The sequence below is a fragment of the Theropithecus gelada genome, chromosome 5 (genome assembly GCF_003255815.1).
Source record: "Theropithecus gelada isolate Dixy chromosome 5, Tgel_1.0, whole genome shotgun sequence".
NCBI classification, from domain to species: Eukaryota; Metazoa; Chordata; class Mammalia; order Primates; family Cercopithecidae; genus Theropithecus; species Theropithecus gelada.
The window spans coordinates 172,893,128-173,138,653 of record NC_037672.1 but is presented as its reverse complement, the minus strand read 5'-3'; the positions used below and the strand labels follow the sequence as shown (position 1 = coordinate 173,138,653).

The following is a 245,526-nucleotide window of genomic DNA, read 5'->3' as shown; positions in this document are numbered from 1 at the left end:
GAAGGAAGGAAGGAAGGAAGGAAGGAAGGAAGGAAGGAAGGAAGGAAAGAAAGAAAGAAAGGAAGGAAAGAAAGAAAGAAAGAAAGAAAGAAAGAAAGAAAAGAAAGAAAGAAAGAAAATAAGGAAGAAAGAAAAGTAAAGAAAGAGAGAAAGAGGAAAGGAGGAAGAAAAGAAAGAAAAAGGAAAGAAGTGAGAGAAAAGGGAGAGAAAGAAGAGAAAGGAAGGAAGAAAAGAAGAAGAAAGGAAAGAAAGAAAGACAGAAAGAAAAGAAAGAAAGAAAGAAAGAAAGAAAGAAAGAAAGAAAGAAAGAAAGAAAAGAAAGAAAGAAAATAAGGAAGAAAGAAAAGTAAAGAAAGAGAGAAAGAGGAAAGGAGGAAGAAAAGAAAGAAAAAGGAAAGAAGTGAGAGAAAAGGGAGAGAAAGAAGAGAAAGGAAGGAAGAAAAGAAGAAGAAAGGAAAGAAAGAAAGACAGAAAGAAAAGAAAGAAAGAAAGAAAGAAAGAAAGAAAGAAAGAAAGAAAGAAAAGAAAGAAAGAAAATAAGGAAGAAAGAAAAGTAAAGAAAGAGAGAAAGAGGAAAGGAGGAAGAAAAGAAAGAAAAAGGAAAGAAGTGAGAGAAAAGGGAGAGAAAGAAGAGAAAGGAAGGAAGAAAAGAAGAAGAAAGGAAAGAAAGAAAGAAAGACAGAAAGAAAAGAAAGAAAGAAAGAAAGAAAGAAAGAAAGAAAAAGAGAGAGAGAGAGAAAGAAAGAAAGTTCCTAATGTGAAAGTCAAAACACAGACTAGATCCTCCCAGAGCTCATTTTGTTTCCTTGTCACTGCAAATGCTCTTCCCTCTGCCTGGAACACACCCTTCTCCATCCTCCATCTTAATAACTGCTGCATTACCAGCAACAATTAGCTAAAAAATCACTCAAGAAACCGTCCTCATCCTCCTCCCAGCCAAACCTTCCTCACTACCCCCCAGTCTGGGTTGCACACCTATCTATTCTCTTTGGGACCCTGTGCAGGCCTCTTCTAATCACATCCCTAGTACTATAGGACAAACTTTGATTTGCTTGTCTGCCTCCTGTGTAGGCTCTGAGTTTATTGTAGATGGAACTGTGTCGTGTTCACAACTCCCTCCTCATCAGTCAAAGATTCATCTACATTTCCTTCCCCTTAAAGGCCATCACATACTTCTTCAATTAGCTTGAAACACAAAAGTTCTTTTCTTCTCTGCCCACTAGGGATGTGTGTGACTGTGTGCGGAAAGATAGCACCCTTTCTCCTAGAGTGGGAACAAGAGAAAGGAGATGTTAAAAGAATTCAGCGGCTTCGGCTTCCTTAATCAGTCTCCCTACTGCAAAGCTTGAAGTTAAGACTTCGTGGGTAAAGAGAGTGGCTCTATTATTTGAAGTGGAGACATCTGTGGAGTTAGGAACCCGGATCCAGGTCCTTTGGGACAGTTACCACAGAGCTGTCCCTCACTCCCCCTCCACTGGGCAATGTTAGATGACAATCCCTCCCACAATGGGTGGAATCTGGGACTTAGGGTTAGAACGCAACCCAAATTCTACAATCAGACTAGACTGGCTTTCTCAAACACACTAATAAAAATAAATTTACCCAAAACTTATTCATCTTTACTGAACAAAGTATGTCTTAAAAATCTGCTACACCTACAGCCATTGCCAAGTCCAGCACGTGTAATGTGAATCATGTACCACCCCTTCAGAGATGCTTGGGCATTTCCCCCAAGAGCAGACGACAGGCAGGCAGGTGACTTGTGGTGTGTGGCAGGGGTCTGAAAGATAAGCTGGGACAAGGAGGTGCTCTGATGTGAGGTGCTGAAAAATTGAATATCCCATAAAGCACTCAACAGAGAGATATGAGACTAACAAATGAGACCCAGAGAGCCACAAACATATGCCAATGGCATAGAAAGTGGAACTGCTGTCTCTAAGGACAGACTTTTCAAAGACTTTCCTTGTTCACCTGCCTGCCCTTCCACCTGTCTGAAGCAGCCCAACCAGAGGCCAATTGCCACAGCAGCAAAAGTAGGAGGATCGCAGAACTTTCAGAATTGTGGAGAATCATGGAACTTTCAGAGCTGGCAGGACACCAGAAGAGATGAGCACTAAACATGAACTCTTGGGCACTTCAGATAACACCCAATTCCCTCCAATTATGCTGAAGAATATCAGTGAGTCTCTAGTGCATGAAACAAAAAGAGATAACTAAAATATACAAGTATTCAAAATAAAAAGATAAGAGATACAAACTTACACATCCCCTGACAAAAGAAAAGCCTAACTTTTCTACTTGCAAATGTAACTTCTCCCTCTACTCTCTTGAATTTTTGTGAGAAAATTACCACATCAAACCAAATCATATTCCATTAAGACTTGAAGGAAACAGAGGAACAGGAGTAGATTGGTTGCAAAATATTGACAATAATTCCTCCCGTGCAGTCTTTTGCAATGTCACTTGCCTTCTCCTCCCAACAAGAGAAGCGGGCACGTTCCCCATGTCTTGCATTTGGATGAGTCCTGTCTCTTTCTGTGACTAAGACATGGAGTAGCAGTGACGTTGGGTTAATTTCGAGCCGAGGCCTCAAGAGATCTTGAAACTTCTAGTTTCATCCTTGTGGAAGACTGAGATACACCTACTAAGATACACCTGCTTAACTGGTCTTAAGCCAGCAAAACTTTATCAACAGAGATGGAAAGGCTCAATCTTTCTATCATCATTGTCCTTGTCACACTGGACCCTAGACAACGAGGTCTAAGAACAGAGTGAGCCACCACGCCTGGGTAGATGGTCATTTTTAGCAGGTCCAAAATATACACACTAAAGGTGGGAGAAAGCAGGAATAAAAATGTGATATAACCTATTACAGAAATACTTGTCTTGGGCAGGCAATTAATGCTTTTCTCCCATGCTAATCCCACGTGGTCCTTCCTATAAAGGCAAATTCATGAATATGTAAGGAATAGCCCAGAGGGAAGACATCCTCCTATTGTGCAAACACTATTTTGGGATTCATTAGCTGCTTCACGAGCTCTGGCATGGAGGTTCCTTTTATGGGTTATATAGAACAACTTACAGTAAGCAATTAAAGTATTTAAAAGGGGTTTCGTAGGTCCAAGCAGCCAAAGTGCGTCTCGATGGGGAATGTAAGCACTGAGGTGAACTGTGTGCTCTAGGAAGGGAGCTGGCAGCTATGCCTCGGCAGTCAATGCAAATAATGGTGACCCAGTAACTCTTACTGCCAACAATCATTATCTTCATAGCTCCAGAGAGAAGACAATTAAAAGCTTGAATCTGGTGAGGGCAGAGCTCTAAAATCTCTGTCTCTTGCAGGCCAGTGATGTAACTTTTTTTTTTTTTTTCTGAGACCAGGTCTTGCTTTGTCTCCCAGGCTGGAGTGCAATGGTGCAATCTCTGCTCACTGCAACCTCCACTTCCTGGGTTCAAGTGTTTCTCCTGACTCAGCCTCCTGAGTAGCTGGGATTACAGGTGCCTGCCACTGTGTACAGCTAATTTTTGTATTTTTTAGAAGAGATGGTGTTTTGTCATGTTGGCCAGGATAGTCTCGATCTCTTGACCTTAGGTGATCCACCCACCTTGGCCTCCCAAAGTGCTGAGATTACAGGTGTGAGCCACCATGCCCAGACCAGTAACGTAACTTTTTAAAGCCAATACATCAGGATCTTTCTTTCTGATATCCTCTCAAAGGAATTGCTCAAGAGAGAACTTTAGAGAATATAAATGCCCTACACATACATAAGAAAACATCCAGTGGAATCACTGTTCTAAGTAGATTCCTGCAGGCTGCATGATGAAGGGCTGTGACTGGCTGCACATTCATTCCATTCGCAAGGTGGGCGGGATGGCATCTATCTTCCATTTTTCTTCTCCCATGTCAGGGGAGTTCCACAAGCACAGTACCCTCAAGCTCTGTCCTCACTCCCCCAGTCCTTGTCCTCCATCATTGCCACCTGCAGCACCCCTCACCTCACAACAGAGGGGATGGCCGAATGGAACTGGTTAACTGGAAGGAGAAGGGAACATGCATAGCCCCATCTTCTGCCTACCTGATCTGAGCTACCCATGGGGAGCAAGTAAAGCTGATTCAGTCCAGTTCCTAAAAACCGGAGGTATTAGTGTTTTTGTGCCAGAACACTAACAACATGCTAGAGAACTAAACGAGGAAGATTCCCAAAGACACAAGGAAGAAAAGGATGGGGGTTTTGGTGGGCATAAGACTTGACATCAAACAGGAGAGGATCGAGAGAATCAGAAAAGGGATCCCTTATTGATCCAGGGTAGAAGAGTCAGTCAGTCAGGATATTTGATATCAGGACAGGTTTCTACAGGGAGGACCCTGTAAAAATATTCAACAGGAGCAGTGTAGGGAGAGAATATGTGAAGTTAGAGGAATGAGGAATAAGGTTGCTTCACTGCAGGAGTAGCCCAGGGTATATCACACCGCAGGACAGACCTTCGGACTTGCTTTATCATGGCGTGAGCATGCCTGATAGAACAAAGGAAATAAGACCTGTAGAAAATAGTGTTTTGCAATCTCCCTTTACCAATACACAAGATGCAATTAACCCTCCACAACAGGCTTTTAAAAAGAAAGAATTGGGTATTATGGAGGTGCTGGGGGATATTGTGAAAGGAAGCAGGGACTCCATCTCTCCCTCTCCCATACTTGTGCTTAGGCTGGATTCTTAGCCACTTCCTTCCCCTAAATGGATGAAGCTAGCATTCTGGATGTGATGCGTCACCTTTTGGGCCCCCAACTTCAGCTGCTTATTCAAGAGGAGTTTTGAAAATGAAGCCTGTGCACCTTAGCAATTCCATATATGGCAAGCATTTCTTCTTCTAGTTGCTCCTCCCTCAACCCCATGCCCCTCTGTTCTCGTGACAATAAGGAGGGGTTTCATCAAGCTGGGTCCCCTCTCTCCAAAGGCAGTAGCTGACTGCACACTGATCCTCTCTGCAAGGTGGGCAGGACGGCATCTTTCTCCCATTCCTATTGTACTCTCCCATGTGTAGGAAGCCCCACCAGTACAGCGCTCCAGGGCTCTGTCCTCACTCCCCCAGCCCCATCCTCCATAACTGCCACCTGCAGTAGTGCCCATTCTTACAAGAGAGGGAGCGACTGAATGGGATTGGTTAACTAGTAGGAGAACTGAGTGTGTCTAACCCCTTCCTCTCCCTACCTGGTCTGAGCTGCCACAGGGAGCAAATGCTCTGTTCTGCTTCTCTATAACCATGCATTTGACAGCAGCTGATTCTACCTGAATCCAGGTCCCAGGAGTCTGTGACTAGGAGAGGCTTCATTCTAGACCTGGAGTTGAATATTAGGAAGATGCTTGCCCATGGACGTAAGCCACCTTCTCAAATAACAACTCCATCAGTGACAGATTTGAGGGGTTTTTCTCCAACTGCTTTGATCTTTTGTCTTATCTGAGAATCGTTTCAGAATGCAAGAGGGAAGGGAGCATGTTTTTGAGACTCTTTATAATTCAGCAGAGTAGCTTACTCCTAAGACCTGTTCGTGATAAGCAGGGCCAGCTTTGCATGAACTCTGTCTAGCTGTAGTAATGGTTAGTAACAGCAGGAAGTAAAATATTCATAAGGCCTGCAACAACGTTGCATAATTTCAACCTTTGCTTCTTATCACAGTTCACACTATTCATAAATGCACATGCTGTTTGTTCTCCTTTCTCCACCTCCCGAGGTGGGATAAGTGTCTGTGGAGCTCAGTTCTAACATTACCCGTCCATCCCCCACCTTCTGTCCTCAGGTATGTGAGGGCCACCCTCTTCCCTTCATTGTGTTCTCCTTGGAGACTTCACAGGAACCCACACCATCTGCTCACAGCACCATCCTCACCTCGGAGTCCCCATCTTCCACTCAGCAGCACACTTTTGCAAGTTTGAGTTAATCTAAAACAGAGTATCTCAACCTCCACATTGTGAGCATTTGGAACCAGATACTTCTCATTGTGTGAGACTGTCCAGTGCACTGTTGGATGTCCAGCAGCGGCCCTGGCCTTCACCCACCAGATATCAGCAATCTGCTCCCTCCCCCAAGTTGTCAGCACCCCGCCCTGTCCCCTCTCCCTCCAGTTGTGAAAATCAAGGTGTCCCTAGACATTATCAAATGTCCCCTGGGGGCAAATTTGCCCCACTGAGAGCCAGCAATGTACAGTAATCCTTCAGTGACTTCAACAGATGTAATTCCTTTGATATGCAAACACCTGAAGACATATTTGCTGTATGCAGAGGGGTATTAAAGGAAGTGTGGATTTACAGTATCACTGCAGAATGGGACCAACACTGTAATTGGCTCCAAGCATGGACCCCTTCTAGGCATGGAGCTTCCCAGGCTGCACAGCTTGCACACCTCAGAGACTAGGCGCGCAAGCCTGGGTTGGACTTAGACATTCAGAAGCTGGTGGGGCTTGTGACCTCCCTGCCAGTGTGACAGTAAGAAATATTTTCCTAACTACCTTGTAATTTTTTAGGCATCTCTCTCTAAGTGAAGTCAGCACTTCTCATCATTATGTTTCAAATTATTCTGTAGAACCATATTCATTATGTACATAATGACACATTGGCTAAGGTAAAACATTACTCCTTGTAAGGAAGAACTCAATTTAATTGTCAGCCAAATGGTCCCTTTCTAAGGAAATGAAAGACAGTAATTTTACCCTTTCAGTCACATTCTCTCTGGGGAAAAAAAAAAAAAAAAAAAAAAGGATTATTTTTTAAAATCTCACAAACTTTCTTCTTGAGTTGTATAGGACAAATTACGTGATCAACATGCTTTTTTTCCATGCCTCTTTATTAACACTGAGCTGGACTCAGCTGCAAGGCCCCACACTTAGAGGAGCCCCATGCTTGCTTTTACGGATCCGCTATCGTCTTGAAATTCTTAATTTTTGATCAATAAGCCCACATTTTTATTTTGTACTTTGCCCTACAAATTGCGCAGCTAGTCTTACTCTGTTGTGCATGCACCAGCTCATACGCTAGTACGTAACACCCAGTGCATGCACCAGCTCATACGCTAGTACGTAACACCCAGTGCATGCACCAGCTCATACGCTAGTACGTAACACCCATCCGGAGGGAAGTTGTCCTCTTTGGTTAAATCAGATGGAAGTGACTTAGGTAATTCCTTTACCCTATCCTGGAACCTAACAAGCTAGAGGGAAAGGTCACACTTGGAACGAAGATGTATTTGCTTAACAATTGGCATATTGATTACAGGAAGATTTTCTAACTCTTTAGCAAAACTGTTTACAATGAAGCCCCAATCCAGCTGTGCGTGGTGGTTCATGCCTGTAATTGCTGCACTTTGGAAGGCCAAGGCTGGAGGATTGATTCCTTGAACCCACAAGTTCAAGACCCATCTCTACAAAAAATTTAACAACCAACCAGTCATTGTGGTTCGCACCTGTAGTCCCAGCTACGTGGGAGACTGAGATGAGAGGCTGAGGCGGGAGGTTCACTTACGTCCAGGAGGTCAAGGCTGCAGTGAGTCCTGAGCACGCCACTGCACTCCAGCCTGGGCAACAGCACGACTCTGTCTCAAAAACAAAAACAAATAAACCCCAACCTATAGACCTAACCTACTTCTCTAGCCATTATCATCTAAACCTTTGGTTGATAATGTTTCTTTGGTTGATAATGTTTCTTTGGTTGATAATGTTTCTTTGGTTGATAATGTTTCTTTGGTTGATAACACCAGAACACTCTCTCTAACCCTAATGCGTTCCGTTATTTACTAAAACTCATTTCATAAACCCCTCATATTTCTGTGCAATTGCTCCCATCAGTCATTCTGTGTGAGATTCCTCCTTCATCATCCAAATAAATTTCCAAGATCACCTTTGAAGCAGTCATCTATGCTTACTGAGCACTATGTGCTGCCCATTGTTTCAGGCTTTTTATAGATTTCACTTATTTAATCTCTACAACTTTGTGGTGTATCCTATTTATTTCCCTATTTTACAAATAAAAATGTTAAATAACTTGTCCAAAGACATATAGCTAATAAAAGGTAGTGTGAACCCAACTCTGAGACAGGTCACAGTTAATTTAGAAAGTTTATTTTGCCAAGGTTGAGGATGAGCACCCATGACACAGCCCCAGGAGGTCCTGCCATGTGCCCAAGGTGGGCAGAGTGGTTTGGTTTTATACATTTTAGGGGTACAGGAGACATCAGTCGACATGTGTAAGATGAACACTGATTTGGTCTGGAAAAGGTGGGACAACTAGAAGCAAAGGCAGGACAACTCAAGCAGAGAGGGGACTCCCAGGTCATAGGTAGACAAGAGACAAAGGATTGCATTCTGTTGACTTTCTGATTGGACTTTCCAGAGGAGGCAATCAGGTATGCATTTAGCTCAGTGAGCAGAGGGGTGACTGAAGAGGAGGCAGGTTTGCCCTAAGTGGTTCCCACTTTGACTTTTCCTTTTAGTGATTTGGAGTTGGGGGGGATCCCAAGATTTAACTTCCTTTCACAATAGAAATGGCTATTCAAAGCTCTCATCTTAATCAGCTTAAAATACCACCTTCTAAGATCAAATTAATGGTCATCTCTTTTGAGAGGACTTCTTACACTCTCCCAGGCCAAAGGATTTGCTTCCTTTCTGGTGCTAACATATGGTTACCATGGCAGAACTTTTCAGGGTATGCAATCTCTTCACTGATATTTCTATGTCTGTATCTCTTATAAATGATCTGCTGCACAGAACTGTCCAATCAAAATTCCTGTAGTGATGGAAAGTGCTGTGTCTGTGCTATCCAATATGGCAGCCACTCGCCACATATGGCTATCGAGCAGGTGAAATGTAGCCAGTGGAACTGAATTTATTTCAATTTAAGTTTAAATAGCCACATGTGGCTAGTGGCTACCACATTGGATAGCAAAGATCTAGCACATACCCCAGGATAGTTCCTCAAAAAAATTTATAGAATGAATGAATCATTCATTAAAACATTTTTAGGCTAACAGAAAACACTTATATAGCTTCAGTTTGGGTTTTCTTTTTTAATCATATAGAGAACACATTGGTTCACTTTATTAATAGGCATGCATATGAATAAACACTAAAAATATTACATAGTATCATTATCAAGATCTATCCCATATTTTACCACGTGTATGTATACACAGGGCCTCATTTTGTCACCTGGCTTTCTGCAGCCTCAAGTTCCTCAGCTCAAGTGATCCTCCCACCTCAGCATCTGGAGTACTTGAGACTACAGGTGTGCACCACCACACTCAGCTATTTTTTTTTTTTTTTTAGCAAAAGTCTCTCCACCTTGTGTTGCCCAGGCTGGTCTTGAACTCCTGAGCTCAAACGATCCTCCCGCCTCCGCCACCCAAAGTGCTGGGATTACAGGCATGAGCCACTGTGCCCTGCCAAGCAAAAAAAATAAAAATAAAAAAATAAAAAAAATTGGCTATAAAAATTTTTAATGGATTTTAATAATTATGCTTACATATTTATAATTGCCTGTGCCAACTTGCAGTTGTTTTGTGTTCAGATAGATCCCGAGTGACTAGATGAGTGCCTGGCACGTAATATGAACTCAATACACATCCGTTGAACTAATGAAGGAATTATGCCTACTAGGACATTTTAATTAAGTGTGAAAATCTAACCTACACATCGTTTTCAAATATTACTGTTGACAAATACTTAATGCAATAATTAAGGAAATAGTTATGCTAAATTTTGTGGACATTCATTTCCATTTTAAAGATTTTTTCCCCCCATCTCTTCCAATTCCCAAACAAAAACTATCTTGGCCTCTGGAGTCTTGTCACACCACTCCTCTAACTAGAGGACTGAAAATAGGCCTTTGGCTGGGCAGAAACCAACAATATTTAAAATATAAAACTTATGAACAATGACAGAAGGAAAAAAACCCCACAAAACTCTAAATAGGTTAACAGTGAGGCCAACTAAATCTGAGATTGAAAGTTCTGCCCAAGGTTTACACTCTCCAGACCGCGGCCACACCACTGGGCCCACAGTTTTGCATCCCTCAGTACCTGGCTCCGCGCTCCAAAGTCGGAGTAAAGCGGCAGCACGGGCGGCTGCGGCAGCGCTTGCGCAGGCGCCGATGTCTCGACCCGAAAGACTCCGCCGCGCCCCACGTGGCCGCCCCGCCAGCTCTAAGGCCCCGCCCCGCCGTCTGCTGTTGCCGTAGCAACCCAGAAAGCGCCATGGCTGCCGCCGGCCGGGGGAAAGGGTCTTTGACACTGACGGCGGCAGCCCTAGCCAAGTCGCCGTCACTTTCGCCACAGCTAGCAGCTCCCATCCGAGGGAGGCCTAAGAAGTGTCTGGTCTATCCGCATGCCCCGAAGAACTCCCACCTGTCTCGTTCCGTTCTGCGTTGGCTTCAGGGTCTGGATCTCAGCTTCTTCCCCAGGAACATCAACAGGTGCTTGAGTAAGCCAGGCCTAGGCCCCCTCGGTGGGCGCCCCGCCTGCTTTCCGCCGCCTGCCAGGCCTCAGATTGCCTACCCTGGCCTGACTTATGTTTCAAATCAAGACCCCTCACCCACGCATACACACGAAAATACTATTAGGGAGCAAGGCTTTAACAAAATATCAAGAAACATTTTGTTTACTCAATCAAGCAATCATTAAATTGTAGACAATATAGAATGCTTTGGTGACTACAAAAAATACTAAAATAGTCAAAGCTTTTTCTTTAGTGACATTGGGCATTAATACTGGTAAGGATGGCCAGGCACAGTTCCTCATGACTGTAATCCCAGCACTTTGGGAGCCGAAGGAGGCGGATCACCTGAGGTCAGGAGTTCAGTAACAGCCTGGCCAACATGCTGAAACCCGATCTCTACTAACAATACAAAAATTAGTGGTGGTGGGTGCCTGTAATCCCAGCTACTGGGGAGGCTGCAGGCAGGAGAGTTCTTGAACCCGGGAGTCAGAGGTTGCAGTGAGCTGAGATTACACCGCTGCACTCCAGCCTCGGTAGCAGGGTAAGACTCTGTCTCAAAAAAAAAATATATATATATATATATATGTGTGTATATATGTATATGTGTGTGTATATATATAAATACACATACACATATATATATACACACACACTGGTAAGGATCAGTTTACCCTCTGTCAGAGATGGCATCTAGTTTGAGAGTTATCAACAAGTTTTTAAAGTTGCTGCTTAATTGTAGGCACTTTGTACGTAACTGGCAGTTAATATTTGCTCTGGGAATCCAAACTAAATTCTATAAAAATTAAGGCAATGAATCTTTTGTAGAACTCTGGTTTAGTCTCTCCTTATCAGAGAGGCATAGGTTCCAAGATCGACAGTGGATGCCTGGAACTGTGGTACTACAGAACCCTCTGTCAGAACACATTTCTGTGTATGTCTTCCATCCACAAATTTAATGCCTTTTTAAAAATCTTAACTAAACACTTATTACACACTGTGGCTGAAAGTTTTTCAGTTTGAGGTGTGACGGTGAAACTATCAAGAATTTCTTTTTCTTCATATTTCGGGGATATAAGATTCATTCCTACCATTCTAAGCATTCTTACAACTTTCTATTAAGTTAAGAACTTTCATTTTACCCAAAGGAAGAATTTTATGGTTTCTCTGTGGCATATCTGAATCACCAGCATCACTACTCTTGCACTTTGGGGTCATTATGAAACAAAATTAGAGTGACTTGCACACAAGCACATCACACTGTACAGTTGATCTGATAACTAAAAAGTGACTGATGTGTACAACGTGGAGACTCTGGACAAAGGGAGGAGTCACATTCTAGGCAACACAGAGCAGGCAGGGAGATTTCATCACACTCCCAGAACAGAGTACAATTTAAAAGTTACACATTATTTCTTGAATTTTCCGTTTAATATTTTCCGACTGTGGTTGACCCAAGGTAACTGAAACTGCAGAAAGCAAAACTGCAGATAAGCGGGGGACTAGTTTACTAATTTGTCTTCAGTATTTCTTACAAAGATGCCACTGAAACTTTAAAGTGCATATGAATCACCTGGGAATCTTGTTGAAATGCGGATTCAATACAAATTAACAGGTTGGGTTCATCAAAAGAACACCAAAGCCTTTGAAATGTACATAATCTTAGCGAAATTCCACAGTAGGTTCTCCTTAGAGCAACGATCCAACAACACTCATTTAACAAGATACTTTTAGTATGGAATATTAGGCTAGTGTTAATTATAATACAAACTGCATAATTAACTACACTTTATTTCATTTCCTAATTGCCATGGATCAGAGATTTTTCAAATGGCTTCCTAATTGCAGAAATATTCAGTATATATTACCCCTGGGAACTTGAATTATCATCCTTTGAAAATGGGACCTCTTTAAAAGTCAAGTTGGATAACTGGGCACAGTTGGAGAAGGTATGTTAGCAATCATTTACATTTTTAACTGTTAAGATGTTTGTTGTAAAGTGTGCCATCCTCGGAGCTTGCAGTGAGCTGAGATCCGGCCACTGCACTCCAGCCTGGGCCGCAGAGCGAGACTCTGTCTCAAAAAATAATAATAATAAAAATAAAAAATAAATAAAGTGTGCCATCCTAATTTCCTGGATCTCTACAGGTGTGTGTGTGTGACTGTGTGATACTGAGTTGGCAGCTTGTTCCTGTATATCACAAAGTTTATTAAATTCCAACTGTTTATGTCATGAATCACCTATGAAATTGAGCATAATGATTTCCATTAGCATGATAAATACTGATTGGTTTCCCTGCTGAATATTATCTTTTAATAACTAACGCGTTAAACACAAAAAATGACTTGATAGGTAAATAAAAGGGTGATTAAAGTGAATTCATGGTACTTGGAGATTTTTATAGAATTTCTTATGATAAAAACATTTTCTTTCTACTATTAAAGTTCCTGGCAAGAAAAAAATTTAAATTACCTAAAGAACTAATCCATGGAACAATTCATTGTAAAGCTGGAGTGCCTGAAATATTGATAGAAGAGGTTTACACTTTATTAACACATCGAGAGTAAGTTCTTTGTAATTTCCTAGTAATATAATTTAATGTGAAACTTTTGATAATATAAATCTCATTACTAAAATGTTGCTTATCAACAGTATTTTATTTTTTATTTCCAGAATTAAAAGTATCCAGGATGACTCTGTGAATTTCACGGACCATAGTTACCAGAGGCATTTACCCCTGGTTTCCAGGTCTACAGCTTCAAAGTCTATTAAAGATAACATTAGGTTATCAGAATTACTAAGCAATCCCAACATGCTCAGCAACGAACTGAAAGCAGAGTTCCTCATCCTTTTACATATGTTGCAAAGAAAATTAGGCAGAAAATTGAACCCAGGTAAGTTTTCCTTGGAAACGGCTGAGTTCTTCCAACTCTGTCAGGCTATTCTTCAGCACAGATGAAAGAAATGTCTGCACTGGCCCATTTTGCCATCTTCTGTAACTGGTCTAAAGGGAAATGACTTCTTTAATGCTAGCAGTGAAATGATTTATTAGCATTGGAGTGGTTTATAAATCAATTTTTTTTTGATGAAGGCATAGGTTAACATAGTATACAGACACTTCTTTTAGAAAAATGTGTATGTTTATGAAAGATTCATGTAAACTTTCACAAGAAATAAGTTCACATATCAAGTAACTAAGGAGTTTAAAAGTTAAGCAGGACACTCATCCCTTGGGAAAAGCCTAGATTCCCATGATTCACTGTGGATGCTGTCTACAGTGTGGACAATGTTATCCTTTCCATAGTAGGCTTGTTCGGATGTAGATGGTAGAGCAGATTGGAACTATCATGGCAACTTTCCAGAGATACCACTGAAATCATTCTCTAAGTACCCAAACACAGCATTTGCCATTTGCGTTGCCAGAATCACTGGCAGGTGGCAGAGTAATTGAACTTTCGCTCTATATTTGTTTGTTTGTTTTTCTAGCAGTTACTCAGGATACCACTCATGTATTGAAATCTTATTTCACTTGATTCCAGACATCTATAGAGACCACATCATTTCTGTGGCACCCAAACATTCAGGAAAAGAGGCGGATGTAGGTCATTAGGATTTCTCTCACCTGTGAACTTTTTCTGAAGAAAACCATTTTCTCTCTGGTTTCTAGCAAGAGAGGAAAGCACCAATTTTAACATGTCCTAAAATTGTGAGATGGATATTTTAGGTTTGGTCCTTCCTTACTCTGTCCGTTCTTCCATGTCTTATATTTTGTTTTCTCTTCCTTGATTTTTGTCATCTCTGGCTTTACTCATGAATTCGTGAGAAAAGAAATAATTCAGGTCATTAATGAGGAGAATTTTATCTTGAAACACTTTGCATGTTTTTAAACAACACTTTGCTGTGATATTTATCACACACGCAAGTACATAATGTATATGTACAATTTAAAGAAGATGACTAACGATGAAAACACATTTGTATATCCCTACGTAGGTTAAAAAAATAGAATGTTACTAATGCCTTTACCTTCCCCTTTGTGTCCTCTTGTGTCCTCGGACTGCATTCTCCACATTCCCTTCCAAGGGTAACTACCATCCTGCTGCCTTTGTTTGTAATTTCCTTGATTTAAAAATCTAGGCCGGGCGCAGTAGCTCACGCTTGTAATCCCAGCACTTCAGGAGGCTAAGGCAGGCGGATCATGAGGTCAAAAATTTGCGACCAGCCAGACCAACATGGTGAAATCCGGTCTCTAATAAAAATACAAAAATTAGCTGGGTGTGGTGGCGGGCGCCTATAATCCCGGTTACTGGGGAGGCTGAGGCAGGAGAATGGCTTGAACCCAGGAGGCAGAGGTTGCAGTGAGCCGAGAATGTGCCACTGTACTCCAGCCTGGGCGACAGAGCGGGACTCCATCTCAAAAACAAAAACAAAAAACAAAGAAAACACCAAACTATACTTACTATTTATATATTATTCTTTATTTCATTTACCTATATATAATATTTATATGTTATTTTTTATTTCATTCATATATATTTTTAACTTTAGTTGATTTTATGATACTCTGTAGTAGGCAGAATAAGCCCCCCTGTTATCCATGTCCTAATCCCTGAAACCTGTGAATATGATACTTTACATGGCAAAAGAGACTTTGCAGATGTAATTCAAGTTGTGGACCCCAAGATAGGGTGTGTACGCTGGCTTATTCAGGCCAGACCTGATCTAATCACATAAACCCTTAGAAGCAGAGATCTTTCTTCAACTGGAATCAGACACATGTAGCAGAAGGAGAAGTAGGAGATCTGGAGTGTGATAGGGTCTCAATCTGCTAGTGCTGCAGAGACAACATGGAAAGCATGAGAAGGTATGTGGTGCAGCTTCCAGGAGGAAAGAATTACCCTGGGCTGAGAGCCAGGCAAAAAACAGGGGCCTCAGTCCTGCAAACATAAGAAACTGCATTCTGCCAACAAGCTGAGTGAGCCTGGGAGAAGATTCATCCCCAGAACTTCCAGAAAGGAATGCAGCCCTGCCAATACCTTGCTTTCAGCCTCTGAGACTCTAAAGAGAGGACCCAGACTTCTGTACCGTGAGATAAAAAGGGCTGTTTTAAGTTATGATATTTGTGGTAATTTGTTATGGCAGGAATGAAAATCGAATGCAAACTCCATAGTTAACACTGTTCCCATAATGAGATTATAAATATATCCTCATATGTTTAAATTGATTAAAGTGAAACCTTTTAAGATGTAAACCTTTTAAAGTTTAAGTTGATTAAAGTGAAAACTTGTGAGCTGTTACTTCATCTGCAATCCACATGAAGAAGCGATTGTCTCAGCCCCACATTTTGAGTAGTCTATCCTTTCCTCACTTATTCGTAATGCCCTCTCGTGTTTCAGTTGGTGTGTATGTATGGGTCTGTTTCTGAGCCCTCTATTCAACTTTGTCTACATGTGTGTCACTTTAGCATGTTGTCTTAATTATTATTTCTTTAGAATTAGTGTTGATACTTTGTAAAGTCTTAAAATTTGTTCTTCTATGAAGTGTTGTTTCTATTTCATCCACAGTAAATTTTATTGTTATGAATTTATTAATACTGCCCACTGTTATATGTATTCATATCTAACATACTATTTTGAGTTTTTTTTTTTTTTCCTCTTTTTCTGTTTCTTGTTTTCATCTTACCTATCTTTTCTTTTTTGGACCAAATTTTTTTCTAAAGATTTTTTTCCCACTAATTTTGAACATTTTAAATCTCTACTCTTTTTAGTGCCAATCTATACATTTTAGCATGCATACTTATCTTAGTCTAAAATTAATATCTTCACTCTCTTCCTGAAACTGCAAGGACCTTAGAACACTATGACACCGATCCCTCCCTGCCACCCCTTTACCTCCTTTCAGTGCTTTCGTTGTCTGGCATTTTAGTTCTGTCCAGTTATATTTTAACACCACAAATCAGACATCACTGACTTATGTTTAAAAGTCTATCTTTCTAAAAAACTAACCTGCATCTCTGTTGTCTTTTGAACACATTTTTTCTTTAGCTACAGGTCATCTCAACCTTTCCAAATCTTGAACAGTACTCTTTCTCCAGTCTTGATTCCTGAGACTGCTGATTTTAAACATTTCTCATTTGTGGCCAAAGTAATTAATTATGATAATTATAGTTCTGGCAATGTTACTGACCAGAGTTGTGTTTAGTGTTGATAGAGTATGACTGGTGAGTAGGAATTAACTTAGCAACTTCTTCAAGCCTCAGTGAAGGATGAGCTGCAGATGCAGAGAAGGAAGTGATCTTTAGAAGCACAAGGAAATTGCCCAAGTATTTCAGCTTACAGGATTAGTTAAAAAGAAATATGGGAAACATGGAAATAATTTTAATTCACAATTTTTATCATATAAAATGTTTGCAAAATGAAAGGTACTGTATGATTTTATCAAATATAAAACTAGATAAAACTAACCTACGATGATAGAAGTCAGGATAGCACTTTCCTTTTAGAATACTGTCTTGGAAAGACATGAGGGGGCTTTGGGGTACTGGTAATACATCATTTCTTGATCTGGATGATGGTACCCTCAGTGTATTCACTCCACAAATTCATGGGAGTGAATTACACTTATTGTTTCTTTATCTTTTTGTATATACTTTATAATTGAATAGAAACTTACCAAAGACTAACAGGAACATAAACATATTACCTTTAAAGTAATTATTTTGTGTATTAAATATATTGTGAGCAATGCAGGGAGGGATTATTAATCTATGTATTCACACTACTCAGGAATATGATAAACAGAAATTTAAATGATTTACTGAATTTTTAAATTATGGCGTCTTACTTTGACAATGGCCATTATGACTTTTTAAGAAATAACTTCTTTGTTCATATTTTATAGAATGGTTTGACGTGAAACCAACAGTGGGAGAAGTTACTCTCAATCACCTTCCTGCTCAAGCCTGTGGGCACAGATATAATTCCAAAGTTACAAGAGGAAGAGTTGCCCCTGTTTTACGTAAGTTTTAACTCTTTGCTTCTTAAAATTGATTTTTTTTTGCTTGACTTTCTTCAATTAAAGTTTTTAAAAACGGTTAAATAGTTAAAATGTTGGTGTAGGTCAACTTTCAGTCCTACACTGTCAATTACATTGGTATGCAGTTCTTTATGGTAAGTGAAGGGAACATGTGGTCCGCTAAGTCGCTGCCCCCTCCCCAGCCTGCTACAATCAGATTTACTTGAGTTCTGATTTATGCTTAAATAGGTGAGTCCGAAAAACGTCAGGGTCATAGACTTGAAAGCTCAGTTCTTTAGTAGTCAGAAGTTGAGTCCGTGAGTCCTGAGACAGATATAGATACTTGCATACTAAGAATTCTCAATCAGTTGTATTACGAGAAGTCACTTGATTAAACCCTGTTAATTCAGAAAGCATTTATACGACATCAAACTCTAGCCCACGGTCCAAATTCAGCCTGTTGTCTATTTTTGTATAGTTCACAAGTTAAAAATAGTTTTTACTTTTTTTTGGAGATGAAGTCTCACTCTGTCACCCAGGCTGGAGTGCAGTGGTGCGATCTCGGCTCATTGCAACTTCCACCTCCTGGGTTCAAATGTTTCTCCTGACTCAGCCTCCTGAGTATCTGGGACTACAATGCACGCCGCCACGCCTGGCTAATTTTTTGTATTTTAGTAGAGATGGGGTTTCACCGTGTTGCCCAGGCTGGTCTCGAACTTCTGAGCTCGGGCAATCCGCCCTCCTCAGCCTCCTAAACTGCTTGGATTTAATGGTTTAAAAAAAAAAAAAATCAAAAGAATAATAGTAATTCCTGACACATAAAAATGCTATGAAATTCAAGTTCCCGTGCTCATAAATAACAGGGAACAGAGCCACTCCTGCTCAATTTATGCCTTGCTTATGGCTGCTTTGACACTACAACAGTTGGCTTGAGTAGTTGCCAAAGTGACTGTCTAGCCTAGAAAGTTGAGTTGCCAGATTTAGCAAATAAAAACACAGGACAATGCAACAAATACGTTTGAGGACATATTTAGGACATATTTTTACTAAAAATTATTCACTATTTATCTGAAATTCAAATTTAACTAGGTGTCCTATATTTTATCTGGCAAGCCTACCACAAAGCCTAAAATATTTACTCTCCAGCCCTTTACAGAAAATGTGTGTGGACCTCTGCTACAGATTATGTTTCCTGACCTGTTGAGGCATTTCACCGGGGATAAAAGTTCTTTGTTTACATAGAGTCTTTGAGAGCCCTGCCAATTTTCCTTTTTTTTTTAAACGAAAACAAAAACAAAAAAACGAAAAAAAACTTATGATTTTCCAGAACCTTTAATATGCTAATATGCATTGTAAATACTAAAGAGAAGAGAGGCAGAATGAAGTGTTTTCCAAACTCTATTTGATCACACATCACTATTTGGTTTTGCTTTGCTTAATGGTCTTGTATAACTAGTGTTCCTCATAGCACACTTTTTAATGTCCAAACATCAGGCCAGCCCATCAAAATCCCGTTAACTCTTCATCCACCTGAGGCATAGTAAGCATAATAGAACCAATGGAAGTGGATAACAATGTTTCAATGGGCCGGGCGTGGTGGCTCACGCCTGTAATCCCAGCACTTTGGGAGGCCTAGGTGGGCGGATCACCAGGTCAGAAGATCGAGAAAATCCTGGCTAACACGGTGAAACCCCGTCTCTACTAAAAATAAAAATAAATAAATAAATAAAATTTAGCTGGGCGTGGTGGCGGGCACCTGTAGTCCCAGCTATTTGGGAGGTTGAGGCAGGAGAATGTCGTGAACCTGGGACGTGGAGCTTGCAGTGAGCCGAGATCGCGCCACTGCACTCAAGCCTGGGTGACAGAGTGAGACTCCATCTCAACAAAACAAAACAAAACAAAACAAAACAAATGTTTCAATGAATAAAATGCATCCATAGTTTCACCTTTAGATTCTAGGAATATATCCTGTCCTTCATGCCTTAACTTCTTCTGTTGGTGACATTTGTGGTGAAAGTTCCAGCAGGGAGGGAGGTGAAGCCACAGGGACAGGGTGAGCATGGGAGGAGGGGATCAGGAGGTATGGAAAGGAAACTGCAGGTAAGTTTTGTTTTTGTGTTTAACTTGCTTGCCTCATTCCCCTTATGATTGACTGAATTTCACCGGGGCAGGGAAAGAGCAGGGCCACCTGCTTTGGGACCTGCAGTGAAAGGTAGAAAGTAGTAGTGATGAGTCGCAGCACGGCTTCCTTCCTGTGTAAGAAAGAGATGCAAATAGACTAGAGACAGAAATTGATGCCTGCTGATATTTGAATTGCTAAAGAGTATTTCTCATTTTTGTTATTTTTTTGAAAATCTTCAAGGTTCACATATGAGTTTTTAAAAAAACTACATGCTATCATTACTTCAGATCAGGATTCCAAGGAAAATGAATTTTTGCTTTTACAATTTTAATAATGTATAAGCTGCCATAAATAACTCCTCCCATTTTATTCTCTACTGCTCTTTTTTACGATTCTCTGGATGCTCTTTTATGATTCGCTTTCACCTCAATAGTCTTGCTCTCTTTGGAAAAAGAGATGGTTTTATGGAAGCCTTCACTGGACAAGGTAGATCAGGATGGGAAGGTGAACATACATTTATTTTTTTTACGTGTCTCAATCTAGATATATACTTGGATTCTCTTAATCTAGGCACACAGTAAATTAATCAATGATGTGGATTCAGCTTTGGTAATTATATGGATGAGAACTATTAAGTGTTAAATCTTTTTTTCTAAATTTGTTCAAAGGATTTCATTTCAGTTTCTGAAAAGAGGGTAAATAGTTCAGGTCAGTTACCATAGTTTGATAGTTAATGGAAGGAGGAGATGCAAAAACACTAGACTGTAGGAACTTAACTCTATGTTACCATCTAAGATTTCATATAATGACACTGAAATCACAGGCTGTTCATCTGAAAATCTTCTAATTATCAAACAGGGTGGCCAAAATTAATCATAATATAGGTTATTACCTTTGCTTTTTTCTTTTTATAACACTCAAGTTCCTCTACTTGTTTACCTAAATTTAGTATCTAGCAAAATTATGGGTCAATGGAATACAGATGTCTTAGTTGCCACTGGCCCCTCCCATTAGAACTGAGTGACCTAAAGAGTCTGGGTGGCTAGCTGGAATGCCTCAGTGTAATCAGAGTTCCAAAAACTGTATTATGAATCATGGACGTTTGTCAAATCTAAGTATAAAATTGTGCTAGTGTTGCCTCAGCTGCTTTCTGAAGCAATATCTAAGAATAGTTGGGTCATATTCAGTATCAGATGCACCAAAATAAACCCTGGAGATTTTTAGGCTGATGACTTTTGGAAGTGGCTGACATTCAGACTTTTTTTTATCCATGAGTACTATAATCCGTGATTTAAATATTCTTGTTTACCAGGCATTTAGATTAACTGTGCTCGACCTGTTGCCAATCATTCTGCATATATTTGATATATTAGACATGTTGATGCTTGTATAAATATTTAGTAACCATGAATTGATTTTAATTTTGTTTATTTAAATGCCCTAGCAAATATAGGTAATGGTGGCAGTTCACACAGAGAAATACATGTGAAGCAAGCTGGACAACATTCTCATTACTCTGTTATGAAACCTATCAGAAACATGGAAAAGAAACCTTGAAAAGCACCTGTCAAATGGCTTTGAAGAAATGATGCCATCATCTCTCGCCATAATAAAGAAACAGAATCACCCAGTATTGAATGTATTTCAATAATAAATAGAGTGGTGTCTTTTCCATAATTGTGTTAAAGAACATTTCTTTTCCATTCAATTTGTTTATTAAACTCCTATGCCAGGTACTGTTGAAAATACAAAATTAAATAAATTAATACAGAATGAGCAAAAATAATTTTAAAGGTATAAACATAATTCACCATGATGAGTAAGAGTTCTTTCTAATAATTTTGTAGGAATGGTAAATCTACTTCTTAATATGTTTTCCTTATTAGAAATTAAAAGTTACTGCTTTGCCTATTATATAGTTACATATCACATTCATTAATTAAATTTTATTCTGAATGATTATTATACTATGGCCCATAGAACACCTTGATCATCTCTAAGAACAGCCTGAACTTAAACCATTAAAAAGATAGGTGTCCCTTCTTTTGAAAACAAGTTGTGGGGAAAGAAAATCATCCTTTTCTTGGAACTTGGTTCTGGTGTTTAGCAATACATTTAGTTCAATTAAAAAGCTCCCACTGGTTGCTGCTATGCCCCATATTTTAACTGAAGGGAAACAAAAGCAGACTGATGTCCTGAAAAACGAATAATCTTTTATATATTCATGGTAATTTTATATTTTATATGTGAAAAATTTTCAACTGGTATTATTTATGTTTTGATACTAGCTCATTAACAGTCTCATTTGACTTCCAAGATGAGTATTACTAATGTCAATTTCCAGCTAAACTTACCAGTTTTTCTGCACTTTTGAAAGTTCACACTGTTTTATTAGCAATTCTACCTTCAGAGACTTCCTTGTTAAATTTTGCATTTTTAGATAGATAATATTTAAGAAGACTAAGAAAGCCCTGATGATACAGGTAACTTACTGGGAATGTGTTCAAAATCCAGTTTTATCTGAGGTAAGAGATCTAGGTCAAATGCATCTCTTAACCAGCTATAAGTAATGTATCTGTTGTCTTGCATTCTCATGGGACAATCTAAAGTGCAAAATATGAGAATAATTTTTAACCTATATAGTTCCTTTGGAAAAGGTTTGAGAAACAAGTCTTTGAAGCTCAGTCATGAAAAAGATCCACAGAAGAGGGTTAGTTTTGGGTAGAGTCAAATAGTAAGTTTCTTTGTCCTCTTGGTGCTGTGTTCAATCTCCTGAAAGAGCTCATCACTCATGGCCCGACTATGGTAAGTTCCCAAGAATCCTGTGGAACCTATACAGATTGTGGAAAATAGGAAATAGTCTGTAGGCTTCATTACATAGTGATTATGTAAATGAAGATACCAAGGATGGTCAAAGTGCGTAACCTCAAGAGCTTCTTGAGGACGAATTGTGCAACAGAAGCCAACACTACAGGCATATCTTAGAAAGACCATTTACTTCAAAAGAATCTTTGACAGAAGGAAGCAATGAAATTTTCTAGGAACTATAGCAGCTGCTATAGGAGTAGAAACTTTTCAATTGAAAGAATACTTATGGGAATAGAACCTACTATGACATAGAATTTGTATTAATGAGTAAGCACTTTCTCCATTTTTTATACTAATTGTGAGGTATATTGTAGTCAGTGTTTCTAAAGTGAAGAATCAGCCTCTGGAACAATTCAATGAAGTGATTTTCCTAGGTTACTGAGTAGGGTAACAACTCAGTTGGACAGCTTAGCCCTTTCACACCTCTGATGACTCTGATTCAAGCATTTATGGAGAACCAATTGTCTTTCAATGGTGTTTTGGGGAAAGAAACAACTACTCATCTTAGCAGGTAACTATGTCATATCAGGATTTAACTGTAATATTTAATAAAATTTAAAGGACCTGAAATACATACATACACGTAAATCTAGATAATGACATGCCAAATTATAGCATAGTCATGATACATAATTTTAGCATGAAAGTACATATTTCATTTAGGTACAAATATCTCAAAGATTTGGTACAATAAACATTTATTAAGAGTTGACTATAAAGATGTCTTCTCTATTACTGATATACTAAATATGAACCACTAAATTTTACAAATAATTTGTGAGGCTTTTATTATATTCAGAATACCTTTTGACTTAAAATCAAAAGAGTATAAATGTTATAAGGACAACAAAATACAGTCATTGCTCTAATGCAATCATGTTCCTGAACACATCTGGACAATTTCATAGAAATATATATATATACACACACACACACATATATTTCATATATACATATATATACACATACATATATATTTCATTTGTCTTGATTGACATAAAAATAATATATTTTCACAAGATGTAACTATTTTGATGTTGTGATTTTGTGAACCACTTGATAACTGCTAACTTTTACAGGCAAAATGTTTTTCCAATGCTTTAAAAATCACTGTCTAATGAGACTCTTCCTTTAGAGAGGCATATTGAAACCTGCAGAGTAATTTGTCCACATTATTGGTAGTATGAACATTTTCAGATAGTAAAATAAATTCATAAAATTTGCTTGGGTTTCATGCATATGAAATCTAATAAAAATATTTTTATGAATTAAAAATTTGTTTTTCATATTAAGGCACAATACATACAGACTGACATAGTCAAATGACATTTATAATTCTATGAAAAATTAACAGTTATAGGTCATAAGATATAGACATTGTAGGAATCAAAGATAATAGAATCATGGTCAAATGAATCCAATTTAGATTTCAGACAGAAATTGGGTTGCTCTTCTGTTGTATTTATGCGTTTAAAGACTTGCAAAATTTTCTCATCTTTTATACATAAAAATATTATTTTCCTGCATTCATTAAAAATACAGAAGTAATGATTGTTTATATACTTAATGACATCCTTTGAAGTATGTAAGCACAAAAAAGATAGGCTTATTTATTTTAAAATAAAAAGGATGACAGTAGGATTGAGACTGCCATTTTTAAGTGAGGGGTTTTGAGTACATATGTGCCAGTTAATAATCCTCCTCACCTAAGAAAAATCTGAGTTACAGATATCACTAAGAGTTTAAAAAAATACTTCTCAGGTACTCTTTTTATTATCCATTGCATCTCTGAGTTGTGTATATTCTCTTCTATAAGATTAAATATATATATATATATATATATATTTTTTTTTTTTTTTTCTTTGGAGATAGTGGTCTTGCTCTGTTGCCCAGGCTGGAGTGCAGTGGTGCGATCTCGGCTCACTGCAACCTCCATCTCCTGGGTTCAAGGAATTCTTCTGCCTCAGCTTCCCGAGTAGCTGTGACTATAGGCACGTGCCACCACACCCAGCTAATTTTTGTATTTTTAGTAGAGACAGGGTTTCACCACGTTGGTCAGGATGGTCTCCATCTACCTACCTCATGATTCGTCCACCTCGGCCTCCCGAAGTGCTGGGATTACAGGTAATTTGTTTTTTTATAAAATGGAATTTAAACCTGTAATGTCTTTTTGAGGAATCAAAAGTGGTCAATGTGATAAATATGATACATAGACACATAATATATATTTTTTCCAGTTTTAAGAAGTTTTGTTAAGAAGGTGTTAAAAATATTTTAAATGTAACAAGTTTAAAGATAATAAAAGCCCCAATTATTCTAGTTATTTGAGATTACTCTTTAGTCAGACAAAAACATCTATATTATAAATCTTGTAAAACAACTTGAGTATCAAAGTACTTTCAGTATGCATTAATTTAATAAGTTTCAAAGTCAGAATTCTAGTCCAACTGAAACATTTGTAGTCACATATCAGGCTTTTCATAGCTTCACACTATTAAAAAACATTTTAAAAGTTAAATCAACCTAATATGTCCAAAATTTCAACCAGTATCTATTTACAAAGATTTACTTAAAACTAATTTTCATCAAATAAATTGTGTTTTTTGTTTGTTTTTTGAGATGGAGTTTCGCTCTTTGTTACCCAAGCTGGAGTGCAGCGGCGCGATCTCGGCTAACTGGAACCTCTGCCTCCCGGGTTCAAGCAATTCTCCTGCCTCCGCCTGCCAAGTAGCTGGAATTACAGGCACCCGCCACCATGTCTAGCTAATTTTTGTATTTTTAGTACAGACAGGGTATTACCATGCTGGCCAGGCTGGTCACGAACTCCTGACCTCAGGTGATCCACCTGGCTTGGCCTCCCAGAATGCTGGGATTACAGGTGTGAGCCACCGTGCCCAGACAAATAAATTGTGTTTTAAATAAAGTTAACATAAATTGACTAGAGTATAATGTGTAAATTATTATACACATTAATCAAAACTAATATCCATGCATGCTGAATCTCTTAAAATAGTCACTTTATCACCTAATGCTTTTCATATATATTCGACTGCATTTTGTGATTTTTACTCCCCAATTTTTTTCATGCCTATATAACTTACACCTTTACAATTGGACAGTTAAACTTCAGATAAAAAACTGGTAACATTTTCTTTTTTTAAAAGTATTTTGACTGTGTATCCATTTATTAATATTTACCAAACTTATAACTGAAAACTTTTATTAAATAGCTAACATTAGTGGTTTACTATGCATTTTATAAAGGAGAACGTAAGTGTCTGTTAAGTTGAAGATCACTGTGCACACCTTACATTTTGACATTTCAAGATATTCAATCATTCACATATCCATTAAGTACTTACTGTATGTCCAGCACTCTTCTAGGTGTTGCACAATTTAATATGTTTCAATATTTCAACAATATGATATTTTGATACCTTTTATGCTGTGTGAAACTTTTATATGCTTTTTAGATTATTCAGTCCTTTATAATTTAAATATTTCCTCCTTCTCAAAAGTAGCTGTTACTGTTTATAAAAGAGGCACCTGTTTTTCCTTTAAATTATATACATATTTTATTTTTTGAAGTTAATGAATAAATTCACTGTTATTTTCCAACTCTCCCAACCTGCGATCCTTCTCCCAACCTCTGGCACTTGAACAACAAAGATTAAGGTAATAGGAACCCACAAAGTTTTTCTTTAAAAAAAAAAAAAAAAATCCAGCATGGAAAAAAATCTTCTATCAGAATGGATTGAGTCGTATTCCAGTCCCTAAAGGTGAGAATGGATTCACCTTTGCCCACATCAAAGCGTCATTCAAGGAGATAGCAGATTTCCCGTCTTCAAGGAAAAACACAGGGCCCTGTGCAGTGAGAGTTGAGGAAAGTGAAGATGAGATTATAAATTTGCGAAGTATTTTTAAACTTTCAGAAAGAGAATCACTGCAATAAAAAACATGATATTTAGGCAACACTAATAAAAATTTAAGAATATGAGAAAATTACTTTTTTTGAGTTGGACCCAAATATAGAAACATTTTTAAATGTCCTAACATTACATCATTATGCCCTAATATCTGTCAAAATAGAATTGTTTTCAATTTAAATTCTTTAAATACAGTAGCACTGCCAATGACAAATACGTTTTGTTAATCTGGTAACTGCCACAAAGTTTACTTATTCCATAAAAGCATATATGCCTAATAATAGACTTAAATATATTTCACTATTTTACTCATGTAGCCTATGTCAATACATCTGGGGAAATTATTTAAGCCAGAAACTTTAAATGTGCTCTCCAGAAGATGAAGAATATTGTTCTATATTGTATATATAGTTTAAAATATGTTTAGTCATGTGATTTTCTTGCTTATTTATAATTTAGTTGCATCCGTTATGATATATGCCAAGGTAGTTATGAAGAACGAAATGCGAAGCGTTTTCAATCTATATTACCTAGCTCGGGTAAGGAAAAGCATTATTGCAAAAACGCAAGATGCAATACATATTATGTTTTCTTAATTAGGTTATAAAATTGTTGAATTTTGGGTCTGATTTCAAATAATACAACTTGTAGCAAATTATTTCTAGATAATGGAAAGCTCATCATAGGAGTATGTAGAGTAGACAGCTTCCTATTAGTAGGCACTAGAAATTTCACAATTATAACCCAAACACATCAACTTTCTGATGAAATAGAAATATCCTGGCAGGACAGTACTCCATCTATACCAGTCATGTGGGCCTCAGTGTACATGAGATAATTAGTAGCTCTTTTCCTGGATGTAGGCTTGGCTACAGAGAGCTTAGATAGTACCTTTTAGGTCAAGGTGAGATGGAGAAAAGAAACCTTAAGAAAAGGAGGAGAGAAACACGAAGGTACCAAGTACTAGAAATGGTACACAAAGAGCAGAGAATGGCACTGATGACATACTCCAAAGATTTCATAATGTTTCTTGCTCTTTACTAAAAGTTATTTAATTTCCTGATTTGGTTCTTTATTTCTGAACGTAAATGGATAATAAAGGTGTATACAACTATGTGTCCTATGTTTTGGAAGATACTGGTTATGTTTTGAGACTAAACTAGCTTGCAGTGGCAAGCTAAGCTACAGTTAGGATTTATATCAGTATCCAGCTGCTTCATTTATCTTGGGTCGCTATGGCAAAACCTGCCTTCTTCATTGGCCTAGCATGAAATGTGACTTTTCACATGATTAGAAATACATAAGAATCTGCTCAATAAGTTGTGTATATTATTGGGAGGTGGGGATCTTTTAGTCTAATCCGTAGTCTCAATTTGTATTTCAGGGGATTTGGCTTTGTTTACTTCATGGGGACACCTACAACTAGTCCTGGCTCTAAGACAATAAAGATTTCTCTATTTCTTAGAGATAATGGCACCCCTGGGTCATATTGGGAGGCTCTGGTATCATTCATCATCATTAGTTTGACTGTACATTAGGGACCAATCCTTGGCAATTAGACATCCCTCACGATTGATCCCAGTAATTTTTAATTGCTGAAAAGGTCCGTAACTCGATGTAAGAACATGCACAATATATTAATGATATAATATACATCTCTCAGTTTTTAATTGCTTTGCTTTTATACATCATAGATGGTGACTAGAAAGTGAATGTAATCTACTGTGACATAATCATCTGTTGTTGACTGTTGCTTTGTCTCCCTTATTTAATTCCCGTCAGGATATGACCTGTATATATTTTCAAACATAGTTGTTACAAAGTATACATATCATCTGTTACTAAGTATACATATTACATGAATTGCTTCTGTGGTAAGAAGTCAGCACAATTACTGTATCTGAATTTATTTTAAGCTGAAAAAGGCCACTTGCACTAACTATGGAAGCACTAGAGGCAATTTTTCTTATTGGGCCCCAGTCCTAAATTACCTACTTTTACCCAAATTAGGCTTATTTTAAGATATCATTTCAAAAAGTAAACACATAAAAATGGTGAAATGCACGTTATGTCTGACATTAGGCTTTACCTGGATTTTTAATCCCGTAAGACAAGAAATGTGAATATCAGAATGACTTGGAAGATTTGATCCAGTCACATAATCTGGTCCAATAATTCCTTTCAGTGACTCTTCTTTTAGTCTCTTTAATAAAGTTGCATAAACCATTCTTTGTGAATCAGAAGGGGGTGTATACGGAGAGTCTTCTAATGATCTATATTTTCAACAGATGTCAACATTTCATTTTGTTGAATCACAGAATTTTTGATGTTTAGATTAGAAATTATCCCTGATGATTATTTAGTTCCCCTTTATTGACGGAGGCAAATCACCTTTAGACTTAATTTATAGTAAAACAAAGGACTAAATGGCAGAAAAGTATGGCACTGTAAATTATTACTGCATATATGCCAAACAAATCAAGATTCTGCTAAATTCTGCTAAAATTAATGAGACAACACATACTTCCAACAAGTTTGTCTATAATGTCAAATACCTTCTGCCTTCCAGTTTTTATATCATATTTACTCACCTGCTGGTGGACTGTGTGCAAGCTCTCCATGCATCCAGTTCCTCAGAAAGATATTCAATTTTTAAAGGTACTGACACCTCCCGACGTTTTAATAGCTGACTGAATGTGTGAAAAGGAAATTAACATCTGATACCAAAAACTAAGATATCAGAAAAAGCAAACAAACTTTAAATGTGATTTTAGATTTACGTTTCTGTATACAGACATTATACCTTATATATAATGTACATATAGAATATTGTTTAGTATATGTGTATATATGCTCATCTGTATATTTAATATATTTAGCAGAGTCCCTGGCAAGTCGAAGTTATTCAGTAAATGTTGGGTGGATGAGTAACTGAGTGAGCGGATGAATAAATGAACTGCATAATGTATGGAGAATGGTTGGACAAGTCAAGTGATGTTAAATAGTAGCCACCGTGAGAGAGAACACTTAACCGTGACCCTGATGATTTAATCTTGAATGACACAAAGAGAACACAGGAGAAGGAGATTTGAGAAGAAACATGATTTGAATTCTGAGCATACTGACTTTTAGGCTGGAGTTTAGCAAGCTGCTGAATATACACATAGGAGTTTGGAGAGTAGGCTATGCCTGAGTATAAGACACTGAGTTACCTCCTCAGAGGTGATAGGTGAAGCTAAAAAGTGGTGAGGTTTCTGAAGGACACCGTATAGCAAGGAGAGGGGAGGCAGTGGAGCTGTGGGAGGAGAGTGGGATGGAGAGGAGGAAAAAGGGAAGCAGAGGAGGAGAGAATGAAACTTTGGGGGCTCATATATTTAGTGGGTCAGGAAAATAATGATAAGCAGCAAGACAACAAAGATGAAATTGTCAGAGACGATAAATTCTTTAATATTAGGAAATTATTTCTCTTTTTAAGCTAACACATTCCCTAAACTTAGTCACATTCTCTCAAGTCTCTCCTGCCCCTGCAGATAAAAACCATTCTTTTTCTTCTTGCTTAATTAAGAATTTTTCTCTTTACTTTTATAATTATATATAGCTGAACATACTTCATTAAACATTATTTTACATCTATGTGATATATCCTACTGCTCCCATAATATCTTTCAATGTTGTTAAATGTTGCTTTCCAATTTTGGTTATGCTACCTATATAGAAAGAGATTTTTCCATGAGCATGCTGACAATATTAATTCCATATTATTCCTTATTTCCACTAGGTGACAGCTAGTGCTTCACCTACACAGTAGGGAAAATAAGTTAGGAATGAGCAAACCTGTTTCTCTCAGAATCTTCGGCCACATATGAACTTAGAAAAACTGCTTAACCACAGACCCTCTGCATTTGTTAAAATGGTCACCTACTAAGCCATTTAGCTAACTACTAGACTTGGAAGTAGGTTTTAATGGAAGGCACTGTGAATTTTATTTTATAGTATAAGAAGTTTTAAGTACAAGGGCTGAAGTTAAACAAGTTGTTAGAAAATGTAGGAGTAAGGCTAACAAGTTATGCCTGAATATAAAATATTAAAATAGTAAGTAATCTGCTACTTACAAACTCCTTTTACTTTGCCTTTTCTGCTGTAGAGATTGAAAAGCTACAATATTCAGTCTCCTATTTTCTTTTAGTGAGATGTGGGCATAAAACCCTAAGGAGGACCTTCTTCCCTGAATAAAATGGTCTTGCCAGGAGAAAGTCCTTTGTGGTCTCTATCTTTCACTCTTACCTCTTTCCTGCTTAGAATTTAGTCGTAATTCATGGAGGGCTAGTATCTATCTTGTAACCATGGGATACTCAAGCAAGAGGAAATAATCCAAAAATATCACAGTGGAAAGAAGGGGAGTATCAGGTCCTTGAAGAAATCACTGCAAGGCAGTGAAAGCCCTAGAATGCCTGTCTTAAGTGTCTTGACGTGAAAGATCAATAAACCCTAGGAGTTTAAGCTAGTATTAGAATTTTTATTATTTATAGCCTAACACATCTCTAATTTATGTGCTGCTTTATTATAAAGCACATGTGGAGTAAATAGATGGATAATAATCCACTTAGAGATTATCCATCTTAGTGAAAGAAATTGCTCTAATGTCACGATGGAAGAAAAAACCTTTTTTACCTTGTGTACTCATAAAGTGCTGGAACAATGCTTTGGTACTGTCTTCTGATAGCCAATAATGCACCAGTGTAACCACATAATATTAGCAACTCATTTCGAGCTCTAAAAGAGAATATACTTATTTTTATAAATTCCACAATTTGAGGCATAGAACATTACTCTGACACACAGTTCATGTACTTGTATCTCTATATTCTGAAAGGTGACATTTATAGCAATATGTGTTTAGAAAATTTTCTAAACTTAAGGAAAATTATCCATCAGTTCCTAATTCCTATTCAGATATTTATACTGTATCATCAATTATAATATAAAATAAGAGTCTTTAAATAATATTTCACTCTTGCCTGCTTTTTTTTTTTTTCTATTTCCTGGCTGTTTCTTCATGTAATTTATCCCTAAATAACTCCTTTGGTCAGGTGGAGGGAGTCCCGGAACACCGTGTCGACTCTAGGAGAGGGTAAAGAATGTCTTCTGCAGTTCTTACACAGGGAGTTAACCAGTTTCCCAGGCTTCTGCATCATTTTTTCCATACAGGCTTTAAAGCAAGTAGAGCCCGAAGTTTCTCTTGTAAATTATACAAGAGCCTCTGACGGCTTTAGTTATATAGATAACAATGTCTTTTAACAGGACTCGAATCCAGGGATGATGTCTATTTTGCACTTTCTAGCCTTTTACTTCTTTCCTACAAGCTTAGTATGATGCTTTGCATACAATGGATATTTAATAAATATGACCATGAGTTTCTTATGTACTTGAGGTCCAAAAGCTTTGAACTTGCTTTCTTTAAACCAAGTATGTGTGTGTACATATAAAAACATACGCATACCAGATATTAAGTGGACCACTAAAATTTAATATTCTATTTCAAGTCGACCTCTACCTTTTTTTCTTAAAAATATAACAAACACAAATACAATCTTTCTACAAGTGTAGCTACCTGTCCAAGATAATCCTATTTCCTGATCTGAATACCAAAAACAATGGAGCCACTTTAAAATTATCACATAGATTCACTTATATATTTTGCAGAAAAAAATACTCACTCAGTACATGTATGCAAGAGCAATTTTTCAGTACGAATATAGCTCAATAGGTCAAGAACAGGGTATATGGCATCCAAAGTCCAGTCCGAACTACTGATGTATTCTGGAAAAATAAAACCAGATGAGAGATTCATTAAATAACAGTCTCAAAATTTATTCATCCATTTTTTAACTTATATGATGAATTTTCTGTGAGTCAGTACTACCTACCTCTTTGTTTTCTAGATCACAAGTATTTTCCTATTCATCCTCTCTCAGGTCCCCATACCATAAAATTGGAAGAGATGCCATATTTCACATCAGCATCACTCTCCTTTTTAAATTGAGGATGACTAGTTCTTGGTTTTAAGGCTGATCACTGATATAGTTAGGATGCTGTTCCTCTCTAGAGCTCATGTTGAAATGTAATCCCCAATGCTGGAGTGGGGAGGTGTTTGGATTAAGGAGGTGGATTCCTCATGAATGGCTTAGTGCAATCCTCTTGGTGATGAGTGAATTCTTGTTCTGAGTCCACAAGAGATCTGATTGTTTAAGAGTGTGGCACCTCCCTTCCTCTCTCTCTTCATCCCTTCTCTCTACCCCTGCTCTCACTAAGTGATATGCCTGCTCCTGTATCACCTTCTGCCACGACGAAAAGCTTCCTGAGGCCTCACAGAAGCTGAGCAGATACCAGTGCCATGCTTCTGGTACAGCCTGCAGAACTATGAGCCAGTAAATCTACTTCCTTTATAAATTACCCAGCCTCAGGTATTTCTTTATAGCAATGCAAAAATGAATTAAAACGATCATCAATATGAAAACAAAGATCAAATAAATGACTACATTTTAAATTATACTACTAACTAATTACTTACCTTTAACAAAGCTAATACCAATAGGAAGGGCTTTTTCAGGTTCTTGACTTAACAAGTAATATTTTACAGTTTCAAATACATTGTCATCTGCATGGGCTGTCTCAGCTAACTGCATACATTCCTCCACTGTGGGTAGCTTACACTAGAAAATAATTGATTTGAAAACAATGTTACTAAAATTCACAGGGATAAAGGCAATAGTGTAGGTACAAAATACTTTCAACTTGCCTAGTATGGTTTTCTTATTAAAGTTGTCTAAAATAGATGTAAATGAAATCATTTGAATTAAAAGAATATATTTATAGAAATACCTTTAAGATCTAAAAATAGTAAGCGGGGATATTAGCTAATGAGTTAGTAGTTTTCCATCACACAAATACCTAAAAAAGAAATAGGAGTAAACTGTTCTGATTGTGATACTGAAATTAATACCTACAAATGCAATTTAGCACCCAAATGATGAAATTAATTATGTTAGAAAAAATATATTGACCATTGTCAAAAACTACATTAAATGCACCAAACATAAAGGGTGTGCATTATTACATAACCTCTACACTGTAATTTAACGTCACTTGGCTTTTGAAACAAAGCAACCTTATTTCAGAGACACAAAAAAAATGTAGAAGCTCTAAAAGTTTTTAGCTTTGACATTTTGAAATGCCATGAAATGGATATTTTTTCATCCATGAAATTTCATTACTATAAAATAAAAAGCCACATTCCCCATTTAAAAAAATTCTTTTCCTGTTAAAACTGAGAGTCTGATCCTTTCTCAAGTAAGTTGGTCTGCTTCCTTATAATGTAGGTAAGCATTAAGTTACCTTTTATATCCAATTCTGATGTGTTTATAATAGATGAAGCTTAAATGTTCAAGTTTACATCTAAACAATGTGGATAGTTTCATGGTTTGTTTCAATTTATTTATTAATACATTCATTCAATCATTTCATATTTCTTGTTTAAAAATTAGGTAAAATGAACATTTTACATCTCAATCTCTCAAAAAAATTACAACAAACTGAATTAACGGGGCTCTTATATATTTAACATTTCATATCGTTTCCCCATCCTTATCCATGAAATGCCAGTTATTTACTAAGCAACTACTATATGGTAAGTACTGTGCTTCGCTAGAGACACAGGTTCTTCACCTTGATATATGCTCACGGCATAGAGGAAATAAAAAATCACTCCCATTTAAATTTCATTTTTAACTAGACTATAAGAAGAAGAGTAAGATGATCACCTTATAATTTTTATCCTATATATTTTACAGTTCTAAAAGTTATATAAGTAAACATCATATGTGAATATATAGTTTTCAGTGTTACAGACAGTCCCCAACTTATGTTTTGACTTTATGGTAGTGCAAAAGCGACATGCATTCAGTAGAAACTGTAACTTTGAGTACCCACACAACCATTCTGTTTTTCACTTTTTGTACAGTATTCATTAAATTACATGAGATATTATTATGAAATAAGCTTTGTGCTAGATGACTTTGTCCAACTGTAGCCTAATGTAAGTGTTCTGAGCACATTTAAGGAAGGCTAGGTTAAGCTATGATGTTTGGTAAGTTAGGTTGTAAATGCATTTTTGAGTTAGAATATTTTTGACTTATGATGGGTTTACTCACTGTAACCCCATGGTAAGTCGAGGAGCATCTGTACTTGTGAAATTGTTCAGAGTTATTAACACCTTCACACACACTCACTAGTCTTTCTAAAAAGATATTAATGAAGTATGACCAGTAAGTCTAATTATATCCTTTTAGAATGTGTGATGAAAAGACGAGGTGAATAATATTCTAGCCCCTATCGTTAAAAGCTGTCGCAGCTAACGGCATATATTCTTCTACTGTGTGTAGCTTGTATTAGAAAATAATTGATTTGGCAGGGCGCGGTGATTCATGCCTGTAATCCCAACACTTTGGGAGGCTGAGGTGGGTGGATCACCTGAGGTCAGGAGTTCGAGACCAGCCTGACCAACATCATGAAACCCCCATCTCTATTGAAAATACAAAATTAGCTGGGTGTGATGGTGCACGCCTGTAATCCCAGTTACTCAGGAGGCTGCGGCAGGATAATCGCTTGAACACAGGAGGTGGAGGTTGCGGTGATCCAAGCTCATGCCATTGCACTCCAGCCTGGGCAACAAGAGCGAAATTCCGTCTTAAAATAAATAAATAAATAAATAAACAAACAAATAAATAAATAAATAAAAAGAAAATAATTGATTTGACAACAATGTTAGTAAAATTTATAGGAATAAAACCATAGTACACATACTAAAATTTTCCAGTATTACTAGTGTGGTTTTCTTATTAAAGTTGTCCTAAATGATATAAATGAAAGTATTTGAATTAAGAGCATATATTTATGAAAATATCTTTAAAATCTGAAAATAATAATTGAGGTCATTAGCTTAAGTCTTAAAGCTCAGACAAGTCATTTAGCCTCTCTGAGCCTTGATATTAACATCTGTGCCTTCTGTTAGTGTACAAACACTACCAGTTAATGTATAATTAAAAAACTCCCACTTTCTTTCATTTGCATTTTAATTTCAAAATAAATTAGTTTTTAGTTGTCATGCTAAAAAAACAAAGCCCAGCTTTTTAAAAATCATAATTCACAGACTACAAAGTGTATAAAGTAGTTAAAATATCCCATCATCTCACCACCCACTGGTAACTTTGGACATTTCTCCTTTCACAAATATTTTCCCTGTCTCAACACGAACACATTCACATACACATATCCTCCCACACATTCTCATTCACACACTTTTGGCCAATCTGTATTAATACAATACTCAGAAAATATCTGCTTAATGAATAGGGCTACTCACCCACTAGGGATAAAAAAATCACGGTTCAAATAATTGAAACAAAACTTTGTTGTTTTAGAGGTTCAAGATGAGAAAATATTGTACTTATATCTTACCATTTTCTTACAAGAAACTGTAGGTATCTTTTTAAATATGCTATCAACATAAATAAATATGTACATTCACAGTTATTTTCAAACCAAAATCATATGGCATATGCATAGTTTTATGATCTGCTTTCTATTTAACTGTTTCATAGCCATGTATCATGCCAATAAAAATAGAGCTTCATGATTTTTAATGGATTAATTGTACTGAAATATAGAAAAGTACTGTAAATTAATATAAATAATCTTCCTATTGAACATTTTGGTTGTTTTTATATATAATATTGATGCACAGATTCCTATGTTCTGCAGATGAGTATTTTTAAGGCACTTTAGAAAAACGCATGTAAATTTCATTATATTTCATTAATTCTTTTAAGGATTTTAAGTTGTCTATTTTCAAAAGTTATCCTACAACATAGTTCAAGATGCAAAGTGTACAGTGGAAAACACTTGGGATTTGGAGTTAGACTTGCTGAAGTTGAAATTCTCACTCCACCACTAACTAATTTGGGTAAATTCCTTACCCTCTCCAAGTTTTCTTTGTATAATTATCCCCTGCTTTTCAAAGTTTTATGAGAATGAAGATACAAATATATGTAAAGATTTAGAATGCCAAGCACATAGCAGAAGTTCAGGAAATGTTCTTATTGTTGCCATTTTTGTTGTACATATATGTATCCCAAAGGGACCATATATTTGTTTCTCTGCATGCATCTCTATTTGCTTGAACCTACAATTAATTAAATCATAGCACTGCATTCCAAACCAGAATATTTAACATCATCAGTATACCTTATCATGAAGGTCATTTATCTCTTCAGTACATCCTGGGTAGAAAGCACAGAGTTTTATTAAATGTAGTTCATTATCAGGAATCATCAGGAGAAGATCGGCTGCCAAATTCCTGTTAACGTAACAAAAGGGGACACCTCATTGAGGCAAAGATTTAAAAATAACATTCATAACTATCTCAAAGAAAGGAAATTCAAATAATATACTACTCTTGCTTTTCAATTTACGCAAACATTATTAATTACCTAGGTAATTATGAAACTACTCTAAATGCAGATTACCCAAACCAAAGGTCATGAACAGCAAACATATTTATAAATTCCTAAATATTAAAAAGTAAACTTTACATACATGAGTCTTAACACACTTAGAATTAATTTTATTATTACAGAATATTCTCTAATCAGTTAAGTAGTTTTGACTATGTTCTTTGGAGTGAATTATAAAGCAAACATTGTGAAAGTTAACTCTCGTCAACTTTTATTATGCTTGTCAATATTGACAAATTGTATTAGCCAGCTCAGTGAAACCTGAGTTATTTTAAGTTCATAATTTTGGGTATCCCACATATTTCTTAAATCATAAGTGGAAATTAAAGATGGAAATGTAGTTTTCTTACTTTTTTTTTTTTTCTTTTGAGGCATAGTCTCATTTCCTCTGTCTCCCAGGCTGGAGTGCAGTGGCACAATCTCAACTCACTGCAACCTTTGCCTCTTGGGTTCAAGCAATTCTTGTGCCTCAGCCTCCCGAGTAGCTGGGATTACAGCCATGCGCCACCATGCCCGGGAAATTTTTGTATTTTTAGTAGAGATGGGGTTTCACCATGTTGACCAGGCTGATCTCAGACTCCTGGCTTCAAATGATCCACCCACCTTGGCCTCCCAAAGTGTTGGGATTACAGGCATGAGCCGCCGAGACCAGCCCATTTACTTTTTAAACATTCAGTCAGTGAAGTAAAGCAATAGAGGGTTTTAAAAATATAAAATGGTATGTACTTAAAAGATTTATATCAAAATATTTTCTGTAAAATCCTCTTCAGATCACTAGGTGAGGAGTTAATGAATGCATGCATCATAACTGAGAAAACACCTAACTTTCAATAATTCAAGATACTGTTTTTAAGAAATTGATATATAGCCACACAGAATAGGTGACCTTAGATTAGGTGATATTTCACATAAGAATTTACAAAGCTGTGTGCTGAGGCCTCTGAGAGTAAAACCCCACTTAATCTTCTTTGTGAAGACATCAGTAAAATCTGCATTAGTCATTTAAGTAAATCGATTCCTTTTTAAAACTTAAGAGGTGCTTAATTAAGAATATAATGAATATAGAATAGGAATAGAGATAATTGGCAAGTTCTGGTATGAAATCCAAAATTTTACTAAAAATAAAAAATACACACATATCACAAACTATCAGGATAGTAATATTTTAAATTAGGCTTTCTTTAATGTTTTTAGAATAAGAAAAACTTTAATGAAGTTTTTTTACATAAAATATTTTGATAACTCATCATTTTACTAATAATTTTCTAGATAATATCAAAAGAGAATTGCAAAAAATCACAATAACTTTTCATATTATTTTCCCCTAGTCATTTAAAAATTATACATAATATCTTTCCAAACTGCCACATTTTCTATTACATTGGGCAGGTTCCATGTTATAGTTTAGCTGTTCTTGCTAAAATGTATGAATGATGTCATGTGTTTCCTCCTATCAAAATTTAATAGCAGTTTTAAATAATGTCCATGAAAATATAGAAATTATTTGTTTTTACTGTGTATAAAATAGCTGTGCTAAAATTCTATTCAAACTTCAATGAACTACAAAATTTGACTTTCTTAATGCAGAATTATATCTTCATATGGTGAAATTTTAGCAAGGCCAGCTAATTTCCTTCAATGTTTAATCAAATTCACCCTTTTTTGAGAATTCAGTACACAAATGGGGAAAAATGTACATATAAAAATGATTTAGACCAATTGAATGATCTAAAATATAAAATTTCACTATCAGAACAGGTATTTCATTCTGCTTAGCTGAGTTAGCTATTATTTGGTATTGCAGGAAGTCACATTTCATTTATTGTACAACTTTTAAGTTGTACATGAGTGTATAATCATGAGTGATTACAGGAACTTTTCTCAGTACTTTGTAGTCAGGTTTTATGTGCTGTAAATTATACATGTGAATTGGTATACTATAAAACAATGTGAAAATAGTTGATAAATATTTCTTAATACAGATATACCATTCAAATAATACAATAAAGGAGTGTATACATTTTAAATGAACACATTCTTAAATAAAAGTAGATAATACCTGTATCCAACAGATGGAAAGCTAAAAGAAAATATTAAATATGAATATCATGATTATATGATGAGTATCAGGAAGAAAAGACTTTTACAGTAAATGTAAAACACATGAGGTGTTTATAGCTTAAAAATTATGCACATCTTTATAAATGATGTAGCTATGTTTTTTAAAATCTGTGCAGCTCTACTACTGGCCAGGAGGACCACAGATTTCTCCTGAAAATAAAGCTAATCAGCACCACATTTAAACTGTTTCCTAGTTTCTGTTACATCTATCTATGGATATATTAAAAAGAACTGTTGGGGTGGGGGCATTACAAGGAATAAGTTTGTTTTTTCGTAAAAGTAACTAAGACATATAGTTAATTGAAAAATGTTTAGTCATAGTATGTAACATACAATGTTACGAGTTTGAACTGCTCAGTATGAAGACGATGTAGATGAAGACCTTTACGATGACCCACTTCCACTTAACGCATAGGAAATTGATTTCTCTTCCTTATGATTTTCTTAACAACATTTTCTATTCTCCAGTTTATTGTAAGAATACAGTATATAATACACAAAGGATACAAAATATGTGTTAATTGTTAATGTTATCAGTACGGCTTCCAGTCAACAGTAGGCTATTAGTAGTTAAGTTTTGAGGGAGTTGGAAGTTATAGATGGATTTTGGACTGCTTGGGGGGTTGGCACCCCTAACTCTCATATTGTTCAAGGGTCAACTGTATACATATTTCTCTTTTGCTGCCAATTTTTTTTTCTTTTTTTTTCTTGAGATGAAGTTTCGCTCTTGTTGCCCAGGCTGGAGTGCAGTGGCGTGATCTTGGCTGACTGCACCCTCCATCGCCTGAGTTCAAGTGATTCTTCTGCCTCAGCCTCCCAAGTAGATGGTATTACAGGCGCCTGCCACCATGCCTGGCTATTTTTTTTTTTTTTGTATTTTTTTTGTATTTTTAGTAGAGATGGGGTTTCACCATGATGGCTAGGCTGGTCTTGAACTCTTGACCTCAGGTGATCCACTCACCTTGGCCTCCCAAAGTGCTGGAATCACAGGTGTGAGCCACTGGGCTCGGCCCTTTTACTGATTTTTACCTTCACTTTTTAAAAACAAATCCCCTTTCATCTGATGATGACTTTTAGCATGAAATCAGCCATCTTCGTGAATAAATAATTTGAATTAGGCTTCATGCTTTGAGATGAGGGCAAGTCCCTATGTAATTGACTATTACAGCTCTTGATAGAGGGATAACTAGATACTCTCAGAGGAGACTCACCATTATGTATAACTGAAGTCTAAAACTGATGGTAGGGTACTACTACATTTGAGTGGGGGAAGGGAGCTCTTGCGTTACCGTAAGATATATGTAAAAATCAAAACAACTTTGAAATTCCTGATTCACTATAAAACCTTCAGATTCAGACAAAAAAGAAGAATGTAAGTGTTCTTTTTCCTGAGTTGGCTGCAGATAAGAAAGTGGTACAGGTTGGATATCCCTCATCTAAAACGCTTGGGACCAAAGATGTTTCAGATTTCAGACTTTTTTGGATTTTAGAATATCTGCATATACATAATAAGATATCTAAAGGGTGGGACCCAAGTCTAAATACAAAATGTATTTATGTTTCATATACACCTTATACACACAGCCTGAAGGTAATTTTACACAATATTTTTAACAATTTGTGTGTTAAACAAATTTTTGTGTTAAGTACTTACGTGTGGAATTTTCCACTTGTGGTTGTCATGTCAACACCTGAAAGGTTTTGGATTTTGGACCATTTTGGAGTTTGGATTTTTGGATTAGGGATGCTCATCCTGAGTAGTCTGATAGCTAATAATGCAAACTTCAGAGCTGATTTATGTAGCTTTGAATCTTGGCTCTATCACTTACTGCGACCTCAGGAAAATCAAAACCTACCACATAGAACCTAGTGAATTTTTACATATAAAGTACTTAAAATTGTGCTTGGCACAGAGTAAGCAGTATAGAAGTGTTAGTTAGCATTCATTATTATCATTACCACCTGCAATGTTCAGTAGTTATAGTCATCTGTATAGTTCCACCTCAAGGGTGCTGTGTGTGTGCCTGGGATTTGTAACGGGGAAAAGGTCACAGTCTTGATAAATTCATTTAGAAACTTCTTGAGGTCCTAAGTATTTGAGGGAAAGAAAAGATAAAAATCTAAAATAATCTTTATTCCATAAACATCTACAGAATGACGGAATCACATATTTCCTAATAGAGCCTCTGTAACAATGGATTGTTTGACCTAAGGCCAGGGCTCCGCAGATACGAGCTGGAATTGCTCTGCCCTGGATTTCCGGGCTACGCCAGGTAATTCCCAGGGTCTCTTTCTTTGGGTATTGCCAGAGTCTGGGGGAGGTGTCCTGTTTCAAGTGTCCAGCAAAACCATTTTTCTTGCTGCTTTATATTAGAAAAGTGACTTTACTGTCCAACTTTAAAATAGGACACAAGATCTGACAAGAAAAAGTATAGATATGCAGAATTTTAAGATGTGGGAATATGTGTTCTGATCATCTTAAGGAGAGCACTTTTGTTGTCTCATGATACTTTAAGTGCTTGAAACATTATGGAATTACAACTGGGCTACTTGAGAATGGATCATGGCAGATTTCATTATACAACCATGGTAGTTCTCATCATTATGACATTGTTATATCATTGTTTCCTTCCATAATCCTATCCTTTATAAACAAGGTGATCCTATATCCTCCCAATGCATATCTTATCAAATGGAATTTATAATGTTTTAAAAATGTATTCCATCACTATGAAATTATTCTTTGAATTTCAAAATTCTTACCATATTGAAATCATCATGCACTTTCTCGCCAGTAATTCTAGGGCATAGTGGGTTGCTGGTGCTGCAGACTCTCCGAGTACTGTGCCCACACAGACTGCCAGCTCCAGTTCATTTCCGCGGATCAGGTATGCCATAGCAAGCTTGCTCAATAAGAAAATAATTTCTTCAGTTGCATAGATGCTGGGTAGGTTCATCACTCCCCTCCAAGCTCATAAAGCAGATAAAGCAGTATTAACCTATAAATCAATTGTTCTTAGAAAATATTGACTGTAATAGCCCTATAAAGTAGTTAAGTAAGAGTATTGCAATTTTCAGATGGAAAGGTTATTAATGAGACATACAGAAAATGGTATCAGGTCAGAATTAAGGAGTTTAGAACCATTAGTTCTATTTTTGTACTTAATTAATAACACTCTATGATATTCTCAGTATGTCCTTCAATCTCCATATCAGAAAAAAATGTAAATTTTTTTTTCTTTTTTATTATACTTCAAGTTCTAGGGTACATGTGCACAACGTGCAGGTTTGTCACATATGTATACTTGTGCCATGTTGGTGTGCTGCACCCATCAACTCGTCAGCACCCATCAACTCGTCATTTAAATCAGGTATAACTCTCAATGCCATCCCTCCCCGCTCCCCCCTCCCCATAATAGGTCCCAGTGTGTGATGTTCCCCTTCCAGAGTTCAAGTGATCTCATTGTTCAATTCCCACCTATGAGTGAGAACATGTGGTGTTTGGTTTTCTGTTCTTGCCATAGTTTGCTGAGAATGATGGTTTCCAGCTGCATCCATGTTCCTACAAAGGACACAAACTCATCCTTTTTTATGGCTGCATAGTATTCCATGGTGTATATGTGCCATATTTTCTTGATCCAGTCTGTCACTGATGGACATCTGGGTTGATTCCAAGTCTTTGCTATTGTGAATAGTGCCGCAATAAACATACGTGTGCATGTGTCTTTATAGCAGCATGATTTATAATCCTTTGGGTATATACCCAGTAATGAGATGGCTGGGTCATATGGTATTTCTAGTTCTAGATCCTTGAGGAATCACCATACTGTTTTCCACAATGGTTGAACCAGTTTACAATCCCACCAACAGTGTAAAAGTGTTCCTATTTCTCCACATCCTCTCCAGCACCTGTTGTTTCCTGACTTTTTAATGATTGCCAGTCTAACTGGTGTGAGATGGTATCTCATTGTGGTTTTGATTTGCATTTCTCTGATGGCCAGTGATGACGAGCAAAAAATGTAAATTTGTAAGAGCTTCTTCAAGATTTTATAGTTATCTATCACTTCCTAAAGTCAATATATCTAAGGATAAATGCACAATAGAATCTATATCTTTAATTAACATTTGCTTATTAAATTAGAGTCAAATGGAAGGTACTTTAAAACTATAACTTGTGAATAATACACTGGAAAATAAGTGCTTTCATTTGGATTTTTTCTTATAATCCTAACGACTACATGTGAAATAGGTAAGGTAGGTATTCATATGTTCATTTCAGAATTGAAGACATTTGAGATTCTGAGAGTTAAATGACGTGCCCAAAGTCAGTATGTGACAGGAAAGACTCAGATATTTTGGGTCCACGTCCAGTGATTCTTCCCTTTACTATACTGGCACTTCTTATATATGTTGAAATGTTTAAAACAAGGTTGTTACAAATAGGTATCTTGTGGTAGAAATAAAAGAAAACAAAAGTTCATAGTCTATGTGTACTTAAAACAAGAGCTCATAGTTTATGTGTGCTAGTTAGGAATGTAATTACTGAATTAGAAGGCATGCAAAACCAGATCTCACACAGAAAGTCACCGTATCTTTTCCTCTCAAACACCATGATATATCTAAAAAACTTTTCATTCACATAAATCAGTTTTAAATGTCATACCTCAATATTATCTACGGCAAGATGGCAACATGCGGCTAGTACTGCTCGACCATCTTGAAAATACCATTCTGCCAGTTCTTTACTGACTTTGTGCAGGAGTCTAGAAAGAAAAAGTGTATGTATTCTGTATAAACACAAGTATTCCATTATAAAAGCAAACCAATACTTTTTAAAAGGTATGATAAAAAGACCAAATACAATTTAATTTGACATGCTTGCTTTAAAGACTTGTTTTTAGAAAAAAATAAATCAGGAAAGTGGTCTTTACAAGTATATGGTCTGACAAGCCTCTCCCTCCCTCTATCCTCACAAATGTCAGAAGAGAAGCCTGATTTTAAAAGCTTACCATCCTGCATTGGACAATTTATGACTCAGCCACAGGGAAAGTTAAGTGTAGAAGAATTACAGGTTGAACCGAAATTTTTCAAAATTTAGGTGGTATCCAAAATACAGCTAGCATGTGTTAGCTTTCTCAAATGTCAAGTTTAGAAATGGCAGAGAATGGCAGTAAAGACACAGGCAAGAATACATTATTCTCAACACACTATTTGCTTAACATTTCATGATCCTCTTCTACTCGATGAGTGTCTTAAAAGTTTAAATATCCTATTTTCTGGGGTAATAATAGGAGCAAATAGAAAGGATGGGGGAAGGCAGACTATTGGATTAAAAAAAGGTTAGAGGGCTGAAAAATTCTAATTTTCATTTCTTTTTTAAAATAACTATCAGGATTTCTTCTCTGAAAGATGACCAAATGTTATTCTAGACACCAATACTGGGGTCATGGGATTATAAACTACATTCCTGTGAACTTATATATACTAACTTTAGAATAAAACATGAATAAGCAGTCTACTTGATTTTCATCATTGGTCCTCTCCAATAGGTTTGATTAGTTTGTAAGTGTTTAGGTGCCTTACTTGCCATCTCTCTAGTAAAATGCATTTTGCTTTTCTGAAAGCTATATAAAATGTGTATAAACAGAGTCTCCATGCCTGAAATTTCCCTATTCATCTAGGAGTAGATGCTGTAACGGAACTGGATCATGGTGAGAAAGGTTGAGGCAGTCAAATCCTCAGTATACAAAGAAGGATGAATTACAGAGGCTTTAAAAATTCCTAAAGGAAAGACAACCATAAAACATATGGACCCAGAGCAAATAAATCACTCACTCATTAAAGTCTTCCTTGTAGATATCATCAGAATATGAAGCTCCTTTAGGCACAGAAACATGTAAGGGCTGCATATTTCCTTCACAAGCAGCCTAGGATTTAATTAAAGATTGAATTATTCTTTAGCTAATTGTTGATAATTGACACATTTCAGAATATTATTCTGAGCAAAGTATACTTAATGTTTGAAATTTATACTATAATTTGGAGATAATCTTAGAATTTGAGGAGAAATGAGATGTTAATTGTGTGTAGCAAAAAAAGCTTCAAGTGAATTATTACTAAAAATAAGTTGTTCAAATGCATGGTATATAATATTCAGCAGCATGTGAAAAGTTTAGAGTTCAGAGATGCTTATATGTTTAAAGATCTAAAATAAGTTCAGCTGTGTGTGGTGGCTCATGCCTGTAATCCCAGCACTTTGGATGGCTGAGGCGGGAGGATCACCTGAGGTCAGGAGTTTGAGACCAGCCTGGCCAACATGGTGAAACTCCATCTCCACTAAAAATACAAACGTTAGCTGGGCATGGTGATGGGTGCCTGTAATCCCAGCTAGGGTTGAGGCAGGAGAAATCGCTTAAACCCGGGAGGTGGAGGTTGTGGTGAGCTGAGATCATGCCATTGCACTTCAGCCTGGGTGACAGAGCGAGACTCCATCTCAAAAAAACAAATAAATAATAAAATAAAATAAAATAAAATAAAATAAGTTCACTGTGTTCAGAACAAAAATAGTATGCTCTCAAATGATGAGAAAGAAGGCCAGGAAGGAGGGAAGAAACCAAACCCTTTATGACTTTGTCAATTAGGTAAGGGTGAGCTAGTCAACACAATCATCTCCCTCTACATGCTCACCCATCCATGTGTGTGACTTGTGTAATCACATGGTTTTACCTGTGCAACAAGCAGAGCTTCTTTAAGCCGACCTCTTGACATGAAAAAATGGACCAGCTTTTTCACATCACCAATGGCTATGCAGTATGGAATGACATCATCCTTATCTTCCTGGATTAATTGGTCAGCTCTCCTAATAAAACAAGGACAATTTTTTAAACAATATATTTTTTGAAGGTGTTTAGGTGAATTGAGATTTTCTGAAAGTATGGCTAAAATTTGTAGCAGATTTCATAAAGCCCTTTGGCATATCACTTTTAAAAAAGACATTTTATAATCAAATTACATGTGGAAGACAGATAAAAGTTGCATGAAATAATAAATACTATAAGAACTTGTTTGCCCTTAGAACATGACATAAAATCATAAATACTATAGGAACTTGTTTGCCCTTAGAACAGGACATAAAATATGCCTGAACATTTTAGATCTTAAAATCAATGTAGTTTATCTATTAAAATGGACAATTAGTCTATTAAAAAATATGTTTTATACAAGATATGTGTGATAGGATATCAGGTGGATTAAGCAAATATTTGGGTATCTACACTGTTAAAGACGGATAATTTTAATTGTTTTAGGAAGCCTTAACAATGAATAGAGAACCTTGAAGCTCAAGTAGCTTAAAAATCACTAAGAAGGAGAATATAGAAACATAAATATTAACAATAACATGTAGAATGTTTTAAGTGCCCTAAGTGAGGAAGATTACAAAAAAATAATATTCCAGACATGTGAAGGGAGAAAGGGAACGGTAATCTTAGAGACTGTGAAGGGTGCACATGTGTCTGTTTCCATATCTGTCTCTGTCTCTCTGCACCCATCTCTCTCAATCTCTCTCCCTCTCTCTGTGTATGTGTGTATATATCTTCTCATCTAAGTTTCAAGTATTTTCTCAATGACTAACCCCCTAGTTAATTCTACCCTCAATGTTTAACCTCAGTTTTGTTTAAAAATAACCTGGTCTATTTAATTTATGCTACCATTTGCATTAAACCAGAATTCAATTTTTAATCTTTGGGTAGGGGTAGCAGATATTTTTCATGCTGAAAATGGAAAATATTTTTCATGATATTTGCCAGCTCACTGTTAACAGTCTCCAATTTCATAGGGTCATCGAAGTATTCCTCAACAGCTATGTTTTTACTACGTGACTTTGATTTTCTTGTTATAGCTGTTTAGAAACAAGCTGGTTACAAATAATGATCTACTTCCCTGGGCATTTGAAACTATGCTTGAGACACTGCCAATCTGGATGAATGGCTGGATCTATAAAGTACAAATGCAGGAGTTGTGGAGAGACTACTTTCTGGCAGCTACATGGGCTAAGGGGCAGAGAAAATCAGGAGTTGGCTTTCAAAGATAAATGAAACAGAATTGGAAGAGTTTTGTATATTCGCATTTGCCTCCTCCTTTTCCTTCCCCACTAAATCTATTCTAATCTTGCTTTAGTCTCCTTCTTTCTATCAAAACAGCTCTTATTAAGATCAACAATAACCTCCATGTTATCCAGATTTCTTATTTGGGCTACAAAATCAAGACTGCCTATTGAACAATACTACAAAATCACAAGGAACTTCAAGCTCAACATGTCCAAAGAGAACTAATGATTTTTTTGTGCCATTTGATTCAAATCCTCTCCTAATGGTTTTGCTTTTGTTGTTGTTTTAGTTGTTTGTTTTTAAATCTCAGTGATTAGCAACAGCTCCTATCCAGTTTTTCAAACCTAAAACCTAAAAATTTTTTGTGATACCTTCCTCATCTCTATTACCAAATCCAGTTAATTTTAACTCCTAGATATATCAAATTCGTCTACTTCTCTCAGTCCCCGCATCACTACATATGGCATCCACGCTACTGCTGTCTCCTGACTCAGCTACTCTAACTGCCTTCTAACTGGCCTCCTCATATCTGCTATTGACCTTCTCTAATCTGTTCTTGATATTTCAGCTTGTGCAGACATTCTATATGAAGAACTGGTCACATCAGTTTCTACCCTATTTAAAATTAAAACCCTTTAATGTCTTGTGTTCCTCTTAGGATAAGGAAAAAAAGCTTACTACATTTACAGTGCCCTAAAACCTCTAGCTTGTGCCTACTCTCCCTTGGCATCACTTCCCCCTGGCTCTTGCACTCTAGCTACAGCAGTCTCCTTTCACAGAGTTTCTGTACTCTGCTCCCTAAGCCTAGGATGCTTCCTCTAGCCTCTTCACTTGGTTATCTCCCATGTATTCTTTATAGCTCAGTTCATATGCACTAATCTTGGCCAGGTTTCCTTTGTTCCAATTTATCTGAGGATACACCACATTTTAAATTCAGAGATACCTAGCTAGCATAGAAAGCAATGTAGTAGCATATTAACATGACTAGATGCTATTAAAATGTGTCAATAATCACACAGAATACAAACTACGTTTACTTTTATTCTGCAATATTAACACTGAGTGACTCCACCTTGGTCTTAAATGGAATTCCATTAAGTTTTTGCTGAGATTGAAATAATGTTTTGCGAAATAAATATCCTCTGCTAACTTGACTTTAAGGATTTGGTGAGAGCAGTAACATTCACAATTGTGCTGTGAGGGTACAGGGACTTAGAGCACTGGGGATTCTTAAAGCTCAGGAGAGGGAGCCTAAAATCTGATGGCTACAATCAGCCTGTTGCTTCACTTACTGTTGGGAGAGCAGGTGCTTGGGAACAGTCTACTTTCCCACAGCAAATGTGTTAATCCTTCCGAATTTTATGTTTAGCCTTTGATTGATTTTTACTTGTGTCTGTAACAGCAGTTGATTTTTTGCCACTAAACCATGTTCCATAAAAGAAAAATCCAAATTTCTGTTTTTAATGTCAGAAGCAAGGTAACTGCATAATAATATATAGTACTCTGTAAGTTTAGCACAGTGATTGGCATAGAGTAGGCATTAAGTAAGTATTTGTTAAATGAACGAATAGCATAGAAGAGAGTAGAATAAAATAGAACAGAGAATAATCATATGTTGTAGGTTTAAACGTGTCCCTCTAACAATATGTTGAAGTCCTAACCCACAATACTTGTGAATGTAACCCTTTATGGAAACAGGGTCTTAGCCGATGTAATTAGTTAAAGTAATACGGGTCATACTGGATTAGGGTAGGGCCTCAATCCAATATGACTCATGACTTATAAGAGGAGGAAATTTGGGCACAGAGACACACAGGGAATAATGCCATGTGAAGATAAGGGAGAGACTGGAGTGACACGTCAAAAAGCCACAAGATGCCAAGGACTGCAGGCGACCAGACACCAAGAGAGAAGCATGGAACTAATTCTTTCTCAGAGCCTCCAGTAGAAACCAACTTTGCTGACAACCTGATTCAGACTTCTGGCCTCCAGAACTGTGAGAAAATAAATTTCTGTTGTTTTAGGCCACCCATTTTATGGTAATTTTTTTTTTTTTTTTTTTTTTTTTTTTTTTTTATGGCAACCCCAGGAAACTAATACACTTGAGAGCAAATCTTGTTGGTTTACTGCATTCTAAAACAAGAATGTTTAGTTAAGTTTCCTCAGTGCTCAGACCCTTCTTTATCATCAGTGCCTTCCTCATATCCATGGGGAAGAAATGGCAGGAATTAGTGCCTACAGAGAAGATTTTTGGGATAATTCATAGAATAGTATTTCACAAACCTATGCTAACCTTCAGGAAATCTTGCCACTTGTATTTCAATACCAACTTATTAATCAGTGAGTATGTTTGCTGATCTGTCCTTCTCTCCATTGACATGGGGAAATTTGCCTTCTGCTATCTTCATCAGAGGCCAAGTCAAATCCAAGAACACCAAAATTATTTGTAACTGATTCATTTCATTTACTGTATCAGTAGATACAAAATTTAGTTATTATTTAAGACAACATAAGAATAAGAAATCTCAAGAGCTACTGCCATATTTATATACTGCTTCTATTTTAACATGGACTCTCTCTGCCTTACCTCTGCATTAACTTCTTCCAGTATTTCACAGAGACCCCTGGTGCAACTGACAGGGCTTTGTCCCACTAGAATAGAAGGCAAAAAGAGCAGGAGCATATTAATTTCGGTTGCTCTGTATAATTCTTAAGACACTTAAAAAAGATTCCTGTGTATAATATAGAAATCAAAGAGTTCTTGAGTCCTGATTTGGTACCCTCTGTCTTCTTTTTGTTCCATAGTCTTAAAAAAATCTTTAAAGAGCACTAATTTTACCCCTCTTAATAATATAAAAGAGGCTGGGCATGGTGCCTGATGCCTGTAAAGCCAGTGCTTTGGGAGGCTGAGGTGGGAGGACTGTTTGAGTCTAGGAGTTTGAGGCCAGCCTGGGCAATACAGCAAGGCCCTCATCTCTACCAAAACAATTTTTTTTTTTTTTTTAAATTAGCCAGGTGTGGTGGTGCACACTTGTAGTTCTAGCTACTTGGGAGGCTGAGTGGAGTGGATTGCTTGAGCCCAGGGGTTCGAGGCTGCAGTGACTCGTGATGACATCACTGCACTCCAGTCTGGGTAACAGAGCGAGACTTCATCTCAAAAAACCCAAAACAAAACAAAAGAAAAGACAAAGTAAAAAAGACTGTATTGACATGGTTAAATTCCAACGACCCCTCAACTCCTTAGGGAAGGACTAAATGGTTGGTGTCATCACTTACAAAAGTGTCTTTAACTTGATGGAGCTTGAAGAAGTTGAGAAAAATATTTATTTTTTATTGTTATCTTTTAATTCCATTTTCCACAAATTTTTAAAACATTAAAATATTTTAAAATAAAACATGTAAAATTCTATTATTTAGGGAAAATCCAGTCCTAAACCCAGAGAGAAAGAAAGAGAAAAATGGAAGGAGAGACTGAGGGAGAGAAAGGAAGAGGAGAAAAGAAATAGTAACTAAAATATGTTCTTTGAAAAATATATTGACTCATCTTCTAATACAACTCCACAGTAATTTGTTCTATGGTGTTCAAAATATTAACATTTTTATTTCACTGCTACTTACATGAACAAATATACCATCTATGTCTCTTTTATCCTTTCCTACTCATTTTAATAAATTTTATTTATTGTCATTTCTTCATTTAACTCATAATACTTGTCTTCATATTTAAAAACTGGACTTCTGTTGAAGAAGCTCATTGTTTAATAAAGGCTGATTGTTACTGTTATATGAAAATATAGATTTCACTGAATTCCAGTCTAGAGTGGAACTGAGAAGAAAATTTTCTGAAATATCACTACATGAATCAAAATTCATTCTAATTAAGGCTCTTCAAAACACTAGGGTTCTACTGTAATTATCACTAGAATATTGATAATTAACCAGAAAAGAGTATATTAAATTTTAAACAGGCAATTTTTAATACTACATATTACATTTAATACTACATATTAAATTTTAAACAGGCAATTTTTAATACTACATATTAGGTAAAATCATGTTACCTAAAAGGTAGCTTAAAATATGTTTTCAGGGGAAATCTGTCTCTAACGGAAGAAAGAAGTTGGAATGTAGATTAAATTAACTTTGAATTCACCACAAACTCTTTCAATAGAAACTTGTCTAATAAATAAAAAAATTAAATGTTTACCTAATCCCACAGTATTAAGCTTAAACAAATAAAAAACATTCCTAAGGAAGTGATTACGAATAATTCTAAGGTCACCCATATTTCTTTTCTTTTTTTTTTCTTTTGAGACGGAGTTTCACTCTTGTCACCCAGGCTGGAGTGCAATGGAATGATCCTGGCTCACTGCAACCTCCGCCTGCTGGATTCAAGTGATTCTCCTGCCTCAGCCTCCCAAGTAGCTGGGACTACAGGCATCCGCCACCACGCCCAGCTAATTTTTGTATTTTTGGTAGAGACAGGGTTACACCATGTTGTCAGGGCTGTTCTCGAACTCTTGACCTCAGGTGATCCACCTGACTCAGCCTCCCAAAGTGCTGGGATTACAGGCGTGAGCCACCGTGCCCAGCTTAGGACACCCATATTTCTAACAACTTGCACAGTTTTATGGATCATTTTAAGTACATTGATGAACCTGCATAACAATAAAATTATTAAGCTTCACAAACAGATACCTGATTGAAATAGGCTTTGAGTTAAAGGCAGTTTCAATTATATTTAATCAAATATAAAACTCAGAAAGATAAAGAATTACACTGTTCTATCAAAATTTATTAATTCCTTTTCTTCTTGACTTTTGATAGATCTTCTCTGCAGTAGTGGTGCTTTAAAAAAGCAACTTTTAGTTAAATATTTACTACTTTACAAGGAAAATTTTTACATTGCTCCTAAATTAAAATACTTTTAAATTTATAATGCCTTTTCAATACCATTTTAAAATGGCACATTATTTGGGGTCAAGCAGTAATTCATTGTTTTCTTGAAGTATGTGGAAAGTAAAAAGGTGAGCTAAATTTAGTTTTGATTTATTTTAATGTAACCATATTGCTTAGTTTTACTTTATATTATTTACAAGTATTCTTAATATTATGCTTTGGAGCTACACAATTAACTAACTTAAACATTTTAAAAGATGATAAGCTATGAGATAAGTCCATGCCATTCTAACCATTGTTTTGGTGAGGCAGGGAAAGGAAGAATTTTCACTGAACTAAAATGCATATACAGAAAAGGGAAAGGTCCAATAAGTTTACACAACCTGAATGTGCCCATGTAATCAACACCCAGGATCAAGAAACAGAAGCCCCATTCTCCCGTGTTCCATTGTAGTCACTACCCATATACCAAAGGGTAGCAAAAGCATCAATTCATCCTAACCTTTTTGTAAAAATCAGTTTTGCTGATTTAGTCCTCCATTAAACAATCATCATCCTTTATCAGATGATATTCAGCAGAAACCCTTTTTCTGGCCAGTGTGGGATTTAGTTATGACAAGTAGTATTAGCAAGGGGATTCTATTGTGAACTAATTAGCCAACATAGTTTTTTGTTTGTTATGTTTGTTTGTAAGAAGTTAAGATTCCAGCCTAGGGTGGTAGTTCTCAAACTTCAGAATGCAAGAGAATAACATGGAGAGCGTATGAAAACGTAAGATGGCTGGGCTCCAACCCCACAGTTTCTGATTCTGTAGGTCTGAGGTGAGACATGCATAGGGATCCCCAGCGATGCTAATGCTGCTGTCCTGGAACACTTTGATAACTACTCTCCTAACATCTACACTTAATATCAGATTGATAGAGAATCAATTAGATTTGTAAAAAAGTAAGCTTCCTTTTTTTTTTTTTTTTTTTTTTTGAGACGGAGCCTTGCTCTGTCGCCAGGCTGGAGTGCAATGGTGTGATCTCGGCTCACTGCAACCTCCGCCTCCCAGGTTCAAGCAGTTCTCCTGCCTCAGCTTCCTGAGTAGCTGGGATTACAGGCACATGCCACCACGCTGGGTTAATTTTTGTAGTTTTAGTAGAGGCGGGGTTTCTCCATGTTGGCTAGGCTGATCTCGAGCTCCTGTCCTTAAGGGATCCTTCTGCCTTGGCCCCCCAAAGTGGTAGGGTTACAGGTGTGAAGGTGTGAGACAGCACACAGGGTATATACATTTATTTTCCTTTTTTTCTTTTTTGAGATGGAGTCACCCAGGCTGGAGTGCTGTGGCACGATATCGGCTTCCTGCAACCTCTGCCTCTGGGTTCAGGCGATTCCCCCTGCCTTAGCCTCCCAAGTAGCTGTGACTAGAGGTGTGCGCCACACACCCAGCCAGTTTTTTTTTTTTTTTAATTTTTAGCAGAGACAGCATTTCACCATGTTGGCCAGGATGGTCTCAATCTCCTGACCTCGTGGTCCACCGAACTTGGCCTCCCAAAGTGTTGGGGTTACAGGCATGAGCCACTGCGCCCAACCTTTTTTTTTTTTTTTTTTTTTTTTTTTGAGACAGGGTCTCTTTCTGTAGCCCAGGCTGGAGTGCAGTGGTATGATCATAGCTCACTGCAACCTCTGCTTCCTGGGCTCAACTGATCCTCTCATCTTAGCTTCCCAAGGTTGGGATTACAAGTGTGCACCACCATGCCTGTCTAATTTTTTGTGTTTTTTGTAGAGGTGGGTTTTACCATGTTGCCCAGGCTAGTATCGAACTCCTGGGCTCAAGTGATCCACCCACCTTGGCCTCCAAAGTGCTGAGCTTTTTATTTTTAATACTTAAAATTGAGTATATTCTTAATATTTAGACTACTATGTTAAACTCATTAGTTTCACTTTCATAGCACATTACCTCTCCAAGTTCAACCATAAGTTCACAGTATCTCTGAATTTGTCCTAATCTCAAGTGGATTTCAGCAGCTTCCTTCAGTCTTTCCTCTTTAGTAGGTACACCAATACCACCACCAAATTTAGACATCTTGACTGTTGTTAGTTCTTGAGCTTCCGACTAGTTTAAAAAAGAAAATAGAATTTTAAAAAATCTGTCATATTTTGTTTTGTATGTATCACAATAATTTGTTGCATATTTCAAAATAACTAAAAGAGAGGAAGTGAAATGTTCTTCACACACAAAATAAGATAAATGCTTGAGGTGCTGGATACCTCAGTTACCCTGATTTGATCAATACTCATTGTATGCTTGTATGAAAATATCACATATACCCCATAAACTATTATGCATCCATAATAATTAAAAATTTTAAAAATTATTTTACAAGAGTTCATAAAAATGAGCATATAAACGTTACATGAATACACTTCAAAAGCATATAGCTCTGGAAAGTCAATATTTTAAAAATATTTTTCTCCATAAAATATGATACCCTTCTGAACATAATATTTTGGGGGGTGTGTGGGACACAGGAGGGGAGAGACTGAATCCCATTTTCCTTAACCCTGTCCAGGTGTTGTAGTTACACAGAACAGATAAAAGGTAATGATACAGTAATATACAACAATACAAAGAGGCCTCTAGTAAAAATAAAAAGTTACTGGCTTACTTTAATTAGCTCCTCTCCTGTCAGATTTTGCAGTTACAGTCATTAGGTGTTTAGTTTGCGATTAAAGAAAGTACTTCCTCATTATGGAAAAAACTCTCTTTATGAGCATTAGATCACATCTCTGGCACAACTGTCTCCATGCTTTAACAGTTCACTATAGATATTCCAGAAAAATATACAAGCAATTTTTTCTTTCTGGTCCCAGGATAGGTTTTGTGGTTAGTACTGTAGATTGCCCCAGGGATGAGGTAACTACTAGTTTTTACTGAAATTCATTAAGAGCTATAATATGATCATTTTTTATAAAATTTATCCCAGAATAGCCTATTAGGCCCTCTGAGACTAAAATTAGAATAGTCCATATGTCACAATCATCTGCTAATAGGGGAAAGATAAAGCATTTCAAGGAGTTCCAAGTGACCTTGAAGGAATTTCATGACACTCAACTGATGATAACCACGATTGACTTAATCTGTTCCCAAGTAATTCACTTTCATGATTCATTTTACCCAAGACAGATCTGCTCAGTGTTCATTTATTTAAATCTACCAATCTAATCATACATATTTTTCAAACCAGTTTTATATTTTAATAGTGAAAAGGCAAAAAATTTGCTTGAGTACATCATATTTGCATACTTTACTCACTGTTCTAAATTTAATCAGATGTTTCAAGTGCATTATTCCTTTGCAGTAGTTCTGAGGAAGCAAGCTGTCATCCTGTCCTTTTATCACAGCAACCAAGTTCCATAAATTGTCACTGCCACCTGGAGGCTAGAGAGTTGATAAAAAATAAATATGTAATAGTGAATTAAAAACCTCATAGTATTTTACATCTTCAAAAATATTATAATGCAGGCATATCTAAATTTAAAAATTAATAAAATAACTACATGTTATTTCATGTATTGTTTCCAGTTTTACATTTGCTTTCTTATAGTGTACAGATTATGGTAAGAGGTACCCAATGAATTAGAATGGTACATGTAAATATGTGAAAATAGTTGTAAAGATTCATGTTGGCTAAAGGGAAAATATTTGCATTTAATTCCTGTAATACTTACGGATAAACATTCTGAAAACCATCTTAGTTTTTTCACTCGCGAATTAGCGGTTAGTTTTTCTATTTCTTGTCTAATATCTCTTGACACTTTACCACACAGTAGAGGAGGAGTGGCTGGTTCTACAGCATAATCTGAAAAACAGACATAATTCAGTGAGAGAAGATTTCTCATAAAACGTTTAGAAATAAACTATAATACATGTATATATTCCATACCAGTGTTTCCAATAATTTCTTCCCAAGATCTGTCTGCCAGAATATTTATTTGTACAGGAGTGATTAAGGCTGTTAATGACCAGAGTCTCACTGTAGAGTCACGGGAGCAAGAGGCCATAGTGAAGGGGCGACTGGGATGGCAGGTTAAACCTGATGAAAATAAAAATCTATTTTAAGTAAAGTGAACATTGAAAAATATTCTTTATTTATATGTGCTTCATAAAACTTCTACAGAATTGAAGCTATGAAGAAATATTATGAGTAACTGAAAGATTCTTAGTCAACCTTGTATCTGTATTTAACATATTGGCTGAAAATAGTAACAGAATGCAATAAATCATTTCATATATCCTATAAATATGAATATAAAATTGAATAACTATTAGAGGCTGGACATGGTGGCTCACGCCTGTAATCCCAGCACTTTCCTGGGAGTCTGAGGCGGGTGGATCCCTTGAGCCCAGGAGTTTGGGATCAGCCTGGGCAACATGATGAAATACCATCTCTACCAAAAATACAGAAACTAGCTGGGTGTGGTGGCACGTGATTGTAACCCCAGTTACTTGGAAGGCTGAGGTGGGAGGATATCTTGAGCCTGGGGGGTGAAGGTTGAAGTGAGCTGTGTTTGCGCCACTGTATACCACCCTGGGCAATAGAGCCAGAGTGAGACTCTTGTCTCAAAAAAAAAAAAAAAAAAAAAAAAAGAAAGAAAGAAAGAAAAAAAAAAAAAGAAGAAAAAATTATTAGAAAGCAAATGGTCATGGATGAAAATGTGAAAATTATATTTCGTGTGGTTAAGCAGCAACAAGTATACTGTAAAACCAATAGCATACATAGTATCTGTGAGTTAATGGATGGGCAGATGACGTTCTAGTTAAAAGACGAAGACCTGGGGACGTTTCAATTCAAATATTGACAAATATGATTCTCTCCCACACTCAGTCCCGCATTGTCTTGGCTAAAAGGCCATTGTGGTTAAGCATATGGATTTGAATCTGATCTAGATTGAGGTTACTTTCTCTAAGAAATCATTTTTGGATTCTTAATCTGCCCATTTACTCCTATCAAGGTTTAAGGATGAGAATAAATACAAACAAGAATGAGAGTGAAGAGATGTGCAAATGGTAAGTAATCTGATTTTCCATAACCACGTTAATTATATTAAAACAACTTGGGATTATATTCAAAAACAAAACACTGTACTGAACATCCAAGAATAGAGGAATGGTTAAATAAGTGGTATCTACTCTATTACTGATTTCCTGTTAAACAACTTACCTCTGGAGTGATGTCAAAGGAAGGAAGACAAACAAAAGCCAGACATATATATATATGCCCATCGCAATATGTGTGCATTGTGTGCGTGTTTGTGTGTACACAGAAACAGGTGCAGATGGGGCGAGGGGGAGAAAGACACCACAGTGCTAACAACAGTCATCTTCGGTAATTTTTGTTGACTTTTTCTTCTGTATATTCTGGTATTATAATAATAAACATGTATATTTTCTAATGTGAAAAATGTTATTGTAAAATAAAACACTGTATAACTTCTTCAAAAATACTGTATTCCTCAGAAATTATAAGCACCATTAGTAGGTCAATATAACTAATACATGAAAGAATAAAAGACACTTTACCATATACGTCTGCACCGTGATCATACACAGTATCCACACAAGTTCCTTCTCGAGTGTCCCATACTTTTATAGTATAGTCCCAGCTGCCAGATATGAGCAGATACGGAATCTCAGTATTCCACAATAATCCCCTCACAGGTGCAGTGTGTCCACTAAGAATACTGATGCAAGCATCTTCAGTATAATCCCAGATGCGAACGGTACTGAAAACAGAATATTATGGGTGTGATAACATTCAAGTTCTAATGTATCTAGAGTATTAACATATTCTTAATAGAGTGTAATAATTATTGATTAGCTTATCTAGAAGCATTTTATGTCTCAAGATAAAAGGTTCTCTTCATTTCATTTTAATTTAAAAAATAATTGTATATATTTGTGTGATATTTTGATATATGCTTACAATGTGGAATAATTAAATCAAGCTAATTATTAACAAATTCATCCTCTCACACACTTTTCTTCATAGTAGATGGAAATGAATATTTAACTAGGCGAGTGTTAGCTTATTTAAACATATTTTCTTTCTTGACTTTTACTCTTCATTTATTACTGGTAGCAAATATATTATTTCACAGTTTTTATGTGAATAAAATTGCTTTGTTAAAATGAAATATCAAAAACAGATATAACCAAAGTGGAAAATACGACTAATAATACAGATACAATAATTTAAGATATTAAGATTATTTGTAAATTATAAAAGTATAGCATGTATGATGATGGGTATTATTTGAAATGTCGCTTCATATTTATGCTTTAATCATTACAGCAAATAATTCCTTCACATTTTTGTCAGTGATATAAGTTGCTTGGTCAGTGCAGAATAAATCTTAGATCAAGTTAAAGAATTTAAATATAACTGGATTCGTGAAATTACTTGTATCTATTGATTGTACAAATGTTTCTGAAATTAAAATTTAACTTACAATCAGTGTAAGACCTCCAACTGCTAATTTTGCTTAGACAATTCACAGTAATTTTTTAGTCAGAGATAAATGTCAAACAGATAACAAAATAGTAGTACTTCAAAAGTATTTCTATTTTGCACTATATAACATAGGAGATAAATGATATATTCTTATTTCTTAAGGCATATCCCTTTCTGCTTTACATAAAAAGTTTCCTTTTGGCCAGGCACAGGGGCTCATGTCTGTAATCCTAGCACTTTGGAAGGCTGAGGCGGGCGGATCATGAGGTCAAGAGATCAAGACCATCCTGGCCAACATGGTGAAACCCCATCGCTACTAAAAATACAAAAATTAGCTGGGTGTGGTGGTGCACACCTGTAGTCCCAGCTACTAGGAAGTCTGAGGCAGGAGAATCGCTTGAACCCGGGAGGCGGAGGTTGCAGTGAGCTGAGATCGCACCACTACACTCCAGCCTGGTGACAGAGCAAAACTCTGTCTCAAAAAAAAAGAGTTTCATTTCTTCTTCGTCCTCTTAAGCTAGTACATGACAATATATCAAAGTATATTATAATCTAATTTTTTTGTTGCTAATTTCTGATATATGTTAACATTTAAATATTTTACATTTGATATACTTTCATAAATAAGAATACATTAAAGGGACTTGTATCAAAACAATTTAATGCTATTGTAGGGGCCACTAGAACAGGCGTCTTTCCTTTTATGACATGTTAGGTAGTTAGGCTTTGAAGCCCCAATGCATGTTTTTTGGTCAAATCTAAGAAAGGCTTTTACAGGCCCCACTGCAAATGAGTGCCTGAGGCTTTCCAGGCCGAAGCACAGCATCTGTAAGTTCTGTCATGAGTACAGCAGCATAACTGATTTCCCTAACATTCTGACTTATTTCAAGTCATAACCTAGAGAAATCTCATAATTATTTCTTATTAAATTTGGATTTATGCCAAAAATTCAATAAAAATGCTTAATCATTCAATACTAAATCTGTGGTTCCCAGCTACTCGGTAGGCTAAGGCAGAAGAATCACTTAAACCTGGGAGGTGGAGGTTGCAGTGAGTCGAGATCACGCCACTGCATTCCAGCCTGGGTGACACAGGGAGACTCTGTCTAAATATATACATATTTCCACATATAATTTGATCCTATAAATACGTACATTTCTAGGAAAATATCAGCTTATGATTTTAAGGACTAGAAAATTAGAATCCAAAAATACATACCCATCATCAGAACCACTGCAAAGAATTCCCTCTCTCAGAGGAGACCATTTAACATGAAACACTTTTGCTGTATGCCCACTAAATACTTTCAATGGTTGATCTGAGCTGGTGGCTACGTAATAAACACGAACATTTGTGTCTTCACAGCCAGTGGCTATCATGTCTCTGAAATATCATCAATGGAATATTGACATAGGATAAATATGATATATAACTAATAATTAAAGGTATACCATAGTTCTAATTTCTAAAAGTAGAATTTTTGCTTCCTTAGCGAAGTTAGATTAAAAACTTACACATGTAAAAAATCATGTGTAATCACTCTACTACTCATTTACAGAAACTGCACCAGTATGGAAAGAGTTTCTTTCTGCGTTTTCTTTTAATTGGTCGAATTTTTATTTTATTTATTTTAGGTCAGAGGTCATGGTATTTCTATTTCTGTAAGTTCTTTTTCAAGATGACCAGACTCATAATTTTCTGAATTTTTCTCAAACTTTACATTTTGCAACATTTAGGTGTTAAGAAGCATCCCAAATGGTGAGTGATGACATTTGCTTACTTGCTGGTGGGCAAATTATTATTACACACCTTAGCCCATTTGTTAGATTGTTTTTGTGGCATGGGTATAAACAGCAATATTCTCACTGAAAGTTTTTTGGAAAAGCTCCCTGCAGACTAGGGTTGTCTCATTGGACAGGGAGTCAGAGTCCAGTTTTCCATTCCTTTTTGATGGCTTCCCTTCTTCAAGATGTTTTAACTGTTTGATACAACTATGGAGTCCCTGGAAATAGAATATGATCTTTTAATGTTCTTTGCTCATCATTCTCACAATAGTGAGAATAAGCTAAGCAACTGCTTGTACCTTCGTGATCAAACTTGGAATACTGCTAGGAAAGGAATTCTGAGTACTAGGCAGACCTGTGCAAATCACGGACCTGCCAGAATAGTCTACTTGAGGAACATCTACTCTAACCATCACATAAACAGTCTCCACGTGCTAAACATAAAGAAAGGCAGTTACACACTGTGGATCTCAACCGTCATCAAAACCCTTTCAAAACTTCAAACTGTTGACTTTGTCACATGGGTTATAAGACTTATATTACATTATATGGGTTATAAGATTACATCTTCTCAAGGCCCACTGATAAACAAGACAGTTTCTACACTTGGGAAATATATTTTACATATATATATATTTACATGTATATATGAGTATATTTTTATATATGTATGTGCAGATACATAAATATAAAGTCTTAGAAATGGTATCATAAACATTTAAAGAATGCACATAAAGATATCGAAATTATACAGTCAGAGATATCTTATAAATAAACTTTGTTATGTTCAAGGTTCACTTACCTACTAAGATGCTAAGTGGAATATGAATACAGCAATTAAAACATTTTAAAAGGTTTTTAAAATTAAAAATGAAATGTATTAGGTATGCTTGGTAGTAAGCATAATAGTTAAATATAAAGGACTTCCAGTGTCATCTGAAAATAAAGCTTTCTTAAATAACTAAACATATTATATGAATATCTAACTTTTATTTCAACTGGCCAAATGGGTTATTAACTCTATAAAACAGAGAAATAGGAATGTGGAACTGTTCTATTAGTCAGATACAAGGTAATTCTGTTCATTTGCATATTTAACAAATATTTATTGAATATCTCCTTTTTTCAAGGCATAGTAAGGGTCAGCAACTCAGTGCTTCTCTAAGAATATGCTGTTTAACACAGATAACACAGTTGGCAATATCACAGGGCTTACATTTCAGAGGGTGAGACAGTCATTATGCAACCAGGCAACAAATAAAATTTAATTTTACTATATTAAGTGCTCCAAAGGCATATTATATGGGAAACTTATTTCATATGGGGTCAAGGAATACTTTTCTGTGGTTGTTGAGCTGAAAGCTGAAGGATGGGTAGCAGTTATCTATGTCCCACCCAGGTAGGGTGTGTGGTATAGGATGGGAAAAAGAATCCTAGGTAAGGCGGCCAATATAAGTGAAAGCCTTGGGGCAAAAATCAGATGGCTAGTTCAATAAACTGAAAGCTATTGTGGCTGGATGCAAGAAGTAAGAGAAAGCAAGCCTGGGAATGAGATTAATAAAATAGGGAAAAGATTAGTCAGGGACCTTCTTGCAGTGCTTGCTAAAAAGTTTTCATTTTATCCTACAGTTAATGGGAAAGTATTGAAAGATTTCAGCAGTAGAATGGTGTGCTCAGCTCTGTGTCTTAAATGTTCATTCTGACTGCAACATGGAGAGGTGAGGGAGAGAGAGAGGAGGTGATGATAAAGGGTGTAAACTGTAGAATTGACTTAGAAGGTTTCTGCAGGACTCAAAAAACCCCAAATGTTATTGGTTTAGTGGCAGGTTGATAGGAAAAATTTATATTTTTTTCTTTTAAATTGAAACAGGGTCTGGCTCTATCACCCAGGCCGCAGTGCAGTGGCACAATCATGGCTTACTGCAGCCTCGACCTCCTGGACTCAACCCATCCTCCCACCTCAGCCCCGCGAGGAGCTGTGACTACTAGTGTGCCCCACCAGTCTGACTAATTTTTTCATTTTTTTTTTTTTAAGAGATGAAGTCTCACTATGTTGCCCAGGCTGGTATTGAACTCCTGAGCTCCAGTGACGCTCTGGCCTCAGCTTCTGAAGTGCTTGAATTAGAGGTACGAGCCACCATACCCGGCCAAGATGAATATTTAGACACAGAAAATTACAGGCATTGGTGGCTGATTGAAAATGGAAAGTGAGACATAAAAATGTGTAAAAGAAAAGGCAAAGGATTCTGGCTTTAGCAGTTTTTCTTGTTAGCAATATTGGCCACTGAGATAGGAAATACTGAGGATGAGCAGATAGTGAGCTTATTTTACATATAACCTTAACAGTGTGTAAGGTCGGGTGTGGTGGCTCATGCCTGTAATCCCAGCACTTTGGGAGGCCGAGGTGGGTGGATCACTTGAGGTTGGGAATTTGAGACCAGCCTGACTAACATGGAGAAACTCCGTCTCTACCAAAAATATAAAATTAGCTGGGCGTGGTGGCGCATGCCTGCAGATCCCAGTTATTCAGGAGGCTGAGGCACGAGAACTGCTTGAACCCGAGAGGCGGAGGTTGCCGTGAGCCCCGGGAGCCGAGATCGCACCACTGCACTCCAGTCTGGGCAGCAAGAGCGAAACTCTGTCTCAAAAAAACCCACAAAAAACAGTGTGTTACACATTCTTCTGCACTTACTGGAGGAAACACATAGGTCTGTCATTTTGTAAAATGTGTGATTTGACTCGGAACACAAGTATAGTTAGGCTTTAGTACCTTAATCTGTATTTCCCACATTTCATATGAAATAACATAATTCACATTGTTTTTGACAATATCTTAAATAACTTTGAATTTTTAGATATATTTTATATCCCATTAAAAGAGGCTTGAAACACAATATTCTAAGAAATGCAATGAGTTAAAGGTCTAATTTTAGTGGAGATTTGACTTGGACATAATTTTAAATCTAAGCTGATTTTTACATGATAAATACTCTGCTGTCAAACAAGATCAATCTTTCAAAACCAGGCCCTTAAGTTCCACATCGTGGAAAATTACCCAGTGCCAGAGGCATTAGCATCAGGTGGGGGACAATGCAAAGTCACAGTGGAGCACTGGCACCGCAGATTCCTCAGTGAGATTAAAAAAAGGGCCACATTTCTATGACAGAAGCCATACATGCAATGGACTCATTTCCATTTTTCATTAGTTAGCATTATTTTTTTTCCTATGTGTTAGAAAGTTTTTTTGCTACTCGGGAGGCTGAGGCAGGAGAATGGCGTGAATCCAGGAGGCGGAGCTTGCAGTGAGCTGAGATCTGGCCACTGCACTCCAGCCTGGGCGACAGAGCTAGACTCTGTCTCAAAAAAAAAAAAAAAAAAGAAAGTTTTTTTGAGAGTAAGAAATCAGTGTTTGTAAATTGTGTAAAAACTTCATGGAATAAAAATAACTAAAACAAATGAACAATTACAAGGCTGTTTCTCATTTGCCAGGCAAAGGGGATATTGTATAAATAGAGTGATAAATATTACCTTTGGAAATAGCACTAAACTTTATGGTTATTTAAAGTTTCCAAAATGCAGTTATTATTTATTTCAGAAAAAACCACTTACTTATTGTTTTGGCTCCAATCACAACCAAACACTGCAGCCGGATGTTTATATTTGTGTAGCACTTTACCATCAATTGTTCGAATAATACTAGAATTAATTATAACGTGTTAATAGAAAAACAACATTCTAATACATTATTCAAGGAAACAAAGTCAGAATTGTAAATTTCAAATAGAAATATTCCAGGACAGAGATTTTGTCTACAAAGCACAAGGAACATTTGACAGTATTGTATAAATATTACCAATTACGAGTATATTTGCATCTCTTAATATTAATTATGGTAACCTACAATTAATATAAAGTAATAAATTTTTATTTAAAAAGTATTTTCTTGGCCAGGCACGGTGGCTCATGCCTATAATCCCTGCACTTTGGGTGGTCGAGGCAGGTGGATCACTTGAGGTCAGGAGTTTAAGACCAGCCTGGGCCGGGCGCGGTGGCTCAAGCCTGTAATCCCAGCACTTTGGGAGGCCGAGACGGGCGGATCACGAGGTCAGGAGATCGAGACCATCCTGGCCGACACGGTGAAACCCCGTCTCTACTAAAAAAAAATACAGAAAACTAGCCGGGTGTGGTGGCGGGCGCCTGTAGTCCCAGCTACTTGGGAGGCTGAGGCAGGAGAATGGCGTGAACCCGGGAGGCAGAGCTTGCAGTGAGCTGAGATCCGGCCACTGCACTCCAGCCTGGGTGACAGAGCGAGACTCCGTCTCAAAAAAAAAAAAAAAAAAAAAGACCAGCCTGGCCAACATGGTGAAACCCCATCTCTACCAAAAAATACAAAAACGGTGGCCAGGTGTGGTGATGCACACCTGTGGTCTCAGCTTCCAGGAGGCTGAGGCAGGAGAATCACTTGAACCCAGGAGGTGAAGGCTGCAGTGAGCTGGGATTGCGCCACTGCACTCCAGCCTGAGCCATGGAAAAACAACAAACACCCTTGTTCTTATAGAATTTTTTTAAATTGAGGAAAACATAGTCTAACACATTTTAAAACATAATGATATAACTAATATATATGTTAGATTTTTAGCTTCAAAATGAGGTAGTTCAAAATTTATAGTATTTAAAACAACTATTTATAAAGCTGGTTTTATGTACCATTGCACCAAGACCAAGACATTAAGTTATAACTTTTCATTGCATACTCTCAGTAATATAACTACATTTCAGAGATGATTCCCTACCCTCTGCTATCAGAAAAGGATTCTATGTAATTTAACTGCAAAAATAAAAGCTCTACTACCCTGCTCTATTATTACCACTATGCAAAAGCTATTGATTCCACTAGGAAAAAAGCATGTACTAATTAATGTGTTATGAAGTTTTAGAAGTATATGGAAAAGAGTGTCTTAAATGTTATTAGGCCCACCAACACTTTTGAGGTTACTGGGGAGTGATGGTGAGTTATGCTTACAGGTGTTTAGTCATTGAATGTGGTATCTGTCAAACAAATAATGCCCTGAAATACATGGTCAAACTAATTTTGTATCACTTAATCAAAAAACTCACGTCTTTTGTATTTTGGTATCTATCAATTAGCACATAGTTTCTTTCAAGGAAAAAAAAAATCACTAATATTGTTGTTTCTGAAAATTTTAACTTCCCAGTAAGGATCTTTGGTTTCCGTAACTACTGTCTTTTCTACTGAAATTAAAAGGTAAGGAAGAGAAGACTGGAGTGGATTTAGCAAAACCTAACAACTTCTGTATTCTCAAGAACCATGAGTGTCTATACCATGTATCCACCTATCAAAGATGACTTTATCCATAGATAGCTACAGGGGAGGAGCATCTGATTTTAAAAAGTTTTTTAAACCAGCCATTTTTTGCTTACATACTTTTATTTGGAAACTTACTTATTTCTGGAACTTAAGAAAGCACATACTTCTAAAACACAGGGTCAGTGAAGTTATTTCCTAACAAAAGACATTTCTCACATGCATGACCTTATTTCTCCTTGCAAAGGCTTTTTATCCCTTTATAAATAACAGCATCTACAAAACTGCAAACAAGTTTCTACAGCACTTTATATCTGCTGAATCACCTGTAAAACTGAAATACTACTGTGACCTCATCGTGATAATTACTAAGTGAAAAGTCCTTAAAGTTTATTTGAGGCAAATAAATGAGTATTTTCATAACAATTCAAGTAGTATTTTCACTGAGAATGCAATGAATGGCTTATTAAACAAATTTTGTGATGTGATGTGATGATAATTACTAAGACTATGTGAAAAGTCCTTAAAATTTCTTTGAGGCAAAAAAATGAGTATTTTCATAATAATTCAAGTAGTATTTTCATTGAGAAAGCAATGAATGGCTCATTAAACATATTTTAAATACCTTTGCATTGTTATTTATTGATGATACATTACAGTAATATAATATGTGCCTATATGGGCTTAAAAATAATGCTTCTGAGAGTTGGTAGAGCTGTACAAATGAAATATCACTGATAAACAATTGGAATGATCAAATGGGAACAGTGTAATTTCCTATCATGTATCATACATAGTACTTACCAGAAACCATCACTGCTGCAGGTTGCTATTCTTTTAGAATCTTTATGACTCCAGGCAATACAGAATATTCCATTTGTTCCATGCTTCAAAAAATGTAAAATACCTATCAATAAGAAATAATTCACCCCTTTTTTTCTCTTATATATTTACTTCTTCTAAGTATTACTTTTCTATTAGGAATGTGCTTTAGATGACACTAACAGAGGCATTACTGTCAAGAGCAAAAACATGAATATATACTTTAAAAATGTCTAAAGCTGTCACAATTTAAAAGTTTTAAGATATCAATCTGTTGTTTTAAGACATAAATCAGGTGGCTCCATTTCCTTCTGTTGGATACAAGGTAAAGAGTCAAAATATCCTCCTTAAGTGATCTGTAGATTTAAGCTCTGCTTAATGCTTTTTCCCATGAATACCAGTATGGTGATGAAAACAGTTATCTGTCTGCTTCCAAACACAGTGCTACTTCAACCTCAGTATAAGAAATGTTGTAAGCAGTTATTATTGGTTGTTTCTCTAAGTTCCAAAGTTGTTCCATTTTATAAAGAAATCAGAATAGATTTAACATTATTCCTATAATAAATCACTTTATATTTGCTTGATTTTCTGCTTTCTAGGACTGAGGAAGGGCCAGGGGATATAGTTATAGCTGGAATTATAAGAATTTTTAAAACTAGAAGGAATATATTACACATGAGAGTGTTATTCATCAACTGTGTGATCGGTAAATAAAAGTTGTAATCAACCCATTTCTAAATTTTAATTAAAACATTTCTACTTTATATAGTACTTAAATTGTGGCTTCCATTAAGGGGAAACTAAGGTGACTTTTTGTCTTGCATCTTAAGGTTGCTGTGTAAATACAGCTTTAACTTCTTAAAGCAATCTCCAGTTCGCTGGTTGTGCCTCTTTGGGGATCAAGGAGGGTAGGTTTATGCCGGCAGATTTAAAAATGGGACTAGTCCCTTTATTCATTCATTTTATGAGGTGGAGGCCTTCTGTCAGCTTCATTTATTCCCATGAAAATTGCATTTATGACTCTCTACTACCCCGTAATTCTTTTCGTGGAACACGTGTAGCTTAGTTAATTAACGCTGGCATTATTAATTTTTCCCTTATTCATGACATAGGATTTAAACAATTTCAATAGTGGTCTTAACTATGCTAGTGAATGCTGGGAAAGATATAAAGAAATAAAAGACATGTCCTTGATACTAAAATGCTGGGTTTCCAGAATCAGGCTGGAAGTGTTTAGGTATTAGTGGGAAGATACATGAGATTCCAAGTTGCCAAGATGCCATAAGAAGAAATCAACAGATCTAATAAGTAAAGATACACAATTCTTTAATCTAGGCTATAAGTTTCATTTTTAGGCTCATCTCTTCTTATAACCCACTATTTATTATGGGATAAATTGTTGTTTTGGTGATGGGAGGGAAGATGGCAGATTGGGGCATTGTTAAACTGAAAGGGTATTGTGTTGTATGTAGAGAAAGGGAAAGATGTAACTTTTATAATCCTTTGTCAAAGTTTCCTTTTTTGAGGGCAAAATTGCTCACAGTGGTCCATAAAGTTTTCCTAAAAACTCTGCATTTGCTGCACTACAACAAGTAGTGGAGGAGCAAGACTATTAAGGAGCATCTTCAAAGGGATAATACTCTTTGTATAGATGTTTTTAAAATCCCAAATATAGAAGCAATTTTCAAAGAAATTATATATTTAATAAGCTTCAACAGTAACCATCTAAAATAAACGAAATTTCAAGACAATCTTAGATCATTTTTCTGATTCATACCTAATATTTTGTAATCAGATTACATGTATTTTTCAAATATTAATGGAACTCATAAAATATAGGATGACAATGTAACTCCAAGCCAAAGGAGAAATAAAATCTGTGATGCTACAAATATAAGAGAGCAGGTTTTAAGGCTCTTCATGGAAGAATAGAATTTGAAAACTGGAAGGAAATCTAAGAAACTATATAATCCACCTTCATCATTTTTTAGGTGAATAAACAGGTTTAGGGCAATAAAATGATTCTCCTTATGTCAAGAGCTAATTAATAACAGAACCAGGACTATAATTTGGGACTTGCTCTGAGTTTAGTCTTCTTCCTATTATTTAGTATTTGCCTAGATTTTGTGGAGGATGACCCCAAATTCCTTTGACTCTCTAATGCAACTTTAGGTGACTCAGCTACAATTTTCAGAATTCATTTTAGTATGTGAGCATCCTTTAGGATCTTCTTCTAATTGAGAGAACATACATACCACCTGATATATTAAGTGTTATTATATTATGAAATAAAAATATTTACAAAACACAAAATAGTGTAAAACATTATATTGTTCAGTAGCAATAAATAAATCTTACCTCATTAAATCGTTGTATAATTTTGCCCTTTTGAACATTCCAAATAAAAGCACCATTTCGGGAAGTTCCCCCAGCAATACAATTTAAACCACCTTAGGAAACAATTTGTTAGACATTATACTAAATGTTTCCCACAAATGTAATTCTTTTTAAAAAACATAACTTGTGAAAATGTAAGAATTGAGATTTGCAAACTAGTTCTTTAATTTTTTTGGAAATTATTAAGTGCATAAAATACAGATAAAATAATACAATTAATGTATCCATTATACAGCTTCAACGATTATCAAAATATGGCCAATCTTGTTCTGTCTATAGCATCTGCTGAAGTTCTTTGGAGTAAATCTCTGACATCATATTATTTCATTCTTAAAAACTTCAGTACGCATGTCTAAAAGACAGGGACTTCTTTATTGACCAAGACCGGACTCTCATGGAGATTAACAATAATTCCTCAATATTGTCATATATTCAGTCTGTATTCATATTTCCATGATTAGTAGTATTTTAATGGTTATGAAAGTATTTCTATGAACAGATCACATGAAAAATACAGTTTCTCCCTAAAAACATAAACATTGCTTTCCGTGTTTAAGAAATAAAAAATATTTGTGAAAATAAAACTACTGCTAAGTGAATGGTCAAGGACTTAAATAAGTGCCTTTTGCAAGACAGTGAAAGAAGAGGTTTTCTCATCAGAAGAAAGGAGCGGCTGTCATCTGCTATCTAGGAATAAAAATATGGAGAAACTACTTTCTGATAAACGATTACACACACTAAAATGTTCTCATCATATTTCTAACATTTTTATTCTGCTCTTCTTTTGGGGTTCTTAAATTATTGGGGATATGTTTCAAAATTTATTTCCTTTTCTTTTCTTTTCGTCTTCTATCTACACTAAGATACAGAGGAAATTACGTAATTATCTATATCCTACTCTATTTCCATCCTTGTCAACCTTCATGTATCTTTTAAATACCATCCCCACTTACCTCAAAGTCATGATTCACCAGTAATCACATAACAGAAAATGACAGAATTTCCATTTTCTAACATTTGTACTTTCTTGCTGCAAATTCTCAATGTAGAGAGCGAAAGAATGCTATAAGTCAGATTAGATCTTCTGTGTTATGATTTGAAACAATAGTTTTTATAGTCACAAGTTTTATTTATGTTTTATGTTTCAGATAAATACTTTTGTAGGATGAAGAGTATTCAGCTAATAAGAGCTCTAGTGCAAGGTGACTGCACTGGCTGGTGCAATTCCTATATTGCTAGCCAAGGTAACCCACGTGGAGGTGCATACTGCAATAATCAAGATAACAGGCTCAGTTATGTTCTGCTTAAAGGTCAAACATTGTCATTAAGAGTTGTAAGTAAAACCTTTTTCTATAATTCTCCTCATTGTAGGAGATGAAGGATACATAAAGCAGTGGTCCTCAACCTTTCTTGTATCATGAAACTCTGAAAATCTGAGTACTATGATACTCTTTGACAGATATAGGCATATATACACACACAAAAAAATTATTCATAAATTTCTAAGAGATTCCCAAACTCTCTGATGAAATATAAAACCCTTGGAGGCCCACATATTGAAAGTTAAGAATCCTTGTGTATGAAGAAATAATTTTAAAAATAAGGATGAGCTATATCCACATTGCATGTAGTTACTAAATTAATATATTACTATTAGGCCAAATAAGTAAACCATTACATATACTTTAAAAGTGAAAAATTCATTTAGGTGTGTGAAATTATTTGTTGTGGGAAAATAATGTTTTGGGAGACAATGTCAGAGGTTTCATAGGACATCTCTCCTCTATATGTACAGCAAGGTATAAGGTGGCATCTAAGATCAGAGATAAGATCTTATTATGGCATACAAGTTCTTCAATATTTCAAAGGTGGACTTAATATAGAATTACACAGTTACAAGTGAACTTACTTGATATATAACCATAAACAGGATTTACATTAAAATTTTCCAGAAAACTTCTATCATGTAAATTGTATTATACTTTTAAAGGCGTAGCCATAGAAATACAACTAATATTAGATGGGTGAAGATAATCCTGATTTACTGTGGTTTTTCTGTAGGACTTGTTATATAGAGGACACCAGGAATCAAAGTGCCTCTGCAGATACTCTTCTTAAACCTCGCAAAAAGAGAATCAACAAATACGTTCACACTCATTTGCTCTACGTTCATTTAGAACAAGATGAGATCAAGAGGAAGAAAGTAACTCAAATGAATATAAAACTTTAAAAAGCCATTTCACTGCATTCCCAATTTCAATAAAGTATCTCTTACCTGGAGCCCAAGAAAGGGAATAAATAACACCTTCATTCCCCGGGGATGTGTACACTGCTGTTAATGTATTTATATCCCAGACTTTTATAGTGCCATCAAAGGAAGCTGTTGCTAAAAGATTCGGATCATCAGGCTTGAATTTGCAGTCAAAGATAGTTTCCACATGTCCCTAGGAATACGGCATAAAGACTCATAATTATTGAGAAAACTTCACATTACTAATAGACGAACCACAATGTATACCCAAATCGACACATGTAGTATGGCTTTCCAAATATTAATGCAAAAATATACAGGCAAGAAAAACAGAAAATTGGGATCACTATGGTGACTGAATTTTCTCTGTGCCATTACTGTATTATTTTGTACAGACCTGGATTTTAGTCAACCATGGTTCCTCAAATCAGCAACTAAACTCAAAGATGTTCAGAAGTCTCACTTTTCAATTTCAATTCAGTGCAAAAGATATTTTCTATTTTTATTAAACTTACAGAATGCTATGCTAGAAATCTATAAAGCAATTAACTTAATAGTTACCATATGTCATCGGGCACTATAATAGAAGACCAAGATGAAACTCAAACTAAAAGTCATTTAATGCAAATATTCCTTTTTTATACGAATGCTCCAAAAGCACCTCATAATTTTAGCAGAAACAAAAGAATCAGGCATAAGTCCAATTTTTAATGAGCCTTGTTCCAAAATTTTCTAAGTCTATTCTTTGGAATCTGAATACTTGTTCCCATTACACAGTGATTTGGATCCCAAACACCCACAAAACTATAAAGTGGTATATGCAGATGCATGTAAACATATATCAGTAAAGTAGTGCTTAACTACTGTGGGCCTTTGGGAAAATCCATTAAGAAACCAACATAAATAGCCAGAATTATAACTATTCTAATGCTGGGGAATGGGAATAGAAATTTCTTCTTTAAGCAAACGAAACTAACATTGGGATCTAGAGACGGAGTTGAAGTACAAAGACAGGGTTTTTTAGTCCTCAACTAATAGAATAAGGGTAGAGAAGAAAGTTCTTAAAACTCTGTACTTCCATTAATACCACAAATCACAACCATTAGGAAACTACAAAAGTACTGTAAAGTTTCTCCTTTAGGTGGAGGTAAAGGAAAGAAAAATCTCAAGGGTTAGCAAGAAGGAAAAATGTTGTTAGAGTCACTGGTTCACCTGGCTGCACCTGTTCCACGTGGTCATTTCCAATGTTAGGAACATAATCAAGGCAGGGACTTATATGCAGTTTTAAATGTTATTTCACTGCTATGCCTTAATTTTTTTATTTTTTGAAATATGAAAATTCCCATAAACGAAATTGTAAATGTTTCTTCTGTGTTTTCTTCTTACCAAGAGGAAGGTGGGTAAGAAGAGGAAAATGTTGTGGCATTTTTCTTAATTTTAATGAAGCAAATATTCACATGGAAGTACACCTTTTGGAATGTTTATTAATAAGATTTTTTAAATTATGTAAGATTTTTAAAAATATTAATAATATATTTCTTATCCTATGTAATCTGGAATCTTTGGAGATGCTTTATACATACAGCAGTTCAGAGTTGTTTCTTCTGGTAACACTTCAAGAAATTTCAAATTTGGGTCTATGTTAAGAAAACTGAAACTATAAGGAAAAAATGACTGCCTCCTGACTGGCACACAATTTAAAGTGAGAAAAGCAACTGAGATAATTTATAATCAAGCAGCTTTTAGTATTTAGTATTCAGCATTTATTAGAATTATAAATTAACAGATTTTAAGTAAAATATACTTTAATATGAAGTGTCATAGAAAATTTATTGAATTTAGATTGCATGACTTCTCTTCTGCTTACATAACTTGTTATAGATTTAAGTGTATTCTTACATTTCTCTCCCTTCCCTTTCATAAATTTTTTTGAAAATAAATGGTAATTTGAAGTACACAAAAAGTTTACCACACTAGAAAACAGTTTAAAAGAAAAGTTAAAGTGAAAAGAAAATTATATCATCCTCAAATGAATATCTACAAAATGAAAATTTAAAAATAATTAAGCTACAGATTATTTTAAAAATATTTTTGCTATAAATCAATTTTTCATTTGAGGATAAAATTAAATGAGAAGTCTTGAAAAGATACAATATTACTGATTCTTTCTCTCCCTTCAGTTATAAGGACAATTACAGTTCTAGATTCCTTTTCTAAGATCAAAGGAAAATAATTAGCATTTAAAAGTTTCTTAAATGTCCAGATTAGTCTACTTCAAACCAGTGGAAAAAGATAGGGGCATTTTTAGAAACTCTTAAGTAGGGAAAATTAAAGACGATGGTTTTTGACAAATATTAATTACAACACAATATGTATTATTGCATGTCGTCATTCATTTATTCAACAAAATTTAATAGTCTTGCTGTGTGGCAGATACTATATTAGGTAGTGGGGCTGTACCACCGACCACAACCAGACAAAAATGTGGGATCTCGAGAAGGTTGTATTTTTATCTTATATAGGGGCTTAATTATCATAAAAACAGAATTCATGGAATCACTTAAGTATCATAACGATTCAACAATAGAAACAAATCTTAGAAAACATAATCCAATCTTACTCAATTAACGAATGGGAACAATAAGGCTTTGAGTAACTGGCAGAGATCAACTTGTCTTTTCTCTTGAAAGGACATTCTATTCTTGTTTTGCTTCCAAAATATACTACAGCTATGTAATTTTCCATTGTACATAAAATATAAGTAGACATTAAGATTTTAAAAGTATAGTGGTTAATAATTATTTTAGTAGTTCTATCATCCATCATTCTATGCATTTTCTAAAATGTTTCAACCAGCTACAATAAATTTCTAATATATTATTACTTACAAAAATAATTTCAAATAATATTAAGATACAGGTAAAAGTAAAGATCATGAGTTTACACAAAAAAGTGTTATGTATAATAACGGAATGACTAAATACATACCAAGTCTCTAAGAAAATCCCACTTCTTAGCTCCCATATCATAAAGTCCAACTCCACCATCCAAGAAACAACACACTGCATGACCAGGAGGAAGAGAAAACGCTTGATTCTGTGTCAAAGTCGGGGGTGGAACTGCTTCACTTGTTGAGGATGTATAATGGTTTTTGGTTGGAGATTGGACTGAAACTAAAATAGAAGGAAAGAAAACATTCTTATGGAATAAAACCACAGAACTTAATTTAGAAAGATTCTTCATTAAAAAAAAAAAATTCCAGAATTTGTACCAGTAAACCCTTTAGGCAATGATCATATTTTCCACCACATGAGCACTTCTTTGGGATTGCCAAAAAATACAACACAAAATTGGATATTATTTTAAAGTACAGATGGAGCCAAGAGACGAAAATTAGCGTGTTGAGGGATCACAATCTGTTGTGAATATGTGGTTTCTTATCACCCCATAAATTAAAGCGCAGCATGATTGTTTCTGAATTATAAACTTCTTTCAAAATCCTGCCATAATAACTTATTCCCTCCTTCCACACACACAAACATATATGCATATAATTTTTTCTTTTAAAACAAGTAACTCTCTGCCAATAATTTCCAAGCCAGAGAAAATAATTTTTTGAGATTATGGATAGTTCATTTTAATTTAGCACAAAATAAGAATCACAACACTATCTGACCTGCATTGGCATCTCAATTTTCTTTCTTCTTCCTAGGTGTTTTTTTTGTTTTGTGTTTTCTTTTTGCTGTTCATAGACTTGGATTTCTCCTACTTTCAATTACATAAATATCACTGTGTTTATTTTTATATATTATTTATCCCATACTTTGTCTTTTTCCAAAAAGCTTTTCCTTAGAATGTGAATGGAAATATTTTCTCGTAAACATAATCCAAAATAATGACCCTACAGTAAATTATGAGACCAATCTACTATTAAATTATACACTGGAATATGGAAAATATTTCTCAGTATTTTAAAAATTAAAATACAATACACTTTTTCGTAGTTCATTTATTCTGGATAACATTCATTTCTCAGAATCTGAGAATCAAAGAAAGTCCAAACTAGAATGAACTACAAATGACGAAAGAGGCATTTGGTAGCAATGAATTTGGTTCACTAAATTTTGTTGATATTTTGGTTAAAAATTAATATAATCCATCATTGGTTTTTCTAACACTTTAATTAATTGACATTATAGGTGGGTTAGACAACTTTTATGCACCAATCTATTTGTAAATCATGCTTTTCAGAATTCAGTATGTTTACTTTTTAAAATTTCATTTTCACAATTGTTCTTTTTCCATACTTTCTGTTATATTAAAAAATTGAGGGAAAAACCTAGAAGTCAAACAAGAGGTAATCTGAAAAGAATTGCTCGAAAATGACAAGACTGGTATGTTATTCTTCATATTTCTGACTTTGTCTAATGGACATGGGCTACTTTTGTAGTAAGGAAAAAACGTGAAAGAAAAGAATCTGGTATATCAGACATTCCATGACATGGCAGTTCAAAGTTTCTAAACGAAGGAACTAACAATGACAGAAAAATTGCAAGATCCCTAAACAGTGAGCCAGCATCCAGCATATTACTTCTCTAGTCCTAATATTTCTAGACTCTCTAGCTTCCAGGCTCTAGATTTATTAGGTACTTCACAATTTTGTACAAGGGGTATAGGTTCAAATACAGAGATTTTCTACTACTTGCCGTTGCCTACCAATTAGACACCAAAATAACATTACTTTGAATAGCCATTGTTAATTACTTAGTATACTATAAAGATAGAGTCAGAAGGAAACAATCACTGTAAATTTTTCATCACTGAACTCCCTACCCCATATTTTTTATGGTATATTATACAAAACGGGAATGCTACCAACCACACAGAGCAATCGTGACAGACGTAACTGGAAGTCTATTACTTTTCCCTGATATTTGAAAAAAGTTCTAATTCTAAACCTCCCCCAAATTTCCAGATGTTTTCTTTTTATAAATTAAGTGTATTTTATTTTTTCTTAATTACAGAGGCAATGAATGACACAGAAAATATAAACAGAAATAAAGAAGATACAGAAGATCCATAATACTAACTACTAATCCAGTGACAACTGGTATTCAAACATGTAATATGTATACTAGATCCTATAATTTGAATATTTAGGTTGTTTTTGTTATAAACTGTACAGATTTTAAACGGGCCATGTTTAAAACATAAATTCAGTTCAGATTATCTACTTAATCCTATCACTCTTAATATTTCTACTTATTTTCATCAATATCATTGATTCATCTTTTCCATATAATCTGAAATTATCTAAATATATCTTATTTAGTAGCATTAAAAAATGTAACTTGACTCTAAATATTTTCAATTTAGTAATATTAGATCTTGTGTAGCTTTGATGGTTCCTTGAGCACATATATTATCAAAGCCTTTTTTAAAAAATTGCTTTTCAGTGGCATATAGTATTTGATATACCACTATATCATTTTATTTATAGAAAATACAATATTTTTTAAAAATTAAAATTTTGATAACATTTTTACTTACACTTTTTTCTTGGAGGAGAATTAAGTACATGTAAGCAGTGAAATCCTGTTTTCTTTAATTTAAGGTTATCAATAGGTGTTGTTCTTGAAACATTCCAAATGCGTAAAACACCCACTTGAGAATCTAGTCAGATCAGGGAAAAAGCATATTTTAACAAATTTTGTATGAAACTAAAATGCCTAGACATAAAAGCATAACAAAATTTCAACTGGAAATATTTTAGGACTAATTATTGACATCCTTTGAATAACAATACCATACAGTAGTACAACCAAACAGCTGAAATACTATTTAACCTTTAAATTTTTGGCATGTGTCACTACTTTTCTGCTCCAATACCTTTTATAGGGTTAGAAACTGCCTGTCTTGGCAGCTTCCTCCAAGAAAGATCATTATAATAACTCAACCACAAAAAAAGACCCTATTGACACACACTTGTTCTAGGAAACGGCCAGCCACAAAAACCCTCGATTTCTAACCTTAAATAATCAATCCTTCTACCTTTGAAGTGTTTATAAACTGCTCCACAGTCCACTTTCAGCCATTAAGGACTGTCAGATATACCTGAAGACCAATCAGACAGTCTCCTTTCTTCCAAAATTCCCACCTTAATTACTGCTTTGGAGAAGAGTCTGGCAGTTCCACAAATGATTAAATATAGAATTACTATATGGCTCAGCAATTCCTCTCCTTGACAAACACTCAACAGAATAATAAGCAAAAGTCCACACCAAAACGTGTACATACATGTTCATAGCATCATTATCTATAACAGCAAAAAAGTGGAAACAATATATATGTCTATCAACAGACGAATGGATAAACAAAACCTGCCATATCCATATAATGAGATATTATTCAGCCATAAAAAGGAATGAAGTACTGATACATGCTATAACATGGATGAACCTTGAAAACTTTACGTTAAGTGAAAGAAGCCAGAATCAAAAGGCAACAGATTGAATGGTTCCATTTACATGAAATGTCCAGAAGAAGCAAGGCCACAGAGACAGAAAGTAATGAGCCGTTTATGTTTGCACATGTGTGTATCAGGGACTTTGGCGAGGGAGTAATGGAGAGTAACTGCTGATGAGTACAGGGTTGGCTGGGGAAATAATGACATGTTTTTTAATTAGACGGTGGTAATAATTGCACAGCTTTGTGAATATACTAGAAACCACTGAACTGCATGCTTTAAAAATGGTGAATTTTATATGTGAAGGATATTTCAGTAATAGTAATAATAGACATTAAAAATTTCTATGCCTATTGGGCTGGGCATGATGGTTCATGCCTGTAATCCCAGCACTTTGGGAGGCTGAGGCGGATGGATCACTTGAGGTTAGGAGTTTGAGACCAGCCTGGCCAACATGGTAAAACTCCGTCTCTACTAAAAGTAGAAAAATTAGCTAGCCAGGTGTGGTGGCATGTGCCACAGTGCAATCTCAGCTACTTGGGAGGCTGAAGCAGGAGAATGACTTGAACCCAGAGGTGGAGGTTGCAGTGAGCCAAGATTGTACCACTGCACTCCAGCCTGCGTGACAGAACAAGACACTGTCTTAAAAAAAAAAAAATTCCATCCTATTATTAATTATATCCTGAAAAGTTAAAGGCAATTAAGATATATAAATTAAGAATCCATCTACTTTCATGTACAGTTGCCCCTTGTTATCCATGGGAGATTGGTTCCAGGACCTCCCATGGATAACAAAATCCATGAATGCTCAAGTCTCTTACATAAAATGGCATAATATTTGCATATAACCTATGCATGTTTTCTCGTATACTTTACATCATTTCCAGATTATTTACTGTATTAGTCTGTTCTCACACTGCTATAAAGAAATACCCAAGACTGGGTAATTTATAAAGGAAAGAGGTTTAATTGACTCACAGTTCTGCATGGCTGGGGAGGCCTCAGGAAACTTACAATCATGGTGGAAGGCAAAGGAGAAGCAGGCACCTTCTTCACAGGGCAGTGGAATGGAGTGAGGGCAAACAGGAGAAATGCCAGACACTTATAAAACCATTAGATCTCGTGAGACTCACTCATTATCACGAGAACAGTATAGAGGAAACTGTGGCCCCCATGATCCAATTAGCTCCACCTGGGTCAGGCCTTGACAGTTGGGGATTATGGCAATGACAATTCAAGATAAGATCTTTGGTGGAGACACAGTCAAGCCATATCACTTGCTATACCTTATCCAATGCCTACACATCACATGATTCACATGGATTCAACGTAGTACTTGTCACACTGCAAAGTCAGGTTTTGCTTCTTGAAATTTTGTGGAATTTTTTCCCCTAACATTTATCATTCACAGTTGGTTCAATTCACGGATGCAGAACCCAAAGATACAGGGTGGCATCAGTATTATGTTAAGTGTTAAAGAAGCCAAGAATTTAAAATTTTGAGACGATAAAGAGTCTTTGTCTATTATTTTACACTAAGCAAATATGGGAAGTATTTATACGGTAGCTGAACATTCTGTTTTTCCAGAGGTCTCTCTCTGTGAACACAATTAAATGGTAAAAGCAGAGAGTCATTTAGTTTCTAATTATTATTCTTGAATTCCCCCATCTTCCTATCCCCCATCACTACTTAGCTTTGCTAATTCTCTCATGACTAGGAAACCATGAAGGAGTATCCGTTCAACCCATGGATCAGTGAGTGCTAGAGTTTGAATGCCTCCCACAAATTCTTGTGTTATAAACTTAATCCCCAATGCAACATTGTTAGGAGATAGGGTCTAATCTGAGGCAATTAGGTCATGTGGGCTCTACTCTTATGAATGGATTACTATAGACAGTGTAGGAGTGGGTTATTTATTGTGAGAATGGCTTTGTTATAAAAGCGAGCTAGTTCTCCTCTTGCTTTCATGCTCTTGCCCTCTCTTGCTTTCAGCAGCACGAAGTTCCTCCCCAGATGCCTGTGTCATGCTCTTGGGCACCCCAGCCTCCTTAGCTTAGCCTTAAACTGATCTAGCTTATAGTTTAGATTACTATAAACCTTTGGTGGTTTATAGATTACTCAGCTTGTGGTGTTCTGTTACAGCCGAATATTCTGTGGCATTCAGTTATAGCAACACAAAATGGACTAAGACAGTGAGGCTAATAAAGCTCTGATCAGGTCATTGTTTTTCTGGTCGGCACCTTCACTGTCATCCTACTATGCCTGAAATTGAACTGTCTTTGTCTTTTGCACATACACAGACATGCTCACATGTGTGCACATACATAATATATTCCAAGGTATTTCCAGAAACCTGGCAGAGTGAACCTTAAGTTTCATTTTTATTTCTCATTTCATTTTATTTATCATCAATGACACACAATATAAATAAAAGTACACTAGCAATTTACAATGAAGGATAATAATTGAGCTATTAATAAATTTTCCACAAAGTCAACCTATAAAGGACAATTTCCTAAATTCAGTGATAGAATACACACACATATTTAAAACTCTGCGGGATGGGCATTAGCTTACCTCCAGTTACAAACATCCCCGGAGCACTGGGAACCCAGGCTAAGCACTGCACAGAAGCTGCTGCACTGGGAAGACTAAATGTGGTTATGCAAGAAAGCGATTCAGAATCTACGAGGCGAATTCCGGAATGCAAATTAACCACTAGAAGATAGTCGGTAGACAGTGGGTCCCACTCCAAGGCTGTAACGGGATCCTCTTCGTCTGTCCCTTCAAGGGATTCAGGTCTCAGAACATGTTTCTGATTTTTATTACCTATTAAAATACAGAGATAATTATTTCCGAAAAACTTACAAAAAGAGATCAATAATTTGGATGATGTTAACTTTTTCCTTGTACAATATCTATCTCTGAGGGTATTGAAAATACAAACGTGGTATTTTTATGCAGAAGGCATAACTGACACGTGAATGCAGAAAAAATTTGTTTGTCCTATTGATGAAAGTCAGACTCAATACTCTGCTTTGGCAATTTCTCGTGCCTTGAACGTGTCTCCCATTTGCTATCGAAAAGTGGTAAGAAAATACACAGATAAATAATATACTCAGATCTTGTCCACAATTACAAATTTCACTGGGTTATAGCAGCACAGAAATAGGGAAAATGTTTATTGAAATGAAGAATATCATATAGTGATTTAAAAGGAGAAATATCAGAGCTGGCTGACTGCATGGGTCCAATCCTCCTTCTGCTTCTTACTAGCTTTGCTGCCTCAGACCAGATACTTAATCTCCCTGTGCCTCAGTTGTTTTTTTTTTTTTTTTTTAAAAAATAACGGAGACTATAACAATACTTATTTCACAGAGTTTTAAAAAATGACTAAATGAATTTGATTAAAAGTTTAGAATAGTGGTGCACATTTTAAACGGCATCTTAATATTTACTGTTATTCCTTTCTCATTCATCTTACCATCTGCCATAATTATAATTCACACCCGACTACTGGTACAAATAGGGAAGCCAGAAAGATACGGAGTTAAAACAAGTCTAATTAAATAAAGCAAAGGATCACCAAACAAACTTATTGTTCTTTGTAATTTATGTACACAACTGGAAATATGGAAAAAATAATAATTCTGCTGAGGTACCTCAAGGGAATCCACTGGGCGAGTCCTCTCATTCTCAAGAGAGGCAGTGAAGCAACAGTTAAAGAGACTACGGCCTTAACAGAAAGTACCAAATAGTCCTGAGTATCATAAAGGAAGCATTTATTTTTTAAAAAGCACAATTGAAAGATAATACAACTCTTGCTGCAATCCCATAATTACAGAATTGAGGCCAGAAAAACATGTCTCCTGTGTGTTTCTAAAAGGGAGACTATGATATTGTGAAATAAATGTTTGGTTTTCATCCCTGTTTCTTGGCATTACAACTCCTAAAATCCTTGGAATCTCTACAGTGTCTTTTTGTATGCTAATAAGTTGACTAGGTAGCTGGTGGCCACTAGGTGGCTTCACAATGGGGACTGGTCACCGGAAAGACCAAGGCTTGATTAGAGAGTTGGGACCTTCAACCTCATCTCCCAATGTCCAGGGAAGGAAGAGGGACTGAAGGTTAGGCTGATCGCCAAGGGCCAACGTTTTAATCAATATGCCTATGTAATAGAGCTTCTATAAAAACCCAAAAGAAGCAGAATTTGGGAGCTTCCAGAAAACTGAGCACGTGAGGCTCCTGGAGGGCTGCATGTCTGGAGATAGCAAGGAAGCCCCATATTCTTTCCCATATACCTTGCCCTTTTCATCTTTTCATTTGTATCCTTGTAATATTCTTTATAATAAGGTAAGGAAGTGTTTCCCTGAGTTTTGTGAGCTACTCTAGCAAACTAATCAAATCCAAGGAGGGGGCCATGGGAACCTCAATTTATAGCCAGTCATTCAGAAGCACAGGCAAAATAAGCCGGGGCTTACAACTGGCATAAGAGGGGACAGTCACGGGGACTGATCCCTGAGTGTGTGTGATGTGACTCTATCTCCAGGTAGACAGTGTCGGAATTGAATTGGAGGACACCCAGCGAGTGTCTGCTGTAGAGGGGACCACTAGCTTAATCTGTGGAGAAAGCCTCTCATACATCTAGTGTCAGACGTGTGTTGTGAGAGTACAGCAGGAGAAACTGAGTCTGTTTTTTCCACTAAGTAACAGTTATATAGAGACAGTGTCATCAACAATATTCCTAAAATAAAACAAGGCAAATTTTATTAAGGCACATTCATGGAGTAATACGAAAATCAATTCAATTTAAACATGATTATAATAAAGATTTTTTAAAAGGTTCTCTGGATAGCTAAAGCAGTTTTCCATTTTTTTTTTTTTTGCCCTGGAATCTTCTGTTCACATGAGAAAGTTTACAAGAAAATCCAGTAAGTAATACAGGATAGCATGGTGCTTTTCAGGCTGAAAGTGAGAAGAAGGCTTAAAACTCAGCTGGATCATCTATGAAGCCCTTCTACCCTCAATACACACACAAGTATACAAACATACAAAGCATAGTTTAAAAATTACTGATTTAAAATGATGAACTACATTATTGTGGCCAGTTCTCCATGAATATTTATTGTTTCTTCTGAGAAGGACTAGACAACAGAGATATTGAGGTCATAGGTTCCTGCAAGAACCTGGAGGACAGAAATCCTATGTTGTAACACAGGGATAGAGCCATCTGTGGTGCTGGTAAGTCATTAAGAAGATAAGGTTAACAACTCATGAGCAGTAAGAAGCCTAGCTATACTGGTATTAATGCTAACAGTTTCAAACTCACAATCCAGAATGTAGCGTTAGAATTAAAAGGTGGTGATTCCTTCATGATCCATTAGCTCATGTATATGCAAATGGAAAATACCCATCAGGATTGTACCTTTTGTAATGTTTTGTGCATATTAATTGCTAAATAAATCCTGCAGAATAAATGAGGTTAACAAGTCTGTACTGGGTTGTTACGGATTGAACTGTGCTCCCTCAAAAAAGGCGTTAAAGTCCTAATTCCCAGTACCTGCCAATGGGATCTTATTTGGAATTAGGGCCTTCACAGATGACAAAGTTAAGATGAGGCCCTTAGGGTAGAGCCTAATCCAGCATGACTATGTCTTTACAAAAGGGAAAGTTTTGTCAGAGAGACATGTACGCACACAGCAGGGATGCCACGTGCCATGTGAAGACTGCAGTTATACTGCCACACGCCAAGGAACAAAAAGCCAGGAGACAGGCCTGGAACAGATTCTTCCTTAGTGCCTTCAGGGGGAGCATGTCCCCTCTTGACACCTTATTTTATACTTCTGGTCTCAAGAATTGTGAGATAATAAAATTTATGTTGTTCTAATCTATCCTGTTGGTTATCGTTTTCTTACATCAGCCCTAGTAAACTAATACATGGGTGGAACAGAAAAATAACACACGCTGACTTAGGTACAGATGGTTTCACTTGGTTTAACAACTGGAAGATGGGGTTATTGAAAAACAATGGTCTCTTCTGGAAGGCACATAGCTCAGATTGTTCAAATATTAAACATTCTATCTTCTAAACCTAAGAGAGAGAAAACAAAAGTGGCCTTTTTTCTTTTCTGTTCTTTCTATGTCAAAATAAACATGCACTGTCTCAATGTTTTATATTTTAGATACACAATAAAAAGTCTCAATGTCCTATGGCTTGAAACGTTCAAAGATGCCTAATAATAATAAAGCAAGAAAAAAGACAACCTTAGTCAATGACAAGAGGGTAAAAATGACAAATCATAAAATATAAAAAATATCTAGAGTGCAATTTAGAATAAAATAAAAACACACTGCTCACATCTTCTTCAGATCTAGCTTGAAAAGAAAGTGTCACAACCCTGATGAAATCTTTGGGTGCAGGCCAGGGAAGAAGTGGAGGAATATCACTAATGAGATTTGGTTACATAACCCAGAGAGGTAAGAGGAGGAACCACACAGCATACAGCCATGTTTATTATAGATTGCATTCCTGAGTCTAAGGAAGACTGCTGGAAATAAAGGTTACAGAGAAAGAAGTGGTATTCACCAGATCAAAACAAAGAAAGCTAGGAATTATATTGCCTAACTATGAGCCTTAACGACCGACTATAAAACAGAATCGGCTTCCAGTGCAAGGATGGAACAGGGAAGTTGCAGTGCAGGTACCTGGTACCACAAATCCAGAAGCAGCACCAGTCATTGATCCGTCCTCATCCTAATCTCCAACAAATCAGTGAAACTGTCCCCATGTAAACCTGGTACAACCAGAAGGAACAACAGAGGACAGGGACAAAGAGCTGAGATAGAAGCTGGGGAAGAAGTATATGAACATTTATTTTTATCTTTCTTTAAAAGGTAAAAATAGACCCTGTTTAAAATGTATTTAAAATATAATGGCCCCAATGGTTCAGTGTTTTACACAATCCTTTTTAACTTTAGAAACATTATTTCCTGAAGAAAGATTTGTTTAAATTTTCACAATTTCATTTGTTCAATTTCAATTTCTTTTTTACATTAATTTCACACAAATTAAATGTAATTTGTTTTGTGAAAGTAGTTATCGTGTTCCTGAGAAAGCACTTTCATTCATCCATCTAGCCAGCCAGAAGTCACATCCATCAACAGTGATATCAAATGGTTAAAAGCATTTTCCCAAATGTTAAAAATACTTATTTTTGAGGGGAAAGCAAGCAATTCAGGTAATTTTTGATGTTTCAATCTTACTTTTGTAAATTAGTTATGTAAGAACATAAACTAATTTCTCAGACCCTTTCATTAAGCCAAATCAATTAACTAATAGGGGTTCGAAGGGTTATCATTTTTCTTTCATGCCAGTTTCAAGCCTCTGCCAAGGAGCTGTGGCATCAGAATGGTATTTTTACAAGCGAATGGGAAAATATTTAGTATTAGTAAGCCATCATATCCTCTAGTTGTAGGTCCTTGTTCATTCAGGCTGCTTTTAGTAAATATACAGAAATAAAGAATTGATTAAAAATACAAATTGGGAAAAATGACTGATTTAGGTTAATTCCAAGTGAAATATTCACAGCTGTGTTGAACGTATTATAATATATATACATTTTACATCAAATGTATATTTAGACTCAGTACAATACTGGATAACATTTTAACAATAATATCAAAATTAAAATTTTGTCACTTTTGGCTTTATTCAAAATGGGGACTGGTCACTGGAAAGACCAAGCAAGTACAAAATTATATATAAGAAAAACATACTATTTACGATACCTTACTAATTAAATTCTTACCTGGATGAAAAATTGATAGACTTCCATCAATATGACCAAACACAACTTTCCCCTTTTTGTTTGTATGCCATCTGAATATACAGATATCAGACAAGAAGCTATGAGCATCTCTGTGTACAGTCACTCCACTAGCTGGTCCTGAGATGGTCCAAATGAACAGTGGGCCTCTGTGGGAAACAAATGCCACCGCATCCTCTGCATTCCAGCACCAACTAAGAGAGGCGGGGATCCCTGGAATAAATTAAATACAGATACATAATAAAGAGATATGGCATAAGATTATACCATTAAATATTCCTTGCACTGTTTACATTTCTAAAACAAATTAAAATACAAGAGCATGTTTATTATTTTTAAGACACATTACTTTCTTACTTGGGAATTGGATTTATAAAGACATCCCAAAGACTGCAGGGAACATATGTAGGGAAAGTCCATGATGAAAGAAAATGTATCTAGTTAGGTTGAAATACTACTTACATGATCATTTGCTTCATACAGTCAAATACATTTATAGACTTCTTTATTTTAGTAGACTATATATTAAAGATTAGAGCAATAAATTCTTACTGTGTATTTGTATATAAGACCTCTAGGCATTGTAGGTATACAAGGTAGTGTGGGATAAGATTCCTGCTTTAGAGAATTTTAAATATGTGTTAGGGAGACAGGGATTAGTGAATAAAAAGATAAATGCTACTATAAGGATTTAAAAACAATGGATTTAATGTTATAATCTATGTCTTATCAGGAATTTAGATTCAAATCTAAGCCTTATCTCAGATAAACAAGTCATTTTATTTCTCTAAATTTCTGTTTCCTCATCTATAAAACGGAGATAAGAATAAAAATAGCTAACCATTTATTTCACATGAAAGTCAAGGAAATATAATCATCTATGTAAAGGTACCTTTTAATCGATAAGATGGAATATAAAAGTTAATTGTTAATATACCTGCTATTGTGATCAAATAAGTCATATATAAAATAAGTATTATGAGAGAGAGATTGTGCATCTTCCAACACTGATATACTAGTTGGCTGCATCAAAATCATGAAATGGAATATAACATATCAGGTCATGTGGAGTTTGAGCCAAGGAATTTATTTTTAACAAGCTTCGTCAAATGATTTTGATATGCAGAAAGGTTTAGAAACAACTGTGCTACTGTCCTAGAAAGAAATTAGATTTGAATTATACCTAGAAGGAGGGGTAGAGTTTAAATACATAGAATGAGCAGTATTTCCCAGAAAGAGAAAATGGTATGAACAAAGACACAGAGTCGAAATTCGCTGATTGATAGTAAGTTCGGTTTGTGTCAGCAGTCTATGTGCTCCAAGAGGCAGAAACAAAGCCTAATGCCTACTTCAGGGCCTCATCCACAATGAGGACTCCATAAATATTTGCTGAATGAATGAATGTATACATGAAAAAAGCCAATACAAATGTTGATGTGGTTTTAGGATACATTAACAGAAGTAGAATTTACCCAAAAAAGAGATGAGGTACTCTGTATGGATCAAACCACACAGCACAGCAGAAGAAGGTCAACAGAATACTGGCTCTCTGACTATATATTTAGAGAAAGACAGCAAGGAAAGTGAAGGGACCAGAAAAAGCGTCACAAAATAATAATAGAAAACACTTTTATAGTGACTTATGTACAAGCACTTCCAATGAGCGCTGCCATTTAATTCTCCTAACAATATTCTGAGATAGGTAAGTGGTATTATTATCCACTGTTGGATAAAGTGTGACTTTTTCAAGTTGGTGACAATTTTTACATTTGGAAAAACTAATATGTATTTTCCTTTAAATGGATTGTTAGATTATTAGAAACAAAAGGAAGAAGTAAAAATACAGAGGTGAGATCAAATTCAACAACTGTATCTGAAAGCTGAAAAAAAAAGTTCACTTAATGCAAATTTCTACTTTGCTTAAGCTGGATTCTAAAACGAAAAATGAGCCTAAAACATTTCAAAAGTGTTACTTAAGATGCAAATCACCAAAAATAGTCATAATTTTTTTTTGCAAATAAAATATCAAAGCTTTTAATCTTCAGATTAGGAAGATATTTGGATGAGGGAGATATTGATAGCTGAAAATTTTCAAAGAAAGGAAAAAGATGAAAAATTTGCTAAAAGTTTTCCACAATTATCTAATCATTCTGGGACTGTTAATTAGAAAGTATTATTTAATTGTATATCCAGTAACAAAAGAACTATGGTGCATATAGCTGATGAATAAATAAAATCTTCCCCCGTGAATGGATGTGATGCATATAGTGTTTGATGATAAAACCATGGATACCCTAGGAGGTAATAAAATTAATCATTACTTTTGCATAACATTTAGAATTTATGTTTATTATATGCACTTATAACTTAACATTGACTTTGTGTTACACCTTTATGAGAACAATAATATCATGCAACATTTTAGTTTATGGCACATAAAAGATGGAAAGAATTTCAAGAAAAATTTGTTGTGTTATTTAAAATTAGTCTCACACAAAGTTGGATTTAAAGTACTTGGAAATGCATTACCGATCAATATAAACAGTAATGGAGTAACCTATAGAATTTGTGATTGGCGGACAAACAGATACGACCAGAAAACATGGGGAGATATGAAAAGTCTTGATTGAGACTATCAATCACTGTTTATATATCACAAAGCATTGTGCCAAAAGTAATTTGTTTTTTTTGTCACGGAAAGCCTTAAGAAAAATTGTTAATTACATTAATGGAAGCTCACTGGATAGCTGACTTTTTACAATATTTGTTCAGAGATTGGAGCAAACATTACTCACTGTCTAATACACTGGTTGTTTTAAGTAAAAATAAAAAAACAGGGTACGTAAACTTGGGAATGAGATCTGTATTTTTCTAGTTGAAAATTAACTTCATTTGACAAATACCTTTAACAGTTGAGTAATAAAATTTAAGTATTACACTGATATTTTAAGTATTCTCAATGACCTAAATTTGAAAAGACAAACCAATATACTAAACATATCGAATATGTCTAAAAGTTAAAAAAGATTTTTTTTATTATTATGGAAACAAATTCTAAGATAATTGCCTATAAATTCCCAGTATTTTTGCCTTAGAATATTATAAGAAATTTGAACAAAACAAGGCTAGTGAGATTTTCACGTCTCAGTTTTATACCTCAAACTTATAACAATTATTTTTTAGAGAAGAAGCTGAATTGAAAAACATATCTAGCAGTAGCTTTCAAAACCATAATCAATTGAGCTAAATATGGTGCTCAAAAAGAGAGTTAATTATTGTGACACTGAACACAGAATAATTATTACTTAACTTTACCATTACGATGGGATAAGATTGAATACAAGTTACCAATTCTAAGTACAAAAAGTATAATTCTATTATTCCAATTCATAAAGCCCAATTTGCGTGATGAGGACGTTCTACGTTGACCAAATTAAAAACAAAGGCATGAAACCAGCTCAACAATGCATTAAATATATGCATAATACTTTCTTTGTAATTTAAAGGTTGGACTAGAGTAACGAACAGCCAAGGCTTCCTACTTGTCTCAATAAGAATATCTTTCTGACTACTAATTTTATATTTATTTTGGAAATTCTTACATTATATTTAAACATTAATAAAATTATTTGGTATTGACTAGGTTTTTAGTTCATCATATGTTGTAAGTATAATTATTTCATGAAATTTTGTTTCAGTTTTGTACCTATGGACACGAGTCATTATGTGAACTTTATTTCTTATACAGATTGCCATTAGGAAGTTTGAAAATACCAGTTTAAAACCTGAACTAATAATATTTATAGAGCTTGTTGAAATAAAAATGTTTTATTCCATAAAATAAATCCCAGTTATAATTATACCTTTTGTACTGTCGAGTTTAGCAATGACTTTTTGTTCTGCAACATTCCAAATGATCACTAAATTATCAGTACTGCCACTTGCAAACAGATCAGGATTATGTGGACACCAAGAAATTGCTGTGATTGTTTTTTTATGTTCAGACATAATTGCATGAAGTTTGAATTCATTATAACGGTGATCCAACTAAAACAAAATATATAAATAACATATTTTAGTGCTCTTTTTAAAGATAATACACTATTAATAGTCACGTTATACAAAACTAAAGCTACATACATGAAAATTAGTTCACCTAATAATAAAGACATGAACACATTTCAAGCCTTGGTCTACATTCAAGTGTATTCAGGAATATTCAACCAGCTGGAAAAAAAACGTTAAAAACTGAGAGAATAAAAACACATCAATTTTAAATATAAGTAAAAATAAATGTTTCACATTTAAATATGCATAATTCAGAGCTTTATTATATTTTCCATAACTATATCTATTTATGAGAAGAAAAACCCTTGGTTTTGGAATATTTTTTTTTCCTGCAATTTTTCACTTATACTTGAATCAAGAAAATTTGGGTTGAATACGCCAACTGGTCATTATTACACTATTAAGATGTCCAAAGCTTCCAGAGCAATGACGTCATTCGCTCTTTTAATTTTACTGTTTTTTGGACAGGACATTATATTGTGTTTTTACATGTAAATAGAAAAAATAAACAGCCTACTTTTTCCTATTTCTTTTGTAAATGTGCCTGTATTAATTAGTGAATTAATCTCTATCATTTTTAGCATGTTTTGGAATATATTGTTTATGTCCTTTTGTTATAGTTTTATCCCCTTTAGCATATAATGAGCCTTTCACAGTGCTATTCTAAGTTTTAAAAATCATTATGATATTAAATATTTATTACATCAAACTTTTTAAAGCCATATGCTTGCAATAAAATCCTAACTGATAAGCAGCCTTCAAATCTCTACACGATCGAATCTCTGCTATTTAGCCAAAGTAATTTGAAATCATGTTCCTCCCTGATCCCTCTGAACTTCTTGTTTCTCTTTTACAGCCAATCACCTCCACTTGATGGCCTTCGGCTTGCTGCTCCCTTGGCTTCTAAACACCCTATCCACTGATTTGCTCATGGTTATTCATTCTCCTATTGAGGTCTGAGGTTAAATGCACCTCTTCTGAGACATGTTTTCTGACCATGCTATCTTAAATTCATAACTCTCCCGAGAACCTATCCCATGACTCTATCTTATTATACCTGTTTTTTCAGCCTCTGTAGAACACACTTCTTTCTGAAAATTTTACCTATTTATTTGTTTACTTATCTTATCACCTTTCCTTACACTTTACAAGAATATAAGTTCCATAAAAAGACTTTGCCTGTTTCTTCATAGTTGCAATCCTGGTACACAGTAAGGCTTGGTTAATTGAAGATATTCAGTTAATATTATTGAAAGAATAAACACTTATGATCTGTTTAACATCTAAGTAACTTAATGTCTGCCATCGCAGATAATGCTGCAGTGAACATTGTATGTAAAATTTTTGACTAATCACATAAGTATTTCCTAAGGCTTTCTATTCTATAATTTCTCTCTCTTTTTATAACTTCAGCTATTCTTGGACAACTTTGGATTAAAACATTATTAAAGATAACCCATTACCAATGGAGTTTTCATCTGATTAGCACTGCAGCAATAGCAATTTTAAGTTGACTTTCTTAAATACATAATTGTGCTTTCTATACCTTTAGAAATAAATATGATTTTAAGTTTCAAATTATTCAGCAATTTAAGTCACCTATGGTAGATACAGTGAGGATATCTAATGTATCCAAAAGAAAAGCCCTACTATATAAGTTAGAAATTAATAGAAGAATCTATTAATATAGTAAATGTGTGAAGAAGCTATGTGGCATATGAGTGACCTTCATTGACATTACCACAGAAATTATCGATATAGTAACTGTGAGCACACTAGAGAACAATGAACTATTTGCAAGAATTAATCTACTAATGCATTCTTATGATATTTACAATTCAGTAATATTGAACTGTACTATTACATTGAGATTGACCATAAATTACTCTACTTTTAGGGTACATTAGCATATTAGTGCATTACAAAACAACAGTTAAGGAAAAATTCTAATACCATTTCCCATTATCGTTTAATCATTCAGAAAAATATAATACAAGTGTGTCATTATCCAGAGTGTGACCGATTATCAGACTTTGACTATGCATTGGTGCTAGGTGTTATTTAATAAATATTTCCTCAGAAAATAATTGTATCATGTTATATTTACGTAGCATAATTTTCAAAGCACTTTAATTGAGATGATAATATTTAAAACAATACTTAACATAAATTTCATGTTAATGTCACCATTTAATAATATAATTTTCTATTGGCATACTTTGAAACTAGGTTTTATAGTGGACACTGTAATGAACTGTTCCCTAAGTTTATTTGCATCACCTTCTAAATTAGGATAATTTTTGTTTGTTTCAGTCCTTAATGACATGACAACTTTCATGTACATTGTTTATATTAATAATTTTACCTCTACATTTTTAAATGTTCATCATAAAATGTCATCACACATTTAAGACATAGAAACTTGAAAAAATAAGTTTTGGTTTCATCTACTGAGTTTCTTTACCATCCTTACCTCAGAAGAATAGTTTGACTTGCTTGATAACTTTCTCTTCTTTGAGGAGGAAATAAAATACAAGACAGGGACTTAGGATTAGGAGAGAAATTGTGTAGGAGGGATTTGGGAATGAGAAGCCTGGTATTATATAAAGAGTGTAAAGGAGGTAGATGGGAGAACAAAAGAGGCATTTAGAAGTCTTGCTGCTGTGTTGTGTATGAAGGGGGTGAAAATGAGGAAGTGTGAGTTTCATTGAAGTTACATTTTGTTTGCTAGATATTTCTACATTTTAAGAAATGGACCACTTAAAATCTTACTCTGTATTGTGGAAAATGGATTGTTTTATACATTAATGCTATTATTTCTTAAATTTTCAATAAAGCAGAATACAATTAGTAATGAACTAATATGTAGTAATGAAAAGAATTTTTGCTCTAGAATAAAACAAGTTATTCTGAGTCTTAACCGAAGTAAGTTGGAGTTTCAAGATTCTTTCCTTAAACCCATTCATTTAAGACAAGTAATAAATGTCTTCTAAGTGCCAGAAAGTGTGCAAAAATTTGAGAATTAAAAGATGGGAAAGACTCACTTCTAATAAATGAAAGCATGTAGAGAGGCTTTTTATGAGGTCCTTTACTACTAAGAAAGAGGGGAAAATAGAATATGGAAAAGAGTTCATACAGGAGCTGAGATTTGAAAGATGAGAAAGTGTTCTCTAGACAGGCAATGTAAGCAAACTGAAAAATTAGTGTAAGCGAAGGCAAGATATGAAAGACTGAGATGTCTTAGAAAAATGTAATTGGTTTGGTATACCTGGAACACAGAGTAAGAGAGAGGCAGGAAGATCACAAAAGCATTTGAATGCCGTACTATGAAGTTTAGATGTTACTATTAGGGAATTAGTAGCAACTGAAAGCTTTAAAATTTAGATTTGCATTACAGATAACTGATTACAGTGAACAAAAAATTAGTGGGAGCCAAAGTAAAAATAGACTATTAAGAGATTATTATAATAGTTCAGGTGAGAAAGATATCAGGAACATATTAGAATCACTCTTGGCTACCAAGGGCACAGGATGTGAGTGGAAGAGGGAGTCAAAGATAACTATCACATTTCTGGTTTAGATGAATGGTTAGCTGGTGACACTGAGATACTGAATTTGAATTTAAGGAGAAAGACTGGACTTTGATTTAACATGCTTGTGGCACTTCTATATGAGGAAATTCAGGCGTTTTTTGGCTCTATAAATTATGAACTGATAAGGGGTATCTGAATGGAGCTAGGACATGAAAAAAATAAGTTACACGAATTTTTCTCCCAATAATATCTCAAAATATATCTGTCCTAATTTTACTATAATAATCTGTAATAGACTACCCACATTCCTCATCTGATAAAAGAATTTTCTTATACCAAAGTTACTAATAATTTAATAATGTGTTTTCTAAAGGTTTAACTTTTAAAACCTATATGGTATAAATCGCAAAACTTTAAAAATAGAAATATAAATGAAATTATAGCATTATGTTTTTCATGTAACAAGGACTTAAAATATGCATTCATTAAATATTAATTTTACCTGACATAATTAAAAATGGAAAAGAATTATTATTATTTTACCTGATAAATATAGATAGCCAGAGTCGCACAATATGCAAACCTGTCTCCGCCGGCGGCACACACATCCTTGTTCCACGGCTGACATCCAGCAGCCAGCAATCCCACTTGCCTTACCTGGGACATGTTTGCCTTGAAAAACAAATTTGAAGACATGTCAGTGATCTTCATTATTGATAAACCTCCTCATTGTTTTATGTCTGTCTTCCCCAACCCTTACCTTTATGCCCTGAAAAACATTTTACTAGTACTATTAATTTTGACTTTTATTTTCAGAGAACAGCAGTTGAACTCCCTAAATGTCTGCAGACATCAAGGCAACTTAATTATTTATTTATTTATTTATTTATTTATTTATTTCTATTTTTTTTGAGACAGAGTCTTGTTCTGTCACCCAGGCTGGAGTGCAGTGGCACGGTCTTGGCTCACTGCAAGCTCCAACTCCTGGGTTCACACTATTCTCCTGTCTCAGCCTCCTTGAGTAGCTGTGATTACAGGTGCCCGCCACCACACCTGGCTAATTTTTCTATTTTTAGTAGAGACGAGGTTTCACCGTGTTAGCCAGGATGGTCTCCATCTCCTGACCTTGTGATCCGCCCGCCTCGGCCTCCCAAAGTGCTGGGATTACAGGCATGAGCCACCCGGCCCAGCCTAAGGCAACTAATTTAAATGAGGAAAGCAGGAGATATGATAATGAAGGAACGACAGCTGATATTTGGCCAAGGGCTGAGAAACGCATAAGCAGTGATATAGAAATTGCACATGCTGTATTAATAGTATCACTGAAGAAGGCCATCCCATGTTGCAAGATTTACTGAACTTCCTAGAAAAACTGAAATATCCAGATTTTTATGTGAAATGTATCCATTTTTGAATACTGGCAATTCATTCAAGGCATCCCATTTGAATTTAAAACACTATGGGCTAATAATGGAAGGGTTGTGACCTGTGTCATAGAACTTCAGTGTTTACATCGACTCTTCATCCTCACAAAATCTATTTGAGGTGCATAAGGCAGCTATACAAGCTGGGTTAACAATACTGTTCACTGTTAGAATGGGGCAGAAAGAAGCTGAAAAGTATCTGAATAAAAACGGTTTGTGTGGCAGGACAGAGAACGTTGGAATAGACAACCCCAAAGATGCGACAATGTAGTGCAGCAGAAGCAGGCCTGGGCAGGAAATAAGGAATTACACCAAGCTTTACACCAGGCGTAGAGCGAGAGTTGGAGTCAAGCATTAAACCTGACGTCTCCATTTCTTGTATCTAAAATACAGCTTCTGAACTATATTTTCTGTCAGATTCCTCTCACATAAAAAAAAAATGCTATGAATCTATCTGTAAACTCTAAATACCTCCAAGATACCACAGAACAGACAGTAAGTGGTGAGGCTGTAAGTCTATGATCATAATGAAAACTCATAAGAAAATCATACTAAGGCAAAAAAACACCTCTGTGCAGAGTATTAAACTATGTGGTTATCTAATAAATGACATTCAAAAACGAAATTAGTGACAAAAAATACTTTCTAAAGGTAGAATCCAAGCCATTATTAGCTATCTTTTCAATATGGTCTAAAATACTGGTCTAAAAATAAAGATAGGAGCTCCTAAAATGAGAGACAATCTTCCATTTACACTACTACAAAGTTATACCAGGCAAATTCAATTTTTAACTATTGTCAATTTCGTATCTGATTTTTAAATGAGGAAAAAATGTAAGTAGTGATTATAATCTTAAATATTTTGGTTTGGAAAGTTAAGTAGAAAACTGAGAGCTATAATAAATTTGGTTTTACGTGACTAATATATTGCATAGTGAATATTTAATTTACACTGCTCAAAAGCTTCGCATAATGTTAATGTCAAAACCACAACATGTAAAATATCACACATACAAAACTTACACGCATAAATATATACACATCTGATCTACATCTCAAGTCTTATAGATGCTTGTTCAGTGTATACCCTGAACCTTCCAACTCTTAATCCAATTCTTTTAACGCTCAGCAATTAGTAAATTTTAAATGGTTAAGTTTTCTCCCATAGATCACTAACTCATATTTATTTATAAAACTATGTTCTTCATTTTATCTTTTCTACTTCATATTTTCACTTCTGAAAAGGATCTACTTTCTTCTCATCTCCTCTTCCATTCTTCTCCAATTCTTTCTGTCTTCATCTCATTAAATCCCCTTATCCGAGCAGAATTAGTGATAGATTTAGAAAAAAAAAGTAAATAAATTACTTGAAGTATAAGCTGGCATGATAAAGTAACAGCGCTACCAATCTTGAGTGCTTTTATGTATTCAGAAACTTTCCTCCTATTCTAATGACACCTGTATTTCCTCAAACATTAGCATTCAGGGTAAATTAAAAATATATACATTTCTTTTTTTTTTTACCCTTAGTAATATTACAGTATCTTTCACTGAAAATGTACATTATTTCAGCCACATTGTGAGTTACATTGACTTACGGAGATTATGTGGAGATCTTTTAAATTACTATTTATAACATTTGCATCTAAGTAAAAATGTCTTTTGATTTCTGTTTAACCAAATATTGAGTTTATATTTGGAAAAGAAACATAATTAAAGAAAAATCTTTAAACACACAATTAAAATGAAGTCATTTGGCCAAGCACAGTGGCTCATGCCTGTAATCCCCCAGCACTTTGGGAGGCCAAGATGGGTGGATCGCTTGAACCCAGGAGTTCAAGATGAGTCTGGGCAACAAAAGGAGATCCTATCTCTACAAAAATACAAAAATTAGCCAGGGGTGGTGGTGCGCACTTGTAGCCCTAGCTACTTGGGAAGCTGAGGTGGGAGGATTGCTTTAGCCTGAGAGGTGCAGGTTGCAGTGAACTGTGATCGCACCACTGCACTCTTGCCTGGGAGACAGAGCAAGTCTCAAATAAACAAATACATAAATAAAAGTCATTTAAAAATTTTCACTTTTTGGTAACTTTTTTTTCACATTTTTCATAATTAACAATTGCTAGAAAAACAGCAAAACTGAGCAAAAAGTACAGAGAGTTCCCATATGCCCCTCATAGCCTCCCCCCACCACATAACACGAGCTTCCCCACTATTAACACTCAGCATCAGATGGCACATGTTAAAACTGATGAGCCTATATTGACACATCATTATTACCCAAAGCCCACAGTTTACATTAGGGCTCATTCTTGATGTTCTCCATCATATAAGTTTTCACATATGTGTAATGATATGTATCCACCATTACAGTATGGGCAAGGATAGCTTCACTGCTCTAAAAAGTCCTTTGTGCTGGCCAGGCGTGGTGGCTCACGCCTGTAATCCCAGCACTTTGGGAGGCCGAGGCGGGTGGATCACGAGGTCAGGAGTTCAAGACCAGCCTGGCCAAGATGGTGAAACCCCGTCTCTACTAAAAATACAAAAAATTAGCCAGGCGTGGTGGTGGGTGCCTGTAATCCCAGCTACTTGGGAGGCTGAGGCAGAGAATTTCTTGAACCCAGGAGGCAGAGGTTGCAGTGAGCCGAGACTGTGCCACTGCACTCCAGGCTGGGCGACAGAGTGAGACTCTGTCTCAAAAAAAAAAAAAAAAAGTCCTTTGTGCTCTGCCTATTCATCTCCCCCCCTCTCCAATTCCTGACTACTAATCTTTTAATGTTTCCATAGTTCTGCCTTCCCACAAAGTCACATAGTTGGAACCACAGAGTATGTAGCCTTTACAGACTGCCTCCTTTCAGTTAGTAATTCGCATTTAGTTTGCCTTCATGTCTTTTCATGGCTTGAGAGCTCATTTCTTTTTTTTTCTCCATTTTTTATTGTGGTAAAATACGCATAACATAAAATCTAACTTCTTAACCACTTTTAAGTGTACAATTCATAATGTGCAACCAGGAGTGTGAGGTTGCAGTGAACTATGACCGTGCCACTGCACTCCAGCCTGGGTGATAGAGACCCTGTCTGCGGGGGTGGGGGAGAGGGAGGCAAGCAGGGAGGGCAGGAGGAAGAAGGGAGGGAGGGAGGAAGGAAGGAAAAAAGGAAGGAAGGGAAAAACACTATTAACAGTACCCAAAGAATGGGAGAAAATATTCGTAAACCACATATCTGATAAGGGATTAATATCCCAAATATAGGGAGAATTCCCAAAACTCAACAATGACAAAGAAACATGATTTATCTGATTCAAAAATGGGCAAAGGACTTGAATACATAATGTCCTCAAATTTCATCCCTGTTGTAGTGTATGTCAGAATTTCCTTCTGATTTAAAGCTGAATAATATTCCGTTGTGCATATATGCCGTATTTCCTTATCCATGTGTCTACGAATTGTCACCTGGATTGCTTCCATGTTTGAGCTATTACAAAAAAATGCTGCAATGAAAATGGATGTACAAATATCTCTTCCATGCCCTGCTTTCAATTTTGGGGGGTTTACATGCAGAAGTGGGATACTACATCAAATAATAATTTTATTTTTACTTTTTTGCAAAACTACCATACTGTTTTCCACAGCAGCAATTCCATTTTACATTACAACAAACAGGGCACAAGTGTTTGGATAACTCCACATCCTGACCAACAGGTACTATTTTCGGTTATTTGATAGTAGCCATTCTAATTGGTGTGAGATGGTGTTTTATTGTTCTTTTGATTTGCATTTCCCTGAAGATTAAGAATGTTGAGCATCTTTTCATGTGCGTATCAGTCATTTCTGTAACATCTTTGGTGAAACATCTATTTAAGTACCTTGTCCATTTTTCAACCAGGTAAATCACGTTTCTTTGTAATTGTTAAGTTTTAGGAGTTCTTCCTATATTTGCGATATTAATCCTATATCAGATATGTGATTTACAAATATTTTCTTCATTGTGTGGGTTGCTGTCCATTTTACTGTTGACAGGGTTTTTCTTTTCTTCTTCTTTTTCTACAGACAGGTTTCTTTCTGGAGTGTAGTGGCATGATCATAGTTCACTGCAACCCCAAACTCCTAGGCTCAAGTGATCCTGCTGCCTCAGACTCCCAAGTAGCTAGGCCTACAGGCATGCACCGTCATGCCTGGCTATTTTCTGCTGTTGTTGAAACAGTCTCACCATGTTGCACAGGTTGGTCTCGAACTCCTGGCCTCAAGTGATCATCCTGCCTCAGCCTCCCGAAGTGCTGGGATCACAGATGTGAGTCACCATGCCTGGCCAGTGTTTTTCTTTTGATGCACAGAATTTTTAATTTTCATGAAATCCAATTTGCATGTTTTGTGCCTTTGATGCCTGTGCCTTTGGTATCATATTCCAGACATTGCTGTCAAATCCAATGTTGTGAAGCTTTTGCCCTCTGTTTTCTTCTAAAAGTTTTATAGATATTGGTCTTAAATTTAGTGTCTTTGATCCATTTTAATTTTTTATATGGTGCCAGGTAAGAGTCCAATTTCATTCTTTGGCATGTGGATATTTCGTTTTTCCAGCACATATGTTAAGACTGGCCTTTCTGCGTTGAATGGTATTGCCACTCTTGTCAAACGATATTTGGTCATATATGTAAGGGGATAGTTCTGAAGTCTCTATTCTATTCCATTGGCCTATGTACCTGCCTTTCTGCTGGTATGACACTGTTTTGATTACTGCAGTATTGCAACAAGTTTTGAAATCAGAAAATGTGAGTCCTTCAGTTTTGTTATTCAGGGTCTCTTGAGTTTCTATATCAATTTTAGGACGGCTTTTTAAAATTCTTGCATTTGCCCGTTTCATCTAGGTTATCAAATTAGTTGGTGTGCAATTGTTCCTACTACTGTCTTATAATGTTTTTAATTTCTTTATAATCTGTAGAGATGTTCCAATTTTTGTGATTTTAATAATTTGAGTCTTCTCTCTTTTTCTTAGTCTATCCAGCTACAGGTTTGACAATTTTGTTGATCTTTCTCTCTATTTTTTTTCTATTCTCTATTTCATTTATCTTTGCTTGGATATTATATCTTTCATTCTAGTTTTGAGTTTAGTTTATTATTTTGTTAGTTCCTTAAGTTGTAAAAATAGGTTGCTAATATGAGATCTTATAAATGCTTTAATGAAATTATTTATGGCTACAAACTTTCCCTCTGGCATTGATTCTACTGCATCCCATAAGTTTTGGTATGTTGTGTTTTTGTGTCACTCATCTCTAAGAGTTCTCTACTTTTCCTTGTGATTTCTTCTTTCATCCATTGGTTGTTTGAGAGTGTGTTAATGTCCATAAATTCGTGAATTTTTCAGTTCTCTTTCTGTTATTAATTTCTAACTTTATCTTGCAGTGTTCAGAGAAGACACAATGTATGATAACTACTTTTTAAAATCTATTGAGGCTTAATATTTGGACAAACATATTGCCCATTCTGGAAAATGTCGCATGTGCACTTGAGAAGAATGTGTATGCAGTTATGGAGTAGGGTGTTCTGTATATGTCTGTTAGATCCAGTTGGATTAATATATTGTTTGAGTCCTCAGTTTCCTTGCTTATTTCCTGTTTGATGTATTCATTATTGAGAACGGGGTACTGAATTATACAACTATTATTGTAGAACTATGTATCCCTTCAATTCAGTTAGTTTTTGCTTCATATATTTTGATGGTGTTTTTTGGGTGTATAAATGATTGTAATTGTTATATTTTGCTGCATTGAAACTTTATTGATATATAGTGTCCTTCTTTGACTTTTCTGAACTTTTTTGATTAAAAATCAATTTCATCTAATATTAATATAGGCATGTCTGCTTTCTTTTTGCTACTCTGTGCATGGAAAAAATTTTTTCCATCCTTTTACTTCCAATTTATTTGTGTCTTTGGATCTCAAATGAATCAACTGTAGACAGCATATAGATGGACCTTGTATTTTTTATTGTTGTACTTTAAGTTCTAGGGTACCTGTGCACAACGTGCAGGTTTGTTGCATATGTATACATGCGCCATGTTGGTGTGCTGCACCCATTAACTCGTCATTTACATGAGGTATATCTCCTAATGCTATCCCTCCCCCTCCCCCCACCCCACGACAGGCCCCGGTGTGTGATGTTCCCCTTCCTGTGTCCAAGTGTTCTCATTGTTCAATTCCCACCTATAAGTGAGAACATGCGGTGTTTGGTTTTTTGTCCTTGCGATAGTTTGCTGAGAAAGATGGTTTCCAGCTTCATCCATGTCCCTACAAAGGACATGAACTCAACCTTTTTTATGGCTGCATAGTATTCCATGGTGTATATGTGTGACATTTTCTTAATCCAATCTATCATTGATAGACATTTGGGTTGGTTCCAAGTCTTTGCTATTGTGAATGGTACTGCAATAAACATACGTGTGCATGTGTCTTTATAGCAGCATGATTTATAATCCTTTGGGCATATACCCAGTAATGGGATGGCTGGGTCAAATGGTATTTCTAGCTCTAAATCCTTGAGGAATCGCCACACTATCTTCCACAATGTTTGAACTAGTTTACAGTCCTACCAACAGTGTAAAAGTGTTCCTATTTCTCCACATCCTCTCCAGCACCTGTTGTTTCCTGACTTTTTAATGAACGTCATTCTAACTGGTGTGAGATGGTATCTCATTGTGGTTTTGATTTGGATTTCTCTGATGGCCAGTGATGATGAGCATTTTTTTCATGTGTCTGTTGACTGCATAAATGTCTTCTTTTCAGAAGTGTCTGTTCATATCCTTCACCCACTTTTTGATGGGGTTGTCTGTTTTTTTTCTTGTAAATTTGTTTGAGTTCTTGGTAGATGCTGGATATTAGCCCTTTGTCAGAGGTGTAGATTGCAAAAATTTTCTCCCATTCTATAGGTTGCCTGTTCACTCTGATGGTAGTTTCTTTTGCTGTGCAGAAGCTCTTTAGTTTAATTAGATCCCATTTGTCAATTTTGGCTTTTGTTACCATTGCTTTTGGTGTTTTTGACATGAAGTCCTTGCCTTTGCCTATGTCCTGAATGGTACTGCCTAGATTTTCTTCTAGGGTTTTTATGGTTTTAGGTCTAACATTTAAGTCTTTAATAGATGGATCTTTTTAAAAATCAATTCTGCCAATCTCTGTCTTTTGTTTGAAGAGCTTAATATCCATTTACATTTACAGTAATTACTGATAAAGGACTTACTTCTGTCATTTTGCTATTCATTTCCAATATGCTTCATAGCTTTTTTGTCCTCATTTCCTGCAACACTTTTGCCTTTTGTGTTTAAAAGTTAATTTTTGCAGTGAAACTTTGAATTCCTTTCTCATTTTCTTCTGTGTATATCCTATAGCTATTTTCTTTGTGGCTACCATGGAGATTAAACTTAACATGCTAAAGTTACAAGACTCTAATTTAAATTTATTCCAAATTAGCTTCAATTACATGCAAAACCTGAGCTCCTTTAAAACTCCAACCCCACACCTTTAAGTTGTTGATGCCAAAAAAATTACATCTTTATATATTGTGTGGCCTGAAACACAAACAAATTAATTATTTTAAATACATTAGTTTCTTAAGTTAAGAGAAGACAAAATGTGGAATCACCAACCAAAGTTACAATAATACTACTTGTATACTAAGAATTTTTAAAAAATTTTATTTGTTTAAATGATGATGAAGACAAACAATAGCATTCCACACCACTGTTTCCAAATACTAGCACTTACAATTGTCCATGTATTTACCTTTATTGAGATCTTTATTTTTTCATATGGCTTTGAGTTACTGTCTAGAGACATTTCATTTCACTCTGCAGAACTTCCTTGAGCATTTCTTCCAAAGCAGGTTTAAAGATAATGAATTCCCTCAGTTTTTGCTTATTGGGAAATGTATTAATTTCTCCCTCGCTTCTGAAAGACAGTTTTGCACGATAAAAGATACTTGGTTGACATTTTTTTCTTTTAGCACTTTAAATATATTGGCCCATTTCCTTCCAGTCTCCAAAGCTTCATATCAGAAATCTGTTGTTTATACTATTGAGGATCCCTGTACGTATGTGTTAATCACTTCTTTCTTATTGATTTCAAGATTCACTCTGTTTTTCAAGATTTGATTATGATGTGTCTCCATTGTGGGTCTGTTTCAGCTCAAATTCTTGGAGTTTGCTGAAACTCTTGGAAATTTACTTCATGTTTTTCATCAAATTTGAGGAGTTTTCTGCCATTATTTCTTCAAATATTCTTTCTTCTCTTCCATATCTCTCTCTTCCCCTTTGGTACTCACACATGAGTGCATATTGTTGGGCTTCATAGTGTCCTTTATGTCCCTTCGGTTTTGCTTACTTCTCTTCAATCTCTTTCTGTTCCTTAGACTCAATATTTTCTATTGTCTTATCTTCATATTTGCCAATATTTTCTTCTTAAATGTCTTTGAATTCTTCTATTTTACTTAAGTTATTATATTTTTCAGCCCTACAATTCTTTTTCTGGTTTTCTATCTCTTTATTATCTCCATTTTGTTCAAATATTGTTTTCTTGACTTTCTCCATATCTCCTTTTAGTTTTTAAGCATCCCAAAACAGTTGTTTTAAAGTCTTTGTCTAGTAGATCTTTCATCAGGTCTCTTTCAAAAAGCATCTGTTTATTTTTTTTTCCACTGAAAGAGCCATAATTTTCTGTTTCTTTTTAGGGCTTGTGGCTTTCTGTTGAAAACTGGACACTTGAATCTAGTAATATGGTAACTCTGGAAATCAGAGTCTCCTCCTTCCTCAGGATTTGCTATTTTTGTTTTCACTTGTTATTTTTGTTTTCAATTGTTGTGGGCTGTGTCTGTGCCAAGGATCATCCTCAAGTATAAACATAAGGACTTCTCAGGGTTATTCTGAACTTGTGTCTTTTTCTGTTCATGCACAGTAACTTCCTAATTTTGTTTGTATAGGCAGTTGCTTTTGAATTGCATAGGCTTTAATTGCTGGCTCCCAAAAGGGTGAAAAGAAAAAAATTAAGGGATTCAGCCCTTTAAGTCCCCTTGAAATCACTTCAGCTGGAGCGGGAGGAGATTGTAACAGTGGAGGTAGGTGCAATAACAATGGCTGCCCGCCTCTTTGTCTGCACTTCTGTGATCAGAAGCAGTAGATTCCTGATATACAAAGGACAGAGTGCTTTTTTTTCTACCCTGGTTCAAATAAGCTGCTTGCAAGATACTTCTAGAGTATATGCTCAGTTGTCTGCCCTGGAGCTTGAGGTGAGGGATGAGTAGCTGCCACTGTGCTGGGAACTAAAACTTACTAACTTCAATTTATCATCCAAGCCTTCCCCTGGAAGTTGCAAGCCTTCACAGATTCTGGCATTACAAAATAATTACATCAGACAGACTGTACCGGTGCAATTGTTGTCTAGGTGGGGAGAGAGATTTCTAGTGCCTTTCATGGCTTAATGGCTAATTGCTTTTTAGTGTAGAATAATATTTATCTATCTAGATGTAGTGCAGTTTATTTATTAACCAGTATACTGAAGGACATACTTGTTGCTTCCATGTTTTAGCAATTATGCTTAAAGCTGCTATAAACATCCATGTGCAGGTTTTTGGGTGGACACAGCTTTTTTGCTGGACCATATAATAAGAATATGTTTAGCTTTGTAAGGACCCATCAAACTGTCTTCCATAAGGTCTGTGTCATTTTGTATTCCCATTAGAAATGAGAGTTTCTGTTGCTCCACATCCTTGCCAGCATCTGGTGTTTGGATATTAGCCATTCTAATAGATATGTAGTGGTATCTAATTGATTTAATTTGCAATTCCCAAAGACAAATGATGTTGAACATCTTTTCACATGCTCACTGGTCATGTATATATATGCTTTGGTGAGGTATCTGTTCAGCTCTTTTGCCCACTTTAAAACCAGGCTGTTCCATCTTCTAGTTACTGAGTTATATGAATTCTTTGTATATTTTGGATAACAGATCTTTAGCAGATGTGTCTTTTGCAAATATTTTCTTCCATTCTCTAGCTTGCCTTCTTATTCTGTTGATATTGTTAAAATTGAAGATTTTCATTTTAATAAAGTCCAACTTATCAATTATTTATTTCATAGAACATACCTTTTGTATCTAAAAAGTGCTAGCAAAACCCACAGTCATCCAGGTTTTCTTTTATGTTACCTTCTACGAGTTTCATAGTTTTGCATTTTATATGTAGTCCTATGTTGCATTTTGGGTTATTTTTTGTAAAATATATAAGGCCTGTGTCTAGATTCTTTTTTTCAACATTGTATATCCAGTTATTCCAGCCTCATTTGTTGAAAAGACTATCTTAGTTTCACTGTATTGCCTTTGTTTCTTTATCAAATATCAGTTGAGTATATACATGTGGGTCTATTTCTAAGCTCTCTATTCTGTTCCATTGATCTATTTGTCTATCCTTTTGCAGATACCACAGCTATCTTTTTTATTGGAGCTATACAATAATTCTTTAAGTTGGGTAGTGTTAGTTCCCAACTTTTTTCTCCTTCAATCCGTTCCTGCATGTTGTCTACTTTTACCATTAAAGCTATTAGCAAATTAATTGCAGTTTTTTTTTTTTTAATTCCTTGTCTGATAATACCAACATTTCTGTTGTATCTGACTCTGGTTCTGATGCTTTATCTGTCTATTCAAACTGTATTTTTTTGCCTTTTTGTTTATCATGTAAATTTTTGTGAGGTATACATGATGAACTTCATAAAAGAAAATGCTGTAAACAGGCCTTTAGTAATGTAGTGGTAAGATGTGGGGGTAAAGTGAGCATTATAAAGTCCTATGATTAGGCCTCAGTCACGTGCCCATGACCAGTGCTTCTTAGTTCCCCCAGCCCTGCTTAGGTGGGACACGATGGCTGCGGAAGGGATGGTGTTGGGTATTTTCCTTCTCCCAGGTAGGTAAGGATCTTATGAAATTCTAGAGTGTTACACTCCGGACAAATAGGTTCTCTTGAGGTTAGGTCTTAAGAACAGAATGCCATGATCCTAAAATTCATACAGAACCAAACAAGAGCACAAATAGCCTATGCAATCCAAAGCCAAAGGAATAAAGCTGGAGGCAATGCATTACTTGACTTTAAATTATATTACAATACTATGGTAACCAAAACAGCATGGTACTGGCATAAAAAATAGACATATAGATCAATGGAAGAGAACAGAGATCCCATAAATAAAGCCACATACCTACAGTGAATTGATTTTCAACAAGGCCAACAAGAACACAGAGTGAGGAAACAACACCCTTTTCAATAAATAGTGCTGGAAAAATTAGACATCCACAATCAGGAGAATAAAACTAAACCCATATCTATCACCATATATAAAAAACCCATATATAAAAAACCCATATATAAAAAAACCCATATATAAAAAAAACTAACCCATATATAAAAAAAACCCATATATAAAAAAAAACAATTCAAGATGTATTAAAGACTTAAATGCAAGATCAGAAACTATAAAAATACTAGAAGAAAACCTAGGGGAAACTCTTATGGACATTCATCTAGGCAAGGAATGTATACTATGACCTCAAAAGCACAGACAACAAAAACAAAAATAGATAAATGGGACTTAATTAAACTAAAGAGCTCCTGCACAACAAAAGAAATAATCAACAGAGAGAACACACAACCTGCAGAAAAGGGGAAATATCTGCAAACTATTCATCCAACAAGGGACTAATATCCAGAATATACAAAGAAACCAAATAACTCGACAACAACAAAAATACAAATAATCCCATTAAAAACTGGGCAAAGGACATGAGTAGACATTTTTCTGAAGAAGACATACAAATGGCCAAGAGGTATATGAAAAAATGTTCAACATCACTGATCATAAGAGAAATGCAAATTAAAACCACAACAAGATATAATCTTCCACCAGTCAGAGTGCCTATTACTAAAAAGATAGAAATAATAGACGTTGGTGAGGATGTGGGGAAAAGAGAATTCATACACTGTTGGTGCAAATGTAAATTAATACACCTTCTATGAGAAACAGTATGGAAATTTCACAAATAAATAAAATTAGAGCTATTATATGATCCAGTAATCCTACTACTGTGTATCTACCCAAAGGAAAATAAATCATTATAGCAAAAAGATACCTGCACTCATATGTTTATTGCAGCACTATTTGCAATAGCAAAGCTATAGAATCAACTTAAGGGTCTATCAACAGATGACTGGATAACAAAAATGTAGTATATATACACAGTGGAATACTATTCAGCCATCAAAAATCATGTATTTTGCAGCAACATGGATGGAGCTGGAGGTCATTATCCTAAGGGAAACAAGCCATGCACACAGAGTCACATATCACATGCTCTCATTCATAAGTGGGTAGTAAAAAAACGTGTCCACATGGACGCGAAAGTGGAATGTTAGACAAGGGCGACCCCAAAGTGTGAAGGAGTGAGAGGGGTGGATGATGAGAAATTACTGAATGGTGCAATGTACATTATTCAGGTGATGGATACCCTAAAAGCCCTGATTTGATCACTATGCAATCTATGCATGTAACAAAATTGTACTTGTACTCCATAATTTTATACGAATTATTTTAAAAGTTGGTTAAAAGTAAAGAACAGAAAGCTCTAGTGTAATTTAAGTGGTTTCTTTTCCCTCCCGCTGCTGGAAGCAAGAGGATATTCTTCTCTAATATTCACTGTGAGTACCAGTTTAGAGCTCCTGGAAGTAAAACGTACAAAAGCTCCCCCACCACTCCCATTACTGGGTTCCTGTGAAGTTTTTAACTCTCAGACTTGACCATATTGTGCTTCCATCAATTTATCAGTTACAGTTCAGATTTTCTTACTCTGGCAGCGAAGCCCAGGTTGGTTTCTGCTTATTGATTTCTGCTCTGGTAAGTTGTGATTCTCTGCAACCGCATTTCTACCTCAATCATTTTGAGGGCAGTGATTTGCCTTGTGCCCTTACTTCTCAGGTGGATCTAGGAAGAGTTGTTGATTTTTCAAAGTGTTCAATTTTTTACTGGTTAAAATGGAGTAGCAACTTCTAAGCTGCTTTCATGCTGAACTAGAAACCAGCAGTTTCTCTGCTTATTTATTAAAAACAAAAAGAAAGTTCTAAATTTGTGCCAACACATTTTGACTTTAAGAGTATATCTTGATTTATTATTTTTTAGTTTCCAAAATTAGATAATATAAGCATTTCTATGTTGACATAAAATTTGGGGTACCTTTGATCTTAAATAGCTTTTACAGGTCTTACAATCCAACAACTTAAATCCTGTTGAAATTCAGAGTCGAATAACTTGCTAAACCAGATATTAAAATAATAAATAGGACAAACAGAATAGATATTTCAAAACAAAATAGATATTTCAAAACAACAGATATTTTTAAAAATCTATGATTCTAAGTAAAAGATAAAAAGCATATCATACATTATTGAATATATATCATTGCATTTAAAGTCTGAATTATGTATTCAAGCAAAGTCTAATACGTGAATTTCTAGATTTCTTTTCAAAAGGACTAAAAAAGATATGCAATAATTATGTAGTCTTAATTAAATTATATCTACAATTGCCAAGGAGATGAAACAAAATGTCCAGAGCCTTTTGTTATCTTTGTAGTCAGCACCAATTGTTACTCAATCATGATTCTGCATTACTAAAAACAGAAAATGGTCCACTGAAAGTCCATTTCAAAATATAAATTTATATTTTAAATATAAATTCTACAAAATATGTCATATTTAAAGGTAAATAAACACCTTAGACAGGTAATATAGTGCAGATAAATATTTTACAAAGCCTTTATTATCCTTACTTTAGAATGTTTCATTAATATGTGAACCACTCAAGAATTTTCGTGTCTATTTCAATGATTTGTTGCTTCAGAATATACAATCTTTTTGGCCCAGAAACAACACACACACTTTGCCAATGAAGTACTAAACATTGTAGCTCACTGAATAATGCAGATTTATAATGGATTTAGGAAGAAACTCTGAGCATTGTGTCACCCCACATAGAACTGACAACATCAGTCGTCTGGCAACTATAGCCTTTGCAATGATATATTTTTTTGTTGTTGTTTAACTCAAATTGTATTTTTGGATTCAATCTCATACCATATGAAACACACATACACAAAAAATAATCATATTAAATTTATTCTTAGGTTCAATAGGGAATACATGGTGAAGATGCTTTTCGCAAAGTGAATAAAGAAAGCGATAAGGATATATCTACATTAGTTTGGCACAGGTAATAAAACTCGCTTTTAAATATGTAAGATTATTATGATATAAAATAATCATAACAAAAATTATAAAACTAAAGTTCATATATATGTGTTTGTATAAACATAGTCACATGCCATAAATACTAATTATGTAATTATGTCAAAATACAAACGTCAACTTAGTGCTCTAAAAATCAAATTCGCACTTGTATGTGACTTTCCAAACATTACATTTCTAATTTACAATTTTTAACTCAAAAACACAACTTACCTCTTCTTGTGAACATTCTAAAAAACAACTTTAAAAATCTGCTATGCTGAATGCTTATTATATGTAATATATATGCATATACAAATAACAAATATATATGCATATACAAATAACAAATGAAAAATAATACACTGAATTTTTTTTCAATTCTATGTTTCCCCGATTCACAATACAGACCAGGCACAGGTCCTGGGCTGAAGAATATATGGGGTAGGTTTATTCTACCTTCTCTTTCTATACACTCAGTGTAAGAACACAGCCTGTGGTAAGCACCAGGAGGGCATAAGCTGGATTTCTGAAAGAAATTAAGGTCAATATTCATGTGCCAATTTTTTTCAATCAGAATAGGAGCTTTCATTTCCATCTACATACGTATGAGAGCTGGTCAATACTTAAGCCAGAAGGAGCTCAAACTCACAATAAGATAGTAATTTTAGGGTCAATCTATTTCTATACTTTAACAGCAGCTGCACTTTTAATACGTTTCAAAACCAGGCATTCATTTATAAAGGCCCATAGTAGTATAAAGGGCAAGAAGGGAAAGATTTTGAATTCTCATAATCTCCATGAGCTGCTCCAAAGTCATTTTAAGGAAACACGTTTCATTAAAAAGCATTTTTCTTAAAATCAGTTCCCATTCCTGCATACAATACAAACAAGGATACTGGCAGTGTGTGTGTGTGTGTGTCTCTGTGTGTGTGTGTGTTGTGTGTGTGTGTAAGTGGGACTTGGAGTATTACTATTAAACTCATAAGCTAAAATAGTTCCATCATTTATACCTGAAATTGAAATTCAGGATGGCAAACTGCTCATTAACTCTCAACTCCTTTTCTGAAGAATGCTTTAGGATTTACAATATGAGGATTATTCTCCAGAGTTAGATATTTACTGGCTCCAGAAATGTTTACCAGATGTTTTCACAGCTTACAAAAAAAGTATCTGGAAAAAAAAGTACAAAAGGCTTCAAATGGTTGAGGATTTATAACTAAAAAGAAGTAATACTGAGAAAATATCTGTAATTAATGTGCTTAGGATGGGAATCTCAAGAAAAAGAAAAAGAAAATACTGTATATCTTTGGCAGCCTATGCTCTTGAACAACAGTGGTGAAAAATCTAGTAAAATAGCATATACTCTGGCTTTTTTGTCCCACTAATTAATAAAATAAAAATACACAAATTGTCTTCATTTAAATAATCAAGAAATTTAAAAAGTGAAAATAATCAAAGAGAAATCATATATTATTCTAGAATAAATCCATGTGACAAGGTACATTTTAAATAGCATTTTTTCTATTATTGTTATAACAGGTCAGAATACTGTTTTCAAAATACTATGTAAATGTTTTCACACTAACAATGCAGTTTCAAATGTAATTAACTGACTAAAAATTTAACACATGCAACATGGCACTCTTCTTCAGAATTGTTTTATTTTCCTTTTCAAATATTTGTATAATAAATAGTATCAGCATACATTTATCTTCTCTTTCATTAAATGATTTTCTTTATGGGAAAGACTTGCTTGAAATTACTGCTATTTTCATATATTAATCTCAATATATAAAATGTTATTTTATATTTAAAGTCTAAGATAATTTCAAAACATTACAAACTCATCTGAAAATAGGATAGAAAAATATGCCCTTTCTTCAATATATAGTTACACTTATTATATTCTTACTTCTGCCTTAAAACTAGCAAATAAGTGTCTTATTCACGCTCAGAATTTTGCAAGGCAAAAACGTCCACAATATAAATCACGCAGAAATAGAACTACATGAGAAGAAAAGCAGAAAAAAAAAAGGGCACGAAATCGTAATTACAAATAAATATATCTTACTCTTTGCAGTCCTTCATACCAATCATCTTGCTCAAACCAATTTGAAATGCAAGTCATCCAAGCCATAGAATGTTTCTACTTTAATCAAGGCAATTGGAAACTCCGCATCAGAATAGTCAGCACCTAAAGTAACAACAATGTGTTTCAACCAAACAAGATTTACCAAAATCTCCCTTGTGAAATGATGTTCAGTACAAAAGGCTAGAACTGCACAAATATTTCAGCTGAAACAATTTTAATTATTTACAAGTAAATAAGAAAATAAGAAAAAAATCAATAATAATGTTGTTAGACAGTACCAGAGAATGCTATTATCAAATACTTTATTAACCTTTCTGTTTACATTCTTAAAAAATCTTAGATTTAACTTTTATAAGAAATAGCTCAATGATTTATAAAAGTTACCAAGTTAAAAATAAGGAATCCATAAAAATCACAAAATGGGCAGCAGAAAATGAGTTATATTTTCAACCTCAGGAACTGAAGCTTTCTAAGTTAAAAGGTATACAATGATAAAGCCAATCCTATATTTCTGTTTGCTTCCAGCCCCATACTTGAGAGTTAAATCATTTCCCATTTAAGCTAATTGCTAACCATGTAACCACATCAAAAAGTTTAAAGACACCATTTAATACAGTGCTGATATGTTCAAGAGTCAAAATCACATGAATGTAATTTAATTTTAGTTTTATTCATTTTTAGAAGGAAATATTTACTAGCCATGATGAGTAAGATATTTCTTCCTACAATGGAAAATATTTGGACTTCAAAATATCCTCTATAATGTTTAGATGCTTAACTCAACATACAACAGGTTCTAAGTGATCTTTTCTTCAACAGAGACAAAATAATGGAAGGAAGGACAAAGGGATGAAGGATGGACAGTAAGAAGCGAGGAAAGAAGGAAGGAAGGGAAGAGAAAAAGAGAAAATGAGTAAAATAATGAAAAGAGAATTAAGCAACAAAGGAAAAGAAGGAAGGAGGGAAGGAAGGAGGGGAGGGAAGGGAGGAAAGAGAGAATTACAGTTTTTGTAATTTGAGTGTTTCATTCTTCAATATCCAAAAAGTAAGATAGATTTTGCTCTGGCATAGGAAGATACACTTGTATGAAATATAATTATCACTGCAGCTACTCGAGAACAGCTTTATCTCTAATGTGATTCCTTACTCTTCACAAGTATTTTCAATAATAGATCTGAGTGAAGCCTCAAGTCAAAATGCTTGGGAATAGGTTCTTGCTTCTGCAATAAGCTCTGGGACTGGCAAAATCTCTTGCTTAATTTGTTTACATTTCGGTGACTTCCTTGAATCTGTTATCTTGGCTAGTCTGCCCTGCCCTTTTAGCTTCCACAAAGTCCATTGTTCCTGCCTATCTGCTCAGGTTTTTAAATCGCCTGCCTTATCCTATCCTCTGTATTTGTCCTCTCCTCATTGTTGTCTCTTGCTTATCATATTTTGAGTTGCAATTATTTATCTAAGTCCTGCCATCAGCTTTTTTTACCCTAGTATGAACTTTTATCTAATACGGGCCCAACAACTTTACCGACCTTGTCTCTGCTTCAGTGATTCGTGTGTCTCCCGCAACACAACCTACAGGCCATACCAAGCTCCTAAACTCCATTTCCAGCTACCTGCTGAATCTAGATCTCTCAGCCCTTTACCTGATAATCTCAATGTTAACATATTTAAAACCTAATATATCTCTTTCAAGTAAGGTTTTCCTTTCTACCACCCCAAATATTCTTTCTCTTACATTCTCCATTTCAATGACTATCATTATATTCTAGATAGTAACCTGAGATGAAAATATCAAGTCATCTTTGATTATTCCATCAACCTCATCTCCTCCTACTACTACATTTGATCACCAAGTCTTATCAAATTACTTTGAAAAAGTCTATTCAGAAGGCCCTTATCTTCATTACTAATGCCACTACTTTTAATGAAACTCTTCATTGTGTCCTGTACAAACTAATGCACTGTATTGTTCTGTACTGCCCTGTACTGTTCTCTTCTTTCAATATAATTCCCAAACACATGTTGTCCTTCTATGCTTTCAAGGCTTTTTGCCTGGAAGTTTTTAAATGTTTTGCCCAGGCTGCCCCTTTCACCTTTTCCTGTGAGTAGTGAGCTCTTGCAAGTTTTTCAGACTCAAATTAAGTATCTCTTTTTTTTGAAGACTTTCTCAAATCCTCCAAATCTCTTGTCTGTGCTCCTTCATATCTATATTTATAGGTATTAGATAGTGATTATTTGTGTACATATAAACTGTGAGTTCCCCCAAAGACCAAGCCTTATTCATCTTTGTATAGAAGATACAAAATGTGTGTTGAGTGAATTGACACATGCAATGCTATGAAAGTTGGTCACCTAGTGATAGTTCATGTGAACTGAAGGCATATATTACTGAAACTTGGAAAAGATCTAAGGAAATGTATCTAAGTAAAATGGGATTACTATCCCATTCCTTGTAGGGAAGCAGCTAAACAAAATCACTTAAGAAATTGTTTTTGGTGTTTTCTTAAGAGCAAAATAAAACTTGAATTAGTAAAAGTACTTTGTAATCATGCCATCACCAAGTGTGTCTTTATTATACCATTATAAATCTGGTGTAAATAAAATACCTTATCCATAGAGCATATAATAGTTCTTATTTCTTATGTCCTGATACTTTTCCATGAGCACCACTTACTATATTTGCAAGGAATAAGAAAAGCAAGATATTTCACATTGTATAATCTCAGATAAAATGTTACCTTGCATAAAACATATATTTTTTTGTTATACTCCAGGTATTTTGATTATATGAGAGTAGGTGGGATCTGGTTCATTTAGTATAAGAATGGTAAATGGGTTTTAACTCTCACCCCTCCCTGGGGTGCAGAGTTGAAACCTTTAGCTGACCTCAGATGGGAAGCATGTCATGATCACTCAGCAGTAACTGAGATAAGAAGAAACTTTTGAGGAAATTTATTACACATCTTCGCATCCCTGTATCTATGTCCATGAGTCTAATTGATATTTCATTAAAATCACACATTTAACTTATTTTAGTCAGAAAATTCTTACTGCCTATTAAAATTAGTGATAGAAACAAATGACAAAAATAAAATATTAAATATCACTAATTAAAATAAAATAGAAAATGAAGTAAAGTAGTTTTCATTGTCAGAAAACTTATTGCAGGCATTGAATAGTCAAGCACACAAGTAGTCTGTGATTTCTCCATTTTTTTCACAGATGACTTTTGGCTATTTTGGGTCTTTTGTGGTTCCATATAAATTTCAGGATTATTATTTCCATTTCTGTGAAGAACGTCATTGGTATTTTGATGGGGATTGCACTGAATGTGCAGATTGTTTTGGGTAGTAGAGACATTTTAATAATATTGATTCTTCCAATCCTTGATCACGGAAGATCTTTCCATTTTGTGTCCTCTTCAGTTTCATCAATGTTTTACAGTTTTCATTATAGACTCTTTCACTTCTTTGGTTAAGTTTATTCCCAAGTATTTTATTTTATTTCTAGCTGTTATAAATGGGACTACATTTTTCTTTTTAGACACAGTTTCACTCTGTTATCCAGGCTGGAGTGCAGAGGCATAATCTGGGGTCAGTGCAACCTCTACCTCCCGGGTTCAAGCAATTCTCATGCCTCAACCTCCCAAGTAGCTGGGAACACAGGCATGTGCCACTACACTCAGCTAATTTTTGTATTTTTAGTAGAGATGGCATTTCACCATGTTAGCCAGGCTGGTCTTGAACTCTTGACCTCTAGTGATCCACCCACCTTGGCCTCCCAAAGTGCTGGGATTACAGGCGTGAGCCACCACATCCAGCCTTGATTTCCTTTTCAGATTGTTCACTGTTGGCATATAGAAATGCTGCTTATATTTGTATGTTGATTTTGGATTCTGCAACTTTACTGAATTTATCAGTTCTATTTTTTTTTTGGTGGAGTCTTTAGGCTTTTGTAAATATAAGATCATATCCTCTGCAAACAAGGATAATTTGATTTCTTTTGTTCCAACTTGGATGCCCTTTATCCCTTTCTCCTGTCTGATTGCTACAGCTAGGATTTCCAAAACTATGTTGAATAACAATGGTAAAAATGAGCATCCTTGTCTTGTTCCAGATATTGAGGAAAGGCTTTCAGTTTTTTCCCATTCAGTATGTATATGGCTTTTATTGTGTTATGTTATGTTCCTTCTACACCCAGTTTTTTTTAAGGTTTTTATCATGAAGGAGCGCTGAATTTTCCAAATGCTTTTTCGGCATCAATCGAAATGATCATATGGTTTTTGTACTTCATCCTGTTGACATGATGTATAATTTGATTTGCATATGTTGAACCATCCTTGCATCCCCAGGATAAATCCCACTTGGTCTTGATGAATGGTCTTTTTTAAATATGCTGTTGAATTCAGTCTCCTAGTATTTTGTTGAATATTTTTGCATCAATATTCATCAGAAATATTGGCCTTTAATTTTCTTTTTTTGTTGTGTCTTTGTCTAGTTTTGTATTAGGGTAATTCTGGCCTCACAGAATGGGTTTGGAAGTGTTCTTTCCTCCTCTATTTTATAGAATAATTTGAGTAAATTTGGTATTGGGTTTTCTTTAAATGTTTGGTAACATTCAGCAGTAAGGCCATTGTGTCCTGAAGTTTTCCTTGATGGGAGACTTTTTATTATCATTTTGATATCATTACTTGCTATTGGTCTATTCAGGTTTTGGATTTCTTCATGGTTCAATCTTTGTAGGTTGTATGTCCATTTCTTCTAGGTTTCCTAATTTATTGGCCTATAATTGCTAATAGTATTTTTAATGAACCTTTGAATTTCTGTAGTATCAGTTGCAATAACTCTTTTTTCATCTCTGAATTTATTTAGGTCTTTTTTTATTGTTAGTCTGGCTTACAGTTTGTTGATTTTATTTATCTTTTCTGAAAACCAACTTATCACTTCATTGATCTTTTGTATTTGTTTCAGTTTCTTTTATTTCTGCTCTGATACGTATTACTTCTACTAATTCTGAGTTTCGTTTGCTCTTGCTTTTATAGTTCTTTAAGATGCATCATTAGTTTGTTTACTTCAAGTTTTTCTACTTTTTTGATGTAGGCATTTATTGCTGTAAATGTTTCTCTTAATACTTTTCATATATCCCATAGGTTTTGGTATGTTGTGTTTCCATTTTCATTTGTCTCAAAAAATTTTCAATTTCTTTAATTTATCCATTAACCCACTGGTCATTCAGGAGCATATTGTTTGATATTCATGTGTTTATAAAGTTTCCAAAGTTTTTCTTGTTACTAATTTCTAGCTTTATTCCATTGTGACCAGAAAAGATATTTCATATGATTTCAACTTTTTTGAATTTTTTAAGACTTCTGTGGCCTAACATATGGTCCACCCTTACAAATGATGCATGTGTTGGGGAGAAAAATGTATATTCTGCATTATATTGTATATTGTATATTGCATTATATTGTATATCTGTATATTGGATAAAATCTTTACTAGGTTGCTGGGCATAGGCCCCCATATCTGGCCAAAAACTGGCCCCAAAACTGGCCGTAAACAAAATCTCTGCAGCACTGTGACATGCTCGTGATGGTCATGATGCCCAGGCTGGAAGGCTGTCGGTTTACCGGAATGAGGGCGAGGAACACCTGGCCCAACCAAGGCGGAAAACCGCTTAAGGCGTTCTTAAACCACAGACAACAGCATGCGCCATCTGTGCCTTATGGACGTGCTCCTGCTGCAAATAACTAGCCAGAGCCCATCCCTTTATTTCAGCCCACCCTTTTGTTTCCCATAAGGAATACCTTTAGTTTATCTATAATCTATAGAAACAACGCTTATCACTGGCTTGCTGTCAATAAATATGTGGGTAAATCTCTGTTCGAGGCTCTGAGTTCTGAAGGTTGTGAGACCCCTGATTTCCCACTTCACACTCTATATTTCTGTGTGTGTGTCTTTAATTCCTCTAGCACCGCTGGGTTAGGGCCTCCCTGACCGAGCTGGTCTCGGCATTGGGTGATAATGATGTCCTTTCAGTGAGGACCATATGGGCCTATATCTTAATAATAAGGAAGAAATGGAAAGAGACCATTTCTCACAAAGCCTGAGGCTCAACTTAAGTAAATTCATTTAATGACTAAAATACTGTGACCTGCCTGTCTTCACCTGTTTGTCTTGCTACAAGGCTGGGTAATTTATAAAGAAAAGAGGTTTATTTGGCTCATGGTTCTACAGGGTGTACAGGAAGCATGACACCAGAATGTGCATCTGGTTAGGGCCTCAGATTACTTCCACTGATTGCAGAGGGAAAAAGGAGTTGGTGTGTGCAGAGATGACATGGAAAGAGAGAGGGAGCAAGAAAAGGGGAAGGAGATGCCAGGCCTTTTTTTTTTTTTTTTTTTTTTTTTTTTTAAAATACAACCAGCTCTAATAGAAACTAATAGAGCAAGAACTTGCTCATTATTGCAAGGATGACACCAAACAATTCATGAGGGATCTGCCTCCATGACCCAAACACCTCATTATACCCTAACTACAACATTGGGGATCAAATTTCAACATGGATTTTCAGGGATAAACATCCAATCTATAGCACTGCCCTACTCTAATACCCCCCATAAGCAAAAGTACATTCTCTCTGGAGGAAGATAACATTAAATTATCAGCATTTAATAAAATAATGACCAGGCAGGCAAAAATACAGAAATTCCAAGTTATGCTTGTTTCCACTTACATATAATTGGAACACCTTCATTTCCAGGAACAATGGAGAAGGAGTAAAAGCAAACCTCATTTGTTTCTGAGGAGGGATAGAAAACCCTCCTTTCCGACCCTAGGAACCAGGGAAAAATCACCAGTTCTAGGAAAAGGGAAGAAGCAAAAGCTCTCATACCCAAGGGAGCAGGCTGGGAAAAATCTTAGTCCCCAGTTCTGTCCAAAAACAAGGCATAGATCTGCCACTGTTGGAGGAAATGCAAAAAAAGCTCTCTTACTCAACACTCATATATACAACACTCAACACTCACACACACAAAGCAGAGACTGGCTGCCACAGAAAGGGGTTTAGGGGTACAGGAGAGACTCACAAATGTTCGCTAAGAACCAGACTCTCATAAACTGGGGATCAAAATTGTAGTATAATACTACATTAGGGTACTATAAAAGAATTAGAATGAACTATTACAATCAAAAAACATAAAAGGATACATATTGCATGATTCCATTTATAGTAAGTTAAAATAAGCAAAATTAATTCTATGTTATTAGAAGTTGTGAAAGAGTTTTGGGGGTGAACAGAAATTGTAACTTAAAAGAAGCCCTAAAGGAGATGTCTAGGGAGTTTACAATGTTTATTTTATGCTAATTATGCTGATGAGTACATTTTGCTGCTATAAAACACTAGATTACAATTTCTGCTTTCAGGTATATGATCTAAGCAATTACATACTAAAACTCCACAGTAGTGTTTTCTAATATTAACAAAATTAAAAGGGGAAAAATGCGGAAATTAACTTGCCCACATAGAGATACAGTGTAATTAGATTATATTTTCTAACTTCACTTGGGAAATTTCATTTCTCCTTTCTACTTTTCCATTAGAGTTTGCTGCCCACCAACCCCAACCATCAATATTTCAGCATACATCAACTTAAATCTATCTCTGGGATATAGTACAAATTCTTCTCTAATCCACAAGTATTGTTAGAAGCAGTGTCAGGGACAAGCAGGTGAGGAAGGCAGAAACAAAAAATAAATAATCCCCATGATGGGGCAGGAATAAAAACAGAAGTCTTTCTAAATAAACTGAGGATGGATTAGATCAAGGAAATGTGTTTGGGATACAAAGAAATACCAACAGGAAATGTGATGACTTTGCCATAATTATCTCAGTCTGTTCATGCCACATCTATAGCGGGTCCTCTGAGTCCTTCATTCTTGTTCTTACCACAGAAAATGTGTACTTGAGCAGATCTCCACTATCATGTTCTGAAAGGCCTGAAGAAATCTGCATAGAAAAATGTTTCTGATTCAATATTTCATACTTTGATCAGACATTCCAAGCTCACCCTTATCAACAAGAAAAAACAGTGCAGCTGACAACACTCCAATTATCAGTGATTCCAGTTTGAAATGTTTTTAAAGAGATAGGGTCTCACCATGTTGCCCAGACTGGCCTCAAACTTTTGGGCTCAAGCAATCCTCCCACTTCAGCCATTTAAGTAGCTGGGGTTACAAGCATGCATCACTACCCTCCTGGCTGGGTCTGAAGTTTTTAGTGACAAAGTATACACTATGCTTCTCTTTACCTTAGGTCATACACTATTTTTATGTGCAGTAACACAGAAAATAAAGTAAAATAGTTGAAAAATGAAGTATTTTTACCAGATAATTGGAATATATAAAAATAAAGGCTGGGCATGGTGACTCACGTCTGTAATCCCAGCACTTTAAGCCAAGGAGGGCAGATCACTTGAGGCCAGGAGTTTGAAACCAGATTAGCCAACATGGTGAAACCCTGTCTCTACTAAAAATATAAAAATTAGCTGGATGTAGTGGTACACACCTGTAGTCCCAGCTACTCAGAAGGCTGAGGCACAAGAATTGCTTGAACCCGGGAGGTGGAGGTTGCAGTGAGCCAAGATCACGCCACTGCACTCCAGCCTGGGTGACACAGATTCCGTCTCAAAAAAAAAAAAAAAAAATTAATTGATTAAAATAAAAATAAAATGAATATACTATACTTTAAAACTGAAAAACACAATAGCTGAAATTTAGATCTCAATGGATGAATTTATTAGTTGATTGGATACCCCAAAAGTCACTATTAGTGCAGTGGAACATAAATAAATGGTATATGCCAAAATCAATGCATAGAGAAAAAGAGAAACAGAACAAAGCATAAGAGACAGATAAGGTAGGCAGAAAAGTTAAACATGTGTGGAAGAGTAGAATAAGGAGAGGAAAGGAATAATATAGTGGAACCAAAGAGAGATAAAGAATGAGAAATTTCTGAAACTGATTTTAAAACTAAGGTCTCTGAACTACCAAGCTCCAAGGAGGATAAGTTAAAGTGACACCTTATTCATGCACATCACAATAAATGCCAAAAACCACAAAAAGAAAATGTTAAATCTTAAAAATGGTCATGTTACAGCAAAGATCAATAGAAATAATGGAAGTCAGAATGCAATGAAATTACATTTTAAAGTGCTGAGAAAAAGATAACTAAAAACTCGGCAAACATAGTATTTAAAAATGGAAGAATATGAACATTTTCATTGTAAGTTTTCATACAAACAAAACCTAGTAAATTCATTGCTAGTAGACCCATTCTAGAAAAAAAAATGTCAGGGCTTTCTTTAGGTAGAAGGAGAAGAAACATGAAAATGTTAGAGATAGTGAAGATCGTCAGAAAGGGAAAATATGTAGATAAATATAAATGAATATTAACTATGCAAAATGATCATTGTAATGTCTTATGAAATTTAAAATATTTGTAGCACTAAAATTATATGAAAACAGTAACACAAAAGAGAGCAGGATAAATGGAGTTAGTATTAGCATTAAAGAAGAGGTAAAAGTAATCATTTGTATTAAACTATAATGAGTCAAATTTACATGCTGGAATCTCCAGGGTAATTACAAAAAAGGACAGTAAATAAACATACTGTTAGGAAGTTAATTGAAGGAAAGTGTAACTAATTAAAAATTATAAATAAGAAAACAAAAATTATAAATGAGAAAAAGTTTGTATATATAAATAAAACTATAACAGTTATATATTGAATAAGAGAAAATAAAATTACAAATCAAAATAAAATGAGCATCTACATTAAAAAATTCAACTCATTACATGGGACACACTTTAATAAAAGATTACAGAATGGTTGAAAGTCAAAGATCAGAAAATGATAAACTATACAAATATTAACCAAAAGAAAGATCTTACGTAAATCAAATATAAAATAGATTTTAAGGCAAGAAATATTACCAAAAAAGAGAGGAACATTGCTTAAAGATAAAGGGGTCAATGAGACTGAAACATATAATAATCCTAAAACTGGTTGCATCCAAATGACATACACAGTTTTCAATTAAATAAAGCAAGAATGACAAAAAAAGAATGACACTATTAAAGGAAAACTATGTAAATCTACAATCATAATGGGAGATTTTAAGTAATAAATCTCAATAGCTGATAGAATAAATAGATAAAACCCCATAGGATCTGAACAACATACAGAAAAGGACTCAATTGACATATATATGATACTGTACCCAATAATGATAGACTTCACATTCTTTTCAAATAAACATGGGTGGGCTGCTTATAAAAATAAACCGTGCACAGAGTCATAAAGAAAATTTAACCAAACTTTAAAACACTGAAATCATTCAGAGTGTATTTTTAAATCAGGATAGAATTAAGTCTGAAATCAATAAATAAAACTACAAAATCCACAACTACCTAGAAATTAAAGAATGCATTTCTAAATCTTGGAATCAGAAAAGAAATAAAAAATGGAAGTTAGAAAATACTTAGCACTAAATAGCAAAGTCTAAACATAGAAATTTGTGGGTTGCAGCTAGATCAATGCTTAAGTGGGGGAGGATTATAGCATCAATTATATTTTACCTTTTTCTAATAGAAAAGGAGAAGGAAGAAAATTCAAAGATTTAAGTTTCTATCTTTAAAAATTGGAAAAAGAAAAGCAAATCAAGCCCAAAAAAATGTAGAAAAGGAAATCATTCCAAAAACAGGTGAAAGCAATGAAATAGTTCACAAACATACAGTAGAGGTAATCAACTAAACCAAATACTGCTTTCCTTAGATCAACTCGCAGACAGATTGATCAAGAAAAATACAGAAAAAATACAAATATCCATATCAGATCCTTCTCAGGAATAAAACAAAAACAAAAACAAAAAAAAACACTGTAGAACTTACTGACATAAAAAAAGAAGAATATTATATCCACCTTCACACCAACATATTGGATAACTTGGATGAATGCACACATTCTTCAAAAAGAAATACAAGTTACCAAAGTTGATCGAAGAATGAGAAAATCTAATATTTAGCCTGAATATGAATATAAGTCTACATGTAAAACTTTTCCCACACACAATCTTCCCGGCCCAGATCGTTTCACTGGAGAATTATTTAAAATATTTCAAAAAGAAATGTTACACAAACTCTTTGAGAATATAGTAAAAGAAATCACTTCTCACTTCTTTATATCTTCCCCAAACCTGAAAAAGACATATAAGAAGGGAACTACAGAGCAATGTCTCTCATAAATTAAACATAAAAATCCTAAACAAAAAAGTAAAGATACATCGAGTTAATGAATTAGAAGATTAAATGTTGTGAAAATGTAAATTCTCTCAAAATTAATCTTCAGATTTAATTCAGTCTTAATAAAAAATCCTAGCAGATTTTTTTGTATGAAAAATGCCAAGTTAATTCTAAAATGCATATGAAAATGTAAATGCCCAAGAATAGCTAAGACAGTCTTGAAAAAGACTGAGGTTTTATACGAAAAAGCCTAATGTTTATACTACCCATTATAAAGCTATCTTAATTAAGACAGGGTGGTGGTGATGCAAAGATACACAAACTGACACAAACTGAACAGCATGAGTCCAGGATAGATCTCTCCATATGCCATTAAGTGATTTATGGTGAAGGTGATAATTCAGTGGGGCACAGAATAGACCTTTCAGTAAATGATTCTGCATAATTGAATACCCTCATGGAAATACGGGGGTGTGTGGAGTGTATATATATATATGCACACACACACACATATATATATGTATATATACACACACACACATATATGTATGTATGTATATATGGATATACCCAGATAAATACAGTATGCTCATACTGTGTGGAAAAGTTTATAATAATGAGAATAAATGAATAAGCAACAACTACATGCAACCCTATGGATGAAACTCACAAATAATTAAAGAAGCCCGATATAAAAATAATACTGTATTCCATGAATACATATATATATACATATATACACACACACACACACACACACATATATATATAAAATCTTGACACTAAGCTAACATAATTTTAAAAAGAGAGGGCGATTGTAAAAGTAAATACATAAGGTAAAATATTAAAGCTTTAAAAGAAAACTAATGATAACATCTTATCTTAGGGATAGGAAAAGACTCATTAAATAGGACACAAAAACTGCCAATCACAAGGGAAAACACTGACATATAGGACAATATTATGGTTACAAACTTATTGGTATAATTTGGATGTTTGTCCTCCCTCAAACCTCATGTTGAAATTTGATCACAATGTTGGAGGTGTGATGGATGTAATGGAAAGGTGTTCGTATCATAGGGGCAGTTCTCTTACGAATAGATTAATGTCTTCTCTCAGGAAAAGGGTGAGTTCTCACTCTAGTTCCCAGGAAAGCTGGTTGTTAAAAAGACACTGGCACTCCCAGCTGCCTTTCTTGCTATGTGTTCTTTGCACACACCAGCTCCCTTTCACCTTCCACCATGAGTGGAGGCAGCCTGAGACCTTAACCAAATGCTCAATCTTGAACTTTTCCAGACATTAGAATCATAAGCTTAATACATCTGTTTTCTTTATAGATTACTTAGCCTTGGGCATTCCTTTATAGCAACACGAAACAGACTAACACATTTGCATTCATCAAGATAGCATTAAAAGTGTGAAAAGGGAGAAAATGTTTATAGACCTATAAACATTTATAGCATCTATAAACACAGGATACTTACAACCAAGGAAAAACAAAAACAAAAACAAAACAGACTGGCAAACCAATAGAAAAATGTATAAAAGGGAAGATAAATTCAGAACCTGGATCATCCAAATAACTAAGTAGCATATAAAAAGTTGCTCAATATCACTATCATAAGGGAAATACAAAGTAAAACTGCAAAGAGGTACTGCTACACTCCCAACAGAGGGCTAAAATGCACAATAGCAGATTAGCGACAATGCAGAGTAACTGAAACTCATATACTGCTCAGGGGAATGTGTGGAACAACTGCTTTGGACAACTCATTGGCCGAATCCTCTAACGCCAAACAAATACATGCCCTATGACCAGCATTTCCACTCCTAAGTGTACAGCCAACAGCAATGGGTAATGTTCGTTAAAAGACATGTATTAGAATTTCACAGCGTTTCTATATATAAAGTATAAACTGCGCAAGTATACTTTAATAGTACAATGACAAATACAATATATTCATACTCTGTGGAAAAGTTTATAATAATGAGAATAAATGAATAAGTAACAACTATATGCAACCCTATGGATGAAATTCACAAATAATGAAAGAAGCCAGATATAAAAATAATACTGTATTCCATAAATACAAAGCACAAAAATGGACAATATTCATCTATTCTGCTAGTGGTATCCTTGGTGGTGGTAGGGAGTGCTGATAATGTTCTATTTATGCTTAAAAACAAAAATAAAAACAACCTAAGGGAAGAATTTCCTCTGGATGATACGTTTGTGTAGTATGAATCATAATCATCATAGTCAATGAATTCTTTTTAATGAATTACTCAGCCTCCATCTCCTGAAAATTTAACCAAAATTTCTAGCCAGAATCCCTAATTGTTCTAGTCTAAACATTAAAAAATCACTTGCATGAGGGTAATATAACAAGTCTAAAATGTTCCACATATGCCACAGTGCCTCATGAATAAAATATTATTAATTTTTAGAGTAAAAAATAGAGTTCTAAGTTAATTGCTATTTAATCTATTTGGGTTTTCTAAGAAAATCTATTGAGCAGTTTCTTAAGTACATTTTACTTCTAAGAAATACAAATACAGTCTTTATTAAAATTCACAGAAAAACATTTTACTCTTTTATGAAAGTGGCTTGATGCAGCAGAAAAAGTATAATAAGCTATTCAAAAGTACCTATATTTTTGAATAAGTCTATATTTCCCCGTCTGAAATTCATCTTCATCTGTGCTATTTCCTAAGACTTACAGTAAATAAATTCAAAATATCCCATGAAAAGCATTTTGTAAAATGTAGATGAATCTAACATTGGAGAAAATAATTTTTAAAATGGAAAGTATGTTACTTAAACACTGTATTTCCACAAATTTTCGAAAATAAAAAGCATTAGGATTTATTGTTTGCATTAAGAGAAAAGGCATACCCTTTTCAGTTCACCCTTTTTCTTCCATTTGGAACTTGGAAAGGAAGGCTGACACATTAGCAAATATCTTGGATCGTAAGGACAAGGGTTATACCAAAGAATAGTAGAATGGGAACTGTTAGATGTCTCAATCCTGGAAAACGTGGACTTTTAAGCCACTATAATGTTGCATTTCTCGGTCATGCAGCCAAATCTCAACTCGACTCTTCGGTTGCCTATTTTCAAATCATATTTTACAAAGTGGAATTCTCAATTAGTCAATAATGTCAATTACTTACAGCCTTCTTAATTTCTCGTCTTTAAATATGATTACCATGTTTCATCACCCCAAGCATACATGGTTATTAAAATTCAGTCACTACTGTCTACAGTAATATAATAAGCAGAATTGGTGTCATTTGCCTTACTAAATGTATCATTTGCCTATGTTTTTATCTCATTAATATCACATATTATTTAGTGAAAAAATTAATCCATATATATTTGTTGCATCATTTTATTTCATTCATGCTGGCAAATAGTATAAATCATGGCCAGGAACTAAAGCCAGTTATTTAAGATACAAAGATAAACAAGAAGTAAACAAAGGAGGAAAAAAAAAGCTGCTTCAAGAAACTTACAGCAGAAGAGCTAGACACACAGCAGACATATATGTTGTCTAATCTACCAACAACCATTGTCACTTGTCTCTTTCCCTGCCAACAAAGTCCCACATTCTTTTGGTACAGGTGGAATTACACTGATCTCAGGGAGGAAAGGCTGTTTACCTGTTCCTAGAAGGAGAATGATGATTGGTCTATGCCAGTCAGAGTAATTTCATCATCCTTGGACAAGTAGAGGCCTAAGTGTGGGCATCTGATCCAGCTTCAGCTAAGGAGATACAAGTGGAAATCTATGGTGTTATTCTCCTGCCCTGCTGACTGGAACACTGAAGTGATGCTGTCGCTGTAGCAGCTGTTTTGCATCCCCGAAGGAAAGGCCAAGAAAACTGCAGAGATGCTGCCGTTCTAACGGTATTGTTGTACCATCTTCAGGCCTCTTGTTATATGAAAAAAAGGAAGTCTGTTTTAGTTGCTGATTTTCTGTTTATTTGCACTCGACTTCATTTCTAATAGACACAAATAAATGTATGAAACAATATGCAATAGCTGCTATAATACAGAATGAACACATACTTGGAGGAACATAAAGAAAAATGTGCCTATGATCTAGGTGGCCAAGAAGGCTGCATAAAAAAAAAGTTGGGACTGGAACTTTGAGACAGAAATTATTTTTCTCTGCCTAAAGTATAATGGCACATAAAGAGAAGTAGTGGAACACGAGAATGAACAGACAGGCAGAGACAGAAGGATGGAAAGTCATGTAGATCGTGGTAAGAATTGTGGATTTTACTTTATAGCGGCTGGGGAGTCTTTGAAACATTTTCAACATGCTAATGATATTTTTAAATCACACAAAAATCCCATTTTGTGATTTACTAATATCATCCCGACACTATTTTGAAAAGGCTTCTGGGGGACATGGTGGCAAAACATATGCAAGTAGATGATAAGGACAGGGGTTGAACTAATAAACTAACTGGAAGCAAGGGAGAGGGAGAACTTAAGGAAGATTTGTCGACTTCTGCCTGACTGAATAGCTTAGCCCATTCATTGAGAGAGAGAATTCAGTAGGAGCACCAGGTCTGGGTAAAGCTCTATAAAGAGATATTGAATGCAAAATGTCAGTGCGACATGTAGGTGGAGATTCCTAAAATTAAAATACAGAAGTCTGGATAAGCATTTCATATACAATTTTGAGCAACACCAATGTCTGAGGGATAAGTACAGGAAACAAAAAAGAGGCTGAAAAGACAACTGAGCAGAGGTACAATAAATAGAAATAATAGAGAAAATAATATGCTGAATGTCAAAGGAGAAAGTTCTCAAGCAGGTTAAATATTTCAGACAGGCCAAGTAAAGTTAAGACTGAAGTATCCATCCTGCATTTGAGGATTGAGAAACAGGTTGTTAATTAGCAAAATTAGTAAAACCCCCACTAGTCAAAGATCAGTCCTCATTTTACTTGCTACTTTAGCAGCAGTAGTTGCCACGTTGGACCACAGTTGAATCCACCCTCCTGAAACATCTCTTTCACTTGCCTTTTAGAAAAGTGCTTTCTTTTGGTTCCCCTACTACTTCAGTGCCTTCTCCCCATTCGTTTTTTTAAATCTTTTTGTTTTGATTCCTCATCATCTTTCTGAACTCCAAACTTTAGAACGTCCTAGGGATCAGTCGTTGGATCTCTTCTCCACACTGTTCTCTCGGTGATCCCATCCAGTTTTAGAAATTTAAATACCATATAAATTTACCCCCATGTTTTTATCTTGTGTATAATTCATATTTATAATTTCCTGTTTAACATCCCCACATGGATTTTAAATAGAATCTCACATTTAAGTTATTAAAAAAAAAACTTAACGATGTTCCCCACAAAATATGCTCCTAGTTATTTTTTTCTAATTCAGTAAATGGCCACCAATTTGACTACAGTAAATAGCTACTGACGACTGCTGCTATGGTTTGACTGCATCCCCTAAATTTCATGTGTTGGAAACTTAATCCCCAATGTGGCAGCACTGAAAGGTGGGGCCTTTAAAAAGTGATTAGATCATGAGGGTTCTGCCCTCGTGAACGAATTAATCCATTCATGGATTAATGAATTAGTGGCTCAATGGATTAGTATGTTATCATGGGAGGGGAAGTGGTGGCATTATAAGAATATGAAGAGACCTCAACAAGCATGTTAAGCATGTTAGCACACTCACCCTGCTCGCCTTGTGATTTCCCGCACTTCCTTTGGACTCTTCAGAGTCCCGACCAGCAGGAAGGCTCTTAGGCTCTTACCAGATGTGGCCTCTTGATCTTGGACTTCTTAGCCTCCATAGTGGTAAGAAACAAACTTATTTTCTTTACAAGTTACCCAGTTTCAGGTATTCTTTTGTAAGCAACAGAAAATGGATGAAGACAACTAGGTATAAAGAATAACTGATGTTTCCTTAATTTGATTTAATATGAATCTCCCTCTGGTGATGGAGACATTCCATTTGAGAAATGTATGGGTATGTATGTGTATGTTGACATTTTAGTAAAGACTATGTGTAAATATTTAAAAGCATTAATAGAGACTATTTGCAGTACTGCTAATAAAAAACTGGGTTTTATTTTTCCAATTCTAATACATTTCTTACTAGTTTACATTTCATTACCTACTTACTTATTAAACAGCCCATTACAAAAGGAAATCAGTACATCAAAAAGATATCTCCACTCACATGTTTACTGCAGCACAGCAGCACTATAGCCAAAATATGGGATCAAACTTAAAGTCCATCAACAGATGAATGGATAAAGAAAACGTGGTATATATACACAATGAAATATTATTCAGCCATAAAAAAAAAATGCTGCCATTCATGGCAACATAGATGAGCCTGGAAGACATGTTAAGTGAAATAAGCCAAGAACAGAAAGGTAAATAGTGCATGTTCTCACTCTTATGCAGAAGCTAAAAAAGTTGGTATCACACAACTAAAGAGTAGAATGCTGCTTATAAGAAGCCACGAAGAGTAGCAGCGTAGGTGAGATAAGAAAAGACGGATTAAATGTACAAAATTACAGCTATATAGGAGGAATAAGTTCTAGTGTTCTAAGCACTATAAGAAGACTACAGTTAATAGTTCCCAATACAAGACATGATAAATATTTGAATGTTCCCAATACAAGACATGATAAATATTTGCGGTGACAGATATACTATCCTGATTTGATTACTCTATATTGCACGTCTCATAAATATGTGCCCCATAAGTACATATAACTATGTTACAATGAACAAAATAAATTAATTAAAAAATGACAGAAAGCCCATGACAAAGATCAAATTATGAGTAGAATTGGAGAGATAAGCAGCAAAATACAATTTTAATTGAAAATTATTATACTTTTATATTCCAGTTGAGGAATTTTGTTCCCACAAGTTTCAAGATTCAAAGTTCTATTTTGTTTGTAAGTTCAATGTGCCTGAGTCATCTCTGCTATAGAGGCATACAAGTGTTCCAGGTTAAAATAGCATTTCTAGCAGATCCTGACAGAATCTCTTCCCACTTTCCACTTAAACACCATAATGAAGATTTGTTGTTTGCCTCCCCACCACCTCCATTCCCTTCTTTGTGCAATCACTACATTTGTATTTGATGACCCTCTCCTCTGCTTCAGTCCAGGTTTAGGTAAAATTCCAGTCCCTGAACTGGAGCAGGTGATTCCAGTCTATACTCATCATTTCCCTAGCCATTTTAATGGTTCAGTGATGGGAAAATAGCTCAAATGTGTTTATTTATTTATTTTTTATAAATGTTCAAACAGATTTATTTCTAATAGCCAAAAACTGAAAACCCACTATCCATTAGTAGGCAAAGGAATTTCAAAAAGGACTGTATTCATATAATGGAATATTCTGCACCCATAAGAAGGAATGAACTAGTGATACATGCAACAAATGCATAAATATCAAGATAATTATACTGAGAATAATACAGACAGAAAGAGTATGCAATACATCATTCTATTTATAGAAAGTTCTAGAAAATGTAAACTAATATTTAGTGACAGAAAGCAATCAGTGTTTGCCTGGGTCAAATGTGTTTAATCTTGAAATTTAGGACTTTTATGGGCACTACTAGAAAAAGCAGCTTTCTCTTCTGTGGACTAAACCACAGAGAGTCTGAAATCAGAGAGGATATAAGTTATCTCACTATCATGAGGAGGTATGTAGAATTGCCTGAGGCTACTACCTGGAGTTTGAAAAAAGCCAGTACAGTAGAGAGGGGCTGAATCACAATGACATCAATTTAACACTGAAGCTAGTTATGAATGATACATACAATCGTCCAACTCTATCCTTAGATTCTTTTTTAGTTACATGAGCTAGTAAAGTGAGTGTATTTTCTGTTACCTACAGCTGGAGGAACCCTAATTGGCACTTACCACAGGAAAAATACACCAAAAAACTCACAGTCACACATAAAATAAGGTCTCAGCATCAACAACATTTTAATCTCGGAGGAATTTCCTCTAAACACTAAGGTACTATAATCGGCGTCATAGGTACCATATGAAAGGAACTATAGTGTCATAGGTGGACCATCCACAATGCTGCTAGAAATTGTAGAAGCCTTTCTCCCAGGACATATGTATAAATGTACATTGTCATTGCCTCATCAAATGCCCCCAATTTAGAAAAACAAGATCAATATCAACCAGAAAGTAACAGAGCTATTAAACCATGCATGGCCTCGGAGCTGTAGTACTGCCTTTCTCATTTCCATCATGTACCTTTTCTGTCCTTCTTCACTCAGTCCATGACCCCCGCCCTTATATTTACTCAGTGACTATGGCTCCTAGTTAAAAAAAAAAAAAAAAAATTGGGAGAAAAAGTGAGGTAAGACAATAGTACTACACTCTAAGGAAGTGTAACTCTTCAGCAATATATTATAAGTGGAAGCAAAAAGTATTTTTATTTTTTTCATGTATTTCCCCATTGATTGAGTCAATGCAGAAAGGAGAAAATTCCATCTCAGGAAAAAAGAATCTACTAGATAATAGAGAGTCTGCTAGACAATGCCTATTAGATTAGGATATTGACATAAGATTTCTATCAATGTTGATATAAGAAGGAGATTTGACATTGATCACATAGTGATATAACTGATCCAGTATCTGAGAAGAAAATGTTTGGGGCCTGCAGAAACCTACACATTCTGTACTTTGGTAATCAACAGCCTATATGGGCCATCTCTCATTCAGGAGTAGGAATGAGCATACTATCAGCTAAGATAAAGAGGCTGCAGGATGAGATGGCTAAAATAATGATTATGAAAAAAACAAAAGACAATAGCAGAATAAAAATCTACATTAAAGAACAATAAAGAGCCGAACTGAAATTGCAAAAAAAAAAATAACAATGATTCAGAGAACAAAGTGAAAAAACTCTTCCAAAACACTGGAAAATAGACATTTTTTTTAAATTTAGAGAGAAATTGAAAGACACAGTACACAAGGAATGAAACTTCAAACTAAAATATTAAAAATATTTTTAGAAAAAGCTAAAGCACAAGTAAAAAAAACTACAGAAACAAAAACAACAATTTGAGATGTAGCCAAAAAAAAAAACCAGCAACAACAAAGACAACTCATTTACTGGGTTTAAAAGAAGACTCTAATTAGGCAGATCAAAAGTGCTTTTGTTTTAAGCAATATACATATTTTGCTTAAATATATAGGTACACATATTTTGCTTAAACATATGTATGTATGTATGTATGCATACAGTTAACTATCCATACCTAGGTATATTAAGGCAAATTCAAGGCTAATTTATTTCTTTACACTCTAATGAGCAACTAAGAATTTTGTAAAAATAGTACATACAAGTGGAAAAAAACAGATTGGCATCATTTTTCACCATTGCACAAATTCCCAATTCAGTGATATAATAATTTATTAAACTGAAGAACTATTGTGTTCCGGCTTTATATTTTTTCTCTTTTTTGAGACCGGGTCCTGCTGCATCACTCAGGCTGGGGTGTAGCGCCCCGATCATAGCACACCCCCTCAAACTCCTGAGCTCAAGTGACCTTCTTGCTTCAGCCTCCCGAAATGAGACTACAGCACACACTAACACTTCTGGCTCATTTCTTTTTCTTTTTCTTTTTCTTTTTTTGTAGACATAGGGTGTCGCTATGTGGCCCAGGCTGATCTTGAACTATCCTCAAGTGACCCTCCTGTCTCAGCCTCCCAAAATGCTGATCTCACTCTTCTATAAGTTGCCAAAGTATCATCCATATGTGAAGGGAAAACAAACAGAAAGACATTCTCATACTGGGAAGATTTAGAGGGCAATTTACACATGGATTCTTCTTTAAAAAGTACTTGAAAAAAATTACAGTCTTTTTAAAAATGAATCAAAACAAACAGCTCAAATATGAAAGTCAATGTAATTTTTAAAATGTATTAAGCAAAGAAACTGGAATATGGCTATGAAAATGCAAATGACAAAGTAATGACTGAAAGAGAAGACAGATAACCTAAAATGTTCATTATCAAAACTTTAAAATCATATATTGTTTTCCTAGGTACTAGAGCTGAGGAGAAGAATAGAAGAAAACAAAGATATGGTAAATTTCTCATTTAACAAAGGTTGATATTTAGTGAAAAATCGACTCACAATGAGAAATTGACACAGTCATCTTATAATTAAAAAAACACAAAATTACAAAAATTATGAAATGAAATCTTGAATTTTACTATTTTTGTTAAAATATATCATAAAATTGAAAGAAAAAACTGGAAAAATATTAACATATACATAAAACATCTTAATATGAAAAGAGTAGTTATAAATCAATCATTTCATAAAGTCTACACAGTTAATTTAAAAGGCATGTCAGAGTTACATTTCTGCATTTAAAAATTAATATATACATATATACACATACACATTAAAAGCTAAAAGAATATACAGTTCAAGGTAAATATTTGGCTATTTTGAGATGGTAAAATTCGGGGAAGTTTATTATTTCATTGACTTTTTAAACTTTCAGTAATCACTGCACAATTTACTCATTCACTCAATAAATATTTATTGAGCAATAACTATGTGCTAGGCAAGAACTGAAAAAAAAAAAAAAAAGCATTAAAAAAATCCTGCATGCTCAGAGCTTTTATTCTTGTAGCAGGGAATCACAAAATTAGCACGACGGCTCGTGTATTTAATCCCAGGCTTGGGGAGGATAAGGTTGGAGAATCACTTGAGGCCAGGAGTTCAAGCCCAGCCTGGGCAACACAGCAAGAACCCATATCTACAAAAACACAAAAATTAGCCAGGCGTGGTGCGTGTACCTCTAGTCCCAGCTACTCAGGAGGCTGAGGTGTGAGGACCACATGAGCCCAGGAAATCGAGGCTGGAGTGAGCTATGATCATGCCACTGCACTCTAGCCTGGATGACAAAGTGAGGCTCTGTCATTAAAAAAAAAAGGAAATCAGCAAAATGAATAATTATACATCTATATAAATATATATGTATATGTGTAATATATATCACAATTATCTTGAGTTATATATACACACACATATACACACACACACACACACACATATATATACACACACACATCTCTCAAGATAATTTGTGGAATAGAGAAAAATAAAAATAATGGAGTGAAAAGGGAAAAGGAGTTCTGGAGACAGAGCTCACATTGCAATTTTTTTAAAAGATAGCATAGGAAGACCTCAAAGGTGATACCGAGCAGACATTTCAAGGAAAGCAAAATATAAAGACATCCGGTGAAAAAAAGCTTGCTAAAAAGAGGGAGCACAAAAATAAAGACTCTGAGATGTGTTTCTGGGAATGTCTGAGAAATCGTAAAAAAAATCAATAAAAGTACCTAAAAATGTCTATTCAAAGGTCAGAGTTATACCAGGATGCAGAGATTCAAGGTAGTTTTGTTAAACTCACTTTTATACATTTCTGAATTGTGTAATTTTTCTGTAATGGAAATGTATTGCCTTTATTACTAAAAAATAAAACCCTAAAAACATGTTGTTGAAATATCAGTGTTTAAAATGTAAATATACTATATGCTCAGAGCTATGCAAAAAATATGTCTTCTCATATAATCCATAGGTGCTTACTCTTTGGAAAACATCTGGAAAATGCAGAAAACTGAAAGGAATTTTTAAAAAATCATCCATTGGCCCACTAACTTGAGCTCTTCTTGTCTGAATCCATAATTCTACATGAGCATTATTATCATTGTGATATATAGCATCATACATTATTAAGGATAAATAGGATTTCAAAAGTCTCTTAATCAGTGTATCTCAAAGTGTGGTTCTCAAGTATTTCGCATCAGAATTGACTCAGACACTTGCTAAAAATGCAGAATTGTGAATCACATCCCAACTCTTATAAATGAGAACCTTGGAGTGGAGCTTTTCAATATCACTCTCAGACAATTTAAATGCACAGTAAGGCTTAAGAACTACTGGCCTAGTTCAATGACTATAAAGATGAGTTGGCAGAAAAACTGCCTCTGGTATCTTCTACTGACTGAAATTAATCTCTTAAATGTCTAGTTTACCTTTTACATGCTTGAGTTTGCCTGAGCATTTCTGAGTTAACCTTTTACATGCTTGGCAGGCAGTGTTATCTAAGCATTCCCAATATACGTCAAATCATGATGTTCTTAAAAGCTTAGAAGACAAAATAGGTCACAAGTACAGTATTAGCCTACATTAAAATCCTGGATTAGGTAGCAAGTAGAGAAGAATAAGGTCATTATGGCAGTTCTAGTTTGGGCTCACAAAATGACCACTATACCAGTATGAATTCCATCTTGGTCAACAAAATACAGGAGTTATATGTAAGACCAAACACTGAACATCAAAAGAGCAAGACACTGATCCAAAGATATGGAAAGATGAATGCAGTTACCTTTATTATCTATTTCCATATACTTATTTTTATACTTTCCTCCATTTTAGCCATGAAAATGAAAATTATATGGATTTGAATCCTGGAACTAGACTTACCCAGATGCTTAGAGGATTACAGAAGCTTTTGTGCTGCAACATGGAAATAATTTTTGATTTGATCAAAGAAGTAATCCACCTCTACTTCAACAGGCTCATTCATATACTTTCAATGTGACCATTCTGAGAGAGTTATCCAAAGAATAATAGAAAAGGGAGAGGCCGGGCGTGGTGGCTCATGCCTGTAATCCCAGCACTTTGGGAGGCCAAGGCGGGCCGAGGTCAGAAGTTCGAGACCACTCTGACCAACATGGTGAAACCCCGTCTCTACTAAAAATACAAAAATTATCCAGGCATAATGGCGTGCGCCTGTAATCACAGGTACTTGGGAGGCTGGGGCTGGAGAATTGCTTGAATCCGGGAGGCGGAGGTAGCAATGAGCCTAGATCGTGCCATTGCACTCTAGTCTGGGCGACAGAGTGAGACTCTGTCTCCAAAAAAAAAAGAAAAAGAGAGAGAGAAAAGAAAAGGGAGAAATCACATATTTTCAAGTATAAACTCGGAATTTTTGAAGTAAATATTCCATTCAGAGAACACTATGAAAGGAAATAAGTAAATATTTGTCATAGAAAAGAGTACAAGATTACTTCTTCAATAGGGCGTGGCAAGAAAGTATACTCCTATTTTTATAAATAGAATCACTGCTCATTAAAAAAAAAAAAAAAAGACTTGAGGACCTCTGCCATAAATTGCTATGTAATCCCCAGGACCCTCGCTCCTCTTCTAATTAACCTGGTTTGTGAGTTGGGTTTTGCATGTTGAGTTTTTGAAGCAGGATGAGCCTTCATGCTTCTCTGTCTATCAAACTTAGGATTCCCCATATGGCAGAAAGTCACTTAATACTGGCATATTCATGTTCTGGGAAAAGGTGTTAAAAATTATTTTGGCAAGTCAATTTGGGAAAACCAGGAAAGAAAATCAAATGGACACTTAGAAGTTTGAATATCAAAACAAACAAACAAACAAACAAAAAACAGGGCCAGGCACAGAATCTCATGCAGACCAAGTTGGGTGGATCGCTTGAGCCCAGGAGTTCCAGACCAGCCTGGGCAACATAGTGAGATGTCTTCTCTACAAAAATTAAAAAAAAAAAAAAAAAAAAATTAGCCAGGAGTGGTGGCACGTGCCTGTAGTCCCAACTACTCAGAAGGCTGATATGGGGGGATTGATTGAGCCTGGGAGTTCGAGGCTGCAGTGAGCCATGATCGCACCACCGCACTCCAGCAGGAGACCCTGTCTCAGAAGAAAAAAGAAAAGAAAAAAGAAGTGAAAAAATGGGAAAAAAGGGTCTACATAAAGTAACTAAACTAAAACCATCTTCCATATATGCATAATATATTGACAGAGACCTGAAATAAGTCTGATTTTAATTCGCTAAGTAAAGGGCTATATCACCCAAGGCAGGGCGCAGGCACAGATCTGATAGGTTGGTAATCTACATATTAGTCTGCCTAAGTCAAATACTATGCTCTTAGCCAACATAAAATTTCCCTTAAACATGAGCTAATGAATTAATTTTGAAGGTGAGATATTATGCCCAAAAAGCCACTATTGATATGTAAATTTTAATGAAACATATCCACTATTATATTTTCAGGAATAAATTCATTTACTTAGTAGTTTATGGTACTTCCAAGTAAAGCTTCAGAAGTAGAATAGTACATGAACATTACAATCTCAAGAGGCAACCAAGTTGCCAAGAGACTTGATCGCCTGTTGAGCCAGTAATGTTCATGTACCATTCACCTGCACGGCATAAAGTACTCTGTAGCAGTACTTCTCAAACTCCACATTGCATAAGAATCACTTGGGGCTTGTTAAAACACAGATTCCTGAGCCCCTCCCTGAGAAATTCTGATCTGGTAGGGACCTGGCCTAAAGATATGTATATCTAACAAGGTCCCAAGAGATGCTTATGCTGCTAGTCCAAGGTACACTTTGAGTAACAGTGCTATAAGTAGCATCTAGTACCAAAGTGGGAGAAAGCCTAGAAAACAAACGTATTCAACCTTACAGTTTTACCTAAGGGTAACCATAATCTTGGCTTCAGATATAACTTCCAAAAGCATCTTATTTCTAATATTCTTAACATTTAATTTTAGGCGTGATGGCTACTTATGTACCACGGAGTGCATTGGGATAAGACATTTCTAAGGCAACCAGATCTCAAATCACAAACGACTTTGCAGCAAATCTTATTTTAATGAGCAAACCAATACATTATATAAGTATTGGAAAAATAATTTTTAACTAGTATTTTAAGTAAACTTTCTATATGATGAGACCAAAACACGTGCATATTGTTTATTAACTACAACAATTATTTTAACCATGCGAAAATGATTTAGACTTTAATTATTTAAACTTCTGACTTAGTCACTTGAAGAAATATAATACACGAGAAAACCATGTTGGTGATCCATTCTGTAGCTCTTTAGAGAGGGAGCACAAAGCTGAGTGTCACAGTCCGAGGTTCTAAGCCAGTTTTTCCCTTAATAATTTTGCAAACATAATTTTTATGTGTTTAGTGTCCTCATTAAGAAAATAACGGTGTTAGAGTAACTGGTCTTAACTTATCATAAATTCCGAAATGACCCTTTCAAACCTGTTTACCTTAAAAATAAAATGGTCCATAACTCGTTTCATTAAAAGCCACCCATAATATTTTATCTTAAAGAATCAAATGTAATTAAATGTTAGCTATTTCTTATTAACCAACTATTCATTTTTTGAGACTTCATGTGGAGCTGTTTGTATTGGATAATGAAGAGGTTTTTTTTTTTAATAGCACATTAAACATGAGTGCTTCGTGTAATAAAAATTATTTTCTACTTTCCAATTTGAAAGTAAGTTTTTTTGTGTACGTGATATGAAATTGAACTTACTATACATTGCTCTAAATGAGTCTGCCTGGCATACTGGCACATGCTTACAGCTAAAAAAAAATACATATGAAGAATCTTGAAAAAGAAAACAATAAACCTAAGCACACGAAAAATTGTTTAAGGACCTCTACCTTGAGTTCTCCATCTCAGAACATCTGAATGTACAAAACAAGTATTGACTGTTATATCTTCACTGACACATGGACATTTATTTCTTACACTTTTGCTAGAATTTATCTGAACATGACAATTATCAATCGTCCTTATCATAGCAAATAACATTGTTAAATTACCTCCTGTATTATCTTAATTATAGATTTATATTACTGTCTATTTCTATAGTGCATTTTTAAAATTAGAATGTAGAATTACAGAATTTTATAAGAAGTTTACTGAACTGCACAGTGTAAGTACATTTAGCACAATAAAAAGTAAGACTTCTATCATTACATACAAAAATTATTTTACTCAGGTAGCTGATAATGTGACATCTGGAAGGCATGTGCCAGCTGTGGTTCCAACATCAAGTTCTTTTTTTTTCTTACAAAATCTAGCCTATTTGAAATGTCTGACTAGTCACTGAAGTGATACCTGTCTAGTCACTGAATTCAGATGAAAATAACCTGAACTGTGTCTTCTAAAGTGACAGCCCATGCTTTAAGTGGGAACTTTTCAAATCTTTCTAATTAACCATGATGGGAATTTTTCTTCTACTATACAAAGTGGATCATTTTATAGTGTTTCTACCAATTTTTATTACCAAAGTTGCAAGTCCTTCGTGAACATTATAAGTAAACTCAAATAAGAAAAATGCTTTTCTCTAGGTTTTGTTTCCTTATAGAATAGATTCTTGGGAGAATTTCTAAAATTTTCTTCAGGTATCCATATCTAATTTCTTGCTCACAAATCTCAAGGAATAGTCTTATCAACAATGAAAAAATAATCACAATATTATTTTAACAGGATAAAGCACAGTCTTGGATATTGAAAAGTACCAATCAAATCTTGAGTTTCGTATGTTTCTGATACAAAAGAAAAGGAGCATGAATTAATAAGAAATCCCTTCCAGTATCATCTCTTTTCTTTTCTTTTTTTTTTTGGACGGAGTCTTGCTCTGTCACCCAGGCTGGCATGCAGGGGCACAGTTTCGGCTCACTACAACCTCCGCCTCCTGGGTTCAAGAGATTCTCATGCCTCAGCCTCCCAAGTAGCTGGGATTACAGACGTGCGCCACCACGCCCAGCTAATTTTTGTATTTTTAACAAAGATGGGGTTTCACCATGTTGGTCAGGCTGGTCTCAAACTCCTGACCTCAGGTGATCCACCTGCCTCAGCCTCCCAAAGTGCCGGGATTACAGGTATGAGCCACCACGCCCGGCCTCTCCTCATATGATTTCTATAAATTAATATAATTTTGATGAAATCTCTGTTCCTGAAGACACACTGGAAGATACATGACTTCACTTTAATATTTCCATCTGTTCAATGGAACAGATATACAAAATGTAAAATGAGATAATTCAGCAGTTACCAAAAGAAGCAATGATGCTTGCATATACGTAATTATCATGAATGGCTGGGTAAACTCTAAGTATTCAGTATTACAATTCAGTAATCTGATCAAGTGTTACCTTTCTTGCATACATTAGATTTCAAAGAAATTCTGGAATACAGGACGAAAACGTGAATGCTTCAAAACTGTTAGAATTACATGTTAGTCTTCATTAAAGTATTTAGGTAACAAAATTAGGTACTCTGGAGAATTTACACAATTCATTAATAGTGACAACCTAATCATTCATGTTGGACTTCTAGTATCCATCAGGGTAAAACAATAAAACAAACAAACAGAAACCTGTTCTTAAACTTCTCCCAGTAATTAAAAACCTGCCACTGGCCCTGCCCCTCCTTTCCCAGACTAAAGGATACAAGATAGAGTCTACAGAAAACAGTAACAACAAAAGCGCTCTAGCCCTAGTCTTCCCTATACTGGGAGCACTGTTTTTCTGACCTAAATTAATTTATGGCTTTCTAATCTATGGGATTATTATGTGACTAATGAGTAATTTAAAAATATTTAGAACACCACTATTTATCATTAGAAATAAGAAGAATAAAGAATGGCAAAACTTTCAAGTAAGCATATTTAACATCTTCAGATGTCCACAGTTCTTTAAGCAGTTCTATTAATATCAACACAAGAGAAAGTCAGAGTAATGTAAACAATAACATTCAATCAGTTATTTTTACATAAAGTCTGTGGAACTCAAGAGCTTTACTTTCCATATATGCCCTTTGAAATAGGTCATTGCTTTAAAACTTTCCAGGAACTCTAAAGCTACCATTTGTAACATTAATCTCCAAACAATCCAGTAAAGGATGTATCCCAAAATATTAATGAATTGACAACTTTTCAAAAGCACTTAATAACTACATTTAATTTTAGATCATAGGAGGGGAAAGGTTCTCAGACCACCTATCTCAGATGTCTGCCTTCAAAACAGTTAGATATAACTATATCCATTTTCTTGAACACTTAGGCCAGTGAGGCAGAATCTCAAAAGGATGTAAGAGTGCTTTCTCCAAAGAGTTTGTAATCACCACCCGCCCAGCATCAGCTCCTGGCAAGCAGGGTAATGATAAGGCATAAATCTACAAATAAATTAATGCTTAAACTCTTGTGGACTTCAAATTTATTAATTCTCATAAATTCATTGTCATTTATTTTCTAATTTTTACAACGCAGAAATGTTACTACAGTGCTAAGAATGGCAACTATAACCTCACATTGTTGGACTTTGGCCGTTTCGTACCCTTTTATAATGAACTTGTGTTTTTGGATAGTTTTCTCTAAAGGATATTTATGAAAGATTCAGAAATGCAGTATCTTTCTTCAAACCCTTGTTAAATATATACAGTACGTATATGTATATATTAACATGCAAAATAACTTATTTTTGATACATGGTTGGACTTTTCATTACTTTTCATTCAAATCAATTGTTTTTAATTAATATAGTAAAAAAGTCTCCTTAAATTGTTTGTTCCTTTCAATCTTTGCAAGCAAAACAAGTCTGTTTTTGGAGAGGGGAGGACAGCAAAGATTCTATTTTACGATCTACTTAATACATAGTATACATGTCTTACATCCAATACCGTTTTTTTGTTTGTTTGTTTGTTTTGTTTTTTCTGGAATACATTTCCTTTTTACTCAAACCTTTCTTAGTACAACCCTACTAATAAGACCATCTTCAAAGGGTTACCGTAAATGATCTATACACAAGTGTCTGGCCGGCGGAGGGATGAGAACAGCAATCTACGCTCTAGACATATACTTAATAGCCATAAAAATAAAACAATGTCCCTCGAAATGTCCATAGTTTACACTGCAATGGTAGTTTAGATACATAAATATTCGCTGTTTGCTGTGCCTTGTAAGAATCAGGTGTGTGGCTCTAAAATCAAGGGGATTATCTCATTAGGCACCATGGTGTGCAAAGTCCTGCAGGACGTACATCACCCTGGTCCGCGACCACAGGGTGGTCAGAGCCCCTCTCGCATGACGCCGCGACAGTTCAAGCATCACCCTCTTCAAGCCTTAGCTTGCCGTATCTCTGCGGCCCCACCGGCTTCTTACCTGGAGGAGGAGGCGGCTGTAGCGGCGGACAGAGAAAGGTGCTGAAGCCGGCCGGCGCAGCTGCGGGGCTAGCACCGCCAACGCGCGGACCCGCCCCGCCCTCCCGGCCTGCTCCGCCCGGGCTCCCGGGGGCGGGGCGGCCGGGCCCGCGGGCTCCGCGGGGCGGGGAAGCGGGCTCCGCAAGCCCCAGAGCGGAGCCACGATGGAAGGCGCCGCGAGCCGGGCTCTCCAGGGTCTGCCCCGGATGCCCACGTGACAGCCACACTGGTCGCTGATTGGAGCACCCTGGAGGGGGAGGCGGAAGCGGCTCGTGACCCCTGGAGACTAGGCTGAGGGAGTTGGTTACCTGGCAACAGGGAAAGTGTGCTGAAGACGCAGCTCCTCCGTGCTGGAGCGAGTCTTTGGGCAGAGGGTTTGCATTGAGGCTGAAAGTGCAGGAAAACAGTGAACCACCAGCGTTCTCACCACCTAACACATTTTATAGCGAGTCTGCACTTTCTAGGAAAATGAGTCAAATATACAATAAGTCAGTCATCCTGTCTCCTTCTTGGAGGACCTAGAGGAGGGGCTTAAACTATTGCCTGGAATGTGAGTACAGAATGCTGTCTCGCCTGCACTTCATTACTGTCTGATTGGGCCCAAGAAGGTCTGTGGGAGAACTCAGTGGATAAGATTATTTATATTAATGGAGTTGCACGTGGTTAATATATCCGCCTTCACAAAACTGACATTTTCCCCGTGGGATCTGGTTGAATGGAAATGCTGGGTGTTGTCATTCCTACTGGATTCTTCACATCTCCGAAATATCTTCACTACCTGTGGCCTTTATCCAACACACGAGAGAGAATAAGCCTCCATATACTCGAAATAAAGTGTATTTAATGACATCTATCGATAATTAATTTTACTCCACTCTAAATAGTTAATAAACGAATGGTCGACCTCAACCAGAGAAAGTCCTTGGACCTAATTCCTACCCTCCTATGCAGTAAATTTTAAAGTTCTTTTTTCCAAAGTATTCTCTGCAGAGACGACTACCTACCACAGCACTCAATATCCTATATTGTAAATTAAAATTTACTTAAATGTTGGATTTCCATATAAAAAATAAACTTGTTAAAGCTAAACTCAGTTCTTACAACTCCGTCCCCTATATTCTAACAAAGTGTCTGATGAATAGCAGGTCTTCAGTAAATGCTTGATGGATAGATGGATAAAGAAAGAAAGAAATTAGCACATAATGTACCAGAGAAAGTATAAGGGCAACAGCTAAATATAACTCAATGTGTTAAGTACTGAAATAGGGTTACATAAAAGTGCTATGAGATGACTTCAGATGAGGGAGGCAGAACTTTTTCTTCCAAGGTATTCAGGGAAACTTTTCAATACAATTAGTATTTGAGCAGGAACTTATAAATAGGTAGAATTTCACCTGATAAAAAAAGGGGAAAGTGTATACTATGCAGCAGGAGCAGCATTGCCAAAAGCATAAAGTGGGAGAAAACGAACGACTGATGTAACTAAATTTGATGTTTTTGCCTTCTCCAGAGTTGGGGATGTGAATCCAAAGATATGAAGGAAGATGGAAATTGGCAAAAGACTATACTAGAAAAATAAGAAAACTAGATTGGGAAAGATGCAGACTTCTATATATGGGTTAGGCTTTAACCTCTAAATCAAAGGAAGAGGTTGAAGTTTATAAAATCAGTGCTTTTTCATCAAGAAAGACACCTGGGAAACATTGGAGATACTTGGGGTGCAGGGAGATGAAGAGCATGGTCTGTTAGGAGAAAAATTCAGTAGTTCATGTGAAAAGATGCTGATGACCTGAGTTAAGACAATGAAAATAAGAATAGCAAAGAGGGAAAAATCACAAGAAACATTTCTGTGAAAACAGACTATAGTTTTCATTTGTGACTGATATTTGCTGGGAATAGTGCTGAGTAGTCAATGGTGTACATGAAGAGAAAATGTTGTTTAAGATACAATGTCTAGCTTGGTCCATCGGTTGGACGGAAAAAAATCTTTTCTGTTTATTTTGCTCATAATGGCTCCAGCTCTCCAGTTAAGAAACATAAAACTGGCCGGGCGCGGTGTTTTACGCCTGTAATCCCAGCACTTCTGAAGGCCGAGGTGGGCGGATCACCTGAGGGCAGGATTTTGAGACCAGCCTGGCCAACATGGTGAAACCCCCTTCCTACTAAAAATACAAAAATTAGCCGGGTGCGGTGGCGGGCGCCTGTAGTCCCAGCTACTCCGGAGGCTGAGGCAGGAGAATGGCGTGAACCCGGGAGGTGGAGCTTACAGTGAGCCAAGATTGCACCACTGGACAAGCGTGAGACTCCGTCTCAAAAAAAAAAAAAAAAGAAAAAAGAAAGAAAGAAACATAAAATTGAATGAGAAAACTGAAATTACATGGTTGTGCACTCATAATTTAAAGATGAAGATATTTAAATCTCCAGCAGATTTTGATAGAATTATCCCAGTCTCCCAGTTCAGTACTCTTATTCCTTTACCATAATTTAGTTAATTCCTTTTGAACAGTAGATTTAAATAATCACAACTATAGTTAGATTAGATCTAGAGGAGCAATATACCTAATTTATAAAACAAAGATCTCTTTACTTTGATTTTTTATTCTTTTATCCAAAAAGTATTTAATGTCATACACTCACCTCACAAAGAAAAAATTGTCAGTCACTTAGGCTGACTGACATTTTCAGGACAATCATTAGTTGTTAACACTGAGTACCTGGAGTTCTTCATGATTACATTTAAAAGCAGAGCTATTAGGAAAGCCAAATGACTCCAGTCAAATTCATCTTCAAGGATAAACATGTTCTATGAGTGCACTGGCTTTGAAAAGGGTGTTCAATGCAATTTAATGTGGCAAATGCCCTTTTAATATATATTCTGGGTGAGAAATCAACAAGAAAAAAACTTCTTAAACTAAAAGTTTAGAAAAATTTAGCCAAAAAGACTTGAGAGTCACCTGACTGAAAAGCCATCTCACAGTATTTTTAATGTAAAAATTGTAAGCGAGCAGAAACAAGTATAACAGAAAAAAAAACTTAAACTAATGTGCAGTAAATAGTGAACTAAATACTTAAAAAAATTACTGTATGTAAAAACACTTAAAATTAATATTTAAATATTTATTCTATTTTTCACTTCTAAAATTTTCATCGAACCTATATGAGAGTTGTTAATTCTACCCATAATGTATTTATCACTTTTTTCCTAGTTTTACTCTCTTTGTCCCTTTGTGCTGCGTTCTGTATGACTCTCAGTACCGTATTTCAATTTATGAATTTTTTCTTCAAATAGTTTCAAAGTGATGATCCTGGCTCCTGCCCAGCCTCATATGAGACATTTAGGTTCCATTTTTCAGCTTAGGCTAATTCTCATCTACTCTTACTTGATTTGGATTTGGGATCCGAAAGATTTACGGTTTTAGCTTTACACTCATTATATTTAAGCCACAAATGTGCTTATTAAATTTTTGACTGAGAGTTAACAACTTTAATATTCCAATTTTCAAAAGCAAAATTCCCCAACCTCCCTGAATGTTAATTTATTCCCAGGAAAATGTTCTTATATCTTTACATAAATTTTGCATATTAATTGAGAGGGATCATCTTTGAAATTCCCATAGAATCCACTGACTCTGAGTAACAAATCCCTACTCTGTTAGTTTCTGTGACACTGTTTCTCTTTGTGCAACTAGAAATGCCTTGCCTTTGACAGTATAACCATTTTTACAAACTGAGTTTCATACTAATGGATCCTTTTGATTTTCTCTTTCACTTACCTTTTTCTTCAGTTCAGTTGATTTTATGTATAGTAATAAAGAGCATGGTGTTTTCATTCAGTCATCTGCTGAAGTTAGATTGCACTGGTTTGAGAGAAAACTGTTAACATTTTTTAGGAATTTTGCCATTCGTTATTAAACACATCTATTCTTAAATTATATAAATGTATAATTAAACTAATTAAATTAAAATCAAGGTAATAAATACTCAAAACATATCACTTGTTAATTATTGACCAGTGTTTTATCCATGCTTTAGAGGTTATTTATGTTTATTGGAACTGTATGGTACAAATACTGTATAATAATGTACATTTCTTCCTAACTTATTCAGTGATGTCACATCGATAGCTTGAAATTGGTAGCTTGAAGTCGATGTGTTTACTGTCATGGGTGATCAATGACTATCTAGGCCAGTGGCATCAGGATAAGAAGAAATTACCAAGACAGTTGTAGATAAAAAGGCAGATTTATTGGAGAAGGTATGAAAATACTTCACAAGGGTGCAATGGGCAGACCAGCAAAAGAGGAGCTGACTTCAAGGAGACAAAAGCTTGCTGGGGATTTTATAGAATGGTGCTTGTGCTGTGCACTGAAAAGGACTTTGTGCAGTACTTATAATGCCAAGGTTTCTAACTTTCATTTTTCTATCAGCTGTGGGTCTAGTGATAGCTGGGCACAGAAAGGTTGTGAGTTGTTTGTGCAGGAGGGCTATGCGTCCTGGATCGTGAAGAAAGGCAGGCTTATAGATTATCTGCTTTCTCTTTCCTTTCCCTTGGTCCTACCAGCCCGACCCCTTTTGCCTTATTAGGACTCCACATTTACACCTTGAAATTCAGCAAATGTGAGAAATCAGGGCATGATTTGTGGTATTGATAACTGTCTCGACCCACCCTGCTTCATAAAGTAGCTACTAGCAAAACATGGCTATTTAAATTTGCATTAATTAAAGTGAAATAACTTTAAAAATTCAGCTCTTCAATGATAGTACTTAATACTTCAAGTACTCAGTAGTCTCAGGTAGCTAAGTGGTTACTGTATCAAACCGAGCAGGTAAAGAACATTTTCAGGCCGGGTGCGGTGGCTCAAGCCTGTAATCCCAGCACTTTGGGAGGCCGAGACGGGTGGATCACGAGGTCAGGAGATCGAGACCATCCTGGCTAACACGGTGAAACCCCGTCTCTACTAAAAAAAAATACAAAAAACTAGCCGGGCGAGGTGGCGGGCGCCTGTAGTCCCAGCTACTCAGGAGGCTGAGGCAGGAGAATGGCATAAACCCGGGAGGCGGAGCTTGCAGTGAGCTGAGATCCGGCCACTATGCTCCAGCCTGGGGGACAGAGCAAGACTCCGTCTCAAAAAAAAAAAAAAAAAAAAAAAAAAAAAAAAAAAAGAACATTTTCAGTAAACCAGAAAGTTTCATTGGTAAATTCTGGTTTGCTTCAGGAGTCAGAAACCTTTTTGTGTTAGGAGCCAGAGCCTCAATATTTTGGACTTTAGAGCTATATGGTCTGTGTCACAACTACTCAACTTTGTTATGACGGAGATTTTATGTAGTGTGAAAGCTGTCATAGCCAATACATAAATGAATGGGTGTGGCTGTGTTCCAAAAAAAAACTTTATTTACAAAAACAGGAGGCAAGCTGTATTCAACTTAAGGCTATAATAGTTCTGCAGTCTCTGGTATAAAATTCAGAAAATGATGGAGAAACTATAAATAATGCAATTTAACTTTAAAGTTTGTTGTGTCTATTATTGTTACATTAAAAATCCCACAAAAACTGAGGAATTTTTTTTAATATTCAAAAACTGTTATTCAATCCTGCAAATAAGTTGTTCAGGCCAATGGTGAATGAGTGAAGTTTCTGTATATGCCTTCATTGTTTCTTTACTGTCTTACTCATTAACATAAAAAAATCAACATTAATGTCAATTGCAACCATAATTTCAATACAAATACAAGAGTTTGGCAAATATTAATGAAAGTATTCTGTGAAAATCACTTTGCTATATGGAATATAAAATAAAGAATATAATATATTATCATACATAAATTGTGTGGGGCATATTTTATATCAATAAAATTAATAATAAATTTGTTTACATACATATATGTATACTTTTTTTTTAGAGAGTAGGTTGTTAAACGTTTACTACCACATCATAAGAACGCACCTGAATTTATCTAAAAATGTGACACACGAATGCTTATGAATCTTGGTGTTTCAAAGTCATCTGTCTATGTATTTATCTACTCCCTCTCTCTCTCCCCGTAGTCTCTCTGTCATGGCCTTCAGAATGTACTACTCATTTCCAGCTGTGGGGATTATAAAGAATAGATGATCTCAGCTGCTGTGATTTGAATCCACCATCATCACATTTATGCCAAAACCACACTTCACTATATACAAATTTTATCTCAATAGTTATTTTTTGACCTTCACAAAAAACTAATTTTCCCCAGTTAGTATTCAAATATCCCAATAGTATACAATTAGTGCATCAGACTGAAAGAAAATTATGAAAATACTTTTTTAAAAACATGGAAAATGCTATTTGAACATACATTAGTATTGAATATTGGGAGTTAATAGAAATCATGGTAAAATTAATTACTCTTGTTTATTTGGACAGCCACCTGAGCTTATATCATTAATTTTATCAGATTGATATTAAATAATAATTTATTTTTAGCATGTATATCCCATATGGAAATTTTTTTGGTATAAGGTACATACAACATTTATCTGAGATAGACATTCTGACTCCCTAAATCTAAAACTCTCCAATGTGGGCATTCAATTAATATACGTGTGTGTATGTATATTCTACTATCTGTGCATTTAAACAAAATTTATCAAAGCCTTATAAATAGAATGGAAGAAGTACATATAATAGACTGAAACTATGCAAAAGACTAAGCCAAACTAAAAATAAAGCAAAGTTCAGATATTTGGTTCTAGAAAATATGCCTTAGGCCATTTTGCTATGAAAACAAGGTAATATGTTGTTACGAACGGGAGTCTCACATGAAGCAATTTGCTGAAGATATTTCAGAAGACTTTGGGCCCCAAGGCACGGGTTTTAATTCTTTAAGAATGACTGCCAGCACTAATTCTTCATCCAAACTTTTAATCTTTTAGTGACACCAGGTTGAAGGGTAGTTTTCACTTGTTTTAAAAAGCCTAAGATCATAAACAATGATAGGTAAAAACCTAGCCTTCATAAAATCCTGTTCAAAATGTGGGAAAATTTTCATGACATTTTAGAAGCAGTTGTAAATCTCAGAGGATTTCGTTTGTGTTATTGTATTCCCAATTCATAGCCATCTTGCCAAAAAGAAAATAAAAGAAAAACCCCTAAATATATATTTTATGAAATATTGAAGCAATGTGTGTTGCATGATGTTTTTCTGGATGGCAAGTGATGGATTTTATAATCTAGAATTTTTTCAAGGAGCAGAACAGGTTAAATTAATGAAATTATATCATATTTTCTTACATGTGACCTTCCACATTACCTTGTACCTATGCCATCCTGACCCCATCACTATATTTTACTCTTGTTTTTCTTAGGAGAATGAAAGAGAAATAAGAAAGCAGCTCACCCAAATTTGCTTCTGGAGAAATTAATACTGAAATGTAAAAAAAAATTATCAAAAGGACAGTGTAGCCTCAGTACCTAAGTAAATAAGCAAGTAATTCAGTAAATGTCTAATATTTGCCACTCAGATAAGTTGCTTTATTAGATGAATTTTAAAAACTCTAACCTTATGTTTAATAAATTAATACTTAAGGAGATGGTTATATTTAGGTTTTCAACCTCTACATTAAATAATAATTTATTTTTAAGTTGAAATATAGAGGGAGAACATGAGGAAAGATCCTGAGGGATTAATGTATAAGTATCCTCTAATTCTTCCATTACTAGAGCATTTTAGTATACTTGTTTTTGCTACACAAAGGGACTTTTCTCTCCAGTTCATGAAAGCATGGTTAAATTTTGAGAGATTTCTTTTTCAATCAATATGTCATTTCCCCAGTTAGAAGCATTTTACACACATATGAGGAAATCAAGCAGATGTCATAAGCAGTTCAAATGAAAATTCCAAACCTCACGAATGTGTATGTTATGTAAATGAATATTTATTTTTATTTTTATTTATTTATTTATTTATTTTTTGAGATAGAGTCTCACTCTGTCGCCCAGGCTGGAGTGCAGTGGCGCAATCTTGCTCACTGCAACCTCTGCCTCCCGGGTTCAAGCGAGTCTCCTGCCTCCACCTCCCAAGTAGCTGGGATTACAGGCGCCCGGCACCATGCCCGGCTAATTTTTAGTATTTTTAGTAGAGATGGGGTTTCACTGTGGTCTCGATCTCCTGACCCCATGATCCTCCGCCTCGGCCTCCCAAAGTGCTGGAATTACAGGCGTGAGCCACGGCGCCCAGCCATAAATGAATATTTAAATGAATTTCAAATGAAGGCAGAAACTGTTTTGGGAGAAGGGGATAAGTCAGTTAAGTCTCTACCGCACAGGTAAAATTTAACGTATCTATCAGATCTACAATTTTAAAAAGGCAAAACAACTAAAGATCATGTACAGGGCTAGAATCGGACAGCAGAAGGGTGCGCTATAGTCAGTGCACAGAATTCCATGTCTTTTCAACACATTACCTTGTTGATGTTTGGGGAGCTAGCTCTGAATACAGAGCATACTCATTGAGTTGGCAAATATGTAGACTTTAAATTTAATTGACTTGATTTTTAACCAACATCACATATAGGTTTACCACATGTGGAGAAATAAAAACATAATCTTAGGGTATAAGGAGACTGCCATAGTTTTCAAGGCTTGGGTTAAAATAGCACGTTGGCATGATAATAAACTACAAATATCTCATAGTCTCATAGTTATCAAGACATTAAAAGAGGATTTTAGGCCTGGCTGGCACGGTGGCTCACGCCTGTAATCTCAGCACTTTGGGAGACTGAGGCAGGCGGATCACCAGGTCAGGAGTTCGAGACCACCCTGGCCAACATGGTGAAACTTCATCTCTACCAAAAATACAAAAAAATTAACCGGGCATGGAGGCAAGTGCCTGTAATCCCAGCTACTTGGGAGGCTGAGGCAGGAGAATCGCTTGAACCTGGGAACTGGAGCTTGCAGTGAGCCTAGAGCACACCATTGCACTGCAGCCCGGGTGACAGCAAGACTCCATCTCAAAAAAAAAAAAAAAAAAAAAAAAAGAGGATTTTAGAGACAGGCTCTTGCTCTGTTACCCAGGCTGGAGTACAGTGATGCAATCGTAGCTCACTGTAGCTTCAATCTTCTAGACTCGAAGGGTCCTCCTGCCTCAGCCTCCTGAGAAGCTAGGACTAGGGGCACACAATATCACATCTGGCTTTTTTTTTTTTCTTCTTCTTTTGCCAGAGACAGGATCTTGCTGCCCAGGCTGGTCTGGAACTCTTGTACACTAGTGATTCTCCCACCTCAGTCTCCTGAGCTGAGATTACAGGCATGAGGTACTGCAGCTGGCCCTAAAATCTCTGTTGTCAAATTTATAGTGGTACCTAGCTGAGATTTTGTTGTTGTTGCTGTTGGGGAAGAGAGGCAGGGAGCAGAGAGGACTATACTGTGATTATTTTCTATATAATGGGAAACATAATAACCTTAATATAAAATATTGGGGTAATTCTTTGCTTCGTTATGGTGTAAAAATAGAAGAATAGAAGTTTAAAAATAAGCTTTCTGGTATTATCTGATATAGTGTATAGACGTCTTAGCATTACAATCCTAACTTTTCTAATGATTTTTAAGTAACAAACAAATTTCAACTGCCACTAGATGACACTATTTCATCCTCAGAGTAAATGTAGAAGTTGATTTCTCTTCCGTTGGTGGCCTTGAAGGAAATGCAAGTTCTGCCAGGCCAGGCTTGATTCTGAGCCCCTTGATTTGATCCTATTTGCTCACTCATAAAGCTGCATTCAGACCCACAGTTACAACCAGTTGCTTTTCCAAAGCTCAAATGCTATAGTGATTATGACAGCTATGATTCCACCTCGCTATTGGGAGACAAACCAATGAAACAAAAGCATTAGTCGTCCTCTCTTTCAGAGTCACCTTGCTTAGTGCTGCGCCTATTTGTAAACCAGTGGCTTGGACTTATGTCTCTGCTGGACTGTCTCCCCAGAAGTTCTCCTGCCATTGCTTGCCATTCTACTGAGGCCACTGCCTGGAACGTATGGGCATGGTCTCCCCGGTGGAACGTTGCTCCTTCTCTGAAAGCGGTAGTGGGAGAGTGAATACGAAGCAGTCATAGCTTTTTTGGCCCTTTATATTTTACACCTGCACCACTCAATGCTGAAGGGAACATCAAACTTTCCGAAGGATTGGTGAAACAAAGGATCTATAAGGTAGGAGGGAAGCAACTTCAAACTGCATATTAAATATGCCTTCAGTTATCGTCCCAAGGCAAACCACCAACAAACTTAAAAGTTTTAGAAGGTTGGGAATTTGCTTGATGGGTACATAACTTTGATACTGTTTCCTTAGTAATAGCTACTTCATAAAATTACCTCTTTCCAAATTCTGCCATTGGACTCTCCACTCATTATCCAGGGAGTCTACCGCTTACACACAATGGTTATTTTCATCCATCCTCCTCTTGTTAGTGGAACGTTGCCTTAAGTTAGAAATACCATTCTAAAATACCACCTCTTTGGGGTACAAGTGTAGAGGTGGGAAGAGAGGGAAAAAGGAGAGGCTGGAATGGCAGAGTCAGTGTGTTAGTGTGGACTCTGGCCTTCTAAGTATTCTATAAAAATGTCAGCCAGAGATAAGCCATCGGGTCTGTTCTCTCCAGGGTTTCCCAGTACAGCCACTTGCAGGCATACTCTTTTCCTCATATTGTCAAATGGATAACTGAGAAATTAAACATTGACTTAGAACATACATCCGCATATTTGGAAGATATATGCATACCTCTAACAATGGAGGACAATTAGAGTCAGCAGAATGTAAACAGAGCTTGCAAACTGGTCAGGCCATTTCTGAACAACATTTATGTTATGTTTGGCTTAAAGCCTACACAATCTGTTTCACAATGAGCCGACACTTAAAAATCAGGAGATTTCACCATAAAACTTCATTATTCCAGCTTTTCCATACTAACCAGCAGCCCTGGAAATATGGGACCTTATCCTAGTGCAAGTAATTAGCTAGAGGTGAGTAGTCATTGACCCTCTAGATGTGGCAGATGATCCTCTTTGACAGTCACTCTTTCTTCCTCTCTCTCTCTTTCTTTCTTTCTTTCTTTCTTTCTTTCTTTCTTTCTTTCTTTCTTTCTTTCTTTCTTTCTTTCTTTCTTTCTTTCTTTCTTTCTTTCTTTCTTTCTTTCTTTCTCTCTCTCTCTCTCTCTCTCTTTCTCTCTCTTTCTTTCTTTCTTTCTTTCTTTCTTTCTTTCTTTCTTTCTTTCTTTCTTTCTTTCTTTCTTTCTTTCTTTCTTTCTTTCTTTCTTTCTTTCTGATGGAGTCTCATTCTGTGGCCCAAGCTGGAGTGCAGTGGCACAATCTCAGCTCACTGTAACTTTTGCCTCTGGGGCTCAAGAGACTCTCCTGCTTCAGCCTCCCAAGTAGCTGGGACTACAGGTGTGCACCATCAAACCTGGTTATTTTATTTTATTTGTATTTTTAGTAGTGATGGGGTTTTACCATGTTGCCCTGGGTAGTCTTGAACTCCTGAGCTCAGGCAATCCACCTGCCCTGGCCTCCCAAATGCTGGGATTACAAGTGTGGGCCACCGCACCCGGCCTCCCTCTTTCTTTTTAAATTCTATTACCTTAGCCTGTTGTCACTGGCTTTGAACAACTTTGACCTTAACTCACTGGCTTTGAACAACTTTTCCCTGCCACTTGTCGCGTGACCATTACCAATGTCTTTTCACAGTAAAATGAAACATAAGCCCACTGTTTAGCATTTCTGATGTATTTCTGAAGGTTCTTCTCTTAGCTACATGCACATCCTGTGAATATCAAAGCAAAAGTGAAAAGGGGAAGTTTTGTGGCTGTATGGTTTTATAGCCATAAATCTCTGTGATCTTGGATACGTTAACCAGCTTTCTAAATGATGTCTTCTCATCTACAAAGTGGTACATTACAGCTTACTTATACCTGGATTCAGAAATAAATGGACTTCTAGAAAACCGGCCCACTGCAGGAAGAACTTGTTGAGAAACATTTCGAGGAAGGAAAGTTCAAGCCCACAGCCGTGGCCTAATTGTAAAGTCGTTTGTTAATCAGGAAAAATGACTATAATTACGGGATTTGGAAGTAATTTGAATGTCTGTTGCACTCATGGAAATAGAATTCAAGGAAGAGAGAAAAACAAGTAAAACGTATGATATGGCTAATTAATAGTCCTATAAACTTGTGGGCCCTGCCTGCTTTGCAATCCATATATCACATAGAGCAAAGCAGTATCCTCATTTCCAGTGAGAATAGAAGACAGTAATCCATATGGAGGATGTCAACACACTCATAGTGTTAACATCCTTCAGCTCAGCATCATTGCTTTTGCACAAAGAGGCCAATTAATCTCAGCCAGGCATTGGCACGATGTAGCTTCGGCCTTAGGTGCTACTAAGGAGAGCAACATCAGTGAGGTATCTTACTGTAACATTGCTGGTGGCTCCAGCAGCAAACAACATTATTGGAGGCTGAAGCCAGAGAATGAGAAAAGGAAAAATGTAAAAGCCAAGTGATAGCTGGGAAGAGTATATTTAATAGTTCCAACAAGACTATGCAAGACCATAGGTAGGCCTGTCCCCTCTTGGAACCTCTCAGGAAAGCCATTTCTCCATGCCAAGTGTGCAGAGTTGCAGGCAAGCTGTACTGAGTACCAGTACATTGTTGAATAGAGAAGTAAACACAAAAGTAAAAGCTCAGGAATGTGCTCTTCTCTTTACCTGATTTCATCACCAACAACTTGATGGTTGTGCTGGTATTTACACAGTTTTCTTTGTTCAGTTAGACCACCGTTCTCATCCTTTGTAGTTTTATGACTCTCCTTTTGCAATATTAAGACTGACGTGCCTTTGGCTTTGTAAGGTATTGTAGATGATAGCTACTGCCATTTGGTTTTTCATCCAACTTTAGAAAACTTCTCATGTATCACAGACTTTAGTCTTATCTCATATTTAGAAGAACAAAAAGATTGATAAGATTATTTTGGCCTCAAGAAATTTGAAATGAATAGTAATATTAAAATCATTACTTTTTTTGTGGGGAAGGTTGGTCTACGTTATAGCATATAAGAAGGAGACACAAAAGAAACTTCTATTCCCTTCGTTGACTGGCAAAATAGGGGCAAAATCAGAAGGATATTAAGTCGACCCTTTAGGAAGAGGCTAGTAGAAAATGTTTCAGTTTTCTGTGGTGTGCTTCGACATGATCGGTTAACACATTAGCATTGTTGTTATGCAATAGCTACAGCTGTTGTCAGGAGTGACTATCTCTTTAGTCACCAGCTACTTTTTTTTTTTTTTTTTGGATTACACCAAATAAAAGGAAATCTATTTCCTGTATTGATAATTCCGAAAACCATCTCAAGGAACTGGTATAGGAAGATATTCATGTTCTCCCAGAATAATGGGTAGAAATTTTAAAGTAAAAGAGCTGGAAAACCTGGCTGTGTAAAATTATATAATAATAATGAAAAATATAGTGGAAAAAAACTCCAGAGTAACCTCTTGCTTATTTTAAATGTGTCAAGCAGAATGCATTGTTTCTCATCTACACTGACTTCATATTGTCATATTCATTCTTTCAGTCTTCATTTCACAAACCTCTTTCAATGAGTGACTCTGTGATATAGGCCTATGCTTGGTTCTGGGATAATAAACTCAGAAAGACTCACTTTCTGGGTTTAAGAATGTCACAGTCTAATGGAAACCCTGGAAAACAACTCTAATAAAATGCGGTAAGTGTTATAATAGAGTGAGTTTGCGGAGTTTCAGAAATGGAGGGAGACTTGGGGGCCAGGGATATCGTCACAGAGAAAAGTCTATTCAAGCTGTGGTTGGAAAAAATATTAGGAATTCATCAAACAGGCAAGGGTACAAGAGTATTCCAAACCCAGGTAATAACATGGCTAAATTATGACTGCGGTAGGGCATGATATGGTCAGGGTCTGTGAGGATAGCAAGGAAATAATCCTGTTTTTAAAAACAAATATCTACGTTTCCAACAAATAGTCCTAGAGTGATCTCCATCTCCATTTGATGCACTTTTTTTTCCAATTGAAATTATACTTCTTTTTTTTTTTTTTTTTTTGAGACAGAGTCTTGCTTTGTCACCCAGGCTGGAGTGCGGTAGCTCTATCGTGGCTCACTGCAACATCTGCCCCCGGGTTCAAGCAATTCTCTTGCCTCACCCCCTGTGTAGCTGGGATTGCAGGTGCCTGCCACCACACCAGGCTAATTTTTGTATTTTTAGTAGAGATGGGGTTTCACTATGTAAGTCAGGCTGGTCTCAAACTCCTGACCTCAAGCAATCCACCTGCCTCAGCCTCCCAAAGTGTTGGGACTACAGCCGTGAGCCACAGCATCCAGCTGAAATTATACATTTTAATGACTTGTAAATGATTACTACATGTCCAATTATTTCCTTTTAATTCTGTTTACAAATGAATATCACTATCTTTGTATCACTTGTCTAGTTTGTTTTTCCATTAATAAACTGAATTAAAACTTATGTCATTTTGCATCATTGTAAATATTATATTCCTGCACTTCTTTGTGTACCTGTGTCTATAGGCACAAATGTTTTAACGCAATCATTTTTTTAAATGGCATCCAAGTGGTTTTTAATAGCCAAAGCAGCTTTGAAACCAGAGTGTATATTTTGGAAGTTTCAAACTTTATAATAGAAATTCATGAGAATTTTGCATTCTACACCATAAAATATATCCATAAGTTTAATACAAAATACATTTTCAATAAAAATGCTTATTATTAAGTAAATTTGATGTGTCCATAAGATGCTTCTTGTTAATTTTTGGAGCCTTGAATATATTCCCAGGGTGACTCACCAGCATGGTTTGCCTAGAACTTCAGAGTTTTCTAAGATACAGAATTATCAGTGCTAAAACCAGAACTGCTTGGGCCAAATTGGCTCAGTTAGTTGACTTTTATGTGACTTTGAGAAGCATAGACGAAGGACAGGGCTTACCCATGTTTCACAGTGGTGAGCTGATTCTTGCTAGCATCCCTTCCCTCCTATTATGGAAATTGTGTCCTGCTTTTTTGTTTGTGGTCTTCCTCTTCCACTTCAGTATAGACACATGAGTTCATTTGTCCTACCAGAGTGTCCTGACCTCTCCTCATACCAAGGAGAGTCATAGACCTTATTAATAAGAGCTCCTTATTTCTTGAACACAGAGATGGCTACAAACAGAGTCAGAGGTTCCAGAAAAGACTTGATGTAGATATTTAGATACTGTCAGAGAGAGGCTTTTTAAAAATATGATTGCTGAACTAGGAGGACATTAATCCATGTTGAAAAGAATGATCTTGCCTTACATGAAAGAAAAAAAAAATCCTTCTGTGAAGAATGAAAACAAGATTAATCCATATCCAAGAAACCCAGAATCTGATGATGCTATTTGAGTTCCCGAATCACAATACTCCTAAAGCTAAACCCCTTTATAGACTCTTAACCCTATAAGCCAACAAATTATTGTGTTGCTTAAGCTAGTATAATCAGATTTATATAACTAGTAATTAAAATAATCTGACACATGCTAAATGTTTTTCTTCAATTTACTTTAAATGCTTATTTTACAGAAACAAGTATTAAATATAGTTTCCTCAAGATTCAGACTTCACTAGCATAGCATACGTATCATTCATCATTGAATCAAGGCAGTGTTCCTTCAAGGAGATATAGAAGGGATAGGCAGGAAAGGATTGAAGCATGTGAAGACTAATATTAACTGAGATTTGAGGGGGTGAACAGTGTGCAACATGTGTCAGAGAGGGCTTGGAAGTGTCCCTAATTCAGCAGGTGATTGGCCTCAGTTGAATCAATCAAAAGTAGCAGAGTGTGCCAACTGTGGGAGCCAAATGGCTAAAAGGAAATGAAACATGTATTACCTGGAAGATGTGCTTACAGGGAAGAGGGCGCTAACTGAATTTAGCGCTGTAGCCCTTGGGAATAAACTTAGTCTTCAGGGAAGACTGAGAAATCTAGCCAGTCTACTAGGCTGTAACCTTAGATGAAGATAGAAACTCAGCCCTGTGACCTGTGAACAAGTTGGTGAGGAATGGGTTCAGAAAATCTGTTGGAGAAGCCCAAAGAGCAGAAGAGAATAATCCTGGGGAAGGCAAAGTAGGAGTGTGAGATGCCCTCTTTCCTCGAGGAAAGATTTTTTGGGAATTGAATGGGGTAAGCCCAGTGACTGGAGCTCTGAAAGCTGGAGAAAGCAAATATCTACAGTTGCAAAATATGCAAAGGTTAGCTTTATTTATAGCTTCCTAAACTTTCAGTTTCCAGGGAAATTTTGTTTTTACAATAGAATTCTTATTCTAATGATTTTCATAAAAATAACTTTTTGTCTGTATCATGACCGCCAATCGGGAACATCTATTCAAGAACATGTACACTTATTGGAAATTTATAATTTCATTTTTAAATTTATTTTTATAAACCTTGGGTTTCCATCTCAAAACGTCTCTCTTCTCCTATGTTTTCTTTAGCAAGAAAACACCCTCAGTTCACAGAGCAGTGAAACATGAAAGGAACAAGCTCAATTACTGTTGAATACACATAGCAACATACAACATAAACAAGGTATTTCAAGCATTCTCATTCCTTGAGTTTTTCATGCTATTCTAGAAGTCAGATTTTATGTAATATTGCTGACATGTCAAAATTTAATTATTTTATAAATGTTTTAATAAAATGAAAGGGCATCTAAGAACAAAGGAAGCATAAAATGCTTTAGTTCCATCTCTCTGGCTTTTAAATAACAAATATGCAAGTCTAATTTATTTTGTGTCATTAAAGTGAAAAGTTATCGACCCTCTCCTCCCTGATTCTCGCATTGACAGCCACACAGGTAGCATCTGTGCTAGCTACACCACTGTATGTCTTCCTTTTCTCTTTTCCTTCCCTCTCCCCACCCTCATCCTGAAAGTCTTAGTGCTGTGGGAACAAAGAGGAATACATTGGCATGCTTGACTTTCTGGACCACATATTCTCGTGGAGGAGAAAATGATGTGAACCAAAAACATCTGCTGTTGGAAGCTTTTGCCCTCTGTTTATATGGCCATTTAGCTTTCGTATGTCAGTATTCCTCTCAGTTCTTTCATTTGTTGAAGAGTTCAGCTTCTGGCACAAGGTCATTCTCTGTAACCCTGGTTCTGCAACCAATGATGTTACATCATTATGGATGACCTGTCTAGCAGTCAGGCCTCTCAGTTTATCTTCATCTTCAGTATTTTGCTCTACTACACTCAACTTTTCATTCCACGAATCTTGTGATCATCAGTGTTAAACCTGGAACTGTGAAGAGTCTAAGATGTTATCCCACCTACAAGCTAAAAAACTACCCTGTCTGTGTGTGTATGTATGTGTGTGTGCACATGCATGCACACATAAACAGAAACATGAAACCTCTGGATCAAGGAACAAAGCTTTTGTTTACTCACAGAATACCTTTTCTCCATGCCCCAGTCCCTCATGGAGAGACATGACAGGAGTCATATGTACCTGAAGGGGTTAGCATCGTAGGAGAGGAACTCTGAAATTATTAAAACCCAGAGCTTATATTGGAACTGCTGGCATATCTTCAGAGAGAGGGAGAGAGCTTGACTTGACTATCTTTTACTCTGAAATGTGAACATATCTTCTTTTGGGGAAAGATGGGAAGTCCTTTTACCCTGGAATGTAAGCTATTGGTTTCAGGGAAGATTAGAAAACTATCTTTAGATTTTGATATCAGAAAAAATATGAGCAATTGGGGGAGAGAAGATATTCCCTATCTTTATGTTTTGTTAATGTCCATTGCTCAGAAGCTACTTACCAAGTAGCAACATGAAGAAACCCAGGGGCCATTATCTTGCTGCAATCAGTACCTGCACAACCTCTAAAACAGGGGCATCCAATCTTTTGGCTTCTCTGGGCCACACTGGAAGAATAAGAATTGTCTTGGGCCACACATAAAATACATTAACATTAACATAGCTGAAGAGCTAAAAAAAAAAAAATCACCCAAAAAACCTCGTAATGTTTGAAGAAAAGTTTACAAATTTGTGTTGGGCCACATTCGAAACCAGCCTGGGATGCATCCAGCCATTGGGCTGTGGGTTGGACAAGCATGCTCTAAAATCTCTGTTTTATGCATCCCACTTTCTAATCACTTGCTCATGTATTTCTAACTCATTCATTCTAGTACCCAGACTCCAACAATTCTTACCTCCTTCAAGATGTCTAATTCACTGGGATGCTTGTTTGTTTTTATCTTTCAAGCTTTTTTTTTTTTTAACTATCCAACCCGTCGTCTGCTACCTTCACTTCCCTTTTAACTCACCCCAAAATAATGTCTCATCATTATAATTTCTCACTTATCAATGTCTCCAATTCCATTGTTTCTCTCTGCATGCCAGAAACACCTCAATCCAACCCTTTACTTGCTTATGCTCAAGTGTTGGAATGTTGTTGGGAGAAAAAAAAGTCGCACAAAGGCACTATGTGGTTTCACTTTAATTCATGACTGTAAACCTTTCATAGAAATAAATGTAGCATTCCTCCACAAAACTGTAGGCTTCTCTAGGATATAGATATTTAATATTTGTAATTATAGAACTTGTTTCACATAACTTGATAGCTTCCTATCCATTTGCCAGTGAGACCACTAAGTGTGGTGCTTAATTTTTGGTGTCAACTTGACTGGTTTAAAGATATATAGATAACTGGTAAAGCATTATTTCTCTAAGGGTGTTTCCAGAAGAGATTGGTATGTGAGTCAGTGGGCTGAGTAGGGCAGATCTGCCCTCAGTGTGGGCAAACACCATGCAACTGGCTGGGGGCCCAGATAGAACAAAAAGGCAGAGGAAAGGCAAGTTCTCTGTCTCTCTCTTGAAGAGCTGGGCCTCCCTTCTTCTCTTGCCCTTGGGCATCATAACTCCAGGTTCTTCAGGAGCTATGATGAGCTTTGGATTCAGGACTTGCACTAGCAGGCGTCCAGATTCTGTGGCCTTTGGACTCGAACTAAGAGTTACATTATCAGCTCCCCTGGTTCTGAGGCTTTCAGACTTGGACCAAGCCACACTACCGGCATACTTGATTCTGAAGCTTGCATGTGGCCTGTAGTTGGACTGCACAGTCTCCATAATCATGTGAGTCAATTCCCCTAGTAAATCCCCTCTTATCTATCTATCTATCTATCTATCTATCTATCTATCTATCTATCTATCCATCCATCCTAGTGGTTGTGTCTCCCTAGAGAACTCTGGTTAATACATTATGGCAAGGTCCCTGAGTCTAGATGGTTCCATTTTCAGGAAAGCTGAAGTTTGATTTTCTACTAGTTTAATCTATCTTTGATTGCTGAATTGTGACTCTAATATTCTTTGTGGCTGACTTTCTTAGATCAATATTTTGTTCGACTGTAAGCTTAATGTTTGATTCTGCTTTTTCCCTGTTTCCCCTTCTTTAGGTGACATTAACTCAGTGGTCTATAGCAGTAGCTCTCATGGTGTTGTTCTTTTTTTTTTTTTTTTTTCTGGTTTCTCATTCTCAATATGCAATATAATCACGGTTTTATTCTTACAGCCTTTTACATTCTTAAAAGTTGTTGAGGAGAGACGCCGAGATAGACAACTAGACACAGTTGGAACAGCTGCCACCAAGGGACTGAGACAATTGGCACACTTCTGACAGATCTTCAGAGGGAAGGCACAAAGGGTGGACGGAAGGAACACATAGAAGCTGGACTGAAGGGAGAGGAAGCTGGGAATCCTGCATGGGGCTACCATGCACCAGGACTTGTTTCTGGCCCTCAGTGACTCTGCAGGAACAAGTGAGTTGAACTGGCAAGGAGCAACCCACTCTTCTCATGCTCCTCTGGAATCCTGGCAGGAGGAGAATCTTCAATCACCATGAAAGTTCGAATAGGCAGGGAGAGCTGCTTAGAGAAGTGGTAGGGGCAGAATGCCAGCTGAAGTGAAGCCCAGAGAGTTTGCAGGAATCTCTGTAGCAGAGCACAACAAGGGAAGTCCATCTTCCTAGGCTCAATTTGCTCCCATAGGAGATGTTAGCCCTAAGAGAACTGCAGGCCCTGAACTTTGCAGAGCAGTCTTGCCCATCAGACATGATTGGTCCAACCTGAGCACCCCTTGGCCTACTGAGCCCCAGCCTGGCTACATCTGCTTTCAGGGCAGTTTCAGTTACCCTAGGGACTTGCATCATAGCTCCTGCATTGGCAGACCGTGCCTGACCAGCAGAGAGCTCAACGGGTCAGCCCCCATGGCCACACACTACCCTGCCCATGTCTTACCCATGCTGTAGCTTTCCTGGGGCCCACGGCAAACCTCCATATAACTTTGCTGGCACCTGTGGGAGTAGGCAGGTTTTGCTTTCCTTGCGCTGCTAGCACACATGTGGGCATGTACCCTGCCCTGCAATTGCTGCAATGGGCATGCCCTCCACCCCTTCTCCCCTGACTGGACTGCCTTTGAAGTCAGAACTTTGGTAGGGAACAGAGCCAGCCAGCCCTGCCCCAACCAGCTCCCCACCCTTGCACCAGCCCTGCCGTGATAGTGAAATAAGGCACAGAGAACAGCAAACCCTTCTCTACCCTGAGTGATCACCCATGCCTACGGCCACAGAGAATAAACACAGACCTGCACCCACCAGCGCCCCACCTTACAAGTGTGACTGTGCACAGTCAACAGCAAACACCCCCATAACCAGCTGTGTCGCCTCCACTACTGTGATAAACGCCTGCATGAAAGCAGGCACCCCTGTATCTGCTAGCACCCTGCCAGAGCTGAGAGTGTGAACCCCATGCTGCAGCTACTGCTGCTGCTGACATGTGCAAATGAAGACAAATCCTGCTGCCACTGAACTATGAAATTCTTTGGCTGACACCACCCATCAGAGTCTGGTGACCAGTACCAGCAGTCCAGGAGCACCTCATCTCCCAGCCAGCATAATAGAGTCTTAACTTTGAGGAGCCTGAGAACCAAGTCAGGGCTCATACAAGACCCCCCGCCTCAACCCTAGAGATAGTGCATGCAGTCCAGGAATTGGGAACTGAGCAGTGGCCCCCTAAAGTCTTCCAGAAATGAATCCAGTTGACTGAATCCTTATACAACAATCAAACCTTCAAGGTCAGGAAATATATAGGATAAAGGAAAAAAAATCCAAAGGTCACAACTTAAAAGACTGAAGAAACATCAGCCCACAAAAATGAGAAAGAACAAATGCAAGGACTCTTACAACTCCAAAAGCCAGACTTCCTTCTTTCCTCCAAATGACTACGTCACCTCTTCAGAAAGGGTTCTGAACCAAGTCAAGATGGCTGAAATGACAGAAATAGAATTCAGAATATGGAATGAAACAAAAATCATTGAGATGCAGGAGTACACTGAAACCCAATCCAAGGAAGCTAAGAATCACAATAAAATGGTATAGGAGCTGCCAGACAAAATAGTCAGTATAGAAAAGGTGGTAGCTGACCTGATAAAGCTGAAAAACACACTACAAGAATTTCACAATCCAATCACAAGTATTAATTGCAGAATACACCAAGCTGAGGAAAGAATCTCAAAGCTTGAAGATTAGCTTTCTGAAATAAGACAGTCAGACAAGACTAGAGAAAAGAGAATGAAAAGGAATAAACGAAATCTTTGGGAAATGTGAGATTATGTAAAGGGACTACATCTATGATTCATTGGTGTCCCTGAAAGGGAAGGGGAGAGTATAAACAACTTGGAAAACATATTTTAAGATATCATCCATGAGAACTTCCCTAACCTAGCTAGAGGGACCAACATTTAAATTCAGAAAATTCAGAGAATCCCAGTAAGAGAATTCACAAGATCATTCCCAAGATATATAATCGTCAGATTCTCCAAGAATTAAAAAAAAATGTTAAAGGCAGCTAGAGAGAAAAATCAGGTCACCTACAAAGGGAAACCCATCAGATTAACAGTGATATCTGAGCAGAAACCGTAAAGTAGGAAATGACTGGGGGCCAATATTCAACATTTTAAAGAAAAGAAAGTCAACATGGAATTTCATATCTGACCGAACTAAGCTTCAAAGGCAAAGGAAAAATAAATTCCTTTGCAGACAAGCAAATGCTGAGGCAATTTGTTACCACCAGATTTGCCTTAGAAGAGCTCCCGAAGGAAGCACTAAATATGCAAAGGAAAGACCATTATCAGCCACTACAAAAACATCCTTAAGTATGCAGACCAGTGACACTAAAAAGCAACCACACAAACAGGTCTTCATTGTACCCAGGTAAAATCATGATGACAGGATCAAATCCACATGTATTAATACCAACCTTGAATGTAAACAGTCATTTAGCCTAAATGCCCAATTAATGGGAACAGAGTGGCAAGATAGATAAAGAGCCAAGACCCGTTGGTATGCTGTCTTCAAGAGACCTATTTCACATTCAGTGACACACATAGGCTTGAAATAAAGGGATGGAGAAAACTCTTCCAAGCAAATGGAAAACAGAAAAAAAGCAGGGATTGCAATCCTAATTTCCAACAAAATAGATTTTAAACTAACAAAGATTAAAAAAGATAAAGAAGGGCATTGTATCATAGTAAAGGGGTGAATCCACAAGGAGAACTAACTCTCCTAAATATATATATGCACCAACACAGGATCACCCAGATTCATAAAGCAAGTTCTTAACAGACCTTCAAAGAGACTTTAGTCTCCCATTCAATAATAGTGGTAGACTTCAACATCCACTGACAGTATTAGATCATTGAGGTAGAAAATTCACAAAGATATTCAGCACCTGAACTCAGCACTGGATAAAATGGACCTGATATACATCTACAAAACTCTCCACTCAAATGCAACAGAACATACATTCTTCTCACTGCCACATGGCACGTAACTCTTAAATTGACCAGATAATGAAATATGAAATGTTCCTCAGCAAATGCAAAAAAAACTGAAATCGTAGCAACCACTCTTTTGAACCAGAGCACAATCAAATTAGAAATAAAGACAAAGAAATTTGCTCAAAACCATACAATTACATGGAAATCGAATAACATGCTTCTGAATGACTTTTGGTAAATAATGAAAGTAAGGCAGAAATCAAGAAGTTCTCTGAACCTTATGGGGACAAAGATACAACATACCACAATCTCTGGGACACAGCTAAAGCAGTGTTAAGAGGGAAATTTACAGCATTAAATAGTCACATAAAAAAGTTAGGAAGATGCTAATTTGACGACCTAATGTCACAACTAAAAGAACTAGAGAACCAAGAATAAATTAACTGTAAATTGAGCAGAAGACAAGAAATAACCAAAATGAAAGCTGAACTGAGGGAAAACTGAATCATTCAAAAGAGCAATGAATCCAGGAGTTGCTACTTTGTTTAAATTAGTGAAATAGATAGATTAATAAAGAAGAGTGAAGATCCAAATAAACACAATTAGAAACGACAAAAGAAATATTACCACTGACCCTACAAATACAAATAACCATCATAGAATATTATGAACACCTATATGCCTGTAAACTAGAAAATGTGGAATAAATGAATAAATTCCTGGACACATACCTCTTCCCAATACTGAGCCAAGAAGAAATTGAATCCCTGAACACATAAAAAATTATCCACAAAATTGTATCAGTAATAAATAGCCTACCAACAAAAAAAAAGCCCAGGACCAGACAGAATCACTGCTGAATTCTATCAGATGTACAAAAAAGAGCTGCTACAATTCCCACTGAAGTTATTTCAAAAAATTTGGGGGAAGGGACTCCTCCCTAACTCATTCTATTAGGCCAGCATCATCCTGATACCAAAACCGAGCAGAGACAAAACAAAAAAGAAAATGTCACGCCAATATCCTTGATTAACATCAATGCAAAAATACTTGACAAAACACTGGCAAACCCAATCCAGCAGCACATAAAAAGCATGTCTACCACCCTTGAATAGACATTATCCCTGGGATGCAAGTTTGGTTCAACATAAATCAATAAATGTGATTCATCACATAAGCAGAACTGAAGACAAAAACCACATGATTATCTCAATAGATGCAAAAAAGCCTTTCAACAAAATTCGACACCCCTTCATGTTAAAAATTCTCAATAAACTAGGTATTAAAGGAGCATACTTCAAAACAATAAGAGTCATCTTTGAAAAAACCACAGCCAGCATCATACTGAATGGACAAAAGCTGGAATCATTCCCCTTAAAAACCAGCACAATACAAAGATTCCCTCTCTCACTACTCCTATTCAACATAGTATTGGAATTCCTGGCTAGAGAAATCAGGCAAGAGAAAGAAATAAAGGGCATCCAAATAGGAAGAGAGGAAGTCAAACTATCCCTGTTTGCAGATGACATGATCCTATATCTAGATCCATAGTCTTGGCCCAAAAGCTCTTTAAGCTGATAAACAACTTCAGCAACATCTCAGGATGCAAAATTAATGCACAAAACCTACTAGCATTCCTATACACCAAGAATAGTCAAGCTGAGAGCCAAATCAAGAATGCAATCCCATTTACAAATGCCACAAAAGGATAAAATACCTTGGAATACAGCTAAACAGGTGGGGGTGAAATATCTCTGCAATAAGAACTACAAAACACTGCTCAGATAAATCACAGATGACACAAACAAATGGAAAAACAGTTCATGCTCATGGCTAGGAACAGAAAATATTGTTAAAATGGCCATAGTGCCTAAAGCAATTTATAAATTCAATGCTATTTCTATCAAACTACCGATGATAGTACACTAAAAGCTAGAAAAAAAAAATAGTAAAATTCATATGGAACTATCAAAGAGCTCAAATAGCCAAGGCAAGCCTAAACAAAAAGAAAAAAAGCTGAAGGTATCATGCTACCTGAATTCAAACTATACTACAGGGCTACAGTAACCAAAACAGCATGGTACTGGTATAAAAACAGACACATTGACACATAGAGCAATGGAACAGAATAAGGCTGCACACTTACAACTCTCTAATCCTTGACAAAGACAGTAAAAACAATCAATGGGAAAAGGAGTCCCTATTCAATAAGTAATACTGGGATAACTGACTAGACATATGCAAGAGATTGAAATTGGACCTCTTCTTTACACCATATAACCAAATTAACTCATGATAGATTAAAGACTTACATGTAAAACCCAAAACTGTGAATATCCTGGAAGACAATCTAGGCAACACCATTCTGGACATAGGAATGAGCAAAGATTTCATGATGAAGATGCTAAAAGAAATTGCCTTAAGAGCAAAAATTGACAACTGGAATCTAATTAAATTAAAGAGCTTCTGCACAGCAACAAAACACAACAAAGAAACAAAACAACTATCAACAGGGTAAACAGACAACCTACAGAATGAGAGAAAATTTTTGCAAACTATTATGCATCTGACAAAGGTTCAGCATCTATTAATATAGGGAACTTAAACAAATTTACAAGAAAAAAATAAACAACCTCATTAAAAAGTGGCCAAAGGACATGAACGGATGCTTTTTAAAAAGAGACGTACATGTGGCCAACAGTCATATGAAGAAAAGCTAAATATCACTGAATATTAGAAAAATACAAATTAAAACCACAATGAGATAGTATCTCACACCAGTCAGAATGGCTATTACTAAAACATCAAAAAATAACAGGTGCTGGCGAGGTTGTGGAGAAAAAGGAATGCTTCCACATTGTTGGCGGAAGTGTAAATTAGTTTGACCACTGTGGAAGACAGTGTGGCAATTCCTCAAACACCTAAAAACAGAACTACCATTCAACCCAGCAATTCCCTTACTGGGAATATACCCAAAAGAATATAAATTGTTCAATCATAAAGGTACATGAATACATATATGTTCATTGCAGCACCATTCCCATTGCAAAGACATGGACTAGACCTAAATGCCTATCAATGATAGACTGGATAAATAAAATGTGTTACATATACACCATGGAATACTATGCAGCCAGAAAAAAAGAATGAGATCACGTCCTTTGCAGGAAAATGGATGGAGCTGGAGGCCATTATCCTTAGCAAACGAATGCAGGAACAGAAAACCAATTACCGCATGTTCTCACTTATAAGTGGGAGCTAAATGACAAGAACACATGAACACATAGAGGGGAACAACAGACTGGAACATTCTGGAGGGTGGAGGGAGGGAAGAGGGAGAGAATCAGGAAAAATAACTAAGGGGTACTAGTCTTAATATGTGGGTAATAAAATAATCTGTACAACAAACCTCCATGACACACATTTACCTGTATAACAAACCTGCACATGTACCCCCGAACTTAAAAGTTAAAGAAAAATTTAAAAAATGGAGTAAAATAAGAACTTTAGAATTAAAGGATTCACAATTCAACATGAGCAATAATCTATTAGTGTGGTGCAAAAGTAATTGTAGTTTTTGCCATTATTTTTAATGGCAAAATTAATTAAAGAAAATGGTAAAAACCACAATTACTTTTGAACCAACTTAATACGAATGGATGTTGGTACAATTATAATGCTGTTCTAATGGATAAGTCACTTTGGGCTGTGACTTGAACTGAAAATTAGAGTGTTCCAGGAATAAGTGCTTGTGTATGTATGTGTTTGACATGTGTACATGTGTCTGTGTGTCTGCATGTGGGAGTGAGGAACATGGGGAGGGAAGAGAAAGACAGAATGATAGACAGAGGTATTGATTGATTCAGAATGATGTTACTAAATGACGTTATGGAAGCTGGAGAATAGAGCAGAAGATAGGGACATGTTGAGGCACAGATACCTTCAGAGGGAGAATATCCACTAGACAGAAGATAGCTTAGCATTTGAGCAAGAAGTTAAGGCTGGGGATATTTGCCCATTTATTCGTTCACTCAATAATTATTATTGAGTGTTAACTGTGCCTCAGGCATTGTAATAGGGATTCTGTTAGGGAAGTAAACACATGGATGAAACAACATGGACTATTTCTTCAGGAAATTTACAGTCCATCGAGGGGGCAGACATGTAAGCAAACATAATTTAATTATTAAGAGGATTATATTATAATAAACTGTTAGATGAAAGAAGCAGATATAATTAAAAGGTATGATTTACAATTTAAAAAAATTATTGAGGACCCCAAAGAGCTTGGGTTAATTTGGTAATATTGAAATTTATGGCATTAGAAATTAAAACTAATAATTAAAAAATTTTATTTAATCTCTATAAAAACAACACTAATAAACTCATTTCAAGTAAACATAAATAACGTATTTTCTATGAAAAATACCTATATTTGCTGAAATAAAAAAAAATTAGTGAGAAGAGCAATGTTATTTAGCATTTTTGAAATCTCTCTAATGAATGGCTTAATAGAAAACCACTGTTGGAGTCTGTTATCTGCTTTGCATTCAATCTATTGGGATATCACACACACGAGCCCTCCAGAAAACTATAGTGAAAGAACAAGAGAAAAACATAAGCGAATGATGCCTTAGTATTTTTATGTGAAAAAATATGATGTTATGTAAACGATCTCAGGAAGCCTAGCAATTCATGGATCTCACCTTACACAGCACTAGTTTACTGTGTAGACTTGTCCTATCACCATTCTCAATCCAACTCTTCAGCCTGCTCCCCAAAAGCATCCATCAAATCGCTGCCCACTTCAAATGGAAGGTCTCAACCACTAGGTGCTCTGTGAACAGAATCAATTAGCAGTAAATCCCTTAATACCAAAAGGTTAGTGTGCCAATTTTCGTAGAAAGTGAGGGGCAGAAGAGGCTCTGTCTCGCTCTCTAGCCAGGCTTATGGGAAGAAAAACCACAGAGAGAATTACAAAAAAACCATACCACTGCAAGAGAAGGAGGAAACAGACAACAGGCCTACACAGCTGCCTGTGACTTAGAAATGAAAGTCCAGTGGCGATGGGGAATGCAAAGTAGTACCTCCTTAGCTCTCCTCTGAAAGTTTGAAGAACTCTCAATGTAAATACAGAGGTTAGTTGCATGGTCCAGAGAGATAACACATTATGTTTCCAGATTTCCATCTCATGGAGAAACAAACTCACCTACAATGTGAAATATGGTGACTCTTTGAGTCATAATTGTAAGTGGACAGGACTAAGGTAAATTTTCCAGTCCAAGAGTGAGCGGAGTAGAGCCTCAACTTAGTGGAAATAGACCATAGATTAAAATCAGAATTGGGGAGTATTGCAGCTAAGTAATATAAAGTGGGATGCAAGAATTGTGACCTAAAAAATGAAAGAGATATTTTGGATGGAGTAGTCAACTATGAGAGACAGACTCCAAGGAGTCCACTGGCACCTCCTTCCTAGTTTAGACCCACTTCTCGGTGAGACTGCAGTCTTTCAACTGATGGGCCAATCCTAACTGGATAATAGTCTACATTAGGACCCCAAACTAACTTAGATCTGACTCAGCCCAGTCTTAGATCCCACTTTTTCTCTGTAGGCCTAACGATGAGATAATTTATAACTCAAGTCTGAAATCTCAAAGGTGATAGTACTTGGAATTAAGTCAATGGAGAAAAATAAATGCGCAAGTCTGAGTTTGGCTTGAAGCTTTTGCTCAGAGGTAGAGAATCTGTATCTGGTTATTTCTGCTGGGAAAAATATTTCAAGGATTCACTTTGTAAGTAATGAGGATGGCCTCTTTAACTTCTCCCCAAATGCCTGGGGAGAGACACACTGAAAAGCATAAAAAGATTAAAGTTTGGAGATGGCATGGTTGTCTTTGAGAAAAGAAAATGAGTTTTAAGTCATAGACATATGTTTGGGCTCCAGTTTGTCATTTTCTAGTCTTGTGGTGCAAGAAATTTACTTAACTTCTTTGAGCTACAGTATTCTAATTTGTGAAGTGTGAAAAACAGTACCTATTTTACAGAGTTATTTTAAGGATTAAATGAGGAAATGATGTAAAAGTGCCAGCATACAGCTAGGGTATGGTAGGCAATCAGTAAATAATCATTATTATGATTATAATTTAGATAGTAATATACACAGTATATTACTGAGTTTTATTTCTAAAGGGTGGATAATATGCCTATTTTTATACATAATTCAGTTTAATAGGGGATAAATAATTTCTTCATTACAAAGTAAAAGCATTTTTTAGGAAAAGATACAATAAGGTCATAGTAATATATTGTTCTGTTCAATTAGTATGTAATATGTGTGTTTCTATTCTTAAGCTGATATAACATATCCCCCTTTTCAGATAATTTAAATAGGAAATCTTGTAACCGGTGTTTCTGAAACCAGGTCTATTTGTACCCCAATTACCAAGGAACTTGTTAAAAATTCAGTTTCCTGTACCTTCTGAATCAGAACTGTGTTGCCCAGTAGTCTAAAAAAAAAAAAAATTCTGACTAAATGCAAACGCTTGAGTCACTGTAACAGAGTGAACAACTGCTCCTGATTAGCTCAGGACTTTCCTGGTTCTAGTACTGAAAGGCCCACCTCCCTGCTCCTTGGAAATCCCTCAGTCCCACTAAGAAAATGTGGGTGCCAATAGCAACAGTGGGTATGATTTTCTCCACTATGTGAGTGCATGACATGGCCCCACAGTGTTGTAAGGTACATTTACAACATAATTACAGAGAGCCTCCTCCACATGTTTATTGCCAAAGGATAAACTATAAGTGAAGCATATTTTATTACAAATAGAAAAGGTAAAGTCACCTGAAGAAAAGTTTGATTCACTTAAAGGATGTGCTCAAAGGATGGTTAGGCACCTAACAAGTAGCTAGTTACTATAACAAAACAACATAAATAAATAAAGAGATTCAAGTCACAATTTCACTAATATGATATTTTGTAAAGAATCAACACCAGTTTGCTTTGCCAATTAACAATTCATTCCTGTGGTTAGGCTGACCTCTGGTGGGAATGTGATTTGAACTACAATTATTTGAGAGCAGATTCTTCAAGTGAATCAGACTTTTCTTTAGGGTTTTAAATCTTTATTTTCTGTAAGAAATGAAATACGCTTCACTTACAGTTTCTCTTTGGCATTGAATGTGTGGAGGAGGCTCTCTGTAATTATGCTGTAGTTGCATCTTATGCTGTGAGGCCTACAGGGTGTTCATATAATGGGAAAATGTTATCTACTGCTGCTCTAGGCACCCACATTTTCTTAGTTATTACTAGGGAATATCCTCTTTATATGAAATCTATAACAAGAGAGGTAATTTAAAATTCAGTCTCTATGCACTGGTCTTATTTGGTGTGCCCTTGCCCCTAACATATCTTTCTCCCAGATTTCTATGTGTGTTTTTCTTTTCTTCGTCTTTTTTAAAATTTTACTTTAAGTTCTGGGGTACATGTGCAGAATGTGCAGGTTTGTTACCGAGGTATACATGTGCCGTGGTGGTTTGCTGCACCTATCAACCCATCATCTAGGTTTTAAGCCCTGCATGCATGCATGCATGCATTAGATATATGTCCTAATGCTCTCCCTTCCCTTACCCCTGTAACCCATGACAGGCCCCTGTGTGTGATGTTCCCCTCCCTGTGTCCATGTGTTCTCATTGTTCAGCTCCCACTTATGAGTGAGAACACACAGTGTTTGGTTTTCTGTTCCAGTATTAGTTTGCTGAGAATGATGGCTTCCAGCTTCATCCATGTCTCCGCAAAGGACGTGATCTAATTTATTTTTATGGCTGCATAGTATTCCATGGTGTACATGTGCCACATTTTCTTTATTCAGTCGATCATTGATGGGCATTTAGGCTGGTTCCAAGTCTTTGCTGTTGTAAATAGTGCTGCAATAAACATACATGTGCATATGTCTTTATAGTAGAATGATTTATAATCCTTTGGGTATAAACTCAGAAAGGGGTTTGCTGGGTCAAATGGTATTTCTGGTTCTAGATCCTTGAGGAATCACCACACCGTCTTCCACAATGGTTGAACTAATTTACACTCCCACCAACGGTGTGAAAGTGTTTCTATTTCTCTACAGCCTCACCTGCATCTGTTATTTCCTGACTTTTTAATAATTGCCATTCTAACTGGTGTGACATGGCATCTCATTGTGGTTTTGATTTGCATTTCTCTAATGACCAGTGATGACGAGCTTTTTTTTTTTTATATGTTTGTTGGCTGCATAAATGTCTTCTTTTGAGAACTGTCTGTTCATATCCTTCGCCCACTTTTTGATGGGGTTGTTTGTTTTTTTTCTTGTAAATTTGTTTAAGTTACTTGTAGATTCTGGATATTAGCCCTTTGTCAGATGGATAGATTGCAAAATTTTTCTCCCATTCTGTAGGTTGCCTGTTTACTCTGATGATAGTTTCTTTTGCTATGCAGAAGCTCATGTCTTTTTTCTTTTGCTTCCTTCAGGTCTCTGATGAAATGTTGTCTTATCAAAGAGATGTTCCTGACCACGCTATATGGAATAGCAACTCTTTCCCTGCTACTTTCTATTGTTCTTATCCTGTTTTAGTTCTCTTTTGCAGCAGTCAACAACACTTGATATATATCTGTTTATCTATCTTCCTATCTATCTATCTATCTATCTATCTATCTATCTATCTATCTATCTATCTTTCTATCTATCCATCTTTCTATTATCTATCTATCTATCTATCTATCTATCATCTAACTATCCATTCCTCCACCCATTCATCTAATCTATCATTTATCTATCCATCTAATCTATTTATCCACCCACCCATCTATCCATCTGTTTAATCTGTTACCTAACTATCCATCTATCCAATCTATATTATTTATCTGTTGATACATCTAATCTATTATCTATTCATTCATGTAATCTATTATCTTTGTATCTATCTATCCAACACCCACCCATCCATCTAATCTATTAGCTAACTATCCATCTAATCTAATCTGTATCTATCCATCCATCTAATTTATTTTATTTTTCTTTCTTCCTTTCTTATCTATCATCTCTCTATTCATCAATCCATCCATCCATCCAATCTAGTATCTCTCTATCCATCCATCGAATCTGTTTTCTATCATCATCCATTTCTGTCTTATTTCTCTTTCATCTGTCTATCTTCTGTCTATCTACCTACCTCATCTGTCTATTTCTCACTATTCCTACTAGAATATAAGGGCAGGGACTTTGCTTATATTGTTTACTGTTATATCCACAACATTTAGGACTGGATTTCTAGTATGTACTTATTGATGCACAAGGACATATTTATTAAATGAATGAATGTCCTTTTTTAATGAACATAATACCCGTAATACCCAATCTCTGAAAGACAAACTGCAGCCAAATACAATACTTGAGTCCTTGCAAAGAAAGTTTTAGTTAAAAGAAATCACACTACAGATAGTCCTTTCACAAGTAAATGACCCAGTTACCTAATTTCATGAAGTAGAAATAAAATAGTAATAACGTGTGTCATTCACAGGCCTGAGCAAGTCAGCAGCAATGCTGGCTCTGATGATTGTATAAGGCCCCAGGCACGAGGGAGGATGTGTTAAAGTATTTCTCCAGAGTAGCCTCAGGCTGCATATAAATTAGGTTGAACAGGGAATCAGGAGATCAGGGCTACAGAAGCTGCATTAATCTTCAGGTTGACCGGATGACATAAACAGGAAAAAAGGATATAAGGTGAGTGGCAGGAAGATTAGAAACTACTCAGAATACAAAGTGCTGTCTTGGTTTGGACAAATTAGAGGAGCACTTCTGTAGTCGAAGTTGCTTAAGGACTTACTAGCAACGTAAATGTGACCAAGCTACCTCTTGCTTCATAATTATGCTTCATAAATGGATGAGAATTTAATCCATTGTAAAGTCACACATCCCATGGTAAGCACTTAGTATGTGTTAATGGTGTTTTTTTTTTTTAATTGCTGTTTTTGTTTGTTTGTTTGTTTTTGTGAGACAGGTTCTTGCTCTCTTGCCCAGACTGCAGTGCAGTGGTGCAATCAATGCTCACTGCAGCCTCAACCTCTTAAGCCCAAGCGATCCTCCCATCTCAGCCTCCCCAAGTACCTGGGACCACAGTTGTGCACCACCAAGCCCAGCTAACTTTTTATTTTTATTTTCATTTTGTAGTTACGGAGTTATTCTGTGTTGCCCAGGCTGCTCTCAATATCCTGGGCTCAAGTAATCCCCCTGGCTTGGCCTCCCAAAGTGCTGGAATTACAGGCATGAGTCACTGTGCCCAGCCTTGTTTTTGTTGTTATTGCATGCAAATGGTCTTGTTACATTAAAATATCACATATGATTGGTATAATTCATGATGTCAGAGCTTTAATTAAATATGAATCCATTCTGTATGTGCCTCACTGCACTTTCTAAATAAAACCTCCACTCTAAACATTGGGAACACTCACTTCATCATTCTCATTCTCCTCTGATGTTTCTATATCCCATTTTTATCCACTACCTTACAATTGGCCAGATAAACAAAGACCAACATGAGATAAAATGATTCCCCAACAACTTCAGGACACCACAAGATTCTTAGATTGGCTTGATTTATTAATGGAATATAGTGTTAGTTATGTTATGAATTATACAGACTTCATCATTTTATTACCTGTCACTGATTTCTTTAAAAAGAATAGAGAATCGATGTGTATTTTTTTATCTTTCAATTATTAAAAATCAAAACACCATCATAAAATTAACAAGATGCTTTTCTTACCTCATAATCTACAGATACATTTTTTGCCGTTTGAATGAAAGTTCATAGAATATTCTCTATACTACTCATCACCAATTATGTTGATTACCTAGTTTTAAAGTCACATAGAAAACTGCTTTTCAGTCCATCAATATTTTATCATTTCTTTATGCTGCACTAATCACAGTAACATAAACTGTATCTACAGCTAAGACTTTAGCCAAGAATCAGAAAATAACATTATAAATGATTCTGTGTCATCTGAAGTTGTAAGCACTAGAGCTAGCACTATTTTATTTTGAATCAAAGGACTACAGACCAACTTCAGAGCATACTGATTGCTCATTGTCAGAAATTCTAACGATCATTTGAATTACCAAACTCTGGCTCATTTGAAGAACTCAGAAAAAGGGAAGGCTGAAAGAATCAATAAATTGAACATCATAGGTTAGAAAAACCCCAGGAACTAAACCTCCTCTGTTTCTGAAGAGAACAAGAAATAATAATCATGAATGGCCCTACATCTGGTATTAAATCAAATAATGCCTTTGGAGATATTTTAAGCAGTAACTGCTAAAACTTATTTTGATGAACCAAGTATCAATTAACTTGAATATCAGTTTAAAAAGAAAAATCTCATGTTTCAATAAAGATATGTAAATGAAGTACTATTTCTTTTTTTCATAATTAAAAAAATTTATATACAGATTTGTACTTGTTATGTTTCAGGCGTACATTTTACCTCAATCAATTGGAAAGTCAATAAGAGCAAGATGAATATTCATCTTTTTTGTACTGTTAGGGCTCTGAATGCAGCTGTGTTCATGAAACAGAGTTTTTGCTGTTGTTTTTGTTGTTTTTATTTTTCTTTTCTAAATCAAGATGCGCCATAATTTCAGGGTGGTAAAATATTCTTCTCTCATTTATCCTTTGACATTAAGTCAATATTACAGCTTTTTAGTAGCCTAAAAAATTGCGAAGCACATATATTTTGCCATTCAAAACATGTTTACCTCAGATCGGTTAATAATACTATCTTTCTATATTGCAGTTATTTGCCACTTACCCATTTCAAAAACTACCAGGTGCTTAGACATGAGGACATGCAAACAGAATTTAGAGTAATACATGTCACATGCTTCCAACATGGCACAAAAATAACTATTTTTCTTTTTAATATTCTTTGATTAAATGGAAATGACCTATAAAATTTTGGATTTTAGACTGAAAATATGTTTGGCAAGATCATAACAACGGATAGTATTTGAAAATGATAAAAAAATCATGCTTCATTCTTTTTTCAGCTTTTACTTTGACATAAGTTCAGACCGATGGTAAGATGGTAAGAATATGAAGCAAACCTACTGGATTCCCTAAATGTTAACATTTGCTGCCTTTGTTTTGCTTTACTGCTCTTTCTCTCTTTTATGTATGTATATGTGTGAGATTACACACATACATAAAACACACACACAGTACAATTTTCCCTTTACATATTCTTTTGTCTTTGAAACTAAGTAGCACACATGGTACTCCTTTACTCCTAAATATTTTACTGAATATTTTCTAAAATCAAAGACATTATCTCATAGACTAAAGTACAATTATCGAACCAGGTGCAGTGGTATGTGCCTGGAGTCACAGCTACTCAGGAAGCTGAGGCAGGAAGATCCCTTGAGCCCAGGAGTTCCAGTCCAGGCTGGGCAACATTAGTGAGACCCCCATTTCCAAAAGATGAATAAATAAATAAAATAAAGTAGAACCATCAAAATCAGGAAATTAACATTGATATTATTATCTCATCTAAAGACATTCTCATTTTGTCAATTGTCCCAATAATGTCCTTTGTAGGAAAAGAAATTGTTGGATCATACATGGTTCTCAGTTGCACGTCTTTTTGGTTTGCTATAGTATGCAGCATTCCCCAGGGTTTTTTGTTGGTTTGTTTTTGTAATCTTTATATTTTTGAAGAATATACAGGAGGCAAGCTAGTTCAGAGAACGTCCTTAAACATGCATTCTGAGGCACTTCAACACGACTAGATTCAATTCACGCATCTTTGGCAGGAACATTGCAGAAGCGTGTTGTGTTTCTTATGCTTCCCATCAGGAGGTGCATAATGTCAGACTGTCCAATTGCCGGCGATATTAACTTTGATCACTTCATTAATTCGGTGTCCTCCTTTGTCTCCACGTAAAGTTGTATTGTTTCTTTTGTAATTAATAAGTGCATTCTGAGAGATCATTTGAAACTAAGGTAGATAAATATTCTATTACTCATCTGGCTTTCATCTACTTTGTTTTAGCATATGCTGATGATTCCTTTGGAATCAGTTATTACTATGATGGTTGCCAAATTGTGATGATCTAATTTCATAATAGTTCTGCTTTAATCAGAAGTAAGATATATTCTATAATTGTTTTTATCTTTCCCTAGTTTAATTATTTTCTTAATGGATTTTTATGTTTTAATTGTTTTCTCCACTGCTAATTTTATCTAAAAGTTCTCTAACATTTGCATAGGTCATTTGGTAAAAAGCTACTGATTTTAGAGTTCATTTCCTTCTTATAGTAAGCAATTGTTTGCATTAGTCATAATTTTAAAAATAATTTTAAATGTAATGGTGCTGAATATTTTAAGAGTGTGGCTCTTTTTTTTATATATATATATGGAATGAGATATTCTTAAGACAGATGAATGTTTTCCCATTTACTGACTTGGGGCTTGATTTCTTTACTAAAGCTTAAATTCACCATGTCTGGGTCAGTGTTTGGCAGTAGTACCCTGATATTAGCAGCAAAGATGAGGAACTGTAGACTTTTTTTTTTTAAATCACAAATGATGTTTATTTTAACCTATCTTTGTTCTTAACTATATGGCACCATGTAGTTGGTATTACACATAACAGGAAAGAGTTTTCTATAACTTTTGCATTATGAATCTTAGCTTAAGGAAAATGTCACTTTAGTGACAACACTACTGTGAGAAAAATTAAATAATTATATGATTGGGCAGTCTTGATATTGTCAGTTTTAAAATTTACCAGCCTGAGTAGATATGTAAATCAAAATATGTGTATTCTAGGGGTTTTTCTTAATTGCTAAATTGTAGTGGCCCAGTTAAAAGGAATGAAGAAGATCTTCATCTTTTAAAAATGATATATATTGATGATAATATAAAAAAATTGAAAATTATCTGGGTGACGTGGCTCAGACCTGTAATCCCAGCACTTTGGGAAGCCAAGGCAGGAGGACTGCTTCCCTCCAGGAGTTTGAGACTTATCTGGACAATATAGTGAGACCCTATCTGTCTCTCTAAAAATAAATAACTGAGCATGATGGCATATGCCTATAGTTCCAGCTACGTAAGAGGCTGAGGTGGGAGGACTGCTTGAACCCTGGAGATCAAGCTTGCTGTGACCTGTGATCACACCACTGTACTCCAGCATGGGTGACAGAATGGGATCTTATCTCAATAATAATAATAATGATAATAAAACAAAAATAAAACTTATTTTGCGATAAAATTGGAAATAAAATTCGGAAACTCTGGAGGGGCATTTATTGATGCAAATCGAGGGTAGTGTCGATTTTATTATTAACTCTACCTTTAAACAATGCCCATATGAAGGCTTGATTAATGCTTTCTTATCTGTCCTTTTAGACCTATAACTTGGTGTTGTAGTTCTGTATCTATACTTCCTTATTACCATACATGTGTTCTTCATATTTGCTCACTGGGATAATTTATAATACCATATACATACATTCCATGGTGTTTGATAATTCAAATTCAACTTACTTTTTTGTTTGTCTCTTCTTACTTTGCTTTTCAAAGCTTAAGGAAATAAGTTTATTGAAAGAATGTTAACATTCATTTTTATCCAAGATGAGATTGGATGATATCACAATGAAGTAACAGAATTAGTAGCAAAGAGGGCAAATCATAATGTTGTGAGAGCAGAAATCATGTATACACACCTCTCCCTTCCTTTATAGCTTTATCTTTTAATTACCTTTATAATTACCCCATCCGATGTCATCTCACCTCCACATTTGCTCTGTTCTCATTCTTTTTCCCAATCCCTAACCTTTCTTGACCTGCTCTTTTGTAATTTAACTAGAACTAGTTTTTCCCCTATTTATTAAAAATTATGGTAAAATACATGTCACATAAAATGCACATAACATAAAATTGTGGTAAAATACACATAAACATAAAATTTACCATATTACCCATTTTTAGGTGTACAGTTCAGTGGTTTTAAATACATTCATAACATTGTGTAACCATTACTATCATCCATCTCCAGAGCTCTTTTCAACTTGTAAAATTGAAACTCTATACTCATTAAACAATAAATCTTCCTTGCATCCTCCCTGCAGCCTCTGGGAACCATCATTCTACTTGCTCTCCCCATGATTTTGACTACTCTAAATATTTCCTGCCAGTGGAATCATACAGTATTTGTCTTTTTGTGACTGGTCTATTTTACTTAACATAATATCCTCAAGTTCTATGCATGTTGTAACATGTGTTAGAGTTTCCTTCTTTTTAAAGGCAGAATGATATACCATTGTATGTATATATCACATTTTCACTATCCATTCATCCATCGATGGACACCTATGTTGCTTCTGTGGTTTAGGTATTGCTAATAATGTTGCTATGAACATGGGTATACAAATATCTCTCCCTTATCCTGTTTTTAATTCTTTTGGGCGTATACCCAGAAGTGGAATTGCTGGATCATATAGTAATTTTATTTTTAATTATTTGAGGAACTGCCAAATTGTTTTCCATAGCGGTTGTACCATTATGCATTCCCGTTCACAATGCACAAGAGTCCCAATGACTCCATATCTTTGCTCATTTGTATTTTTTTTAATAGTAGCCATCCTGATAGGTATGAGTCGTTATTTTACTGTTGCTTTGATTTGCGTTGCCCTAATGATTAGTGAAGTTGAGCACCTCTCCATGTGCTCGTGGGGCATTTGCATATCTTCTTTGGAGAAATGTCTATTTATGTCCTTTGCCCATTTTTGAATCAGGTTGTTTGTCTTTTTGTTCTTGCATTTTTGGGAGTTCTCTATATTCAGGATATTAATCTCTTATGTAATATATAATTTGCAAATATTTTCTCCTATTCTGTGGATTGCTTTTTTATTCTATTGATTAACTGGGACCAGTTTTATTTTCAGAGATGGATATTTAAATTATGTAATTTTCACAGATTGAATATAATTACAGAGTAGACTACTGAGACTTTATTGTAATCATCAAGAACTTTTCAAAATTGACGGAAAAACTTAAGTATATTTAAGTGTAAGGGTTCTAAAGTTCTATTTTTAAAGTCACATTTTCCAAACTCTAAACAATCTTAGCCTTAGGATATTACTGTCCCTGAAATGAATATGGCCTTTCATATATAAAAGTTGTTTAATACGTTAATTGCTATTCTTTAATCAATGTGATTTTAAAAATCATTGCAGACAACAGATAAGACATCTCTCATTCTTATGAATTTATTCATTAGTAAAACTTGAAGCTTTTTCATTTAATTTAAGGATTAATGAAGCAAAAGAGAAATAACGATGATAACAGTGTCTAAACTTCCCAACTGTCTTTTAATTTTATTTATTTGCTGTAAGATAAACCACCATATAATTTTAGCAGTTGACTGTGACCAGTACAAATAATCAAATCAGTTTTACAATGTTTGTCACACTACAGTCAAATTTTTTTCCTTGAATGATTTCTTTCTCCTATTTGCTCTCTAATTTATTCTTTTGTCAGAATCTAAATTGCCCGTGCACCTTTTTGTCCAATTCAATTTACAGTTAGCTAGTGTATATGCCTTTCTGAATATTAAGGCACAATTTTTTGGATGACAGTGAACCATAGTGGTAAGAGCACTGAATTAGGAGACAGAGGCCAGGGTGCTTGCAAGTAGAGTGGGTTGATAAATAGCACTAAGGTTGCTGGTTTTCTCCTTCTCCTTTTAGCACGCGACAGGTTCTGTGTTTCCTCATCTCGTGGAGTTTTCCCTCAGAGGGTAAAAAAGTACATCAGTAGCCTTTTGACATGTAACCACTGCAAAACTTGTTGACTAAAAGCAATAGTGACCTACTATTTCTCAGGACTGATTGGCTGGGTAGTTGTTCTTCTCTCCAGATGGGGTTGACTGGGGTCTGTAATGACTGTATTGAGTTAATAGCTCTACTGAGCTGGGAGGTCCAAGCAGGCCTCTCTCACTTTTGGGACCTTCATTCCGAGTCACTTCATTCTCTACATGGTGTGTAATTCCACATAGCTCCTCTATCAGGATGCCCTGGATATTTTACCTAGAGGCTCAAGGATTTAAGAGAACTCTGAAGTTTCAGGATTAGCCCTTAATAGGCCTGAAAGCTCCCACTTGGGTTACCTCTGCTGCATTCTATTAGGCAAAGCAAGTCACCAAGCCAGCCTTATTCAAGGGGAGGGGAAATGGACTCCACCTCTTGATGGGATGAGTAGCATGTGCACCCAGGGAAGAGAGGAACTGTTGGCACCTAATTATTGAAACTATCTGTAAGAAAATACATTATTTTTACATGCAATCTAGATTAATTTCTCTCATTTTCAGTAATCATATTCATTTTTCCTCAGGACACTACTCCTCTCTCAGCCCATATGCTTTAGGTAACTCCCATCCTTAGCTCCAGTGTAAAGTATGGGACCTGGATTTAACTCACTCAGTGCATCATACTACCTTGGTCATTGAGTTCAGGAGTGAAAATGTGATCCAATCGAAGTCAAATAAGTGCCAATAAAGTTTATTTTTCTGGTTGTTCTAGAAAGGAGAATCTCATTCTCTCTCCTAGTGGACTTAAAGCTAAGATGGTGGTGTAACTGGAAATAATGATTGGAGAATCTCTGGGAGAATAAATTCAATGAGAGGAACGAAGCCAAAACCCACAGAGGAAAACCCAACCCTGATGACATAATTTGAGCCCTGAAACCCAGCTTGCTGGGAGCCAAAACTATACCTCGGTATTATCAGTGCTATAACCAATTCATGTTTCTTTGTGCATAAGGCTGTATGAGTTGGGCGTATGTTCACCTGCTACCAGAAAAATTCCAACTAACCAAATTAGAAAGCTAAAATTGTCTTCAGTTCAATTCCCTTTTTGGCTTTTGTGACCTGAAGTCTAAATGCCTTAAAGAGAAGGGAATGAGGAGAAAAGGATTCTTCTATGAGAAACATGAAAAGGGAAATAACAATGTATTCAATATTAAACATAATATATTCTGAGGCCTCCAACTGGGAAGGAATGGAGAAAAGATCAGCTGGAATTTAACATTGCTCTAGGGCAGTGCTCTGAGGAGGTGGCCAGGCCTCAGAAGAGGTGCTAGAGTGATGCATTATGCCAGGTGGGACTCTAAGCTTCAGTATACCCATCTTCTCCAAACAGGTGACAGCCAAGCATGACAGGAAAGCTGCAGAGCTGTCTGGCTAGGAGGACTATGGAGAAGGTGATATGGAAGCCTGAAAGCATGACTTAAAAAATAAGACTGTTAAGACTCCATAGACTTTGCAATTGCTCCACAGAGAGCACATAGAAACCCGAGGTTGAGTGCCTTGCCATCTCAGGGGAATTTAGATTTAAGTTGATAGTTATGGTAATTTTTAGAAAATAAAACAACAGGTTTTTTGCACATCTGAATTTTTGGACTCAGATTTATATTCACTAAGCACTAATGAAATATATGAGTTAAGGAAAACTATTTAAGATCTCCAGGAAGGAGCATTCTCCTATACACAAGCTGGAGGATGAGGGATCATGAATTAAAAAACATCTTTTATGTCTCTGATATATGAAGTATTGTATGAATGTATTAAATTTTAATTCAGGCTGGGCATGGTGGCTTAGGCCTGTAATCCCACACTTTGGGAGGTTGACGCTGGAGGATTGCTTGAACTCAGGGATTCAAGACCAGCTTGAGCAACAAAGCGACCCCCTGGCTCTACAAGAAACAAATGAACACAATAGCCAGGAGTGGTGATGTGCACCTGTGGTCCCAGCTACGTGGGAGGCTGAGGCAGAAGGATTGTTCGAGTCCAAGAGGTCAAGGCTGCAGTGAGCCATGTTCATGCCACTGCACTCCAGCCTGGGCAACAGAAAAAGATGCTGTCTCAAAAAACCAGCTTCATTCAAGTATTGAGTCCAAGCATGGTGCTAGATACTGGGAACACAGTGATAAGCAGGATAAGCCTCGTTCCCGCCCTCCCAGAGCCTATACCAGTAAAGACACAGATAATTACAGATGGACTCACAGTGCAATCTGATGAGCTCTGTCATGGGAGGAGCCCAGAGTTTGTTTGGAGCATGTGAAAAGTGCAACTGTCTGAGTCTCTAGGTCATGGATGGTCGGCAAATGCAAGTTGGAAATGAAGATAGTAGTCGTTTACAGAGCAAAGTAGAGGAGGAGAGGGGATGTCATTTCGTGGGAGAAACAATTGTTTGAAGCCAAAAGAACAGCGTATTTAAATGTGTGAAGTGAAAGTGTGGCAAATTATAGGAACTATAATGATATCTAAATGATTATGTGCAGGTTGAACATAAGGCTCAATGCAGGGAGTGGCAACTGAATGGGGTGAGGCTGGAAGGTTAAGCAAAAGACAACCATAGCTTGAAGGGCTTTATGGGCCATTTAAAATGTTTGGGTATTACTTTATTGTTTAGGTGGAAGATTTTAAACCAGGAACTTACATAACCAGATTTCCAGTTTTAGGAAGACAAATTTGGCTAAAGAGTAGATGATAAAATGATGAGGTACAGGGACACCAACAAAGAAGTTATTACTTATTGTCAATCAGATGGTTTCCAACAGCCCTCTCCTGCTCTGAAACACTACCGATCTCCACCACGCTCCTGAGAGGATATTTTCCAAGCTCTCACTTCCTGCTCTGGTCCAGATGTTCCTCTTCCAGTCCAGAGAATCAAGAACTACAAGAGCCCTTTAGTGATCTCAGACTAACTCATTTCTTTCACTATTCAAGAGCCCTTTAGTGATCTCAGACTAACTCATTTCTTTCACTATTAAGCTTCCACCATTGTATTTGGACCACATGTTCAGAATTCTGTTAAGAATGCCATCATTGTTTTCCTTCACTGAGCAGGTCTATAGAGTTACTTTGGGATTTCAGACTCACTCTGCTACTTGTTAACGTCTCCTAATCTGCCTCTATTTATGTATGTTAACAATGTAATTAGAAATTAACAGCAATGATACACTCATCTCAGGGTTTTTGGGAAGATTATATTGTTTTATGTTTATGTAACAGGTCTGGCACATTGTAGGCATTACAATAGAACATGTTTATTATTTACAGCTGATCTGAGATGTCCTGTAATTTTTTCCTCATAAGACTTGAGTGTTCTGATGTCAAATGTATTTCCTTCTCCCAGTTGCCTAATGCAAATATATAAATGGAATCAAAATAACGTCAAACCGTATTTAGGTTTATCCACACAAAATACAGAACTAGAACTCAAATGTTGCAGTAAAAACATAATATACAGTACCTTCAAAGATGCAAATGCATGAAGCAACTTGAAAGTGCTTATCTTCATTAAATAAATATATGAGGTATGACTGATGTGGCTTAAATGGGGCTTGGAAACCTGGCTCCGTGGCCACATGCACAAAATGAACCTTATCAATTTATAGTTCACAGCAGGGATATTAGTAGTTGATATGGATAAGGGATGTCTGGTTCTTCTACATTAAATGTAGATCTCATTTGAATTGTATTTTAGCTGTGGTGTTTCTGGTGTCTTTGAAATAATTTATTATAGTATAAGCATGTTTGGATTCATGAAATGGTTCAAAAATTTTGTCTAGGTTTATCAAATCATCTTTATGCTTACAATATTTAAAGTGAACAACATTTAAAACTGCTTTATTGTTGGAAAAAATTATGTCTCGTTTGCTTCTGATAATTAAACCACATTTCACAATTGATTTAAAATGAAGTTTCTTAACTTTCTCCCGTATCCTTTGGGGCATACAGAATGGCGTACTGTTAAATGAGCCTATTTTATATGCAGAACCTACAGTTCTTCTCTAACAAATCACTCTAAATTCTGCCTTTCACACTTTTACTTTTATTATGTAGACAGCCTCTGTGATTTCTTAAACATTTTTATGTGACTTTGAAAAATAGTGTTGGTTGTGCTTATTTATATTAGGCATAATTGAAAATTTACAATGCACTATGTAACCTAACACTTTTGATTACAATTACAGATCATGGGCTGGGCATGGTGGCTCACACTTGTAATCCCAGCACTTTGAGAGGCTGAGGCGGGCAGATCACCTGAGGTCAGGAGTTTGAAACCAGCCTGACCAACATGGAGAAACTCTGTCTATATCAAAAATACAAAATTAGCCAGGTGTGGTAACATGTGCCTGTAATCCCAGCTACTCAGGAGGCTGAGTCAGGAGAATTGCTCTAACTCAGGAGATAGAGGTTGCGGTGAGCCGAGATCCCACCATTGCACTCCAGCCTAGGCAACAAGAGCAAAAATCCGTCTCCAAAAAAACAAAACAAAACAAAACAAATTACAGATTATGGTCTTATTTCCAAGTCTTTCTTGAGGTCAACAGCAAACACGCAAAAAAGAACATGTTGGAGAAGATGATGAACATGTGTGAATCTCAGTCTTTCCATCTGTATGTAGAAACAACATGAAAACCTTATTTACTGTTTTGTTGTAAGGTTTTCAGGTAATAGCAATGTAAAGAGGCTAAGACAGTGTATTCAATAATACTGATTGAATAAACATTAGCAGAATACAATTCTGGAAGTAATGCATATAACACAAAATATCAGCTTTAGAATTATTAAAAGTGAGGCAAGGCATTCCAGGAAGTAGATGAAGAGATCTGGCATAGTGGTTGTCAACCACAGTCACATCAGGAAACTTTCAAAAAATATTAATCACCAGAAATTCTAACACATTTAAGTTGTGGTGGTGTCCAGGTATAATTTTTAAAATTCTAAGCTGAGACATGATTGCTCACACCTGTAAACCCAACATTTTGGGAAGTCAAGGAAGGAGGATCGCTTGAGCTCAGGAGTTTGAGATCAGCTTGGGCAACATAGTGAGACCTCATCACTACTAAAAAGTTCCAAAAATATTAGCCGGGTGTGGTGGCATGTGCCTGTAATCCCAGATACTCAGGGGGCTGAGGTGGGGGATCACTTGAGCCTGGTAGGTTGAGGCTGCAGTGAGCTATGATCCTGCTAGCCTGGGCAACAGAGCAAAACCCTGTCTCAAAAAAAAAAAAAAAAAAAAGGAAAAGTAAAGCAAGTGTGGCCAGGGTAGGACCACTAGTGTAGTTAAAGGTGCCTGAGGGGTACATTGCTGCACACTGGCTTTTCATGAACGTCCAAGATTCTCAGATATATTTTACAACATTAGACAAAAGTTCAGATTAAAAATTTCCCACCAATGCATTTATCTTTAGCTATAGCATTTATTTCATATATTAGTGTGTGAAATAGTGGTCTGTAATTTATAGGACTCAATACACAGAAGAGTAGTGGTAGCTTGAAAGGAATATTAGAGATGTTAAATTGTTAACCATTTGTTTTGAAAACATATAAGGCCATTTTTATTAGCTTTTGCTAATGCTCTTATATCTTTTCCAATTAGAGATGTATGAAGAGTAGAGGATATTAGAAACTTGATTTTAAAAGCAATTGTGGAAACCTCAAGATGAAATTAATATCATTAATAAAAACCATAAGGATTTCATTTACTTAGAGGTGATTTTATTAACACTGTTTAATGAAGGGGAAGGCTACAAATCCCTCTATAGTAAAAAAAAAAAAAAAAAAAAAATTACAAATCCAGTGAAAGCAGCAATCTGCTTTTACATCTGTTTGAAAATGTCTTCATGGATGCAGATGTTGGAAAATTCTTTTCCCAGTTGGCTGTCTGTGTTCTATAATCAATGTATTTGAAGAGGTGCCAATGTTCTTGAGGAAGAAAAAAAGGATTTCCTACTGCTTCTTTTTGATCATTGAATACATATCTGAGCCTTGTCTTTAAACCAATTAATTCAACACAAAACTACAGGTAGTTATCTGAAAGCCCTAAAACTTAGCACCTGTATATTTTAGTGATGTTTATGGTCATATATCATAATATCTTGCCAATGTGTAAAAAGTGTAAAACTGGAAAATTCTTGTCTCATGCATACACCTTTACAGATTCATGCCAATTCACCCACTATTAAGGAGACTAGTGAATACTCATTCTTACCATCGCAGAAACTTAAGTGGCAATTGTTTCTAGCAAAACAATACTTACATATGCAGCTTCTATGTGGTGTAGTGTAAATGTATAATTCTGTTTAATATTTAATCATTAAAATATGCTAAATAATAACAATTAAAATATGAGTCTTAAGTCGCAGACTGGGAGAAAATATTTGCAAAACCATGTTAGATAAATGACTGCTAGTCAAAATAAATAAAGAACTTTTAAAACTCAACCGTAAGAAAAACAACCTGATTTTCAAAGGGCAAAAGATTTGAACAGACACCTAATCAGAGATAATAACAATATATGAAATGAGAATATGAAAAGATGTTCCACATCATATGTCATTAGAGAATTGGAAATTAAAACAACAATGAGACAATTCTACACAACTGTGAGATGGCAAAAATCCAAAACACTGACAAGAATGTGGAGAAACTGGAGCTTTTCACTCGCTGCTAGTTGAAAGACAATTTGGCACTTTCTTATAAAACTAAACATGCTCTTACCATAAAATCCAGCAGTCTCACTCCCTGTTATTTACCTAAATGAGTTGAAAACTTATATGCACACAAAAACCTGCATACAGATGTTTATAGTAGCCTTATTCATTAACTTGGTTGCAACCAAGATGCTCTTCAGTAGGTGAATGGATAAACTGTGGTGCATTTAAACAGTTACATATTATTTAGGACTGAAAAGAAATGAGCTATCTAGGCACAAAAAGACACAGAGGAACCATAAATACATATTACTAAGTGTAAGGAGCCAATATTTTTTAATTTTAACTATAAGGTTACACATTGTATGATTAAAACTATATGACATTCTGGAAAAGGCGAAACTATGGAGTCAGTAAAAGGATCTGTGGATGCCAAGAGTTAGTGGGGAGGGAGGAAGGACTAAGTGGAGCACAGAAGAATTTTAGAGCAATGAAACTATTCTGCATACTATGATGGTGGATATATGTCATTACACACTTGTCCAAACCCATAGACCATGTAACACCAAGAGTGAACCCCAGTGTAAACAATGGACTTTGGAAGATAATGATGTGTCAATGTAGGTTCATTGACTGTAACTAGTGAACTATGTTTATGGGGAATGTTGATAGTGGAGGAGCCTATGCATGTGTGGGGCAGGGGGATATTGGAACTCTCCATATCTTCCATTCACTTTTGCTGAGAGCCTACACTGCTGTTTTAAATAGTCTATAAAGTGCAAGAAAGAAAGAGACAGAGAGAGAGGAGAAAGAGAAGGAAAGAAAGAAGGAAAAGAAAGAGAGAAAAGAAAGAAAGAAAGAAAGAAAGAAAGAAAGAGAAAGAAAGAAAGAAAGAAGGAAGGAAAGAAAAAGAAACTTGCTTTCTCAACTGACAGCTGCAACCTCTACATTTGAAAATACTGACATGAACAAAATGAATCATCTATCTCATGGAAGGGAGGAATTTTCTCCAAAGAAAGGCAAAGCTTTAAATAAGAAATGAGAGTATGATGGAAGCTATCTTCCCCTGAGCTTTAAAGATGCTATCATGTATACCTAATGTATATCTTATTATGTCTTATGCAGTGGAACATTTTTGTATAGTATCATGATGTCAGCTAAGCTGTGACATCATTTTGAGACCAGTCATTCAGAGTTTTTAAAAATGAAATTATGAATTTTAGGCTAGGCACAGTGGCTCATGCCTGTAATCCCAACACTTTGGGAGGCCGAGGCGGGGGGATCACCTGAGTTTAGGAGTTTGAGACCAGGCTGATCAACACGGTCAAACCCAGTCTCTACTAAGAATACAAAATTAGCCGGGCTTGTGGGGGCATGCCTGTAATCCCAGGCTACTCAGGAAGTGGAGACAGGAGATCCTCTTGAACCCAGGAAGCAGAGGTTGTAGTGAGCTGAGATCACACCATTGCACTCCAGCCTGGGCAACAAGAGCAAAACTCTGTCTCAAAAAAAAAAAAGAAAAAAAAAAGAGAGAGAGAGAGAAATAAATAAGTAAATAAATAAATAAATAAATAATGTATTTTAAGTGTAGATGCTATGAGCTCTTGAAAAGCCAAAGTTTATTATAGGTTTCAAACTAGGAATGAAAAGGTCACTGAAACACTCTGCAGGTTTTAAATTCTAGCAAGGTAAATATTGATCAATATAACTCAGATAAAAAGCTTTTTAGGAACACCCCAACCCCCTTTCTTAAGAGAAATGTGTTCCAAAATCAAAATGTAAGGAAACTACTCTGGATATATCCTTACCAGTGATAGTTCATTTCTTGCTATAACCCGCATAAGGAGCTATTGTTATAAAATTCTAAGAACCTACAACTTCTGGATCTAAACTTTGGTGCTTCTAGCTCAGGAAGCTGGTTCTCCATAACCTGAGATACTTTGACCAAAGTTAACTTTTTCTCTCTTTGGCTTTTTTTCTCTTTTGCTTGTTTTAAATTTTTCTTCTATACTGTTCTTTTTCTTTTCCTCATTTTTTATTATTTTCTTACTTTCTTTTTTCTCACTTCCTTTTTTCATTTTTATTTTTCTCATTTTTATTATTCAGTCTTTTTCTCATTGTAATTTTCTTAATTTCTCTCATTTTTTTGTTTAGTTATTGTTATTCTGGCACTTTTTATTTTTGTTTGGTGTTGTGTTTTGATTCCTCTCAATGACCAGTTCGTTGCATAAAATCTGGGCCTGAGTTTCTGTCGAGGTGATTAGGACCAAGCTTCTCAACAGCTTTTCCCAATTTTAGCTGACTTTGTGACAACTTGCTTATAAGCCCAACATGCTGCAGCGCCTCTCAGCCATCTCTATTCAGGAAGAGACCCGTAATGGCAACGACTGGCTCCTTAAGACCATCAGTGGGGGTAACTTCACCAAGGTGAAACTGGTCTGGCATATTTTCACGGGGAAAGAGGTGGCTGCAAAGACCATCAATAAGACTCAGCAGAACTCACCCAGCCTCCTGTGACTGTTCCAGAAAGACCAAATCAAGAAGGCCTTGGATCACCCCCATCATAGCGAAATTATTTGAAGTGACTGACATTAAGAAAACACTCTACATTATTGTGGAGTATGTTGGTGGAGGAGGGGTGTTCCATTACCTGGTGGCTGATGGCAGCATGAAGAAGAAAAAATCACAAGGCGAATTTTGCTACGAAGTGCCTATTGTGCAGTATTACCACCAGAGGTGTATGGTCCTTAGAGACCTGTAGGCAGAACACCTGCACAGCTGACATTGCAGGCTAGCTTCACAGCGAATTCACCTTTGGCAACAAGCTAGAAGCCCTCTGTGGCAGCCCTCCTTATATTGCCCCACAGCTCTTCCAGGGCCCAAAGTACAACAGCTGCCAGTGAATAAGTAAAGACTGGCAGTCACCCTCTATCGGCTGCCCAGCGTGTCCCTGCTGCCTTATGATAGACATGATAGACAGAACTTCAAGGAGTTGCCAGAGTAGATATTGAGAAGAACATCTGATACTTCTTTCTATATGTCCATGGAGTGTGAAAACCTGCTCAAGAAATCTCTTGTCCTCAACTCTGGCAGGAGAGGCACTTTAGAGGAAATCAGGAAGCATCCATGGATGAACATGGACCACGAGAAGTAACTGAAATCTAAACTCTTACATTGACCCACTTCCTGCTTTTAAGAATCCCTAACAGATTGAGATAATGCCCATGGATTATATGTGGAAAGAGATTCAGAACTTGTTAATGGGTCAGAAGTATGACAAAGCAATGAACATCCATCTGCTTCTGGGCTACGAGAGATTTGAGATGGAGCACTACCCCATTCTCCTCAAGCCTCGGCTTCAGCTGATCCCACCAACAGCTGTACTCCTTCTGCACTTGCACGGTGCAGCATGAGATCTCTGCCATCTCAAAGCGGCAGAGTTTCAATGAGCCTGCCGTTCCCACCTTTAATTCTTACTCTAAGAATAGCAAAGACATGGAAGCAGCCTAGATGCTCATCAGTGGTGAACAGCATAAATAAAATGTGCTACATGTACACTAGAATACTATGCAGCCACTAAAAATGAAATCATAACCTTTGCAGCAACATGGATACAGCTAGAGTATCCTATCCTAGGCAAATTAATGCAGGAACAGAAAACCAAGTATCACATGTTGTTACTTGCAAGTGGGAGCTAAGCATTGGGTACACATGGACATAAAGATGGGTATAGTAGACATATATTAGAGGGGAAAGGGCTGAAAAAATATATATTTATATGTATAATATTTATATATATATATCATAGACATATATTAGAAGTGAAAGGGCTGAAAACAATCTATTGGATATTGTGCTCACTACCTGGACAACAGGATCATTCATAGCCCAAACCCCAGCATCACACAATATACTGGGGTAACATGCCTGCACATGTACTCCCGAATCTAAAATAAAAGTTGAAATTATTTTAAAGGTCCCCTTATGAGCCCTTTTGTGGAGCACCGAACAACTTGTTATCTGCTGCTACCCTATCCATGAATCACTGAATATTCACATGAACTCATCACATTTTTTCAGAAACATAGTCAGAGTACCACAAGAATTCAGTGGCCCGGGCAGAACCAGGAGTCAGAGTGGAAGGCCAGTGGCTCTGTGAAAGTGCCTTCTAGTCACCTAACCTGCATGGAAGTGAAGACCACCTCCTTACAGCATAGCCCTCCAGTATGGTCCTGTGGCATCCCTCTCTACCCACAATGCCAGCAGCACTGGTGAAGCCCAAGTTGAAACTGATTTCCTCCAGGGTCTATCCTCCAAATGAAACTCCTTTCACTCTGGACAGTTCAGACAGATGCATGTCCAGCAAAATATGCCTGAGGATATGACCCCTAGCCTCTTCTTCTGACAACACCCAGAGCCTACAGTGGGACATTGGGAGGTTCTTCACCATTGATCTGCAGATACGTATGTTTCTAGTTGGCCAGAAAAATAACAGCATGAAGCTGAAAGCAGTGTGTATCAGACATAACAAGATGGGCACAGAGGCAGGAGAGGCAGTGATAAAATCAAGTAAGAATGTCAGGAGTTCAAGCTGTGCTCCCTGATTTTACCTGGAGAACGAAGACCATGAGCTCCATGGAACCCACTGAGATGCCAGAGATGAGCCAGGTGCATGGTCAAGAGAGCTTTGTGCAGTGAAGAATGCAGGTGTCCAAACTCTAAGCCTGGGGGACTGCCAGTATTCATAGAGAGATAAGAGAAGAGACCTCTGGCCCTAGTCATAGGCCTGGCCCTCTGCCCCACCTGGTGAAGCTCTAGAGACTGGACTGCTTCGAGAACATGGTTCTGTAAACATTAAAAAAAAAAAATTAAAACAACATATACTAATTATTGCATTTAAATGTTAAGGAAAACCACTCTGCTTTATTGCTATAGCTGTCACAAGACACTTACCTACAGCTTTGCAATGGGGAGGCTCAAAAGCCTTCAAAATTCTCTTGTGACCCAAATGCAAACCACAAACAAAATCACTTTCCTCAAGGGAAACCAAAGCCCAGTGAGGCCATCCTAGGAATAGAACAGAAGTTAAGGAATTGTAAAGGAGACTGTATTTGGAAGTTGTTGTGTTGGTGTTTCTGGCTGGGAAAATAAGGCCAGAGGGTCATATCTGTAACGACATGTATTTTGTGAAACAACCACTTCAATCTTTATAAAACTGAAACAAATGAGCAAAACCGAATCCAAACCAAAACAAAAAGCAAACACAAAAAAATCTGAGTCTTGTAGATGGAACCTCACTCCCTGGTAAACCAGTCTGACCTCCCCATCTTTTTCATCGTTGGTTACCCTGCTCAAGGATCCATGATTTCCTCTTGGTCCTTATTCATTATAAATTATGAAAATTTATGCTTCATGTTTATGGTTTACATAGACTATTTTCATTTATTCCCATCAGCAATTTTCATAATTGCAGCTAATATTTGTATAATTGTTTAAAATGTTCAGTCTTTCAAATGTATTATTTATTTAAATTGGACTTTAACATTTTTTTCTTTCTTTCCAATCCCTATAATCACTGTGGTGTACTGTAGTATCCCTATTAATAATTCTCCCAGCACCTGTCTTTGAAGACTTGCCTCAATAGCAGGAACTGTCACTTCTGCTGAATTTTACAAATCTACTCTTCAGTCTTTCCCTGGATCTCACTGCACTCCAAATTTCTCAGCCTCTGAAATATTAAGGTCTAATACAGCAATAGCTGACCAACAACTTTCGTCTATCCCCATCTTTCAAGATTTATTTACCCCAAATCTGCTCTTAAACTTCCTTTATCCTTTCAGTACCTTGGCCCCTTCTTCTCTCACATTCCATTGCTACTGTCCTGGGGTCTTCTTTCTTCCTGTTCTAATTTAGACCCAAGATAAATTAACTCCTTTTGTTGTTTTTGCCATCAACCTTACCTCCCTTTTCTCCCTACTGCTCTACCATTACACTCACAAATGCTCTTGGTTTTCTATTAATTCAGTTTTCTGTTTTATCCTCTCCTATAGTCAAGTTATAGATTGGTGTCTCTGTAAATTTAGATTCAGTCTCTGCTTGGACCTCAATGTTACTGGATGTTTCTTTATTATACCATGGTCACCTCCCTATCCTCTTCACTACAGCAGCTGTAACAAACTTCATTACTTTTCTTAAGTGGGGCTGCAGCCCCAGTTTGTTTTCTCTCAGCACATCTCCTTCCTAGTACCTACAGAATACTGAAGTTATCAGGCCTCCACGAAGTCCTGAGGTTATCAGCCCTCTGCTCCAAAGCTCCATATTGAAATAAAAATCTTTCCTCTTTTTTCTTTACACTCTCTTTCTCTACTTCTTTTTCTATCTCAGAGGATTAGGTAATTTTGCCTCTTCTCTCTGGCTTATTCCTCCTCCTGTGTTGCAGATAACATCTCTTCATTCTACTCTAAGAAGTAGATCTCAAGATTGAAACATATATATGCATTAACATATTAAACATACAGTTCTTTTTCTTTCATAAATAAACTTCCTCTGACACTTATCGCCCACTCTACCTTCCTTCACTGTGAACTGTAAATAGGTTGTCTACACTCTTTTCCTATCACCCATTTCCTTATTCCTTATCTCTCTGTTCTTCACTTTTTGATAATACTCTTGCTACTGTTTCACCAGTGACTTCATAACCACCAGTCCAAAGGGAACTTGCCAGTCCTCGTCTTCTTCACTCTTTCTGTTTTTTCTGGTTGACACTTCTTTCTTGTTGAAACGTTCTCTACAGGACTTTCTCTGGGTTCTTTCCCTAGCCTAACATTATTTTTTGCACTCGTCTGCATGAACTCCTCTTGTCCACAGTTATTAAATGTTTGTGTGTTCCCATTCCCCATCGTCAGTGTTCCTTTCCTCTTGCTGAACATTCTCCCTACATACCATTCTCCATCGTCAGTGTTCCTTTCCTCTAGCTGAACATTCTCCCTACATAAATAAAAAATCACTAGTAATGTAGAAATGATACTTGGCTGGGACATAAAATGCTCATTCAATGACCCATAGTCACTCTATGCCTACATTAAATCCCAATGCTTTTCAAGTTCATGTGACATTAGTAATCTTTGGTAAATAAAACTGGCTTAAAAACTATTAATAAAATAAAATTAGAATGTCTTCAGAATTGTAGGTATTAAACATAATTCACACATTTTTGCCTGGATCTATTGGACGGATAAATTTATACTGTCTCTTCTAGATTTTTTTAAGGCCAGAAAACGATTTCTTCTGTGATATAGTTGACGCTTGCTTAATTTGTCTGTGAGTTTATTTCTTTGATTTTGAGTCTTTAGAGTCTAGGGTTTAGAGACTTGGTCACAGTGAGGGCTAGGGTACAGCACCCGAACCTCATCCTACCTGACCCAGCAGTGCCTCATGGCCATGCCGGGAGGAGCTGGATTCACTAGACGTTGTATTGAAAGGTCTTTCCCCCTTGAAAGAAGTTGGATTCACCAGGAATTCTCTTGAAATGTCCTGGGCACTGCCTCTGGTATATAACAATTAAAATTGCTAACTTCTAAGGTTTTTCCCTGAAAATTAGGGTTACTAAGAGTTAGCATTGTAATTAATATATAAAATTAAAACTACCAGGTATAAGAGAAACATTTCTGTATGAAAAATGTATAAGGAAAGTACAATGTGTTTTAGGTGAGGAAGGTTATAACAAAGGTATGAGAATGTGGTTTTTGTTAAAGAAAAGGTAAATTAATTTTTGCCTAGTTCAGAGGCCATATAAATGTTATTTAAAATTGAAGGGAAAAATAATAGGTAAAACTAAATGGATATAGAAAGTTGGGGAAAGAAAAAGAATGAAAAAATTTTTGAGAGTTATAAAAGTTTTATACAAATCTTATGTGGTGTGGTCAAAACTGATTGAGATTAAATGGAACTATTTATAGTATTTTATTAAATTAGCTCTAACATTAATAACACACTGATGCAAAGATATATTTTAGTTTTCTCTTTTGAACATGATTTTCATGTAGTATTGACAAGAGATAGTATAATGGAAGATTATTGTTCTTCTTTTGAATAAACTGCAAAAAATAAGAAGTAGAAGGGAGAGTTTGACTCACACTGTCTTTATTAGGTACTTTGATTGGAAAACTGAGTCTCCTCTCTTTCAAAGAGTGAAGTGTTTTGCTTTTGAAATCTTTTAATTATGAATTTGACTAAATGAACAACTTATTTTACAGTGGCCTGTGATCCTATTTTGATCAAATCTTTTAAAACTTTCTTTTTTTTAATATAAAGTGTTTTAAACCTTTGATATTTGACAAACTTCCAAAACCAAATTTTAAATTCTAAAATTAAGTCTTTTGACCTCAAACTAACTTTTGGATATTCTATAAAGAACCCCTGGAAGTCCAAGAGAGATATATAAGGCTTATGTGATGTGTAAAAATCATACAGAAATATTGTCAAATAAGAAATGGTGCTTCACTCTCTTTGAGTTATATTTGTATAAATGTGTTCCAAAATTGCATGAAATTCCTAAAATTCTGATATGTCTTGGTATATGATATCAGTTACGATTATAATTATTATGTTAAATTGCAGTATGCCACAAAAATGACCAAATGTCCTTGTCAATTGCACCTTTAACCATGGCTATTCTGTATCTTTTGTCATCCTCAGACAATGATTGTTTTACTTTGAGTCTTCTCAGAAAGTAGTTTGCAATTGGCTGCAGTCCAAAATGTGCTTATTTTTCAACGAAATTCATGGAAAAGACATTGCCAAGTACCTTTGAATACAGGTTTCTGAGAACTTCAGAGGTCATACCATTAGACTAGGTAAAAACTTTCAGAAGTCTAATAGAAAAACTAATGAGTTCATGAAGATTGCTAACCCAACATCAAGCAGAACAAAAGTTAGTCATGTAAGACTGAACTGGTAGAGAACTGGAATGATTTTTCCATGATTTTTTAAAATTTGAAATATAGCTGATGGTTTTTATTTTCTAGAGTCAAGAAAACTTTTTTTCTTTTGAACTATTTATAGCTTACGGTAATTGGTAAAGTATAGTTTTGTGAGCAAAGTGGAAACATTTACCATTTTCTCTACCTGATGTCACTAGAATTTAGAAACTATTTGTGGGTGGTCTTATTTTATGGCAACATAGTTATTTGCATATGTTCAATAATAATCTGTTTTCTTCCCAAAGAATACACAATTGTAGACAATATTTTACCAAGGCTGTGGATGGAATGACATATTTTCAGATATTACCACACTACTTTGAGGAATTGAGGTTGACTTTCTAGAGCGGATTTTAAAAAAGCCCCCAGTAAATACTAGCCTGGTGGCTTGTCTATATGGTTTTCTTACAAGGTTCCTGACCTTGCAGCAAGTAGAATGTCACTTTTTGGCAGGTTCAGGAACCTCAAGATATTTAGGAATCCTTGAGAAAAGGGGAATGTACCCAATTCATACAGGTATTAGACACAGTCTCATAGCAAATCCGTGGTTTGGCTTCCTAGCCTTGGGAGGTTTTTAAAAATCTAATGTGAGATTCCTTATATAAAAGTTCCAGCAAAGCCAACTTTAAAAAAGGCTGTATAGCAAATCAGTGTTCTTACTGCACTTTGTGCACATAATTAGGCCAATTATAATAAGAGTAAATCTTACTTTGCAAATAAATTGGTCTTACTATGACTCATCTTTAGTAGACCTGGGGGACTAGAGAGAGAAACATATGTTTTAGAAGAAAACTATAGTATACCTGTTATTGGATTTTAGCCTTGTCCATTGTTCTTAAGTTTTATTATTTGCCTACAATTTGGACTGTGTTCTGAATTATTTTCTGGCTACAAGTCTTTAAGGTTTTCACATTTTTGTGTCATTTTTCTAACTTGAAATCATTAGAAATTAAAAATGTGCTGTTTAAAAAAAGCTCTGCAAACTAAAACTAGATAACATGATATAAACTTTGAGAAAAATCACTACAGCAACTTATATACAAACAGTCTTCATGCCTTTTGATGTCTGGACTCTTCCAAACGTTCGTTTGAATACCTGATTCAAACTACAATCCAGAAAAAACCTGTCAGATTGCCATCTAAAGATCCTTCAGATATGCTAGAAAAATTAGTTTATAGACTACTCCAGACATTAATCTTTGTTTTTCTTTTTTTTTTTTTTTTTTTTTTTGAGACGGAGTCTCGCTGTGTCGCCCAGACTGGAGTGCAGTGGCCGGATCTCAGCTCATTGCAAGCTCCGCCTCCCGGGTTTAGGCCATTCTCCTGCCTCAGCCTCCCGAGTAGCTGGGACTACAGGCGCCCGCCACCTCGCCCGGCTAGTTTTTTTGTATTTTTTAGTAGAGACGGGGTTTCACCGTGTTAGCCAGGATGGTCTCGAACTCCTGACCTCGTGATCCGCCCGTCTCGGCCTCCCAAAGTGCTGGGATTACAGGCTTGAGCCACCGCGCCCGGCCTGTTTTTCTTATGTTTCTACAGAAATGCCTCTTACTAAAGATCTGTTTGTCTGCACCATAAATGGAGGTCAAGCCCATCTGTCATGCCGCCTCCTGGAGTGGGACCCTACTGTTTACCTCAGCTGAACTTTTCTCAGGACTAAGAGGCTGATTCGAGAAGATATGGGATAACATATTTAAATTTGTTCTTTTCTGCTTATCCCAACTTGTTTTTCTCCTCCTTTGCCTGCCTCCTAAACAGCAACCTTTAACTCCCATCTTTCCAAAGTTATCAACCTTGCCTTTAGTAAGTGAAACTTTCTTAAAGAAAAATTTCCAAAAGAGAACAGAAGGAAACTAAAATATTTCCCCTCCAAATTTATTTTCTTGACGTATTTCAAGAGGACTATTCAGAAAAGCTAGAAATTCAAGAGTAGCTGAAAAGCTGCCTTTGGTGGGGGGAGATTCGCATCAGTAGAGAAAACCTTCATTGATGCAGCCAGGCTTTCTCTGAGACCTTCCTTTGTCTGGATGTGGGAAAGATTAAAAGTCTGAAAGAAACATTTACTCTGTGTTCTCAGTGAGGGCTGAGCCCTGCAAGGTCTCATCTGCCTAGAAAGACCACCTTTGCAAGCCTGGGCTCCTCTTCTCCCCCTCCCATAAGCTGTCTTGCCACCGTAACCTATTTTGCCGTAATATAAGCCCCGATTCTTTCTTTAACCTCAAGATGGAATATATAAGATTCTCTACCGCACTGGGGGTTGAGGTAATCGCTCTGTGGTTCTCTGCGCACATTAATAAATTTGTACGCCATTTCTCCTTTTTATCCATCTTTGCTCAGTAGATTTTCAGTGAACTTTCAGAGAGCAAAGGGGGAGTCTTCCCTTGGCACCGACAAGGTTATGTAATGAAAAATATCTAGCCAGGCACGGTGGCTTATGCCAGCACTTTGGGAGACAGAGGCAGGTGGGTCACCAGAGGTCAGGAGTTTGAGACCAGCCTTGCTAACATGGTGAAACCCTGTCTCTACTAAAAAATGCCTGTAATCCCAGCTACTCAGGAGGCTGAGGCAGGAGAATTGCTTGAACCTGGGAGGTAGAGGTTACAGTGAGCCAAGATCGTGCCTTTGCACTCCAGCCAGGGCAACACGAGAGAGACTCCATCTCAAAAAAGAAAAATTTCTATTCATCTCAGAATTTTTTTTTTTTTTTGAGACGGAGTCTCGCTCTGTCGCCCAGGCTGGAGTGCAGTGGCCAGATCTCAGCTCACTGCAAGCTCCGCCTCCCGGGTTCCCGCCATTCTCCTGCCTCAGCCTCCAGAGTAGCTGGGACCACAGGCGCCGCCACCTCGCCCGGCTAATTTTTTGTGTTTTTAGTAGAGACAGGGTTTCGCCGTGTTAGCCAGGATGGTCTCCATCTCCTGACCTTGTGATCCGCCCGTCTTGGCCTCCCAAAGTGCTGGGATTACAGGCTTGAGCCACCGCGCCCGGCCTAATCTCAGAATTTTACAAGTTTAGCTAAAGCCTCAATTTTGAGTCCCATGGTTGGTAAGTATCTCCATATTTTAAAAAAGAAGTGTTAGTTGTATTTCCACAGGACTTGCTAAAAGGTGGTCTAAGCAATGAAACTGAAGATGAGGGATGAGTGGGAAGAATATTTTGGAAGCAAAACCTTAATACTTGATGGACAATGAGGTGACAGGAATGAGAAAGCAGAAATACTGGATAATTAGAGTAAAAAAATATAATGTACTAAGTGAGATAATGAATTAATTTGCATATGTTTATTGAATTCCCATATAAAATCATGTAACTTGTTAGGTTTCAGGTGAGATAATGGCCTCTGTATGCCTGAGATCTAGGATACTGACACCATTTACATCATCACTGTAAGATAAATGAATTAAACATCAACATTTTGATGTATTCACTTATAATAAGCCAAAAGAAAGACATCATGATTTTGATTATTAAAAGCCAGTATGTGATGATTTGTATCTTTAATGTATTCCAAATGTCATATATTTTACCGGGAATGTTAAAAATATTTATGAATTATATTTACTGTTAAAAGATATCACCATCTTTCTCAAGCATGTGGCAAAACCAGTTGGATACTGAGAAACAATGTGGTTAGTTGACTAATATCATGGACTCTGGAGTATTTTGTCTTGGGTATGAATTTTGCATTCCCATTTATTACTAGAATTTGGGCAAGTGCCTAATCTCTGTGTGGATTAATTTCCTCATCTGTAAAGTGGGGATACCAGTATTTTCCTTTTGTAGTGAGAATTATATTAGTTAATATGAAGCCCTTAATACAATGCCTGACACTTAGCACACTGTACTCAGTTTATGTTATAATTATTATTTTGTATTTCAGGATTATCATAGAATACCATGGGAAAAAAACAAAAAATAGTTCTAATTTTTAGAGTTCAAACATTATTTTGGATAAATCTTCAGGAAATAGATTGTAAGTTGCTTGTGGTGATCCTAAAACTGAGCTTATGAATCAATCTCCAAAATCTATCACTTATCTTTTTTTTTTTTTGACTTTTTTTTTTTTTTTTTTTTTTTTTTTTGCACTTCTCTCTGTTGCCCAGACTGAAGTGCAGTGGTGCAGTCTTGGCTTACTGCAGCCTCAACCTCCCAGGATCAAGTGATCCTTCCACCTCAGCCTCCCAAGTAACTGGGACTACAGCTGTACGCCACCATACCCAGCTAATTTTTTGTTTATTTTTTGTAGAGATGAGGTCTCACTATTCTGCCGAGGTTGGTCTCAAACTCCTGAGCTCCAGCGATATGCCTGCCTCAGGCTCCTGAAGTGCTGGAAGTACAGGCTTGAGCCAGCAACTTACCTTTATTGAACAAATGTATTAGTGTTATGCTTTGCAACAGTCATAGTTCATGTTAGTCAGTTTCCAGAATGGTGATGCATTTCTGAGTGATATGTTGAACACTTTTAATTTTTATTGACTAATTCCTTTTCCCTCCCATAAGAATGACTGTATTCCCATGTAACTGAAGTGCATTTACAACACCCCTGCCAGGAGTATATAGCTCTTCCATTACGTGAGAAAGAGCTGTGCAGATGTTTCTGTGGCGTTTTAATGATATGCTCTGCATTTATCCATGCATTCTGCTAAAAATATTGTTACTGATTTTTCATATCACCTTTTCCCCATTAGATAGCAATGTTCCTCAAGGTAAGTAATCATGTCCATTTTATTTTATTCTTCCGCTTACTCACAGCATAGATATGTGCATACTTCTGGGTGTGCTTTGCATGAAAAAGCAGTGTACGATACCTTGGGGACTGATTTACTGAAATAACTTCTCCAGTATGACTCTTGAAAGAACTAGGTCAATAACCCATAGAATTATATAATTTTTTTTTTTTTTTTAGCTTGAAGAGGCCTTAGAGATCACTTTTTCCAGATCCTTCATTTTACAAATTAGGAAATGAGCCAGGATTACAACTCATCCTCTCAACTGCCAAGCCCTGTGCTCTTTCAGCCTCATCAACTGCCTCTTGGATTGAGTTGTTCATTTTCCAGGTGATTTCTGCATATTATTTTGTGTGTGTGTGTGTGTGTGTGTCAGGGTGCGTGCGTGTGTGTTTATGTGTATGGTTTTTAGGACTTTATAACCTTGTCCAATTACAGAAACATATTTTATATAGAAGAAAGAGGAGATGACAAAGTATAAATTAAAGGGAGAATTTTATCTTCCTCTTCTCTTTATTAATGTTATTATCATTAAGAAACAAAATGGTATACAGAAGACAAGAGACCATAAAATTATCATGTGAAACCTGTCTCTTGGAATAATCTCTTTCCAGATTCCACTTAGAGATCATTATCTTGGCTACTGAGACAACGTGTGTGTCTGTAACGTGCATTCAATGTATTTAGGAGAGAGACTTTGCACGTGTCTCTAATGAAGGGGAAAGGGGGCAGGGTGGGGGCCTCTGGGGAGGAGATCCACAGCGAAGGGGAGGGAAATGGGCTTCTAGCAGAGGAGGCAGGTGGAAAGAGGGAGGGGTCTGTGCGCCCGCAGAGTCGCCAGGCGTCCTGCGAGTTGTCTCCGCTGGGAGGGGCGAGGCTGTCACTTGCCAGGGCTCGAGGAGCCCGAGCGCGGCTTGGAGAACTTGGCCCCGCGCAGCGCCTGGTCACTCGCTCTCCTCTGGGGACTGCAGAGAAGCAGGACCTCGGGCCATGGGTGAGTGCGCGGGCGGGCGCGGACACTTCGCCCAAAGGCTCGTCCTCGGGAATGGGCATTATAGAAAGAAAATGAATGTTCCTCGGCCTCCGACTGCGTCCCTCCCAGCTCTGTTCCCCCCGCGCCCCGCGCCCCCCGCCCTCTTGTCTCTGGACTTTGTTTCTGGGAGCGAGGCGATGGCTATGGGTGGCACCTGGAGGTGAGGGAGGGTGCCCGACTGTTTACAGTGAGTCAGGAGGGTGGGAGGCTGCGCCTGGGCGCTGATCCTCTGCGTCGGCCCCACGACCCAAGCCTGGGGGTCCGGTCTACTGTGCTTGGGGCGGTATCTGGGAAATAAAGAAAGACTAAGAGACCCAGGATCCGAATAGCGAGCAGATTACAGGGAGATCTCTGTCCTCCGGAGTTCCCACGTTTTCATGTTCTCTTTGGGGAGCAAGTTGAAACCGGGCACGAGAAATGGAAACTTCCTAAAACTTCCACTTGGTACAGGTTTGAGCAAAGGAAGGTGCTGGGGCAGGGCCAGACTGGGGACAATTTCTAGTCCCTCTCCAAACGTTGTGCCCATGTGCACAATAGGTTTGAGGTTGAGGCCGAAGGCTGATTCTTCCTAAATTCGACCTGGGTAAACAGCGTGGTTAAAAGGGCGTCCACACTGGCTCGGGTCACTGGATAGTGGAGTTCGGCGCAGCTCAGCTTCGCTCAAGTTTCCAGGCAGGGTTCGCTTATTCGGTGTTTAGCGGAGGCAGCTTGGAATAGCTCCAGGAATGTGATTGTGTGTGGCGGAGGGGAGGAAGAACTGGGTGTGAAATAGCCGATTCAAACCCACCACTAAGACGCAGGGTCCCACGAGTCACCTCGAAGAGCGAGGGAGAGGCTGGGGAGGAGAAAGCACTCCCATCCCCGGACTGCAGCATCCACAGGCGCGGGGGCGATGCTGCTCTTGCGCGGTTACCGGCTACGTTCAGCCCGCAGCCCGAGTTACTCTTCCAACCCCAGCGCGCTCACTTCTTCCAGCCAAGTCCACTGGGCGCCCCTCCCCCTGGCTTCTCCCTTGTCCTTTGTTGTGAGGGATTTCTTCAAGAGTAAAGGAGGCCTTGGGGACTTACGTGCTCGGGTTGAAATTCCTAAATTCCCACAGGCTCAAGGGTTAGGGGATGCTTTGACTACTAATCATGGAGTTTATAGACAGTAGCCAACTTGGAAGAAAGGAAAAAAGAGAAAGCTGAGGACATTTTTGCCTATGAATGTTAGCTGTGATCAAGACATTCATAGTCTCTTCTTGCTTGACCCTTGGAAGAGTCTTAGAAGGACCCATTTTTAGGGCCTTTGTATAAACAGCGTTGGAAATGGTCTTAAGAAGGACTGTGTTTAAATGTTTTCTGAAAAGGAAGGAGTATTTTCAGGTTAAAAAAGAAAGATAAAACATTTTCCCAAGTGTGGCAGAGAGTATTTCGGACTCTTTTTTTTAATTTGGTGGTTAAGTGTTGTGTTCCATTGGAAAGACAGGAATATTTTTAATTTTTCTCCTAAACACAACACTTACTGTTCTACTTGAGCCTATAAACTCTTGTTTATATGCTCACACAGGAGAAAAGCTGTCATAAATGGAAAGTCAAAATAATTGACTTGAGGTACTCTATTCATTAGCTCTATTAAAAGCATTACGATGTCAATTGGATCCAACATAATAAAATGTCCAGAAAGAATTGCATAATTTACCCTTGTAACCTCAAGTTCGAGAGGACTGGCTATCAAAGGTAAGGTATTCATAATTTCAAAGTTAATTATTTCTTTAATTTCCATTTCCATACTATAGTGAAAACAATTTGTCCTGGATTTTTGCTTCAATGCTCATGGATAATTATCAATCATCCCTCATTATAGGAAGGTGCTGTTGTGTGGGATGGTGTGGAGTTAACAACTGAGTTGTCAGGATCCAAAGCTTGGTCTGTAACTCTTAGAAGTTCTCTTTCCTATCTGTAATCTGAGAGATACCTAAAATTTGTCTGTTCCTTCTTCTGCCAGAAGTGGATTACATTTTTCCTATTGTAATTGAGGTCACCAGAAACTCATGAAGTCAGGGGCCTAGTAGGAGAGATTAAAAATATTCCTGAACTCTCTTTAGGTGGAGGTAGGGGAAGCAAGTGAGGAAGCCAGAGGTGAGGGAAATAGAGAAAAGAACAGGCCTGTAGCAAGGGAGAGTGAGGGCATGAAGCCAGAACTCAGGACAGAGATTCAAGTATGCAGTCCAGAGAGTAGCAAGAGCCAATAAGCAGCAAGGGGCAAAGCAGGGAAAGCAGGAAGGAAGTGCATAGGGGAAATAGAAAACATTTGGCCACTTAAGGCCATATCTCTCCTCTTCCTTTTAATTTACTTATGAAAAACAAAACTTTACTACTTAGAATCTCTTCTATTTAGTGGTAGTAGGGATGGTAGGGAGTTTAGCATTAAAGTCCAAATGGCTATGATAAGAGGGAAAAACAGTGTAGGAGAATGCTAGATTGCGCCAACAAATGGAATCCAGTTTTTTTTGGTTTTGTTTTGTTTTGCTTTTCCTGGTATAATGACAACCAAAATTTATCACATAAAGAAAGGAAGATAGTGTTATGGAGATGAATGTAGCAATCAATTCTCATTTGTCTTAGAAGAAGAAATCTGAACTCTAGCACTGTGGAAGAATGAGAGTATTTGGTTAATCAAATATTCTGAATAATTTATAGTCCTTCATATCCATAATGCACAAGGCTGATTGTAAAAAAAAGTTATTTGCAAAGTAGGCAATTGCAATTTTGGCATCTCTTCTTTTTGTTGTTTGATTTCCTCATTGATGCCCTCGGCTTCTTTAGGTACGCAGCAGGGTTTTCCCTCCACTCCAAAGTTTTACTCTGCAGAAAGGATGCAACAACATAGTTCATACTAAAAAAACCCTGCAGGGCTAACCCATTGCTCAGAGTACTTACATTTCAACTTCAAGTTGAATTTTAACCTGCAAATCTCTACTTGTGGAATTTCAGGCCCCATTGGAAAGATAGGTCAGGAATATTTTTAATTTTTCTCCTGAACACAACACTTACTGTTCTACTTGACCACATATATATCGCTATGAGATCGTTAATGACTGTTTTGTTTAAAAAATGATGTTGAATATGATTTAATTTGACAGATACTATGAAAAGTTTAATGGGAGTGGTACTGAACCTGTCTTGGAGGAATGTGAAACATTTGAAAGGGAAGTGGTTTTAGGTAGAATAAGGAGCTCCTTCTCAAGGCAGTAAGGAGGTGAGTTTGGGGAGCAGTAGGACATGGAGCTGGATTGACAGGATGGGATTTGATTTTGGAGAGCCTTTAAAAGCAATGAGAGGAATTTAGAATTTACATGATAGGAAGTAGGGTGCCTTGGAAGGTTTTTGAGCAGGGAAGACATAATGAGATTAGTGAAAATGTTTTTTAAAACAGAATTAGTTGGAGGGAACAGACCCAGTTGTCACAGTAATCCTGATGTAATATGATATATGTCTAAACCGGTTTTGGGAATAAGATTACATTATATATATGATATGGTAATAATAGAATATGATATATGTCTAAGCCAGTGGAACTGGAGAGCAAAAGATGAATGAGAGATAAGTCAAGTGAAAAATCTATAAAATTAGGCAATGGAGCAATAAGAGAATGAATATGATATTTTGTCTAGAAATTTGAAATCTTGAAGACTGGGGAAGTAGTGGGTTCCTTGATCGAATATTTAAAAGATAAACCAGATGGTTTACTTTCTGCATGTTTTGGATGAAAAATTAATTTCATATTTGAAATGTTATTAAGAAGTGATAGCAAGGCTGGGTGCGGTGGCTCATGCCTGTAATCTCAACACTTTGGGAGGCAGAACGAGGTGGGTGGATCAGTTGAAGCCAGGTGTTTGAGACCAACCTGAGTAACATAGTGAGACTGTCTCTACTAAAAATACAAACATTAGCCAGGTGTGGTGGCACACGCCTGTAATCCCAGCTACTCGGGAAGCTGAAGCTGGAGAATTACTTGAACCCATGAGGCAGAGGTTGCAGTGAGCTGAGATCATGTCATTACATTCCAGCCTGGACAATAGAGAGGGACTCAGTCTCAAACAAAAAGAAAACAAACAAGCGAAAAAAGAAGTAATAGCAAGACATCTAAACACAAATATTTAGTATGTTAGGAACACCTGAGAATTTAATCAGAACACAGAACAAAAAGGAAAACAAAGATGAAAGGGTTACCAACCTTTAGTGAGAGGAAAACCCGTGAACTGAATTATCTATTTGCAAGTGTGAGTATAGGGAGTACTGGTTGAGGGACAGTGAGGGAAAGGATAAATCCTGTTTGACTGAAGAAGGACACCAACTACATGATATGTACTAAATGTCCTAACATGAGAACAGTGAAATGTGACAACTTAAACATTCCGTGTTAGATTTGAGAGTCTACACATTTTGACAAGAGAAAAATATCAAATGGAAATATTTTGCTCTTACTCAATTTGAGTAACAATGGAGTTGGTTAAGTATCTGTAAAATTGTTTGCAAATTTGGACAAAGAATAATAACACACAGTATTGTCTTGAGCTCATAACTTTTTTTTCAGGGAAACTATGACACCCTCGAGACAGTTGTGAACAAAGGTACAAGAGCCAAGGTTTGAAATAGGAGAAGCAGATGACAATCTCTTATGTCTTTGAATGGGTTCTATAAATCTTTGGGATCCTACTTCCTCATTTGTTTGATGAGAGGATTGGGCAAGGTTCTGCAAATTTATGTAGCTCAGCTCTTGATCCAGTAATCATTAGAGAGAGAAAAAAAAAAAACATGTAAAGAAGGTAAGATTAAGCTATTTCCATTAAGCAAATCAAGAACACTTTTATGATGCTAGAGAACTGGAAATACTTTTGATCATTTGGCTTCCAGTGTGTTATTTTCCTTACGAAATCACAAGGTCTGATAAGAGTCCCAAACTCAGCAGAAAAAGATAAAACTCATGTTCTAAGCATTTATTGCTGCATAAAATGATCTCCCAAACTAGTCGATTAAAACAACAACGTATTATTGTCATTCATGGTTCTGCGGGCTGACCATCTGCTGAGCAATCCTCATTTGAAGTTTCCTGCCTTGGAAGCCTGATGGCAGTAGGGGATTTAGCCATCTGAGGACAGGATTGGACTGGTAGTCCAAGAGAGCTCACATATATAGCTGGCAGTTGATGCCAGCTGTTGACTACGAGTTTAACTGTCCTGAAGTGGCTTGGGTTTTCCATAAAATGATGACTAGGTTCCAAGAGGCAGCATCCCAAGAATGAATGTTCCAAAAAACCCAAGCAGAAGCTGCAAAGATTCTTATGATCTAGCATCAGAAATCCCAGGACATCGCTTTTCCTTGATGTGAGGAGCAGCCTGCTCATATGAGGAAAGGAGAAATTGAGGGTAGCCGACTAACTGATCTAATTCCTAAAAGAGCTGTCTTGTTAAGTGTGCTTCACATTGGATTTACAACTGAAAACTCAGTACAAGTTCTGAGAAAAACATATGATTAAAGACTAAATTTTTAATTAGAAACATGAAGAAATCTAAACAGTCACACTAAAATTTCACAGCAAAACATTTGAGTGTGGAAATTCATGCCTGGGTGGAAATGTGTTGATAGAATACTGGGATAAGCTCTACTCAAAATAGTTTCAAATAAAATCAGCTAATCTTTCTTATTTTCCCTTGAATCTGAAGTTTCTAAGGCTACTGTAAAGTACTGTTCATTTTATTTAGAAAAGAGTTGGTCATAAATTGGAATGTAGGTCAATTTGCATACATCCTTTGCTCAATATCCTCTTGTCACAATCAACTAGATGCTTTGTAGTGAACTGTTTAAGAGTTTGCTTTATTTTTTCAAGAATGTGTTAGTTTTACAAAGTACAAAATTTGAATTGGTATAATGTCACTAGAGGCTTCACCATACTTTTCTTTTGAAGAGGTGTATTTAACTAACTAAGGTTCCACTTAACGAACTCTTCATGTAAATCTCTTTTTATTATTAATAATTTTATTTGGCAAAGTTAGAGCTGTCTCTGTGATTGCAAAAAATCGAGGCCTTTCTCCAGACAATTGAAAAACAAAGAAAAATTAGGGTAAATGAGATGGGTTTAAACTCCAGGACAGAATTAATTTCAACCTCGAAATTTAGAGGCCTTAAAAAACATTAGTTCATTATTGTGTTTCAGCTTATTTCACTTGAGGTCATTCTATTTTCAACTGTTTGACAAGAGGTGAGCAGATGAGGGTAAATATTGCAAAGCCGGATACTCGATGCTCATTATCCATGCTATAGCAAGCAAACAAAACCATATCCCAATGAGAAATGAAGCCTTGACCTGTATGAATGACATAACCAGAATAATGTGTTAATTCTAGAAAGTAGTATCATAAAACAAATTATTTTTTAGTTTAATATATTCATTATTTATTTTAAGATATATAAGGTATGCTTAAATAATATACAGTAATAACAAAATAAGTATCTCTTGCTAGTTGTATAAACTTTCTTATTGTAGAACCTCTCATTTTATTGTCCAGCTAGAATACCTTAAGGCATATATTAAATACTGATTCCTGGGTTCCAATTCCCAAGACTCAGATTCAGAGGGCTTGGGCTTGAGAGCTGGACCTGCAATTTTAACATGTAATCCGACTGATGATGAAGCAGGAAGTCCGGGGCATGTAACGAGAAAAACCGACTCTAGAATGCCTTTCTTCTAAGCTGACTTAGCCACTCATTACAGCTGTTATTCCTTCACTTGTATCACTAATATACAGGCATACCCTGTGTTATTGAACCTCACTGTATTGTGCTTCGTAGATACTGTGCTTTTTTTTTTTTTTTTTTTTTTTTTTTTTTTTTTTTTTTTTTTTTTTTACAAATTGAAAGGATCAAGGAGTGATTTCCACTTCCAAGTCTTATTCTTAAAGAACTATATTTCATAAGGTAATAGCTGCCATACATAGTGGTTCCTCTAATGGATCTAGACAAAGTCAGTTGAAAACCCTCTAGAAATTATTCACCATTCTAAATGCCATTAAGAACATTCATGATTCACAGGAGGAGATCAAATATCAGTATTAATAGGAGTTTGGAATAGTTTGAGTCCAGTCTTCATGGATAACCTAGAGGGCCTTAAGCCTTCAGTGGAGGAAGAAACTGCAGATGTGGTAGAAAGAGAAACTAGAAATTAGCAAGAGAACTAGAATTAGAAGTGGAGCCTGAAGATGTGACTGAATTGCTGCAATATCATATGAAACTTGAATGGATGAGAAGTTGCTTTCTATGGATGAATAATGAAAGTGGTTCCTTAAAATGGAATTCACCTCTGGTAAAGATGCAATGATATTGTTGAAATGACAACAAAGGTTTTAGAATATTACATAAGCTTATTGATAAAGCAGCAGTAGGATTTACTCCAATTTTGAAAGTTCTACTGTGAGTAAAACGCTAACCAACAGCATCACAAGCTACAGAGAAATCTTTCATGAAAGGAAGAGTCAATTGATGCAGCAATTATATTGCCTTAAAATAAGACAAATGCAATTCATTATCTTATTGTAAGAAACTTCCCAGCCACCTTCAGCAATCACCACCCAGATCAGTCAGCAGCCATCAATAGGGAGGCAAGGCCCTCCACCAGCAAAAAGATTATGACTTGCTGAAGGTTCAGATGATTGTAAGCAATTTTTTTAGCAATAAAGTATTTTAAAATTAAGGTATATACATTGGGGTTTTTTTTAGACATAATGCTATTGTGCACTTTATAGAATTTAGCATAGTGTAAACATAACTTTTATATGCACTGGAAAATCAAAAAATTCGTGTGACTTGCTTTATTGTGATGTTCGCTTCATTGCAGTTGTTTGGAACCCAACCCCAAACACCTCTAAGGCATGTCTGCATTATTTTTTCTAATCCTGATCCTAATATTACCAAGAGCTACCTCTTGGAATTACTATTACATTTCTGTTTCATTTCACTACTAAACTAAGTTTCTGTAGTTGCTGTCTCTTCTTTTTCATCAGTCACTAATCAACATTTTTGAGTGATGTTCTCCAGAGTTCACTGAAACCCCTCCCCTGAAAGGTACTAATAACCTCCTGTCTCATAGCTTCAGTGTCATTTATATCTATGTATCTCTCAAATCTGCTTATCTATGCCTGTCAGCTGTCTTCACCTGGCTGTCCCTTTAGTCCTTCAGCCTCAATAGGTTCAAAACTCTCCTTTCTCTCTAATATCTATCTTGGAAAGATGTTTGTAGAAAATTAAGGGATATTGGAAAAGCAATGTGAATATAATAAATATTGCATATATTATTGCATTTGTACACACTGCTAGGAAAATGTGGTGAAGCTTCAAGTATGTTGCACAAATGCCTGGAGTTCAGTAAACACTGCATCTGATGAAAGTCTACCTTTCTTTTCTGTCTCTCTGTGTCTGCTATGTCAGCTGTTTCCTCCTTGCATTACAGTTATTTGTGAATGTGTACTGTTTCCTTATTTGGGGTCATGTCCAGACATTGAAGGTAACAACATTTAGACAATTGACAAAGAAACCAACAAATGCTCTTATCATCAAGCTATTTGCCTATGACTGCCTAGTTTGCTAACTCAGAAAGGTACAAAAATACAAAATTTAAAAAGTATAATGTATTTTATATTGGTCATTGCAGGAGACAGGAAAGAAGGCAAAACTATGGAATAAGTGTATCTGTTCAGAATAGGGTGTAGAAAACAGTTGTGGGAGGGAGTCAACACTAGACCAAAGGCTCTTGTGAAAGAAACACTAAGACAAGAAGGATCTAGAATATTAAGGCAAGAAGGACTTTTCAGCTGAAAAGTAGATGAGACAGAGTTAGTGCACATTCAGAAGAATCAAAGAAAAAAAAAGAGTTTTAAGAAATGAGTGACCTACATTATTCAGTGCAACACAAAGAACAGAAAGGAATACAATATATTTTGTTTTAAGGGTTTTTTCATTTATATCAGTGTATTGAAACCAAAGCATTTTTAATAAAGGAGTGAAGATACAAGTCTGCTCTCATAGACCAGATTACAAGGACTAGAAAAAAAAAAAAAAAGAAAAAGAAAAAGAAGGAAGAAAGAGAGGAGGGAGAGAGGGGAGGGAAAGAGAAAAGGAGGGAGGGTGGGAGGAAATTTGGATGGATCCAGGGTCAAGCAAAGATTTTTTTTGGGTAGGAAAGAATTGTTTCATGATTTCAGAAGGGGAATGATCTAAGGGAAAGGCAGAGACTGAAAATGCCATGGAATAGCAGAATCCCTCAGCAAGTTACTACAAAATGATCTAAAGACATACATTTATTATTTAAATGTAACTTCAAAAGTTAAACTGTCTAAGAATGTTTGATGGCATTTGAGTTTTTTAAATGATAAGATATGCTTCTTGACTGTTCTAAATTGTGATATAATACAGTATGTCTAGTAAAGTTGGTGTGCATCTATTCTGAAAACTGTATTGTTTATTTTTCTTGTATTTTATTTATAGAGACTATTTATACCTTCACATATTTAGGAATATATAGATAAATACGTGACTTATATTCAAACTGTGAAATGAATCAACAGAGATGAAGCATATTGTGGTTAAATAATCACTACACTAGGAGTCAGAAGATAATTGTTCTCATCCCAATAACTCAGCTATTACTGATCTGTGCTACCTTAGTCCTGAGGTATAAGCAAAGGATGTGGATTAAGTAGCCTGTAAGATTTCATTCAGCTCTAGATGCCTATAAACTAGTCAATCAATCAATTATATTGAGCCCCACATCCTCACCAAATTATGAAGATGATGCTCCCACAGCAGCATTTCTCAAAGCTGACAGATCTTTCCTTGTTAGTAATTTTTCTATGTTTTCAACCCTGACTTTCTGACAGAGAAGACAACTTCAACCAGATTTGAGTATTTCTCTTTCTTCACGTCTTTTGATATTTTTTTCCCTTTATTAAGTGAGGATAAGAAAAAAATGGAAACAAAACAAATACCAAATATACAATATATCAGGAATTATCTGAGACTTCCTTAGGCTACATGCACATTACTTATGTGCAACTCGTTATATATTATTAATATATTATTAATTAGTGAGGGAACTATTTGATACATTTTAACATGTAAGTTTATATGTTTTATGCTAACAGCTCTAAACTTTTGGATTGCTATTTACATCTCTCTCTTTTTCTGTGTGTGTGTGTGTGTGTGTGCACATGTGTGTGTTTGTGTGTAGGGGGTTCTTGTTTTTTTCATTTTGATTGATTTGTTTCATTTTTGTATATGTGAGTACAAGATAGTCTTTTGTATGGCTGTTACAATGAAATCATTTTACAAGTCCTAGAAATGATTCATTTAAAAGGAACCATTTTACAAGTTCTAGAAATGATGTTTGTTCCATTGGCAATGTTGTCTCCAGGTGAAAATGACCACCATGGTTAAATCCTAGTCTGTACGCCTGAAACAAATATATTGTGTTTTTTTAAAGAAATATCAGGGCATAAAACAGATCATATCTGATAACATATAACTCAGTGCTGGCTTATTCCTTCTGGGTGTAATATTTTTTGTTTGCTCTTTCTTTTATTAAGAAAAATACAGAAATATATAAAAAGAAAAGTGCTGAAATGGAATTGTGCTTTCAAAAAATTTTGAAGACACATTATATTTAGTAGATAGTTTTTATTAACATAAGTCAACTATCTATTTCCATCTAGATTTGAAGCGCAAATAATGAACTTCAACACTGGATACTCACGGAATTTTCTGCATTCTTTTTTTCAGTTTTCTTACTAAATAGTATAAAAGGATAAATATTCATAGGGATGTACTTGAGATATGAGATATGTTTGACAAGGTTATACATTTTGTCACTGTTTTACATATTTTTCCCTTCTAAAGAAAGATTTAGGCCAGGCACAGTGGCTACACCTGTAATCCAAGCACTTTGGGAGGTCAAGGCGGGTGGATCACTTGAGGTCAGGAGTTCGAGACCAGCCTGGCCAACATGGTGAAACTCTCTCTCTACTAAGAATACAAAAAAAAATTAGCTGGGAGTGGTGACGGGCACCTGTTATCCCAGCTACTCAGGAGGCTGAGACAGGAGAATCGCTTGAACCCAGGAGGCAGAAGTTGCAGTGAGATCGTGCTACTGCACTCCAGTCTGGGCTACAAGAGCGAAATTACATATCAAAAAAAAAAAAAAAAAAAAGGAAAGATAAAGAAAGATTTAAAAAGAAGAATGAAATTTTATTTGTTAATTGTATATAAGAAAGCAAATTCCTCTAAAGTGAAAAAAAGCAGAGCAACTATTAATATAAGTATACGATTTATAAATAGTTGGTTCTTTAGGTATAAAAGGCATAGAGATACCTATAAATATTAGTGTTATTAAATAATTTCATTCATTTCACAGCAGTTACCTTAGGAGAAATCCCCTTACATCATATGATAAATACATCCTGGTTTAAATCAGCTGACAGGTAAAGGGATACTCAACTCAAGAAATGTCAAATATTTAAAAATTCCAATGATAGTTCACAAATCTCATTATATCATCTTAAGATCATTGTTGTGGCAGAATTTTTGTATATAGGACCACCAACAATTCCCTGATTAAAACAAACAAACAAACAAACAAACAAAGACTGCACCCCCAAAACAGCCTTTTAAATTTATTTTAGTGTTGACTTGATTGAACAAGTATTTCTTAAGGGTCTACTGACGGGTCTATCCCATGCCCACCCTTGCTCTGCACATAATGACATAATGAAGGATGCAGGGTAAGTATAATTTCTGATTCTAAAGGACTGATGCTTTCATTGAGATATAAAACTTGCACACAGAAACCTATTTAAAAAATCTGTAAGATACAGAGAGCTAGATTAAATATAATCATTGGTAAAACCACTGGTCAAGAATGGAGGACATCAGTGGAGGCTACAGTCATCAAGAGAAGCTTTCTGAATGAGTACCTTGCTGAGAAGCTGGAGGGATTGTGACTTTGTCAGGAAGTAGAGATAGTAACTGTGTGGGAATAGCCCAAGAAGAGCATGAAGAAAGCTATGGAGGAGGACAAGCATGCTCTGGGACCCATCGGAGTCTGCTTCCCCTCCAGGTCTCTTACAATGAATTTTTTTTATGTCCCATGACCCCTGGAATGGGATATGGGGCCACACCCTAATGGAAATTGTAGAAATAATGTGAATACTAGTGCCTTGGTGGTGAGCAACGTAGGGGTTCTGCCAGCCCCTGCATCTTATCCTTCCTGTCCCCTGACCCTTATTCCAACTCTAAACCTTCTCACTGTCCTCACAGGGTCCTTAGAGACTGGTCCCATTTGCTTTCTCTGTACTTCAACCTATCATTACTTTTTTTCTATTCAGTCTAGACTACATAGTCCAGAGATCCAACCATGCTTATGAAAATATTCTTGCTTCCCTAGGCTCTTTGTCCAAACGAGTCTGGGTTATTGCAGTATAGATCGGAGAAAGGCTTGATATAAGGATTACAAAAATCGTCCTACTACATGATCATGCAATTGCAACATTTCCTACAGGGAATGACGGAGATCCAAGTAGATTTGGTTACAGATGTAATAAAAAGAAAGAAAATATGTGGGATAATAAGAAGGAAAAACATCTTTTTATTTGTTGGAATACAAACTGGAAGAAGTTGGTATTCTGAAGAGAGGAAGGAGTCATCAAGATCAAGCACAAACAAATGAAAAGTATTCATAATTCTGGTAACTTCCAATTATAAATAACTGTGTGTATCAAATCCCATGTTATTAAGTAGGAGGATGATCTAGCATGACTTCTGTCAACCAGGTGATTCAGGATTGCTTTCTTGGTCTACTCGTCCACAGAGAGAGTTGTTACATCACTTCTTACTACCCCACGTGGTCCTCCTTGGAAGCTATGCAAGAGGATGACTCTTACAGATGACAGAAATGTTTAAGATTATGCAGTTGGTTTCACTCCTTAACTAAACAGAAGCTCCAGACAAGCCTTTAAGATTCGATTTCCCACTTATTGCCATGATATAATCAGAAATTTATAAAATTTGACCCAAAACCATAAAGAGATCTGATTAACTATAAAGGAAATAATTGAACATATTTAACTATAGATTATAACATAGTGGACTATTCCAATGATCAAACTAAGTTATAAAATTAAAAATTAGAAACTTTAGCTATCAGAAAATGTATAGTTAAGTGTTGGTAATGGCAGGATACCAACAGCTTTTTTCTAAAAAAGATTACAAATGATTTAGCATTATTAAAATTTATTTTCATATTTTTAATACTTTAATACTTGTATGACTTAATTCAGATGAAGGATAAGGAAGAAAGATCCCTCTCTCATAATACCTTATATTTCACATTATTGTCTATAGGTCTCCATAATTCTGGGGCTCTCTTCCATGTCCTTCCCTTTTGTCCCCTATTTTTCCCCTTTCTTGCTTTTTCTTGGCTTTTAAAGCTCAAATGATGAATGTTTAAAGAGGCTATTATACTTGGGTTGAAAGACTCATTCAGTTCTCTCTTATCTTCTACATCAAGGACTGACTCAAAACAACATAATTAAAATAAAATGCAGCATAATTAAAACAAAGCATTCTGAATAGTATTTTTTAAAGCTAACAGGATATTTGTAATTATGTCTTTTCATTTTTCAGTAAAGCCTTCTTTAATTGATATGTGGTGCTATGTGCAGATGAATTTTTAGATGCAAATGTGTATAGGAAGTAATGCTCTACTGGTAGGCGCGGCTTTAATATGATCTTCCAATTCCTCCAAGGACTACAGAATTGGGGTACAAGTAGCTGTTTGCTCTGCTCAAGTTGAGTCCTTCTGTTTTCTTTGTCCCTGGCTTTCTTCTTCTGTCCCAGTGGCTGTAGCTCACTGTTTATTTATTAGCCGTTTAGTATGAAAAAACATCTACTCTTTTAACATTGACAACAAATCAGAGTAATGAGCCTGCCCCTCACGCTACATTGGGTATAATCTTTGCCTATTAGGCTCTTGGCTGGTTTTGCTGTACTTTACCATCCTGAAAGTTTGAGAAATCTGACTGCTTTGTTGGTTGTTGTTTTCCTATTCTTATTAGCACTTGCCAAATCTTTTGTCATGCATCTTTAGACCAATGACAGCTTCTAGGTCAAATTTCAGTTTTGATCACTGCATCTTTAGAAGTAAAGCTAAGGACTGAAATAGCCAGTTCCTTTTCAGTGACTGCAGTGGATGCTGATTAGCTGCATGCTGGTTGTTGAAGTCATAGCAACAAGTCCTACTTAATATCTTCTGGGCATCTCAAATAAGTTTCTTTAGTCTTTGAATATATGACTACAAAAAGTTTCATCTCCTAGTGAAAATGAATATGTTCTTTCATAGGACAACAATTTCATAGAGCTGATTAAGCATTCTTGTCTAATGCTCATTTCTGAACAAGTAAGCTGAAATTATTTGCACTCCTTTCTTTCTTTGTCCAGTTTTCATAATTAGGCTTTCAGTGGACTTAATCTTTTAATTTTAAAATGATTAATTGCCAGGTTGTTGGGTGCCATTGCTTGGGTTACTAAGCTAAACATACCCAGCAGTAACAAAGAGAAGTGCATTGAAGTGGGCTATAGTGGCAAGCAATAAATATTTACAAAAAGTTCATTTTCAACAAAGCCTCAGGATATTTTATAGTCAATAATATTGTTTAGAGGGGAGATAGCTATGGTTATTTTATTTTTCTAGATAAAGGTAGATTTGGGAAGATAATCTTGTTTTGTATTAAATTCTACTACTATACAATTTATAAATACAAATGGATTTTTTTCTCTTTTCACAACTAACAAATAATTCTAATTTCTGCCTATATGAAACCTGTTTTGGGGGTATGGAGTTATAAAGTTTAGACTTTTTCAGTCAGGTTAATGGGTGAGAAAAGGTTATATTATTTTACTTTATATATCATTTGAAAAAAAATTTATGTCATTCAATTAATTAATTTCTAAGCAACCTGAAACAAAACATCCTTCCTTGGCAAATTTATGACAGTTTCATGGCATTATTTGACTTAGAACAATCTGGTCTCAACTTCTAGATCCACTAAATTGGAGAAAGGATCTAATATCCGTAAGTTTAGTTATGTCATGTGCAGGCCTAATAAAAATAATATATACTCATGGAGTTGTTGAGATGAACAAATGAGGGAAAATAAGTAAAATAGCTTAACAAAGTGACCAGGAGAAAGTATTCAATTAATATAAAGACACACACACACACACACACACACACAGATACACTTTAGTACAAAAGTAAGTTTGTCTTAACTAAGTTTTAAGTCTTAATTTCTTCTTAAATCTATCATAAAGAGAATTTTAGATTTATAATTTAAGACAAACTTCAATCAAATGAATGGTTATTTTTCTAAACCAGTACACACTGTAGTCATGTGTTTTCTTAGGAATAAGTTGATCATGTATAGCTTTTATGGATGTTGTTAGGAAGAAGCTAGAATTAAGAGGCAGGTGTTGGTCAAAAGACACTTAGAGATGGTCCTAAAAATCAGAGCTTGCTAAGTCTGTCTGTGTAATTCATCCATCAAGTAATTTTTAAACCTGCTATTTGCTAGACAGAATGCTTAGTGCTAGACATTTCTAAAGAAAGATAAAATATGGTACCTGGTATAATAATAAAACAGTAGGAATTATATGGCATAACAGATGTTGAGGTGGGACTTTATATGGTATATATGGGCAGAAGAGAGTAGTTGAAATTCCTCTTAAAATGTCAGTAAAGGATTCAGAGACCGGCTAGAGCTAATCCATAAAACTTTGAAATGATTTGCCTGACTTATGGATCAAGAAAAAGGCCTTCTAGCCAGACAAGTAGTATAAATAAAATATTGAAGTGAAAAAAGCATGAAGTATTCAATGAATTGTAAGCAGCTCAGTTGACTGGAGTATAGAAATGTGAGAGATGTGCATTGATCAACAAGAGATCAATTGGGGGTGAGGCTCTTGCATGACATGTTAGATGGTTGGCCTTTTGCGCAGTAAGCGTGTAGATGCACTGTTGGGTATTTGCTGGGGAAATAAGACACTTAAATTGTTAACTTAAAATGATCATTCTAGCAGCAATGGAAATGAAAAATATGATACATGGGAGATTATAAACAACAGGAAAATGTAAGAAAGGTTTTCTTTAAGAATAGAGGTAAATACATCAATGAAATACTACAAAAATTTAAAAGTTTCTTTTTCTTCTTTGTAGAGATGGAGTCTCACTCTGTTGCCCAGACTGGAGTGGCAGTGGAACAATACTAGCTCATTGTAGCCTGGTGGGCAGAATGCAAACTCTTCTGGGCTCAAGCAATTCTCTTGCCTCAGCCTCCTGAGTAGCTGGGACTATATCCACAGTCACTGCACCCAATTTATTTAATTTTTTTTTTTGTAGTGAGGGGGTCTTACTATGTTGCCCAGGCTGGTCTCAAACTTTTGGCCTCAAGCAATTCTCTCATCTTGACCTCCCACAGTGCTGGAATTTACAAGCATGAGGCATCACATCTGGCCTAAAAGTGTCCTAAAAATAATTCTTTCCAAATAACACCTATTGGAATGGAGGGATGGTTAAAGAGCTGAAATTTCGTTTTCAGTGTTTGAAGAAGAAAAACCATATGATCATCTCAGTAAACATAGAAAACACATTTAATAAAATGTAAGTCAGGTGCAGTGACTCATGCCTGTAATCCCAGCACTTTGGGAGGCTGAGGTGGGTGGATCACAAGGTCAAGAGTTCGAGACCAGCCTGGTCAACATGGTGAAACCCCATCTCTACTAAGAATACAAAAATTATCTGGGTGTGGTGGCACGTGAGTGTAATCCCAGCTACTCGGCAGGCTGAGGCAGGAGAATAGCTTGAATCCGGGAGGCAGAGGTTGCAGTGAGCCCAGATTGAGCCACTGCACTCCAGCCTTGGTGACAGAGCAAGACTCCGTCTCAGAAAAAATAAATAAAAAATAAATAAAAGAAAACATATTTAATAAAATTTAACATTAACTTATGGTAAAAATTATAAGTAAATTAGGAATAGAATAGAATGGTTATAAACTGATCTGGGATATCCTGCAAAAACTGTAGGTAACATTATATTTAATGGTGAAACACTAGAAACATTCCCAATAACGTCAAGTACAGGGAAAGGACACTCACTCTTGCCATTGCTATTTAGCGCTCACTTTGTTGTCCTAACCAGGGCAATCAGAAAAGAAAACATGTAAGTGGAAAGACTGGAAAGAAGGAGGCAAATTTGGCATTAAGCGAGACAATGTACTTGTCTATATAATAAAGACATTCTACAAGAATTACAAATAATAAGAGATCAGCAGGAATGCTTGCGTAGCTCAACAGGTGTTATCAAGAGCATTTCAGTGTCTCAACAATACCAAAACAAGGGTAATTAAAATCTGATTTACAATAGCAAAAAGTTTTATAATAATCCCAGAAGTAAATTTACCAAAAATACATGAGATTTTAATGGCAGAAAGCAAATGTGAACACATGATAAGATAGATCTGGTTAGCAGATATGCAATCTCATTATCACATCTCTTTCAAATATGTGTGTGTACATATATAGATATAGATATAGATATATGTTTTCCAATCCAATTTCAAGAACGTTTTCAAAAAAGTTTTCATGGAATCGACAAACTGATTCTAAAATTCTGTAAGGAAAAGGGATTTCTATAAATTGACATAATTCCGAAAAAGAAAAAGAAGGTGGGAGAATTAAGCCTTCTAAATATCTAGACTTATTCTTAAACTACAGTAATTGCAACTGCAGTTTAGCACTAAATAAATACATAGATGAATATAACCCGATATAGGTCAAAAATAGGTTCAGCTTTCTGTGTCCTAGATATATAATAGGGGAGGAGTTACTAATCAATGTAGGACTACTCAAAAAATGATGATGGGACAACAGGTTTGTGTAGACAATGAATAAATTATTTTACTGCCTCACACATATCCCTAACTTACCCTATACATGAAAATAAATTCTAGATGCATCTGATAAGAGTTACCTAATAAAGATCTAATTGTGAAAAACAATAAAAATATAGGAAAGCATCTTTATTACACTAGGGCAGGGAAGGATTTTAAAAATATAGAGGAAAATAGTAATAAAAAGTACTGCCAAATTTTGCCATATCAAAATGTAAAGAATTTCTATGAAGCAATAAAATATTGAAAAAACAGGTTGGATTTTTTTAAGTGTTAAGAATATATAAATAACTTATACATCGCTAAGAAAAAAGACAAACGATACAATAGAAAATGAGCAAATAAAAGAACAGGAGAGGGCCGGACACGGTGGCTCACGCCTGTAATCCCAGCACTTTGGGAGGCCGAGGTGGGTGGATCACGACGTCAGGAGATCTAGACCATTCTGGCTAACACGGTGAAACCTCGTCTGTCCTACAAATACAAAAAAATTAGCTGGGCGCGGTGGCGCGCACCTGCAGTCCCAGCTACTTGGAAGGCTGAGGTAGAAGAATCGCTTGAACCTAGGAGGCAGAGGTTGCAGTGAGCTGAGATCACGCCACTGCCCTCTAGCCTGGGTGACAGAGCGAGACTCTTTCTCAATACATACATACATACATACATACATACATATATACATAAAAATAAAAAGTAAAAGAACAGGAGAATTTCATGGAATAAGTAATCATAGATGTCCCATAAATATATCAAGAAATGCTCTGATCTCTGGTAACTACAGAAAATCAAGTTGTGTGTGTGTGTGTGTGTGTGTGTGTGAGAGAGAGAGAGAAAGAGAGAGAGAGAGAGCACAATAGGTAACCAGAGTACTCCTATATGCATTAAATAAACTGAATTAATAGTTGTAAAGCTTGCATCAAAGAAAACTCCAGATGCTTCCCTGGGGAATTTGACCCACATTTAAGGGAAATATAATAGCAGCAGCTCTATCACAAAACCTTCCAGAAAGAAAGAATGACGAAAATCATTCCCACCCGATTTTATGAAGCCAGCATTCCCTGATGCCAAAACCAGACAAAAATAAAATAACACTGCAGACTAATATATCTCAGGAGCCTAGATGCAAACTTCCTCAAGGAAATTTTAAGCAAATTGAAGCCAATATGTAACATATATAAGCCAAATGGGCTTTATTCTAAGAAAGCAAGGAAATGATTTCAAATGGTTTAACATTTGAAATTTAATTAGTGTAATTCACCGTAAGAACAGATTAAAAAAGAAAAAACTTACAATGACCACAATAGACATAGAAGCAGCATTAGACAAAGTTTAACACCCATTCATGATCAATTTCTTTGCTAATAGAAGTAAACTTCCTTAACCTGATAAAGGATATTTCAAAAATCACAGAGGGGGATGGAATTTTGTCTGCTGAGACAGGACCTTCAAAATAGAAAGCTCTGCATGGTATATAAAGAGCTCCAAAGAAGCATGAGAAATACAGTGCAACTGTGTTATCACCATGAAATTAAAGGCATTGTTTAAAATATTTGTTCAGCCACTTTCCATTCTATGTATCTGATACATTATGGAATAATCACAGCCACATGAATTGTTGAAGGTCCTTTAAAATCTAATTATAGATTATCTGTCCTCATAGCTTTCCTCCTTTGTTTTGATCCTTTAAATTCTCCCCTCCCCATCTTTGAGACACCTTGTGCTATATTATTTATTATTTAACTTAGATATCAGGGATGCAGCTTGCAATGAAAAGCACTTGACAAAATAAAATTGCGTTATGTTCTATGACTCCCATAAAAAATGAAAACCATTTATGAATAGCACCAAAATATATAAAATAGGTATAAACTGAACACAATACATACATGTTATTTATGCAGAAAAATACAAAATGCCCATGAAAGAAAACAAAGACCTAAATAGAAAGATATACCACATTAATTGATTGGAGGACTCAACATTAAATTGTCAAATCTCTCTAAACCTATCTATAGATTCAATACAACCTCAATAAAAATACCAGCGAGAAGTTTTATAGGTTGATTCTCAAATTCATATGGAAAGGCAAAGGAAGTAGACTAGCCAAAGTGATTTTAAAAATGAACAAAATTGGAGGAGTCATGCTAATTCATTTTAAGACTTATTCTACAGCCATCATAATCAAAACTGTGTGGCATTGGTGAGAGGAGAGATATATACATTAGTGGAATAGAGTACGAACTCTAGAGATAAACCCACATCACAATTTCAGCTTATTTTTGACAAAGATACATAGACTATTAAGTGGAGAAAAGCAAAGTATTTTAAACAAATGATACTGGAAGAATTAGACACCATGTATAAAGAAATGAACCTTGAACTTTGACCTGACTTGTACATTATAAAGACATTAACTCAAAAAGTCTAGTTTTAAAAGAAAAAGTTGATATCCATCGAAATGGAAGACACTTACTTTGTGAGACACATTGATAAGGAAATGAAATGACAAGCCCCATACTGGGGGAAATCATTTGCAAAACATATACCTGATAAGAGACTGATATCCTAAATATATAAAGAACAATAAAAACCCGCTAACAAGAAAACAGAGGGCAAACAACTTACATAGACACTTCACTAAGAAAAATAGACAGGTGGCAAATAAACACAAAAATATGTAAAATATTATTAGTCAGTAGAGAAATGCAAATCAAACTGACAATGAGATAATACAATACACCTATGGGAATAGTTTATTTATTTATTTTTTTTGTATATATATTTTTTTAATTAAAAAAAAAAAGGAAAACAGAACAAAAATCCAAGCAAAGAAAACCAAAAACCCTGACAATACCAACTCCTGACAATGGACAACTGGAACTCTCAAACATTTGTGTGGGTCTGCTAAATGGCACAACCACTTTGACAAATGGCTTGGCTGTTTTGTATAAAGTCAAAAATCCACTTAAAATGTCCCAGCAAGTCGTCCCTTATGTATTTACCCAAGATAAATAAAAATGTATGTTGACTCAAAAATCTGAAAGTGCAGGTTTATAATGGTTTTATTTGTAGTCATTAAAAATTGGGAATAAACCATGACCTTCAGCTGCTAAATGGGCAGACAAACTCTGGTGCAGCCATAGATGGAATTCTAGTCAGCAGTAGAGAACGAAGAAACTCTGAATAACATAAGACATGGATGAATCTTAAATGCATGCTGAGTGAAAGAAGCCAGACTCTAACAGCTATCAATCAATTTATGTGACACTCTAGAAAAGACAACTTTATAAAGATAAAAAACAAAGCAGTGCTTAAGAATGGTTGGAAGTGAGGCAAGTGGTTGACTACAGATAATTTATGAACAATTGTTCTATGTCTTAATTATGATGATGTTTATGTGACCACATACATTTTCCAAAATTCTTAGAATTTTATTCTAAAAAGGGTGAGTTTTCTATGCAACAAGTTATATCCCTTTAAAAGCCAGATAGAATCCTATATAAGTAAACATTACCCTTGGTTGATTTTGAGTGGTAGGACATTTTTGTTTATTATATTATTTTTATACTTTTTTCCCTCAAATAAAAATAAAATAAAAATTATTTCCCCAGTTTTAAAAATATTAAAAAATAATTACCTCTAGATAAGACCTTCTCTATTCCTGCTTCAAACCATAAAATTCTGCATTTGTCATCTTTCTTTTATCCCCTTCATTTCCTTCAGTTTCATACAATGTACAAAATCTTTAAGGGTTCGACATAATCGAAGTGAGAATTTCTGTAAGCTACTTTTAATTAAAATCATTCAATTTAGCCAACCATTATGCATTAGATAATATGTTTCACTTATTTTATATTAAAAACTGAATGCATCTTAAATGGCAAAATATGCTAACAAACAAACATCGAACCCTACGCCTGCTGAGTTGGTGTACTGATTGAGGAGAAGCCTCAGGATTCCTAACTCCTGAGAAGTGACATGTACATAAATCTTTTCAGGGGTCACATCACTATTATTATCACCAACATAAATATTTCATATATTTTTTCAAATTTGAGAAACATACTTTCAAAAACCTATCTTGATTCTACCCAGTGGAATTTGGAAACAAATATTATTATAATCCATCAAACCAATTCAATCCTCATTTTAAGAACCCCAATTTATTTAGGAAGAACATTCACAAATTTATTAGAATATTCCATTTAGTAGACATTGATCTTACACATATGGAAACTAATAATAAGGCCCGTGTCAGAAAGTAAGCTAAATAGTCATACTTCCGGGGTTCAAATCCTGTTGCCAGTATACTCAAAACAACTTAAAAAATTTAAGTGATCTTACTGTGAGGCCTCAAGCTTTTTGTCTGGGTTTGGTTTTTAGAGACAGGGTCTCACTCTGTTGCCCAGGGTGGAGTGCAGTGGCACAATCTGGGCTCACCGCAACCTCCATCCCTGTGGCTCAAGCGATCCTCCCACTTCAGCCTCTGGAGAAGCTGGGACTGCAGATGCATGCCACCACGCCCAGCTATTTCTTTCTGTAGCATCTTGCTATGTTGCCCAGGCTGGTCTCCAACTAGTGAGCTCAAGCAATCTGCCTGCCCGAGCCCTCCAAAGTGCTGCTTTTTTAACTTTGGTAAAATGATAATATTATCTTAATTCAAGGTTTGTTGTATGGATTAAAGATATGTAAATTATCTCCCATAGTACCCAGACCTTAGCAGATCTTCAAAATTAGCTGTTATAAATTTCATTACTGGGTGAAATAATACTCCTAATTATAGTCAGGGCAAAATAGTAAACCAGATCAGTATACTTGACTGCAGAGGAGCAGATGTGAAACTCACAGAACAGGAAGCAGATGGCTCTATTAGCATTACTACTGTTGCTAGTTGTTACTATTATTATTTACTTTTAATTAACTTAGTGGCAAATAGAATAAAGCTATTAATTACAAATTTGTGGTTGAAAAATAAGTAACTGATATTTTCAGTATCATAGCCTAAGTGGAAATTCATTGTCTTCTCCCTGTCTTTTCCTCTGAGCTTTTGCTGTGGTTCCAGGTCTATAAGGCTGATCTCAGAAACTCAGGAGCTCTGCATGTAAAGTTTTAATATGATTGATATTTACTTTTGACTATGCTTTAGAAATACGCTGCTGAACTTAGGAATGGAATAACTGACTCAGTTGATGTGATGGTTTTTGCTTATCCTATACCACCTGGAAAAGTTGTGTTTAAATAACCTTTTGGGCAGTATGGTGATTAAATATTCAGTAGTATAGATTGATCCTTGCTTGAAAAACAAGTCGTTAGTTTATGGAATTGAAATAGAGTCGAAGTAGTGTTCAGTGTTGTTAAACTTATACCTCATGAAACTGTTAGTCTTAACACTATTGTGGCAGTTGTTTCTTGGTAAAAACAAACTTGTGTTCTGACCAAATATTTATTTTAATTAAGGGAAAATTGACATTTGCCTGAAGTTGAGGGATAAAATTATTGGGAGCAATTGTGAAATATTTATTGGAATTTTAAAGTAGGGTTTCCAGATTTCAATTTTTCTTTTTTGCTTTAAATGGACAGTTTTAGGCTTTACATGGGCCTTGATAAAAATAGATAAAACACTCTGCGAAGATACCGCCTTTACTATGATTGAGTTACTATAGCTCATGATTAGCAGCGGTTCTCAACTCTCACTATGCATCAGACTCACTTAGAGAGCTTTTAAAAACTAGGACTGTTTGGCTTACCTCTTGAGATAGAGTTTCAATTGATTCGGATTAAAACTCAGATATCGGTATTTTTTGAAAAACCTATAGTACTTGAATCCAATATGCAGCTAAACCTGAACACCTGGTTGAAAATACTTGAATTAGACACTATGGTTGTTTATTGCCATATTATTTATTTTTTCAGCATCGACTCATTGCTGTAAATAATAATAATAATATAACTCAGTGACTCACACAAGTGATTTATTTCTCTCTTAAGTCACAGTCTGGCATAAGTGGGAAGAAGGTATGTGGAGGCAAGAGGGGAAGGGACTGACCTTGTCTGGAGTACTCTGAAAGATAATAGTAAATGATAGCTGACATGGTTTGGCTCTGTGTCCCCACCCAAATCTCATCTCAAATTTTGTAAGCCCCACCTGTTGAGGGTGGGAGGTGTTTGATCATGCAAGTGGTTTTCCCGATCATGCAAGTGGTTTTCCCCATGCTGTTCTCATGATAGTGAGTGAGTTCTCAAGAGATCGGATAGTTTTATAAGTGTTTGGAAGTTTCCCCTCTATTACTTCTCTCTCTGCTGCCGTGTGAAGAAGGTCCTGCTTCCCTTTCACCTTCTGCCATGATTGTAAGTTTCCTGAGGCTTCCCCAGTCATGTGGCACTGTGAGTCAATTAAACCTATTTCCTTTATCAATTACCCAGTCTCAGGTAGTATCTTTACAGCAGGGTGAAAACAGGCTAATACAATAGCACATCAAAAATGGCATTATTTCTTAAAACTTTATTTAGCATCTTGAAAAAAGTAACCATACGTATTTATTTTTAAATGTTTAGAAAATTTGGAGAAACTTTTTTTTTTTTTAAATTTATTTATTATTATTATACTTTAAGTTGTAGGGTACATGTGCATAACGTGCAGGTTTGTTACATATGTATACTTGTGCCATGTTGGTGTGCTGCACCCATCAACTCGTCATTTACATCAGGTATAACTCCCAATGCAATCCCTCCCCCCTCCCCCCTCCCCATGATAGGCCCCGGTGTGTGATGTTCCCCTTCCTGAGTCCAAGTGATCTCATTGTTCAGTTCCCATCTATGAGTGAGAACATGCGGTGTTTGGTTTTCTGTTCTTGTGATAGTTTGCTAAGAATGATGGTTTCCAGGTGCATCCATGTCCCGAGAAACCTTTTGAACCTGACAGCATTGAGGTAGGACCACATAGTCAGTATTTGGAGGGTTAAGTGGTGCACCTGCAAAGGGAGACTTTTTAGCAGAAGTGTTTAGGAATTCAAGAAGGTTAAAAAGAGTTCAATTGGGAGTCACACTTTCTTTCTATTGTTTGATTATAAAATATCACCTCTTAAGAAGAACCAGGAATCTCTACTTGCATTTAAGCATTAATGTTACTGCATCACATAGATACTGAATATGGTTTCATACACTTTTCCTGATAATGTGTAGTTAATAGCCTTGCTGTAAGGCTAATCATATGGGAAGGAAGAAGAGAATTATTAAGATTGTCTTTAACTTTTTATATAAATATTATTTCGTATGAATACAAGTTTCTAATCACAAGGCATTTTTGGTAAGAATTTGATTTAAGATATGTATCAAATAATGTATTACTATTTTTAGATATTAGGAACAATATGTATGTTTCCATTCACTAGGAATATCTAGATTTTTCTAATAGGTATGAAGAGCTTATGTAAATTAAAACCCATATTTCAAGATACTATTAGAGCAATAAGAATTTTATTTCCCACGAAAGACAAAACATTGAAAAAAATGTTGCTCATTTTTTATTATATTTTTCAGCATGCTGACAAGAAAGTACTAAATAAAATACAGCTAAACTTTGGGCTTACATGACTGTTTTATACATTGTAAGAATATGAAAGATATGAACACTGATTTTCAATTTGTGATAGGAATTTCCATTATTAGGACATAAAAAGTCAGTCTCGCTACTTTACAGTCATGTCATAGTCCAAAGTCTAACTTTAATGAATTCTTCTCTCAGATATCTTGTCTTTTGGAGACCAGTTTGTTCACACTGTTCTATTTCTTTGATTTGCCTATTAATTATTTAAAAATACAATATTTTGACCTTATTTCAATGCATTTATTAGCATATTAGCTTGTAAAACATTTACATAATTTTAAAGATCTGGATAGTTTCCAATAGCTTAATTATGCAAATTCACCTAGACTTCTTATATCCAACACCATTAGGAAATGCAGGGTTTCCTTTTTGTTTTAGTTTTCTTGATTTATTCAATTCTGTCCTTTTATGCTTAAATCTAGGCATTCTACTTACTTGTTATGCAATTTGTGTGTTTTACTTGAGTTCTCTGTTGTCACTTCTCTGTGTAGGTATTTCCACCTCACTTGTACAGTTATAATGATGGTCAGAAGCAGAGAGCTCCACGGGACTGCCTTAGTCCGTGACACGGCAGGGCCTAGTCAATGGAGCTTCCTATTAGAGGACCGTTCATCTGTGTACCCATTTCCACAGTCAAGCCTCGGTGGCACTTTGCCCTGTTTGTTGTAGACCTTCACTTAATGGGGATGCATGGTACCTATCGTTGGTTCCGAACCACATTGTTACACTGTAATGTTACGTTTATTTAGCAATTGCCTGTGGTGAGGAAAAAGGACAGTTTTAATAATAAAAAAAATGGTTTGAAAGACAACATATTGGCTGGGTGCAGTGGCTCACGCCTGTTGTCCCAGCACTTTGGGAGGCCGAGGCGGGTGAATCACGAGGTCAGGAGATCGAGACCATCCTGGCTAACATGGTGAAACCTCGTCTCTACGAAAAATACAAAAAAATAAAAATAAAAATTAGCTGGGCGTGGTGGCGGGAGCCTGCAGTCCCAGCTACTCGGGAGGCTGAGGCAGGAGAATGGCGCAAACCTGGGAGGCGGAGCTTGCAGTGAGCTGAGATCACATGACTGCACTCCAGCCTGGGCAACAGAGGGAGACTCCGTTTTAAGACCAAAAAAAAAAAAAAAAAAAAAAAAAGACAACATATTAAGCCACAAATGAGTTAAAAATTGTGAAGTAATAAAACCTAGTAAAAACCTCAGTGTGAAGCATGGTAGGTGACTTATTAAAATTGGATAACACAAGGCCAAATTAGAAGAAAGTCTGAATCACTGAATTTTCAAACACAAATAGCATAGTTTTTTATTCCTAACATATCAAAAACCTTCAAAGCCACTATTACTATGGTTTTAAAAAGAAAAATATTATCTTTTTAACAGTATAAGTAGTTGAAATTCATTTTAAATTACCTCAGCACCTTTTACAGAGAAATTAATTTAGTGTTATTTTGGGATGCCTTTTCTTGATAGATAACTAATAAAATAATTTTCATGCTGAGGATTCTGTGATTACAATTATAGTACTTTATCTTTGACTAATACATTTTTTCTGTTGAACAATGATACATTTAAACATAGATTAAGTTATCAAATGCTAAATCAGTGCAATAAGAACTAATAATGTTTTAGAATAAGGTATAAGTGTTTAAAGATTTCTGAAAATTAGCTAGGAACTGGTGAGCAATGAAATTCTATAGGCATGAATGCAACGCTGAGAAGTCTGCATTTTTTGGTTGTTTTGTGTCCATTCATTTATTCACTGAATACATTTTGATTGAATGCCCATCATGTACCTCCTATGTTCCAGATAAACTGTTAGATGCTGAAAATATAATCGTGATCAAGATACACATGGTTAGTTATATCACAGATATTTGCAGGCTGATGGGGAAGAAAGGCAAATAGATAACTGCAACTCCACTATTGGTATTCCACAGGACCCAACAAATAATCTTGTTACTCACCCAAGTTCGGATTGTAGACAAACACTCTGGCAGATGGAGCTGAAAATGTTAGCTGGTTTTACTGATAAGGAGTTTTGAAGAAAATAACTTTAGTTAGTCTTTCCAAGGGGGCTTATTAATGCTTCAGCTTGGAATTGGACAGGTTTACCTGTATACAGGCAAAGTGCACGAGAGACTGCTGCTCAGAGCCTGTCCCCTAATCATGTATGGCACAGACAAGCAGAGAATGCAGGTGAGCACTAGCTTGCTGTATTAGATAGGCATGTGTGAAGGTTGCAAGTGGAGAGGTAGGAGATTATGGACTTGAGGGAATTCCAAGTAGTTCAGATTGACTGATGTATAGGACAGGTGCGGTGGCTCATGCCTGTAATCCCAGCACTTCGGGAGACTGAGGCAGGCAGATCACTTGAGCCCAGGAGTTTGAGACCAACCTGGGCAACATAGGGAGACCCTTGTCTCTACAAAAAATACAAAAATTAGCTGGGCAAGGTGGCATGTGCCTGTAGTCCTAGCTACTCGGGAGGCTGAGGCTGGAGGATAGCTTGACCTTGGGATGTTAAGACTGCCGTGAGCCGAGATTGTGCTATTGCACTCCAGCCTGAGGCACAGGGTGAGATCCTCTCTCAAAAATAAAATAAGAAAATAAAGGAAAGGTATCAGGAGAGGTGTCTGGAGGACATAAATAGGATTCTTGTGTACATGGCCTTGTGGTCATGTTGAATAGTTTCAATTTTATCCTAGCAGCTTGGAGCTGTTGATTTTAAACAGATAGTTGATGTAGTCACATTGCCCTTTAAGTGTCATTTAGGACCGGGCACAGTGACTCACTCCTGTAATCCCAGCTACTCAGGAGGCTGAAGCTGGAGAATCGCTTGAACCCGGGAGGTGGAGGTTGCAGTGAATCGACATGGTACAACTGTCCTCCAACCTGGGCAACAGAGTGAAACTCTGTCTCAAAACAACAACAACAACAACAACAAAAATGTATTTAGGAAGCTTTTGGCAGGGTGGACCTGAGAGGGATAAGACAGAACAAAGGATCTACCATACAGTTTATTTTTATGTTTATTTATTTATTTATTTATTTGAGATGAAGTCTCACTCTGTCTCACTCAATCTCCCACTGAGATTATGCAGTGGCATAATCTCAGCTGACTGCAACCTCCACCTCACAGATTCAAGCGATTCTTCTGCCTTAGCCTCCCAAGTAGCCAGGATTACAGGTGTGCGCCACCACACCCAGCTGTTTTCTGTATTTTTAGTAGAGACAGGGTTTCACTATGTTGACCAGGCTGGCCTCAAACTCCTGACCTCAGGTGATCTACCAGCCTTGGCCTCCCAAAATGCTGGGATTACAGACATGAGCCACCATGCCCGACCAGGCTGTTTTAATAACACAAATTATTATTAAACCAAAAATGATGAGTTGAAAACTGTGAAGCAATAAAAGCTGGTGAAAAAAAGTCGGCATAAAGCATCATGTGATAATTTATTAAAAGCAGGTAAGACAAATGGAGGTGGCACAGATGTGTACCAGAGTAATGAGAGTCTGGGTGAATAAGTTGGAAGACATTTGCTATTTTATCTTTCTAGTCCCTTCTTAGCCATTTCACCACTCATTAACACCTCCACTGAGGGACTAGCCAGGGGAGATGAGTCAGATCTTTCTAATATTCTTTCAGAACAGTCTTTTTGAAGAATGCTTAGTAATTTTTAAAATTGCAATTGATAGTCATGATGTGGTTTGGGATTAACTGAAAACTTCATTTATTCATCCTGTCCCAAGATCTCATTAGCAAGTATGATTGAGTTGGAAGTGAATTTAATTATGTATTTGACCCTTTTAATTACCTCACTTGGCATGTGATAATTTGTAAGCTTTCTGCAAAATTTTAATTTGACCACCTCAGAGGAGTCACAGCTTTCATAAGATGGACCTTACTGAAAACAACAACAATATAAGCAGCAAAACCATGTTCTAAAGCTTTGGGAAGTTCATTCTGGGATTAGATAAAAAGCTAAATAATTTCTTGGGTCATGCTTTTTTTTTTTTTTAAAGAATAAACTTTTCCTCATTGTGTAAACTCTGTTGATGTGGACTGTTTTTGATTTGAAGACCTTGAGTAGACACTCAATGTCTCAAGGCTCAGTATTCACGATATTATCTAACTTGGACTTTAGAAGATGTCGCACCTATAAAGTTAAATCCTCTGGATTTTTTCATGTCTATTTCTTTAAACTTCTGGTTCGTGATTTGCCATAAATCGTCTCTTTTCAGGTGGGTGTTCACTGTTATGGCCACACTTTGTTTTCATTGACATAGCATTGTGAGATTATCAATAGACATAAATGATAGTCATGTGATCCTCTATTCATTTCCACCAACACTTAATGGGCACTCAGGTTATGCCCAGCACTATTGACTGTCCCATGGATCTGAATTTAATAATATAGAAAGATAATAGATGTAACTGCTCGTGAGAAATATGAATAGAGATATACATTATCACAGCATAGAAAAGAGAGTGACTAATTTTCCCTTCATAATCAAGAAAGGAAACTTTGCGTAACAATGGAAAGGAGTGTTTCAAAACACTAAAAAGCATACATCAAACAGAGGTATTCACATATGCAAAGAAACAAGCCCAAAACAAAGGTGAGGGAATGTTTTGCATTTTATTTTTCTCTGTGTGAACGAAGAATATTCTCTAAATTTTAAATAATAGGCTATATATATGAAGATCCTAGTGCCGTAAATTACCATTTCAGATTTTATTCTTAAACATCTTATTTTATAGTGTGGAACCTGAGCCCAAGAGAAGTGAATCGGCTTGCCCAAGGTTGTATGGTTGATGGAAGGCAGAGCAAGTCTGCAAGTCGGAAAATGTTTGCATTTAAGATCAGTTTTAAAATGCTATGTTCAGGATTGTTTTGTTGTTTTTATCTATAAATCTCTTTAGAAATAATTACTGGCATGAATTTAACAATCATCAGTGATTTTGCATTTTAATGTAAATAAAATCTTTTTGAGCAAAATAAATAATTAGTATTTTTATATAGATACACTGGAATATTGTATTATTCTTAAATGTATATATACCACAATTTTTTTAGAAAAAATAACTTCTATTACTTTTAGTAGCTGACTCTGACACAAATTTTGTTTTTTAAATAAATTTTAGAGCTAAGCGGGGGTTCTTTGAGTGAACTGATGAATAATAAAGTATATGTGAAGAATCATAATGTGAAGGGAAGGGAAGAATGAATAGTAGCATGGAGAATTTAGGTCAAATGCACTGCACGTGACTCTCTTCTGACTGGAAATACTTTTCAAGTAGACAACAGAGAACAATGTACTCAGCTGCATGCCCCAGCAGTGAGGCAGCGTGTGTCAGGCCAAGGAAATAACTGTTTCCACCCTCCCAAAGGCAAGAGGTCCCGTAACTGACTTTCGCAAGGTGTGATTTTTATCTCTACTGGTTTCTCTTTCAGAAACCAAACAGCTAGAAATTATGCAGACTGTATCCATTCTTCATTGGTGATTTCAACACCATCTCTATCCTACTTTCATTTTTCTGGAAAAAAATACATGAAATGCTTTATTTCAAAATCTTTAATGTAGAAAGACAGCTGCAGCAGAGACTTCAAGACCACTGTTTCTTCTACCATCTCTCTATCCACTGCACACCTCCTTCTCTCCTTTGGTTTGGTTTTCTCAATAGCTCGGTTGGCTGCCCTGATGCCTCCCCGCTTCCCAATAGGGGAATATAGTAGAGTTGGAGGGAGATATAAAGGAGAGGGAGGGGGCTAATTTATGGAGAGGAGTTACTGGATGTCATTCTGTTGAATGTGTTTGGTTCTAATTTATATATGAAAAAGATAAATGAGGTTTTTAAAGAAAATTATGTGCACACAATATTTTTGGTATATTAAGCACCTACTTTACTTCCCCATTTGATTGCAGCTTTGAAAATAAATATGACTCAGAAAATATGCTTTATGTTGGTTTTGATGAATAGTAACCTAAAGGCAGGTACTGGCTCCTTTTCAGATTTTTTTTTTTTCCCCCCAGAAGACAAAGAGAACACACGTCTCTAATGACAGGTTTCACAGGAGCGCAGCAGCAGTGGAGTTAACCTTGCAGCCTACAATTTTAATCCAAACCACTAAGATATTAGGGCTCTAGAAAATCTAAATATGTTCTGTATTTTAAAATAGAGTTAATAAAAAATGTCTGAAGGTGGTTGATGCTGCAGACAAACAGGCTTTGTCTGGGAATTGGACCCTTTCTGGGGTCTGTATCCTTTACTTTCCTAACTGAGACTGTATTGTATTTGCAACTTTCACTGAATTCCCCAGGAGCGCTCTGCGCTGCTCAAGCACAGGCTCTGGCTTCCATCTCTGTAGGGCACCCTGTGTTCTTCAGTTGGGGAAAAAGGGTCTGTGAGTATCCGGTGATGCCTACACTTGGTAAGCGCAGTGGATCTAACAATCAGAAGATTCCTTCTCCTGACAGCTTAGTAATTTAAATAGAAGTGGTGACAAAGCAAAATAAAATCTTGCTTTCCTTCTAATTGCAATTCCTTCCTTTTAATGTGACCTTTTGTTTCAACATGAGAAGTTTGTTGTGGCTTTGAAGATACAGCTTTCTTCAATTGCCTTCTCCCTTTTCCTTTTTTTCACTTGTGATTGTGTTAAGCTTCGCAACCCTGTCTATGACCCTTTAAATCTAATTTGAATGAGGAAAGAAATAGGCTTAGAAAGAATTTGTCTTTCAAAGAGAGCAAGAACTCTGTCCAGCTCTTTCTGTGTATCCCTTATAGCCCTCTATTTTATAAACGTTTGTCAGTAAATACGTATGTGAAACACACACACACACGAACAAACCAAACCAAACAAAAGTCGATTGTTATTGTTTGCCAGTAACCTTTTCTTCATTTCCCCTGCTTTTTGAATTTTGTTCTTTTCCATGGGAGTTCACTTTACTGTGCCTCTGAAAACTGTAGGGCATTTGGCTGCCGAGGGGTCCACGTGTTTGCTGCAATGAGAGTCTGACCTTCAACCCTCAGTTTCCTTCTCTGTTATAAAGGACAAGTCTGGTGTGTTTCTGTTTAAAATCCAAAAAATCAGATTTCCAGTGAAAACAAACTTGTTTATTGACAGTGCAAAGTGCAAAGGCAAAATAGTTTTATTTCCAGATAATTTGCCAAATATTTTTTGGTAGGAGAAGTTTTCTTTGATGAAAAATATTTTTAGAAAGGAGAAAGAAAGGACACAGTGGAATATTTCAGCATCATTGTGTTTTAAGGAACAATAATAATCTGAAAGTAATTGCTGAATTGGTCTTGAAAGTAAAAGTAATTAAATAGCTTTATTTTTGTGCTTAATAATGACTCATTTTCCAAAGATCATTCTATGCTCTTTGGTAGTGTTTTTTGTTTTTTTTTTTTAATTAATATACATTATTTTAGAGACATTTTTGATTAATAGAAAAATGAGTTGAAAGTAACTAGAGTTCCAATTTACCCCGCATCCCTCCACACACACTTTCCGGTATTTTTAACATTGGGTTCTGTTGTGATACATTTGTTGTAACTGATCAGTCAATGTTGATATATTGTTGCTATTATTATTATTATTATTATTTGAGACAGAGTTTTGCTTTGTCGCCCTGGTTGGAGTGCGGTGGCATGATCTCGGCTCATTACAACCTTTGCCTCCCGGGTTCAAGAGATTCTCCTACCTCAGCCTCCCAAGTAACTGGGGTTACAGGCACCCATCACCATGCCCAGATAATTTTCTTTTTTTTTTTCAGTAGAGAGGTGCTTTCACTATGTTGGCCAGGCTGGTTTCGAACTCCTGACCTCAAATGATCTGCCCGCTTCAGCCTCCCAAAGTGCTGGGATTACAGGCATGAGCCATCTCGCCTGACTAATATTACTATTAATGTCCAGAGTTTACATTTGGAGTCAGTGAATCATTATGTTGCACATTCTGTGAGTTTTGACAAATGTATGATGATACCTACCTACTATTAGAGTATCATATAGAATAGTCTCACTGCCCTAAAAATCCCCTGTGCTCTGCCTTCTCTCCCTCTTTGCACTAGACCTCTGGCCACCACTGCTCACTTTACTGTCTCTATAGACATTTTGTCTTTTCCAAAATGCCATATAGTTGCAGTCATATAGTGTAGCCTTTTTAGATGAGCTTATTTTACTTAATAATATGTATTTAAGATTCCTTATCTTTTCATGACTTGATAGCTCATTACTTTTTATTGTTGTAAAATATTACATTGTATGGAAGTGCTACAATTTATCTATGTGCCTAGTGAAGGATATACTGGTTGTTTCCAAGTTATTTGCAATTATGAATGAAACTGCCATAAATATCCGTGGGTAGATTTTTGTATAGACTTAAGTTTTTAATTCATGTTGGTAAATACCAAGAATCATATGCCAAATGTATTTTTAGTTTTATAAAATACTGCCAAACTGTTTTCCAAAATGGCTGTACCATTTTGCATCTCCACCAGCCCATCAGTGAATGAGAACTCCTATTTCTCTACATCCTTGCCAGCATTTGATATTGTCAGTGTTTTGGATTTTTGCCATTCTCACAAGTGTGTAAACATATCTTATTCTTTTAACCTTCAGTTTTTTATGTGACATATGATGTGGAGTGTTTTTTCATATGCTAATCGATAATCTGTATGTCCTCTCTGGTGAGATGTTAGGTCATATTTATTGTCCATTTTTTAATTGGGTTATCTGTTCTATTATTGTAGATATTTAAGAAATCTTGATATATTTTGGATACCAGTCACTAATCAAATATGTGTTTTGCAAATATTTTTCTCCCAGCTGGTGGCCTGTCTTTTAATTCTCTCTACAGCATCTTTTGCCAAGCAGCAATGATTAATTTTAATGAAGTTCATCTTATCAATATTTCTTTCATGAGTCATATGTTTGGTATTCTATCTAAAAATTCATCACTAAACCTAAAATCACTTACATTTTTCTCCTATGTTATCCTCTAAGATATTTACAGTTTTGTGGTTTACATTTAGGTCTTGTGATGTCCTTTGTGTTTATTTCTGTGAAAGGTATAATACTTCTGTATTTGTTCTTTTTTTGTCTATGGATGTCTACTTGTTCCAGCACCTTTGGTTTAAAAGGCTGTTCTTTTTTCATTGAGTTGCTTTTGCTCCTTTGCCAAAGATCAATTGACTGTGTTTGTGTAATTCTGTTACTACACTCTCGATTCTGTTCCATTGATTTATTTGTCTATTCCTTTGCTAGTATTACGCTGTCTTGATTGCTATAATTTTGTGGTAAGTCTTAAAGTCAGGTGATATCAGTCCTCCAACTTTGTTCTTCTCCTTCAATATTGTGCTAACTATTCTGTATTTTTTTCTGTTTATTTCCATATACAATTTAGGATCAATTTATTGATAACTTGAAAATAACTGGCTGGGATTTTGACTGGAATTACATTACATCTATAGACCAAATTGAGAAGAACTGACATCTTGACAATATTGACTTTTTCTATCCAGGTACATGGGATACCTCTCCATTTATATAGATCTTGTCTGATTTCATTCATCAGAATTTTGTAGTTTTTCATATAGTTCTTGTGTATATTTTGTTAGATTTATACCTAGGTATTTCATTTTTCTGATGGTAAAGTAAATGACATTTTGTTTTTAATTTCGAATTCCAAATGCTTATTGCTGGCATATGAGAAAGTGATTGACTATTATATATTAACCTGGTATCCTGCAGACTGAAAATAGTATTTTATTAATTTAGTAATTTGTTGATTCTTTGAGATTTCCCACATAGACAATCATGCCATCTGCAAATTAAGTTTTACTTCTTCCTTCTTAATACTAATACCTTTTATTTCTTTTTCTTGTCTTACTGCTTTAGCTTGAATTTCCATTACAATGTTGAAAATGAGTGATGAGCAGGGACATCCTCACCATAGCAGGAAAGCTTCTAGTTAATTGTCATTAAGTATGATGTTAAGTGCAGATTTTTGTTGGCTATTCTTTACCAAGTTGAGAAAGTTCACCTCGATCTCTAGTTTGCTGAAAGTTTTTATCATTAATGGGTGTTGGATTTTGTCAAATGCTTTTTCTGCATCTATTGTCATAATTGTGATTTTTATTATTTGGCTTTGTGATGTGACATGTTACATTAATTGATTTTTGAATATTTAACTAGATTTTCATACACTAATAAATCACTTTTGGTCCTGATGTATAATTATTTTTATACATTCTTGAATTTGATTTGCTAATATTTTATTGAGGATTTTTGTATCTAGGTTTGACATTTGTTGTAGTTTTCTCTGTGTTGTCTTTGTATGGTTCTGGTATTAAGGTTACTGGACTTGTAAAATGAATTAGAAAGTATTCCCTCCACTCCTATTTTCTGTAAGAGATTTTAGAGAACTAGTTTCTTTTTTAAATATTTGGTAGAATTCAATAGTTGATTCATCTTGGTTTGCTGCTTTCTATTTTGGAAGGTTATTTATTATTGATTTAATTGCTTTTATAGATATAAGATATCATAATCAGTTCAGGCCACTACACAAATGACCACAGACTGAATGACTTCAACAACAAGCATTCATTTCTTGGTGTTTTGCAGGCTGAATATCCCAAATCAGGATGCCAGCATGGTTTGGTTCTTGGTGAGTGTCCTCTTCTTCATTTAGAGAGGGTGGTCTTCCTACTTGTCCTCACATTGCAGAAAGAGAGCTGCCTAGCTCTCTGGCCTCTTGTTATAAGGGCACTAATTCCATTCATGAGGACTCCACCTTCATAATCTGTTCTCAAAGGCCCCACCTCCGTACCTCCATAGACCATCATACTGGGATTAGGTTCTGAATATATATATAGTGTTTTAAATATATATATATATATAGTATTTTAAATATATATATATATATATAATTTATTTATTTATTTTATTTTATTTTTTTGAGACAGAATCTTGCTCTGTGGCCCCAAGCTGAAATGCAGAAGCTCCATCTTGGCTCACTGCAACCTTCACCTCATGGGTTTGAGATTCTCTCACCTTAGCCTCCTGAGTAGCTGGGACTACAGGCACATGCCACAATGCCTGGCTAATTTTTGTATTTTTAGTAGAGATGGAACTTCACCATATTTTCCAGGCTTGAACTCCTGAATTCAAGCAATCCTCCCACCTTTGCCTCCAAAAGTGCTGGGATTACAGGCATGAGCCACTGCAACCAGCCTGAAAATATAAATTTTAAGGGCACAAAAATGTTCATTTCATTGCAAAGGTCTATTTAGACTGTTATTTTTTCTATGTGTAAGTTTTGGTAGATTGTATCTTAAGGAATTAGTCAATTTCATTTTGGTTATCAAATTTGTGGGCATAGAGTTGTTTGTAATATTCCCTTGTTATCTTGTAAATATCTATGGATTCAATAGAAATAGCCCCTCTTGGCCAGGCGTGGTGACTCACGCCTGTAAACTCAGCACTTTGGGAGGCTGAGGCGGGCAGATCACAAGGTCAGGAGTTCGAGACCAGCCTGGCTAACATGGTGAAACCCCGTCTCTACTAACAATACAAAAATTAGCCGGGCATGGTAGCACATGCCTGTAATCCCAACTACTCGGGAGGCTGAGGCAGGAGAATCTCTTGAACCCGGGTGGTGAAGATTGCAGTGAACCAAGATTGCACCTCTGTACTCCAGCCTGGGAGACAGGGTGAAACTCCGTCTTGGGGGAAAAAAAAAAAAAAAAGAGAGAGAAATAGTCCCTCTTTCATTTCTGATATTCTGATTTGTTTCTTTTCTCTTTTTTCCTTAGTTAACCTAGCTAGAGGTTTATCAGTTTTATTGATCTTTTGAAAGAAACATTCTATGGTTTCATTGATTTTCTCCTTTGATTTCCTGTTTTCAATGTCTTGTATTCTACTTTAATTAATATTTTTTTTCTGCTGCTTACTTTAGAGTTAGTTTGCTCTTTTTTGGCTAGTTTCCTTGGGTAGAAGCTTAGATGATTGAATTTTCTATCTTTCTTCTTTTCTAATATATGCATTCAATTATGTAAATTTTTGTGGAAGTATCAATGGTCTGTCTTTATCGATTTATAGCTTTCTGTCCTTGATTTCTAGTTTCATTCCATTATACTTTGTGTGCTTTCTATTCTTTTAAATTTATTGAGATGTGTTTTAGGACACGAAATGTGGTCTATATTGGTGAATGTTCTGCGTGAGATTGAGAAGAATGGGTGTTCTGCTGTTGTTGGATGAAGTAGTCCATAAATGTCAATTAGATTCAATTGATTGTGCTGTTTTCTTCACTGCTTTTCTGCCTGCTCTATAACTTTCAATTTCAGATCGAGCAGTGTTTAAGTCTACAACTGTAATAGTGGATTCATTTTTTTTTTTTATCCTTGCAGTTCTTTCAGTTTTTGCCTCACATATATTGCTAATCTATTGTTAAGTACGTGCTTATTAAGAGTTGTTTTGTCTTTTTGAGAACTGACTCCTTTATCATTATGTAGTGCCTCTCCTTATCCCTGATAACCTTTCTTGCTCTGATGTCTGCACTGCCTGAAACTAATATAGCTACTGCAACCTGCTTTTGATTTGTGTTAACAACGTAATGGACTGAATTGTGTGCCCCAAATTCAGAATGTGTCTGTATTTGGAGAGAGGGTCTTTAAGGATGTAATTAAGGTAAAATGAGGTAATTGGGGTGACCCTAGTCCAATATGACTGTTGTCTTTATAAAATAGGAAATTAGGACACAGGCACACACAGAGGCAAGATCATGTAACGATACAGAGAGAAGAAGGTGGCCATCTTCAAGCCCAGGAGAAAGGACTCAGAGCAAACCAACCCTGCTGGCACTTTGATCTTGAACTTCCAGAATTGTGGGAAAACAAATTTCTGTTGTTTAAGCCACCCAGTCAATGTGGTACTTTGCTATGGTAGCCCTTGCGAACTAATATAGTATGGTAATGGTATTTCTTTCTTCATTCATTTACTTTTATCTATTTGTCTCTATAGTTAGGTGGGGTTTTTTGTCATTTTTTTTGTTTGTTTGTTTGTTTGATATAGCTTTGTATTGATATAGTTAGATTATTATCTATCATGTTTGTTACTGTGCTATTGTTTTCTACTTGTTGCCCTTGTTCTTTGTTTCTTTCTCTCTCTCTCTCTCTTTTTTTTTTTTTTTTTGTCTTCTACTGTTTTTCTGTCTTTTCTGGTTTTAACTGAGCATTTAATGTGACTATTTTTTTCTTCTCTCTTAGCGTATCAATTATACTTTTTAAACTTTTCTTAGTAGTTGCCATTGAGTTTAAATATATATTTACAATTAATTTAAGTCTACTTTCAGAAGACACTCTACCACTTGGCAATACTATATTACCATAGGTAGAACAAGTACCTTGTAACCGACTATTCCTAATTCCTCTTTCCTATCTCTTGTAACAATGGTGTCAGGCATTTCATTTATCCATGAGATACAGTCATCGAATACATTGTTGTTATTATTTTGAACCAGCTGCTATCTGCTATGTCAATTAAAAGTAAGAAAAATAAAAGATTTCATTTTATGCTTATGTATTCCTTTTTTAAAGCTCTTCATTTCTCTATGTAGATGCAGATTGCTCATCTATATCATTTTCCTTCTTTCTGAAGAACCTCTTTTAAAGAAGCATCTGCTAGCACAAATATCCTCAATTTTCATTTTCCTGGTAAAGACTTCACTTTTGAAAACAATTTTTCTAGGTGGGTGGGTTTTTTTCTTTTAACAGTTTAAATATTTACTACATTCTCTATTTTGCTTGCATGGTTGTAGAGAGAAGTCCGATATTATTTTTACTTCTCTCTGGGTAAGCTCACCCACCCTCCACCCTGCCCCAGCTTCTGTCAAGATTTTTTTGTATTTTTGATTTTCTGCAGTTTGAATATGGTTTGCCTAGATTTCATTTTTCATTTTGTTTTGTACTTATCCTGCTTGGTGTTCTCTGAGATTCTTAGATTGGTGGTTTGGTGTCTGTTATTAGTTTTGGGAAATTCTCAGTCGTTATTACTTCAAGTATATTTTTCTGTTCTTTTCTCTCCTTCCTTCTTGAATTCTCATTATAAATATGTTACAACTTTTGGAATTGTCCCACATTTCTTTGACACTCTATTTCATTTCTTTTCTTCTTTTTACATTTCTTTTTTGATGTTTTCATTGACATTTTTTTTCAAGCTCACTGATTTTTTCCTTGACTCTATCCAATCTGTTGATGAGTTGATCAAAGGTAGCCTTCATTTCTGTCATTGTTTTTGATTTCTAGCACTCTTTAGATTTTTTTCTTAGTTTCTATTTTTCTGCTTACATTACCCATCTGTTCTTACATGCTATCTGCTTTATCCGTTAGAGTCCTTATTAATCATAGTTGCTTTAAATTCATTATCTTATAATTGCAAAAGCTCTACTATATCTGAGTCTGATTCTGATGCTTACCCTGTCTCTTAAATTTTGTTTATCTTTTAGTATGCCTTGCAATTTTTGTTGAAAGTAGGACATTATATACTGGGTAAAAGTAAATGAGGTAAATAGGCCTTTAGTGTGGGGTTTGTTTTTTTTTTTTCTATCTGGCTAGGAATTAGGCTGTGTTTACTAATTTTCTTTGCCGTAGGAGTCATAGGCTAAAATTTCCTCAGGGGTCCATGTTTCTATCACCTCTGTTGTCTTTATGTTTCCCTAGAAACCACAGTAGTAATGAGTATGGGAGGCTGCAGAGCGGAGAGTACAGGGATGTCCTTTCTTATAGTCAGTCACTGCTGCGAAGTAAGAGGCAGCTGTGACTTCACTTGAGCATTGGAGAAGCAAAAAAGTTGCCTTGTCATCATAGGTTGGTGGCAGACTTGCTTTTGCTCCCACGTGGGAGCATTCTTGGTGAGGGTGGAATGGGCTCTCTGCGACAGGGAACGAGATGAAGGAGTCTTGAGAAGCTGATGTTCAGGAGTGGGCACAGGTCCCAGTAAACTCACTTTAACATCTGGTGTCCGTGGTGTTGAAAAGGCATTTGAGTTTTCAATGACATGTAGGAGTCCAGGGGCAAGGAAAGCAGGTGCTCGATCACCTTGGGTTGATGCTTGATGTCCTGTAACATTGTCACTGGGCCTGGATGGTGCACAGCATGGGCTACTATTCTTGGGCCAAAGACTTTAGCCACATTGGCAACATCTAGACATTTCTTAAGTAAGGCCTGAGACATGAACATTTTCAAGTGTGCTCCCCTGTTAATATACAAGATTGATGTGGTGGTAAGGTTGTGTGAGGGGCAGCACTGTCCTGTCCTGTAATTAGGGCTCAGTCTTTTAGTGAGCCTGTACCCTTGGGCTGTAACTTTGCAGGTATCTTCCCTGCTTAGGTGAAACAGGAAGGCTAGAGTGGGCTGGAATTGAGCCTTTACCTTCTTCGAGGTCGGGTAGGCACTGGCAGAACATTTTCCCTTGAGGGAAAGTCTTGTTGAGAACAGAAAGCTCTGGTGTTTTCCGAAAGAGCTACTCTCCCACTCTCCACCCACTCACACATTGGAAGCTATAGGCGATTTTTCTCTGATATTCTCTGTGAAAGCCTGGCAGGGCTCCTGAAGGTAGAACTCAGAAAAGTGGGGGCACCTCCTAGGAAGGCCCCACTGGGAGATTTTTAATTCTCAAACTTGTCCAAACTGAGCCTCCAGCAATTCATACATTACAATTTTAGATTTCAACTCCAGTACTAGTTCCAGCAGAGATTTCTGCTCCAGGAAATTGGATTTCTGTGTCTGCCTATCTTTCTCTCTAATTTTTGGGGGGTGTCCATTTGTCTCAAGACCTCAATTCTCTCATGGGCCTAAGAAGAGCTGTTGATTTTTAACTTATTCAGCTTTCTATTTGTTGTTGGAATGGAGTAGTGACTTCTGAACTCCTATATGCTGGCCAAAAAAAGGAAAAATCGGTTTTATTTTGATTTTTGTTAAGTGAACATGCTTCTTTAAAAGTAATCTAAAGGTAAGTTTTGTAAGCTTGCGTATTTCAAGAGAATGATAAATTCCCAATAAAGGGATGTGTGTGCAACTGATGAGTGATAACTAGATAATAATATTTGCAGCGGACAGTCCGTTAGCCAAAATGTGTTTTGTATTGTCAGCTACATTTGAAGAAAGTTTGGTTAATAATGTTTCAGAAATTAACACATTAGTATGCTGAATATTATGGTATAACATACACATTCTTGTGCATTAAACAGTATGTGCTCATCAAACTACATCATTTGCTTTTGTTCCTAATTCCTAATGGAAAAGTAGCTATGTCTTGCAAGTAACTATCATTTTTCCAAAATTGAAACAACTCCATAGTTTAAAATGCCATGAATTTTGTATATCCTAAACTAGCACGCTGTGGGATTAGTCATTGCATCACAGAATTTTAGAATTTGAAGATATCGTTAACATTGTATAGTTTTGTTTTCATATTTTACAGATCATGTCTATATAAGGTAAGTGTCTTATTTAGGGTCAGAAGCTAGTATGTGGAATAATTATATTATGGTATCTTAAAATATGACTATCAGTCTTGGTCTTAATACAGATTTAGCTGAACAATGAGAATGCATGGACACAGGGAAGGGAACAACACACACGGGGTTGGAGGATGGCGGAGGGCATCAGGATAAATAGCTAATGGATCTGGGGCTTAATACCTATGTGATGGGTTGATAGGTGAAGCAAACCACCATGTCACATGTTTGTCTATGTAACAAACCTGCACATCCTACAATGTGTCCTAGAACTTAAAATAAAACAAAATTAAAATGTAAAAACGGGACAGATTTAGACCATCTTGTTCTTATTTACTTCATCAGGGGATTATCATATAGTGGAATTTAGAATGATGAGCTTGAAACTCTGGAGGACCTCAAAGCAATATCTGACTAACCACAAAATGGCTAAATTCTATGCCTAGAATCCTAGTTTATTTTTTTTACTTGCTTTTATACCTGTTATTTGAAAATTGACTCCAAGTATGTCAAGTTCATTTTGAAAAGTTTAATTCAAACACATTGGTCCCAACTGATGTGACTTAACAGGAGCTTATTTAAGAAAACATGTCAGGACATTTGTAAATTCCAAAGTAGAATATTTCACTGTGATTTGGTCCTATTCAATGAGGATGCTACTTAGTTACACAGTCCCTATTCAATGAGGACTGTGTAACCGTGGTTAATTTACTTAACTTCTTTGTGCCTCAATTTTCTTCCTTGTAAAGTGGGATGTGGATAATAGTTTCTTTCTCATAGGGTTATTTTGAGGATTAAATACGTTAGATGTATAAATTGCTTAGAACAATGTCTGACAGTCATTTCCTAATTAATATTAGTTATTATAATTAAAGAGAACAGATACTCAGACTCTTAGGATTTGCATTTTTAGCCCTCCTCTATTTATAACCCTTTCTAAAACCATCCTGGACAGATGA

The 245,526-nt window shown here is 36.1% G+C and overlaps 3 protein-coding genes and 1 non-coding gene across 9 annotated transcripts in view; 2 read left to right on the top strand and 2 right to left on the bottom strand.

Annotated features, from left to right (window-relative positions):
- The first annotated feature begins 10,133 nt into the window (after window positions 1-10,133).
- SPATA4 (spermatogenesis associated 4) lies at window positions 10,134-21,285 on the top strand. The gene is made up of 6 exons (XM_025385819.1): window positions 10,134-10,454; window positions 12,294-12,423; window positions 12,920-13,038; window positions 13,149-13,369; window positions 17,376-17,492; window positions 21,056-21,285. The coding sequence occupies exons 1-6, from the start codon at window positions 10,237-10,239 to the stop codon at window positions 21,166-21,168; spliced, it is 918 nt and encodes a 305-aa protein (XP_025241604.1). The 5' UTR covers window positions 10,134-10,236; the 3' UTR covers window positions 21,169-21,285.
- Window positions 21,286-23,001: 1,716 nt separating this feature from the next.
- WDR17 (WD repeat domain 17) lies at window positions 23,002-141,481 on the bottom strand. Of its 3 annotated transcripts, XM_025385888.1 has the most exons (31): window positions 141,240-141,481; window positions 93,618-93,746; window positions 89,337-89,520; window positions 85,456-85,686; window positions 80,225-80,476; window positions 78,626-78,697; window positions 76,732-76,854; window positions 74,170-74,354; window positions 71,206-71,374; window positions 68,892-68,983; window positions 66,516-66,598; window positions 63,995-64,081; window positions 59,820-59,984; window positions 57,671-57,873; window positions 56,034-56,183; window positions 55,819-55,949; window positions 55,403-55,528; window positions 54,047-54,202; window positions 49,793-49,857; window positions 45,824-45,956; window positions 44,933-45,024; window positions 43,761-43,860; window positions 41,861-42,000; window positions 39,036-39,056; window positions 36,708-36,819; window positions 32,977-33,118; window positions 32,123-32,225; window positions 31,077-31,178; window positions 28,997-29,095; window positions 28,495-28,678; window positions 23,002-26,343 (listed from the first exon to the last, which is right to left on the bottom strand). In XM_025385888.1, the coding sequence occupies exons 2-31, from the start codon at window positions 93,738-93,740 to the stop codon at window positions 26,224-26,226; spliced, it is 3,945 nt and encodes a 1,314-aa protein (XP_025241673.1). In that variant the 5' UTR covers window positions 93,741-93,746; window positions 141,240-141,481; the 3' UTR covers window positions 23,002-26,223. The 3 variants fall into 3 exon arrangements, with proteins under 3 accessions (XP_025241673.1, XP_025241674.1, XP_025241672.1); XM_025385887.1 differs by lacking the exons at window positions 78,626-78,697; window positions 141,240-141,481 and adding an exon at window positions 110,873-110,938 and having other exon boundaries at window positions 25,632-26,343; window positions 36,708-36,844; window positions 39,037-39,056; XM_025385889.1 differs by lacking the exons at window positions 39,036-39,056; window positions 78,626-78,697 and having other exon boundaries at window positions 23,005-26,343.
- LOC112625618 lies at window positions 109,182-109,314 on the bottom strand. Its single transcript, XR_003119699.1, has one exon. It is a non-coding gene; the product is annotated as a small nucleolar RNA SNORA51 (small nucleolar RNA).
- A 60,532-nt stretch (window positions 141,482-202,013) lies between the features above and the next one.
- Window positions 202,014-245,526, top strand: part of GPM6A (glycoprotein M6A) — a 375,012-nt gene continuing 331,499 nt past the window's right edge. For 2 of the 4 annotated variants that reach the window (XM_025385455.1, XM_025385458.1), the window contains exon 1: window positions 202,023-202,373. Coding sequence is in view for 2 of the 4 variants with exons in the window: in XM_025385458.1 (XP_025241243.1) it covers window positions 202,092-202,373 (282 nt within the window). In the remaining 2 variants the exon portion in view is untranslated. Of the gene's footprint in view, window positions 202,374-203,499; window positions 204,131-245,526 lie in introns of those variants that run through there. The other 2 variants (XM_025385457.1, XM_025385456.1) reach the window with 2 other exon arrangements.

What these genes read in the sequence shown, in the direction of transcription:
- WDR17 (XM_025385887.1), bottom strand. Translation starts at nt 110,938, where the DNA reads ATGGCTTGGATGACTTGCATTTCAAATTGGTTTGAGCAAGATGATTGG. An exon ending in AGAAATTATTGGAAACACTG is followed by an intron (nt 55,950 to 56,033) that starts GTATGGAATATA and finishes TCTGTTTTTCAG; the next exon opens with ATTATGCTGTAGAACCAGCC. An exon ending in TGGAAGAAGTTAATGCAGAG is followed by an intron (nt 45,957 to 49,792) that starts GTAAGGCAGAGA and finishes TTGTTTTATTAG; the next exon opens with GAGAGCTGACCAATTAATCC.
- SPATA4 (XM_025385819.1), top strand. Translation starts at nt 10,237, where the DNA reads ATGGCTGCCGCCGGCCGGGGGAAAGGGTCTTTGACACTGACGGCGGCA. An exon ending in ACTGGGCACAGTTGGAGAAG is followed by an intron (nt 12,424 to 12,919) that starts GTATGTTAGCAA and finishes CTACTATTAAAG; the next exon opens with TTCCTGGCAAGAAAAAAATT. An exon ending in AAGAGTTGCCCCTGTTTTAC is followed by an intron (nt 17,493 to 21,055) that starts GTAAGTTTTAAC and finishes TAAATGCCCTAG; the next exon opens with CAAATATAGGTAATGGTGGC.